Here is a 283,637-nt window from a genome sequence, read left to right on the forward strand (position 1 = left end):
AAAAGTTCTTCTTCTTTTTTTTCGACACCGTTTTTTTTATATGGAGTTTGGCCGCTGTCTAAATTTATACAGCGGTTTTTTCTCGTCAGAGTACTAGGCTAAATAAGGTAATCGAATAATTTAAACGGCATTAGACAGGTAATTGTAAAATGTATATATGTACTGCATAAAGTACCACGCCCACAAATACGCCTTTTTAAAGGGGATCAAAGTGAAAAAATATTTTTTTTTCCAATGAAAACAATTTTTAAAAAATATTTTTTATTGAATTTCTTATGTTTGTTTTTATGTATTTGCTCAAATAAAAATAATATGAAAACTGAAAAAAATTTGTTTTTGTTAATTCAAAGTGTAACCGCCACGCGCTACAGTTAGTATATTTCTTGGAATGTATGAAATTGTGTCGGTATTTTGGTATATTTAATCCTGAGTAGTTTTGGTTTATGTCGTTGCATTTTCGCAGACGCAGCTCGACGCAGCCGATGAAAGTTAATTCTGGTCCAGGAAAGATCCAAGTAACTTATAAACATAGTGTAGTCGGTGGCTTTCATCGGCTTCAGAAGTTATAGACTACTTTAGGCAGGAAAAGGTGAAAAAAATGGATACCTGTACAAGCCCAAACCAAAGTGCCGTTTTTTTTGGGTTAATTACCAGTTTAGAAATGTATCTATCATTTAAAGTATGACCATTCGTTTTATGGTTTTGTGTAATATTACCTGAAAGTCGAAAAATGGGTAAAATATTTTTTTTGGTATAATGCAAAAAACGAAAGTAAGTTCAACTTTGAATGCTCATATCTTCAACAAAAAAAATCTTAAAATAAATTTTATTGCAGATTCTAAATCCTTGGGAAATTTTCTGTCTAATAAGTAAGTAAGTGGTTAAAATCGTTTTTGCGAACATGACTTTTTGGATTTTTGCTACGCTAATTGTTCGAGAGGCGCTACTGTGCGTCCGTTGAACTAACTGCCCATAAGGTTTTGCCGTTCCGAATTTTCTCAAATGGACCGCGGTTAGAACGCATTAAAATCTAACCACGGTTTGTTTGGCGATAGTTTTTCGGCAAGGAACAAATGAAATATGGAATTTAAAATGTGGCGTTTTTTCTGTATATTCTTGCCCCAATATGTCCCCAATTGTTACTATTTAATATAAGCCAGGCGGCTCTACCTCTACCTTATTTTAAAGATTTTCGATGCCTATACCACCTATAGACACTCTTCGGGGAATTTGCTCTTTGTTAGAGAAAAATCATTAGAAAAACTAAAATTCCTTGTCATTTAATTCATTTAAATTTAGTGCGGATAAATTCTGACGCAATATGTGCCTTTTGCGGTGGTACAACAGCCAAAATAAATTGGTAAATGCTCCATTTCAAATTTGCAACTGCCAATTCGACAGTCTTTGTTTACGTTTTCATGAGCCACAGCTGATCGATCAGCTGTTCGGATTGCGGATGCGCTTTAACGTAGCTTTGTGGGAACACGAGTTTCACTTATTTTTTTAAATCCCAATCGTTCCTCACAAATGCGATGTGTGGGAAAACAGTATTAAAGTTATTAATGTGTTCTTAGGTGATAGTTTTTTGCGATGGGCTTATCAACCTATCGCCAAAACGAAACATCTTGGTGAACACGGCAAAAATGTTGTTGTCAAATCTGAGTTGGATTTTTTTATATAATAACTACGTGCCAGAATGATCTTGTTTTGATTTTATATAACTATAATTATATAAAAATTATAAATAATTACGTGGTAAGTGTTCAAAAATTTCGATCAGAAGAGAGTCTCAGAGTTGCACAAATAAAAACAGTGCCTAACTATCGGTAAAACAAGTCCATCAAATTTGGATGAGAACAAACAGAAATTTTGGCAAAACCTACGGACGGTCAATTCAACGGATGGTGGATGGAAGATGGATCTCTGTGGGGAAAAAGCGTATAAGATTATTAGGGAGTACCCTAACTTTATTGGTTTCTAAATCATTGCGGCTCCAAGTAGTATACATAAGGGGTATTATAATGTTCCTTTTCCACAATTTCAGACTTGCGATTATTTCAGTGTAGCCTGTCGATAAATTCTTATCGTCAGAGCCCATACCGTCTTATCGTGATTTTCATAAATTTTATTTGAGACTATAGGGAGATACCGAAACTTGTTTATAACGTATATATTGTTATTTTGTTCCTAAAAGCGTAAAGATTTAAATGGAAACCGGTATATTATAATAAAATTATGTTAACCTAAGTAAAGAACTAAAGTTGGTATAATCATTTGAAACATATACATACGTACATTTGTATTGCACATATATATGTACGTTTTCTTTCGCTCGCCAAACTTGTTTCTTCTAATATTAATTGATTTAAAGGGAAATCAACATTTAAAATGGAAGCAAGAAGACAAAATGTAAAGTAAGTTAATTTCTTTTTTATTTGAAACCTATACATATTTTTTTATTTTGGTGTTCATTTCCTATGTATGTAAATGAAAACATATGTAAATACATTTGTATGTATGGATGCACATTTCTGGACTATAGGGTAGGGTGAACAATATATTTATACCCTTGCAGGGTATTATAATTTCATTCAGAAGTTTGCAACGCAGTGAAGGAGACTTGTGATGCAAGTTCGACAGAAAACCTCGATGTCGATGCCCGTCGATGTTTTCAAAATAGACCATCGATGTATAACTTAACATCGGTATGTTTTCATCGGTGTATCGATGTTTTCAGCATCACTAAATGAGACTTTTCCGACCCTATAAAGTATATATATTCTTGGTCAGCATTAACAGCCGAGTCGATCTAGCCATGTCCGTCTGTCCGTCCGTCCGTCTGTCCGTTTCTACGCAAACTAGTCCCTCAGTTTTAAAGCTATCTGAATGAAACTTTGCATATAGACTTCTATATACTCTCACTGCTATATATGTCGGAACGGGCCGGATCGGACGACTATATGATAGCTGCCATACAAATGTTCCATAAATTTTTTAACATTTTTACACCATTTTTGAGATATTTTATATATTATTTCAGATTTTTGGTTTTAATTTTATGAAAATCGGACGATTATATCTTATAGCTGTCATACGAACGATCGGGAAATTAATAGAAAAATAATTAGAACTTCTTTGTTTTTTAACGTATTTTCATTTACTCTAAGATATAGGCCTATTTTATTATTTCAGAATTTTGGTATAAATTTTATGAAAATCGGACAACTATATCATATAGCTGCCATATAAACCGATCGGTAGATGTAGAGAAAATGTAAAGCTGGGAATGCAAACTGTAACTGTCGAACTGTAACTGTCAAACTGTAAACATAATAAGTATGTATAGGTAAATTGTAATGAAATAATATCTGCAAGTGTATACAAACTTCGGCGTGCCGAAGTTAGCTTGCTTTCTTGTTTTTTTTTTTTTTTGTAGTTCTAAATTGTATAAAACTACATACATACATAGATTTGAAATACTCTTGTTCAATATAATACTGCAATAATGTTTAGATTTATTCTTAGAATATAAGTATTATTTTTATTCTTTAAGGTACTCGAGGACAGATCTATTATCTCTGCGCTATGAAAGTAAAAGTCGACAACGTCCGCAATGCTCAAATCGCGTCGAGCTGCAGACACTGAATTTTTGGAAGGTGAATTTGAATGCAGTAGCAGCATCTTCGTCGTCAAGTTTGGCCAGCTGCAGTAATTATGCAAATCAAGGTAAGAATAGGCTATCACCGGAGACGGATAACTCGAGTTTAAATAGTTCGAATAATGGCTCAATAAGTTCGCGACGTGCGATGCGAAATCGTGAGCGAGCGAATAACTATTATCAACGTTTTGTACCGAGCGTCGGCGGTGATCCTTTCCCGATTTGTGGCGAAGAAAAGGAGAAATCATTTAAATCCCCGCCAATCATCGATCATCGGAGCATATCATCATCGCATTTAATGCCAGCATTTGCCAAGCGGCGTTTGGCGGCTGTTAATGGTGGAAATGGCAATGGAACTGAGGCAACGCAAAACACATGTGATGATGTACATGGTCCAGAATTAACGGATCGTATTGCAAGTCCTCAGCATATAAAAATCAGTACCATCACCGAAACGGGCTCGCCTCAAAGCTGGAAAGTAAGTGGTTCTGATTTAGAAAATTCAGAAAGAGCAGAAACAGAGAGACGCTTACACTATGTTCAATTGGATCCTCAAGTTCCGCAATGTTCATCTCCAACATTTTCATCGAGTAGGCTTGAAAGGCAGCGCATTGGCAGCGGTCGTTTATTGGTAAACTCATGGGAATATAATAAGAGCGAGGAGTCAAAGGAGAGCAACCTGGATATAGAGAAAGAAACTTCTTTTAATGGGAACAATCGTCATCGCACTTATAGTGGACGCCTTACTGAAAACATAGATCGTCGTTTTCAATATGATAACAACAAAAGGCACACGGATAATAGGCCAAACATAGTCAGTAATCGTCGTGGGAATAACAAAGAAGCTCTCAACAGCCGCGGCAAACGTTTAAATACTTATCATCGTGATCGAAATGAGGAGCCCGAATGGTTCAGTTCTGGGCCAACTTCGCAGTTGGAAACTATAGACTTGCACGGTTTTGATGAGTTCGAAAATAATGAAAATGATAACAAGGATGGTGAGGTAGAAATTGAAAACAAAATAAAAACATCTGAAAATAATAAGGATAAAACTAGTGCTGCAATGAGAGTAAATAAAGCCTGTTCTGGAGAAGATAAAAATGATACCACGGAAAAGCCAAATAAAAATCAGTCCAATTCAGACACTCAATTCAATTTTGATGCTTTCTTGAATATGCATCCTTTGGATTCCACACTTATTGTAAGTAATATCATTTATTTTGGAACTAATAATTGTAGCAATATTTTTATTATAGACTAATGATGGGGAAATTGGCAAAGGCGAAATAAAAGGTACATCACGTTTTAGCAGATGGTTTCGTGGTAAAGATGTTACGAATAATACCGAGCCTGCATCGTCCTATCAAGAGCCGTTGCATGTTCAAGAAAAACATGGTGAGCTTTAGTAAATCCTAAATTTGTGAAATTTTAAATGTATCTTTAATTATTTTACTATTTTATAGACATTCCCAGTGTTAAAGATTTAGAAGCACAAATGACTAAAGTCGAAATGCGTCCATCTGACTTTCAAAGGGCTGCTCCTGTTTCCTTTTCTCAGATAATGCCAGTGCAAAAGCCAGTTGCTAGGGATACAGAGGCATTCAAAAAACTTCTTCAACAATTGGGGGGCTCCCAAATTCAGCCTCCAGTCAGACAGCAACCCTTAAATCATTGTACAAATGATGGTTCTTTTCATTTAATTAACAACTTAAGTCCTAAGTTGCCGATAGAACCAATTCGGAAAACTGATCATAGAATACCACAACAACTGCACCTGCTAAACATGAATACACCTAATAGTACTGCCCACGAGTTTGAATATAAGCGCATGGAAATGCAACAACTTCTGCAAAGTAAGTCAACATTAACTTTTATTGTTCAGTTAAAGTCTTGTTAATAATCATTAAAAAAACGTAACTTGATCTTTTTTTGTTTATTCTTTATTATTTTTCAGACCTTAATCGTGGCGATATTTCTGTAGAAGTATTGGAAAAGGATTTACATAACCCCAATACGCCACTACACTCTAAGGACATGATTGTTTCAGTTATTCGTGAATATACGCAACACACTAAAAGGAATCTAGCAGCAGCTGTACAGAGCGATCCTCATTTAGTAGTCTCTCATCATTCAGCGTTTGCACAACATGATGGTTTGTATTCAAAAATATTACCTATGAATCCTATAGGAAAATATTTTAATGATGCATCACCAGACGGGTCGATTTGAATATTCTATTTATGGTTAAAAATGTACCAGTCAATATTCAAAAAGATCGTCTAAAGAACTTAAGGGGGGATATACATGCAAACGGTCAAAATATAGACATTTTTCGTGAATTTTTTAATGTAGGAAATGGTCAAGCAATCTTCGTGAAACTTTGGAGATAGTTAAAAGTGGAATCGGAGATGATACAAAAATTTTGTTAAAAACAATATTTTACAGCGGACCTATGGAAAATATGCCGCAGCGTTCGAGCTTTGAGTTTCCCAGCTATGGACACGATAGAGCACGTAGTTTGTGTCGGAAATTCTCAAACAAAATTTTGTTGTATTCATTAAATTTTTACCTTCTCTTTAAACCTCAAAAACCAAAAAGAAATTATGACAAATAAATTCAATTTAGTTTTAAAGGAAAAAATGCTATTTTCAGGGAATCAGATTTTACTTCCCACCCGTTAAAAAATAGTAATACTAATTTTTACCCCCATTTAGTTTCAAATAGAAGATAATTTCATGCTGATGATAATCATTTTTGATTCACTCCGATATGTTACATAGTTGTTTGTGAATCGTGCCCATAACATAGGCAGAAATTTAAAGTTTTTGATGCGCTCACTTTAACACTTGTATACCTTGCGTGTATACATTATTTGAGTCACTTAAAGTTGCAATTCCATAATGAAACTTATACAGGATATTCTTTAAGTAATAAACTATTTTTTTTTTTTTTTTTTTTTTTGGTTAATTTTTTTTTATTTTTTTTTTTATAAAAATAAATTAAATTACAAAAAAAATGTGCCTAAAAAATTTTGGTTTACATGTATATCCCCCATGTATACCCCCATTAAGCTAATACAAACGTTGTTTCGGATGAATGTAATTTAGATGCAGTATTATCTGAGTGGTGATGTTTTGGCTCCTTACATATTGTGTTCATAAAACAAAATTATTTTGGCATAATTGTATAATACAAAGTTTATTATTCACTTTTTTAAATGTACCATTGTAAATGATACAATTTAGAACTTTATTTTATGCTTTGCTATTTTTGAAAAAAACTGAAACTGAACTGATCTCAATTTTGCATGTTTCAAAAAAATTTAATAATTAAATTAATTTTAGTACTTAGTCCCTTATTTGCAATAACTTCTGTTGTGCGTTTTGTCATACTCTCAACCAAATTTATAAGAATTTAATTTGAAATTCGACTCTATGCAACTGCAACACGATACCCATGTTCTTTGGAGCTGCTTTGTACTGTCCAAGCCGTCTTCACAATTGACCAAAGATTTTCAATCGGATTGGGGTCGGGACATTGTGCACTCCATTCCTTGAATTATAGCTGATACTTTTTAATCCATTCTATGTCTATTTTCCTGTATGTTTCGGATACTCATCTTGTTCAAAAACGATATTATTCTCGGGGTACGTTTCTCAAATAGTTGGAAGATTAGTTTGAAGAATTTGAATTTTCATAATTCCTTCAACTAATTGTAAATGTCCAATATGCCACCATGCAAACCATTATATTTCCACCGCCATGTTTAACAGTTTGCTTTACATGGTTTCTTTGAATTCAATCACCTGGTTGAATCAAATACTTTTTTTCATCTCTGTGAAAACGGCTAAACATTAAGTCATCAATCATAATTTTCAATCGTCAATGATCCAATTTTGGTGATTTTTAGCTTATTTTAAACGAGCTTTGGCATTCTTATTGGAAAACGCAGGATTATTATTTTTTCCGGCCAACAACTTGAGGGGAAATGTATCATCTCCTTTAAGATATAACCATTTATTTTTATTGGTTTTAATTAATGGAAATCGGACGACTATGTCATATATGGTAGCTACCATTTGAATGATCAGTAGATTTAGAAACAATTTAAAACTGTGAATGTAAAACTGTAACTGTAGAACAGTAAATATAGGATGTATAGGTAAATGTAATAAAAGTTGTTATTACTGTATTATCGTGTAGCATATATATTAATTATTATTAATTTCTATTAAAATAGATATTTTAAATCCAAAATATAGTTATTTTAAAAATAAGATTTAGAAATTTTATCAAAAACAAATTGCTATATATATAAAAATGTTGGCACGATGAGTTATTTTGCAGGTACGAGGTAGGACAAGTTTTTAATTTTAATCGTTTTTTTTTTATTGTTTTTTAATTAACCGTTTCTATTGCTCATTGTTCGTGTCATCTTAATTCTAATTAAACTAGGTAATAATACTAATAATAATAATGGTAATGGTAAAATTGTAATACAAAAAGGAACACATTTAATGCTCCATGTTGATGTTGTTGTTGCGACGTGGGGCTTCGCACAGCTAAAATGTGCTGATCTAGCCTTGGCCCTTAGCCCTTACCACCGGTACTTTGAAAAAAAAAACAAGAAAACCAAAACTGTCTTCAAACATCTTAAAACCCTAGCGTATACGGGCTATTATAAAAATGCTCAAGCTCGTAGTTCTGCAAATTTTCCTTAATTGTATCTGCCTGTTTAATTTATTTATAATGTGCTTCCAGATTTAATTCACCTAAACCCGACCAATCATCATGGAATTAATCAGCAGCTTAACAGTGCGCACAGCCACGGCCACAACAATTCACAAACTACCTTGGCTTTTACCCCCACATCAGTGTTAAGGAAAATGACTGCAGACAAAGATACAACACCTTCGCAAATACAGAACTCATCTCAGAATCAGCATCTTAATGAGCACTATCAATTGAATCCACAACATGTCAAGCAACAAGAGCCACCAACTATGACAGTGCAACAACAACATCCACGAATGATATTGGGTGGCGGTGGTAACTTTGCTCTTGGTCCAAATCCACAGCAAATGTCACCAACTTTACAACAGCAATGTCGCAGCAATCAAAATCAAATAAAATGGAATTCCGGTGTTACCAATATACACATGATGCCTGGAAAGGCATTTGGTAAGTGACAATAAATTATATTTAGGTTTAACTAAATTCCATTTCCAACAAGAAAGGAATCTATCTTCGGCATGCCGAAAATAAGACATCTATATCATATAGTTAGCATAGGAACGATCGGCAGATGTTGTGAAAATGTAAAGGTGTGAATGTAAAACTGTAACTGTAAAGATAAAAATATAATTATGATCTAATAGAAAACTGGAAGGGTATAAAAAATTCGGCGTGTCGAAATTAGCTTCCTTTCTTGTTTACACATAGCATATAATTGTTTGGTTTTGATACGCAACATGGAGTTGAACAGGAAGACCAGGAATAGAAAAACCGGGGTAACGACATAAGTCCGCCGCCATAAGTTCGCCGTTTTAAAACGACATAATTTCGCGCGATCTTATGACGCTTGAAAGCGCCATAAGTTCGCCACAGAAAAAACGACATAATTTCGCCAGCCGCGATCTTATGTCGCCGAAAAGCGTCATAAGTTCGCGCGAAATTATGGCGTTCAAAAATTACTTGCGGCGGACTTATGACGCTTCAAAGCGCCATAAGTTCGCCACAGAAAAAACGACATAATTTCGCCAGCCGCGATCTTATGTCGCCGAAAAGCGTCATAAGTTCGCGCGAAATTATGGCGTTTAAAAATTACTTGCGGCGGACTTATGACGCTTCAAAGCGCCATAAGTTCGCCATAGGAAAAAATACATCATTTCGCAATTTGGATGTACGTATGTATGTATGAACATGTATGTACATACATCAATAACCATTATATCGGCCAGAAAACGAAAATTTTGGTATTTTATGGTATTTTTAAGTGATTTTTATATTTCAGTTTTTGCATGTAAAACAAACAAAATGTTTTCTACAACAATTTCTCTTTGATATCTATTAAGTACACAATAAGTTGCTTTTCAAAAAAATATGAAGTTATTCATACAAAAACGTGAGGTAAAAACATATAAAAATCTTGTACCGTTCGCGATGTAACGTTACAAATCTGAAATTAGCTTCTAATACTGTCTTCCCACACAGCACATTTGTGAGGAACGTTTGGGATTTTTCACAAATGTGAAACTCGTGTTCCCACACACCGTCAAAGCACATTCACCATCCGAACAGCTGATCGATCAGCTACGGCTCATGAAAACGTAAACAAAGACTGTCGAATTGGCAGTTGCAAATTTGAAATAGAGCATTTACCAACTATTTTGGCTGTTGTACATCAGCAAAAGGCACAGATTGCGTCAGAATTTATCTGCACTAAATTTAAATGAATTAAATGACAAGGAATTTTAGTTTTTCTAATGATTTTTCTTTAATAAACAGCAAATTCCCCGAAGAGTGTCTATAGGTGGTATAGGCATCCAAAATCTTTAAAATAAGATAGAGGCCGGTGGTTTATATTAAATAGTAACAATTGGGGACATATTGGGGCAAGAATATACAGAAAAAACGCTAACAACTATTTTGGGCATGCTTGTAGCTTTGGCGCCACATTTTAAATTCCATATTTCATTTGTTCCTCGCCAAGTGTGTATACACTTTCGTAGTGATGGTCAAATTTTCAGAGTTGCACCGAAAAACTATCGCCTAACTATCGCCAAACAAACCGTGGTTAGATTTTAATGTGTTCTAACGGCGGTCCATTTGGGTAAATTCGGCACTGCTAAACCTTTGCTTTGACGATGTGTGGGAAGACCCTATAAAATAAAAATAACTTTCATGAATGGAAAGCAACAGTATTTTATTGTGATTTTAGTTTTTCAGGCTGAAGTCAAACAAGACTTAGGTTTTCTGTACCGTTTGCGATGCATTGTTTTCTGCAAATAATTTAAATGTGACAATTCCCTAAAGCTTGCCTTTTATAATACAATTAGTACTGGTCAAATGCATCGATCGTGCAAAAAAACATTTAAGAAAATGGTCATATTTTTTCCCATTATTTCATTATAATACAAATTCAGTACACTTCAATTCAAAATATTACATATTATGATATATATTATATTATAAACCGATTTGTAACGTTACATCGCGAGCGGTACAAGATTTTCTATGTTTTTACCTTACGTTTTCGTATAAATAACTTTATATTTTCTTGAAAAGCAACTTATTAGAGAAGATTTTTTAGAAAAAGGGAAATCATTTCGTTTGTTTTTCATTCGAAAAATTAAATATAAAAATGCTCTTAAAAATATAAAAAAATACCAAAATTTTAGTTTTCTGGCCGATTTTTATATTAAAATACTGCTATGTAAACATTGTATTCAGCCCTGCTCCGGTAATCGTAAAATTTTTTCGATTTCGTTTTGGGCGAAAACGAACCGTTTTCGTTTTTAGCTGCTCCGGTTTTCGGCAAATTTCTGCTATCGGATGTTTCGTTTTCTCATCGTTTCTCTCTGCTCAAGCAGCTAACTTGTGTTGTTGGTAATAAGCAAACAACGTAAAGTACTGCCTATTATATTTTCAATTGCCCTTTTTCTAAGCCAGAAAAAGGCAAAAAATGGTAGAATTAAGCAAATCCAGGCACCTAAGATGCTGCCACACTTTTCACAGTTTTAATTCCGGTGGTCTCAAATAATTATTTTTATTTGGTTAATTTGGACCATTTAAGTAATCACATTAAATAGCATTAATTATAAGCAACCATTTTGGCGGTCCTTTAAAGTTATTAATGTATTCATTTATATTTTATAAGTATTTTTAACTGGCTGTTTCGTTCCACCAACAATATGGCAACCTTGGCGATAACTTTTTGCGGTGAACTTATCGACCTATCGCCAAAACGAGAAAACTGGTTGAGCACGGCAAAATTTTCGTTGTCAAATCTGAGGTGGGGTCAGAAATAAATTTTTTATAAAATAATTACCTGTCAGAATGATCTTGTGGTGGTGTGGAATAAACATCAATAGACCACTGAGTAAACTATTTTTTTCCTTTTGTAAATAAGATCTGATTTCATATAAAAAAAACCATTTACTTTTCATTCCGGCCAGAAAAAGGTGCCCGTTTTTCAAATCGAAAAAATCTTTCGTTTTCGATTACCGGAGCACCAATTTCTCGTTTTCAAAAACGAAAACGAAAAAATCTTGCCGTTTTCGATTACCGGAGCAGGCCTGATTATGAAAATTTATATTTAAGTTTTTTTTTTGGATTTAAAGTTTTATATATATGTACATATATGTACACAAAAAAAACTTTAAGTCCAAAACAAATTTTTCATAATACAATGTTTACATAGCAGTGTTTTCATATAAAAATCGGCCAGAAAACTAAAATTTTGGTATTTTTTTGTATTTTTACAGGTTGTACATATTTACAATGTACAAACAAATGAAATAAATGTATGAACATATGTATGTATACATACATAAATTCGCGCGATCTTATGACGCTTTTCGGCGACATAAGATCGCGGCTGGCGAAATTATGTCGTTTTTTCTGTGGCGAACTTATGGCGCTTTGAAGCGTCATAAGTCCGCCGCAAGTAATTTTTGAACGCCATAATTTCGCGCGAACTTATGACGCTTTTTGGCGACATAAGATCGCGGCTGGCGAAATTATGTCGTTTTTTCTTTGGCGAACTTATGGCGCTTTGAAGAGTCATAAGTCCGCCGCAAGTAATTTTTGAACGCCATAATTTCGCGCGAACTTATGACGCTTTTCGGCGACATAAGATCGCCGGAAAAAAACGCCATAATTTCGCGGACCAAATGTACTGGGCGAACTTATGGCGGCGGACTTATGTCGCTATGCCAGAAAAACCCTTCCCTTAACAACTCTGCTATCGTTATCGTCGAATCCTGGAGCTTTACCGGAGCACAATTTTTCAATTTGAAGACAAACTTCTTCCTTTCTTGCATGACATCTGGGCAGGCAATATTAAGGAATGACCCGACCCGACAGTCCGTACAAGTGGCCCTTGCGACACCAAGAACGTGCTTGTTCGTTTAAGGCCCGAAGGAAATAAAAGAATGGAGTGCGAGGAAATTACTACTGGAGTGCTGACTGATTAATTGCTTGCAAGCGTTCCAGATTGGTTAGGATTACAAATTTCAGTTAAAGCCTAGTACTGAGAGAACGAAAAACCGCTGTCATAATTGTGATAGCACAATCGCTATATATTTTGCTCGGTAACCAGTGTGACCAAAGAAATTAAGGAAAAGCCATGAAACGCCATAAAAGGGACAATACTGAACATCTGTTTGTAAACAAATTTTATAAGTGCAAAATTGAAATACCCTGACCGCACCTATCGCCCTTATCGATCCTTTTTCCTTCAACTTGCCCTCCATAATGCCTGTAAGAATAATTAAAATTACTTATTGTGACAGCACAATCTCAGCTGCTCACTCTCTTGATTTGGCAACGCCTAACAGGTATCATTTTTATTGCCAGTACCCGCAAAAATGACGAGGAAAAAAGTTTTTTGTTCATTATTTCGCAGCGTTTTTTTTTTTTATATAGAGATTAGCCGCTGTCAAAATGTTGACATCGAATTTTCGTTCTCTCAGTACTAGGCTTTAGGAAGGCTGTCTACGTTGGATGTTATTGAGTACAGATCATGCACATAGGACTCTAAAGGGTATACGCAGGATCCATATTCTAGAATAGGACGAACTAGTACAGTATATAAGGATTTTGTAACCTAGGGGTCATTAAATTCCTTCGACCATCGTTTAATGGAGCCAAGCACACCCCTGGCTTAATTCACCATGCACGAAATATGATCGATAAAGTCAAGTTTAGGATCCAGACGGACGCTCAAATCTTCAACTATATTAATTTTTTCCAAAAAGCAGTAGTTGAACATATAATTCCCAAGCTTAGGAACGTCACAAGAGAATGTCATTGTCTTGCATTTAGAGCCATTTAAGTTTAATTAGTTCACGCGGCACCATGTTTGGAAGTTGTTAAGATCTGTCTGACTGGCAAGCAAGGTCCTTATATAATACACAAAGTTTGACGTCGTCAGCATAAATAAGTTCTCTGGAGTTAGTCAAAACTTTCGGCAGGTCATTAATAAATAATGTAAACATTAGGGCACCAAAATGACTCCCTGAGAACATTATAAAAGCTAAGAGGACCTCTTTTGTTTTGACATTCAGATAACTTGAGATCCAGCTAAGAAGATCAACAGAAAATCATATTATATTGAGTTTCTGAACAAGAAAGTAATGGTTAACAGAGTTAAATGCTTTACTGAATTCAGTATAGATAATCTGTCTGAAAGTTATTATGAATGCCCTTTAGAGTAAAGTGATCTACTTAGGTGCTGGAAATGAGGAGCTATGACATTTTCATGTTGACATGTTGTCGCACAGCCAAAAGCCAAAATCGCTAAAGAAATAGCCTTTTTACAGGTTTTTACGAAGCAGATAATCATATTATCGATAATCATATTATCGACATAGCCTTTCACTTGGAAGGAAGAACAGTATATGATGCTTGCACGTCCTCACGCTTAGCAAGGTCAAAAGGAAATTTCTGCATCCGATCTGTATCAAGTGTTGGCAGCACGCTTCATAGGGATTCTGCGAGTGGGTAGCCTTTAAGTATCTTGCTGCTTTCCAGAGCGGGTTTTGTGGGGTCAGCACTGCCTAGCAAATCAGCGAAATAACCGATTTTCGTTTTATATAGAAACTTCTTCGTCCTTAGGATGACAATATTCTTTTTTGTCGGACGGATCTCTCGACCCCATGCTTCTGCGACGTAAGACCTAACCAGATCCAGGTTCATTGAACCTGGCCCACAGGTTAGAAAATCTGAAGCGATTTGGATATATCGGACAAATAGCTCAGTGACGTCGTCAATGTCTTCAGTGGAGATTAGAACCATGTTGAGGTTTACAAGTTGATCAATGGCTGCCTGAAACCGTGGAATGCACGCGTTTTGAAGAGAATATGCAGCTTGTGAGCAGCAGTTCTTAGTTGGGTTATAGGAATGTGATCAGTACTTAGTCTCAAGCTATCTGAGATGGAGATAAGCTCAGAGCGAATTACTTCATGTATGGCAAAGTCGATTGCTGAGGCGTCCGTAGGCTGTACGGGCAATGCAAGGACCTGGATACCATTGGATGGAGAATTTCGAGATCCCCAATGTCGATAGTGAATTTACCAGTCACCGGCAATTGGAAATTTGGATCCTAGTTCCTCAAATAGGATGCTAACGTTCTCTATAGTGGACTGAAAGTTTCGAGGCCAATCAATTGACGTAATAGTTTCTTTCTGACTTTGACTGCGACACATTGATCATTTTGATATTCCATGGTTAAAAATTAATAGTATTTGAAAGAGTACATTATGATTACTGTTGGTTGGATAAACTGGGAGAAGTCCATTTCCTGGCGCGTTTTTGTGATACGATACAAAATACTAATTTAAAAAAGTTCGAAGACTGGGCAATGTTTCATTCAGACATCTCTGAGGGACAAGTTTGCGTAGAATGGGACTGACGGACATGGCTAGATCAACTCGGCTGGCTGCTGTTGCTCAAGAATATATACTTGATATGGTCGGAAACTAGTCTTTCTGACTGAAATTAAAATAAGGCAATAACAAGATCTTAATGGTAGACTTCTTGACAATAATTTACTTATTTATCGGTATTTCCAGGACGCCCCATACTTAAAGGAGGCCCCAATTCAATGCCGCAAATTCAAATTCCGGCAGTCGTTTCTTTAAACCAAAAAATAGAGTTACAACAGCATCTTCAGCAGCAGCAACAGCATCACCAACAGATGCAGCAGCAACAACTTCGCTTTAAGACTTCAGTAGAATCAAATTTAAATACAGAAAGCTTGCATCAAAATATAAGTTTTCCTGATGGGTTCCCTCAGAATAATTTCCAGCAGCAGCAAAATCTCTTGATGCATCACCAGCAGCAGCGACAACCTCTTCGACCTCGAGTGATTTATGGCGATCTGCAACAGCAGCAGCCGCATCATCATCAATCGAATTTCCCAATGACTTCGACACCTTTATTAGCTGGTAAGCCAGATTAAAAAAAAAAAAAAAAGCCATATTCTTCTTCGCTGTTATTTGTCGCCTTTTTTAAGTCAAAGAGATTAAAGAGATGCTCTTAAGGTCTTTTCAACTTGATAATAAACCTGCCTTTTTAAGTTACCCGAGATCACATAACATAACAAAAATTTGTGATTTAATTATGTCCAATGTACATTTTCAGGTGGCTTTCATGATCTTTGCGGCGACTCCGGAAATGTAGTTAAGAGTACTAGCTACGACAGAGATGATCGGATGCCAACGCAATCACCTCCAACCAATAATCAATTGGCGCAATGGTTCTCGCCAGAGCTCCTGGCCAAAGCCTCAGCCGGAAAGCTTCCTCATTTGAATCAAAACCAAGCGCTTAGTTTAGAAGAATTTGAACGTAGCATTCAACATTCCTCAGCTGTACACAATTAAAATAAATTCATCAAACGGCAACATAAATTAAAACAATGCTATTAATTACAACAAAAAAAAAAAAAAAGAAAAAATTAAAAAATTAGTTCATATATAGCGTTCAGATTTTTTATTACTTTTTTGTGAATATTAGCAAAACGAAAGAAGTAATCCGTGTGTATTGTATATTCATATAAGAAAATTTGTTTAAAATGCATTTTTTGGGGTTACGCCAGTTTCTAGTATATAATATATACATATACCCATAACATAATTTAGTTGGTCGATATTGTAAAGTAATTATTATATATGTAAATAACATATTTCAAAAGAAAAATAAAATAAGTTAAGAATGATTTTTCTTAATTTTAGAGTTTATTTGAAGTCTGCCTTTCTTCTGTACGAAAATCTCTCTTTCTCTCTCTCATTCTCTCTCTCTCCTTTCTCTCTCTCTCTCCTCTCTCTCTCTCTCTCCTTTCTATTTCTTTCTCTCCCCTCTCTCTCTCTCTCCTTTCTCTTTCTCTCTCCTCTCTCTCTCTCTCTCTCTCCTCTCTCTCTCTCTCTCTCTCCTCTCTCTCTCTCTCCTCTCTCTCTCTCTCCTCTCTCTCTCTCTCCTCTCTCTCTCTCTCCTCTCTCTCTCTCTCCTCTCTCTCTCTCTCCTCTCTCTCTCTCTCCTCTCTCTCTCTCTCCTCTCTCTCTCTCTCCTCTCTCTCTCTCTCCTCTCTCTATCTCTCCTCTCTCTCTCTCTCCTCTCTCTCTCTCTCCTCTCTCTCTCTCTCTCCTTTCTCTTTCTTTCTCTCTCCTCTCTCTTTCTTTCTCTCTCCTCTCTCTCTCTCTCTCTCCTTTCTCTTTCTTTCTCTCTCCTGTCTCTCTTTCTTTCTCTCTCTCTCTCTCTCCTTTCTCTTTCTTTCTCTCTCCTCTCTCTCTCTCTCTCCTCTCTCTTTCTCTCTCAATCCTTGAATGTCTTTATTTGGTACGGTACGGTATTCAATTAATTACTTTCATTCAAGGCTAAACTAGAGCGGAAGAAATGAACAATTTTAGCAACGGTTAAAAAAAAATTTTATTCGAATATCTATTTCATCTTTTAAAATATATGTCTCTAAAGAACTTTTAGTCAAAATATTCAATATTCCTAGCAGCTTCTACAGCTAGCATTACATGCGTCCGTTCCTATCGCCCAATATTCTGTGGCAACCGTTGTGAACTTGCCGATATCTCGTTTAATGTGAGCTGCTCTCCTCTCGCGATCTATAACAGAGAGCTGCAACGATCAACATATTTTCGATTATATCCGATCATTGATTTGGATTTTTTGTGACGCAAAATTTTGCATCAACAGCGAACATTCAGTTCCGATCACTCTCGACTCGGTATGAGCAAAAAAGGATGATCGAGACTGCTGCCTCCATTCAGGCTGATCACAATCACACAGTTGGTTTACTTCGGTTTTCGATCGGTTCGGTAATTTGACGTTTGTTTTCTATAATCGGTGGCCTAACTTGCATAATTATGGAGGGCGAATTGGTGAAATGTTGCTGACAACATAGAAAATGGAATGCATAGATTATTTATATAAATTAAATTATATATATATATATATATATATATATATATAACAGGAAAAATATATATATATATATATATATATAATTAAATTAAAAAATTTAAAACAATCATATTAGTATAGTATTAGTAAAAAAAACAACTTACATTTCTTAATTCTCGGTCGGGATGTCTCAGAATTCGCAGAACGGTCGCTTACCAGTTGGGCCACTGAGGCCAGGCAAACAAAAATGTCGAGAACGCTAATTTTTTTTTTGGTAAGACGTTGCAGTATGGTCGGCGGATTGGTTGCCTGCATACGTACTAAGTGGCTTAAGATTAAAGTTTTTCGTTTAGGAAGTCTATCTACATTAGATGCCATGGTGTATACATCATTGTAATTTGCACAAATCACTCTAAAGGGTTCATGCAATTCAAAGGATGCTCTACAGTGGGGCAAAACTAAATAGTGTTTCCACTAGGTACGTGAAAATTAAGCTGACCCAGCAAGTCAGCACTTTCCACGTCACCGCGGATTAGGTTATATATAAATGTAATACCTAGCATGGTTCTACGATTAGATAAAGAGGGTAAGTTAATTAGTAGGAGTCTATTAGTATCCCAGTTTAAACCGCGAAAAGTAAAAAGTTCGTTTGAACCGCTTTTATGCGTTTACTGTGGGCGCCCACGACCCTCGGGGCCGCACGGGACCCACAAGGGCGCCCAGGACATACAAAGGCGCCCGGGACCAACAAGGGCGCCCAGGACATACAAAGGCGCCCGGGACCAACAAGGGCGGGACCCACAAAGGCACCCGGTACCCAAGTCAGTGCCACCCTGGACGTTCCGCACCAAATGATGCTTCCTGTTGCCCCAATCGTTCTTTCAGAAGTCCTTCCGGTCAAAGCACTTCTCTTCTTGGTTCTAGTCTACAACGCAACCCTGAGACTGGGACATTTTCCGAGGAACTATCATGTGTTGCCACCTATGCAGATGACACTGCAGTGCTGGTAAGATCAAGCTGCATCTACAGTGCCTCAGACAAGCTTCAGATACTCCTGAAGAAGTATGAGAACTGGGCCTGTAGATGGAATGTGGCCATCAACACAGACAAGTGTGCGGTGGTCACATACACCCTGAAGAGTGGCACGTGTCCAGGTGTCTTTCTCCACGGTCAGCTCTTGCCACAACTTATGGAGCACACCTATCTGGGACTGGTCCTCGACAAGAGGCTGACGTTCAGCTCCAACGTCAAGCAGACAAGGGCAAAAATGCAAAACACCACCTCAAAACGCTGGCCAGAAGACTCGGAACGAGAACTACACGAAGACGACTGCAGAGTGTCACAATCCGGGAGCTGCCTACCCGGCGCCTGAACTAAGAAGGAGGACATGATATTCACTAACTCTTCTACAAATGGTTAATTAATAATAAAATAATACACTAAAGGTTGTAGCAGCAAACTTTTCTAATACCAAAAAAATTAAATTAAAAAAAAAAACGTGGACGCCATACTGAGGGAAGGAAGGAAGTATATAAGGATTTTGTAACATAGGGGTCATTAAATTCCTTCGACCACTGTTTAATGAAACCATGCACACCCCGGCATAATTCACCAGGCACGAAATATGATCGATAAAGTCAAGTTTAGGATCCAGACGGACGCCAAAATCATCAGCTATATTAATTCTTTCCAAAGAGCAGCAGTTCAGCGTATAGTTTGCAGGCTAAGGAACGACACAGAAAAATTTAATTTGCTTGCACTTAGAGCCATTAAAGTTTAATAAGTTTACGCGGAATCATATTTGAAAATTGTTACAATCTGTGAGTCTGACTAGCAAGAGGCGTCCATATATTGCACACAAAGTTTGACGTCGTCAGCGAACATAAGTACTCTAGAGTTAGTCAAAATTTTGGGCATATCGTTGATAAATAATGACCCCCTCGCGGGAGATGTAACCCTTACCACATTAGAAAGTTTATTTTTAATGTGGACCTTTTGCGTCTTGCCATTCAGATAACATGAGATCCAATTAAGATCAATCGGAAATCCCTTTAAATCGAGTTTCCGAACAAGAAGAGTATGGTTAACGTAGTCAAATGCTTTACAGAAATCAGTATAGATTACATTTGTCTAAAAGTTATTTCGGTAGCCCTTTATAATAAAGGAAGTGAGCTCCAAGAGATTGGTTGTTGTTGATCTTCGCTTGGAGAAATGATTGATCTACACAGGTGCTGCAAATGAGGAGTAATGAAATTTTGGAACACTTTTGGAATGGCCGACAACATAGAGATTCCTCTATAGTTGTTGGCCTCCAATTTGCTACCTTCCAAATAACGGGAAAGTGGAAGGTTTCTAAGGTAAAGTAAACAATTTCAAAAGGGGATTGCGTTGAGCGTCGGCACAATACCTAAGCACATAGCTAGGTATTCTGTCGGGACTTGGCAAAAAATAACCTTTAAGCTAGGTAATACATACAATTCCATGGAGAAAAAATACCCCCTCTCTCTCTCTCTCTGATCTGAAAAAAGATATTTTCAAATGTCTCGAAAATTAAATTGAATTGTGACGGAACAAAATTTAAGTCAAATTTCTGGTAAATAAGTTTAGCCAGTATTAACTTGTAATTGTTTTAATGTTTGTTTAATTGTGTCGTTTTTACAGGGTTCTCTTATATTTATTGTTGCATAGATTTTGAATCAAAATTATTATTCATCCAATTAAATATTTGTTAATTTGTACTTAGAAACGTTTTAGGATCTGAAATTAAATTGGAGCAGTTAGATACTTTAAATTATTCCCTCTGCAATTAAAGGCAACGATTTCATTGCAATATAATCATTACCATTAGATGCGAATTTCTATATTATATTAGATCAATAGTTAGTGGTTACTTGTTAAAACTTTTAGTTAATTCTGTAATAAGCAGCATATTATTAACTACACAGGAACACAAAATTAAACTTTATGAAATTTCCACGAACCATTTCAAGTTTTCCATGATATTTGGGTGCTCCTGAGTAAAAGTCCCATACAAAATTATTTTCCATCACCTACAGGTTCCGCGGTATACCTAAGAATACAAAAAACGGATGTTTGCAGACATTTTGAATTACGTGGCCTATATAATTGGACTTACCTTTATTATTTTCGGTAGGACCTACTCTTAATACATCACGGCACTACTAAAAAAATAGTCCAAATCGTTCGACATTGCCCATGTCTTCGGAATTCGACGCCAAAGTTGAAACTCCCAAAATTTTCAAAATTTCTGTGATGAAAAAACAATTCTGAGAATAAAATCTTATATGGAACTAATTTTAAATATTCATTGAATCTATTGTTCATTGTATTCTTTAATTTCGGTTTAAAGCGTTTTCATTAGGACATTTTATTGGATTTATTAAACGAATAAAACCGCTTTTTTGGTTTGATTATCTACTACTATTTTCTGTCAAAATTCAAATAAGTCAAGGCAACCTATAGAATGCGAGTAAAAAATCTAAATTTATATTATATATAAAAAGATACATATTTACTCGCATTCTATAGGTTGCCTTGACTTATTTGAATTTTGACAGAAAATAGTAGTAGATAATCAAACCAAAAAAGCGGTTTTATTCGTTTAATAAATCCAATAAAATGTCCTCATGAAAACGCTTTAAACCGAAATTAAAGAATACAATGAACAATAGATTCAATGAATATTTAAAATTAGTTCCATATAAGATTTAATTCTCAGAATTGTTTTTTCATCACAGAAATGTTGAAAATTTTGGGAGTTTCAACTGTGGCGTCGAATTCCCAAGACATGGGCAATGGTCCACGATTGGGACTATTTTTTAGTAGTGCCGTGATGTATTGAGAGTAGGTCCTACCGAAAATAATAAAGGTAAGTCCAATTATATAGGCCACGTAATTCAAAATGACGGCAAACATCGGTTTTTTGTATTCTTAGGTATACCGCGGAACCTGTAGGTGATGGAAAATAATTTTGTATTGGACTTTTACTCAGGAGCACCCAAATATCATGGAAAACTTGAAATGGTTCGTGGAAATTTTTGGCTGTGTACCTGTGCTATTTACCGAATGATTTCTTTATGCTTATTCTTCAATTCGTATAAAGGTGGGCCTATTACTTTTAAAAAATGTGTATTGCACACTCGCTTATGTACAAAATAAAGATTACTTAATTACTTAATAGATCGTTGATGTTAAAAAAGCTTACAAATAGTTTTGAAGAGTTCTATTATTATTCCATGTGTATTTATATAGTATAACGAAATATTAGCTTTTTAATAACAAAGTGTTACGTTTTTATGTTTTTAAAGTAACATATGTACATTGTTCTTTTTCTCTTTTTGTCTTGAAAACCAAATGTGAATAACTCCGATGTTTAAAATAATTTAATAATTTAATTTAATGGAACTTTTTAAACCAATTCATTGCTTTACCTAAAACTCAATAATAAATCTATTTAAAAGTTTAAATTTAATTATGAAACAAACAGCAACATTTTCTAAAGATGAAACTTTTTTAACGCAGAAACCTTAAATTTCACGCTAATTTTAAAAAGATACATGATATGCTGAGCATAGGGGAGAGTGGGGATAGGTGAACCACTTTTCTTTATAAACATTATTATGACTGAACTATTTGACGTAAGGGTCTGCCTATATAGAAATCTAAAAGAGCCCACATTCCTTGGAATATTGAGTATTATGCAAAAATACTATATTTTGTTTTGTAAAGTTTATTTGCTTTCCATATTTTTGTCTCGAATGGTTCAGGTATCCCCACCCTATGGGGATAGTTGAACCACCTATCAGGATAACACAAAAACTGCAATTGTATAAAAAAGTGTAATTTTTTTCTTTGTGCATGCCTTCTTTCTGTTCGAATATAAACATTGCACCTTTACAGCATAAAATAAAACGTTACAATATTGCTATTTATTCTTATTTTTGTTTTTATTCTTTCTTTTTTCGAAGGGTTTCTTGAGTTATCTGATTGTGTTTTTCCGCGATCAATTTTTCTGCGGTGAGTCTGTAGCAATGATACTCCTTCCTCGTTTTTTTCCCCGAGTCGTCTATTTTCGTGGTTTAGCCTTTGGGTACCCTCGTAAGTCCTCTGGCGATTTTCCTGGCAAGAACCAACGCATTCTGATCGCCAAAGGAACATCATCCACGTCAATATTGGGAGACATTGCGGACTCGACTGAGTTATTGTTCCTCGCAGGAGTGTTCAGGAGTACATTTTCATCTTGTACGATTGCCATTTGTTGAGAATTTTGATTGTGAGTGTTTTCTGTGTCGCAAGAAAGTCAGATGCAGAAAACTTTTGTGGGTTGAAGGGAAAAATTCCACTCTTTTCAAAACCTGATTTGATATTTTGTTTGTAGTTTCTCACCATTTTGGCAGCCTGCGATGGAAAATTTAGTAAATCAAATTTGGAAAGGTGGTTTATGTATCCCCACAAGTCATTAGCCAATTAGAAGTGATTTGAAGAAAACATGAATTATTTAAACTGCGTGAGCTATCCGTGGAAATATCATAATTTGCGTCTACTTACGATAAAATACAATTTTATGAAGTTTAATGCCACTGGCGAAGCACGATAAAATTTTTCCAAGAAAACGTTAGGTCACAAATGAAGCTGCAAACGGCGAATTCCAACTTCGACTAGCGATAAAAACGACAACAATCGTTTGACGCGACTGTGCGTGGGTGTGAGGTTAGGATATCGACTAAGTAAGCAACACACATATAGATGGCAAAATCTTGACAGAAGGTGAAATATTTGCAGTGGTTCATCTATCCCCATGGTTCACCTATCCCCACTCTCCCCTAATTGTTTTACAAAAGAATTGTTTTTTTTTTTAATATATATCTTTTGTGTCTTAATTTTTTGATCGACCACTGCAGACTGACCCTCCACATTCAAATTCATCTTCAACCAGATATTCGCCATTGCTGAATTCGGCGATAGGACTTGAGACTTTTTCATTAATTTTTGGGCTATTTTGTTGTATAGGCTGCACGCTTGAAGAGGTCATAGCACCACATACCGCACTTCCTTGAACAGGCAAGGTGGTGCTGCTTCCACCCATCTGAGTCCGACTAAATCCTGAACTATTCGGTGCGCCTTGAGCTCCTCCGCCGGCTCCAGTACCAGCTGTTGCCGATCGCCTGTAAACTGTGCTATTCATTGTCAACTTGCGTACATTCTTGTCTGGATGAAATACAAGAATGTAGACTTTTGGTGAATATAGGCAAACTAGGGCCACCGAAGCGCTGAGACTTATTGAAATGCACAATGTGGTAATTTGAATCTGGAAGTCAATTAATTATAAGTCTAAAATGTATATATATTATTTTTTATATTTTATACCTCATAGGAATTTCCAGTGCCAAAGTATATCGGCACGAAAGCTAGCCATATTATACATGTTGTGTACATGGTAAATCCAATAAATTTGGATTCATTAAAATTCTCAGGTATTTTTCTTGTTTTAATTGCATATACCGTGCAAATAGTGATTAGAATCATATTGTAGAGCTGAGAGAATAGGAAAGACATATCCTGTATTTTGCATTTTAGTATCACCTCTGTGCGGTCGGGATAGTAGAAACGCGTTCCAGGTGGCTCTACAACCATCCAAATCATCGTGATTAATATTTGTATGGCTGTGGATAAATGTAATTATATATATTAATATTTTTTATACCTTTGCAGGGTATTATAATTTATGTCGGAAGTTTGCAACGAAATGAAAGAGACATTTCCGACCCTATGAGGTGACCCTATTTATATAGCTGCTATATGAACGATCCGCGAAATTAATAAAAAAAATCATAACTTGTAACTCTAAACCTGTAAAAATAAATATATATAATTATGATCTAGCTTCCTGTCTTGTCTTTTTTCACGCGGAGTATCGCTTCCTCCTCCCGCCCAACCGACCGAGCGGCACGAATCGCGAACTAGATAGACGCGTTAGAAAGAAAGCGGGGAAAAAAGCACTACACTACATACATGAGCTAATTCTAAAAGTATTTAGGTTTTAAGTTTGGGAAGAGTGTCACTTATATCAAAGGCAGTAAAAAAAGTCTTCGTTACATAAGGGAAATCGAATTCCTTCGACGAACTTTTAATAAAAACGAGCATGCCTCTGGCTTTATTAACCATGCTAGAAATATGTTCAGAGAACAAAAGTTTAGGGTCTAGGCGAACACCCAAATCGTCAAAAACAGTAAGTGGCAAACTGCGGAGTAACACGTGCAAATGTCATCCGTTTTCATTTTTAATTTGAACATTTGAACCTTTTGAGTCCTGTCACTCAAATAACTCAAACTCCTTTGAAGATCATCAGGAATCCCAATTAAGTCAACCTTCACTACAAGAAGAGAATGATTAACCGAGTCAAATGCTTTGCTAAAGTCTGTGTAAATCACATAGGTTTGAAAGTTACGTTGGAAACCCCTTCTGTTTTAATTGCGTGAAAGATAACAGATTCTTCTCAACCTCACGACAGGCATGGCAATTTTCTGGAAATTATATAAGCAATACGTCTCGTCAAGTCGAGTCACTTAGCGCATAAGACCGCATCACAAGAGGGAGTGCCGTTAAAACGTGAGAGCGGGAGAGTAAGACTGCAGAGCAAAGAGTAAGGAGATTTTACAACCGCTTAAGCGCAGCTATAAGCAACAAAAATACGGCGTTGAGAAACTAACGGAACAACACCAAGGGGGGCACAAAACTAAAAGAGTTTGTTAAAATTAAATTAGTTAAACACAGAAAGGCACATGCACTTACAGTAGGAAAACGGTATAGGTTAAAAATTGTATGTTAACAATTAAACTGAGACATAAAAAAAACACAAAAATTCGGAGCGCAAAACAAAAACTCGAATGTTCGCTAAAAAAGTGAAAACACGAATTTTTACCTTTTTTACCTTCCCGAAATAACTTTAATTTAATACCAATTGATGTATTGCTTTTCTTTTGAAACGAGTCACTCTCATATAATTTGTTGTTGAAAAAATGTAACAAGAATACCGCTTAACTGAACACACTCAATAGTCTTCTATATATGTATAACAGTCTTGTATATAAGATATATATAAATATATTAATCTTACCGATCAGTGATGCTGTTATTATAACCTGCGACTGCGGACTTATATATTTAAGGCGTTGGGCTGACTTGGAAGCAGAGTGAAATATTCTTGAAATTCTATTGGTTTTCGTGAGTAGGGCACTATAGATTATAGAGAACCCAACCCCAATGCCAAATCTTTGAAGTACACACGAACCAATTGTGGGCTTTGCTATTAGCGCAAATGTGTTGCAGTAACAGACGAGTATGCCAAATAGAAGAGTATAGCTTAGCTCTCTGCCCGATGCTCTGACCAGAGGAGTATCGTGGTTTTTTGCAAATAAAACTATAACTATTAATGTCACGGCAATCCCAAAGATGGCTATAGCCATGGGAATAATCGCAAAAAGCGAATTCCATCGCATATATTGAATATTGAGAGAAAAGCAAGAGAGCTTGTCAGCATAGGGCCATAGTCCGGGGCCGCAGTCCTTGCATGTAAATTCATCAAAGACATATTCATATGACTCGCAACTATCACAAATCCAGCAGCATGTGTCGCCCTATGTATGAATAGAATATAGTAAATATTTAAAGAAATTGATTAAATATTACCTGTTGCTTCTTTATCATCCCAACCTCACATGGCAGGGAACAAGCAGACATTGGTTGTTCCGCCTCCTTATTCCATACAACTGTCTCAGAATTAAGCTGCAATCCATTAAACCATTTTCCAATAACCTAAAAAGCGTCAAACAGTTTTTGACTTTAGATATATGTAAGTAAAGCATTTAAGCTTGTTTTATATATAATTACGGCTAGATACTATACATTTGAGTTAAGGAACGCCGAGATAACAAATCTTACAAAAGCGTCTTGAGCTTGAAGGACTTATTGACAGCATCAAAAGAAGAGTCGATCTAGCCATGTCCGTTTCTAAAGGTCTATAAGTAATCTCCCAAATCCCCGACAAAAAATTTGGTTTTCGGTGTACCTCTTAACTGTCAAAAAAAATCCGATACCAAAAATCTTTAATTCATTAGTTTAGGGATAAGTGTCCCGAGGTACTCACGTTACGTTTTATTTTTATACCCTTGCATGTCTGCAAATTTGAATGAACTTTACATATACAGGCCTGTTCTAGTTTCCACTCGGAAGTGAATTTGATAACATTTGCGGATTTCCCTTTAACATAAGCGAATTTCCCTTGGTGATTTAAGGAAATTTTTTTAATTTCCCTTAAATTCCCAAACAAAATCAGCTGGTCGCTTTCAACAAAAGAGATTCCCTTGTCTAAGATTTGCTAAAAGGGGCTGATCAAATTTTGGCCCGCTGTAGTCTCCAACTCATAGATAGTAATGAAGCACTAATTTAAATAATAAAATCTAAGGAATAAGCATTAAGACAGGAAATAAACATTTTGAAATATTTGTAATTGCAATCAGCAGTTCTGGTAGCTAAATGCTCGAAAGTAGAGTTGCCGAGGGTTTAGAAAAAATTCCCTTCGCATACAATTTAGTTCAGTTTGTGGATTGAATTGGCTGGTATTTTAAAGAAAAACACTTTTTCATATACTTTACCTAATAGCAGATATTTTAATTGTAAAACAACATAAAAAGTAATTGTTCGAAATTAACCTTAAATATATGCCGTTTTTTTTTTTTTTGAAACACTGACAACCCTTAAATGGTCCCTCCCAAATACGACACAGCGGCAGCGGATTTGCAATAATGTTGAAGGTTAGAATCGAACCGATTTTAAGGTGCAACAACAAAATAATTATTTTTAAATCAAGTACTTTAGTATTAGCTAATTTAATTATGCAATAATGTTCCCAAAACCTCTAGGAATAGATTACAATTAACATTTGTAATATACATAATCGCATTGTATTTTAAAATAATTAATTTCTGATTTTGCGGATTTGAATCCGCCGGACAAATGACACACGAAAAGTTTCCGTCTGCAAATTAACAGAGACTTAACAGAGGGAAATACGAATCCGTAAAAATTTTTCGGAAGTGAACACTAGAACAGGTCAGGGAAATCCGAATCCGAATAAATTTTGCGGAAGTGGAAACTAGAACAGGCCTGATAGTCTTCTGAATACTCTCACTGATATATGTATATGGGCATTTCCACAGAAATGTCAACCGCGGCCAAAAAACTAAAACTTCTCTAAAATGTTTTTTTTTTCAACATAGAAACATTAGGAAAAGGTCAACTGATTAAATTTGAAGGGCTTTATCATATTCTAAAACAAATTTCGAAATATTCGAATGCATATTCGCGCAAACACGATTTTTCATTATTTTGATGAAAAACATCATAAAAATGGGCCTGTTTTCTTTTGATAATTACATCCAAACCGAGGCATTATGCTTTGACTGTTGTTTACTAACATCACAAGAAGAATGCAAAAAGTCGAAATAAAATGGATATATGCTCTTCCAATTTACTTATAATAGTAAAAATTACATGCAAAGTATGATGATAAAAAATGTCGCGTGCGACACCTTATTAAAATTCAATAAAAAATAAACTACGCTAAATTTCTGATTGTAAATTAAAGCATATGAAAATGACATTATCGCATAACATTTTAAAATTTGTTTCATTAAAATATTCCCAGCCGTCTCGCTAAAATCAGTGTTTAAACAGCTCGCCGCGTAAAGTGACATCTGTTTTTGTCGCGTGCGAACCCTTAAATTTCTTAAATTTGAGCATACACTCAAAGTCAACACTAACACCAATTATAGCCCTAGACAAGAGCTATAAGTTAATATTTTTAAAAGAAATAAAAATAAAATACTTTTTTTTTGCTTTGAATGCGTACGAATGTCGCGTGCGACACCATGGAAATGCCCATATGTCGGAAAGAGCCGGATATGACGACAAATGTTAAAAAAAAAATTATAATTAATTATAATATGGTCATTTTGTATTATTTTATAAATTGTAGGTATATAAATCGAAAAACTATATCGGATAACTGTCATAGAAACTATTGGATCAATTTTTTTTTATTTAAAAATTTCTGCTTTAATTTTATGAAACCCGGCTAAGCTATATTATATAACTGACATAGGAACTAAAGATGTAAATGAATGTAAAACTGTAACTATGAAACGGTTAATATATGGTAATATTTATAGGTTAATGTATGTCTATATTAAAAACCTTAATACTTGTAGAGTTAGCTCGTAGTGTAGCACCGTAGTTTAATTTTGCATGAGTTTTTATTTTATTTTATTTTATTTTACCTATTTATTTATTTTTGCATGACTTGTAGTAGTTATCTCGTAGTGTAGCAATAATTTTGCATGCGTCTTTATTAATTTTTTTTTATTTTTATTTTTATTTTTAGATCAGATTATTAGATTATTAGATTTAGTTATTTTATATTATATTTTGTTCTCTAATGTTTCCTCGTTCATTTTCGTCTTTCCTTCTAACGCGTCTATCTAGTTCGCGATTCGTGCCGTACGTCACACGGCTGCGCCCCTCGGTCGGTTGGGCGGGAGGTGGAAGCGGGACCCCGCGCGAAAAAAAAAAAAAAAAAAAAAAAAATAAATTTAAACACACATTTTAAATAAACACCGGTGGTTTATCAGCAAAAATACTCCAAATGGAGAGCGCAAAACAGTTCCGTTAAGAACGCCTATACCTATTACTTTGTGTTTCTGTGTGATGCTGTCAATATCTCTCATTTTCAGTTCGATATATTTACTGATGCGCATTCTTTGAGTGTAGTTAGTTTTCACAAGTTCCAGGAGCTTCCTGATGAATTTCTTATTGGGGTGACGGTTTCAATAGGAGAGCTTAGATCTGGGTGACCCCTTCATAATGGTTGGCGAGAGATTCTCAATATACATATATTAGTTTTGCATTTTTGATGATTCAATTAGATCTGGTATCTTCCTGGGGTCTGCTGGTCGATATGTGGGGCTACTAGGGGAAGCGTAGTCTTATTTATTGCTCATGCTTCGCTTGAATTGGCCTTTAGAGATTGTAATGCGAGGTGGGCAGTAGACAGTGGCAATGAAAAATTTGCTGTTACCTGACTGCACTTTTATAGCGGTGCCTTGCAAGTAATTTGTTGCAAATCTTTGGTGAAAATGGTGTTTGATGAGTTCTCTGAAAAGGATGTCTGTCACGCTATGGGCTTTGCTATCCGGAAGATCTATAGTGATCGTCTGCCGTAGTTTTTGAATTATGGTACTTGTTTTATGTATTTTATTGGCGAGTAGCTGCCGTTCATCGTAATCGACTCTTCAGCTCCCTGAAGACTACACAGTCTCTCTAGTTTGCCAGTATGGTTTTCTCCAGTTTCCACATTTTTTTTGGATGGCGGTACTCTTTGTTAGCAGGGCAGTAAACGGAATTTTGGAAGTATCCACAGACTACTCAGACTGACCGAAGTTTGCAGTGTCCTGGTGTGTCAATACTCCTGACAATTTGTGTCTTATACACCACCGTTGCGTTTGAGAGGAATTTTCATGGTGATCCTTCAATGCAATAAGAACAGCAATTTGTAATATCAGGCAGATCGACCATTGAAGCAATCCAAGCAGTCGTAAACTAAGTGCTCAGCAGCCAACAGGGCAACCACGTCTCGAGACTGGTAGTACTCCAAGCTACTCTAGACGTTAAAAATGCTTTACAACATAGTTGATCCTCTTAAAAAAAACGATTTTAAATCTCAGGATAACTGATGCGGATAATAACCGACGACTACTGCATCAAACAAAAGCAGGGGAGAAATGTATGCAGATAACTTCAGAAGCCGCACAAGGATCAATACTTAGACCATAGTTATGGAACATCAGCTACGAAGAAATTTTCCACCTATGTATCCCTGAGAACATGAATATCGGGGGGTAGGCAAACGACATAGTCGCAGTCATTACAGCTCTAAATACCGAGAACGCACAGCGCAAGTTGACGCAAGTAATGAGTAATAATATGTGTAAAAAGCTGGCTGAACTCAGACGATCTGAAACTGGTGGACGAAAACTGAGCTCTTGTTAGCTAGGGGAAAACTTAAGGACGCAGAAGGTGTTGATAGCACGGATGATTGGCGTAGGGTTATTAATTGTTCGACAAGCAGTTAAGCAGTCACTTTAAGTTTTTAGGTTTTACAAAACAATGCGCAGCTTTAAAAAAAACTTTGCATTTTTCCCAGGCCGGTGCTTTCTCAAGTGGCCAGATACATTTCCAGGAAAAAATACCTTTAATTTTTGCGTGATCAGAAACTCGATGGTCACACCGTTTATCACCCGGCTAAAGATTTGAAATCTAATTTACGGCGGTAACAGAGGTAACTAGGAGTTAAACTGGACTCAAAGCTAACATTCAGTGCACATACAAGACACGAAAAAGCGAGCGACTGAGACTACAAAGGCGCTTTGCAGATTTATGGCTAAGGGGGGCGGCTCACTGATGATCATTTCTATATCATTAAAAAGATAGGAATATTTTTAGACAAATAACTTATTTCAACATATTTTCATCTACTATGTGACATGGCCATTTTGTATTATTTTAGAATTTCGGTTTTAAGTTAAGTTTAAGTAAAAATCGGACAACTTCATATATCATATTGTTGCCATATGAAAAATCTGAACATGTAAAACCGTAAATACATTATGTAATAGGTTAGTTAATATAAATAGGCATAATATTTTTTTATTTAACATATATTTTATATTTATATTATATTAGATATTTTAAATCTAAAAATATTGTTTACTTTTTAAAAATAATGTTTTTTTCAATTTTAACAAAATCAAGTAATTATATGCTATGTATGCCATTTCTACTTTCCAGTTCCGCGAGATCTACTCGTATTCGGATTTCCCTTACCCCCATACTTCCGAAAAATCACCACGGATTCGTATTTCCCTCTGTTACGTCTCTATTAACTTCCGAGAGAAACCACTCGGAAACATTCCGACTGCCATTTGGCTGGCGGATTCAGATCCGAAAATCAGAAATTCATTTTTTTAAATACAATTCGATTAGGTAAATTGCAAATGTTTATTGTATTTTATTCTTTGATATTTTAGAATTAAGATTTAAATTTATTTTGTAGTTGCACAATAAAATCGTTTCGATTATAACCTTCAACATTATGCAAATACCCCGACCCGGTATCCTATTTGAGAGGGACCAATCAAGGGTTATTAGCGTTCCAAAAAAGATTCTAAGATTATTTTCAAACAATTACTTTTTAGGTTGTTTTACAATTAAAAGATCGGCTATTAGTTTAAAGTATATAAAAACGTGTTCTTGTTTAAAATACTAGCCAATTCAATCTACAAACTAAAAAAATTTTATATGAAGGAAACTTTTTCTACAACCTCGGCAAACTCTACTCTCGAGGAAATTGGCACCAGAACAGCTGCTTGCAATTCAAACTAGACTACAGAGGCCCAAACTTTGATTAGCCCCTTATTAGCAAATCTCAGACAAAGCAATCTCGTTTGTTGTGAGTGGCCAGTTGAAATTTTTTGGGAATTCAATGGAAATTTAAAAAATGTTCTTTAATCACCAAGGGAAATTCGCTTATGTCAAAGGGAAATCCGCAAATGTTATCAAATTCACTTCCGAGTGGAAACTAGAACAGGCCTATATTTATTTCCAGAAAAAAAAGATATCCTTATTAGAACTTAAATAACTTGGTCCAAGACCTCTTAAGAATTTATCAAAACGTCTAAAACTAGTCAATAAAATGCGTAGGAGAAAAACATCTAAACATTCCAAAAGTTAACGCCAGCGAGAATATTAATAATATGACGTATTGGAGGATCATCTTCTAAAATTTAGGTCGTCTTCAAGATCAAAAAGCTTATGCGTTGCAATCGGAGAAACAGAATCCACCGCTAAACGTAAGTCAAAACAAGAAAGGAAGCTAACTTCGGCACGCCGATGTTTGTATACCCTTGCAGATTGGTTTTCATATTAATATTATAAATTATAATGCCGAAAACCGACACTAAACAGAGTTTCATAACATTTTACCTATACTTATTATGTTTACAGCTTGACAGTTACAGCTTTACATTTTCTCTACATTTACCGATCGCTAATATGTCACCTGTATGATATAGTTGTCCGACTTTCATAAAATGTTTACCAAAATTCTGAATTAATAAAAGAAGCTCATATCTAAAAGTAGATAAGAATATGTTGAAAAACAACAAAGTTATAATTTTTTTCCTATTCATTTTCCGATCGTTCCTATGGCAGCTATAAGATATAGTCGTCCGATTTTCATTAAATTTTTACGGAAATTCTGGAATAATATAAAATGGCCATATCCCAAAAATGATGCAAAAATTTTGAAAAACAGCCAAGTTATAATTTTTTTTTCTAAAAATGTATCGAACATTTGTATGGCAGCTATATGTCGTCCGATCCGGCCCGTTCCGACATATATATCAGTGAGAGTATATAGAAGACTATATGCAAAGTTTCATTCAGATAGCTTTAAAACTGAGGGACTAGTTTGCGTAGAAACGGACAGACGGACGGACGGACAGACGGACAGACGGACATGGCTAGATCGACTCGGCTGTTGATGCTGATCAAGAATATAGATACTTTATAGGGTCGGAAACGTCTCCTTCGCTGCGTTGCAAACTTCTGACTGAAATTATAATACCCTGCAAGGGTATAAAAATGCAATGGAGAAACAGATATCAACATTCTAGAAAATCCACACAGGAGAATCATCTTTGTCTGGCAAATCTGAGAAATTATGTGTCGCAATCGCTGATGAAGCTAGGACGGGTCGCTAGTAATACATATATTAATAACTAATAACTAATTATGTATGAGTTAGGAAAAACTCAACTTATGTAACTTATATTCATAAATATTTGAAACGACTTGTACCTTGTATTGATATCCTGATGAGTTTTCCAACCGTTGGTAATTTAAAATATCATACCTAGCCAATCCGTCGCCTTGTCGATCAAATTTAACCTCGCTGCCAGCAAGATCTTTTTAAAAAGAGAGTTAATAGAAATGTCGAGTCAAAAATTAAATAATAATACCTATAAATGACACGTTCAGTAAATAATTATTATAAAAGTCCTTGCCATCGTAATTGGTCATCTCAGGACAGGCTTGGGACTTGGTATTTGTTGATATTGGTCGGTACCACACCGACTCGCTATGTGGTTGATGCCTTCGTTGTTCCGTCGTCTGATCACTTTGGATATTGCACCGATCATTATGCAAATTGTCTAGTGCATAGGCAAATGCATATACAGCATCCACAACGAATTGAGTTTTTGATTCTTGTTCGTATCTAAACAAATTATTTCAAAGTTAATTAAGAGGGAATTAAATTAAATGATAAGGGATATAAAGAAAACGTACCCAACTTTTTCCGATAACCGTAAATTATCATCGCATATGGTTTTAGATTTGGGTGTTGACTTGCTGCCAGTAGATTTGTTAAGATTCGATACTGACTCAGGTTCCAAGACACAATTAAAAGTATCCTCCCAATACTCAGCAAACCACGGATTTCGCTGATTTGTCCCCGGCGTCAGTTGCATCATATAATGATCAAAATCTTCAATGATTTCCGATTGCAGCTCTACGGTGATAGCGCCCTCAGCAATATCCTCCAATCCCTCCAATAATTTTTGTTGCTTTCCCCAACCGTCGCTAGCGATCCAGTGAAAGGGCTGTGATAAATTAGCACGTTTTGCCGCAAGTAAAATACGTCGAGCATCTTCTGCTCTGGTAAATAGCACAACGCCGCGAGCATTGGGCTTCTTTTGAAGTTTACTAAGAATCGAATCGAAAACCCTATCGTCCGCTGCACTTGGCACTTTCTCAGCGACCGCAATGCAAACGTGACGTTCATTGGCTTCTTTGTGAAAAGCTTCGATGCCATATTCACCTAAAAAAAGAAAATTAAAGATACTTTACTCTCTCTATTAAACTGTTATTAAAAAAAGAGTAACCAACAATAAAACTTAGAGAACTTAATTAGTAAACAAATTTGGGAAGGCAGAGTTTGAATATTGTTTGTAAAAATGAGAAATAGTGTGCACTTACCATAAGATCCCTCTGAATGTATTGTAGAAACATACGACCAGTTGAAATTTTTGATTATATCTACTAAAGCTACCGATTGAAATGTATCTGGAGGCACTGTTCTGGCAAACAGATCAAAACGTGACTTATCGGACAAGGTTTTAGCAGTAGAGGCCGGTGATATTTGCGGAATATGAAATAAACGCAACAAGTTGGCCACCTGCAATGATACCGAACTATACGATCCACCAATAACTCCAAAAACTGGACCCGACGATGCATTCTTTCTCAGTTGTGGAGTTGATCTGTCCAAACACTCAAACACAGAAGTGTCCAAGTTGTTAAGAGAAGCCCGTACAAATTGAAGGGACTGATTGAGGGCATATGTATCTCTCGAGCAAGTATCTAATATATGGACGCCTATCGTGATTCCAGGTAGTATATTAGAGTCATTGTTAACTCGATCAATTGCATAAAGCATCGCTTCTAAACGTTGAACTCCACGATTGTATACTTTTGGCCCACAAGGGGCTCCTTCGCCCTTTTCATGAACTGGAAAGAGGCCGCCAAGAACGATATCGCCGGGCAGGGACACGGAGACTGTGTCCTGACCGTTGGTACTTAGCCCCTTTTGCTTCGACACTGTTATGCTGAAGGTCAAAGTCACGAGGACCACAAGTGTTATATGTATTTCTTTTGACATTTCCATTTTACAAAAAGATACACTATTCTCTCGATTCCTTTATGTATAGTTTAATCATAACAAAAACATTTTTAATAGATTCATGGTTTAATTCTGTTTCAACCTTTTTAAAAAGAATTTCTGAAAATAGATAAAAGAAAAGTTTAAATTTAATATTTTTCATTTAAATACCCTTGAAGCTTACAGTAAGAAATGCCAAAAGAAATAATAAAATAAACAATAAGCTATGTCTATACAATTCATAATTACAGTTTTATATGTTTATACATATTTACCGATAATAATAACTATCAGGCCTGTTCTAGTTTCCACTTCCGCAAAATTTATTCGGATTCGGATTTCCCTGACCTGTTCTAGTGTGCACTTCCGAAAAATTTTTACGGATTCGTATTTCCCTCTGTTAAGTCTCTGTTAATTTGCAGACGAAACGCACGGAAACTTTCCGTGTGCCATTTGGCCGGCGGATTCAAATCCGCAAAATCAGAAATTAATTATTTTAAAATACAATGCGATTATGTATATTACAAATGTTAATTGTATTTTATTCCTTGAAGTTTTGGGAACATTATTGCATAATTGAATTAATTAATACTAACATACTTGATTTATAAATAATTATTTTGTGGGTGCACCTTAAAATCGGTTCGATTCTAACCTTCAACATTATTGCAAATCCGCTGCCGCTGTGTCGTATTTGAGAGGGACCATTTAAGGGTTGTCAGCGTTTCAAAAAAAAAACGGCATATATTTAAGATTAATTTCGAACAATTACTTTTTATGTTGTTTTACAATTAAAATATCTGCTATTAGGTAAAGTATATGAAAAAGTGTTTTTCTTTAAAATACCAGCCAATTCAATCCACAAACTGAACTAAATTTTATGCGAAGGACATTTTTTCTAAACCCTCGGCAACTCTACTTTCGAGCATTTTGCCACCAGAACAGCTGATTGCAATTACAAATATTTCAAAATGTTTATTTCCTGTCTTAATGCTTATTCCTTCGATTTTATTATTTAAATTAGTGCTTAATTACTATCTATGAGATGGAGACAACAGCGGGCCAAAATTTGATCAGCCCCTTTTAGCAAATCTTAGACAACGGAATCTCTTTTGTTGAAAGCGACCAGCTGATTTTGTTTGGGAATTTATGGGAAATTAAAAAAAAATTCCTTTAATCACCAAGGGAAATTCGTTTATGTTAAAGGGAAATCCGCAAATGTTATCAAATTCACTTGCGAGTGGAAACTAGAACAGGCCTGTATATGATATAATCGTTCGATTCGCATAAAATGAAAACCGAAATTTATATAATTATAATAATAATAATATAATTATGAAATAAAAAAAAAAACCATATCAAATAACAATATCTTAGTGTAAACAAAAATACAATGTCAGCTTTGTGATATAGTGATCCGTCTCATCCGTGTCGACTTATGTATGTATTTGTTAATGAGAATAGAAAAAACACCATCTGCATATTTGGATAATATAGAAGCATTTCTACATTGATCGGAAATTACTCCTTCACTGTGTGGAAAACTTTTGACTAAGATGATCTGCAAGGTTATATACATAAATGAACCACTCTATTGTGCAGACATTTTGGAGCTAACCGTTAAATCAACACTCTTATTTAACAGCTGCTCTGAACTTCTTCAGCTTCGTCCGGTTCTTGTCTAAGCTTATATTCCGAAATGAGTTCCACAATGGTTCCACCCCAACCCCAGATGGAGAGGGTGGAGAACTTTCCTCAAAAAATATCCTGATGCTTGTATGTGTAAAGGCGACCCAGAAAAAGCTTTTAGGCTTCCACAAGAACTTAAGCAAGAAGTACCAACAAGAATGGTACAATTGATGATGGCGATGGATGCTTTGTGGAAGAGAAAAGGGAAGTGTTAGCCATAGCCAAAGGCAAAAAGCCCAAATGAAAAAAAACCGTAAATAGATGCAGGATATGTATATTCATTAATGTGACTTTAGTTATATGTTGATATAAAGACACTAAACGATTTTCCGAACCATGAATGACTGGATTAACATTTACACTGACCTACCAAACAAAGCACTGGGAAATTCAAACTATACTTTATTTACTTTGTTCACTTTTTCCCAAAAATTAACCTTTTTTTATTTAATACTCGCACATATGTACATAAGTTCGAACCGTTTTTATTTAATTGTTTTTAAAATTTTACGTATACTTATGTATACTTTTATGGTTTTGGTCGAGACACGTATACGTACGTCTTTTCTTTGAATTACCAGCAAGTTGACTGATTTTAATCATGACATGATAAGCACAACGCGAAATCAGTTCTTGCACGACGCAGCAGCACAATAACAACACCAAGCAGGACCTAACCAACGCAGCAGCAACGGTGGCCAAGTAAAAAAACAACAAACAGGCAGCATCAGCAGCCGCATACAACAACAACAATCTTTATCCTTCCACTGGAATTCATTCTGTCTTGTCCATCTCTCACAACAGTTTTGGTGTCAAAGAGAATAACCATGATAAGAGTTAGGAAAGAGATGGTACTAATAAGTTTCTCTTCGAACGCTTCTCTGTTACCCATAAATAGTGGAGAGCGTTGGGACTCCTGCGCTTTGCAGCACAATTTGGTGGCGAACAACGCTATTAACATTACTCTGTAACTGATGGTATTCTCTTAATGAGTGATTGACTGAATTAGTTTGTAAGGGAACAGCTGTTTTCAGTTAGAAATATCGGCTAACTGTCGCGATACATCGCCTGTATTTTCATTATTTCAGTGATTCAAAGGAATACACAGACTATTTAACAGTTAGATAAAAATTAAATGGTAGGAACAGCCAAATGATCAGACGTATACATACATACAATCGTGGACATAAGTATTTTGACACAGCTTATAGCTATATTCCAGCGCGTGTATCTTAGTACTCGTAAAAGTTACGGGATCCATTTTACTTTCCAGTAAGAGATTATATTTAAATCTTTAATAGAGCAAAAGATGTTACTGATAAGTAAATTAACTTCTTTGCTATGTCACGTGATGTGAGAGATCATGCATTTTTGGGTGGACTAAAATATTTTGACATTGCATTCAATCAGTTCTCATTTGTTTCGTGCGCATTAAAGGACGTTGTTTGATATTTATAACTCCAGCTTATAAATCTTTTAGCAGCTTTAATACATTATTTGTCAATTTTCCTAATTTCTGTACCGTTATTTAATGAAAATATGGGTAAAACACGGGAGTTAAGCCAAATCCAGCAAAACAAAATAGTAATTAAGTACCAAGCAGGTATTTCGGTCCAGAACCTCAGCATATTTTATAAAGTACCCCGACAAACCATTTACTACCAAATTGACAAACATAAACTGACAATTTCGACGGATAATTTAGTCAGAAAAGGGCGACCACGCCAGACCACGCCTAGACAAGATCGTCTAATCCTTTCAAAATTTAAAGATAATGTCCTTATTATACCAAAAGCAGCTTCAATGGAAGTTCAAAACGATTATAATTTTTAAATTAGTAGAAAAACAGTTGAAAGAAGACTTAAAAAGGCTAACTTTGCTACTAATGTGGCCCGTCATTTCACCTTAAAATGAGTTGAAACGATTAGCCTTTGCCAAATCATTTGTTAACAGCCTCAATCGTTTTGTGGACCGATGAGAGTCCTTTTGAGTACTATGGTTAAAAAAAAAGAAATTTACTGCAGATTACCAAAAAATATTCGCAAGAAAGTGCGGCCTAATCGGCTAATCGTTTTAACTCATTTTTAGGTGAAATGAAAGGTATCTGACGGGCCACAAAGTAGCAAAGTTAGCCTCTTTAAATAATATTTCAACTGTTTTTTTATTAATTAAAATATCATAATCGTTTTTAACTTTCATTGAAACTTCGTTTGGTTTAATAAGGACATGTTCTTTAAATTTTGCAAAGATTACACGTTCTTGTCTAGGCGTAGTTTTGCATGGTCGTCCTTTTCTGACTAAATTATTCCTCGAATTTGTCAGTTTATGTTTGTTAATTTTGTTTGACGGGGTATTTTATAAAATATGCTGAGGTTCTGGACCAAAATACCTGCTTGGTACTTAATTACTATTTTTTTTTGCTGGATTTGGCTTAGCTGCCGTGCTTTACCCATATTTTCTTTAAATAACGGTACAGAAATTAGGAAAATTTACAAAAAATATATTAAAGCTGCTAAAAAATGTATGAGCTGGAGTTATAAATAATAATAAACTGTATTTTATGCGCACGAAACAAATGAGAGCTAATTGAATGCAATGTCAAAATATTTTTGTCCACCCAAAAATACATGATCTCTCACATCACGGGACATAGCAAAGAAGTTAATTTACTTATCAGTGTCATCTTTTGCTCTTTTAAAGATTTAAATATAATCTCTTACTGGAAAGTGAAATGGATCCCGTAACTTTTACGAGTACAAAGAGACACGCGCTGGAATATAGCCATAATCTGTGTCAAAATACTTATGTCCACGATTGTATGTACATACGTTACTCTCTAGTAGGACAAATTATATCATAGAGTGTAGGGTTTTTTACCATTCTCTGGTCATATTAAAAGCTGCCTTTTCCAGCTTGATGCAATCTTTATTAAAGCCTAGTACTCTGACGACGAAAATCCGCTGTCTAAATTAAGACAGCGGCCGAACTCAATATAAAAAAAACGGTGTCGAACAAGGAAGAAGAATAACTTTTTGCCTCGTCGATTTTGCCGGTACTCTGACGACTAAAATTATATCTGCGAAAATTGAATGGCGTTGCCAGGTCAAGAGAGATCTAATATCGCGCTGTCTAAATAATTTATTTGATTTATTTAGACACTAATGGAGGGGAAGTTGAAGGAAAAAAGTGGCAATGATAGGGGCTGTCAAGGCGAAGCCCATAATATGAAATTTAACCCACAATAGATATTTTAATGCCATATTTATTAATATTTTCAATATTTATTTGAATATTTGTTTATAAACAGCTGTCCAGTGTGACCAAAGAAAATCCTTAAACGGTACAATTTCATGGCGTTTTATGGCTTTTCATTGATTTTTTTGGTCACACTGGTTCGGTAACCAATTAAACAGCGATTCCGCTGTCTTAATTTAGACAACGGATTTTCGTCGTCAGAGTACTAGGCTTAAGATCATAAGATACAGATACATATATAAATACAATCGCTGAATATGGTATACAAAAATGAAAAATTTAAAAGTAAAGCCAGTACTCTGACGAGAAAAAACCGCTGTATAAATTTAGACAGCGGCCAAACTCCATATAAAAAAACGGTGTCGAAAAAAAAGAAGAACTTTTAGACACGTCGTTTTTTTCGGTACTCTGACGATGAAAATGAAGCCTGCGAAAATTGAATGGCGTTGCCAGATCAAGATAGCAAACAGCTGATATCGCGCTGTCTAAATAATTCATTTGATTTACTCTGACGAGAAAAACCCGCTGCCTAAATTAGACAGCGGAATCGCTGTTTATTTCGCCACCGAGCTAGTGTGACCAAACAAAATTAAGGAAAATCCTGAAATGCCATGAAAATGTACTTTTTATGGCGTTTAAGGATTTTCTTTGGTCACACTGGGCAGCTGTTTGTAAACAAATATTCAAAAAAAATATTTAAAATATTAATAAATATGGCCTTAAAATGTCCTTTGTGGGTTAAATTCCATATTATAGGCTTCCCCTTGACAGTCCCTATCAATGCCACCTTTTTCCTTCAACTTTCCCTCCATTAGGGGTGTCTAAATAAATCAAATGAATTATTTAGACAGCGCGATATCAGCTGTTTACTATCTTGATCTGGCAACGCCATTCAATTTTCGCAGGCTTCATTTTCGTCGTCAGAGTACCGAAAAAAACGACGTGTCTAAAAGTTCTTCTTCTTTTTTTTCGACACCGTTTTTTTTATATGGAGTTTGGCCGCTGTCTAAATTTATACAGCGGATTTTTCTCGTCAGAGTACTAGGCTTAATTTAAACCATCTATTTGGTTAGAAAATAGCTGACTTCTCAACACTATATCGTGTCCACTATCGAAATATAACAGCTATCGATAGACCAAAGATTAATTTGTTGCAGCTCTGCGCCAATTGAACAGAACACATTGCATGTGGAATTTAACAAAAAAAAAAAGTGAAATAGTTTTTGATTTGTAAAGAATATTTAAACTGACTAGAATTACTTTGAGATATTACATTGCAGCTGTTCCCAACACTTAAAGTGGAAACTGTTTGCTAGTTTTACCTTTCGTTTGTAAATACTTGAAATCGCAAGGAAGGAAGGGGGACACATGCTTCAGGTAAAAAGTAGATCGGAAAAGAGGCAAAAAAAAGAGCTAACAAATATTACATGATAAAATTTCATTCGTTAAAAGTGATAAAAGAGTCTCTCCATTAAGCAGATATTTAATACATATTCTGATTCTTTATCTGCAATTAATAATAAACATTTTACGTTTATTGCTTACTTTTGTGCTGTTGTGAGAGTTTCATCCAGTATTGCCACAAAAGCTACGTCGGCAAAAAGTATGTAAAGTCTACAAATGCACATACATATTTATATATATGTACGTTGTGATTGGTTTTAAAGATCGACATCTTACGTTTATGTAAGTTTCTGAGCCTAACAAAATTTGATAAACTATAAAATGCAGTAAATAATTTACCATCTTCCATTTCTGGGAATATTACATTTATGTAAGTTTTTAAGCCCCATAAATCTTGATGACAGAGGATAATAATAAGTTCGTTTAAGCATAAAATATGTGGCTTGAATTTTGAGATCTCATAACATTAACAATAAGACAACAAATGATTGGATTTTAAAGAATATTAAATATATATTTTTAAAAATACTTTTCAGATATTCTTCTGCCAGTGATAAACCTAATATATTTACAAGAGGTCTTACAAATAAATAAAAAAAAAATGCAGCTAATTATATAAAATTCTATCTGTAGAATCCGATGATTGTGTGACGGCTCATCATTTTGTGGGTCAAAAATTTGCCCTTAGAAATCAATGAAACAGCCAAGTTGACCGTTTCTAGTGATTTCTCTTAAAAAGGCTAACAATTCTTAGGGCTAAACGTAATGCAACAACTTTTAACATCTATATCGACACAATCAGATATAAATAAAGTCATGCAGCCCCATTCAGCACAAAATATGGTAAGCTTTAATTTAATATTAAGAAAAATATAAGTACAAAATTTTAATATGTGCTATAAATTATAATTATTAAAATTTTCAGTACGTTTCAACGGGAAACAACAGTTCTGCTAACAACCGTTCAAATCCACAGACAGGCGGCGGAGGAATATTTCGAGGTCCGCAACAACAACCATCTTCATCGGTGAATGCTCTCCGTGGAGGTGGTGTCAGTGGAGGTGCTACGCGTCACGTCCACGTTCAACCGATGTATTCGCAGGCTGCACTTCATCAAAATATGGTCCTCCAGCCATACACACAATATAATCCTCGCCAGCAAACGTTTCCCACATCGCATCTTCAATATGCACCGACACCGATGCCCTACTATCAATACCAATATGTGCCAACTCTTCAGCAGCAACCACCGCCCCCACCGCAACATACTCATCCGCGTAGTGCTGCCGTCTCCGTAAATTCAAATAACAATACATTGCAGGCTGCGCAGGTTCAGCAGCAGCAGCAACAATCTGGCGGTAATCCCGGAGGTGGTCCGGGAGGCACTCAATCTTCCCAAATACAATTACTAGCAGGTACAGTGCAAGGCCCTGGCGGAAACATGAGTCAAGTTGGGGTGGGTGTGGCTCCCATGGTTGGAGTTGGCGTCATGTCGCAGAGTGTCGTCGCGCCTCAACCGGTCCAAGTGCAAGTGCAGCAGTCGAATCGAAGACGACATCAGCATCGCTTACCCATAATTGATCCAACAACAAAGAAAAATATATTGGAAGATCTTGATAAGGTACGGAGTAAAAAGTTTTTATTAAAAGCAAGAGTTATAGTTAAAGTTACGATCGCATCTAAAAATTTACATATTTGAAACTATTTCTTGTCTACTTTACAGTCAAATTCAAACACAGAAAATGACTTCTCTAATGAGCAGCAGACAGCGGCAACGACTGCGGCAGTTCTTACTGAAGCTCATATAGCTCGGATTCCTCAGCAAGATGGTGGTGTTGGAATAATACATCAGCACAATTTAAGCAATTTACCAGCACTCGGATCCAACGATATACGAACTAATGCGCAGCCTTACAATGTCCCAATGGGTAAGCTTAAACCGTCGCAGAATATTATTTGTTGTAGTTCTAAGTTAGCACGGCTTTATCAATATATTGTATTGTATATATATTTTATATTTGTATACTTCAGAACCAATAACAATACAACGTCCAGATGCTGTAGGTCAAACTCCAATTGTATCTGCCATGTCAGATGCCCCATCAGTAGAAATATTGCCAACACCTCAAAAAACCAGAAGCAAAAAGTAAGCCGTTTTTATTTTTATAATTTTTGAGACTTGTTCAATAGTTATTATACCATATTTTAATGAATATAATGAAGAACCTAACGTTAAAATAACCATTTCCTTAGAATACCCATAGTGCCTCCTAAAAATGTCTCTGACTCTACTTCTGCACTACCTACAAGTAAGTAAACGTATATTAATAAAAAAATTTATTACTTAAATAGCATCTTTTATTTTGTTATAATAGTAAATAATGATTTAGTTTTAAATTCCCAAACACTAATAAATAGCATTGAACAGCTCGCTATAAATTTTCTTACAAACTAGGGAAATAAAACAAGAAAGGAAAATAACTTCTCCACGCCAAACTTGGTAAACCCTGGCAGTTCGCAATTTAATCACTAACTAACACAGAACTAACCGGAGATGTACTAAAGATAAATATATAAACATTATTTTTAAATCGTATAAAATAACTAAACTAAACGAAATAAATACAAATTTTAAATTTCAATAATCTAAATAATACATATTATATTTACAGTTTTATTATAAAAGTTCATTCACAGCTTTGCATTCTTTTCTACATGCTCTGATCGTTTCTTTGGCAGCTACATGTTTTGCAGTCCGATTTTTAAAAATTTAAACCCGAAATTCGGAAATAATAAGAAATGCAAATAATTAAGAGTAAGTTTTATTTTATGATAATCGACTATATTATATAGCTACCATAGAAACGATCGGTAGATGTACATGTCGAGCTGCGAGTGTAAAACTGTAACTGTCGAACTGTAAATATAATAAGTATGGGTGCTATGTATAAGTACACAACTGTTATATATTCCGTTTTTTATACCCTTGCAGGGTATTTTAATTTCAGTCAGAAGTTTGCAACGCAGTGAAGGAGACCTTTCCGACCCTATAAAGTGTATATATTCTTGATCAGCATCAACAGCCGAGTCGATCTAGCCATGTCCGTCTGTCCGTTTCTACGCAAACTAGTCCCTCAGTTTTGAAGCTGTCTGAATGAAACTTTGCACATAGTCTTCTATATACTCTCACTGCTATATATGTCGGAACGGGCCGGATCGGACGACAATATCATATAACTGCCATACAAATGTTCGATTAATTTTTAGAAAAAAATTATACCTTTGCTGTTTTTCAACAATTTTGCACCATTTTTTAGATATTGCGATTTTATATTATTGAATTTTGGTAAAAATTTTATAAAAATTGGACGACTATATGATATAGCTGCCATAGGAACAGTTGGGAAATTAATAGGAAAAAAATTATTGCTTCGTTGTTTTTCAACGTATTTTTATCTACTCTGAGATATAAGCTTTTTTTATTATTCTACAATTTTGGTATAAATTTCATTAAAATCGGACAACTATATCTTATAGCTGCCATAGAAGCGATTGGTAATTTTATAAAATATGTAAAGCTGGGAATGTAAAACTGAAACTGTCAAACTGTAAACATAATAAGTATAGGTAAAATGTAATGAAACACTGTTTTGTGAGTCTTTTCAGCATTTAAATCTATAATATAAACATCAAAACCAATCTGCAAGGGTATACAAACTTCGGCGTGCCGAAGTTAGCTTCCTTTCTTGTTTTCTATTAATTTTACCGAAATGGATAGATTCTTAAAGATCCAATTGCAAACTGCAAGGTTTAACAACTTCGGCGCGCCGAAAGCTTCTTTTCTTGTTACATTCTTGTTTTCAAATTGTTGTATCACTGTACCATGTGAATGATGTGGTTCATGTACATATTGTGGATCAAACGCCGCGCAATTAGTTACCTGTTTTTACTTACATATGTATGTTTACAAATACGTACATATTTACATAGTCCAAATAAAAGAGAATTTTTAATTTCTTAATAGGCTTTTTATACCCTTGCAGGGTATTATAATTTCAGTCAGAAGTTTGCAAAGCAGTGAAGGAGACGTTTCCGACCCTATAAAGTATATATATTCTTGATCAGCAGCAACAGCCGAGTCGATCTAGCCATGTCCGTCTGTCTGTCTGTCTGTCTGTCTGTCTGTCTGTCTGTCTGTCTGTCTGTCTGTCTGTCTGTCTGTCTGTCTGTCTGTTTCTACGCAAACTAGTCCCTCAGTTTTAAAGCTATCTGAATGAAATTTTGCATATAGTCTTCTATATGCTCTCACTGCTATATATGTCGGAACGGGCCGGATCGGACGACTATATCATATAGCTGCCATACAAATGTTCGATATATTTGTAGAAAAAAAATTATAACTTTGCTGTTTTTTAACATTTTTGCACCATTTTTTAGGTATGGCCATTTTATAATATTTCAGAATTTTGGTAAAAATTTTATGAAAATCGGACGACTATATGATATAGCTGCCATAGGAACGGTCGAGAAATAAATAGGAAAACAAATTATAGTTTCGTTGTTTTTCAACGTATGTTTAAATACTCTGAGATATAAGCTTTTTTTATTATTCTAGAATTATGTTATAAATTTCATAAAAATCGGACAACTATATCATATAGCTGCCATATAAACCGATCGGTAGATGTAGAGAAAATGTAAAACTGGGAATGTAAAACTGTAATTGTCAAACTGTAAACATAATAAGTATAGGTAACATGTAATGAAACTCTGTTTTGTGAGTGTTTTCAGCATTTAAATCTATAATATAAACCTCAAAACCAATCTGCAAGGGTATACAAACTTCGGCGTGCCGAAGTTAGCTTCCTTTCTTGTTATTCATTAATTTTATGAAATTAGTGTGTGAATTTGTGTTTGTAGAATTAACAGTTGTAATAGACGAAGTATGTATGATGTGTAGAGAATCGGTTGCTGCTTGAAAACTATTTGTCTAAAAGAAAGCTCTATTCCCTGTTCACTTATTTATTTTACTGTTTAATTTAGTGGATCGACGTGGTCGTGTGCTAGAAATGAGTCATTAATTGATACATATATAAATATACCTATGTATATGTCTATCTTTAGCGACTATAATAGTGCACATTCTTAAAGACACATATTATTATTAATATATAAAGCTTTTTTCTGTTCGTGTCTACTGAAAATGTGTGGAAAATTGTGTTATAATAAATAAAATACTTATAATATTTACAATAATAGTATTATACATATATGGAAAAAGTAAACTAAAAAATTTGATAATATATTCATTTTATTCAAACTTTTTCGATATTGGGAACTAACCGTAAATAACAAAAACACTTCTTACCGAGGTAAAGATAAAAGTGTTGATAGCTCTGCTCCTTCAACTCCAAAAATCAATTTTACACAATTTAACTTATTTTAAAACTTAGTGTCAAAAACAGAAATAGTTCAATAATTTGTTCTTTTTAACTAGTCCTGTTAACATTAATCGTACCAAATTCTATACACATTGTTTGAGTTCGAATTTTTTCGCTAAGCAAACGGAAAGCCCTAAAAGTGGTACAATAAAAGCTTTTCACCTAGTCCTGTTTATCAAAACAAATTAATTTTGTTCCAGGACTATAAACAGAAAAGCCTTTAAAATCCTATTTATACGCTTGTAGGGTAGTTTTAATTAAAAGTATGCCACGCACTGTCGTTTCCGACCCTATTAAGTATATATTGTTGATCAGCATCAACAGCCGAGTCAATCTAGCCATGCCCGTCCGTCTTTCCGTTTCTACGCAAACTTTATACTCAGTTTTTGAGCTATCTGAATGAAACTTTGCATATATTCTTCTGACTACCCTCACTAGTTGGAACGAGCCGGATCAGACGACTCTAGAACATTTTTTTTGTATTATATTTTCCTTCCATAGTTTGCTTTCGAAAGCTATTAATTAATTTTTTTCGCTTTAGTTTTTTGATTTGACAACGATTTTAGCCTTTTCGCTCTCAACATTTATCTTACGTTAGTACCCGGGAAAGCGAAAAGTTATTTTTCCTCTCGTCGCTCAGCTTTTATACCCTTGCAGGGTATTATAATTTCAGTCAGAGGTTTGCAACGCAGTGAAGGAGACATTTCAGCCATGTCCATCTGTTCGTCCGTTTCTACCCAAACCAGTGCCTCAGTTTTCAAGATATCTAAATGAAACTGCATATAGCCATCTGAATACTCTCACTGCTATATATGCCGGAACGGGCCAGATCGGACGACTATATCTACCATAGAAATGATCGACAAATTTTTGAAAAAATTATAACTTTGCTGTTTTTCAATATATTTTCAAAATTTTTGAGATATGCCATTTTTTTTTAGAATTTTGTTTTTAATTTTATAAAAATCTGACGACTATATCATATAGCTGTCATAGAAGAAGAACAGAAAATTTTAAGCTGTAACTGTCAAACTGTAAATATAATAAGTTTATGTAAAATGTAAAAAATGAATTTATGTTTATTAATTAGGTATTATATTATTATATACCTAGTTTTTCTTATACGAGTAAGCTTTTTTTAATTTTATCAAAGTAAAATAATTATATGCTAGGTATAAGTATACAACTTTATTATATTTCCTTTTTTTTTCTTTTAAATTGACCAGAATGGGTCGATTCTTAATGATCCAATTGCTAACTGCAAGGGTACACAAACTTTGGAGTGCCGAAATTAGCTTCCTTTTTTGTTTTATATGTAGCTGGGCTGCTTTCAGAAAATTTATCTTATGTTAGTACTAGGATTACAGCGTAACTGTAAACCTGTAAATATACAAATTAAACCAATTAAAAATGTATATGGTATACAAACTTTGGCGTGCCGAAGTTAGCTTTATCTTTTGTCTAAATGTTATTTCGTTCATATGTTGTAGCTGAAACCGAAGATGTTGCTGAATCAAAGGCCAGGGAGCAGCCAACAAAGCAAAATCTGATTAATGCTAAATTTATCGCTGTCGAAGAGAAACAATCGGCATCGATATTGGCAGCGAATACTCAGATAACAACAGATAATGTTGTAACACCTGTTGGATCTCTAGAAGCAGCTTTAGTAGCTCCGGAAACAACATCTAGCGAATTTCTGACAGAAGAAAAAAACCTATCAACCGAAGAAGAATTGTTAGCAAAGAATATTCATGAGTCTGAAATCAAGAAGAGTAATGAAGTTGAAAATCCGACTGAAGTTTTAAAAGATTACACTCTGCACTCTGAACCAACAGTTTTCGTTGACATTGGAGAAGAAAAAAAATGCTTAGATAAGAATACAAGTGAAGAAGAGCAATCAGATGAAACTGATCTGTCAGAGGTATCATCGATGGCAGTAAAAGAAGTTGTTCTTCCTTTACAGGAGAAAGTGCAAGCTGTTGAATCTTCAGAAAACACAGTAAAAGCTGCACAAGAACAATTAGAAACTCCTGTAGACACTCCTTCAGAAAAAAGTTATTCCCCGGAGAATGATTCAGTAGAAGTCAATATTAACCCCTGTTCCGAAGAAAAAGAAAAGATTTCATCGTCCTTTATTAACTACAATGAAGGTCAATGGTCACCAAGTAATCCGGATGGAAAAAAACAATACAATCGCGAACAATTAATGCAATTACGCGAAGCCAAAGCCTCGCGCATACAGCCCGAGGTTAAAAATGTGTCTATACTTCCGCAACCCAATCTTATGCCATCCTTTATTCGGAATAATAATAATAAGCGAGTACAATCAATGGTCGGCATGATCGGCAATCGGGAGTCATCAGCAGGAGGTTATATGGGAAAACAGCTATCGATGTCCGGTGTTCATGGCCAAAGTCAAGGTTCTGGTGGCCGAAATAGCAGCATGAAGGGCATGATGATTCATGTTAACCTCTCATTAAATCAAGATGTTAAATTAAACGAGAACGAAAATGCCTGGCGTCCGAGACTCTTGAATAAATCATCGGCAACAGAGACTGATAGTAACTTGAAGGCCACCCAAGAAAAGGATGATTTGGTAAGACGAGTTCGTGGTATTTTGAATAAACTAACTCCCGAGAGATTTGATACTCTAGTTGAGGAAATAATTAAATTAAAAATCGATACCCCCGATAAAATGGACGAAGTTATAGTGCTGGTCTTTGAAAAAGCCATTGATGAACCAAATTTTTCGGTTTCCTACGCTCGACTCTGTCATCGTCTCATATCCGAAGTCAAAGCCCGCGATGAACGGATGGAAAGTGGAACAAAGTCCAATTTGGCACATTTTCGAAATGCTTTATTGGATAAAACAGAACGTGAATTCACTCAAAACGTCTCACAGAGTACGGCCAAGGAGAAAAAATTACAGCCAATTGTAGATAAAATTCGGAAATGCAGCGATCCAAATGAGAAGGCTGAACTTGAAGCCTTTTTAGAGGAGGAAGAACGAAAAATACGTCGGAGATCTGGTGGAACTGTTCGTTTCATAGGTGAACTTTTTAAAATCTCCATGTTGACTGGTAAAATTATTTATTCCTGCATTGATACATTACTCAATCCCCATTCGGAGGACATGCTAGAGTGTCTCTGCAAATTGTTAACAACAGTAGGCGCCAAGTTCGAGCAAACTCCTGTCAACTCCAAAGATCCAGGACGTTGTTATTCCTTAGAAAAATCTATATCCAGAATGCAAGCCATTGCTGCTAAAACCGATAAGGATGGTGCTAAAGTCAGCTCCCGTGTTCGATTCATGCTTCAAGATGTCATCGATTTACGCAAAAATAAATGGCAAACGACTCGAAACGAAGCTCCGAAGACAATGGGCCAAATTGAGAAAGAGGCCAAGAATGAACAGCTAACTGCACAGTATTTTGGCAATATTTCCGGGAATTCTACGTCAATTGGACCATCGCAGAGCGGTGCAAGTTCCAATAAACGTGATGATCGTAATTTGAATTCCCGATATGGAAATGAGACACGTTCCGGTAGTAATTACGGTGGAAGTCACAGTCAGCGTGGACATCATCAACAGCAGAGTAACGCTGGAGGAGGTGGTGTCGGGGGAGGAGGCTCCGGAGGCGCTTCAAATGGAGGAAATAACGATGACAATACTTGGCATGTACAAACGAGCAAAGGTAGTCGTTCTCAAGCTGTTGACAGCAATAAATTAGAGGGTCTGGTAAGTTACCATTTATTGTTATTTTATTATTTTTTTCATACATAATTTATATTTTGACAGTCAAAACTTTCTGATCAGAATTTGGAAACGAAAAAAATGGGCGGCTTAACTCAATTTATTTGGAACAATAATACAAGGCAATCATCGTCATCAGCGGCTTCTGCGGTACCATCGTCAACACCTTCAAATCCCTTCGCTGTTCTGTCCTCGTTAATTGATAAAAACAGTAGCAGCAGCGACAGGGACCGGGACCGGGATCATCATCACGATCATCGTGGACCGAGGAATAAGGGTTCCTATAGCAAGGGATCGATGGAGCGTGATCGTTACGATCGAGGTATTATTCATTTATTGCTTTAGTTATAGAATTTAAACTAATATCGAAATAAATAATTAATTAAGGTATCAATTCGCGAACTGGCTCATCGCAAGGATCACGCGAGAGTTCCTCCTCGCGTCAGCAGGGAGGAGGTCGGAGCCTAATGAATTCTGCAGTCCAAAAGTCTGCTAGTCATACAAAATATACGCAACAACAGCTGCCGACTTCGGTTCGTCACAACACTAGCAATAAGGTAAGGTTCTTGGTTTATTATAGGCACGCTGAAGTTTGTATACCCTTGCAGTTTGCCAATTGGACATTGAAATAACAGTTCCCTGACTCTTACATAAGTTGACCGATAGCAGTTATATAACATAATATATAATATTTTTAAAATATAAAAAATAACTGATTTTGAAAGGCAAGAACAGTACTTTTGTGTTCCGTTAATCCTTCACTAAGGAGCTGACACGCCTAAAAAATATAAAGTCTAGGCTTTATAATAAATATCGGTTCTCTTACTGCTCCCTCTAGTCATCTTGGCGCTCGGTCGAACTTTACCGTGCTCAACGCTCAGTGTTATAAAAATTATTTGACTCACGGTAGGGTTCAGTTCACGCAGGACCCGAAACAGTTTAATAACTTTGTTAAAACTAAACGTAAACCCAATGTATATCCTTTCTTCCTTTCATTTAACAACTCTACAGCAAACTCTGATCAGGTCATCGCCGATCTGTTTGCTGAGTTTTTTACAACCACATACTCTTGCTATGCCCAGATCGAGCCTAATCTTCAGTCCTGAACGAAATCCTCATCGTGGTCCCTGTTGAGAACAAGGATAATTGGCGTAGAGTTATTAATAGTTCGACAAATTTATTTAGCAGTCACTTTATTAATTTCATTAAGCTTTACAAAAAAATGCGCAGCTTTAGAAAACTTTGTATTTTATCCCAGGCCGGTGCTTTCTCAAGTGGCCAGATACATTTCCAGGAAAAAATTCCTTTAATTTTTGGGTGAACAGAAACTCAATGGTCACACCTTTTATCGCCCGGCTAAAGATTCGGTATCTAATTTACGGCGGTAACAGTCCCTATAGAACACCGGGCTGCGTGCCTTATCTTAGAAGCCTCCGAATTTATCCATTCCTCTCCACAAAATTTGGAGGAATATCTAAGTTGTCGGCTATTGCAAAACTTTTCGAGAACGTAATCACTATGTGCTTTCATGTGCAGATTATAATTTTTTGAGTAGACATATAAGCTAGAGTTGATATCAATATCAACTTTTAAAAATTTCAATGTCCTACAGTGATGAATTAAACTGTTGGTATAGTTGTAAAGCTGAATATTAAACGTCATTACCAGGCGTATCCAGCATTTAAATGAAACTGTTGGGGGTTATGTTCGTGGATAAATATAAGGGCCTAATACGTGAGTAAAACCGTACGCGACACACGCGTTAGAAAAGGAGAACACCAGACTTGAACTTAAGCGACATACGTTTATTCAGTTTGATGGCTTGCGAAGGAGTGAACATAGGAGGAGGATAATAAAGAGACCATACTTCATTATACTAGAAATGGAAATGGATCATCGGTTATCGAATATGAAACGTTCAGCTTGCATACTTTAACAGAAACAATTTTGTATAGTTATACTTTTATATTGTTAAATTAAGCTTTCGTTTATACAAGGGTATTTTTTTTTTATTATTCTTTTTCATATATTTTAAAATAATATTATTAAAGAAAAATAACCATATTTCTTGGCACAGTTTCAAAATGTATTAATTTATTCTTATTTTAATCTCAATCCAGTCATATTATTTTATGAAATTCATAAAGGACCTATTTTTAAGCCGCATGCAGTTCGAAATGTTGCAAAAAAATTTGTTTATATATATTTAGTTTTAAAGCTATTTGGCTGAATTCTTTTAAATTGGATAACAAGCGAAAGAAATGTAACATAGCTCAAGCAAGAATTGTACTTCATATTCACTCCACAATGTAGGCAAATCCTTTTCCACTTGCACTTTTACCGTTATTTTTTGAGTGTTTCGGTGCATCTTTCTTATCTAAATCAGATTTTTTGGCAAAATTTTTATATTTTAGGCTTTTTAAACATATTATGGTCTGGCAAAACAAAAAGTTAGCTAATACAAATCATAAATGGTATTATAAATATAAATATGCTAACATGGTTGAAAAATAATTGAAAATATGACAAATTTCCACTCAAAAGTAAAATCTTTCTAATTAGTTAGCCGAAAGCCACAGCAGCTATGGCTGATATTTATACTGTAGCTTAATATACAATTAAGTATATTGTGTGGCCATTTTCGATTTCTAAACCCTAGCAGGGTATTATAATTATAATTTTAGACAGAAATTTGAAATCCTGTAATGAAGACATTTTTGACCCTATAAAGTATATACAGCTGTGTTCACGGAAATAGCAGTGCCCAACGACCTGCACGTTTAAGATCGGAAAATCCTGTTACAAACACTATTTTCATAAATTTTTTTTTTCATAAAAGCTTAGTATATTTAATTATTAACAATACCACAATCATTTAATTTAGGTAACATAAACCTTTTAGAAGATATAGCTAATAACAACAAAAAAGGTCTATATTATGCCGATCATTGAAATAGCAGTGAAAAACTAAAATTCTTCATAAATTTAAAAATATCGTATAAGAAACCTATTTCTTCTTAAATTCCAATTGACTATGATCTAATATTTTGTTAAATAGCCTTTAGAAGCTATCATAGCCTCATACCTGGGTGGCATGGAGTCCACCAAGTCTTAGCAATGCTTGAGGGGAATATGGCCTCATTCCTCCTGCACAAATTGCCAAAGCTGCATCTTAGAAGTCGGAAACTTCTTTAATAAGTAGCCCTTGATGTCCCCCATAAGTTTTCGATCGGATTTATATCCGGGGACTGTGCAGGCCATGGCATTGCATCCACTTTTTCATTAAGAACCCACTCCTTGGCTACCTTGATGGTATGATTAGGGTCACTGTACTGCTGAAATGTCCAAATTAATGGCATATTTTCCTCAGGATACGGCTGCAAGACAGTTTTTAATATTTAGACATAAACATAATGGTCTTTGATCCCACCGATCATATTTACGGGACCTAAAACGTTGTATGAAAAGTATACCCATACCATGATTTTTAGGCCACCGTGTTTTACTGTCTTCAGCGTATGGTTTGGGGGGTACTATCTATTTGGGGGTCGACGGACATATTGTCTTGTCCTATTCCACCAAATAAAACCAGTTTGGAGTCATTTGTCCAAAGGATATTACGCCATTTGAAAAGTGGCAGTTCAAGGGGCTATTGGCGAACTCCAATCTGGCCTTGATATGCCTATAACCAAGCAGTGACATTTTCCATGGACTTCGCGAATCTAAAATTTATTCAATAAGTCCCCGGCGAATGGCCCCATGACTGATTCCCATGCCAATTCCCGCTCATATATCCCTAGAGGATGCAAAAGGACGAGCTTTGCTGAAGCGAAGTACGCGTCGAGCCTGTACAATTGGGGTTTTGCGAATCGTACCCCGTTTTTTTTGGGTTCGGTTCATATTTTATGACTTATAAACTATTTTAAAAGAACAATTTGAAAGATTTGGAGACTCTTTACATGTTTTCCCCTTCTTTCTAGGCTAAATTATCTGATATCTTTCTCTCATGGAGCAGTGAGGTCCTGCGCCCACTAAAATAATTTTTTTTGCGTTGTAAAGGTGTATTATAGTATAAACTATAATAACGACCTTAATTAAAGTAATTTTTTACAAAATTAAAAGAAATTTCGGCACTTTTTGCGAAAGAAAATTAAAAACTGCTATTTCAGTGATCGGCCAAAACGAGCTGCATATGTGAAAAAATATCAATAAAACATAAAAATAGAGCAAATCTAACGGAATTTTTTCTCGATTCTTATCTTTATGTTCCATTTTACAAAAACAATGTGCAATAGATCAGCTTGCAAAAAGGAATATGTACAAAAAAACGTTTTGAAGTTGTTCCTCTGTCGCACTGCTATTTCCGTGAACACAGCTGTATATTCTTGATCAGCATCAACAGTCGAGTCGATTTAGTCATGTCCGTCTGTCCGTTCCTACGCAAACCAATCGCTCAGTTTTAAAGCTATCGGAATGAAACTGTGCATATAGTCTTCTGACAACTCTCACGGTTACATAACTGACCGGATCGTACGACTATATCATATAGCTATCATAGATATGATCGGTAGATATAGAGAAAAATGTAAAGCTGCGAGTGTAAAACTGTAACTGGCCAAACAGTTTAAATTTTCTAGCGTTAGGAAGACATTGAACTTATATTACCTTAACTTACAAAACAATTATTATTTTCCGCAAGGATATAAGTAACATCAACATAAATTTTTAAACTATTTTAGGTACAATCAAACTCCGGCTCCAACGCAGAACGTGGAATTTACCGTGGCGCGAGCAATGAGCAAGGATCAGGCTTAGTTGCGACTCCAGCGACGACGTTCCCCCAGCAAAGCAATCGAACTGCTGTCTCCGCCCCTCCTGCAGTGTTCCAAGAAGCAAGCGATGCCGATCTTAAGCTAACCAAGTCGGTTGTCTCTGAAATGATTGAATTGGCAGATGCAGCGAAAACCGTAACACCTGCGGTTGTCGAGTGTATGAAGAGGATACCGGAGGATCGTCGTTGCGGCTTTCTATATTATATATTAACCGATTATTTGCATTTAGCGAATGTGGGCAAACAGTCTCGCCGATATCTGGGCATAACTGTGACCCAATTAATTCAACATAACTATATTTCGGTGGAGCACTTTACGCTGGCGTACAACGAATTTAGCGAGTATGCCAATGATTTAATTGTTGATATACCAGAGCTATGGCTATATATTCTACAATTTGCAGGTAACGTTTATCGATAACAATGATCTTTTGATTAATTTATACTACTTTTAAAGATACAATCTTACATATTAATCTTTTTTTTTACAGGTCCATTAATTGTGAAGAAAGTTTTAACCGTATCAGATTTGTGGAACAAGAACCTAAAAGACAACAGCCCATCAAGTGTGGCCAAGAAGTTCCTTAAAACATATTTGATTTATTGCACGCATGAAGTTGGACCAAATTTCACGCGCAGCATGTGGACAAAGTTCAGCTTGCATTGGTCTGATTTTATGCCAGAGAATGAAGTTAACGACTTCATCAAATCAAATGTAAATGTTGTTATTTTAAAACATTTCCTAATGTGGCGAAATATTTTATTTAAATTATCTATACTTTTATATTCACTTTAGAGACTGGAGTATGTGGAAAATGAATCGATATCGCCAGTGATAGAACATCGCGGTGAATCGACTGAAAAGCACGTTAAAAATGTGATAGAGCATATTGAGCATTTGCTAAAGGAAGGAACAACGGCAGATTGTATCATTGATTATAGTAATGTAAGCAATTACCTCTTCATTTTATTCCTTTAATATAATTCAGTTTATTCATTCACCACATTGAAGGGCAACATCATGGTCGTTGATAAACTGTTTATAAGAAGCTTAACGGAATCGCTGAGCAACTTTTCCATTTTGTACAAGGAGAATAGTTATAAACTAGAAACCGAGACCTTCCAGAAGTTTTGCATACCAGTTTTGCAGCGCTACATTGATTCGAATGAAGATCATCAATTGGAGTGCTTGTATGCGATGCAGCTATTAGTGCATAGTTTGGAGCATCCGAGGGGTATGAAAAATATTCACGGTCGGCATTTCATTAATTAAATTAAATATTTAACAGGATTACTAAGCGAACTATTTGGAGAGTTATATGATGCATATGTAATACAAAAGGAGTCGTTATGCAAGTGGCGCGATTCAAAGGATCAGTCAGCTGGCAAAGGTAAATGTTTGAAATTAATAAAAATTGCTGATAATATGCAACTTTTATGTATTTTTTTTTCTAACAGGCGTTGCTGTAAAAAGTCTAAATCCCTTCTTCAACTCTTTATTCAACGACGAAGTGAACTGAGAGACGTGCGGATGAAAAATATTTAAATTTGTAATAAAAAATTCGATAATTAAATGAAAAAAGTGGTGTGAATGTTCAGATGTAACGTATACCCTATATTTCAATATGAACTTATTCATTTACAGATTTCTGGTTCATAGATGCGTTACGAAGGAATATATGCAAGAAACAATATAAAGTGTATAACATTATGTTAAAAATAAAGAAAATTTAAAGGAAATTGTATAAGTTATTACTTACCACACAGCATCATCATCGTGACTACCAACAGATGAACCGATCAGAACATATCCGTCTGTCCGATTCTACGTAAATTTGATCAATGTGAATGAAAGTGTGCAGATATTCTTTCATTGGAAGGCAGTATATTAATAAATTGACCAAATCGGACGACTAACGCCGCCGTAGAAATAATCCAAAAATTAAAAAATAGATTTATTTTATAAGAACAACTGAGTAGTTTTCCTCTATTATACCCTTGCAGGATATTATAATTTTAGTTAGAAGTTTTTAATTCCCTGATAGACTCATTTCCGATCCTATAATGTGGGCGTAAACTGCCGTGTTGATCCTGGTATGGCTGTTGCAAGGTGATCGAGAATATATTTTCTTTATAGTGTCGGAAATACTTCATTCATTTGAAAACTAATCTATAATTCCCTACAAGGGTATGACAATTATTTTTTCATTTTTACTATATTTTTATCTTCCTTGAGACATGACCATTTTTGTTGATTTTATAAAATTTTAAATCTTTAGCTCTTTGTTAGCACTATAACTGGTGCTAAGATCAATTTTGGGCAATTGTTATTTTTCAAGATCTCTGTCGCATGGGATATACGATTCCCTTCGACTCTTGCAAACTTCGGTTACTGTACGAAAATAAAGTCATAGCATGATACCTCTGTTTAGGAAGCTGTTATCAAATCAAAACATTCCCTATCTTAAAAATTTACATTATTCACCAAAATAATGAAAAAACGCGTTTGCTTAAATTTGATGAATTGGAGCATTTCCCAACTATGTTAAAAAAAAATTATTTTAGAGAACTTTACATTTCTTGTTTTGAGATTCAATAAAATTGAATAATTGTACAATTGAATATCTCCTATTGTTTTTTTTTCAAATTGACGAAAATTATAGTGTATATAAACTTCGGCGTGAAGAAGCTAGTTTCCTTTGTTTAATACTAAAAACCAATTCGAAAATAAGGTTTAAATACGATTTATTAAGTTGTTTATTAAGCGAATTGATTAATGTCATACAGTTGTACAAATTCAATCCAAATTTAGTTTATCGATTATTTAAACATTCGGCTGGGTTTTTTTTTATTTTTAAGCGGCCTCCTTTGCCAGCCGATCAGCTTTTTCCACAACCTCCTCAATGGGTCCCACCATGTAGAAGGCCACTTCCGGCAAATGATCATACTCTCCAGCTAGGATCTGAGAGAAACCCTTGATGGTCTGCTCCAGAGGAACCAGCTTGCCAGCATGGCCGGTAAAGACCTCAGCGACCTGGAAGGGCTGTGACAAGAAACGTTGAATCTTCCTTGCACGTGCCACAGTCAGCTTATCCTCCTCCGACAACTCGTCCATACCCAGGATAGCAATAATATCCTGAAGGGACTTGTAGTCCTGCAAAATCTTCTGAACACCACGAGCCACATTGTAGTGCTCCTGTCCAATGATGTTAGGGTCCATGATACGAGAGGTGGAGTCCAAAGGATCCACAGCCGGATAAATACCCAACTCGGCAATGGCACGCGACAGCACAGTGGTGGCGTCCAAATGGGCAAAAGTGGTGGCTGGAGCAGGATCTGTCAAGTCATCAGCTGGCACATAGATAGCCTGCACCGAAGTAATCGAACCCTTCTTGGTGGTGGTAATGCGCTCCTGCATGGAACCCATATCAGTGGCCAATGTTGGCTGATAGCCCACCGCAGAAGGAATGCGTCCAAGCAAGGCAGACACTTCGGAACCAGCCTGAGTGAACCTGAAAATGTTGTCAATGAAGAGGAGCACATCCTGTCCCTCCTGATCGCGGAAATACTCTGCAACAGTCAGACCAGTAAGAGCAACACGGGCACGAGCGCCTGGGGGCTCATTCATCTGGCCATAAACAAGAGCCACCTTAGAGGTCTTATCCTTCAGAGAAATTACACCGGATTCGATCATTTCATTGTACAAATCGTTGCCCTCACGAGTACGTTCACCAACGCCGGCAAAAACTGAATAACCACCATGAGCTTTGGCCACATTGTTAATCAGTTCCATAATTAACACCGTTTTGCCCACTCCGGCACCACCAAACAAGCCAATTTTACCACCCTTGGCATATGGAGCCAAGAGATCAACGACCTTGATTCCGGTTACCAAGATCTCCTGCTCTACAGACATTTCTACAAATTCCGGAGCTTCAGCATGAATGGGAGCTGTTTTGTCCGTGGGAATCGGACCACGTTCATCAATTGGTTCACCTAAAAAAACAATGAATATTAATATTTTTTTGCAAATACAATGAGATGTAACATACCAATGACATTAATAATGCGTCCCAAGGTCTCCGCGCCAACGGGAATACGAATGGGATAACCAGTATCGAGGACCTTCTGTCCTCGAACCAAACCCTCAGTGCCGTCCATGGCGATTGTTCGCACCGTATTCTCACCCAAATGCTGAGCCACCTCAAGGACCAAACGTGGCGAACGGTTGTCCACTTCCAAGGCATTTAAGATTGGCGGTAAATTGTCATCGAATTGGACATCAACGACAGCGCCAATTACGGCCACAATCTTGCCATTGGCACCGGCGGCAGCCTTAGCTGCGGCCTTAGCAGCATAACCACGAGCTAGAAATTACAGATATGTAAAGGTCGTTAACACAAAAGTACATTTTCATCGCATCCCGGATTATACACATTGTCTGGACAGGATTTTGATAAACCTTAAGCTTTTGTACCTTAATAAGTTTTAATTAAAACTTTTAGTGAAATTATTACTTAAACCATTAAAAATGTCTGCCTGAAATTACGTACACATTTAAATACACATTTACTAATGTTATCATTACGTCATATATAAAATCGGGAACAAAATTACCCACAAATATAAAAAATAAAGAAATTAAGCGGGACTGTTAACTATCTGTATATAAGAATGTACATATATTTTTTCATACTTTCTGCAAGATTATTCAGTTTAAAATCATTTAAAAATCAATTTAATGAAAATATAAGCATTAATTATATATACTATAATAAAACACGTATTTTCCACATACTACTAATGTCTTATAAACTGACAAAATTAACTAGTAAAAGTTAAACTGTTATGCAATCAATTCAATTCTGTTCGTCGTAATAGCAGCACATCATATTAAGGTTATGTTCGATTATTAGCTTTTTTAGTTTGAGACTACAAGCTATTATGGAATTTAGGTTACTCTGTTTTTATACATCGTCCCAAATAAGTAATATTAAGAAAAATAATGTATTCTTTACTTACATAGTTGTCCCAAAATGGGGAGCAAACTTTTATCGGCTTTGGCGGCAGCACGTAACGCGAACATTTTTCGGTCTATTCAATGCGTTGTGTGGGAGTAGCATTTACGAATACCTACATTGGATGAAAAGAAAAACTCACTAAAAAATACCAAAGAAACGCTTGCACGGTTAATATTACCATAATGTAACGTTTACATCTTCAGAAAATTCGCTGAAATTGCTCTGCAGAAATACAAATTTTTTTAGAAGCTTTTTTCTAATATAGGATAATAGATCTTAAATCTTGTACTCTGACGAGAAAAATCCGCTGTATAAATTTAGACAGCGGCCAAACTCCATATAAAAAAAACTGTGTCGAAAAAATAAGAAGAACTTTTAGCCACGTCGTTTTTTCCGGTACTCTGACGACGAAAATGAAGCCTGCGAAAATTGAATGGCGTTGCCAGATCAAGATAGTAAACAGCTGATATCGCGCTGTCTAAATAATTCATTTGATTTATTTAGACACCCCTAATGGAGGGAAAGTTGAAGGAAAAAGGTGGCATTGATAGGGGCTGTCAAGGGGAAGCCCATAATATGGAATTTAACCCACAAAGGACATTTTAATGAAAAATCATTACAGAAACTCAAATTCCTCGTAATCTAATTCATTTTAATTTAGTGCAAATAAAATCCGACGCAATCTGTGCTTTTGCTGTTGTTAAACAGCCTAAATAGTTGATAAACTATTCATTTTACTCCCACATCGACCGCTTCATCTTTGTTGATGTTTTCATGAGACACAGCTGATCGATCATCTGTAATCGGATGCAGATGCACTTTGACGCAGCTCTGTGGGAACACCAGTTTCACATCTGCGAAAAATCCCAACCGTTCTCCACAGATTCGCTGAGTGGGAAGACAGTATAAACCGCCGTTGGTGATAGTTTTTCGGTGAAACTCTGATTTCTTCTTCTTAACAATGAAAATCTCCAAAATATAAACAAAGATAGCGAGGAACAATTGAAATATGTAATTTAAAATGTAAATATGTAATATGTAATATAAATTGCTCTTAGAAAAATAAAATCATTAAAAAATCTCGAATTCCCCCGTCATCTAATTAATTTTCATATAGTGGTTTGCTGTTAAACAGCCTAAATAGTTGATAAACTATTCATTTGACTCCCACATCGACCGCTTCAGCCATCTTTGTTTACGTACTCTGACGACTAAAATGTAGATATAACAAGAAGAACTTTTTCCCTCGTCGTTTTAGCAGGTATAGTGACGACGAAAATGATAGCTTGAATGGCGTTGCCAGATCAAGAGAGTAAACATCTAATATCGGGGTGTAACAATAATTCATTTGATTTTTTCTTACACCCAAGAGGTGGAGGGACCGTCAAATTTTCTGCCCGCGAGGATAAAGTGACATTAATATGTTCGGTCGAAGCCCATAATATGGGATTTGACCCACAAAGGGAATTTTTATGCCATATTCCTTAATAATGCCTGGGAGGCTGTTGCCGCGGAGTTAGAAAATGTTAAAAAGTTCCTCCTAAGCAAGTAATCGTTTGTATGGGGGCGACGACCAGTTTTCTTTTTCTCCTTCAGCTCTTTAGCGGCGAAATACATTAAGAAAACACCAAATCCAATCCCTTCATATCTTTATTTGTTTATAAACAATAAACAGATGTTCAGTATTACCAAAGACAATAGAGCAAGAGATTGTCGTTGCCATCAAAAATGAAGCCTCATATTGCAAAACGAATGTATGGGCGTGAGGCATCTTGTTAATTGTATTGTCTATGGTATTACCCTTTTCATGGCTTTTCCTTTATTTTTTGGTCACACTGGTTACCGAGCCAAATAAACAGCGATTCCGCTATTAAAGGTTTTACAGCGGACTTTCGTCGTCAGAGTACTAGGCTAAAAGTTCAGTATTGACATAAAATTAATTTCCTCAAAACAGCAAAATGATGCGAGCATGTTGAATAATTTTTAAGTACTGAGACAACGAAAATCCGCTGTTACAATTGTGATAGCCGCTAGGCCAAACTCCATATAATAAAAAACAACGCTATGAAAACAGGAAGAAGAACTTTTTCCCTCGTCGTTTTTGCGTTTCTGGTCACAAACAGCTGTCCAGTGTCCCTTATTTTCTTTGGTCACACTGGTTAACGAGCAAAAAATATGGAGATTGTGCTACAACAATTGTTACAGCGAATTTTCGTCGTCTCAGTACTATACTTTAAAGCCAATATGAAAGGATATTAAAAAAATAATATCATTGCTCGCATGAGGCACTTTTCTAGCCGCTAGAAAAGGAATTGCATAAATATCGTGATGAGAAGGTAAACTTTATAATATCACTAACCATACAACATATAAACTGTTCATTTCATACAACGAAAATGGAACCAAAAATTTCTTAGCGACAGGCCCCAGAGACTTCGTGTGCGCCCGAAACGACAGGCCCCGTAGCTCCGTGTGCGCTCGGGTTTTTCGCTCTCTCATTCTTATGCTCGCACACTGGTTGCGAGAGTTCAGTCGCAGAGTGGCGCAACTTGAGAAGGTTGCCCTGCGCTTGAATTCTTCTTTATATGTATGCGTGTTCATGCATTCACGTACACGAGTGCTACTCGAGAGTGCTACTTTTCACGCTAGGTACCCTAACAATATGGGCATATCCACTATTGGGTTAATGATAAAAATAAGAATGTTATATGTTACAATATATTTCTTACTTTTGCACCAATAAATCATTAAAAAAAAAAGAAAATAATAATAATCAGGCCTGCACCGGTAATCGAAAACGGCAAGATTTTTTCGTTTTTGAAAACGAGAAATTGGTGCTCCGGTAATCGAAAACGAAAGATTTTTTCGATTTAAAAAACGGGCACCTTTTTCTGGGCTAAATAGCTTTTTTTTATATGAAATCAGATCTTATTTACATAAGGAAAAAAATAGTTTACTCAGTGGTCTTCTGATGTTTATTCCACACCACCACAAGATCATTCTGGCAGGTAGTTATTTTATAAAAAACTAGCGGACCCGGCGAACTTTATCTCGCCCCAACTTCGACTGATTAAAACAAATTAAATTAAGACGTTCCGTTTCTACTTTGACGTACATGTCGAAACAGTACTGTTGAAACCTCATCAATCGATACGCATAAAAATTCATAGAGCTGACCTTATTCCTATCTTCTAAAAATTTTATGCTAAAATTTGAATTCAAAATTAGTTGAGAATCTAAAAGAAGTGATGACTTTTAAACAAACCTGTCGTTGGATTGACAAATTTTTTTGACTTGAAATCTGTGGAGAGCGATCTGATAAACAATATTTTTTGTTTTGTTATCCGGTGTAAAAATAAATAATGATGACGGCTTTCCCACACGCGAACAGGCTACGTATAGCTGGCCATGTGAAAAATATGGATATTCCAAGTTGAAATTTCGTCACCTCGTCGTTTGCATTCGGATCAGCAATGCCAAACACCGCCATGTCGCTCCCTTTGTTCACATATTTGCAAACGTATTTGATGGATTTGATAGAGTTGCAGTACTCAACATTGCAATGCGTTGAGAACGTTTTCGACAAAAGCGGGCAATATGGAACGATCCAGCGGTTATCCACGATTACTGTTACGTTTGTTTCGTTACGTTTCACCATTAATTCGATCCATTTGCCGTTATCATCTGGAGAACGACGCCTATACAATGGATATCCATCGTTTCCACTGATTGTTTCAGCCGTCAACGGACGGGGAAATCGTTTTGTGCAGTTTCCGTTTTTCATGCATACTGACTCTGGGTTGTGGACTCCGCAAGGGCCATGGATCATGCTCGTTGTCACAATGGAATGCAGCTCGGGATCAGTTTGCTTATCTGGTATTTCGGCTGAAATAATCGAATCAATATGATCTAGTCGGATCTTGTCGAACATCCAGAGCAGAATGTGCGCATGTGGTAAGCCACGCTTTTGCCACTCAACCGAGTACATCCAACAACGAACTGCGCCAAAAACCTTCTGCTTAACAATGTAATCCATAAGTACTGTGATCTTCTGCTTGCATACTCGTGCAGTGATGTCAGGTCGATCGCTGGATGTTTGTCCTGGAAGCAACAAATTGGTAATTTCGGGCCATTTCGGATTGCATGTGAAGGTGATGAATAAATCCGGGCGTCCGTAATTCCGGACATACGTCATCGCATCTTGAGCATACTCATGCATATGGCGCGGGCTTCCAACATAAGTAGCTGGGAGAATGGTCAAAAAACGGATGTTGGCCGGGTGTCCTTCAGTAGGGATGGCGTCACGCAAGTGGATGTACTCGTCTGAGCGCAACTTCGACTGATTAAAACGAATGAAATTGAGACGTTCCGTTTCTACTTTGACGTACATGTCGACACAGTACTGTTGAAACAAACGGCGGTATCTTAACAGATGATTGTCAACATCAAGTCGAATCATCAATCGATACGCATAAAAATTCATACAGCTAACCTTCTTATTCGTTTCTTCTCCTAAAATTTGAATTCAAACTCAGTTGTAGAATTAAAATGACGTGATGACTTTTAAACAAACCTGTCGTTGGATTGACCATCTTTATGTTGAAGTGATACCCATCTTCTCCACGACAGAACATCAACGGGTATTGAAGAGCATCATAAGACCGATGAGTCTCATAAACTCGCTGCAATTGGCCATTATCCCGACGCTTAAGAACAATATCGTGTGATTCAACATTCTCGCCAACAATCACCACTGCGACTTCATTGATAGTGGGAGCATTAAATTGTCTTGCATGGCTACCAGTGGGTCTTTTGTCAGCGCTGATAATGATTTTATGTTCGTCATAATGCATTATATCCAATGCGGTTTTAAACAATCTGAGCAATTCATTTTGAATAATTTCACGTTTAGTTGCAGTAAAAATTGGACAGCGGTGATTTAGTTCAACTTCCGAATCACCAATGAAATAGATCTGAAGGAATTTATGATCTTTGTTTTGTGGTGGTAACAAAGCGCCCGCTCGGTGGTGAATTTGCCCTTGAATCTGAATGTTGGGATGCAATTTTGAAAAAATGTGATAATAAAGAGACGCCATTACCTTATAACTTGGATTGTAGCCTGATTGTTGAACAACCTCGGCTCCAAAAGACGTCATTTGAAAGCATCCGTTATATTTTTGTGCATGCTTCAGGAAACTGTTTGATTGGGCTGAGTTTCCATATTGTAGCGAGTACAAAGGCTCTGGTGGATGAGCCAAAACGGGCAATTTAATTTTGCCACCTGCACAGCATAAGCCGGGGGTTTCCAACCGAAACTTCAATGCATTACAATGCTGACATACAACAGATAATGAACCAATAACAACGCACGTAAGATCCTTGTAGGATGTTTCAGGATTGTATGCGAATGCAGCGCGATTCAAGTTTTCATTTGCGGCTCGTCTTCCTCTATTATTTTGTCGGGCTGAGGTGGTCTTTGTGCAGCGCGAAGCTGTGCCATTTGGGCACGTATCGATGCATTTATTTCTGTACGTTCCTCTTGCGTCCGACTATTACGAAAATTCTGATTATTTATTGCACTGCGTGAAAGCCGCCCAAGATTTGATCGTCTAACAGCAGGCATTACTTCCACTTGTTTAAGCTCACTTTGGTAATGCTTCGTTAGCTCGATTTTTTTGTTTAAATATTTTTTTACCGAGTTCATTGATACACAATTTCAGCGCAGCTATGATCTTTGTAGGGTGTTTCAGAATTTTACATACAACAGTGTGTCCATCTGTTGAGCCGCTAGCGACCTTTCCGGAAGGACTTCCCAAAATTTTCTTATGCTATAACCTTCTTCTAGCAATTACAAAATTTTTGCCGTGTTCAACCAGTTTTCTCGTTTTGGCGATAGGTCGATAAGTTCACCGCAAAAAGTTATCGCCAAGGTTGCCATACTGTTGGTGGAACGAAACAGCCAGTTAAAAATACCTATAAAATATAAATGAATACATTAATAACTTTAAAGGACCGCCAAAATGGTTGTTTATTGTTAATGCTATTTAATGTAATTACTTAAATGGTCCAAATTAACCAAATAATTATTTGAGACCACCGGAATTAAAACTGTGAAAAGTGTGGCAGCATCTTAGATGACTAGATTTGCTTAGCTCTAGCATTTTTTGCCCTTTTCTGGCTTACTAAAAGGGCAATTGCAAATATAATAGGCAATACTTTACATTGTTTGCTTATTACCAAAAACACAAGTTAGAGACTTGAGCAGTGAGAAACGATGAGAAAACGAAACATTCCGATAGCAGAAATTTGCCGAAAACCGGAGCAGCTATAAACGAAAACGGTTCGTTTTCGCCCAAAACGAAATCGAAAAAATTTTACGATTACCGGAGCAGGCCTGAATAATAATAATATATTTCTTAATGTTTCAGCAAACATTTCATATTTGTTTACAAATTTAAATCACTGGCAGCAGTGAAATGATTTGCATATATAAATAAATAAAATAAATAAAAAAAAAATTAAGATTTGTTTACTGTTTCATTTACCTTTAAAAAAATATAAAAAATATATATATTCGAATACATACAAATGAATGGTGATGGTGGTGGTGTCTGCATACCCAATCGTCGGTAGGGTATGCAGGCACCATCCGCTCGCAGAAAAACAATAACAGCTGATTTGATTCCTCAACCCCATAAGAGCAGTCGGGGTTTTTAGTGACACCGACTGTACTATGCCCTGTTCCTATATCAGTAGATGGATTTTTATTCATTCGAATGCATACATATATGCAAATCGTTTCACTGCTGCCACTGATTTGAATTTGTAAACAAATATGAAATGTATGCTGAAACATTAAGAAATATATATTGTTAGGGTACCTAGCGCGAAAAGTAGCAAAAGACCAAATATTCTTGCTGGGCCGAAATGAAATAATCGCACACATGCACCCGTGTACGTGAATGCATGAACACGCATACATATAAAGAAGAATTCAAGCGCAGGGCAACCTTCTCAAGATGCGCCATTCTGCAACTGAACTCTCGTAACCAGTGTGCGAGCATAAGAATGAGGGAGCGAAAAACCCGAGCGCACACGAAGGTACGGGGCCTGTCGCTTCGTGCGCACACGCAGTCTCGGGGCCTGTCGCGAACAGCTCTGGGGCCTGTCGCTAAGAAATTTTTGATCCCATTTTCGTTGTATGAAATGACCAGTCTATATGTTGTATGGTTAGTGATAATATTTAGTTCATAAAGACATTTAATGTTATTGTTATTGGGCGGCCCTTCAGCGTTATAGCGGATAATACATCAATACATAATCAGGCCTGCTCCGTGATGCTCCTATGATTTGTGGAGCATATAGTTCTAAGGAAAAAAACAAATCTTAAGTAAAATGTTTATTTTTTAAGTTAAATAATGATAAAATTAAATAAATGTATGTTTCTTTTACATTTAAATAAAAAGCGAAATTCTGAAAAAAAAAATTGGAATTGGAAATGGATATCAAATATGTATCTGAAACGTCAAAAGACCGCAAACGGTACTTTTCCGGTATTGCCACAGGTCCGCAAACTGCACTTTTTCGGGTTCCGAAAATGATAGCCACAAGCCCCATGACAGGTTAACTTTATTATATTTATTTTTCCGCCTGAGATCCCCAAAACTTCCGTTTGTAATATTTTTAACGAAGTTTTTGTCTGCTGGGAACTCAACATACTGTGCGTGTTTAATTGAAGGTGAAGAGGAATAGAAAAGAACATGAGTTGGGGAGCAGTGATGCCAATTTGTCCTCTTTCCGGACAGATCTGTCCTGTTTTTAACGCTTTATTCGGAAAATATTGAAAATCATCCGCATACCTGAAATCTGTCCTTTTATTAGATTTTTCATCTGAAAATCCTTTTTTTTTTTAACTAATATTCTTATTTTTTCTAAAACAGTTTTTTTCGCGCTCCAATTTAAATTTATTATTAGCTGTAAAATATGAAACATGAGGCAACTTTTCGCGGCTGCCATACTTACATATATCTACAGTTTGGTGAAAAATTCATCGAAAAACAACTCTATTTACAGTTTACTTGCACTCTCTGTTTCGGTACTAAACACGCAATTTCAAAATTTGAATTATAATGTTGAGGCAGAGAAAGTTTTTAGCAAAGTAAACTTGGTGAAAACCAAGTAACCGTTTAGAGGTAGATAGATTAAATGCCATTTTGGCAATCAGGTAACTATATATATATATATAAATAAAAATAATATTACTGTAAACAAACTTTTTGTCTTTTTTATCCTTTTTATAATATTTTCATGCTATTTTTCCTGTTTTATTTTTCTCAATCTGTCTTTTTTTTTCGAAAAAATATTGACATCACTGTTGGGAAGTCAGACTTGTTGTGAAATTCGAAAATCATGCCACGAAAGTCCAGTTGGGGATTCCGATTTCCTCCCCTGGCCTGTAATAATAAATGACTTACTCTCTTGATCTGGCAACACCATACAATTTTCGCAGGTATCATTTTCGTCGTCACAGTACCCGCAAAAACGATGAGGGAAAAAGTTCTTTTTCTTCCTGTTTTCACAGCAGTATATGGAGTTTGGCCGCTTTCACAATTGTTAAAGCGGATTCTTGTCGTCTCAGTACTATGATTGTTTACAAAAAACAACTGGAAATACGTGCCCATATGACCTTTTTCTTCAATTTCTTTAATCACAATTTCTTAAGTCGGATTTATCCCATATTAGTACTTTTCTTTAGAAGTTTGAAACGAAGTGAATAAGACATACGACTGTTGATCTAGTCAGTTTAGTCTACGGGTTGCTCTGCTTAAACCTGTCATCTTTCTTTTAAAATTGCTCCAACTATTTAGTGGTTGTATGAAGGGGTTGAAACTATAATTGCGTGAACAAATACCCTATTGTCCAATCAATCCGTCTGCCTGATATAAATTTAAATTTATAAAATGTTTTACACATTGTATAATTGTATATTTTCGTTTAAATATGTTACACGCACGTATACACACATATAAAATTTAATTATTATGCTTTACTTAAAGAATATGGTTAAATAATACTGGCATAACTCTGATTGTTGTTTTCAGACTTAGGCCATTAGTAAAAATATATTTATGTACATTTTATACTGGTTTACACTCATATATTTATTTTGCATATACCCTTGTAAAATACATACATATGTATAAATAGCGATTAAAGTTCCTAAATTCCTAATAACTCGACTGTGATAACACCAGAGAAACTACAGATGTTACTGGAAAATATTTTGTATAGATTAAAAAATGTTTTGTGCCTTGTTTTTGATATAAACTTCTTTTAAAACCATACATGATGCCAAATTTAGTTTAAATATAATATGTATGTATGTATGTATGTGTTTATTTTATATTTATACAAGGGGTCTTTCAAGATTAATGCATGTCCTACTTGGCTTACCAAAACCATAGGTTTTTTAACTAACTTTAATTTTATATAGAATTTGGTGGGCATTTTTATTTAGTGGATATTGAATTTAATTGCGCATCCTTATGATTATTGATTTTATTATCGTCATTATTATCATTTAATCAAGTTGAGTATTTATTACTTTTGATAAAATTAAATTTGAATAGGGTCCGTGGACACCTTTTAATAACTGATATTGATTGATTTTTAAAAAACACTCATTATTTATGGTTATTAGTCGGTTAGTATTCTGCCATATATATCCTGCTAATCGTTTAAGTTTGTATATGCGCCTCATTTTATTGAAAACAAACCATCATAGCGTTCAGCAATACAATAAATATCTACAATGTATACACTATTGAGATTATTATTCGTACAATTATTTAATTGCAATGGTTTATTTATACATATACATACATACAAAGATACATTGAAACATTTAATATAAAATATTTACGTACTATAATTTTATTGATAAAGTTAAATTGACAAGAATAAAATTTGAATACTAAAAATAAGTAAAAAATTCCGTTGTTTTGATTGTAATTTTTGTTTTAAATAAATTTTAAAATAATTAGACACATATTAAAATCTGAAACCATGACGATCATTACTTAAGATAACTTTTATGAAAATTAGACAACAAAGTGAACATAATAATACATATATGTAACCTTGTATATGTCCAAGGTAGATCTTAAGGTTTTTTAGAACTCCCTATAAAATTCATCGAACCGAATTTGTGCAGAAGCAAATTAATCACGATATATCTGAAAACCCATAGATAACGAGTGTTTTCCATTCAGTTGAAAGTCAGCGTCCATTTTTAAAAAGTTTTAAAGCATATATCAAACTCGAGGACGAATTGAATAAAAGAAAAGTCACACATAATGCATTGGTTGAGAAAATAAGGTATTAAGATCATAAATTTAATTTACACAATATTCCAATTTTATTAGAGGCTTTTATTCCGCGACAGTAAAAAGAATCACAGAACTTTTGCTTTTTTTTTTCTTCATATATAAATATATATAGTGCCATTAGGAATGTGACTTAGTACCAATTATGAACTGCACATAAGAATAAGTTATACATACATAAATATAGAATTACTTTACTTTTGAACATAGGTACGAAACTATTAATATAATTTTCCTTGTGTTTATAGATTATATAAATTAAAGTCAGTCGTTTTTTAAGCTGAATTACTTTTAACTTGACAAATTTCATCTCACATTATTTTACTTAATATTAATCTACATATACGTACAATACCATTATTATATTTTAAGTAAGCATTAGATGAGCAAATATACGACACATTTACATTCTATCAATTTTGTTGTTGTTGTTGTTGTTTGTGAAACAAGGACATTTACATATATATTAATGAAAAATTGCGCTGCTATTAAAAACGTTGTCTTTATACAAGTTTAAAAAAATTTGGAAATATCAATTGGTTTGCAATGTTTAGCCAAGTACATATATATTATTGGCATGTGAGAGATCGAACTTTTGAAACACTTTCTAATTACAAATTTAGGAAGTTGAAGATGTATTTGTACGATCAAATATAATCAAATTAAATATGTTAAAGAAAAATAAAGATTCCAGAATTAAAATGATTTGTAAAAACATCCTTTTTAGTTAGAAATTGTTGAGACATAAAGGTAAACGTAACAAACAAAAGTGGGACACAAAATGTAAGAAATTATTTACTTAAACCATTAACAATATCGAATTATAACTATAATTTTTATTTTTGTATATATATTTTTGACAAAACACAAAAATTAAAAAAAAAAGTTTACTTTTGCAAAAAAAAAGAATGTTGTAAACAAAAGCGTAAATTAATAATAATGTGGTATTGGTTTATTGACAACAACTTTTGAAACATGATGATTTTATCAACTAGATTATATGCTTAATACATAAGCTCACTTTATTTTGCTTATTTTATTAGTTAGTCATCTTTGTTTTTGTTTTAGTTTTTTAGTGCAAAAATCTTTTTTATTCGGCTGACATTATGTTGTGAACTTGCTCTAATTTAAATGCCAAACGCTGTTTTTGCGAAAACTCATCCTCTTCAAGTGTCACTGTCAACTGTTCATTGTACTTAACAGCGTATGTATAGAGCTCATGTAGAGCACAATTTGTATTAAATTCTGTGGTGTGCAACTGAAATAACATGATAAAGGCATTTAAAATAGAGATTATTTGAAAATTCGAATATACATATGTGGACAAATAACAGGTTTGCAATTTGTTTATTTTTTAACTTCTTATTTTAACACAATTCTTAATTAATCTCAAAAATTTAAAGATATTAAAATATAAAAATGATTGGCCTTTTGGGCAAGAACATTCCTTTTGGGATCATTAGTAATGATAGGTAATGATTCATTACCTATAAGTTTATATAGTACTAGCGCCCCAATTTCACGACTTCATATAACCCCAGAGTAATAGTAGAACAATGGTAATTCAAATTTGTTGTGAAATTTTTGTAGACTCGAAATCAGTGGAGAATGATGTGATAAACAATATTTTTTGTTTTGTTATCCGGTGCAAAAATAAATAAAGATGACGGCTTTCCCACACGCGAACAGGCTATGTATAACTGCCCATGTGAAAAACATTGATATTCCAGATTTATTCCGCAGACTTTCAACGATTGGCCTTGCGATTTATTGATTGTCATCGCAAATGCCAATCGAACTGGGAACTGAATCATCTTGAATTGAAATGGAAGATCTGTTGGAATAATCGGAATTCGTGGGATAAGAACTTTCTCTCCTTTAAATTTACCCTTGATGATTGTCGCTTGAATCACGTAGTTCATTAGTGTCTTAACGGACAACCGGGTACCGTTGCATAATCTCGGATTGCATGTGAACGCATGTGAGCGTACTCATGCATATGGCGCGAGCTTCCAACATAAGAAGATGGAAGAATGGTCAAATAACCGATGTTGGCCGCGTGTCTTTCAGTAGCGATGGCGTCACGCAAGTGGATTAAATTAATGAAATTGAGACGTTCCATTTCTACTGTGTTGTACATGTCGACACAGTACTGTTGAAACAAACGGCGGTATCTTAACAGATGATTGTCAACATCTAGTCGAATCATCAATCGATACTCATAAAAATTCATAGAGTTGACCTTCTTATTCGTTTCTTCTCCTAGAATTTGAATTCAAACTTAGCTGTAGAATCAAAAAGAAGTGATGACTTGTAAACGAACCTGTCGTTGGATTGACCATCTTTATGTTGAAGTGATACCCATCTTCTCCACGAAAGAACGGGTATTGAAGAGCATCATATGACCGATGAGTCTCATAAACTCGCTGCAATTGACCATTATCCCGACTCTTAGGAACAATATCGCGTGATTCCACATTATCGCCAACAATCACCACTACGACTTCATTACCCCTCTAGTGCCCAAATTTTTTTTTTTTTTTTTTTTTTTTTTAATTATTTTTATATTTAGTATGTATCAAAAGTGAATGTTTGTTTTAGAAAAAATTTTACTTTTCCTCGGATTGAGTTTTATATGACTAAAACCTTGGACAGCATGAAGGCGGTTCTGGGAAGATAGGCCAACAAAAAATTTTTTGTGTTTAAATGTTTATTATAAATGTCATTGAGACTGTCAGCAACACAGTACAATTTTTTTTTCTAATTTTTTTCCAATTTTTAAAAAAGTATATGTTGCATTTCCTACAAAATAATTATTTTGTCCGAGTTGCAGAAATGTTCAACTTCAAATGAATACAGCAGCTTGCGCTAGCTCTAGTATGTATTCCAAACGCAACGAACTTAATTTTTGGACTTTCCTGAATTTGAAAAAACGGAAAACCGTGTGAAAAGGAATGAAAATAATAAAATAACGGTGTTTTTAATATTGCCTGTCTAGAGGCGGTCTTGGGCACTACTGGGTTAATTGTGGGAGCATTAAATTGTCTTGTATGGCTACCAGTGGGTCTTTTGTCAGCGCTGATAATGATTTTGTGTTCGCCATAATGCATTATATCCAATGCGGTTCTGAACAATCTAACCAATTCATTAAAAATTAAATATTGCTCAGCGGTGATTTAGTTCAACTGCCGTATTACCAATGAAATAAGTTTGAAGGAATTTATGATCTTTGTTTTGTGGTGATAACAAAGCGACCGCTCGGTAGTGAATTTGCCCTTGAATCTGAATGTTGGGATGCAATTTCGAAAAAATGGGAGTTGTTCATTTTGATAATAAAGAGACGCCATTACCTTATAACTTGGATTGTATCCTGGTTGATAAACAACCTCGGCTCCAAATGACGTCATTTGAAAGCATCCGTTATATTTTTGTGCAAGCTTTAGGAAACTGTTTGATCGGGCTGAAATTCCATATAGTTGCGAATACAATGGCTCTGTTGGATGAGCCAAAACGGCAATTTAATTTTGCCACGAGCACAGCATAAGCTGGGATTTCCAATCGAGACTTCAGTGCATTGCAATGCTGACATAAGACAAATGCTGACATAAGACAGACAATGAACCAATAACAACGCAGATATGATCTTTGTAGTGTTTGGGTGTTTCATAATTTTACATATAACAGTGTGTTCATCTGTAGAGCCGCTACCGACTTTTCCAGAAGGTTTTCTTATGTAATAACCTTCTTCTGGCAATTACAAACAACTGAGCCAAATCGGCCCACCCGTTCTCTTGTGATGCGATTGCTAACATTTTTTGTCTCCATTTTTATATATATAGATTCGTCGCTTTCGATTACATTACGGAATTTTTCCTAGCAATCACGATCTAGTGATAATATTGTCTTCATCTATAAATTTGTCGAACCCTCGAAGAACAATTTCCAAAATGTTTTAAAAATAAAGATTTAGGTGTTCATCTAGTGTCACCAATTTTTTTCGGGTAAAACAAATTTTTTTGCAACTTTATGAAACAGTTTCTGAAAAATGAAAATTAATTTAAAGATTTTTCTGTCTTCTCAGAGCTATAGAGGGACGTACACAAATCTGGCATGACCGTCAAAAGATACACAACATTAAATACAAACTCTTCATGTAGGCCGAAGGGACTAGGACAACGCTCATTTTCAGGTGTGACGCCACCGCCATGCCAGAGGTGAGTATTTTTTTTTTATATGTCGTGACGTCCCTATGTAACCAAGGGGATACGCCCACCTTTATTTTTTGCGAATACGGAAAATTTTCAGGACTGGGAAGAGGTCCTAGACATAACTATCTAACTAACTAATATCCGAGACATTCGCAACACAGAGACAAATATGAAAACATTGTACAGTCAAAGATTTAAAACAGGAGGATCAAGGTTAGATCTACCCCGGAGAGAATCGACAAAGACGTCACGGTCATTCTTAACGACGCATACAACGAGACGTACAGACTGACGAATTAAGACATACCCACAATTGAGAAACGAAAGCTAAGTGAGCTCAAGAAAAATGTTAGGAAAGTCTTTAATACAAGTTACGGGTGCAAATACTGGTGCATACAAAAGGAATGCAAAAAGCGGATATACGCGGCCAAGGAGGACTCTTGGAGCAGCGAACTTCGAATCGCTAGAAGGTGCAAAAGATAGTTAGATTGAGAAAAATTCTATTAAGAGGGCAAGCAAGCCCCATACTTATAAAAAAAAGTCTGACGGCACAGGAATTGCGTCAGCCGAAGTCACTGGAGATCCTTCTGTATACACACTTCCCAGGAGACCAGATGGAAGAACCCAAAACGACGGAAAGCCAGAGGGCGAACCAACGACTAGAAGTCGAAGATATCCATATACCATGGAAAATTTTCATTGATCGGTAGAATCCTTGGACAATCCGACAGAAACATGCTTGAGTAAATGCTTAAGGGGGAGACATCTGAGTAACTTTTTTTAAAAATCGAAAAATTTTTTTTTTGCTTAAAAAATTCTTTAGGGTCTTAAAAAGAACATACCAAAAGATAGAGTCCGGCAAAAGTTGCTAAGTATCGAAATTTTCCATTCTGCGGTGATGCCTCACATGTATCTATATACGATTTTAAAACTTTAAACGCGTTTTTCTCAAAACCACTTTTTTTGAGTCGGCCGGAAACCTAACTCAAAAAAAATCTTAACCGATCGATCTGAAATTATGACAGTATAGTCAAAATACCTTTGTCTATCGACACACGTAAGATTTTTTTTGCTTACTTTTTTTTTTATCAACAATTTTGTGACGTTTTTTTTTCGTGAAAATTGAAAATTTTTTTAATCACTAACCATTTTGCGAAAAAAAACAAAATATCGAAAAAATCCTACGTGTGTCGATAGCGGTTGAGATAAAGAAACTAACAAAATTTGATTTTTTGTTCTAGATCAAAAATTAAGGACGTTAGGTTTCCGGCCATGGACCCCCTTCAACAAAAAAGGGCCTACGAAGAAATGCTGCACAGCCGCCATTTTGTTTTCGATTTTAAAAAAAAAATGTATTTTGTACTTCGCATATAACATTATAAAACCTACTTTAAAATTGTTCGATTGGCTTTTTCATTTGGCCAAAAAAATTCTAGAAAACCGGTTTGTTTTGCCACTTACTCAGATGTCCCCCCCCCAAGCACATATACCATGGAAGGCAGCAAAAGTAGTCTTAATACCAAAGGAAGGAAGAGGAAGAGAGCCTGACCTGATTCCTGATAAAAACACTGGAACGGATACTAGATATCCGCATAAGAGGAAAAACAGAGAAAAACCTTTCTGATTTACAAAAACAGCACTACACGAAGTAGTGCGATACATAGAAAGGGCATTACTTTTTAAAAATTGCACAATGGCAACCTTCTTTGACATAGGAAGGTAGGAGTTGAAGAAGGCATCAGAGCATAGATTCGCTCAATGCTAACGCGAAGAGGGATAACAGCAAAATTGAGTGACTCATCACACAAGATTTGTGAAGAGGGGCACACCTCTGTCTCCACTGCTCTAGCTATTAAATATGGACGACATATTGAAAGCAGTCGATAGAAAAGGAGTAAAAGTGGTACATACGCATGCGACGTAGTCTTACTCACTTCAGGACCATTCTCCGACGTCATTAGCGAATTAATGACGAGGGCTTAATTCATGGGCCAAGCCAAGCCAGGTAAAATGGAAACTTATGCTCTTCAAAAGAAAAACAAAACAAACAATTCCCAGTCTCAAATAACCACAGATATAGCTGGGACTAACAAAGAAGACAAAGTATCTAAAAGTGATACAGGAAGCGAAGCTCTTGTGGAAAGAAAACATCATTAAAAGCGAGCATTGCGTTCTTCTTCTTCAGGAAGATGTTCGGAAAAAACTGGGGCATTCACAAAAAAAAAAATAATTATACTCTACACAGCAGTTGTAAGACCCATTCTCACATATGGAGCACTAGCGAAAGTAGCCTATAAAATATGGGTGGATATACTGGATACCAATCTAAATTTACTAATAAGAACAAATAAGTGAAAAATATTCAAATACTCAAAACTAAAAATTTGTATTAAGATTATTAAACAAATTTAATAAGACTTAAAACAAACCTCATACATGTACTTATTTTTTCGGCCAGTAGTGTATATCCCCCAAGATGCTGACGAGCTGGCCAGGAAAGGGTCAGAGAAGAGCTCAAATACTGCAGATATTCTAGTTACGCTGAACTCAATCCAGTCGGGACTTCAAGACTATTTCAAAGGAATACCTAGCAAGGAATAGTCAATAAAGAAAGAGTACAAAAGATCGAAACTATGACTACATGAGACGTACAGCAGAGCTTGCCTCCAAGAGCAAAAACGACATCAGAAGGAAAACGGAGCCATTACCGGCCACTGGCTAATAGCCACGCATGCCAATAAGATGGGTCTACCCTTTAGCTCACACTGCAGAAGCTGCAAGGAAATGAGCGAGCAGGAAATACCGGAACACCTATTGGATTACTGCCCGGCATTTAACCAACTAAGGGCGCGTCACTTCGGAGCTCAGAAGCTATGGGAAGTGGGGGAGTCAGTAACTGCTACCCTGCTTACATAAATGAAACGTACTGAGAGGGTGCGCTGACTAACACCAAAACGAGGGTGTGGGTCAAAACTGAGCTCTGCTCCAATTGGAGGTCACCTAGGTTGGCAACCTCACTAATAAAACCTACCATTTAAACGGTTGTTAAGATCTTACTTTCTGCAACCAAATTATTATGTCATTTAAATATCTTTTTTTTTGCCATCCTAACATGTACTAAATCAGAGACGGGCACGAGATCTAACGGTTTTGGCTTGCTACCTGCGCCAAAGGTCAGTGTCGTTGTTTTTGTAAATCTTCACGGTTCGCTGATCGCGAGAACCGAACATCTGGCACGACTTGCTGGCGCCTCCGAAAAAAGATAACGCTTTAAGCAGTGTAAGCAAATTGAGCCACGGCGTGCCCATCTCTGCACTAAATCAATTTTTTTTTTTTCCAGAAAGCAAACAAACTTTGCGAAATCGCGGAAATTGCACCAAAATCTTCATCATAATTAAAAAAAAACTAAGTTTTTTAATATACAATGGGGTTTTATATATTTATATCGATATCTAACTAAAAAAGTTTAATACTACCTATTTTGTCCACATGTGTTTATTCAGTAGCGATCCCGCATAATAAAAAAAAAAAAAAAATACTCACCCTTGATTCTTCAGCAAGCATAGCGTTCATGTCCTGATCTGATATTGGCGACATATCTCGAATGTCGCGATAATACCGATCAACCCATTTTCGATATTCGGGTATATCTTTAGCATATAAAAGCTTCGAACTGGGAGAGTCTTTGCCTGTTAACAAATTGAAAGAATTGTATATAATCAAATAAATTATTTGTAAATGTCTTTACCCAAACGATGATCAGAAGTTGAACAAGAGTCCATAAATGTTTGAGCAACAACTGAAAGGCAGGAGTCCACGATATTCGATTTATGTATGTCGAAGACAAAGTTAGGATTCTTTATTAAGTTTACCCAAAATCTGCGGAATTAAATAAAGAAAATTATTTTAGTCCTTATCCAATTATAATAAAGGAACTTATTAATAATACTTACCTTAATGGCAAACTATTACTTTTCCAGGTATGAACGACCTCAGGATCTGTGATACCGTGCAACTGGGCTTGATCATCTAGAAAGTCAAACATGTATTTTATGGCCAATGGCAATGCCGATCCACGATGTGCAGTGCTGAATATAGTCTCAAAGAGATCATCGACGAATTTCTGCAGTGTGCCCTTAGTTGCCAATAGTCGGGTAAGGTATATTTCCGATACCAATTTATTGACACGTTCACCTTCCTTCTGCATATCACTATCATGGTGCTTCACCAAATGCCAGTATCGCATACCGTTATCATGCAAATCATTATTTAAGGGGCTGCCGGCGCGGCTAAAGGTCGGAGAGGAGGAGGTGTATTTCGATATATTAAGTGTTTCGTACCTATAGACATATTTAAAATATTTTTATTATTAACAACAATTGCATATTGATGTACGTTTATCTTACTTGTGTGATTTCTCGTTTTTGTCCGATAAAATACTAAAGTTGTAAATGGAACTTTGCTTTGGCACTAAACTCAGGCCAGCACCATCAGGGACATTATAGTGCTGCAAAGTGTTCAACTTCTTCCATTCACTCTCCGTTTTCGACGTGACGTCTTCGTCGTATAATATAACACGGCCTGTTGCACCAGTACGCCATTCTATAGAGAAGGAACAAAAAAAATGTAATTTAATTTACTGCCAAATAACCACTATATAGTGCTAACGTATACAAGATTCAAAATAAATGAAGATGTAGCCTTACCCAAATCTAAATCATCTTTCCTCGGTCTTTGGCTAGATGGTATATTTTTATATATAGTTTCCAAACATTTTTCCTTAACCTGTCCAATTGTATCGCAGTCCAAGACTTTAACAGATATATTTTCCGTATGAGATGGCAACATGTCCAAATTATTGCAAAATATTGGCTGTTGAATAATGCTGGCATACACGTTCATTGGCCGGAAATCAATGCTTTGCCTTATTAGTTTCTCCTCGCTAAGAGAGTATCTGGCTTCGTGGGTGCAGGCGTCAACGGGGCCCTTGTCGACTTGTCCCTTAACAGCACGAAATAGCATATATAGAGGCTCTCCTGCACACTCCTTTAAGAACTTATAGAGAAGAAAAGTAAACCAAGCACTCAACATTTTTTCAGCTACACTTTCCGTACGTCGCAGCAACAGCTTTGGATGACTCTTTCCCTCGATGCACTTTTCAATTAAATCTCCGAGCAAGGTCTTAAGGATGTCCGTGCAATATTCCAGTTTCGATTGTAATGTGACCATAATTAGCGAGGCTACATTTACGCGCTCGCGCATGGAAAAGTAGCGATTCGATTCTAGGGTTCGAATAAAGAGCAGGAGAAACGTTTTATTCATAATTAATTGACCGAAAATACGCAAACCCTTTTCTTTGCGTAGAAGCTCCGGTCGTTCCCATTGCAAGACTATGTGATCTTCATGATTGGGAAACAGTATTTTCATGGCATATGAGCGATAATCGAGGAAGGGAATACCGCCAGATGTTAAATCTCCCGTTAAGTCAGTCATTTCCGTTTGAAGTTCAGCAAAGGCTTCCTTACACTCTGCAGCCACTCGCAACTCCAGTATATCCATTTGTTCCTGCATATTTCGCAACACCCGGTTCGATTCAGAGCTCTTCTTTTTATATGCAACAAGCGTGGCAACAAAAAACAGTAATATTATCACAATTGTGGCAATTACTGCGAATACAACGTTGTCTCCCCAGTCCAAAATGATGTTTGAGGACTCGTAACTCAGTATTCCAAGTCGATATTCCAGAGAACTTCCAATGCGAACAATTACCTCGGGCCCGTTAATACTCTTCGTTGCCGTGGCTTCAGGAGGCGGTCTGCACGTAAGCTGTTGCCTAGAAAGCGACGTAATGTTGCAGAAACCATTTCCAATTCTCACTTCTACGTCGCTCTCTTTACATGCCCGATCCAAATTTCTTCCATTTATAGTCAGGTATTCGCTCTTAAAGTACTTGACTCTCTCTTCAAAAACGAAATATTCGGGATTTGGATAGAGTTCGAAGTGGTTGTTGTGAGTTTTTGATAGATTTTGAACACGCAAAACATTGTCCATGAGAAAGCCATACTCCAAAAGCAATGGCTTTTCCGCATCAATAATTAATCTATTGTCTACGTCAATTATGGGTGAAGCACACTCCATTTCGGTGTCGGATTGAACGCGACACTGATTGGCGTACATAACATCGTTGTAAACCACGTAAATATTTGGCGTTTGTATGCTTGTGAATTGCGTGCCAACCACGGAAATTCGTATTCCTCCAGCCGGTATACCCTTTGGCACCTTAATTTGACCACTAGGACCCGAGCTCACATGCTCTACAGTGGGATCAAGGACATATTTAAAGTTGTAGTCATTGAATTCCCTTGGTCCGTTATCAAACGACATCTTTAATCTTCCCTCAATTATGCCAGGGGAAGGTGATGTACGGCATATGGCTTGGGATGAATCAGTGCTTAGTATTTTGCAAGGCAAGTGATCATTAATAGAGGCTTGTATACGAGATCCCGCATTTAAATGTTTGCCGGTAATATGTATCTCTGTGCCACCGGAAGTCGGTCCAAATTTTGGATAAAAATCTAGGATTTTGGGATCGACAAACTCGTAATCATCATTTGATTCGCCACGATAGTCGCCAATTTGTACGACAATTCGGCCATTTCGATACATTTGCTCACCAGGACTATCCACTGTACATACAATTTGTTTAGTATCAATATAAAACTGAGGAAATGGCATACAATTAATGCCGGCAATACGCACTCCGGAGTATATGTCATTATAGTTTTTTCCTAAATTAATGCCACGTATCGTTATGTTGGTCCCTCCTTCCCAGGGTCCAGTTTTGGGCTCGAATGCCTGTATCTCCGGATTTGGACAGATCTCACTGCGGTTCAACCAATCCGTTTTGCCCTCCTTGTTCTTATTATTACATTGTTCTTCGACCTCACAGGTGTTTGTCGAGGAACACCATCCGCAATTGTACTTATCGGACAATGCCAAGCAAATCCCACAGCTATCTGCCATTTCGCGACAACGATAAATGACCACTGAAAATAGGGAAATAGTCAATTATTTATTATAGGCAAAATAAAAATGAAAAGGAATGCCAAATTCTTAGATCGAGTTCTTGTACACTTACCATGTATATTGTGTGGATTATCCAGGGGTTTCGAACCCCCCCATATAACAGCAAATGTAGCAGTCAAGTTAGGCGATCGTGAAGTATACTGGAACTCCATGCTATCACAATAAATGGTATCGCCCAACAATTGGGCATTCAAGCTTGTTACGCGTCCTTCAATGTTAAACTGGCAAACAAATCTAGTTTGAACGATAAACTGTCCTATTATGTGGACTTTAACCTTTATCGATTTACTAGTACCGCCAGCTACGAGAACCTCACTGCCATCCCCCGTGGCATTAATAGTGGGACAAAATCCAGGACCTGATCGGTAACTTGGCCCGATACGGCTGACACCTGTGACCAAAATATCATTGCGACAATTCTCTGCTGTGTCATGAGTGCACCGATGAGCCTCAACACACCAATCGCAGGGAAATTCTGAGGAAACACATCTTGTACACGATGAGTGTGTGCTGCAATCAAAAAATGTGAAATCCGTGGATACCAAGTCCGGGCCGTTCCTAGTTCGCACCGATAATTTTGCTGTGAAATGATGTTTGCCTTGCTCAATCTGAGGGAGCATATCGGTTCGCGGTGTTGTGCAATTAACGCCATTTCTTTTTTTCGTGGCATTTGTAAACAAGGCCTTATCATCGGTGGTAAAAGCACAAATTAAATTCTCCTTTAATTGCGGCAAATGATCTATGATTAACTCTAAAGTGCGAGCAGTGGTTCGTTGCAACTGATGTGGTACAACGCTCGTAATGGTCGTACATTTCCCCGTTTTATAGCTGACCCAATATAAAGGATCGTTGGCATCGTCCTGACAGTTGGAGCGGGGACTACACTTGTTCTCAAGCGAACACCAGCCACAATAGGGGTCTCGAGCTCCTAAACAATCGCCGCACGTTTTGTAGTCAGAACAATCAAAGACCTTCACCTTTGACACCATATTTTCGGACATCACGTATATGTAGAGATTTTGGTTATCAAACTGCATATCCTGGTTTATGGTAGAGCCTTTATGTACAGCAAAATTGGCATATTCATTCGCAACAGAAGATGACTCAACCACAACTTTTTTCAAGTAACCCAAGGCTGTGCCAACAAAGACCACAGTGTAGCCACTGGTGCTCGTGGCTGCAACTGAGGTAAGTCTTGTGTTAAACATGGCTACTGGAACGGAAGTTATAGGATTTTCGCCACCCAAAGGTGAATTCACATCAAGTCCACAAAAATCTTCGCCAATTGTCTGAAGTTTTGTTAAAACGCATGGCATACTTGGTGATATAAAGTCCAGTCCCCTCATTCCACTACCATTGAAACAGGATTTAATATTTTGCATAAATTTCCGACGTATGGATTTCAGTGAGTATATGCACAAAGCTGAATTATTCGTGGGTGTATTGCCGTCGCCCTTAGAGAACACCGCAAACAAAACATCATCTTGTATAGAAATTCCCAAACTTTGAGCTAAATCCGAACTGGGTTTTCCTAGGAAACCAGCTTGAACCAGATTAAATTTGGTGCCACCTTGCGCCTCGCTAATACACTCCACTGGGATCTCAGTGTAAGAATAATAATTTGAATCCTCCTGACATATTCGCACCAATTTTGTTATATATTCCTTTGGGGAAGAGTGATGACTATGCTTTAGCTGTGTGGTTAGAAAGTATGAAAATCTTTCCGAACTAAAGCCATAAACATAATTTACAAAATATGTTTCTCGAGCATAAGAATTTATAAACGTTCGTGTCCCAGTAGTAACCGCCGAAGAAGCTATTTGAAACATCTTAGTTTTTTCCAAAGATCTTGATGCCACAGCTGGAATTTCGCTTCGATATGGAGAATTATTTGTATAGGTAACACCAACATACATTACATTTGTTACAGGATGCTGCGGCGGTCCCGGGGCTATAAAAGCCACAGTCGACGAATTGGCATCATTAGCTACTACTGCATCAGGCACTTCATGCTCCACAATGCTTACATTTTGTAGGTTACGAACGGTGCAGGTACCTTGGAATAATGAACCACAGGCGATGAGTCGCGATGTTGCCCGATCAATTAACAAAACCTTATTATAATTATCCGTTGGGCTGCGCACGGCATTTAAAGGACAGTCGAGGATACTGCACTCCACAGAATCATTTTGTGGCCCCGTCTTTACTGTTTCCGAGAGCTCCAGATCTGGCGATAATTGATAAAGTCTGTTTACTCCACCAACAAAGACGCGTCCAGTGATAGTATCAACCAAGAGATGATTTAATTGCGTATCAAATTGGGCTACATTTGTAATGGTGGTAGTACTTAGATTCTTTGGGTTTGCTATTGTCACATTGTTGGCATCAGTCAAGTTATTGTTATTTTTAAATGCTTCATTTTGCATAGATCCCCAAACATTGGCTGCCTCGATTTGAGAAAAGCTCGATCTTGATCCATATTTATCGCACAAAGTTGCTATTAGCAAACAACTAAGAATAAAATGCATCTCCACTTAAATCGTTCTTCAACTAAGAACGATTCAATATCCACACTCCGAGATGTAATTGCAAACTGGTTCGCAGATAGTTCGATTATGTTTTTGTATAATTGTAATATGTACGTACGTTGGTTTTTTCTTTTATTTTAAATGTACTTGATTTAAACCGCACGCATTATTAATATTATTATTGGCTTGGCTTTCATTATATCCATTTGAGCAGTTTCTATGTTATATGTTGAAGGAACTTAATCATATCAGCAACATAATGTGTCATCTAAAAATAAAAGACATATAGAGGTGTTATATATTTAATTCATAAAAACAAAAAACTCAAAATATTCAAGGAATATGTAGGGGATGAAGAGATTATACTCCAAAACAATATTGTAACATTTAATAACTTAATATGCGTTATATACATATACATAATTCGAAATATGATGCATACATACATTTGCATGCGCTGATACAGAACTCATTCTGTTCATACATACATACTATGAACAATATGTATATATAATACTGTTGTTATCTACCACGCCCTCTCAACCGTCAATAACATTTGCTTTCGAAGGATATTATGCGTTTTATTCATCCTGCGCATAGTTATTTTTGCATATTATTATTTGTACGAGCTACACATTTAAGAAATCTAAAGCATTATTCAGAGACACATGAAATCTTTTAACTTTTAGTTAAATCTTACACTTAATTTACAATTTTAAATGTATTTCGTAAACTTTTAATTTCGTAATTTCAGGATAAATTTTTAAATTGTGTAAGAAAAATTCGGAGAAGCATTTTCTTTTTCTATAACTGGGTTTGGTTTTGGTGATTTTGTATGTATATCTTAATCACTAACACGAGGAAACCCTTCCATTTATAGCCGCTTCTCAAAAATAATGGCATTTACGAATTAAATACACATATTAATACATAAGTACGTATTTAATTTGTATTACATTTTTCTATATCCAATATTATCTTTATTATTTTCGTAATACACACATTGCACACACATTATTGTATGAAATTTAACAGACAGAGATGAGCACAAACTCATTTTAAGATAGACTAGAGCCGGACAGCCACAAACGATAGTATCGATATTTTGAATATTTATTCGAACTATCGAATTCTTTTAGTTTTTATAGTACCAAGTACTTAATTTCGATTTTGCTATTCTGGGATTTTGTGTTAAAAAATAATGATTATCGTTTATTTGGATCTCAAGTATTTTTTACTTCCACACTAGCTATCCCGCAATTTATAAAACAATACAAAATTAGAAAAATTAAGATTTATACAGTCTTCCCACACAGCGCATCTGTGAGGAACGGTTGTGAATTTTCGCAGATGTGAAACTCGTGTTCCCACAGAATAGCGTCAAAGTGCATCTGCATCCGATTACAGCTGATCGATCAGCTGTGGCTCATGAAAACTTAGACAAAGATGGCTGAAGCTGCCGATGTGGGAGTAAAATGAACTATTTAAGCTGTTTAACAACAGCAAATGCACAGACTGCGTCACATTTTATACGCACTAACTTAAAATGAATTAGATGATGAGGAATTTGAGTTTCTCTAATGATTTTTCTCTAACAAAGAACAAATTCCCCGAAGAGTGTGTATATGTGGTATAGGCTTCCCAAATTTATAAAATAAAGTAGATGTATGCGTTTTATATTAAATAGTAGCAAATGGGGACATTTCGGGGCAAGAATATACAAAAAAAAAAACGCCAACAACTGTTTTGGGCATTCTTGTAGCTTTGGCGCCACATTTTAAATCCCATATTTCATTTGTTCCTCGCCAAGTTTTACATTTTCGTAGTGTTGGTCAAATTTTCACTGTTAAGAAGAAGAAATCAGAGTTGCACTGAAAAACTATCGCCTAACAAACCGCGTTTAGATTTAGATGCGTTCTAACCGCGGTACATTTGAGAAAATTCGGAACGGCAAAACCTTATGGGCAGTTAGTTCAACGGACGAATGCGCTTTTACAGTGTGTGGGAAGACCCTATAAAGCCTAGTACCACTAACCATACAACATATAGACTGGTCATTTCATACAACGAAAATGGACACAAAAATTTCCTAACATGCGGTCCCATGTTAACTGTTTGCTGTTAGCGACAGACCGTCTGTTAGATTTTAGCTGTTAGCGTCCCGTCCCATGTTAGCTGTCAGCTGTTTGCGTCAGGCCTTTACATGTATGCGTGTTCATGCATTCACGTACACGGGTGCATGTGTGCGACCATTTCATTTCGGGCCAGCAAGAATATTTGGTCTTTTGCTACTTTTCGCGCTAGGTACCCTAACAATATGGGCATATTCGCTCGACTGCAATATGCCCTGTTCTTATCTCAGTAGATGAATTGTTATTCATTCGAATACATATGTACATATATGCAACACATTTCACTGCTGCCACTGATTTGAATTGTAAACAAATATGAAATGAATGCTGAAACATTTAGAAATATATTATAACATATAACATTCTTATTTGTATCATTAACCCAATAGCGAATATGCCCATATTGTTAGGGTACCTAGCGCGAAAAGTAGCAAAAGACCAAATATTCTTGCTGGCCCGAAATGAAATGGTCGCACACATGCACCCGTGTACGTGAATGCATGAACACGCATACATGTAAAGGCCTGACGCTAACAGCTGACAGCTAACATGGGACGGGACGCTAACAGCTAAAATCTAACAGACGGTCTGTCGCTAACAGCAAACAGTTAACATGGGACCGCATGTTAGGAAATTTTTGTGTCCATTTTCGTTGTATGAAATGACCAGTCTATATGTTGTATGGTTAGTGCTAGTACTGACGACGAAAATGTGCTGTAACAATGTTATAGCACAATCGGTATATATTTTGCTCGGTAACCAGTCTGACCAATGAAATTTAAGAAAAGCCATGAAACGCCATGAAAATTACACTTTTCCTTAATTTCTTTGCTCACACTAGACAGCTGTTTATAAACAAAGTTGTTAATAAAATTGGCATTAAAATGCTCTTTGTGGGTTAAATCCCATTTTATGGGCTTCGCCTAGACAGCACTTATCTGTGCCACTTTTTTCCTTCAACTTTCCCTCCATTAGGCCTGTAAGAATAAATGAAATGAATTAATGTTATACCACGATATCAGCTGTTTACTCCTTTGATCCGGCAACGCCATTCAATTTTCGCAGGCACCATTTTCGTCGTCTGAGTACCCGCAAAAACGACGAGGGAAAAAGCTCTTCTTCTTAACACATGTACAGCGGATTTTCGTCGTCGGAGTACTAAAGTGTATGTGTATAAATCCCGAAGGTGAAATAGCCCCGACGGAAGAGCATAGAATTATATTTTAAATGTAGGAGCGTTCGATTCAGGTACGTGAATTCCTCGCTTGCCGCTTTCCTGAATTGGGAATCATTCCTAGAGCCTTCCCCGATCCACATCTATTTTATCCGGAGTGTTTTACCGCGAGAAGCAAAGCCCGACTGGCGCGTGATCAATGGATGCCGGTATAATTTCATGGAAGAAGCAGCAGGGGAAAGAGCAATTGTGATCTTACTGGACATTTTTTTAAAAGATCAGAATCAACTAATTCGATTGAATTTCGCCACGATTGTAAAATGAAAACTATCGAATCGTCATAAAAATCTACAAAGTACCTTATACTGTCTTTCCACAGAGCGCATTTGTGAGAAACGTTTGGGATTTTTAAAAAAAGTGAAACTCGTGTTCCCAGAAAGCTGCGTTAAAGTGCATCCGCATCCGAACAACTGATTGATCAGTTGTGGCTCATGAAAACGTAAACAAAGGCTTTCGAATTGGCTGTTGCAAATTTGAAATAAAAAAAAAATAAACAAGAAAGGAAGCTAACTTTGGCAGACCGAAGTTTGTATACCCTTGCAGATTGGTTTTGATGTTTATATTATAAATTTAAATGCTGAAAACACTCACAAAACAGAGTTTCATTACATTTTACTTATACTTATTATGTTTACAGTTTGACAGTTACAGTTTTACATTCCCAGCTTTACATTTTCTCCACATTTACAGATCGTTTATATGACAGCTATATGATATAGTTGTCCGATTTTCATAAAATTTTTACCAAAATTCTGAAATAATAAAAGAAGCTTATATCTAAAAGTAGATAAGAATATGTTGAAAAACAACGAAGTTATAATTTTTTTCCTATTCTTTTTCCGATCGTTCCTATGGCAGCTATAAGATATAGTCGTCCGATTTTCATAAAATTTTTACCAAAATTCTGTAATAATATAAAATGGCTATATCTCAAAAATGATGCAAAAATATTGAAAAACAGCCAAGTTATAATTTTTTTTCTAAAAATTTATCGAACATTTGTATGGGAGCTATAAGATATAGTCGTCCGATCCGGCCCGTTCCGACATATATAGCAGTGAGAGTATATAGAAGACTATATGCAAAGTTTCATTCAGATAGCTTTAAAACTGAGGGACTAGTTTGCGTAGAAACAGACAGACGGACAGATGGACAGACGGACAGACGGACATGGCTAGATCGACTCGGCTGTTGATGCTGATCAAGAATATATATACTTTAAAGGGTCGGAAACGTCTCCTTCACTGCGTTGCAAACTTCTGACTGAAATTATATTACCCTGCAAGGGTATAAAAATAAAATAAATATTGAAACCAACTATTTTGGCTGTTGTACAACAATGAAATGAAATGAATTAGATGACGAGAAATTTGAGTCCATCAGGCCTGCTCCGGTAATCGTAAAATTTTGTCGATTTCGTTTTGAGCGAAAACGAATCGTTTTCGTATTTAGCTGCTCCGGTTTTCGGCAAATTTCTTCTATCGGAATGTTTCGTTTTCTCATCGTTTCTTTCTGCTCAAGCAGTTGACTTGTTCTTTTGGTAAAAAGCAAACAACGTAAAGAACTGCCTTTTATATTTACAATTGCCCATTTTGAAGCCGGGAAAAGGCAAAAAATTAATTCCGGCCAGAAAAAGGTGCCCGTTTTTCAAATCGAAAAAATCTTTCATTTTCGATTACCGGAGCACCAATTTCTCGTTTTCAAAAACGAAAACGAAAAAATCTTGCCATTTTCGATTACCGGAGCAGGCCTGCATATTTCATATTTCCATATCTCATTTGTTCCTCGCCAAGTTTGTTTACATTTTCGTAGTGTTGGTCTAATTTGCACTGTTAAGCCTAGTAAAAATTAAGGAAAATCCTGAAATGCCATGAAAATGTACTTTTTATGGCGTTTAAGGATTTTCTTTGGTCACACTGGACAGCTGTTTGTAAACAAATATTCAAAAAAAATATTAAAAATATTAATAAATATGGCATTAAAATGTCCTTTGTGGGTTAATTTCCATATTATGGGCTTTCCCTTGACAGCCCCTATCAATGCCACCTTTTTCCTTCAACTTTCCCTCCATTAGGGGTGTCTAAATAAATCAAATGAATTATTTAGACAGCGCGATATCAGCTGTTTACTATCTTGATCTGGCAACGCCATTCAATTTTCGTAGGCTTCATTTTCGTCATCAGAGTACCGGAAAAAACGACGTGGCTAAAAGTTCTTCTTCTTCTTTTTTCGACACCGTTTTTTTTATATGGAGTTTGGCCGCTGTCTAAATTTATACAGCGGATTTTTCTCGTCAGAGTACTAGGCTTTAAGAAGAAGAAATCAGACTTGCACTGAAAAACTATCCCCTAACAAACCGTGTTTAGATTTAGATGCATTCTAGCCGCGGTACATTTGAGAAAATTCGGAACGGCAAAACCTTATAGACCGTTTGTTCAATGGACGGTGTATGCGCTTTGACGGTGTGTGGGAAGACCCTATTAGGTGAAGATGCTGGTAGATACAACGCGATGCATTAAACTACCAGACAACTTTTGATTCAGAGTATTTTTACGTGCATACAGTATAATTACTTGAATAATAACGGGCTTAGTCATTGGGCGATTTTAACAGCCAAAAATGTTGATGACGAAATTAACTTCCAGATACAACAATTGTTACCAGGCAATCTGATTTCTTTTAAATCAATCGATGAATCAATTGATGAAAATGAAAGTGTAAATTTTCCAACTGAATTTTTAAATTCACTATATATACTACCTGGAATGCCACCACATAATCTTAGATAATCCATAATCTGTTTGAGTTAGCTAAAAACAGGTTAACCAAAAATATTGTGCACCGATTAGTGCTGAATCAAATTTAAATTAAAAGTAATTAAATAATTTTATTTAAATAATAATTTAAATAATAAATATTACTGTTAAAGATTTAAGACTATCGCCTTACCTACCTCATTCATAAGTTTAAGTGTCACATGTTATTTACTAAGAATTTTGTAATATACACAGCAGCAAGGTGTGCCCGGGTCTTCTAGTCATTAATATATGAAAACCAACATAATATATATATATATATTTATTACACTTAAACATTTATGTACGATTTTTATTAAAGTTGTCTTAAGAACATCATGAGACACTTCATTTGTATACGAATTCTGAAATTTTACATTTATTTGTTCTCTAAACATAAATAAATGATATATATAATTTATAATTTACATTAAAAGGATTATTGTTAGGGATGAGTTCTTTAATTGGATGAGATGTTGGCGGATATTGTTTTTTCAAATTCGTTGCAATTTTTCCTGATTTTCTTTCGTAATAATAATAATAACAATAATCAAATCAAGTCTGCTTAAGTAATTTTAAAAAATGTTTGAAATCAGTTTTTTATTAAAAATATCATTTAATTATATTAATTATACATACTGTGTGTATACAAATAAAAATATCTGCTGATTATAAAATATATCATTTTTATTTCGAAATAAATTGCACAGCTATAATGGAAATAATGTAAATTAAAATATCTGAAAATGTGAAATATAAGTACACAAAGTAATATAATATTTTGAAGCTTTCTTTTTACCCTTGCATTACATATAATTTTAGCAAGAATTTTATTCGCTCTGTCCCTTTGTCCATCTTATTTTTTTTAGCTCGATCGTGTCGACTCAATCGCAAACTGCAAGGGTTTAGCTTGTTTTTTTTTCTTTATTATTTCTGCACTTTTATATTATTTTTAAATTTGGGTAAAAGTTGGCAGCAAATGATTTTGCAGTAGATGACAAGTACGATGAAGATGGTGATGATGATATGGGTACTATAAGACTTTGGCCGATTATATCCTTACTTTCTCCCGCACCTTTTCCGCCACTTAAACTCAGATATTTTAATGAACAGGGCATAATAGTTGAACTATTAACATCTGGTGGGCAATCGTTGCTATTGTTTGAAGCATAGTTTTCTTCTTTTGCTACGAAATGTGCTTTTGACAATATTTTTGGAGACAAAGTTATGATTGACGATCACTGAAGACGCGGCCAGTAATTACTTCCGGTTAAATCAGATACATTTTGCGTTGAAATTTGTACGGGGACTGAAACACCAGCAGAAATGACACCTGTAAAAACGCTTACTTATTTAATGTTTACTAAAAAATTTAATGTAAATTATTTTGTTACCTGTACTTGATGACGGCATTGCAGTGCTATTGCCATAAACACTATGCTGAGGTGGCTGTTGATGCGCCGCGGCAGGATTACAACTGGTATTTCGATGGTGGGGTGGAGCATATGGGGATCCTAGCGATAAGGGATCGTGAAACATATAGGGATAGGCATCTCGTTGTTGCAAACAGGTAGGCGTCATCGAGCTTAATGATGAACTGTGAAAATTATAAAATAAGTTTAATATGTTTAAAATAAGCCAGGATATAAAATCAAAGTAGAAGGTAGCATTCAAATGAAAAAAGCTTTTAAAATTTGATTTAACCCACAAAGGGCATTTTAATGCCATATTTATTAACAAATTTGTTTACAAACAGCAGCCCAGTGTGACTAAAAAAAATAAAGAAAAGCATTAAACGCCATAAAAAGGTCCATTTTCATGGCGTTTCATGGCACAAAATATAGCGATTGTGCTATAACAATAGTTACAGCGGATTTTCGTCGTCTCAGTACTTGGTTTTATGTAAAAACTACTGTACTTTTGTTGATTTTCCCTCACATACACTCTCTTTCCCTCTCTCTCGCTCTTTGGAAGATATATGATATTCGATCTTATAGTAATTCCATTTAAATAACATTACAAAAACATTTTTATGTTTTATTTTCAATCGTATACGATAACTATGAATATCATATCTTAGATTATGCATAATAAATACCTTATACGGTCGAAAATGCGATGCAAACTTCTGATTAAGATTAAAACTCACTTGTAATTTTCTGCAATTGTTGCAATTGGTTGCGGAATAGATGAGTACATGGCATTAAATCCACTATTTAAGGGTATCCGTGGTGCTACTGCTTGAAGTGGTGGACTTTCAGAAGTCGTATGCGTATTGGCGTCACCTCCGAGAACCTATTATATAGTTATAATTATATTATATATATATATCTAGACAGTCTCTATATATACTTACGGTTGGTGCACTTGTTGTTGTCTCGGAAAGGTTATTGCTAATTATTGCTGACGACGATGCACGCTCCGAACTGTTGACTGCTAAGCTACCAATACCAGATGGGGAATTATTTGACGTGACAACGGTGGCTGATACCGATGCTCCCGTTCCCGAAGGATTATTATTATTTTGCCCTGTGCTGCCTCTTCCACTTCCAGCATTTTCCGTCGGCCTTCTCTGTGTTCGCATTTTTTCTTCCCGTCGCCATTTAGCTCGTCGGTTGGAAAACCAGACCTTCAGACGTTAGAAGATTGAATTTTATATAAATTTGCTTAAGATGCAGTAATATTTATTTGCCGTAAAAGCTAATGGAAAATAAATAATGAACGAAATTAAAACTCTTGTACTCAAAAAAATATTCGTTTCAGTAGTATATACTGTTTAAAATAATAACGAATAAAACATTATTTATATTAAATCTTTCTTCCAGCTTGGCCATAATAGTCATCCAAAAATAGCAAAATTCTCTAATTACACAGGTCGACAGAATGTAAAGTGGTTCTGAAAGATTTTCTGCATTGCTAACTCGAATACGAAAGGTCTCCATCCCGTACGAGTTTTGAAAAAAATCTCGGTCTGCTTGTTTTGGCACTTTTCAAATCCTAGGCATAGGGTCTTCCTACACACCGTCAAAGCGCTTCCAACGTCCGTTGAACAGATTGCATTTAAATTTAACGACCGTTTGTTGGTGACAGTTTTTCAGCTCGCCTCTGATTTCTTCTTCTTAACAGTGAAAATTTGACCATTCACATTTCTCCGCCTATACTTTTTTTTCAAGATTTTGGAAGCCTATACCACCTATACACACCCTTCGGGGCATTTGCTCTTTGTTAGAGAAAAATCATTAGAGAAACTTAAATTCCTCGTCATCTAATTCTAGTTGATAAACTGTTCATTTTACTCCCTTATCGGCCGCATCAGCCATCTTTGTTTACGTTTTCATGAGCCACAGCTGATCGATCAGCTGTAATCGGATGCAGATGCACTGAGTTAGAAGACAGTATTAAACGATAGCCAGAAGATATTGGGCTTAAGTAAAAGCCAATTTGTTTTTACTTTAAAGCCTAGTACTCTGACGACAAAAATCCGAAACATGTGTAAAAAAAAACGGTGTGAAAAAAGGAAGAAGAAGAACTTTTTCCCTCGTCTTTTTTGCGGGTACTCAGACGACGAAAATGATATTTGCGAAAATTGAATGGCGTTGCCGGATCAAAGGAGTAAACAGCTGATATCGTGGTATAACATTAATTCATTTCATTTATTCTTACAGGCCTAATGGAGGGAAAGTTGAAGGAAAAAAGTGGCACAGATAAGTGCTGTCAAGGCGAAGCCCATAATATGCGACTTAATCCACAAAGGGCATTTTAATGGCATATTTATTAACAAATTTGTTCACAAACACCTGTCCAGTGTGACCAAAGAAAAGCATTAAATGCCATAAAAAGTTCATTTTCATGGAGTTTCATGGGTTTCCTTATTTTTTTTGGTCACACAGGTTACCGAAAAAAATATACAGCGATTTTGATATAACACATATTACAAAAGAGCCACCAATCAGTTTCATCCGTTATATTGTTTTTTCTGAACTTCCCTTTGGCCCATATATTTGCTATGTTGTAGCCCTGAAATTAAACAAAACAAGAAAGGAAGCTAACTTCGGCACGCCGAAGTTTGTATACCCTTGCAGATATTATTCCATTACATTTTACCTATATTATTATGTTTACAGTTTGACAGTTACAGTTTTGCATTCCCAGCTTTACATTTTCTCTACATCTACCGATCGGGTTATATGGCAGCTATATGATATAGTTGCCCGATTTTTATGAAATTTATACCAAAATTCTAGAATAATAAAAAAAGCTTATATCTCAGAGTAGATAAACATACATTGAAAAACAACGAAACTATAATTTTTTTTCCTATTTATTTCTCGATCGTTCCTATGGCAGCTATATCATATAGTCGTCCGATTTTGATAAAATTTTTACCTAAATTCTAAAATAATATAGAATGGCCATATCTAAAAAATGTTGCAAAAATGTTGAAAAACATCAAAGTTCTAATTTTTTTTCTACAAATATATCGAACATTTGTATGGCAGCTATATGATATAGTCGTCCGATCCGGCCCGTTCCGACATATATAGCAGTGAGAGCATATAGAAGACTATATGCAAAGTTTCATTCAGATAGCTTTAAAACTGAGGGACTAGTTTGCGTAGAAACAGACAGACAGACAGACGGACAGACAGACAGACGGACAGACGGACAGACAGACAGACGGACAGATGGACAGACGGACAGACAGACAGACGGACAGACGGACATGGCTAGATCGACTCGGCTGTTGATGCTGATCAAGAATATATATACTTTATAGGGTCGGAAACGTCTCCTTCACTGCGTTATAATACCCTGCAAGGGTATAAATATAAATATCTAACGCCTCTGTTCATTCTAGTGTTTTTGTGTATTTATCTTATCCGTGTTCCATACCGACTAGCTAAACAGACAATCGAAACCGTATAGGAATCACTTTCGCTCTCACAGGGTTGTGAAAAACAGCCAAGTTATAATTTTTTTTCTAAAAAATAAATAAAAGTCGTCCGATCCGGCCCGTTCCGACAATATAGCATTGAGAGTATATAAAAGACGTTTCGTTCAGATAGCTTTAAAACTGAGGGACTAGTTTGCGTAGAAACGGGCTTACGGACACCCGGACATGGCTAAATCGACTTGGCTCTTGATGCTGATCAAGATTATATACTTTATATTTTTGACTGAAAATATAATACCCTGTAAGGGTTTAAAGCCAAATCGATTATCGAAATTTGGCTTGCTTTGCTGAATGCTCTTTCTGACTCAGTCGAGGTGGCGGGCGGCTTAAATATTTCAAAGCGCACTGCGTGAGATTGCCGAACTGCACGTTTTGTTTCTATAAGTATTGGCGTAGTTCGATGCATCAGATCTGATTCTCTGAATGTTCTGCACATCTCTAATGCTACAGCTTTAGCTCATTGTCCAATGCTGCCTTGCTCCGCATTTGTTGGATTGTGGAATCCTTTCTAGAGATGCAAAAACATCGATGATGGAAAAAATACATCGATTTTTTGCCTTATCAAAAACATCGATACTATCGATAGTGACATGGATGCGGAAATGGGAGATCGCGGAGGGCTCTGTTTCATTACAGGATCGCATCTTGGCTTCTTAGGAAGACAGAAACAACCATAAAACAAACAATTAAACAGTTTTATGCAAATCAATAAGTATTTAGTATTGTATTGAAAATGTAGGCCCGCCGCTTGCTAAATGCGTTCAGCACTTTCACTTACATTTCCTATACAAGTTTCTTGATCAGGTTACCCCAATAAGATCTTGCAAACTTTGCTCTGGATACGGCAAAGAGGCTCGCTATAGTGCGGTATTTCGCAGAGGAGCCCAAGGCGAAAATTTATGTTGCTCCATTACTAGTATTATCAGGCTTTCGTCGTTGTTCATTTTTGTATTTTTTTTTTGTTTCCAATATCTTTTAACTAGCTGTCAAAAACTAACGCAATAACTCGGGTTAATGTAGTATAAACATGCTTCTAGCGTTTTTGCGTTAATTTCGATTTCGATATGTAACTCAGGTCGGTGTAAATATACTATTAGAATCATTTATGAAATTTAGAAAAATAAATACATAGATAGTCCAGATGTTTAAATTCTCATAGAGCCAAATATGGCTTATTATTTTCCAAAGAAAACATCTTTCTTTCCAAGTAACTTTAGTCACGCTGTCAACGTGCTTTGCAATTAGAAGACACCCTACATAATGCGGTTTTATACATAAGGCAAACTTATTGAACTTCTAGCAAAAATTACACAAAGGGGTGAAAATACAGATTATAATATTTCTCACAATGACATTTATAGCTGAGAGATTGTTGCCGTTTCCACTTCAGTTTGAAAATTAACCCCTGTTGCTTAAATTCTCGATTCGCGCCCCAGTCAACAAGAATTCAAGGAGTATTTCAAGTATTTTTACAGTCAAATTGTTTTTATTCACTTTGTACAAATAATCAAGAGCCGTAACATCGATAAAAACATTTTTGTAATGAACTTGCCCAAACAGTGCTATATGGGGGTGAAGTGAATAATGATAAGTTTTGAGGGTGACTTTTGAAGTGTTTTTCTCTCTTCTTCCTTTTTTCGTTTGCTAAAATATTGCTCTTGGAGTTAAATTGTAATTCCTAACGTCGCGAAATACATTACCCACATCTAAAATTGTTAATGCCGTTTCTTAAAGGTTATTGGAAAAAATAATGTATATTACAATATATTCCTGTTTTTACTTTTTTAGAAATACATAAGTTAAAAAACTACTGATTTTGAAAGTTCCCTATACGACTAAATTACAAAAATATTTAATATGTCGCAGATATATTCTGCCATAGCAATAGGCAGCCAAAAATTTTCAAACTAAACCCCTCCTCCATAATTGACCTGTGTTATGGAGGAGGTTAAGTTGTTCGAAAGGTACGGGTCATTTAATAAGTAACTTTGTTTGTTTCCAACTTTGTAGAAACAAATGTTTTTGGTTTGTCTCTCTAATCATTTAGTATTACTCAACCTTTAACTTAAAACATCAAGAAGAATTTTTTCAAAGGGTAATTAAGTTGAGAGAAAATTTAAAAACATCAAATAGCCATATCTTTATGATAACTTGATAGGCTAATTCTGACAACGGACACTACGCAGAAAATTACATCGAAAATGACCCCCGATATTTGTAGACCTGTGTAATCATAAATGTTGTTTTTTACAATTAAACGATATAGGAGTGCAAAACATTTTTCTGTACGAACTCTATAGCCAGCACCTTGGCATATTAAAATCCGCCTTACCGTTTCACTATGGTTTTTTTCGCGTTTTTTTTGGCATAAACTCTAATTTTAAACCTATTGATCTGAAATTTGGTTTGTATACATTTTTTAAGCTTCTATGATGACCTACCAAGTTTCAAATGATTTGGGGCACTATTTCATATAGCTGCCATATAACCTATCTGGCCGATTTGCACCAACTTTTTTGTTTTTGAAGCTTTTGCTTTGAAATTTTGTTTGTATACATTTTTCAAGCTCCCAAGATGACCTACCAAGTTTCAAGTGATTTGGTTATATTTTAACAAAAAAACTTTTTTTGGCGAATCGGCCAGATCTGTTATATGGCAGCTATATGAAATAGTGCCCCAAATCATTTGAAACTTGGTAGGTCTTCTTGGGAGCTTAAAAAAGGTATTCAAACGAAATTTCAATACAATAGGTCTAAAATTGGAGTTTATAGCAAAAAAAAACGGAAAAAAAACCATACTGATATGGTACTAGAAAATTTTGATTTTTTTCGAAAACGTGTGGATTTGGACAAAAACGGTTAGTTTCTCATTAATCTGCACACTTTGGTTAATAGTTTCTCATTTACAACTTTTTGCAACTCTTTGCCATGCAAAAGTACTGATCCACGAAACACAGCTACACTTGTTAAGCTCGTTCTAAAAATACACGTAAACAAAAGACGGTACAATTGGACAAAAACACATAACAACGACAGAAACATTGGTAAACTTTAATTTTTAGATACCTGGACAATCGTTTTCCATATTTATTCATTTAACTTCTTCGTAAACTTTTGCCACAACAAACTATCAAAGTCGCACAATTTTTCGCGCCAATTTCATACAAAACAACTGCTACATAATCAGCTGACTTTAACAGCTGGCCAGCAGAACAGTGTTGCTCCATATGTTAAAGTTACATATTTTTTTTATCTATCTAGGGTGTTTAAAAATTAAAAATAAAAAAAATTTTAAGATACATAAAAATAAAAAATTTGACTTTATGCCAAAAAAAAACGCGAAAAAAACCATAGTGCGTTTGTCTAGTCCCTCAGTTTTGGAGGTATCTGAATAAAACTTTGCAGATAGTCTTCTGGCTGTTCTCACTATCGCGATTATATCATATAGCTGCCATTTTGTTTTATTTCAGAATTTCGTTTTGATTTTATGAGAATCGGGCAAATATATCATATAGCTCCCAAAGGAACGATCAGGAAATTAATTTAAGTTTAGCTGTTTTTCAACGTATTTATTTTCATGTAATTTGAGACATGGCAATTTTCTATTATTTGAAAATTTCAGTTTTAATTTTATGAAAATTGGATGACTATATAATATAGTTACAATTAGAACAATCTGTAGATTTAGAGAAAAAATTTTAACTATAAATGTTTTTACATTCAGTAATTGTAAAACTGAATATATTTGTATTTGTTAATATAATAAAAGTTGATATAACTTTGCTTTTGCTCAGCAAATATATTTATGATTTTAATTATATTAAATATTTTAAATCTGAAATATGGTGTTCAAAACTAATCATCAAACGTAATCATATAAGTTATATAATAAAAATTAAATAATAATTTTTATGTTTAGATTTGATTATTTTATTTTTAAAGATAATCAGGTAACCGTGAGTAAAAAAATTAAATATTTTCGATAAACATTTATTTTTATTAAAAAATAAAAACTCAAAAATTATGATTAAAAAATTTTGCTCAAAATAAAACTCAACCGTAGTTCACGAGTTCCGGTTTAGACTTTTCGCCGATATTATTTCATATACTTGTATAATGACCACAAAGCTACCCTACAATACCAATGTTTATAAATATTGATGCATGGTAATAGGACAAAGATGTTTCATTTAGTAACTTATTGGAGCAGGTGTAATTATAAAACCTTTACACATAAATCGGTTAAAACATAAATAAAAAAGGCTTGCACATATTTAAATGCCTGAATATTTGGAGAACAACTTTAAAAACAAATTTATGTATATGTTACAAATGTTTTATTCTTTACGTTTTTAAATCGGTTTAACCGTATTCCAATTCAAAAAACACATTTACGTACATAGTGGTCTTTTTCACGATTCTAGTAATACCCCAAACTAATGAAAACTTCAGTTTCTACAAATTTTCATTCCTAAAAAAAGGATTTTCTGAAATTGATGGAGCAAATCCAATTTCCTTGTCCTCCAATATTATGGAGTATTGGGAGGAAAAGAAATATCTGTTTCCAAACTTATGTATATCAGCTGGTCAAGATGGTGCACCTGGTTTCTGCAACACAAGTGAGCGTTGAAAGGGCGTTTTCGGCTCTTAAAATAATTCCTACGGACTAAAGAAGCAACATCGCCAAGTCTTTAGAAATATTACTATTTGTAAAATTAAATAGCACTTAATTAAACAAACATGTCAACAGAATTCTTTAACGTTTTGAGCCTATAGCAATGACTTTCACAATTTGTTTAAAATATCAGTGCATCAACATATACATATATTAAAAACATATACATATATTAAAAATATGAGGGAAAAGGAAAGTTTGGAAAAATCCATATAATTGTTGAATCTGAGGTCCCTTATTGGGGGCTTAAATATTAAACAGGAAAGGTAAAGCTTTTATTTAAGCCCAATATCTGCTCTGCTATACGCACGATTTTCTCAAAGTTGGTAGGTGATGGAAACTTTTTGTTATCGAATTTGGAAAGTACAGGACCAAGATTTTTCAGAATTTTTTCGGTTCGGTAATTTTTATACCCTTGCAGGGTTTTATAATTTCAGTCAGAAGTTTGCAACGCAGTGAAGTAGACGTCTCCGACCCTATAAAGTATATATATTCTTAATCAGCATCAACAGCCGAGTCGATCTAGCCATGTCCGTCTGTCCGTCTGTCTGTCTGTCTGTTTCTACGCAAACTAGTCCCTCAGTTTTAAAGCTATCTGAATGAAACCTTGCATATAGTCTTCTATATACTCTCACTGCTATATATGCCGGATCGGACGACTATATCATATAGCTGCCATATTTAATTAATTTTAATTAATTTTTAGAAAAATATTATAACTTTGCTGTTTTTCAACATTTTTGCACAATTTTTTAGATATTGCCATTTTATATTATTTCTGAATTTGGGTAAAAATTTTATGAAAATCGGACTAGATATAGCTGCCACAGAAGCGATCGGTAAATAAACAGAATATGAAAGGCTGGGAATGTAAAACTGTAAATGTAACTTCGGCGTGCCGAAGTTAGCTTCCTTTCTTGTTTATTACTAGTGTTATTATACGAAACAAGAATTTGAAAAACATTTGGCGAAAACATAACTAAATTAAATTAGGCGGGCAACTGGGACGCCATACAAAGAAAGTAAAAGAACCTAAATTCGTAGAGGAATATAATTTTTACAAACGAGTGTATTTTCTATGGAAGGTGTAAACTATAGCTATAACTATATAAACTAAATTTCGATTATAAGGGTTTAAAAATTACTCCTTTACAGAGTTGTCAACTTTTTGTCTATTATGCCCTGGAAGGTAGTAAAGCATATATGGCTTCTCATACATATATGCAATATATTTTAAAGAACATATAAAAGGAATTACAAAAAAGCAGAGCTAAAAACAGAAGATAATCGAACAAAACTGATAGACAAACCTGAATACGTGCCTCTGGCAAACCAATTTTATCTGCAAGCCTTTCTCGGGCAAAAACATCCGGGTAGTGTGTTCGTTCAAATTCTGTAGAATAGTTTAAATAAAAATGTTTAAATATAAGAGAAAAATATATTAAACATTTTATTACAAAGCTATAGTTCTTTTTGATTAATAGGCAGTACAGACAATTACTTTCTCTGACAGATGATTACGTAATATATTTTATAGTTTGGAGTTACCTTTTTCCAAACTATCAATTTGTTCATTTGAAAATGATGTTCGATTTCGTTGCAATTTTCTTTTTAGCCTTAGTCGCATTTGCGAGTCCTCGTCACCCGATGAATTATGATCAGAATTGCCATCGGACGTACTATCATGGGAGTTTGGATGAGATACGTCCGCAGAGTATTGTAAATCTAAAATCATTAAAAATTTGTAAATGTAAAAACGTATGTAGGTTAACAAGGAATAAAAAGCATATCGATTTTGCGTCCGACCATTTCATTATTAGAACACTCGGCTAAGCGTGGTTGCTTTGGCTAGTATTTGTGACGATAGGGAAACAATCAAGATTAAAGTAATTGATATAAACAGGGACAGAAGCGCGGTGGATGTTTTTATTTTTATTTGTAAACGCACATATGCTAGGCCAATTCATCGATTAAACACAAACAAAAACCGCCCGAGTGAAAAAGAAACATATAAAAGCAAATAGCTTTATTCAATAAGACTTAATGGCAAATAACACAAATGACCAACAAATTAACAATTAGTTCCGCCCTGCTGTTTGATCATCTGTGAAAAACTGCATCGATTTAAGATGCGTACGAAGAGAAGAGAATAGGGAGGTTTAAGTAGTTCAAACTATACAACAATTCTTACGCAAATTGGTCAAGGTCCGTTCCCAACATTCAACTAATATTTTTTGACTTAATTTAACAAATTTATAATGTTTTTAGTCAATATAATGTAAAAATATTATATTTATGTATATTCTTGATCAGCATCAACAATCGTCCGTCCGTCCGTCCGTGTGAAATAACCAAATAATAATTTACCTCTTTTCTGGATATCCTCTCGATTAATTTGTCCAGATAAATTTGTGGGGGTTGATACTGACACTGATGATGTCGCTGGTGGTAATGCTAAATGGGCCGTCGTTGTATTACTTGGATACCAGGCCCATCCACCGGTCTGGCCATTAAACATTCGAAGCTTCTCATAAACTGATTCACTTTGTTGCTGCGCCTGCTGCTCCTTTTGAGAGGCTAAATTCCGTAATACTCGATTTATAGATGAAACCTACCAAGTTAACATAGCATAAAAATTATATTACAAAATATGGAACATATATTTTATAAAGATATAAGATATAGTAATAATCCACAGTTTAATTATCAAATAGCTTTAAGTCAAAGTAAAAGATCTACTACGGAACAGATGCACTACCGCTTAACCAACCCTCTCTTTGTTTATTACCACGCAATTGGCTGGCGACCATTTTCACCAATCAGCGAATCCAAAAGCGAGAAAGCTATATAAGTATATGTATGTAGATGTAAAATAAACTTGTAGTTGTCCCACTCTTTTTTCGCCAGCCTATTCACAAAATATACATACGCAATTGCAGTTGCGGTCAAGCTTATAGGTAAATTTATTTATTATTTAATTAAATTTTAATAGTAAAAAAACTTTTATTTTCGTTTTGATATTTCTAATATTGTACAAATACATATATAAATCAAATATATAAATATATATGCTGAACAAAAACAATGTAATAACCCTTTCATTACATTTACTCATACATAATATATTTACAGTTTTACAGTGACAGTTTTACATTCACATCTTTTAATTTTTCTTCACATCTACCGATCGCTCCTATGGTAGCTACATATATGAATAATTCGATTTTTATAAAATTTTTTAATAATACAAAATCGTAATATCCAAAAGTAAAAGATAAATATATGAAAATTTTGTAGAAAAAATAAGAACTTCGTTGTTTTTGTCATATGTATTTTTATTTGCAGTGACATATATATGGCGATTTTGTATTGGAATATTGTTGAAAATGGCATTGGCTAAAGCTTAGTGTAGATAAAAATATGTTGAATACCAGTTTTAATAATTTTTATTTACTCTGATCTGGCGTGTTCCGCCTTATTTATATACGCGTAATAGTTGGAATTCGATAATGAAAAAAAAAATGTTTGGTTTACATGTACATGTACATATATCCCCCTTAATGAAAATACTGTAACGAAAGCCGCCCAAAAGAGCTTTCCATCCTCGAGGCAGTACGGCAACGCGAGAAGCTGCGCGATAATGAGTTTTGACGACACAGATCTCAAAACGAGCTAAGCTGCGCGATTCCGATAACTTGACAGCCAGGATGTCTGGTCTCTCTCTTATTCTCTTGTTCTTAATCCCGATTTCCGCCGATTTTGGCGAAAATAAAGAAAAGCTTCGAAATACACCCGAAATACGCGTGTGCTTATTGAGAGGCTAAACGGGGAAGTTGGCACTGCTGAGTTCTTGGCCGCCATACCTTCAAATAAAAGTTCCGCTCGGCTTTCCGTAGTGAACTCGGCCGGCACCTCTACTCCCGCGTCCGAGATTCGTTACAATACATATATTAGAAAACTAGGAAAGATGTTTTCGGTAATGAGGGTCTTGCGCTGCAAAATTAATTTAAGCAAGAAAGTAAGCTAACTTCGGCACGCCGAAGTTGGTATACTCTTGCAGGTTGCAGTTGACTTAAAAGGTACAAATTCTAAATAATTTCACACCGGCTCTCGCTTCTGTTTTCGGACTCGAAAGTCATCCACGAGGGATGAGCCTGTTCGCTTATGCTGGATTTTCCCGTACTAGTGTGGCCAGCCTCCGTTGGGTCCAGTGTGACCAAAACTTTCTAATCTTGTTCCTATTCTTTATCCCAATTCTTATTATTATATATTTGTGAGCATATGTGCGTCACAAAATTTAGTAGAGAAATATTAATTTGTTTCATTTTTGAGATTTGCACATTCAAAGTAACAAAAGAAATATTTAGGACAAAAAAAGAAGACTATATGCAAAGTTTCCTTCAGATAGCTTTAAAACTGTTGGACTAGTTTGCGTAGAAATGGAAAGATAGACGGACGGACAGACGGACATGACTAGATCAGCTCTGAGAAGCTGGTCGCGCGCTCTGAAATTGTTGTTGCAACAGCGGCGCTTGTTTATTCCTGGTTGCAAAATCGTAAAAATGTTAAATAGCTAATTTATAAGAGGTAGGTTCAAAAAATAGTAGAGGTTCAAAAACCGAAATTAGGCGCTGTACATTTTTAGTATTTACATTTAATAGATGAGCAGACGTTTTTTTTAATATTTAATTTTAAGGGTTGGACAAATGATAAAATTTATTTTTAAGAGATGAGCAAACGATAAAATTAAGTTTCAAGAGATTGGCAAACGTTTTTTTCTTAAAAATATGCATTTTTCAGAGCTGGGCAAATAATACAATTTATTTTTAAGAGGTGGGCAAATTTTTTGGTAAAAATATTTATTTTTAGGGGTGGCCAAACGATAATATTAAGTTTTAAGAGGTGACAAATGTTTTTTGTTAAAAATATTACGTTTTATAGGGTCTTCCCACACGCCGTTATAGCGAATCCACCGTCCGTTGAACTAAATTCCCCATAAGGTTTTGCCGTTCCGAATTTTCTCAAATGGACCGAGGCTAGAACGCATCTAAATTAGACATCTGCATGAGTGGCAAAAAAATCGCATTCAAATGCACAAAGCTCAAAATGAGTGAGTGAATTTGAAGCAAATGCCAAACTGAATTGAATGAGTAGACTCGCTTACGTACGACTCAGCCGCACAAAGAAGAAACGAATGGAATGAAATGAGAACTCAGAAAACTGAGACGCTGAATTCGAGTGATTCGAGTTGCAACTGTAAATAACACTACAGTACCAAATGTTTCAGAATAAATAGGTTTAATCGACCGCCACGTTTGGCTGATGCCTCGTCTAAATTGAAACATAAGCAATTGATATGCGTTTTCATGTTTCCATGTTTCTTTGTCTTTGATCTGCGATCTCTGAAAATTCGAATTCGTGCACAACAACTCGAATCATTCGAATGTAACACGCATTGCCAAATTTGTTGTTTCTTTTTTCGCGTCATTCGTTCTCTTTCATTTCGTTCGCCGTCCCAAGCTATGAAGCAAAAAGAGAACGCATACCTGATACAATGTCATTTGCTCTTTGTTAGAGAAAAATCATTAGAGAAACTAAAATTCCTTGTCATTAAGTGCGGATAAATTCGGACGCAATCTGAATCTAAACTATTCATTTTACTCCCACATCGGCCGCTTCAGCCATCATTGTATACGTTTTCATGAGCCACAGCTGATCGATCAGCTGTTCGGATGCGGATGCACTTTAACGCAGCTCTGTGGGTACACGAGTTTCACTTTTTTTTTTAAATCCCAACCGTTCCTCACAAATGCGCTGTGTGGGAAGATAGTATTAGGAGATGGACAATACATTATTTCTTTGGTAAAGCGCAGTAAATTTTTAATATTTCCTATTTCTTAAAGTTTACCTTTTTTCAAAATTCTAAACTTTGGGCAAACGATGTTAGTCCGAAAAATTTTTTTTCCGAACCCAGCTTCTCTGAGCTCCCGCGAAAGTCAAAAAGTTCTTCTTCCTCTTTTGGCTCGGTTTTTTTATATAGAGTTTTGCTGCTTTCAGAAATTTATCTTATGCTAGTAACAGCTATAACTATTTTGGGCATGCTTGTAGCTTTGGCGCCACATTCTAAATTCCATATTTCAATCGTTCCTCGCATTTTTATACCCTTGCAGTGAAGGAGACGTTTCCGACCCTATATATATATTATATATATTACTATATATATATATATTACTTGATCAGCATCAACAGCCGAGTCGATCTAGCCATGTCCGTCTGTCTGTCTGTCCGTCTGTCTGTTTCTACGCAAACTAGTCCCTCAGTTTTAAAGCTATCTAAATGAAACTTTGCATATAGTCTTCTATATACTCTCACTGCTATATATGTCGGAACGGGCCGGATCGGACGACTATATCATATAGCTGCCATACAAATGTTCGATAAATTTTTAGAAAAAAAATTAAAACTTTTTTTGGTAATTGCCATTTTATATTATTTCAGAGTTTTGGTAAAAATTTTATGAAAATCGGACGACTGTATGATATAGCTGCCATAGGAACGGTCGGGAAATTAATAGGAAAAAAATTATAGCTTCGTTGTTATTCAACGTATTTTTATCTACTCTGAGATATAAGCTTTTTTATTATTCTAGAATTTTTGTATAAATTTCATAAAAATCGGGGAACTATATCATATAGCTGCCATAGAAGCGAACGGTAAATGTATAATATATGTAAAGCTGGGAATGTAAAACTGTAACCGTAAAACTGTAAATATAATAAGTATAGGTAAAATTTAATGAAACTCTGTTTTGTGAGTGTTTTAGCATTTAAATCTATAATATAAACGTCAAAACCAATCTGCAAGGGTATACAAACTTCGGCGTTAGCTTCCTTTCTTGTTTGTTTTCATTTTCACTGTTAAGAAAAATAAATCTGAGTTGCACCGAAAAACTATATTGCGTAACTTTCGCCGACAAACGGTGGTTAAATACAAATGCGTTTTAACGCGGTACAAAATGAGAAGTTTCGGAACGGTAAAATCTTTTGGGCAGTATGTTCAACGGACGGTAAATGCGGTTTGACGCTCTGTGGGAAGACCCTATAACGTGAGATAAATTTGCTTAAAAATCAAAAGTTTGAAGAAAAGGCGGAAAATGGGTCACACTGACATGTATGACCAGCTGTTTTATGTAAGCAATGGCAATGACCCCCAGGCATTGTTATTAAAAATCGAATTGAAATGCACTTATGAGTTAAATCCCATATCATGGGCTTCGTCCTACCTGAATTTATTAACGCATTGAAGGGAGAAAGGAGAAACATTTTCTTGCGGAAAGCGAAAAAGGTTTCGAAGGAACTAAATAAACATACATTTAAGAAACAAATACCTCTTTGTCATCTACAGCTACATAGTTTCATTTATAAATGCAATCACGGCGAAGTCCATAATATTTTATTTTATACTGTCTTCCCACACAGCGCATCTGTGAGGAACGGTTGGGAATTTTCGCAGATGTGAAACTCGTGTTCCCACAGAGCTGCGTTATACGATCTTCCCACACAGCGCATTTGTGAGGAACGTTTGGGATTTTTCACAAATGTGAAACTCGTGTTCCCACACAGCATTAAAGCGCATTTAGCATCCGAGCAGCTGATCGATCAGCTGTGAGCTCATGAAAACGTAAACAAAGGCTGTCGAATTGGCAGTTGCAAATTTGAAATGGAGCATTTACCAACTATTTTGGCTGTTGTACAACAGCAAAAGGCACAGATTGCGTCAGAATTTATCCGCAATAAATTTAAATGAATTAAATGACAAGGAATTTTAGTTTTTCTAATGATTTTTCTCTAACAAAGAACAAATTCCCCGAAGAGTGTCTATAGGTGGTATAGGCATCCAAAATCTTTAAAATAAGGTAGAGATAGGCGGTTTATATTAAATAGTAACAATTGGGGACATATTGGGGCAAGAATATACAGAAAAAACGCCAACAACTATTTGGGCATGCTTGTAGCTTTGGCGCCACGTTTTAAATTCCATATCTCATTTGTTCCTCGCCAAGTTTGTTTACATTTTCGTGGTGAATGGTCAAATTTTCAAAGTTGCACCGAAGAACTATCGCCTAACTATCGCCAAACAAACCGTGGTTAGATTTTAACGCTGAACTAACGCCGGGCCATTTGGGAAAATTCGGAACGGCAAAACCTTATGGAGCATTTGTTCAACGGATGCTAAATGCGCTTTAACGCTGTGTGGGAAGACCCTATTAAAGTGCATTTGCATCCGAACAGCTGTGGCTCATGAAAACGTAAACAAAGGCTGTCGAATTGACTTTTGAAAAATTGAAATGGAGCATCTACCAACTATTTTGGCTGTTGTACAACAGCAAAAGCACAGATTGCGTCAGATTTTATTCGCACTAACTCATAATGAATTAGATGACGAGGAATTCTCTAACAAAGAGCCAATTCCCCGATTAGTGTGTATAGGTGGTATATGCTTCCCAAATCTATAAAATAGAGTAGAGGTGGGCGATTTGTATTTTGTTATTATATTATATATGGGCAAGAATATACAAAAAGAAAAAAAAACGCCAACAACCATTCTAAATTCGGAACGGAAACCCTTATGCACCGTTTGTTCAACGGCTTTTGTGCTTTGGCAATGTGTGGGAAGACCCTATAAAGGAGCGACAAAATTAATTAATAAATTGAGACCACCGGAATTAAAACTGTAAAAAATGTGGTAGCCCTTGTGCCCTTGTTTTCTTGTGGAAAACAGCTGTTTTAAGTTGAATTCATTTTTTAAATATAAGTAGGCTGAACTTTGCAGCGCCTTGAATGGCATTGACCCTCCGACCATAAATGTTGCATCTTGAATGCCAATATTTTCTTAATTGCAGCTATTTCTGCCTCCTCCTGGCTTCAAAATACGCAAGTAAACATATAAAAGGCATTCTATTAATTTGTTTAATTTTGACCGAAATCACAAGTTAGCTGTTTGAGCGTTATAAACGATGAGAAAACGAATAGCAAAACGATAGCAAAAATTTGAGCACCGGAGCAGCTAAAAACGAAAACGAGCGATTTCGCCCAAAAAGAAAACGAAAAAATTTTACGATTACCGGAGCAGACCTGTATATCTACCGATTGTTTCTATGGCAGCTATATGATACAGTCGTCCGATTTTCATAAAATGAATATAAAAACTATAAAGTACAAAATGATCATATCTCAAAGAAGGTGCAAATATGCTGAAAACCGGCTAAATTAAATAGTTTTCTTTTATTTAATTAATCGGACCTATGATAGCTATATGATATAGTCGTCCGAAAGTAGTCAGAAAACTATCTAAACAAGAAAGGAAGCTTACTTCGGCACGCCGAAGTTTGTATACCCTTGCAGATTGGTTTTCATATTTATATTATAAATTATAATGCCGAAAACAGACACTAAACAGTTTCATAACATTTTACCTATACTTATTATGTTTACAGTTTGACAGTTACAGTTATACATTCCCAGCTTTACATTTTCTCTACATCTACGGATCGCTTCTATGGCAGCTATATGATATAGTTGTCCGATTTTCATAAAATTTATACAAAAATTCTATAATAATAAGTAAAGCTCATATCTCGGAGTAGATTAAAATACGTTGAAAAACAAGGAAGTTATAATTTTTTTCGATTAATTTCCTGATTGTTCCTATGGCAGCTATAAGATATAGTGGTCCGATTTTCATAAAATATTTACCAAAATTCTGGAATAATATAAAATGGCTATATCTCAAAAATGATAGAATAATATTGAAAAACAACCAAGTTATAATTTTTTTTCTAAAAATTTATCGAACATTTGTATGGCAGCTATATGATATAGTCGTCCGATCCGGTCCGTTCCGACATATATAGCAGTGAGAGTATATAGAAGACTATATGCACAGTTTCATTCAGATAACTTTAAAACTGAGGGACAAGTTTGCGTAGAAACGGACAGACGGACATGGCTAGATCGACTCGGCTGTTGATGCTGATCAAGAATATATATACTTTATAGGGTCGGAAACGTCTCCTTCACTGCGTTGCAAACATCTGACTGAAATTATAATACCCTGCAAGGGTATAAAAATATAAAAGTAAATTTAAGAGACGATATCTCGGAGAGAGAGAACAATAGTATTTCCAAATTTTAAAAATTGGTACAGTAATTTAAGTTTGCGTAACGATTGTTTCGAAAAAATAAAACGTATTGAAGTTGCTGACTTATAGGACATTTTCTGAGCCCGGATTCGAGTGAAGCGTATCAAAAATCTTTGTGAAAGTATGTTCCAGTTTTTGGTTTCAAAAAGCAGTCGACCTGTGTTATCCGTTTTACCGAACTACAAAACCTACTATTAAAAAACTGCACTTTCGCTGCCACTTTTTTACAATTTTCAAAAATCCAAACATGGACAACGATTTTGATTGGTAAGAAAGCAATCAAACATTTACCTCCATCCCTTCTGAGCTCATGGAGCTTTTAACATATATTACGATCAGACAATTGTAAGATTTTAATGAGATCTTTAAATACGAATTGAATTGCAACGAAATAATTTTTTTTTTATATTTTCTGCATTCAATGAGGATACCACCGCTTTACTTGTAAGAAACATTGAAAATGCCACTTTTGGCAGTTGACGTAAGTGCCGCCACGTGCATCGCGACTGCCATGGCTCTAACATTTCTCTAGGACTTTTTGTTCTTCATTAATGTACTGAACATTACTCGGCCTCATTAATTGTGTGGGCCTACATCAAAGAACATCAAACAGAACTGAAGGCACTGTAAGTCGAAATGGTTAAAATTTAGCTTTATTTTGAGCACGGCATTCTGCAAGGATTCTCGTTTAAAGTAAGCAACTTAGATCGAATCAATTTAAATACTATATTGTTCCTCTTTTTTACACGCCTCTCTGCGGGTAAACTAGAAACCTCTTACAATCCTCTTTCTTTCATAATCCTCCATTAGAAAAGAAACACCCCCTCGCTCCTTATCATGATGGATTAGATAAAAAGACTATACTTTGAGTTTATTTGTTTACCTGGTAACATATAAAGAAAATGTTTTCACTTATAAAGACCACCGAAAAATGCAACAAGGGTACAAAGTAGAAACGGATCTGACGTATCTTTTTCTATAATCCATTTTAGGTACGATGGATTGGTTTCGGTTTCGGAATTATTTAATCCCTTGTGCGCCCTCTATCTTTTGGGTATACTTTACATGTTAACTGTAACTTCCTAGAATACTTGGATCTGTTAAATGATTACTATTTTGATGTAAATGTACCATTTTAATAGCCAAAAATATTTAGGTAGGGGCCACAATATCAAACTCTTCAAGTTTGAAATATAAAGGCGATACCTAAGTACTTTTAAATCCAGAAATTACAACAGCTGAGTCGATCTAGCCATGTCTAGCCATATTATTATTTTTATATAAGTATAAGTTAAGGTAGAATGGTCTATAACTCCACTCCCTGTTTAAACACATAAAAATCCGTTACACTTATCAAAATATGATTTTATTGTTTGTGTTTATGTTGTGTTTTTTGTTTGACTTACACTTGGTATATTATCACTATTGCAAACTTGTTCCGATAGAAGACGATCCCGGATTTCCCACGCGAATATACTTGGGCATTCCCGTTTATAGTCAGCAATTTTTTGTACGACAGGAGTCGTGGCTACGCGTGGCTTTGAACCACCTATCGCTCGTGGTTTAATTGATCCTGTTTCATAATATCTAAAAATAAATAAGGAAACATTGTTGTCTTTAGTGTAAGAAAAATTGTTTAATCCTTTTTATCCTATTATTGTTAATATTTATCAAACACGCTATTACAAAAAAAAAGAACAAACATAGAAATCATTTTAATATTTTCCAAAATAGGCACATAAAGACTGTTCATATCTGTATGTGATAATAATTGTACTTGTATCCTATAAAGTATATATATTCTTGATAACCATTCTCATAAGTATATAAGTCGGGCCACTATATCATATAGCTGACATAGGAACGATCAGAAAACTAAAAGAAAAGTATTTTAATTTAGCAGGTTTCCAAAATATTTGTATATAATTTCACAAATTTCCAGGTTTTATGGTTCTATAATTTTAGTATTACTTTCATGAAAATTTGACGACTATATCTTATAGCCGCCATAGGCACGAACGGGAATTTAAAATTATTTTAATTTCGCCTTTTAAGAGATATGACTACATTTTTCAGATATGACTATTTTTTCAAAAATGTATTTATTTTTATCCTTTTCATATAGCATGATTAGGCAAGGTTAATTTGCATGTTCAATCTTCCGTTTAATTTCAGCAACCTTGCTTTGGGTACCGGGTCACAGTCGAGATATGAAAAACTTACATTAAACATGGCGGAGACAGAAAAATTGACAATTATTTAGGAAACCCTCGAAAACCCCCGTTGTTTTTTAACGTATTTTCATCTACTTTGAGGCATGAGCTTTTAGTATTATTTCAGAATTTTGGTAACAATATTATGAAAATCGGACAACTATATCATATAGCTGCCATAGAAGCGATCCGCAGATGTAGAGAAAAGGTAAAGCTGGGAATGTATAACTGTAACTGTCAAACTGTAAAAATAATAAGTATAGGTAAAATGTTATGAAACTCTGTTTAGTGTCTGTTTTCGGCATTATAATTGATGATATAAATATGAAAACCAATCTGCAAGGGTATACAAACTTCGGCGTGCCGAAGTTAGCTTCCTTTCTTGTTTCTTTTACTTTCCCAATAAGATATAGTCGTCCGATTTTCATAAAATTTATACCAAAATTCTGAAATAATACCAGAAGCTCATGTACCAAAGATTAAAATACGTTGAAAAACAACGAAGTTATAATTTGTTTTCGATTAACTTCCCGATCGTTCCTATGGCAGCTATAAGATATAGTAGTCCGATTTTTATAAAATTTTTTAACAAAATTGTGGAATAATACAAAATGGCTATATCTCAAAAATAATGGAATAATATTGAAAAACAGCCAAGTTATCATTTTTTTTCTAAAAATTTATCGAACATTTGTATGGCAGCTATATGATATAGTCGTCCGATCTGGCCCGTTCCGACATATATAGCAGTGAGAGTATATAGAAGACTATATGCAAAGTTTCATTCAGATAACTTTAAAACTGAGGGACTAGTTTGCGTAGAAACGGACAGACGGACATGGCTAGATCGACTCGGCAGTTGATGCTGATCAAGAATATATATACTTTATAGGGTCGGAAACGTCTCCTTCACTGCGTTGCAAACTTCTGACTGAAATTATAATACCCTGCAAGGGTATAAAAAATCTAACTACTTTATATTATTGCTGCCATATCGAACAATATCTAGTCGAATCTGGTACACCCTTGCAGTTTGGAATTGGATTAAGAATAGATCCATTTCAGTAAAATTAATAGAATAACTCACAGAAGATACATATATGTAAAGATGCATGCAGATGATAAAATTTCATAAACATTATTTTTAAATCATAAACCGTAAAAAAAAACTTTTTGAGGTTTGAAATATCTAATATAATAGGAAATATAATTGAATACGTAAATGTAATGAAAATGTTTCCTTTCTCCTGTTAGATTTTCTTTTCATTTGACCTTTCTTTACTAAATCTATGGCGATTTTTCTTAAATGTAGAAAAATGTTCTTGTTTTTAAGGGGTTTTGTCCTAAATGTGGGAATAAGTGCGATTTGCCATTAATATGGGGAAAACTTTTTTAACACGAAAGGTGAATTTTTCTTTCATTTATGGTCATTTTTCTTTAATTGAAGGTAAGTGAGGGAAATTGTAATTTTATTTTCTTTCTGCTGCATAGGGAATTTATTCATTTTGAATAGACGAACCTTAGGCGCTTTTTGCCATGTTCTCAAATTTTTTAAAGAAGCCACTGATAACGTGAGCGGAGATTCTTACGTGACCGTCAGCTTAGTGATTCCTATGATTTCTATGATTAATACAAAATTATAAGAATCTATTATGTTTACCGCTGAGGGCATCCTAACAAAAGATACGCTCCTAGAAATATCAGAAAACTGATTAAGTGGTATGCTGCAGAATAACGTACTGATGAAAGCTACTATGCTAGATACTTGGGAGACAAACCCTATGGAATTCTGGATCTCACAAAAGTCAACTATGCCCATGCTAGCGAAGGTGGCATTAAGTTGCCTGATCACGCCTAGTAGTTCGGTTTCATCTGAACGGTTTGCTTCTGCCAAGGATCGTAAATAAGAGTTGCTTGAGAACGGGTATATTTGTTTTTTTAAGTTCGATGATTTCTATTCACTTTTTAAGTAGCCCTTATTTGCTTTTAATGGTTGATGAAATAAAATATAACGATTTTTAGGCTCAAAATGTACCCAAATTGTCAGAAACAGGAAATCTTTATCCAAGTTTTGGTAAACATTAAAAAATAGTTATATATAATATAATAATAATAATATAATATTTTTTGACGATATTTTTAAATATCATCGAGTGATATTTTTCAATACGATATATTTTTTTTTAAAACCAACAACCTTAATTTGTAAATGCAATAATAATATTATTTTTGTTGTAAAAAATAATTTTTAATAAATATTAATAATAATATTATTTTTGTCGTTGTATTACAAAAAAGACAATATTATTATTGTTTTTTAAGAAAGGTGGCTAAAATGCTTACACTTTTGGTGTTGCAAAAGAGATTTAATCTTTCTAAGAGTTGGCCAGCCACCGTCACCTCATCCCAGAGATGTTTGAACCAGTTAGGAATTCTAGGGCGAATTTCAAGAAAAGTTGACCAGCAAAACAAGAAAATTCGCCCGTAATTTAAGAAAGAAATTAAACGAAGCAAATCAGAAACCTTGTCCTAAAATAAGGAAAATAGAAAAATTAACCTTAAACAAGAAAGGAAGCTAACTTCGGCACGCCGAAGTTTGTATACCCTTGCAGATTGGTTTCGATGTTTATATTATAGATTTAAATGCTGAAAACACTCACAAAACAGAGTTTCATTACATGTTACCTATACTTATTATGTTTACAGTTTGACAGTTACAGTTTTACATTCCCAGTTTTACATTTTCTCTACATCTACCGATCGGTTTATATAGCAGCTATATGATATAGTTGTCCGATTTTTATGAAATTTATACCATAATTCTAGAATAATAAAAAAAGCTTATATCTCAGAGTAGATAAACATACGTTGAAAAACAACGAAACTATAATTTTTTTTCCTATTTATTTCTCGACCGTTCCTATGGCAGCTATATCATATAGTCGTCCGATTTTCATAAAATTTTTACCAAAATTCTGAAATAATATGGCCATATCTAAAAAATGGTGAAAAACTGTTGAAAAACAGCAAAGTTATAATTTTTTTTCTACAAATATATCGAACATTTGTATGGCAGCTATATGATATAGTCGTCCGATCTGGCCCGTTCCGACATATATAGCAGTGAGAGCATATAGAAGACTATATGCAAAGTTTCATTCAGATAGCTTGAAAACTGAGGGACTAGTTTGCGTAGAAACAGACAGACAGACAGACGGACAGACATACAGACGGACAGACGGACATGGCTAGATCGACTCGGCTGTTGATGCTGATCAAGAATATATATACTTTATAGGGTCGGAAACGTCTCCTTCACTGCGTTGCAAACTTCTGACTGAAATTATAATACCCTGCAAGGGTATAAAAATTGTATTAATGGTGGTTTTTCTTCATTTTACAATGCCTTCATATACACTTTTGTCGCATTTTTAGAACATTTTTCTTAGTTTTCGGGCGATTTTTTTTAAAGCGATTTTTCTAAAATCTAGAAATAAAATTTTATAAGTGTAGATGATTGAAAAACATTGAAGTTTTCATTTCATTCTATATGTATATACATATATACGGCACCATCAAATATTTGTGGCTTGTCTGACATATACTCTCAATTGTTACTAAGGTAATTTAATTACACGACTACGTTCAGATAGTTGTTTGTCGTTCATTAATACTTTTGTAAAATTAGTTCGTTGCCGCTTTTATTATTAGTTGGTCTAACTTTAGGCTGAAAAAAAAAGTGCAAGTCCTGTTGATTTAAAGATGTTTCTTTCTGCTTTTAAAATGAATTGAAGAAATATTTACAATCAAAAAATTTAAGTAAGATAAAATAGGTAAATGCGAACATAAAGACATATCATATTAGCTGAGCTTCAGAAAATTAATATACATTGTTGTTTTAGCCCACTACAAATATGAATAAATAATTTAATTATATGAATCTTTGCAAATAAATATAAAATTTAGTAGGAATTTTGGTTCAATTTATTCTGCACTCTCACCTGCCAAGAATTTTGCTAACACACCCGTTGGATACTTGTAAAATCCTTGAAATATCACATGGACGAGCACCTGAATGGGCCAATTCCACTATTTTCTGACGCGTTGAATCGGGCAACGGCCTTCCGTTAACATAGACGCCGCCCAATTGATTAATGCCACTGTGACCCGCCGTCGAACACCCAAAAAGTGAACTCTGACCGACGGACGAATGCGGGTGGTGGCCGTGCATGATGTGTTCCGTCGTTAGCATCATGATTAGTTCAATATATATATATGTATATCAAGGCGATTTTGGACAAAATGCTTTGATGATACTTAAACCATATTCAATGTTCCTATTTTAAGAGATATTGGTTCGTTGATCTTGTTTTCGCGGCCAAATCTTGTGTATTACAGTCGTCACTAAGCGGGCAAATGTATTTTTTATTTTGGTATTTCTCTGTTAATACTTCGGCGGGAGGTTAATATATTTAGTACTGCTATGTAGGGTCTAATAGAAAACATTCACTTTAACTATTTAAAAACACTAGAGGCGAAGTCCAAATAATAATATTAGTATAAGTACATGGTCCCGAATAGTAACGAATACCACCGCAATTCGCCGTAGTATCGATGGGGTTGTCGCGGCGAGCCCAACGACCTAGTTTATTAATCTGCAAATAATTTGCATTCTAAATTATCAAACCGGTGACGTTTTAGTTTAAACAAAAATGCCTGCTTTTACTAACAGGTTTTCCATCAGTTGACGAGGCGAGGCGCGCACTAAGCCAAGCGAAACGTTAATGAGCTCTCAAGCGAAAAAACACTGGCAAGAGCAGCAGCAATAGCAATACATCGAAAAACTTCGCTTCGGTCAGCCATTTTGAAAGAAATGTACCTGTATAGAGTTGTCTCTTTTCGTTAGCTGTTTTTCGGGAGCGAACGATTACGAATTGAAGCGAGATAGCCAGAATGACATGGTACGTTATCGAGGCAATGACCAATATGCAGGGCCAATAGAAATTGAGCAAGAGCAGGATGGCTATATTTTTGGCAGGAAAGACAAGGCCAACCTATCTTTTTCAAGTGTATTGGTTGGTTAATAATAAAACGAGGGGGGAAACTTTAACTTTATGAATTTACAGTGATAATAACACGGAATTTATATAAACCTACATTAAAATATACATATGTACATACTTACGTATCCAAACTCTTATCCGTCTACGTATGTATGCATATGCTTGGTTATGTTTAATGTTTATCTTAAGTTTAGGTCTTACATTTTTTGGCGTAAGAAAATCAAAATCTGGTAAAATTTTCTTAAATACTGAATTGAATATATATATATTATCTTCTTAAAATGTTTTATATTGAATCTTTCTATTAAAATGTATGTATATATTTAACATTTTTAAATAAATTTTTTAACAAATATTAAAAAACCAATAACTTATTGTCATTTTATTTATTTGATATATTTTATTTATCAACATTGAAAAAATAACCCGACCAAGTAAAATCTGGAAAAGTATATCCTTTAAAGACAACCCCTAAAGGGCTGCCAAACTAAGCTTACGCGCACTCAACATCCTGTCCGACACGTTTTTGGGATTTTTGAAGTCACACGCACCAACGAATCCAGTCACTGCCCACTCCACCCCAATTTTGTTCCTTCTATTTTAGTGCGCCGGCATTCAATTTTGTTTGGATTCTTCAAAGGGAAACATTCCTAGGACGACTTTTGTCATTCCAATTGCGTGTGCCAAAAAATTTCACGGTGCCTCGTGATAGAAAGTGACGAATCTGATTTTGAAAAGAATGTGTGAAAAGCATTAATTTATTCTAGAATCTAGATAGTGTGCTGTGAACTTGGAATAATTTAAAATTTTTTAATAATAAGACTTTTAGTTAAATGCACTATCTGGTACATATTTATGTAGGTAACATTTCTGTCTCTCAGATTTTACGCAAACTAGACTAGACTAGATATTATTTGTATACCCTTTCTGGGAATTCTAATTTTAGTCAGACGTTTTCAACGCAGTAAATAAGTCTTACCCGACCATATAAAGTATACATATACATATATATTTTTTATCAGCATCAATATGTCCCGCTGTCCGTCCGTCTGTCCGTTTCTACACAAACTAGTTCCTTAGTTTTTAAGCTATTTGAATTAAACTTTTCAGATAGTCTTCTAACTACTGACTACTGACTTCGGACCACTATATCATATAGCTGCCATAGCAAGGATCGGAAAATTTGTAAACAAATTATAAATTATAGCTTCGCTGGTTTTCACCATTTTTTTAACTACTTTACGAAATAGCTATTTTGACTTAATCTAGAATTTCGAGTATAATTTCATGAAAATCGGACGACTATATAATAATGCTGACATAGGAACGATCAGTAAATGTAGTAAAAATTGTTAAGCTGTAAGAATAAAATTGTTACTGTAAAACTGTAATACTGTAATGAATTTCCAATATATTATCTAATGCAAAACATATTGATTTTATCCGATTTATGATTTATGTAAATGTATATCTTCTGATAGTTGCTCTATTCGTTTAACGAAAATAATTCGATTAATAATGATTCAATTACAAACTGCAAAAGTTCAACGTGTCGAAGTTAGTTTCCTTTCATGTTTGTAATGATGTTAAACGTTTTTGTTTTATATCAGAACTTAGGAAATACATGATTTAAATATTTCTCATTAAGTTTTATATTTATTTACAAATAAAGTTTTTTAAAAAAGCATATTTTCTAGTTTTAAATATGTATTTCGTATATCAAACAAGAAAGCAGGTGCAAAAGCTCCCATGCTATTGTAGTGTTATTTAATATGATAATACATATTTATTGTTGTTAATTGCGAATACAGAATCAATCAATGCCGAGTGAAGAAACTTAAATCAATCTGAAGAAACTTAAATCAATTTGAGAACAAATAAATAAAAATACTAAAATTTAAAGTTTTTTCTCCTATATTATATAATTAAAGATAACGTATTTTAAGTCCTTTTAATAATTTATTTTAATATTATATATTTCAATAAATAATCTAGTGTAAACATTCAAAACAAACATTTTGGCCTTTTTAAGCTACCACTTTAAAAGTTTCTGAAGATTTATGTGGTACGTTTTCTTATCACATGTCACAATTTAGTTCCAGTCGACGATTTGAACAAGCTTGTCGTCAGTCGGGCCACAAAATCATAAAGAAAAAAGGGGATCAGCTGTTATTTTTCACAATGCAGTGGTTAGGATTCCAAAAATTAATGACACACAAAATGAAACGCGGAAAGTGATGCTGTCAACAACACTTGTTCGATTGGGATTAGAGAAAATAATGCCAAAGAGAGCTGAGGCAGTGCCAGAATAATTTGCCAGACAATACAAGAGATACTCAATACAAAAAAATAATAATAATAATAAATTAAAGAACAAGAAAGGAAGCTAACTTCGGCACGCCGAAGTTTGTATACCCTTGCAGATTAGTTTAGATATTTATATTATAAGTTATAATGCTGAAAACTCACACAAAAAAGAGTTTCATTACATTTTACCTTTACTTATTATGTTTACAGTTTGACAGTTACAGTTTTACATTCCCAGCATTAGTCAGACGGACAGACGGACGGGCGGACGGACAGACGGACATGGCTAGATCGATTCGCCTGTTGATGCTGATCAAGAATATATATACTTTATAGGGTCGGAAACGCCTGCGTTGCAAACTTCTGACTGAAATAATAATACCCTGCGAGGGTATAACAACACTGTTGTCGAAAATTAAATTAATTTAGATACTTTGATATGGTAAATTCCTCTTTATGAATTTGGGATATAGGTATGTAGTGGCGAAATAGTTGCGTTTCGAGAGAAAAATAAGGTTAAATGCTATTCTAATGTAAATATTATAAAAGACTAATTAAATAAATATAAAAAACGAAGTTAACTTCATGACGCCGATTTTGGACAAACCTTAGCAGTTTGCTTTTGGATAATTAATAATCATTCCATTTTGACCAAAAGGAGAAAAAACTTGCAGACATGGCCAGATCGAATCGGCTGTTGATGCTGATTAAAAATATATACATTTTATTGGGTCATCCTCATATTGCAAACTTTTTACTAATATTATATTAACCAGCAAGGGCATAATTAGAAAGCCATGTTTACTAATATAGTAGTATGCTTACCGTAGGCGATAAGCTGGCGAGAACGACTCCGTAATGAAACTCCGGAAATGTCTGGAGTTAATACTAGATCCAATTGGATAGAGCCAGGCTTCAGAATATAAAAAATTTAGCTTAACATTTCTGCTCAATTTTAGAGGGCACCCCCTTTTTCGATTTCCGGTTGAGTGGCTAATTGCTCATTGAAGTAGCATTGTAGCTCCGGCTACTACCAACGGTTTGCAATTTGTGATTTGGATTTTGAGCCGTTGGTCCGTTGTGGCTGTGCCCGTGCCCATGATGATGACGACGTTTTCCCAGCAGAGCCGCAAAGCTAAAACAGCATTGTAATTGTCATCGCTATCTGCATCCATGGGATAAGCTTAGAATGGCGCATCAATTTGTTTCTTAAAGAATTGCACCAATCATTTATAGTGAGCCGTTAATAAATATTGTAAAACACTCCCAGTGTTTAAATAGTTTGAACAAAATCTATTGAGTTCTATTAAAAATTATTCAAAAATTAAAATTAATTTAAAATAAATAAAACAAGAAAGGAAGCTAACTTCGGCACGCCGAAGTTTGTATACCCTTGCAGATTGGTTTTGATGTTTATTTTATAGATTTAAATGCTGAAAACACTCACAAAACAGAGTTTCATTACATTTTACCTATACTTATTATGTTTACAGTTTGACAGTTACAGTTTTACATTCTCAGCTTTATATATTTTATACATTTACCGATCGCTTCTATGGCAGCTATAAGATATAGTTGTCCGATTTTTATGAAATTTATACCAAAATTCTAGAATAATAAAAAAAACGTATATCTCAGAGTAAATAAAAATGCGTTGAAAAACAACGAAGCTATAATTTTATTTCTATTAATTTCTCGATCGTTCCTATGGCAGCTATATCATATAGTCGTCCGATTTTCATAAAATTTTTACCAAAATTCTGGAATAATATAAAATGGCTATATCTCAAAAATGATGCAAAAATATTGAAAAACAGCCAAGTTATACTTTTTTTTCTAAAAATTTATCAAACATTTGTATGGCAGCTATATGATATAGTCGTCCGATCCGGCCCGTTCCGACATATATAGCAGTGAGAGCATATAGAAGACTATATGCAAAGTTTCATTCAGATAGCTTTAAAACTGAGGGACTAGTTTGCGTAGAAACAGACAGACAGACAGACGGACAGACGGACAGACAGACAGACGGACAGACGGACAGACAGACAGACGGACAGACGGACATGGCTAGATCGACTCGGCTGTTGATGCTGATCAAGAATATATATACTTTATAGGGTCGGAAACGTCTCCTTCACTGCGTTGCAAACTTCTGACTGAAATTATAATACCCTGCAAGGGTATAAAAATGTAATCGAATGTAAATATAGTACGCTAGCAACGCCATTTGCGCAGCATTCAATTACCACAACAACAAATATAGCTCCGAACAAAATGTATATCTCGGCTGAAACTGCCAACAACAGATATCTGATAAAATAAGGCGAACTGACTGACTGGATATATCAACAGAGTGCGCTAATTTAACTTCATCAGTGGTGATACGCCTACTTTTCCATATATATATATGTATATAGCTGCTGATTTTGAAGTGACGCAAATGTGTGTGGCTCACCAACAATACCGCACGCGTCTACAAAACAAGAGGACGAGGACGAACACCCAAACCCTAAGTCAAATATACAACAAAAAGGGACAGGGACGAGGACCAGGACCTGGACGTATTTTCAGAGGGCTAGGGATGTATTTGGTGGAAGGAAAGAAACAGAAAAAAGGTCTAAACTGCGAGCTGGGGTTGTATGAGATGACTTGAGGGTTTGGGGTATCCCTTTGATTGTTTTTTGGGATTTTCATTATTTCATCTCAATGGTTTTGAATTCATGAAAATTGTCGAGACATTTGTTATACAATAATTTAATTTGCTTGCCTCATAGATAAGCCTTTAAATAATACAACCAGCTGTTATAGTTCAGAGACTGTGATTAAATAGTATGCTTCTTATGGCTGTGGACCACTGTCTACACATACATACATATAATATATTGAATGGAATATCAACATAACAAAAAAAATTATTTAAATAGCACTAAGCTGCAACGTACATATATACACTTAAAAGTACCAACGTGCCGAAATTATAAACTAGTTAATTTATTTACAATTTAATTTAGGTTATTCTATACTTTTCCGAAGGTTTGATGCGCTGAATGACTTCAATAAAATGTTCTATATTCCATTTAAAAAATGCAAAAATACGGTTTTCGGGAATTTAGAGGGGCTGTAGCTTAATTCAGTGCATCAAAAACTATCGGAAAAGTATAGTAAGATAAAGATTAGTTTCAAAAGCTGTCGACCATAGTAATAGTCACCATTATTTATATTAAAAACATTTGAAGTTGACTTGTCATTTTTATCTCAGCTCGTTAAGATATGTTTGTGTGATTTTTCAATTGTATATTGCATGACGGTACATTTTTTCAATAAAAATATGACATTTTTCTCTACGGAAGCTGTTTGTAATATTTATACGATTTGCATAAAATTAAAACTGAAACTTGAAAATAATTAAAATGGCCAAAGTATATGAAAATATTTTGAAACAAGAAAGAAAACTTCGGAACAGTCGTCCGATTTCGGTAAAATTAAAACCGAAATTCTAAAATAGCAAAAATAAGTGCATGTTTCGGGAAAGATAAACGGGCCTATCCTGAATATTTCTGAATGGCTTAACATTTAGCATTTTATCAACTTTTTCATTGGTGCAAAATTGATTTTGGTTGTTTTTTATTTTTAAGAAAATTACAAAATTTGTACTGGGCACAAAACGGCAGTGTTTTTTGAGGTCAATAAAACATTTTTAAATGGTTTTGAATTTAAAACAAGAAAGGAAGATAACTTCGGCACGCCGAAGTTTGTATACCCTTGTAGTTTGCAATTGGATCATTAAGAATCCAGCCATTCTAGTTAATTTAATAGAAAAACAAGAAAGGAAGCTAACTTCGGCACGCCGAAATTTTTACACCCTTGCAGATATTATTTCATTACAATTTACCTATACCAGTTTTACATTTTCTCTAAATCTACCAATCGTTTCTATGGCAGCTATATGATATAGTTGTCCGATTTTCATAAAACTTATAACAAAATTCTGAACTAATAAAATAAGCTTATATCTCTCTTGATAAAAATAGGTTGAACAACAACGAAGTTATAATTTTTTTTCTATTAATTTCCCGATTGTTCCTATGACAGCTATAAGATATAGTGGTCCGATTTTCATAAAATTTTTACCAAAATTCTGGAATAATATAAAATGACTATATCTCAAAAATGATGGAATAATATTGAAAAACAGCCAAGTTATAATTTTTTTTTTCTAAAAATTGATCGAACATTTGTATGGCAGCTATATGATATAGTCGTCAGATCCGGCCCGTTCCGACATATATAGCAGTGAGAGTATATAGAAGACTATATGCAAAGTTTCATTCAGATAGCTTTAAAACTGAGGGACTAGTTTGCGTAGAAACGGACAGACGGACGGACAGACGGACGGACGGACAGACGGACGGACAGACGGACGGACGGACAGGCGGACGGACAGACGGACATGGCTAGATCGACTCGGCTGTTGATGCTGATCAAGAATATATATATTTTATCGGAAACGTCTCCTTCACTGCGTTGCAAACTTCTGACTGAAATTATAATACCCTGCAAGGGTATAATAAAAGGAAATATATAAAAATTTACATTTAAACATATCATATAATAATTTGGTTTTGGTAATTATATTATAAATTTTAATGCTGAAAACACATACAAAACAGAGTTTTAATAAATTTTACCTATACGTATTATGTTTACAGTTTGACAGTTACAGTTTTACATTCTCATCTTTACATTTTTCTACATCTACCGATCGTTTCTATGGCAGCTATATGATATAATCGTATGATTTTCATAAAATTAAGGGGTTATCCGGGTTTTGAAACTTAAAAAAAAGCAATTATTTCAAATTTTTTTATATAATAGTACAAAGTGTAAGGAATTTTGTCCGAAAATTTCAAGTCAATCAAAGCAAAATGGGAGAAATTTAAAGGCCAGCGCGTAGTATGAGTCACAACTGGCAATTCGAAGTTTTGCGTCGTTTTTCTCGAAACCACTTTTTTGAAGTCGGTAGTCATGATTTCTCGAAAACTATTTCACCGATCGACTTCTGCTTTTGCACACTTCTTCTAGACATGGTTTTGGTGTCGTTGAACGAAGGATTTTTTATATCTTCATTTACAACTCATTTTATAAGCCACCCACATACACTAACAGAAAAACTTTGGTTTTTTGATTTTCTATAAACATTGACGTAGATATCCTACCTACCGCAAGGTAGGGGTTAAGTTCCAGACTGCCTGGCTCATTTTGTAATATTTTTTGTTCAAATTTGTACACAATGTAGTTCAAACCTTATATTTTTCTGTACAATAAATTAAATTTGTAAAATTGTCGTAGCCATATCTCAAAAATGATAAAAATATGTTAAGAAACAGCCAAGTAATTTTTTTGTTCTGAAAATTTGACGATCATTTGTATGGCAGCTATATGATACAGTCTTCCGAACCGCCCTGTTCCGACATATACATATAGCAATGAGAGTATTCAGAAGACTATATGCAAAGTTTGCGTAGAAACGGACAGACGGCTGTTGATGCTGATCAAGAATATTTATACTTTATAGGGCCGGTAAGGTGTCCTTCACTGCGTTGGAACTTATGACTGAAATTATTTTTTTTAATTCAATTTTTGTAATTCGCACGGGACATCGCGCATGGGACATAAACGAAAGCGATAATGCAAATCAAAATTTTACTTTAGACTCGGCATTTCCTGAAATATGTATGTGAAAAAGCAAAAGTTTAGCATAATGCCTCTGTTTTAGAAGTTATTAACAAAACAAAAAATGCCCTATTCACACCCTTGCAGGGTATTATAATTTTAGTTAAAGCTTTAGACGCAATGCAGGAGACATTTCCGATCCTACAAAGTACAGTGACGCACTAAACTGTCGGTACAGTTGTAAAGCTTTTTTATATAGTTAAATTAAGCATTTGTTTATACAAAGGCTTTTATTTTTATACCCTTGCAGGGTATTATAATTTCAGTCAGAAGTTTGCAACGCAGTGAAGGAGACGTTTCCGACCCTATAAAGTATATATATTCTTAATCAGCCGAGTCGATCTAGCCATGTCCGTTTGTCCGTCCGTCCGTCCGTCCGTCCGTCTGTCCGTCTGTCCGTCTGTCCGTCTGTCCGTCTGTCCGTCTGTCCGTCCGTCCGTCTTCTATATACTCTCACTGCTATATACATATGTCGGAACGGGCCGGATCGGACGACCATATCATATAGCTGCCATACAAATGCTCGATACATTTTTAGAAAAAAATTTATAACTTGGCTGTTTTTAAACATTTTTGCACCATTTTTGAGATATGGCCATTTTATATTATTTCAGAATTTCGATTTTAATTTTATAAAAATCGGACGACTATAATAATAATGCCCATATGATACATTAATGCAGTTTTCATTAATTAGCTACTTCATTAGAACCTTGAAAGAGTCCACTATATGTGTCATTTTCTTGGATTATTTTGGTAAAAGGTAAACAAAAAAAACGGCCGCCATTCGCGGCGTATTACTATGAATTTCTGAATTCCTCGTCGAAGTATTCTTGCATAAATAAATGCAGAATCCTTTAAATGTATGTTTTTAACCTATAATGCTTAAAGTTTTTTTAATTATTACCAAAATAAAAAATGTAATTAATTTTACAGCGCAAGAACCTTGCCATCGCAAAACATATTATTTTTGCTAATTTTCTAATATATTTTGAGTTCAAAAACCAGCGAAATTATATAAAAATAAACTTCTCATTGTGAGACCATACTGTTAATGAGCTGGCTAATACATTTTTCAATTACAATTTTCTTCATTAAACCCGTATTTTGTTATCGCGTAATGAAATAGCTAATGCATTATTCTAATGCATTAGAGCGCCATATAGTCGTCTTGCTCGCACTTGTGTAAAACGCTATAGCGCTGTCAAATCTTTAATGAAGTCTCTAATTAATGCGGCAGTGTCATGCCCGTATAAGGAATAAGGAACTTGTCCTGTGTGACTAGCGCATTAACTTATAAGTATTTTGTACTTGTTGCGTTAGGAAAAAATCTTCAAGAAAATAATAATAATAATAATATATCATATAGCTGCCATACAAATGTTCGATAAATTTTTAGATAAAAATTATAATTTGGCTGTTTTTCAAGATTTTTGCATTATTGTTGAGATATAGGCATTTTTTTTTATTTTTTTAATTTCGTTTTTAATTTTATGAAAATAAGACGACTATATCATATAGCTGCCATAGAAACGATCGGGAAATGAATAGGAAAAAAATTATAACTTCGTTGTTGTTCAACGTATTTTCATCTACTCTGAGATATGAGCTTTTGTTATTATTTCAGAATTTTTGTATAAATTTTATGAAAATCGGACAACTATCACAGCGAACCGTAGATGAAGAGAAAATGTAAAGCTGCGAATGCAAAACTGTAACTGCCAACACATCATAAGTATAGGCAAAATGTAATAAAACTCTGTTTTGTGTGTTTTTAGCATTTCAATTTATAATATAAATATACAATTTTTATATATTTCCTTTTATTTTTTCATCATTTAGCCAGAATGGCTCGATTTTTAATTATCCATATGCAATCTGCAAGGGTATACAAACTTCGGCTTGCCAAAGTTAGCTTCCTTTCTTGTTTGTTATATTTTCCATATATTTCAATATTAATGAAAACGCCGAAGTTTGTATACCCTTGCGGAATGGTTTTAATGTTTATATTATAGATTTAAATGCTGAAAACACACACAAAACAGAGTTTCATTACATTTTACCTATATTTATTTTGTTTACAATTTGGCAGTTATTCCCAGCAGTACATTTTCTTTACATCTATCGATCGTTTCAATGGCAGCTACATATATGATATAATTGTCCGATTTTCATCAAATTTATATAAAAATTGTGAAATAATAACAAAAGTTCATATCTCAGAGTAGATGAAAATATGTTGAGAATACTTCGATTTATGTTATATTAGATATATTAAATCCAATATATAGCTATTTTAAACGATTTAAAAAATATGCTTTTTTAATTTTATCAAACATAATTTGATTTGTTCTAAAAATTTAATAATTAAAAGAAAAACTAGCACGAGATAGGCTTTTCTTTTCACTTGACCAAAAGGAATCAATTCTTAATTATCCAATTGCAAAAAACAATCTTGTTGTTTATGTTATATTTCATCAAAATAATACAAAAAATCAAGTGTGATTGCAACTAACTGTGATTAAATTTTTACCACTGTTCTAGTAGCAGTTGGTTAATTGGCAGCTTCCATAGCTATCACAGATCGATAACAATATAATTGTTGTTCAAAAGCGCAAAATGCCGCAAAGTGTGTAATTTGTCGATGGAACAAAAAAGAGTAGAGCCCCTGTTGGTGACTGCCTGAAACCAGGCGATATATGAATTCATCAATGGTGTGTTTAAGCAGTTTGTCAGCGCCACGTGTCGGACGACTGCTCTTCGTCCTCCAAGCGGTCTTTTGAATTCTTTTGCTGGGCAACAGCAGGCGGTGGCGGGTGGCTCAACGAGTGCCTTCCGCAGCACATCGATTAGAAACGAGGATGAGGGCGTCGTGTGCCGCCTATGATGATGATGTAAAGCAAGGCGTCCGTTTGTCCAATTCAAAAGCAGCAGCAGCCCAGCTATGTAGCTCTGCAACCAATTCTTTACTTCCCCCAAAAATCGCTGCTGGATACGAGGTGCAGTAAATACAGGGATTTAAACGCTCCGTATTGCCATCGTGTGCTGGGTGGCCACTTTGCCGCATTCCCGTTGTCAACGCAACAACGCAAAATGCCCTTAGAGGACCGAAAGACTCTATCAATAGACTTAAAAATAAATATATATATAAATCGTTTTATTAATTAAATAACATTTTTTAGTAGTTAGAGATAATAACAAAAAAACACCTTTAAGTAAAATTAATTAGGGAAATTTTTTTAAACTATTACAGAAAAATAACTCTCTTTTGAAGATGTCGCAGGAGTATATCAGCAAAACAAAGTTTACAAAACTTTAAAAAACCTGCAATATTATAAAAATTTTATAATTAATTTAGTAATATATATATTTCTGACGATACAATAATAAAGGAATATACCCTTTTTCTAAGCAAATAATACTACGATGCCAATTCGGCACGCTCCTTTGTTAATTTCCCGTGCACACGCCACACACTTACCCATTACCACTTAATAAGCGCAGTTTCAAAGTCCCTCGGCGTAACTTTTCCCATTTTTCTTTTGCTCGATATGATACGCCATTTATTTAAAGTAATATTTCCGTATCCGGTAAATAATTCGAAACGCGTGTTTCACAAAGGTTTTCGCCATTTTTCTAGGGTAGTGTAAATGCATTATTATTTGCACAGATTGCATAAAAAAGGTGTATCAACAGAACGCATAAAATTGCGAAAAAAAAACTTACGATATTTAAAAAAGAAATGCACATAAGCAATATACTAAGTTTAAGGCATAAGTTTGAAAACCGTCCGTCCGTTAATGAGTAAGAACGGCCCGGATCAAGCAACTTGAATATAGCACCATATATTGCTTTACATACGAAGGTAAAATATCCCGCCCTTTTACACAGCAGACACAAAAAAGAGATCATCATGCACAGCCTTATTCATGAACAAATCCCACATACAAAGCACATAATTTTAATTGTTTACTTCAAGGGTAGTCTTAGCGCTCGCTGCTATACGTACTCACCTCGCCGCACCCCTAAGTAGGGTTTTAACTGTGTAAAAACTATTCAGAGCTCCCTACACTTTGTCTTGTAACAATTTTGACCTCTTTTGTTTGGTACAAAAAAACCTGGTCGGCATTTCGCTTTGCGGTTTTTATCTTTCCTTTGTTGTTATTTAAGCTACATTAGGGAACCGCTTTATCTTCCTTTTTCAATTGTTATCAATATCAAAGAAGAAATTCATTGTGATTTGACATCAAAAGTATGGAAAGTCTGTGGGTGACGAACAACTTATTTGATAGATGTAGGCCTTAACGTTAAGAATTTTGAAATATAATTTAAATTGCGTGCCAAATAGTTTATTCCAAGTTATATGCTTACTATATAAAACCGTTATAATATTATGTAACCATCTAAAGCTCAACAATATCAGAAGTACATTCTAAAATCACTTTTATATAGATCATTTTATTTTCGTTTTACAATTTGAAATTTACAGCGTATTTTACAATCAACTTTTGTTTATTTGCTTAATTTAATTATTACATATAAGTGATATTCGATTTTTGATTTCTTAAAACACCAACCATGCGTAGACAACTTTAGTGTTTTGGTTAATCACGGTTATAATTAACATAATGGGTATAATACATACATTTATGATTCTTTTGTAAAATACTTCCTATTCGTATATAATATTCCTACTATATAAAATTGGCTCTATTATTGTCGCGGAACTTACAAAATAGGTTTTATTGTCAATGTAATATGGATCGTACATGTAAATACTGATGATGATTCTAATGAATATAATAGTAATATATTATCACTTCCGTGATCCATCTCTCTGATAAAAATATGTATTTATTCTCTTTTTGAGTAATATTAAATATTATAGTAATTTTTGGGACTATGAAGGCAAGCAGTTTTTAATAGCCATAGGGATAAATGACGTTTAGCTTATAAATGCATATATTTCTGCAATTCTTCACGTAAAGATTAATAGTGATTCAGAAGGAAGACAATTTAAATACGCGGGCAAAACAAATTTGATATGTTTATGCTTGGTGTGAAAAAATTGATTCTTTGTAAATAAATAATATAAAGGTATAGGTATAAAAATAAGTAAATAAGTAAAAAAAATCCCAGATGTATTCACAGTATTTAGTGATCCACGACATGCAGAATACATATACATCATAATATTTTTTATATTTAGGCTGTTAAAAGAGTTTTAACAATTCTCCGTTTTGATACATTCATATTTTCAGATCAAATTACTCTGTATATTCCCTTGACGACAAAATGACTGAAAATATCGGCAACTGAAAACAGCTTATTATATATTTTCATTCATTTAGCGACTCCGAGGTTGAGTAATTCAGTAATTCAGTCATTCAGTCGTCAAGGGAATACTCAGACTATCAGCAGACCAAAGAACATGTTTATTAATTTGATATGGGATCTTCTATTTTATTAATTTTTTGCGATTGTTGGTGTACATTTTCTGGATTCCTTTCACTATATTTTTTAATATGTTTTGGATATCCAAAATTGTAATTGTTTTAAACAGCTAATTTTTTTCGGAGCAGGCACAAATGCATTTATGTACATGTTATAGTTGTATTCTGGAGATTTTAAATAAATTTGTTGTAGTATTGGCTTTGCTTTTTTAATAACTTTTGCCGTTCACGAAGAATCGATAGATATATATTATATCTAAGGTTATGCCTTAGATGCGTTTCTGGGTTCAAGCTCAAGAAGATCTTTTAAAAGCATGCCCCATTTTTGGCCTTTTGATTTGGAATTTTTGTTGGACTCTTCCTGAAGTCTGAAGAACAGTCATGATTGCGGATCGTCGTGATATGTCTATACTTTTCAGATGATTAGTAAAACTTTTGTTTTCTATTTTATAATTAGTAAGTATATGTAGGTACTTTGCGGCTTAAGTCATAATAAATTTGTATTTTATAGGCTTTTTTTTAAAGTGTATTTTGATGTTCGGCAATTTATTATAAAGTGATATCTAATTTGGAAACTGATTGTTGTTGGTAGGAAGCATTTTGTGGTTTTAAGTTTGGAATCCAAATCGTAAAATTATGTATATGTATATAAATATGGTATCTCGTTCGGAAAAATATAGTTTATAATTAATCAAAAGTTCAATCGATCATTAAATTTGCATTGTAGCTTTTGATACCACTTTAAAATTTTTGTTAAAGAAATTTAAGTTTGTTGCTAAATGTGTAGGAATTAAACAACTTTCATGGCTTTTCTTTTACTTTTGGTTTCTAAACAATTATCTTGCATTTAAATGTGATGATTAACATAAAAATATGTATTTACAATGCAATTATTAGCTGAAAATCAAGAAATTGTCTTTTACGTTGGTTAATAAAATTTAAGAGACACCTTATTTTGGTTAACAACTAATAATTGGGCCTTAACAGATACTAAAGCGTAATTAATAGGTACCGAAATCTGAGAATTCAACCTCCAGATGATCAGTTTCTGGAATTATCGTCGCCAGCTTAACATTATCATCGTTTTCTACAGATTTAACAGTATTTTCATCAATTGGCGATTGAGGTATATAGTTATATTCATTGAAAGAATATAGCTGTCGACCTAAATAATTATTGTGATTATATGTTCCTTTATTTCTTTCCGAGTTTAATGGTGATGTCGTTAGCCCTCGTAGAAAACGTCGAAAGTAATTATTTTCCGGCTTTAAAATATTTAAATGAGAGCATATACCATTGTTAGATTTCTATAATATATTAGTATAACAACTTTAACGAAAAATTAAAGTTAAATAGTGAATTTGTTAAACCTAGTTTTACTTGGTTTACTCTCTACCAACAATATTATATAGAAATATATATTTAAGTTAAATAATAATTAGCTTTATTAAGGGGGTCTTCTCATTCAAAAGCCGTTTTTTGGACCCTTTTTAAAAAAATTCTTATTTGAAAACGCAAAGAATAATTGAAAACTTTTTTTATTTATTGTATTCAAAAATGTTCAAAGTAACTAAAAAAGTTGTTCTTGCCTCGATACGAAAGTTCTTCAAAGAGTAATGAGACTTCAGACTTGGTGGTCGAAAAAAAAGGTGTCGTCCTGGCGGCCATGATTCAGGGTCTCCAGAGCGTCCGAAATGAAAAATAAAAACGGGGTTATAATCAGAATAGATGTCATTTTCGGCTGACGGAACAGATTTTTTTTTTAAATTTTTAAAACAAAATGGCGGCCATTCAAAAAAAAAAATTCGATTTCGGACGTTTTTTTTTGTAGTTTAGTGTAAAAAAAAAAATAGAAAAAAAAATTTAAAAAAAATCTGTTCCGTCAGCCGAAAATGGTGACAATTCTGCGTCGATTCCACTTTGTTTCATGAAAATCGGTTCCGTTGAACTGGAGATATCATGGCCGCCAGTTCGAAAAACGTGGTTTCGAGATAAACGCGTTTGAAGTTTGAAAAATGCTCATTTTGCATAGATCTTGCTTCACAAAAAAGGGTGTATCTTCTAAAGTATTTCGAATTTCTAAAAATCCTTTTGGGGACATATACAGACCATCCCAAGCTATAAATAAATGCAAAAAAAAAAAAATCGAAAAAAAAAAGTTGCCCAATGAGAAGACCCCCTTAAAAACTCAAATTACCTCTTTTAAAAGTGATCGATTTCGCTCTCGAAAATGTGATTTTCGAATTGGATAAGTCCTTGGTATACCGATGGTACTATGATCTCTTTCGGCCATTAAATCGCTTGAAATCCGAGCGGCACTGTCTTCTCCTCGATTTAACTGACCATTATTGCCATATCTTCCCGAAAATATACTCTTAGCATTTTCTTTTTTACTTTGGTATTCCTTGGCATTGTAAGATGGTAATGATAAAGCTCCGATGCGGCGCGTGGTTGCTCGGTTCCCAGTTCTGTGATTATTTTTATTATTCATTTTATCGATTTGCCAATTTTGATCATTTGATATTGACATGCGATTAGCGTTTTTGTTGCTAAATTGATAGCTGTCACCGACGGGGCTGCGGTTTTGATCCATCATAATTGATTCGGAGGACGTGCTGTCTGAATATGGAGGATTGTTGTTGACAAATATGCTGGAAGTGTTTAAAAATTATTTTATTCGTCAAATTTAATTTGTTTTCATTAATCCATACTTTTTTCCATTGGCTATTTCTTTCAGAGCAGCAGCACGTGCTGCCATTTCCTCATCCTTACGTTGCTGTGTTAATTCCTTAGCCCGTTCTGTCCATATTAACTCTTTAAGCTTTTGAAAACTTCCTTGTATGGCCACGGAATTTTGATTATCTTTATTATTAGTTCCAATTGCTACATTTTCGTTTCTCATTCCGCCAACATAACGATTTTTATTCGATCTTCTTGATGAGGAGGCTGCAGAAATTCCAATTTGTGGGCGAATCTCAGAGCCATAAAATCGAGTTTGACTTGTCCCTGGAGGAGGATTACTCGACCCAAATTCCACCAGTCTCTCTCTCTGATGGTGGTCCAAGGGAGATATTGGCATCCGTTGAGGCAAACTTGGCTCTCGACTAACAACCCGACCAAACACAGGCGATCGTGTTCTTTCCCTACTGCCCATCCTAAGTCTGTTTAAAAATAAATTTAAAATAGGATTTTAAAATAGATTAGAAATGTAATGCTGAGAAGTCAAAACTGATCTTCAAACTTCTGGAAAAAAAAATATATAATATCCTGCAAGGGATAGGCAAATAAATAATTAAACTTACGATCCCAACATTCGTGAGTTTAAATAAAGTGGCTCCCAAACATTATACGTAAATGGGTCACGATACGTTGGTATTTCATTTGTGATCTCTGCCGCTCTGGATTGCCTCTTAGAAAATCTTCAAAATAAATATTAAATAATTGTAAAATTTGTAATTCCTGATCCAAGACCGTTAGTTGCGAAACCCTTACATCCACATAGCGCGCAATTGTTCACATGTTGGCTCTTGTGAGTTCAGGGAGAATGTTTTTGGCACAAAGACTTCACCAACTGTTCGAACGCCACCCGAAGTGTCGTCTGTTTTGATCGCATTTTCCTTATTTAAAGTTCTATCACGACTGCGAGAAGTGCCAATATAGTTGGCATTTCCATATCGGAGGGTTGCCAAAATGACCAATACATCAATTTGTATATACTTGATCTGTAGAAAAATAGTTCATTTAAAATCTACTTTTAATTCAGGCTACTTTAAATTACGCATATGCAATGTAACATACATTTTAAAGAATTTTTATACATACCAATAGGCAATTGTAATGCATTTTTAGAGGTTTATTAGAATCTCAAAGTAGTCACTGAATAGAAAATCGCCCCTCTGGCTAGCATTTGATTGATATGTAGGTTCTATTTAAAAAATATAAAACACACACAGTTATATCTGCACTAAAAAATGTTCAATTTCAAAAATCATGCAATTCGTAGAAAGAAGTCAAATATTGTACAAAATTTGCCTATGCTCATTAGTGTTATTACTATGAATTTGTGCTCAGAATTTAACAAAACTTTTGTGAGTTTTAAATTTTTTACATATTGTGCTGCCATATGATTTTTTTTTATTATATATGAGACAATCTAAGAATACCAACAGACCAGTAGCTCCAGAATTATATTTATTCCCGGTAGGAACCCATAGTGTTCGTAGGTATTATAGCTTAGACTTCTATGACCTCATAAAGTATATGTATATTTTTAATCAGCATCACGAAGTTCACACAAAATATCAAGGACTACACTCAGAAAATAGCCTACGGGTTAGATTTCCGAATTTTCGTGAATCAAGCACACTTTGATCACAAAATGTATTAAAATTTGATTGTTCTTCTGATAAAGTACTTTACCAAATTTGAGGATACTTTTCATTTATTGCACGCAGATTATATTTCAATTTTCGTCGATGATGGGGACTTTTTGCTTTCGAATTAGCAATGTACAGACCAAGATCTCTCATTATCAGTCGCGATGACTTTTGTTTTTTTTTTGTCAGCAGTGTTATTGATGGGTCAGTTACACTTATATTATTTTTGGAAATCTTATTTAGCCATAAACTAAATTGACTTACAATTTTAACATTCTCTCTGACCGCCCCCCTCAATGAGAAGACTAACCAGTCTACGCAAACTAGTCCTTTAGTTTTTGGGCTATCTGAAAAAAAAAAAATCTTTCTTTCTAGTATATAAGTCTGAACGAGTCGGTTTTGACGACTATATATATAGCTGCCATTGGAAAATGTTTAGAAAGCAAGAAAGGAAGCTAACCTTGAACGCCGAAGTCTGTATATCCTTGTTGTTTGGAGCAGTAAGAATTAATCAATTTTTGTTTTTTGTTTTTTTTTAGATATATAAAATATGTATATTTATACATATAATATAAATATTTTACTTTAAAATATTAGTTAACAAAATTACCTTCCCTTTTTATTATAAACAAAAACTGTCAACTATGACTATGACTTGTCATTCATGTTAAAAATAAAGGTTCGTTAGAATATTTATTGTGCATTTAAAAAGTGCAGGTGCCGTGCTCAATAATCGTCTAAGAGTGCAATAAAGTTTAAATAATGGTGCAAGTTGATCGTGTGCTCTCTGCCATAAATTAGTTCGTTTACTTTTCCTGCATTTTGGATTTTTTCTTCCAATTATGTAATTATGCGCGTTAAATTTGATGCAAGGGAGCGTTTGCATTTTGAATACTGCCATGGATGCCTATAGAAAATCCACGAATCAGAAAAAGGAGGTTTCATCTCGCTGAAAGATACCATACACCTTTTAATATCTAATAATTAAAGAAAATAACACAAAAAGTTTTTCCTTTAATTTTTTTCTGTCTTTTTTTTTCATTTTTTTTTTATTTGTGATAAAATTATGATTTCATGGATTTCATGCTGGGTTACCTTTACTTATTAAATTTCTGTCAACGAAGTTTTATCAATTTAATAATTATTAATTTATTTATTTTGAATATACACAAAAACATCTTTAATATTTAATGAAAATACAATAGAACTAACGAGCAAATTATATTCTTAAACAGTCTTGTGTGTATGCATTTCATGAATGAATTTCATGTACTCTTGTACCTGTATTACATTTTTTTTAAGAAATAATAAAGGACTTGAGGACATGCGCAGAAAAGCTATCCATCCTCAACAAGCTTCAGAGATGGTGAATAAATGTATATACATGTTTATAATGTATATTTTAAAACATGTTTCTTATTACGTTTTCGAAAAGCAAACACATACATATACTGATCAATGAAGTTTCTGGAGTAAATTAATAATGATTTTGTTTAAATTATCTATAACAGTTAATGGTTACCGGGTTCCTTTTAGGAATTATTTGTACTACGACGTTTCCAAACACTCTACGTAAACTGAACTAAACGTTAAATGGAGAACTTGAATGGGAAATAGCTTGTGTTAAAAGTTCTTTACTCGGCATGCCATTGTGTTCAGATGTAGCTTTGGTGGTCCGTGCAAGCTTATCCTTGCGATAGTATGTATATTTCATTATAAAAGCTCCATAGGGTAAACATTTAAATGCTAAGGGTGTGTGCTTTGGACTTGAAAGCTACTGAAGTGGATGCTAGAATTCCTAACGGGTTCTTGTTGCATCCCCGTGGTAACATCACGGCCAAATACAATGCACTAAGCCTAAGTTTAACTATATATTCAGTGGTAGTCAAAAGTATTTACATAACGAACATGTATTTTTTCAGTGGTTGTTCTTTTTGCTGTTGATCTATTTCCTTAAATAGTTTTAATCGCGTAGCTTGAAGATCAACCTGAAATAGAATGCGAAATAACGCTACATTGGACAATGATAAAAGCAAAAGAGTAGGAGCATGTAAGTTGTCAAAAGTATTTACACCATGGCACGTAATTTTTATAAGTGAAAAAATTAAAATCAGTGTTTTATGATTATCTATTTATTTTATATTTACTTAATCGCTCAAAGAATATTTTTTTAATTTTCAGGCCTGCTCCGGTAATCGGAACATTTTTTCGTTTTTGGCGAAATCGTTCGTTTTTCTGCTCCGGATTTCGACAATTTTTTGCTATTGGAATGTTTCGTTTTCTCATCGTTTCTTACTGCTTAATACTGTCTTCCCACTCAGCGCATTTGTGAGGAACGGTTGGGATTTTTTAAAAAGTGAAGCTCGTGTTCCCACAGAGCTGCGTTAAAGTGCATCCGCATCCGAACAGCTGATCGATCAGCAGTGGCTCATGAAAACGTAAACAATAATGGCTGAAGCGGGCGATGTGGGAGTAAAATGAATACTTTATCAACTATTTCGGCTGTTTAACAATAGCAAAACCACAGATTGCGTCAGAATTTATCCGCACTAAATTTAAATGAATTAAATGACAAGGAATTTTAGTTTCTCTAATGATTTTTCTCTAACAAAGAGCAAATTCCCCGAAGAGTGTGTATAGGTGATATAGGCATTCAAAATCTTTAAAATAAGGTAGAGGTAGGCGGTTTATATTAAATATTAACAATTGGAGACATTTTGGGGCAAGAATATACAGAAAAACACCAACAACTAATTTGGGCATGTTTATAGCTTTGGCGCCACATTTTAAATTTTATTTTTCAATTGGTTCTCGCCAACTTTGTTTACATTTTCATAGTGTTGGTCATATTTCCACTGTTAAGAAGAAGAAATCAGAGTTGCACTGAAAAACAAACCGTTCTTAGACTTAGATGAGTTCTAACCGCGGTCCATTTGAGAAAATTCGGAACCGCAAAACCTTATCGACCGTTTGTTCAACGGACGGTGGATGTGCTTTGACGGTGTGTGGGAAGACCCTATAGCTCCAGCATTTTTTGCTTTTTCCTGGCTTCGAAATAAGCTATTGTAAACATACAGGCCTGCTCCGGTAATCGAAAATGGCAAGATTTTTTCGTTTTTGAAAACGAGAATTTGTGCTCCGGTTTTCGAAAACGAAAGATTTTTTCGATTTGAAAAACGGGCACCTTTTTCTGGCCGGAATGAAAAGTAAATGGCTTCATTTATATGAAATCAGTTCATATTTACAAAAGGAAAAAAATAGTATACTCAGTGGTCTATTGATGTTTATTCCACACCATGATAGAATTATACAAGGTAGTCTCGTCGGGTCCCAAATGTTCGAGTTTTAGGGCTTATTTTGACAGCTCGTGTTTATTCATTGAGATAAACTCAATGGGTTGAGTAGATTGTGTGTACACATTTTATTCCTGTCAATCCGAGTTAATAAAAAAATAAAATAAAATGTCTTACTGCAATTTTTGTGGCACAAACGTTAAAGCAAACTTAATAAGAACACCTAAATGTGAATTTCGGCGAAAGATGTGGGAGCAAATTCTTAAATGCAGGCTTGAAAGAAATACTAGAATTTGTGATACGCATTTTAATTCTTCACAATGGAAGATACCTAGTGAAGAAAGTCCTGCTAAAAGAAGGCGACTGATCCGTGATGCTGTTCCGGAGAAGCCTGAACCAGTGGAAAGATTAGGCTACGCCAACGCAATCTCGCAGACAGAGTAAGTTTCCCGTGATCTTAGTAAATACTTAATACAAGCAAAATATTTGTATTGAAGGAATAAAGCAATACCATCGTCAATACTTATGGAGAACAAGACCCTAAGAAACCAGATTTGTATATTGAAAAATAAAATGGTTTCATTACGCCAGCAGGTTAATAACTACAAAATTATTAAAATTTAAGTTATAAACAAGGCAACTGGTTTAATGAAATGGAAAACGTTTAATTTGGGACCTTTATTTATAAAACTCCACTTCAGACGGTGCGGACGGTTAAAAAAAAACTGCCCTGGAGACGGTTGCCGATGAGCACCCGAAATTATGATAGAAAAACCAAAATAAAATTGAATTAAATCTTATAAATATAGTGTGTTTAACACACATTTCAATCAAACTTTGAGACTATACCCGTCTCACGCACACTTTGATGAGCCGAACTAGGGCTTATTTTTTCCGACGAGACTACCTTGTATAATTCTACTATGTTCCACACCACCACTAGATCATTCTGGCAGCTTTTATTTTATAAAAAATTTATTTCTGACCCCATCTCAGATTTGACAGCAACATTTTTGCCGTGTTCAAAAAGTTTTCTCGTTTTGGCGAAAGGGCGATAAGTCCATCGCAAAAAATTTTCGCCAAGGTTGCCATATTGTTGGTGGAACAAAACAGCCAGTTAAAAATACTTGTAAAATATAAAAGAATACATTAATGACTTTAAAGGAGCGCCAAAATTGTTGTTTATAAATAATGCTAATTAATTTGATTTCTTAAATGGTCAAAATTGACCAAATAATTAATTGAGACCACCGAAATTATAACTGTAAAAAATGTGGCAGCCCGCTCTTGTCAAAAACAACTGTTTTAAGTTGAATTCATTTTTTAAATATAAGTACACAAATATTGATTGCTTATTTTTAATTAAACACAGAGCTATTATTTTCAGGGGAAAGCACAAATCAACTTTCCAGGATGAGGTCGTCCCGGAGCTTATGATTTGGCAAGGCGGTTTAGTAAGGGCGACAAGGTGGCTTCAGAGGCAAAGTGGGCTGAACTTTGCTGCGCCTTGAATGACATTGGCCCTCCGACCAAAGATGCTGCATCTTAGATGCCTATATTTTCTTAATTGCAGCAATTTCTGCCTCCACCTAGCTTCAAAACACGCAATTGAACATATAAAAGGCATTTTTATATTTTTTTTTACTTTTGACTAAAATCACAAAATCAGCTGTTTGAGCGTAAGAGACGATGAGAAAACGAAACATTCCGATAGCAAAACGATAGCAGAAATTTCTCGAACACCGGAGCAGCTAAAAACGAAAACGAAAAAATTTTACGATTACCGAAGCAGTCCTTTATGGTTAGGAATTAGATTCTTTATAATTACCAAACAAAAATTTTAAATTTCTAAGATGTGTATAATTTTATTTTTTTATGTTTTATATATATAACAATCACGGTTTCCTTATTGTATTAATATAATATACTTTCTCAAGGTAGTCCAAAAAAGTTACGCTTAAAGAAAGCTCTACATCAGAGTATAGTAAATCAATAATTTCTATATGTAAATATGTAAGTACATACATAAAAGCGTATATATGGGCAACAATATTGATATGTAACAGTATTGTGGTATATTTTCTAGTGAATAAAAATGAGTGAAAACATCAAGGCTGTCGTTCGTTGTCGGCCAATGAATCGAAATGAAATTGAAAGTAAATTTGAAGTAAGTTTAATGAAATTTCCAATTTATTGTAATTATTTAAAAAGAAAAATTATAAGTAATTATAAAAACGTATATCTTAGAACATTGTGGATATTAAAGACTACTCGGTTTCGGTGCTAAATCCATTGGCACGTCTTGCTCAAAAAAAAGTATTCACATTTGATAGTGTTTATAATATGAATTCAAAAACGGAAGCCATTTATAATGAAATGTGCTATTCACTAGTGGAGAGTACTATTGAAGGATATAACGGAACGATTTTTGCATATGGCCAGACAGGTTGTGGCAAAACACACACAATGCAGGTAATATAAGACTTACGAAACATTTTATACCCTTGCAGGGTATTATAATTTTAGTCAGAAGTTTGCAACGCAGGGAAGGAGACATTTCCGACCCTATAAAGTGAATATATTCTTGAACATCATCAACAGCCGAGTCGATCTAGCCATGTACGTCTTTTTCATCTACTTTTTATTATTTCAGAATTTCCTTATTAATTTTTTGAAAATCGGAGGACTATATCATATAGCTGCCATAGGAACGATCCGAAAATGAAAAGACAAAAATTGTAACTTCATCTACTCTGAGATATAGGCTTTTTAAATTGCAGAATTCGGTATTAATTTTATGAAAATCTGACGATATAATGTTTATTGTATTAAATATTTCATATCGTAACTTCATTTTAAATTATACTATTATACTTTTTTTTTTAATTTTATTTAAATTAAATTACTATATGCTAAGTATAAGTATACAACTTTTATATATTGGCTATTTCTTGTATTAATGGAACCAGAATAAATCCATTCTCAATGATCCAATTGTAAACTGCAAGGGTATTCAAACTTCGGGATGCCGAAGTTAGCTTTCTTTCTTGTTAATATATAATATTATATAATATATAAGGGTACTGGAAATATGGAGAATACAATGAGGGATGGAATCATACCAAAATGTTTTGATCATATATTTGAAGCAATATCCATGGCAACCAATGTTAGATACTTGGCGTTTGTAAGTTATTTCGAAATTTACAACGAGAATATTCGTGACTTGCTTGTGACGGCAAGCGATGGTTGTGTGGTTAATCATCCGCTTAAAGATATACCGGGCATCGGAGTTACAGTACCAACATTAAGTTCCCAGCCTGTTATTAATGCAATGCAATGCTATCGCTGGTTAAATGTAGGCAACCAAAATTGCATAACGGCAGCGACATTAATGAATGAAAATAGCTCACGATCACATACAATATTTACCATTACTTTGGAGCAATCACACAATTTTACTAAAAATATTACATCAGAAGATGCAGATCTTGATCCTGAGATCCTGCGAGCAGGAATACGGCGAGGAAAATTAAATCTGGTGGACTTGGCCGGTTCGGAAAGGCAGGGCAAGACGGGAGCTCAGGGAGAACGCCTTAGAGAAGCAACTAAAATTAATTTATCACTTTCGGCTTTAGGAAATGTTATATCATCGTTGGTTAATGGAAAAACCAAATATGTGCCATTTAGGGATTCGAAACTTACACGTCTTCTACAGGTAAGAATAATATGAATTACAGATTACTACTATTTTTTTTAGGGGATTACACACCCATGTAGGATTGATATATATCTTGCTTTACATGCGCTTAATAACATTTCACAAAGCTAAAATAGTTAAGGTAAAAATAAACGTGAAAAGACGGTTGAAAATGAATATTAAATTTGAACCATTCAGGCCTGCTCCGGTAATCGTAAAATTTTTTCGATTTCGTTTTGGGCGAAAACGAACCGTTTTCGTTTTTAGCTGCTCCGGTTTTCGGCAAATTTCTGCTATCGGATGTTTCGTTTTCTCATCGTTTCTCACTGCTCAAGCAGCTAACTTGTGTTGTTGGTAATAAGCAAACAACGTAAAGTACTGCCTATTATATTTACAATTGCCCTTTTTCTAAGCCAGAAAAAGGCAAAAATTGTAGAATTAAGCAAATCCAGGCACCTAAGATGCTGCCACACTTTTCACAGTTTTAATTCCGGTGGTCTCAAATAATTATTTGGTAAATTTGGACTATTTAAGTAGTAAAATTAAATAGCATTAATTATAAACAACTATTTTGGCGGTCCTTTAAAATTATTAATGTATTCATTTATATTTTATAAGTATTTTTAACTGGCTGTTTCGTTCCACCAACAATATGGCAGCCTTGGCGATAACTTTTTGCGGTGAACTTATCGGCCTATCGCCAAAACGAGAAAACGGGTTGAACACGGCAAAAATTTTGTTGTCAAATCTGAGGAGGGGTCAGAAATAAATTTTTTATAAAATAACTACCTTCCAGAATGATCTTGTGGTGGTGTGGAATAAACATCAATAGACCACTGAGTAAACTATTTTTTTCCTTTTGTAAATAAGATCTGATTTCATATAGAAAAAGCCATTTACTTTTAATTCCGGCCAGAAAAAGGTGCCCGTTTTTCAAATCGAAAAAATCTTTCGTTTTCGATTACCGGAGCACCAATTTCTCGTTTTCAAAAACGAAAACGAAAAAATCTTGCCGTTTTCGATTACCGGAGCAGGCCTGATTAAGTCGTAAACATATTTAGAACCTAAAATATTTGTTTGCATACTTTTAGGATTCCTTGGGAGGAAATACAAAAACCCTTATGATATCATGCATCTCTCCATCAAGCATAAATTATGATGAAACAATAACGACACTGCGCTATGCGAGTAGAGCTAAGAAAATTGCAAATAAACCGACAATTAACGAAGATCCCAAAGATGCCAAGATACGACAGTATCAAAATGAAATACTATATTTAAAAAAAAAGCTGGAAGAAAAGCAACAAAATATTGATAACAGAACTGATGAGAAGTTAGGTATAAGGATTTCAAATAATGCTAAGAAAGACCAAGAAGCCGCTGAAACTACCATTGCTGAAGCGATGAACTTAAAGTCAATCTTACTTGATCAATCAAAAGAAGAGGAGATACAATTTCAAGCACAAAATCGCATTGATCTTATTAAACGAAGTTTAATTGGAGGTGAGCGTGTTGGTGATTTAAAACTTAAGGAACAGCATAAAGCCCGTAGAATTGCTGCTCAACGTCATTTAAATGCAGTGGCAAATGCCCTAAACCGTGTGAATTATGAGGATCGCGACCTTTTACAAGGTCATTATGCTAATATTGCCCAAGAGATAAATATTAAAAATGAATACATTCAAAATTTACAACAAAAAATTAAAATGCTTGAAATGGAAGTTTCGGATTTGAATTCAGAGTTTCAGCTTGATCGTGAGGATTATTTGGATGAAATAAGAAATCTTGGACGTTGCATTAAGTTTTACCAACAATTAGTTTACAAATTTGGTTCAATTTTACGTAAAAATTATAAAAACTGGTAAGAAATCGAGGCCACAATAATAATTACTTATCCAAATGTTTACTAATAGGTCTCCGGATATTGTAATGGAGCATTCAACATGGAATGATGACCTGAAAACTTGGAAAATTCCTGACAACTGTTTGTTAAAACTTCCACCGACTAATATTAATTCCGATAATCATCGAATATATAGTTCGGCAGGAATTAAGAACAGTTCAACAAACTTCAAGAATGATGAAAAGATGATTTTTGAACATGTAAATATTTATGTTTATTTGTATAGAAAATTTAATTCCTTTGTTTTTCATTATACATTTTTTATTAAAGGATAACCTTAACCTATCAAAAGAAAAGTATAACGTCGATGTTCTCAAAAACTACTTTCGCACATCTCGTCCAAACAATAATAAGGAACAATTCCGAAAAAATCCCAACTGCATCAAATCAAATATTAAACAACAGTATGTATAATCATATTATATTATATACATTTTGTTTAAACAATACAATATTAATATACAAAGTAATGGTCTTATGATACTGTAATGCCGCAAAATTACCCAGCGGTAGGCCACTGTCTATTGTTGGATCTGCGACACTATCACCCACCCTAGCTGTGCCGATCTTGGGCAGGCCAACTCACGTATCGCGGATCGCATAAAAGATCTCGCCGGATTAGATTGGACGTGCCCAAACTGCATTAATTTCAAATACGATATGAGGATTTTTATGAGGCAAACTCATCTTGAGTTTCAGTCTCTGCCGGCTGGATTCAAGGAGCTATCCAGACGTTTTCAGACGGCGGAGTCCCACTTCAAAAGTGTGAAATTGCCAAGTTATTCACCTAATATTAACTTGAGCACTCTGCCTAATAATTCTCAGCATGTTCCAGACCCTGCGAGCCCCCTTATGCAGTTCAGCCCACGAAACATATCGACGGATGTCACTTTGGCCGTGACTGACGACTCTTGCGATGCTGCAGCACCTGGATCAACTCGAACTGCGGCTCTTGACTCTTTATTTGCCGATGTCGCCGCACCCTCGAATCGACAGCCCTTGAATGCTGACCAGGCTTCCACGTCGCGATCTGCTGCTTCTACTGTCTCGGGGGTGGGCAGCAACAATGACGCTCATCCTGTGATACCGGTGATCTCTACTTCTTCGTCTCCAACTCCTAGATCACAACACTCTACAATCTCGGGAGTTGCTCAGCGAAAACCGACGTTACTTGCCGGTGTTGCTCCTAGGAAGATTGTTTTTGTTTCCCGCCCAAATTCTGAAGGTTCCGAAAATGACGTGCAGCAAGCTAAATGATTTTGATACTGATCCAATTTTAAACAAAGACGCGATATATCTGCGTTTAAAAATGCACTTTCTATAGGTGTCTTGGATAGGGTTCTTAATCCTTCCGCATGGCCTGAACATGCCATAGTTCATGAATTCATAAACAAAAATATTCTTGCCTTCATAAACCTTATTGATTCGTTTTTAAAAACTTAACAAACTACACGTTAATAGTGTTTCTTTTAATGCCGACGTAATTGTCTTTACGGAAACGTGGCTTAACTTCGTCTGTCTGTGTTACTTACTCTTTTCAGGAATTCTTTTGTCTACCGGCGCGGCCTTCACGTATCGGTGGCGGTGTTCTTATCAATTATGTACATATAATAATTATCGCTTATTTCATTTGATGTCCTTAGATTTTAATGCAATTTATTGTATTACGTCACCTATCCTTACCTCTGGACACCTGATGTGAGTCGGAGCACATCTCTAAAAACACTCCCTTCTTCGGTCAGAGGTAAGGATATGGTAATGGATATGGCTTTACATGGCAGTCATTTGCTATTTTCTTAATAAATAAATAAATAAACAAAAGGTTAACAATAAAAACGGCTGCAATTCGCAGCGTATTACTATGAATTTCTGAATGTAACTTATATAGTCTTCTGAATTCAGAACGGGCCGGATCGGACGACGATATCATATAGCTGCCATACAAATGATCGACAAATTTTTAGAAAAAAATTATAACTTCGCTGTTTTTTAACCCGACGCACGGACAGCGAACGATGAGCGGCACCTGACCGCCACCGCGAAGTATAGCTTCACGACAGTCCTTCGGGACCCTCCTTTTCTGTTCCCTTTGTATATTTGTATTTATATCTATATTTTATTTAAATAAAAAAAAACCTTCGCCCGCCTCAAGTATGCCGGCGATAGCCATGTTTGTTTTCCTACAAAATTGTAAGGGCAGAAAAAAAAGAAGCACGAAATAACATTTAAAACCCTTGCTGTTGAACTTCTCATTGTTCTCAACCTTTTTTTCCTGACGCACCCTTCCCTCGCCTGTAACGGTTCGCAATTCGCAGAAACCGCCGCAGCCGAGAAGTCCCCTTTTCTTGGCTGCCTCTTTCCCCCGACTGCTGCGAGTTGCACGTTTGGTTTTATTCCTTCACGAGAATCCGCCGCAGCCGAGAGATTCCCGTGCCACGCCCAACGCCCGCCTATATTTTCTCTTGCGCCCACGCAGTAACCAGCCAAAGCGGTCCCGTTCCTGTTGCCCGCCCTCTAGTCTCCGCATCCAGCCGGAACCTGGCGTACGTGCCCAGTTGACCTCCACGCCCTGTCCCAGATGGACCTGGCCACGCCGCGCGAGTGACAGCGCAGGCAGCTTTTAACAGGCTGGTCGGTAAAGCAGTTCGCCGATTCCAACGAGCAGTGCACGTGTCTGAACCGCTAGCTTGCAACAGGCTGGTCGGTAGGGCAGAACCTCCCCGGTCGGCAAAGCAGGGCGCGACCATCCGCCGGGGCCGACCAGAGGGCCAACCATAAAATCAAATCCTCCTGACGAAAAGCATTATAATGTTCCCCATGTAATTCCCAGTGTGTTTACGGTCCGCTCACAGGAGTTCCTTCTGTCGGTTCCATCCTAATCTACAAATAAACTTGTATAAGTTCCCTGGCAATGACTGAGATCTATCTTAGCCAGAGAGCTTCGTTACGACTTACAGATAATATTACGCAAAAAACATATTCAGTGGTATGGTTTTATCTTTAGATGATAGATACATTTTTAAACTGTTAACCAAACTTCAGAACGGAAGTTTGGCTTATGCTTGTACAGGTAAATAATAATTTTTTTCTGACTAAAGTAGTCAATAAAAGCTGAAGCCGATAAAAGCGTGGTTGCATGGATCTTTTCTGAACCAGAATCAACTTTCATCGACTGCTATAACATGTTGGCTGCACCATCCAATCCGTTATTGCATCTCTGAGGCATCTAAAGTTGTGAAATGGCACAGGTTCCAATTTATTATAGGCCACAAATGCTGAACCTATTACAAATTTCCTTAAAATAGGCATATTGCTTATTTTTATACCCTGACTGAAATTATATTATATTGTAACGAAAGCCGCCCAAATAGAGCTTTCGATCCTCAAGCCAGTTGGCAACGCGAGCAGCTACGCAATAAGGCACAGAACTCAAAACGAGCTAAGCTGCGCAATCCTGAGAATCTGACAGCCAGGATGCCTGGTCTCTCTGATTCTTCTCTTGTTCTTCGCCCGACTTCCTGAAAAACAACACGCCGAGTTTTGGGCAACAATAAATCAAGTTACGAAATATACTCGAAATACTCGTGTTCATTGGATGGCTTAGACGGGGAAGTTGGCAGAGGAGAGTTCCGCTCGGCTTTCCGTAGTGATCTCGGCCGGCACCTCCTACGCCCGGCCGAAATTCGTTACATTGGTGCCAGATGTGGGGTCCATAGGGTTTGCGAAAACCCTGACCTACGAAAATGCCGAAGAACTCCGCTCGCCACCGCCGTCAAGCCTCCCCTGAGGGGCATAACCAAGAGGAACCGCGGGATGGTGCCGCTGCGCTGGACGCCGTGGCTTCCTTCCGGCTGCTCGAGCGAAAAATGGAGAACATGAATCAGTAGTTCGCGGAGCTGCCGCCCACATTCGACGGCACCCGTCCCTGGCCGGAGTTTCAGCGCCTCCTGGACGACATGGCCGAGGAGAACCATTGGTCAGAAAGGAAGAAGTGCAGGAAATTGTACACGTGTCTTCGGGGGCGTTCCCAGCGATTTCACGCCACCCTCCCCGAAGCTACCCTCCGCTCGTATGAGGCCATAACGGCTGCTATGCGCGAGTATTTCGCGGTCAGTAAGCATGCCGGCTATCACGCCGTCCACAATCGCATGCAGGGACCGCGAGAGTCGCTCGAGGACTTCGCCCTGGAGCTGGAACACTTGGGCAGATGCGTGCTCGGCGAGTTGCCGGCTGCGACATACAACAGCATCATAGTGCAGCGCTTCATCGACGGGATCAGAGAGACCGGATATCAAGTCCCGATCATCAGCAGCAATCCGCGCTCGCTGACAGACGCCCTCGACATGGCCTGCCGCATCGACGGCCAGTGCCGACGACGCTTAACCGCTGCCGTGATGACCGTCGCTGCCGTGGACCCAGACGATCCCGTTGGCGCAACCCGGAGAGTAAACCCCTTCCGGAATACCGTGTCGTCCTCGGGAAACTAGCTGCCGTCAACCTCTCGGGGCGGAGGCTGACAGCCAACACCGACAGCCCCAGCGAGCGTGTGCTCGCCGCCGCCCATCTACAGCTCGCCCTCAATCCCGGATTATTGGAGCGGGTCCCCACCCCTGCGACCCTGCGCCACCGACAGAGTCTTCCTCCCAGTCGAGTCGAAGCTGTCCTGGCCCCCTTGCTCTCACCGCCGCCGCTCGAGCAGAGTGCCCAGCAGCCACAGGACCTTGAGATCGCCGCAGCTCCGAACGCCTCGCAGCACCTCCACGAGAAGCCGCCGCCAACCGAGCAACCGGGCGCCCGACACAGTCTTCCTCCCAGTGGAGTCGAAGCCGTCCTGGCCCCCTGGTTCTCAGAGCCGCCGCCCGAAGTCTCAGGAGTTAGAGTTTGCCGCGATCTGGGAAACCGTCACAGTGCCCCGGCCAAGTGGCTTTCTGAGCACCCCCACCCAAGAAGCTGCCGGAACGGGAACCCCTGCAAGGGAAGCGCCGTCCGCCAGCGCACATCCGATCCAGGAGCTGCCGTCCATCGAGATAGTCTCGGGACCGCCGCCCTCCGCCAATAGAGCGATCCGGACTGCCGCCGCCGCCGAGTCCTACGGGACCACATCGCCGCCGCCTGCAGACGGAGAGGAATCGGACGTGCACGCAGTGGACTCCGCCTTGAGCCGATTATTCGCCGAATACTCATCCGGAGACCCACCGCCAATCCCCCTAACTACGGGAAAACAACGGAAGACTGGAAATTCTAAAGCTGAACGTTGCGGGATTCAGTCTCCGCCCGCCCAAGCTACGTATACCTGTCGTGCCGTGGGTGGCCCTCACTTACACTGCTTAATCTTTTTACAGAAGCAGCCTTTACGCCTGATCACCGGGGCCGCCGTCTCCCTACTAAATGGAAGGAATCTGCAAAAACGACTGCCGACCACCCCGTGCCGAGTGACACTTCAGTTACCATCAGCGGAACAATTCGTGGCCACCGCTCGAGTCAACGCCAGACTCGAAATTGCTGGAAGGCCGGTTACCCACGAGTTCTTGCTGGTGGAGGGCAGCACTCCTAGCCATCTGGGCATGGACTTTCTGCTGCGATACGAAGTAACCGTCGATCTGAAAGACCTTCAGCTGCGGTTTCCGTGGGGAGATCTGCCGCTATATGACCCGAAGCGAAATTCGTTTGATTCGACTGCACCCACCAGTATCCTGCCATATGGCGACACCCACTTAACAGTTAGATGCACGTCTGAAGAACAGCTGCCGTTGGCCCTGTTAGAACGTGGAACACGGAACATGGAGATCGCTGCAGCCACGAACGCCTCGCAGCGCCCCGAACCGAAGCCGCCTCCCGAAGAGATTGCGACCCGAGCTGCCGCCGCCGCCGAGTCTTACGAGACCACGCCGCCGGCGCATACAGAAGGAGAAGAACCGGACGTGCGCCCAGTGGACTCCGCCAAGTCCACCAATACTCGGCCAGGAGACTCGAGTCTGAGGAGGGGGTAATGTAACAAAAGCCGCCCAAATAGAGCTTTCGATCCTCAAGCCAGTTTGCAACGCGAGCAGCTGCGCAATTTTTTTTCTTTTTTTTTTTTTTTAGGCTTTGCTTTTATTTATTGAATCTTCTCATTTATCAGACTAACAATAAGTGTATCAAATCTTACAATACTACCTAACTAGCAGTCATGAGACTGATACAGAGTAAATGGCCCTGACTAATTATGGCTGGGTTGGATGGTCGTTACGTAGTAGGCGGCTTCTTCTGGAAACTCGTATCAAGTCCCTTGCTAAAGGATTTGGATGGGTGGAGAGTTTTTCCTTGTAGGACGCTTTTTGTTTTTCTATTTCGTTCTTAACTGCAGGAATGCCGAGATCCCTGTGGATGTGTTCGTTGCGAATATACCATGGTGCCCCAGTGATAGTTCTCAGGATTTTTGATTGGGCGCGCTGTATGATGTCTAGATTGGTACTGCACGCGTTCCCCCAGAGCTGGGAGCCATACGTCCATATTGGCTTCAGTGTGGAGTTGTAGATCAGGACCTTGTAGTCCAGACACAGGGGCGATCGGGAGTTTATGAGCCAGTGGAGGCTGCTGGCTTTTAGTTTTAAATGAATTTTCTTGCATTCAATGTGTCTTCGCCATGTTAGGCGTCTGTCCAGGTGGACGCCCAGGTACTTCGGGGATCTGCGTGCTGTTCAGGTAGAGCGGAGGGCATGTTTGTCTGTTGAGAGTGAACGTTATGTGCTTACACTTTTGTTCATTTATTTTAATACGCCAATCAGATAGCCACTTCTCGACTACCTTGAGGTGGTCGGCGAGCTGGGTTGTTGCCCGGATTGGACATCTGGAACGGCTGAGGATCGCAGTGTCGTCAGCGAATGTGGATAGTGTTAGCTGGTCGCTTGTGGGGATATCCGCTGTGTATATGACAAATAGGGTAGGCCCAAGTGCGCTTCCTTGTGGAACTCCAGCTTCTATTGCATAGGTGCCGGATGTTGTTGCGTTGCACCTCACTGCGAAGACTCTGTTGTAGAGACACGACTCAAGTAATTTGTGTGTGTATGCCGGCAAGAGTGTTTTAATTTTGTGCATGAGGCCATTGAGCCAGACGCGGTCGAATGCTTGAATATTGCGCTGCAATATTCTCGATGTTCGAAGGCTGTGCGAATTTCTGATGTTATTCTGTTAACTTGCTCTATAGTTCCATGCTTTTCTCTGAAGCCAAATTGATGAGCTGGGACGATGTTGTGAGCTCCCAGATAAGGAATTATGCGCTTTTTTATGGCATTTTTCAAATAGCTTGGACAAGCATGATAGTAGACTTATTGGTCGGTAGGATGATGGAATCGTGTGGGCTTCGGTATCATTATAATTATAGACTTTTTCCATTTAGTTGGGTAATGGCCGACTTATGATCCCATTGAAGATTTTACAGATGACCTCAATAGCACAATTCGGAAGTTCAATTATCATTTTTTGAGTTATTAGGTCATCGCCGAGAGACTTTTTCGGATTCAGTTCCCTGATGACCTTCGCGATCTCGTTCGGACGAAATGATGTTGGAGTAGATTCCGTTTCAGTTTGGATTTGCGGTAGTTCTAATGGATGTGCAGCAGAGTTCGGCTGGAAAACGCCCTGGAGATGTGAGGCAAAAGTTTCGGCTCTGTCTTTGTCGCTGCGGGCCCAACAACCAGATGATTTTCTAATCGGGGTAATGGTTTCAGTCGGAGAGCTTAAGTTTGGGTGAGCTCTCCATAAGGGATGCTTTGTGCTGGTTGGCGAGAGTTTCTCAATATATCTTAATTGTGCATTTTCGGCATCTTGCTTCAGGGCCCGGCTTAGTTTGCGCGTGGCTTCATTTGGACGTTGCTTTAAGCATGGCGATCTATTGTTTTGCCACGCCCGTCGCAGACGCCTCTTTTCTTGGATAAGCTGTTCAATCTGCTGGTTCGTTTTGAATTTGATTTTTTGCACATCCTTCTGTTGTGGTGTTGAGATCCTGGCTGCAGTCACAAGTACCTCTTTCAGAGCGGAGGTGGTGGAGTCGATGTCGGCTTCAGTATTGAGCTGGGGGGCTAGCTCTATGTGGGAACTCACATACCTTTTTGTATTTCATCCAATTTGTTCTGTGCGACGTCAGCCTGTGAGAGTGATCCGTAGTTTCTGGGCTTTGAAGGAGGGTTATCAACAGCGGCGAGTGATCTGAAAAAATGTCCGAAAGGGCCTTGGCGTTTATTAGATTGCGTGGGATGTTTTTTGTCACCGCAAAGTCAATTAGATCAGGTATCTTTCTGGGGTCTGCTGGCCAGTAGGTGGGGCTACCAGGGGAAACATAGTCCAGTTTATTTCTCACATTGATGAGAGCGTTATACAGTTGTCTTCCCTTGGGGGTCACGAGGCGGGATCCCCAATGCGTGTGCTTGGCGTTGTAATCTCCTGCAGCTATGAAACGATCTCCAAGAGAGTTGTAAAAGTCCATGAATTGGCCTTCAGAGATTGTAAAGCGAGGTGGGCAGTAGACAGCAGCAATGCAAAGGTTGCCGTTACCTGACTGCACTTTAATGGACGTAGCTTGCAAGTAATTTGTTGCAAACCTTTGGTGGAAGTGGTGTTTGATGCGTTCTCTGATAAGGATGCCGGTCCCGCCGTGGGCTTTACCATCTGGATGATCTGTGTATGTATCTGCTTGTGAGGTGCGTTTCAACCAGTAGCATGGCGTCGATGTGGTTTTCGTTTAGAAATTGTGTTACCGTAGAGCCGGGTTGGGCTTGGTAGACGTTTTTTCTGCTTCGATATCGCGAGTTGAGAAATAAGTGAAACAACCGTTTTCTTTGGTTTACAGAGGTTCTACGCTCATTCTTTTGATTGCCGCTCATTATTTTGAGCTTGTTACGCGTGACACCATATAAATGAACTTTGCAGCTCAAAAACACGTCTCACGCACTAGTGTCCGTATGTCATACGCACTGTAGGGCTTGGCTAACTGACAGTACGTAGTTTAGATTTCCGAATTTACTTTTTTACCATGATAAACACTACAAGAATGAACCCCGCGTAGCGGTTGTCCGTAGGCACGTCTGCACTCGATGAAGGTCGAATGCGAATGAAAAAAAAGGATGCCTGGTCTCTCTGATTCTTCTCTTGTTCTTCGCCCGACTTCCTGAAAAACAACACGCCGATTTTTGGGCAACAATAAATCAAGTTACGAAATATACCCGAAATACTCGTGTGTTCATTGGATGGCTTAGACGGGGAAGTTGGCAGAGGAGAGTTCTTGGCAGCCACACCTTCAAATAAAAGTTCCGCTCGGCTTTCCGTACTGATCTCGGCCGGCACCTCCTACGCCCGGCCGAATTTCGTTACAATATATACAAAATTATTATTATTATTTCAATCAGAAGTTTGCAACGCAGTGAAGGGCACCTTTCCGACCCTATGAAGTATATATATTCTTGATCAGCATCAACAGCCGAGTCGACCCAGCCATGTCCGTCTATCTGTTTCTTCGCAAATTAGTCATATTATTTTCCATGACATGCCACAATACTATAACTCCTTACAGCAGAGCTGGACGCAACACTAAGATGTAAATTCAGTGTATTTGTGCGGATGAGAAGCCCCATGTGCTGCGTTTAGCGCTGTGGTGGAGTTTTTCTCCTTCTCCAATATATTGGTTTTCATGCCAGCTTGCTCTCTAAAATAATACCGCGTAGAAATTAGGTGAGGCTTATCGGTCTATAATCCTTGGGGCTAATATTACTGCACTGACCTGCTTTTGGCAGGAAGACAATCCAAGAGGTTCTTTATTGTGTATATTGCGTAGAGCCATGGGGTGATCACTTTTTTGGTCATTTGTAGTATTGCTGGAAATATTGCAAGACGTTGATGCACTATGTACAGTACATATCAAGTGGAACTTGCGACACCAAGCACGTGCGTGTTCGCGTTCGGTGTTAGTAGAAGGAAGTAAATAGACAAGAATGCGAGGCAACTACTACTGGCGTGCTGCCGGATTGGGAGCTTGCATGCGTACTTAGTGTGTTAAGATTAAAATTTTTAGGTTAGGAAGGCTGTCCACTTTAGATGTTATGGTGTACAAATCATTATAATTTGCACAGTGGACTCTAAAGGGTTATTCCTATTTAAAGGATGTGAGTGAGGCAAAACTAATGGTATAAGGGATTTAGTGTTTCTACTCGGTATATGATAATTAAGCTGGCCCAGCAAGTCAGCACTTTCCACGTCAACACGGATTAGGTTATGGATGATACCTAGTGTGGTTCTACGACTAGATAAAGAGGGTAAGTTAATTTGCAGGAGTCTACTAGTATAAGACGGTAACCCCTGGTTTGCATCCCAGTTTAAAATGCTTTACTGAAATCAGTATAGATTACATCTGTCTGAAAGTTATTTCGGTAGCCCTTCATAATAAAGGAAGTGAGCTCCAACGGATTGGTTGTTAGTGATCTTCGCTTTATAAAACCATGTTGACATGGAGAAAAAAATTAGCCTACACAGGTGCGGCAAATGAGAAGAGGAATAACAAATGACAGGTGCGGCAAATGAGAAGAGGAATAACAAATGATTCCTTCCAAATAAGGGGAATGTGGTAAGTTCCTAAGGATAAGGTAAACAACTTTAGAAGGGAGTTACACATAGGCGCACTGCCAGGTATTCCGTCGGGACCTGGCAAACAGACTGGCTTAACACGATGAAGATCTAAAAGAAGAGAGTTTTCGTTTAAGGTAAGACTGAAGTCCATGGATGACCCGACGAGAAAGTTGCTGACGCACGCGGTCTGCCAGTTGGAGGCGTTGTGGGAGGAGGCCAAGCTGGAGGTGGTGGACAGGGACCTAATCCCACCCATACCAGAGGCGAAGGTACTCTTCCCCATCGGAATCCAAGGGGAGCGGGCGCTGAAGCTGCTGCTGCGTCAGAATCGGGACCGACGAAGGAGAGGACGGTGCCCTGACCGTAGTAGTCAACCCGTCGTATGGAGGTGAGCCCAGTACCCATGACACTCAGGGTGCTTCAGCTCAACCTTCATAAGAGCAAGGTCGCGTCGGCGGAACTCCTCACAGCCATGGAGCAAGGATCCGCCGACATAGCTTTGATCCAGGGGCCATGGACCGCCTCAGGCAATGCCATCGCCGGACTAAGGTCCGCAAATTACAATTTGCTCCATACACCAACGGTAAACAGGAATAGAACCGCCGTACTTGTACGGAAGATCTACACGCTAATCTTATATCTTCTTACAGCACTGATGACCTGACTGTGGTGATGCTAGAGAGCGGAAAATGCGGCTTTTGGTAGCTTCGTACTACATGGCACATGACAGGACGGCCAACCCAGAAGAATCCGCGGAAGATATAGGAAAGTCCCTAGAGACCCTCTCCAAAGAACTGCTAGAAAGAGGACCAGGCCTCCCTGGTAAAATAAGGACATTTCACTCCGACGAAACAAACTCAAAGAATTCTTTAAACTTTTCAACCAGACGAAGATAATTTTATTAATGAGGAATACACAGTCCTACTAAGAGACTAGAAGAAGGAAATACGCAAGGCGCAGAGAAACTCGTGGAAAAACTTCTGCTCCAATATAGAGACTGTCCCAGAAACGGCTAGACATCTAGACCATTGAGAGAGCTCTACACAATAAGGAATATGCAGTCGGAGTGTTCGTGGACATATCCGGGCATTCAACAACGTTAGCACGGGCGCAATAATGGATCGCCTAGAAGAGACCAACACGCCCCCGCTATCAACTCGTGGATAAGATAGCTTCTGAGTTGTCGGCGGTTACCAGCTTACGCGGATGACATAAGCGTCGACCCTCAGCTCGATCATGGAAATAACGCTCAGGGAGATATGTGAGTGGGCGAAAAAGGTAGGACTCAATATGAATGCGGAAACTTGTCCCTACAGGGATTCAAGTTCAATTGGTCGAGACATGACCACTACGTCTACATCTACTACATGATACCACTAACCATACAACATATAGACTGGTCATTTCATACAACGAAAATGGACACAAAAATTTCTTAGCGAGCGGTCCCATGTTAACTGTTTGCTGTTAGCGACAGACCGTCTGTTAGATTTTAGCTTTTAGCGACCGGTCCCATGTTAGCTGTCATCTGTTAGCGTCAGGCCTTTACATGTATGCGTGTTAATGCATTCACGTACACGGGTGCATGTGTGCGATCATTTCATTTCGGCCCAGCAAGAATATTTGCTCTTTTCCTACTTTTCGCGCTAGGTACCCTAACAATATGGGCATATTCGCTATTGGGTTAATAATAAAAATAAGAATGTTATATGTTATAATACATTTCTTAATGTTTCAGCATATATTTCATATTTGTTTACAATTCAAATCAGTGGCAGCAGTGAAATGTGTTGCATATATGTACATATGTATTCGAATGAATAACAATCCATCTACTGAGATACAATTTACAATTTACCTATACTTATTATGTTTACAGTTTGACAGTTCCAGTTTTGCATTCCCAGCTTAACATCTTCTCTACATCTACAGATCGGTTTTTATGGCAGCTATATGATATATGTAGTTGTCCGACTTTCATAAATATTATACCAAAATAATAAAATAATAAAATAATAAAATAGGCCTATATCTCAACAAAGTTATAATTTTTTCTATTAATTCCCCGATCGTTCCTATGGCAACTATGAGATATAGTCGTCCGATTTTCAAAAAATTAAAACCGAAATTCTGAAATAATATAAAATGGCCACATCTCAAAAATGGTGCAAAATTGTTTAAAAACAGCCAAGTTAAAAATTTTTTTTCTAAAAATTTATCGAACATTTGTATGACATTTGAATATGATATAGTCGTCCGATCTGGCCCGTTCCGACATATATAGCAGTGAGTTTATATAGAAGACTATATGCAAAGTTTCATTCAGATAGCTTTAAAACTGAGGGACTAGTTTGCGTAGAAACGGACAGACGGACAGACGGGCGGACGGACAGACGGACATTATCTTGGAAAACACTTACCTGTTATTCCTATACTTATCAGCTATATCCTTCTTCCATGAGACAAAAATTGGCTTTTGTTGCGCTAAAAAAAGAAGAAAGTTACCATTAAAATATAACCATAGGAATGTATGTGCATAAATACGTATGTATTTACATATGTGGTATTACACTTACCCATAGCTTGTGAATTTGTTGGCGAAGTCGAAATTAATTGGTGCGCTGCAAATATAAATAATTTAAAAACAAGTAAAGATGGATATATATGGTGCAGTACTTACACATTGTATGTGTCTTTATCCAGCTTGTAGTATCTGTTTTTATATATGTATTGTCAAAACGACAATTTCTTTCCGCTGAAATAATAAAAACAAGAAATAATAATAATATGTAAGAAACGCATATACATATAATAAAGTACCATACTTACGTTGTTTTATTGGAAAATGTTGTATATAAAAAAATAGCTTATTGTAGCTTCACTTTTGTTCGTTTCGCCTGTTTTCGCAGAATTAACAATTACAGGAATAGCGGGCTTTTCGATAATTTGGTGCTGCCAGACTGGGATTAATCGATAGGGCGGATTAATCGATATGGGATTAATCGATATGCAGGGAAGTATAAATTTCTCAAAATCTGTCGGTCAGATCGACCTAAGATTTTTATAGAAATTTAAGAATAGAATTCCCTTTCTTTTGATATACCGTGCAAATCTACATATCCTCATTTAAGCTAGAAATATTATGTTGAAAGTTAGCGTCGAAAACAAGGTTGGCGCATTCAATTGGTTAGAAACACGGCTCGTGTGACGTCACACGTCTGGTGGTCGGTGGGTTTTTTGCTGGTACATATAAGTATATAAATGAAAAATTGCCGTTTTCTCTTAATCGACTCAACCGATTTTGATGAAACAGCTAAAAAATTGCTCAAAATGCTGATGTCGTTTAATAGGCAGTTATTTAATTTTATTTTAAATTGCTTAAATGGCTAACGTTTTTAAATCTAGTATTTTTTTAACATGGTTCCGTTCCTTGGATCAGCAACTAGTTCTCTGCTCACAGTTCCCAGTTCACAGCTGGTCCCATTTTCATACTTCGCGCCTCTGTTATCAGCCCAATTACACCACCCACTGCTATTCGATTTTCTCAAAATCTGCCGGTTAAAATCCATTGAAATTTTCACCAAATATTCTTTAAGCTTCTCCTAATAAGCCCATATACCGTGCATGTTGGCATATCCTCTTAAACTGGAGTTATAAGACTTTAAAAATTTTCTTCCATATTTTGTATGGAGCCGACCCGAGGTTGGTAAACTGTTATACGATTTTCTCAAAAACTGGCGGTCAAAAGAAAATGAAACTTCCCAGAGTAAAACTACAATAAATATCCTTTATCCTGGCATATCGGGTATTGCTACATATCCTCTGTGAGCCGAGATATAATCAAAATTGCGAAAGCACGATTTTTCAAATGGCTTTTTTTAATAGACACAAAGGTCAAATCCCCTCAAACCCAGTAAAAATCAATAGTAAATTCATTTTTAAGCATTTATAAACTTTATGTTGTTCAAATTAGTGCCTTATTAACGAAATAAATTAAAAATAAAAAATCCCTCAGTGTTCCATTTTCCCACCGTTCCATTTCGACGCTAATTTGACGGACATTTTTTCAATTACAATTTTCTTCATTAAACCCGTATATTGTTATCGGTGCAAATCTAGTATCTAGTATATTTTATGTAGATCTATCGATTTTCGCGGCAATGTAGTAGCTAATGCATTAGAATAATGCGTAAAAGTGCCATATAGTCATATTGCTCGCACTTGTATAAAACGCTAAAGCGCTGTCAAATCTTTAATGAAATCTCTAGTTAGTGCGCTAGTATCATAATAGTATTAGTACCAGCCTAATCAGTAATCATACTCGTTCAGCAGAACCATAGTAGGAAATCCATCTGTGATCAGTGCTTATGTTGTTCTGCAAAACGCAGTCCTACACGATCAGTTTGCTTCAGGTTATTTGATATTTAGATTACTGCCACTGCAATTTGCTTAGTTTGTTGACATATTCGCTTAGCGTTGACACCTAATTAAGACAGAGTTGATGATGGGGCCACCCAAATACAGGAGAGGGTGTTTATGCACCTATTTTTAGTTATTTATTTATTTATTTTTGCAAAATTCATGTAAAGTATATTTTTTATGTAATTAATTCGCGCAATATACAGCGCTTTAGTTCACTTTTAAAATATTATGCAAAATTTGCTTAATTATTTAGTTTACTCTCGCAGAATACTTTCTGTTAAAACGTTTATTGCACGGACGGGATATGTGGGAAATGGATATTATTGCAACAACCAGTGGATTCCACCTATTTAATTTAAAAAATACCATAGATGGTATTTAATAACATATTTCTTTGCTTGCAGTAAATATGAACATCAATATTTAAAGGCAATTTATCTTGTGAATTTTTTGTTTTGTTTCATTTTTTGATAACAAACAGTGAATATTTAATTCTTTGACAATTCAAATGTAGATTAGTTGGTTCGTAAAAGACAACGCATGCAAATATGTATGTACATACTTATATTTACATATTTAAGCAAGTAAGAATGTTTAATTTGTGTTCGAAACTTGAAATCAAATGCGTTGAATAGGTTTTATTTACACATTTTCTTAAATCGAGACACATTGAATTTGGATTTGTTTTTAAGCAAAGTTTTTACATACATATTTCGGTATAACAATAATGTACGTTTATAAATGTACATAGATATGTAAATATGTATGCCTATTTAGACTTCAACGATGTAAAAATTACATACATACTTCAACAGATCATAAAAGCGCTTAAGAAATAAATTTAAATAAAAACCAAGCCTGAATATCTGTATATATATATAAGTGTGCGTATGAAATGTATAGTACAACTTGGAAATAATAAAATTACCTAAAAAGTATGGCATACGAACGGTTTGGTATAGTTGTTCAAAATGAACAATACGGCGATGATTTACAAATCCAACCAGAAGGCATACAAAAATTAAATATTGAAAACATAAATCATGGCAAGTATTTTTCCTACTGTGTACGTACAAATCTAAATAAACCTTTTTATATATGAGAATACGTACATTTATACACATGTACGTGTGTATTTAAACGCATGTACATACGGTATCTTAAATTTGCAGTTTCCGTACAAATGTACACTAAATACATACATACATATGTATGTACATGCCTATAAAAATATTTATTGTAAAAAAAAACTAAAAATATTTTAATAAAATGAAAATTTCTAGTTATTCAGAATGAAGTACTTAACACTAATCAACATGAAAAAATGCATTTGAGGCCGTCAGCAGAAAATGAGTTCATGACTAAAATGTATGTTGCGTTTTTATATAAAATTTAAATGTTTAAATAATATAGAAATACATTTTAATTACTTTTAAACTATTTTTTTCTAGAAAAAAAAACTTAAATATTGTTCATCAAATGGATATCAATAATAGTATTAAAAATATGGCTTATGTCGAGGAATATGATGAAATATCCAACACAATGTTTAATAATAGTGACATAGCAAGCAATAACAGACTCACATGCGAAGATTCTACGACAAGCGAAATTAATACCTCGGGAAAATCAAGAAGGTGGGAACAGAAGCTGGTTCAAATTAAAACAATGGAGGGAGAGTTTAGTGTAACAATGTGGGCTTCGGGTATATCCGACGATGATGAATACTCAGGATCAGACCAAAACATTGCTGAAACAGAAATGTTAACAAAAGGAAAGGACAACAAAGATGAGGAGTCCTTCTTACACCAAGGGGTGTTCTTGCGTGAAGCACAAGAAATTCATCCACAGATGATTGCAGATGTTAAAATTCTGACTGCAAAGAATATACTCAATACTTCTCCAAGCTTGGTGGAAAGCACAGTCTTACAGGGTACTGATTCCTCCTCCTCGAGCAATCTTCAGTTAATTAATGAAACCGCCGCATTAACAATTAATAATAATCAAAGAATTTTAAAAAGTGATAATAACTGTCAGCCAATTTCAACATCGACTTTACCTAGTACTTCGGTGCCAATTCTTGGTGTTAGTTTACAAGGAAGGCTACAGCCTAATAGCTTATCTACATACAACGACAGCCTAGGTAATTTTCTTACTACTACTTTGATTCTTTCACTTAAATTAAATTCATATAATAATAAAATACATGCAGGAACACCTTCTGGATCTGATCTTAGTTTCAATTATTCCGATGGGAGCATAGCAACATATCAAAATGATAAAAAGATTGCCTGTCCACATAAAGGCTGCCATAAAAATTTCAGAGATTCATCGGCAATGCGCAAGCATTTGCACACACACGGTCCCCGTGTGCATGTTTGTGCAGAGTGCGGAAAAGCCTTTGTGGAAAGCTCAAAACTAAAACGTCATCAATTGGTTCACACAGGAGAAAAGCCTTTTCAATGCACTTTCGAGGGATGCGGAAAACGTTTTTCCCTTGATTTTAACTTAAGGTAAAATTAACCCATGTACCCTATTGCAACCGTATATTAATACTTTAATAAAATAAGCTTGAAGTTGAAATTAATCATATTGAACTATTTTCAGAACCCATGTAAGAATTCATACTGGCGACAGACCTTTCGTTTGTCCCTTTGATGCCTGCAATAAAAAGTTCGCTCAATCCACAAATTTAAAATCTCACATATTAACTCATGCTAAAGCTAAGTAAGATAATAATATGTTTATTTGACATTTTATTAATACATTTTTATATTTAAGGAGGAATACTATCAGCGTAACGCATAAAAGCAGCAGTGAAGAGAACCCTACAAATTACATTAAGTCAGAAGTACTAGATAGTATATCATTATCGAAAAATAATGTACCATTTGTAGTTTATGCAGACTGAAATGTGTATTGTATACCACTCCTTTTCCAGTTTTTGAAATATTTTATTTAAAGGTATGATTGACATTTTAAGTAAAACAGCAGGAAATCATCAGGATAGGTTTATATATATATAAAACTGGAAAATGGGAGCTTGGTACATTATTTGGAAATTAAAAATAAATTAATTATGTAATGTATAATAATTACTTTGTATTAAAATTGTACACCTTTAAAGAAGAAAGAACATCGATTCTTTGTTGGGATAATTTTTTTAAAGTTAAAAAAATATTTGTAATTTATATCCTTTTTGTGGATATAATAATTTGTATTATTTTGGGCGCCATAACTGTCAGTTCGTTTTTACGAAAACTATCAATACATGAATATTAAAGTGTGTAAATGAACACCATGTGGACGATGAATTCGGCCTTAGTACTGGAAATATTTTCTGATTTTTTGAGTAAAAACAATTGCATTTTAAAAATAACACTTAAACTTAAGTATTTTCTAGACTAACGTGTATATTTATCTAAACATTTTTTTGCGAATAAAAATGCAGATTATAATTTTAAAAGCGTACAATTTGTATCTCTTATTTGGTAAAAGCTTGTGTAGATGGTTCTGGTAAAGCTCTTACATATTTAAAAAAAGAGCATTGATGTTGTTTTAAAATTAGGCAACACTGAAAAACGTATTGCGTGTACATACAATACATAAAATCAGTCTCTTTTCTTACCTCTTCGAAGATCGATTGATATTTAACAAAATTTATTAGTGTGCGTGATACCTTGGCAAAAATTGGGTTAAGACTAAAATATATTTTTTATATTCATATAAATAGGCTCAATATGAATAATAATTAAACCTGCGTTGTTTTTATTTAAATATATGTATACATAAATGACAAGATAATATATTTTGTAGGAGTGCTAATAATAAATATAAATTCTTTTTTGGCTGCAAGTTGCAACACAGGAATTCAGATCAGTGTGTATGCATAAATATGTATGTATGTATGTACACAGGTATATGTATGTACATGTATGTATGTATACACTTGAAATAACATGCCAATGCATGATTCAGGTGAATAGCTTTTTCCTAATTATGTAAAACAACCCAAATAGGAGGTATCATAAATAAATTTTATTTTTTTTAATGCTTTAATACAATTACAATATTTTAGATACAGATGCAGATACAAATGTATGTATGTTTGTATATGTATGCGAAGATGAAATGGCGTACTCGTATGTATACGTACATATGCACCATATACATATGTACATAGGTACATACATACATAAATACATTTAATAAAATACATATACATTTATTTAAACTGATTTTATGTATGTACATATATATACAAGATTTAATAGGACACTAAACTCTTCTTAAAAATACATATGTACATATGTATGTAGTATACATTTCTTTGGCAAGCGTAATATTGATTATTTTAGTAACTACATAAATAAATTTGAACAAACCAAAGAAGACCATGGATTCAACCAAAGGGAAGAAAATCAAAAGTAAAAAAATAAGATCAACTGAAAATCATGACAAACAGAATATAAATATGGTAAGCTAAATTCTATTACTTTATTAAAAACACCTAATCACGTCATGGTATAATTTTTAGAAAAAGAGCTTCAGTAAATTTGATGATCTGCAGAGGCGGAGCTTGTTACACGTACGTGCAAGAGATTCTAATAAGCTAAGCAACTAAAGAATAATTTACATTCGAAGAAATTACTAAAAATAAAAAACAAAAATATATATATCAAAGAATTTATTTAATTATTTGATGTTTTTTTTACTTAAACTTTTATTAGACTTCAATAGCTGAGCAGCACCTAGACAACTGTAATCAATGTCAAAAATCGGTATACAAAATGGAGGAAGTTATTCTTCAGTTAAAAACAGGAACAAAGATATTTCATAAAACTTGTTTACGTTGCAAAGAGTGCTCTAAACAATTAAAGTGAGTAGATAATATAATGTACAATAATAATAATACTATTATATTTTGTGATGTGGTTTCTCGTACAGACTAGAAAACTTTCATGCTCACGATGGCTACCTTTATTGTCATATGCATTTTAAATTAATATTTGCACCAAAAATAGTTTATGAGGAGATAAAACCACGAAAGCCAGAACTTATAATACGTGAGAATCAGCCAATGGAATTGCCACCAGATGTCGCCAGAGGTAAAATTGACAATAGGACAAAATCGTCGGCAAAACGGATATATTTTAAATATAAATCTCTTAGACCCTTATTGCAAAGTAAGTTCCTTTTCCGTTTTTAAATTAATAATAATATATTACAGCATCCGATAAACCAAATCTGGGACTTGATGAACTCCAACAACTTAATGTGCGATCTAGATTTGAAATGTTTGAAACTGGCGCTTCTTCCCAAAATAATAATCATTCTCAAGATAATCGCCAAGAAACCCCCATTACCCATGGCAAATCGATTCGATCAACGCTAAGCAAACTTCAAAAGCTTGGGATTTCCAATTTAAAATCTGAACAAATAGAGGAAATTAATGAAATCAAAGTATTAATAAAAGATGATAACTCGAATGACGATGATAGTGATGATTGCTCTCGAATGATATTAACTGAAAAAGAAAGACCTTTGGGGTTAGGAGAAGCAATAAACGATATAAAAACTAAGTTTGAGAACGGTGAAATGGTAACGAAAGAAGAGAGACGGGAAGAACGAAAACAGGAGATACAAGAAATACGCTCTCGTTTATTTATGGGCAAACAGGCGAAAATCAAAGAAATGTATCAACAAGCAGTTGCTGAATCCGAACAGGGCCTTACCTCAGTTGGCAAAACTCCAGAAATTAAACTGACTACAGCACCGCAATCTATCAAAGATCGTTTTGAAAATGGTGAAGCTTTTAGGAATAGTATAAAACTGCAATTAAAAGAAGTCATTGAAGATGCAGAAGTATTTGAGTCTGGTAAGAATTCTAATTTATATTATTAAATATAGTGCTTAACCGTACATAACATTAATTATTCTTTTAGCTATAAGCAAAGACTCACGTAATATCTTTATGCAAATGGACGCAAATAGTGCTTCGAATCTAGTCAGTTCCAGAAGCAGCATTTCAAATAATCCACCAGTAAAATTAATTCAAAGCAATAAAAAGGTAAGAAATAATACTTAGTTTCGAATAATAATTTATTAATTCATTATTTATTAATTTATAAAACAAACAGAATATCGATATGGATAGGAATATCATAAAATCGGACGCCAAACCCGAATATTTGACAGTTGCCACCGAAGAGTTAACTGAAAGGTTTAAATTTTTTGAACAATTTCGTCCAGTTGAAAATAAAAAGCACATTTTTCGTATAACACCGCCACGAGAAGGAGTGGTTAGAATTGATACCGATACTGATACGGATATTCTGTCATCTACAAAAAAAACTTCCATTGCTGAGGATATTTTGATGAAAACCAAAACGACATCAACAATTTTAAACAAATTTCGTGAAATGGAAAATTTTAAGATTTTAGAAAAAAATGACAAAATTAAACAAGCGAAACCTATGAAGTGCTTTACTCCGCCGCCCGAAGCAGAGAATTTTACTAATAATAAGTCCGACTCCGAAGATGAGGATATCTTTAGCGAAGATGAAGAGACAAATACTAATGAAGATAGTGATGACGACAAAGGAAGTGAAAGTGAAAATGTGAGAAAATCATGTAACCAGGATCAGGCGCTTCAAGAGGTAACAGTTTATTTAAAAATAATTTAGAATTTGGTTAAAATAATACCTATAAATAAATTAAATTAAACCTTTTTCAATCAACAGGCAAAGAACGCAGCTCGTGCAAAGCAATTGCGTGCAAAATTTGAAAAATGGCAAGACAATGAAATTCAACGAGAATTAAAAGAAGATCGTGAAGATGTTTACTCCCAACTAATTTCTAGTGATTCTATAGAAAGTGCCAAAATGTAAGACATTAAAGAAAATTATTAAATAAACATGTTGACACATTTTTATTTATAGAATACGAGAACGCTTCGAAAATATGAAGATAAACGGGGAAATGAAAAAAAGTGTTCCCAGACCTCAAATCAATCGTTTTGTTGTATGTTCGTTATAAAATATTAATTTTATTTTATAATAATTTATATATTTTTCAGTAATCTCGATAAATAAAAAGAACTGAAAAGTGCTTTATATTATCCCAAATCCTGGACAAGAAAGACCCGTTCCTCCCAGAAGTTTACAAAATTATAGTAATCACACATTTTACATGTTTAATCTGAAAATAAATAACGTATTTATTAAAAATTTAATTTTATCTTTTAAATTATTTCGAGCCCAATTCAGATGGTAACATAATGTTGATACTGTCGTGATAATACAGAAATGAATATTTGCAAAATAAAAAAATTAATATTTCATTTAGGATTACGAAATAATATTGTAATAACTTATATTTTATATGTTGTAGTATATAATAACATTTTCTGACATTTTTAATGTGGCAAATATAATATAATTATATACAATATAATAAATATTTTATTCTATAGCTTTATCCATGAATTCCAAGAATCGTTTGGCATATTGTTCAGGGTCGCATGTCGATATACCATCAACATTACTCCCATACTTAACAGTTTTGGCTGCTTTTGCTGCCTGCAAATGAGAGTTATGATTTAAAAAGTCAATAAAATATATTTTGGGTGAAATATACCTGCTTCTTGACGCCGTATTGCGTTAATACATCTATAATGGCTATAAAGTATATTTCGCGTTTTTCTGCAAAGTAAGAAGAAAATAAATATATGGGAAAGGAACTCATTTAAAGTCTTTCTCTCACCTTCAATGCTCGGAATGTCATATATGTCAACTTCGTAAATGACTTCTTTATACTGTGCACCTCTTGGTGAATCAGGCGGTGTATTGTACGTCCAGCTTAAAAAGCATTATATTACAAATAAAAAAAATAAAACATTAGCTTACTTACCGTTCACCACTATCGCACTCCTCACTTTCGCTGTTCTCACTCCGACCAGCTGCTGCCACATTGTCGCCTTGAAGAGCTTCTTCCTCGGCACGCACACTATCGTGTACGCCGACTAATAATGAATAGTCCATAATGTGCAACTTGATAAGTAACTATATAGAAACAAAGAGAATATATTTTTACTGCATTTCGAAAAACAAAATAAAGAAACATATTCAAGAACATTGTGTGGTGGCATTATAGAGCTGTATACTCACGTCCACATCGTTATTCAACGTATCCATCAACTTCTCTTTTGCTTCCTTTCCGATATCTAATTTAACTTTTTGTTTGATAAAATCATTATCCTTTAAAGTCGGCAAATGCTTCTCAAGCTCCTTTTCTGATGCCTCCCGATCCACGGTACTACCTTTCAAATCAAACTTTCTATAAAATAAATGTTTTATTTGCTATACAAAATATATCGTAACGTAAACGTTCAAAAATATTTCCCTTACTTGTGAATTGTTAAGTGGGAGCTGAAAACATTCCTCATGACCGCAAAATAATATTGGACGCTCTCCACAGTTATCCGGTACATGCCTAAATATTGCGGTAATAGGGTTTTGCCATGTCGTTCAACAACGTACTAAATATTGAAAATCAAATAAATTATTTGTATAATTAATTAAAAATATGTAAAACTCACAGGATGATACTGCTTCAAAAATGCGTGCATACGCTCTATTTCTTCCGACGTTAAACTTTTGATTATAAAAAACTTATCATAACTCTGATAGAATTGTGCACCTGACTTTCCAGAAGAGTCAATTTGTATCGGTTGTGATCGAGTTAAGGACTCGCGATAGTCAACGTCATCGACCCCAAATCTTTCACGCAAATTCCGAAATACAAGGGGACAATATTCTTTGACTTTAAAATGCGATGGCATATTTTCCCTTAAATAAACAATATATAATTTTAATCTTTTAAGTTAGCTTTTAGTGATAACTACATAACTGTTTGAAACTGCTTTATATAAGAAAAATTAATTACTTCGAATTTATTTTCTTACTTGTTAAATAGATGATTATCCACCTTAATTTTCGAATAAGCCCGAAAGTCATCTGGCAGCAGCATTACGGGAATATTTACATGACTTAGTTCATTGATCTGCGTAAATTTTTTAATGTTGTTTTATTAGACTGTTGTAAAATTGTTTAGGTATATATATATTAACGTACAGTGTGATTAATTCCCCACATAAATACACTCAAAATCGGTTCATTGGCACGAAAAAGTTTTACTTTTTGATGCTTCACTCGAAAATGTTTCTTTTTCAAAATTCGTGGCTGCGATATCGATGAGATCTTTTTATCCATGTTTTCTTGCAAAATAAGAAATGTATAATTAATTATAAACGAGTGAAAAAAAAATCAAGACGTTACCATACATATTTATGTATGCAATTTATATATGTACATATGTAGATACAGTCTACATGTTCTAGATACATATGTACATACATATACATATGTATGTACGCAAAAGTGCACTTTGTTTTTATATTTACAAATTTTTCCTGAGGGGGCTGTTCTAAGTTATTACGTATAAACTGAAATGAATTTAGAAAGTTAATGCACAATTACGTTCTTAACCATAATGTATACACAGGACAAGATATAAAAATATGTTTTTTACCTATAACGTATCACTTGCTTTTAAAGAAAAATATTCTAGTTTACATAAATTTTTATCATCTAATACAATCGATATGTCGAACATTTTAAAACTATCGATAGCGTGCATACTTTAAGTATAAAATATCACATTCCCATCATCAATAGTTTATTTTCTCAGAGAGTCACCAAATATGAACCGTGTGTTTTATTCTAATGTAAAGACATATGGAAATACATACATTTACATATACATGATTATTAAAATGTTTCAAATTAATTTTTTTTATTTTTACTAATTTTTATTCATTTGATGATTAAAAAAATGTATTATCTTACTTTTTTTTTGTATTATTTATTTTGCATATTCTAAAAAGACAAAACTACTTAAACAATTAATTTAAAAAGTAAAGAGGTTATTTCCTAAACACACATTTTAAATGAAATAAATTTTAATCAAAAATACAAATAGACTATTTATTATAAATAAATAAAATAAGGTATAACGACAGTATACAAATGTACATACATATGTGGACGTACATGTCCTCTTCACATACTGACATATTTTCCTCCGCAATTCGTGCTATCACGATCACTTACTGTCATTTCTTTTCTCACCGCTATTAAAAGCTCTCCCTTTCGTGTTATGAAATTTTGTAAAATATATCTTTTAGTTTGACTGGCTTATGTGCTTGTATTGAAAAATTTATAAATAATTTCAGAATAAATCTAAGTTTAATTGAGAAATTAATACATACATACATGTGTGTTTGTAGTATAGTTTGCCTACTGCAAATATAATGACGGAATCGGGAATCGATCTGGGCTTTGATATCGAGTTCGATTTAAATATAAGTCTGCTAAATGATAACGAAACTATGGATTTTTTACCAAATGTCACTGTAGCGGGCAGTTCTGATATGGAATTTTATGAGCTAAAATCATCTACTCGGTCTTTACGATCCGATGAAATGTAAGTACATACACATATACATATACATACATATGTACCTCCATTTCTGCGAAACTGATATTAACATTAAGTGTACATATGTATGTATGTACATTTAGGGTATATTTTAATGAACAGAAATACATATATGTATGTACATATGTACATACATATACAGACATTGAGCTGTAAGTAATAAGAGTATATATGTATGTATGTATGTACATGTGCGTGCTAGCATCATTATTTGATGTATGATTAGCGCAATCTTATCAAGCGAATGTGCATATGTATGTATGTACATATGTACATATGTATGTAAGTATTGTAAGTGAACAACAACTGAGATTTGGACATCTACATATAGGCATACACAATTCACACGCATACATACATGCATTCTTATGAAATGAATTTATTGAATATTTGAAATATTGATTATGTACATATGTAGCTACATACATACATATATATATGTACATACATACATAGATATGTACATACATACATAGATATGTACATACATACATTTGGCCTATAATAAATTCTATTATTTTTTTCCAAATAATAGAAATACAATCGCTAAATAACTTAAACATACATATATGTACATACATATGTATATATTGTTATTTTTGATATTAAGGCACACCCTGTTTTATTTGAATATTATATGAATATAAATACATACGTAGATATGTACATATGTATATATGTATACATTCTAAAGTTGCTGCAAAATGAATTCTGGTGTGCTTGTGGTATCACCAATACATTCAATTTCATTCTAAATGTACATATGTACATACCTATGTACTTGTACATACATATATAATATAATAAATGGGTAAAGCTGTATAAGGTGGTTTCTCAAAAGGCTCTATTTCTCTCGCTTAAAAAAATTACCCTTAAGTCACTGGACAATTTGGTTTAATTTAAAATAAATGCTTGTAATGTCCATTTAGGAAAATGTTACTTATTTATAGCATTATACACTTGGCCCTCGCTTAACACGAACTCTTTTAGCACGAACTCGGTCTTACACGGTTTTAAATTTGTTCCCATCCCCCTTTTAACACGCTAAAAACCTCGTTCTTAAACGATTGCAAAATATCGAAACAATCAAAAATTACTGATTTTTACAAGGAGCCACCAAAAAAGAAACCATGTTAAAACAAACTGGCTTTAACTATAAATGCCACCAAATGCATTTCATATTATGAATTATGAATTTTTAGTTATCAACTATGAATTAAAATTATGAATTAAAATTATGAATTAAAATTATGAATTATGAATTAAAATTATGAACTATGAATTCAAATTATGAATTATGATATGAATAAAACATATGATCTCCTTACTTTTTAACATTTTTTAGTTTCTATAAAGTTTAACCTATTAATTAATTATAAGAAGCAACTTTTTTAATTAAATACCAACTTTTAAGTTTGAAAATATGAATGGTATGCTTTTATTAAAGGCATATACATAATAACTTTTGGTTAATTTTGAACAAATGTATGCAACTTTAATAAAAACATACCAAATTTGAACAATAAAAAATTTTTTTTGCTGTCAATTTTGAATTTTTAGAACGTAACCCCTTATTTTGTACTGAATCCATGTTTCGCTTAACACGATTTCGCTTAACACGAGGTTTTCTAGGAACGTAACCCCCGTGTTAAGCGAGGGCCAGGTGTATTTTATATTACCTTTTGGGAGAGAATTTAGAATAGGGAAACCTTAAAAATTCATCGCATAATATGCTTTTTATTTTTGGGGAAAGCATGTTTAGTCAAACCAAACAGTATCTTTTCACATTCGCTCGCCATATAAAACATCAAGGTCTTTTGTAATATTTGAAATAGTGTTTTAGCGATATATTGCTTAATAGAAAACATGTTTTCATACTGGAGTAAAAAGAGTATGGCAAAAAAAACGGAGCAACATCCAGAAATGAAACCATCAACAGAAGAAAAATTGTATTGCGAAAATATAACTACAGATACAGCTTCAGAACGTATCCTAGAATTTCAGGACTTTTTAAGGCGCGTGCAGACATTACAGATGTCACAAAATGAACAGCACGATGAAGAAAGTAATCAGAATTCGATGGCAATTGAAGTTGGCGAGGAACCTTCAACCACAATTTGTTCTGAAAACGATAAAATGAACATTAGATCCTTATATCCTTATTCAATGCCCCTGTCATCGCAGATTTTCTGTGAATCTACCAAAAATATTCGTGTCACAGTTGGCATTGACAAAGACTTAGAAATGATTCTAGAAATGGATCCAAGTATTGTTGATTTTGATGACACTCAAGTTATAGAACCGCGTATAGTGGGTCTTCCTCCACTTTCGGGTGGGTAGGTACATTTACAATATTGCAGTCTATTCTACATACATTTTAATTAGTTAACAACAGTTGCATCCATTTCTTATCTATAATATTTCCTTCACAGACCCACATTTAAAACAGCCACACCCACATCCCGAACTCAACTGAAACTTCAGTTACAACGAGAACAACATCAGCAGCAACAACAACAGCAACAGATGACAATGCAACAAATAATACTTGACTCAGATTCAAAAATGCATTTGATGTTGGGATCAACTGAAACGGAATTTATAGATAGCTGCAGCACTAGCGCCTGTGGCAGTGGATCATCGAGTTTAGAACAGATGTCACAATTAGTGCAAAATGATCGCTCAAGTCCTGTTAAATTGAAGGTTCCTCTTCAAAGTATTGGGGTAGATGTACCACCGCAAGTGCTGCAGGTATGATAATTGATAATAAATGCCTTTATGATATAAACCTTTTTATCCTGATACAAAGGTCAGTACAGTGCTAGAAAATCCCACAAGATATCATGTCATACAAAAGCAGAAGAACCAAGTGCGACAATATCTGAGTGAATCTTTTAAACCTTCTATTTGGGGCTGCAATAACAGTGACGTAAGTGACGTGTATAATTATTTATATAATTATTAATACCATATATGTTTATTATATATATTACTATAATATTAATAGATGAAAATGGCCAATAACTCAGCATCTGCTGGCAATCTACAGCAGCCTTCCTCCTTAGAATGTGATATAGCTATGAATGTTAAACATAGTTCAAATGGACATTCCGCCGACGATTCAATGCAAATTTCACCATTTGGTTGCAATTATTTACGAAGTGATAAATGTAATCCCAATGAACAAAATTGTTCATTGGGAAGTATTAATAATAACACCACCGGAGAATCATCCCCAGCAATTGTTAGTAAAACTAATCAGATGGGGCTGGTTAAGGCTAATTCAAGCATAGCCTCTTCTACAAATGCGGTACGTCTCTCATCCGGAATAATTAATTCTATAAGAAGTACCGGAAGTTCGTTGCAATCCACATCGGCACCCATATCGCCCAGCTTAAGCTCGGTGGCTACTAGTGCATCAGAAGTGAGTTAGTGATTTTATTACACTCTCTAAGAGTATCATAATTCCATGTTTTCTTGTCAATTATAATATAATTATTTGATTTGTACTTTTACAGCTTCCTTCGTTCGACAGCGATGTAAGTATTATTAATAATGATTACGAAACCATGTCACTACGTTTGGTTTTTTTGTGAAGTTGTGCATCTTGTATTTTCAATTTAACAGTAATTATATATAAAATATATATATAATATTTTTTCGGTTTAGCCAGATGATCTCTTCGATGATATTTTGCAAAATGATTCCTTTAACTTTGATCAAAACTTCAACTCGGAATTATCAATTAAACAAGAGCCACAAAGTTTAACGGACGCAGAAATAAATGCAATGCAGAAGGATCGACAAAAGAAGGATAATCATAACATGAGTACATATACCAAGATATATTACACATACATTATAAGAAGCCTACATAAAGTATTCCTAATAAATATTTGCAACCCTATTTAGTTGAACGAAGGCGACGCTTCAATATTAATGACCGAATCAAGGAGCTCGGCACCCTTTTGCCCAAGGGGAGTGAGGCTTTTTATGAAGTGGTTCGCGATATTCGGCCCAATAAGGGGACCATTTTAAAGTCCTCCGTTGATTACATTAAATGTTTGAAACATGAGGTAGCTCGCTTAAGGCAAAATGAGTGCCGTCAGCGGCAAGTGGAACTTCAGAATCGGAAACTTATGACACGAATAAGGGTAAAATGTATTAATATATCTAAAACAATATTATTACTACTCATTTCATTAAAGGATCTGGAAATGCAGGCCAAGTCTATTTCCGATTATCAATTCAAATCCGTATCAGTATCAGCGCCTACGCAAGCCAATGTATATCTCAAAAGCTCCGGCTTGTCGCCAAATGTCTCACAAAGTCGTCGTTCGCTTGTGGAAAATCAAGTGGGTCCTAAAATTATTCCAGTTGTAGTTTCTGCTAATGTATAATTTATGTATATATTTGATATTTATTTTAAAAGCGGATGGAGATCAATACTAACGACGTGAATTCGGGGATGAATCAGATTGACGAACTAATGGAGGATTGTAAGCATCCGGTGCAAGGCGGTGACCCAATGCTGTCATCACATAGTCACATGCTGTCATCGATGTTACCTTCGCATAATTTTAAACCAAAGAGCGGTGTTTCGGAGGCGAATGTTTTATTTAAAGCCCACAGCAGCAAGGGAAATATGGTAGATGACTGTACATCGTGCTATAACAGCCTGAATCATCATAAATACGAGAGTTGTCAACACAAATTAAAGGATTCTGTTAAGAATTCTGAATTTGGAAGTGTACATAATCATGAGTCCCTGCTATTATCATCATCTTCCCAACAGCAGCTTTGTGAGCAGAGTTCCACCGATTTGTCTGGAGGTTTGATGACTGATGATCTTTCATCTTTAGTAGATGATAGCCATAGCGAGCCAATGCTTCTTACGCCTGAAACGTTAGAAATTGACTTATAAATATACCTGTACTTCGTTTACCGGTATCCAAAGGATACAAGGGTATTATAGCTTAGGGCCAACCAAGAATGCAAGTAATAAACAGAGGGAATCATCACCGACCCCATAATGTTTAATTATTCTTGAATAGCACCACCAGCCGAGTCAACTTAGTCATGTCCGTCTGACCGTCGTGAAAATGACCAATTCTCAGAGTGGCAGACAACTTTTGTTTTAAAATTAGTCCGTGCCCATTTCTTCCCTAACAAATTATAAAAAACAATAACTATGAAATAGTGAAATTTGTTTAAAGTAAACATTTTTATAAAATAATTCGACGGGTCGTATTTAAAAAAACTAGTAAAATCTATAAACAATGTTTTTTCTGCTTCATGCAACATCTACATATTTATTGAAATTACCTATGCGTGTACATACCAACATTTGTCTTTATTTAGGTGTTGTGCAATATGTTCCTTTAGATTTTTACCTACTTGTTTATTTTGAAAGTACACAAGATATAATCGTGTGATTTATAAATTGAAATGAAAAAAAATTTACAGATTATCACAGATAATAACAACATCCAAACCAATGTTTGTTATACCCTTGCAGGGTATTATAATTTCAGTCAGAAATTTGCAACGCAGTGAAGGAGACCTTTTCGACCCTATAAAGTATATATACTATTGATCAGCATCAACAGCCGAGTCGATCTAGCCATGTCCGTTTGTCCATCTGTCCGTCTGTCCGTTTCTACGCAAACTAGTCCCTCAGTTTTAAAGCTATCCGAATGAAACTGCATATTGTCATCTATATACTCTCACTGCTATATATGTTGGAACGGGCCGGATCGGACGACTATATCATATAGCTCCCATACAAATGTTCGATAAATTTTTAGAAAAAAAAATTATAAGTTCTCTGTTTTCAAAATGTTTGCCAATTTATATTATTACAGATTTTTGGTTTTAATTTTATGCAAATCGAACAACTATATCATATAGCTGCCATACAAGCGATTGGTAAATGTTGAGAAAATGTGAAGCTTGGAATGTAAAACTGTAACTGTCAAACTGTAAACATAATAAGTATAGGTAAAATGTTATGTAACTGTTTTAGTGTGTTTTCAGCATTTTATATATGCTATGTATAAGATTTTATATATTTTCTTTTTAATTATTTAACCATATTGGCCCGATTCTTAATGATCCAATTGCAATCTGCAAGGGTATTCCAACTTCGGCGTGCCGAAGTTAGCTTCCTTTCTTGTTTAATAGATTATGTAAATGCCAAAGGCAAATAACATAATCTGTTTGGAAACAAAAAAGCAAATCAAAACTAATTAACCAATTTTTGTAAATTAACCTACGTTAATATGTTAAGTAAACCGTTATGAAGGCAGGTCGAAATCTTTTGTTAATAATATTTGACTTTAATTTAAAATTGAAAAATTTTAAAACTTTTGAGTTAGAGAAAATAAGAGTGTAAAACATTAAAATAAATGAAATGTATAGTTTTTTGTTATTCTACATTGTTATTAGTTATTTATAAAAATAAAAATACATTTAAGAAATCCCACCTTAACAGTTAAAGGGAGATATGCCTTAAGGAAGCCTATAAATATAGCTAAACTGTAGGACAAAGTTTACGAAGCAAATACACACTGCCCGACAGAATATATCATATAGTCAGGGCCGCCCAAAAGCTTTTGAAAGAGCATATCACCAATAGTATAAATACATAACGATAACGCAAATATAACCAGTGTCTTTATCATCATTGTTTAAAAAAATATAAATAAAGAATATTTGTTTTCCAATCCATATTTGCACCATTTGCCTTTTTATTTCTGATTTAAGGGGGGACATCTGAGTAACTTTTTTTAAAAATAGAAAAAATTTTTTTTGCTTAAAAAATTCAATTGCCTTCGACCTTCATCGAGTGCAGACGTGCTTACGGACGACCGCCACGCGGGGTTTATTCTCGAAGTGTTTTTTCATGGTGAAAAAGTAAATTCGGAACTCTAAACTACGTACTGTCAGCTAGGCCAAGCCCTACAGTGCGTATGACATACGGACACTAGTGCGTGAGACGTGTTTTTGAGCTGCAAAGTTCATTTATATGGTGCCACGCGTAACAAGCTCAAAATAATGAGCGGCGATCAAAAGAATGAGCGTAGAACCTCTGTAAACCAAAGAAACGGTGTTTTCACTTACAGCTGTGTTCACTGAAATAGCAGTGCGACAGAGGAACAACTTCAAAACGTTTTTTTGTACATATTCCTTTTTGCAAGCTGATCTATTGCACATTGTTTTTGTAAAATGGAACATAAAGATAAGAATCGAGAAAAAATTCCGTTAGATTTGCTCTATTTTTATGTTTTATTGATATTTTTTCACATATGCAGCTCGTTTTAGCCGATCACTGAAATAGCAGTTTTTAATTTTCTTTCGCAAAAAGTGACGAAATTTCTTTTAATTTTGTAAAAAATGAGTTTAATTACGGTCGTTATTATAGTTTATACTATAATACACCTTTACAACGCGAAAAAAATTGTTTTAGTGGGCGCAGGACCTCACTGCTCCATGAGAGAAATGTATCAGATAACTTAGTCTAGAAAGAAGGGCAGAACATGTAAAGAGTCTCCAAATCTTACAAATTGTTCTTTTAAAATAGTTTATAAGTCATGAAATATGAACCGAACCCAAAAAAACCGAGGTACGATTCGCAAAACCACAATTGTACAGGCTCGACGCGTACTTCGCTTCAGCAAAGCTCGTCCTTTTACATCCTCTAGGGATATACGAGCGGGAATTGGCATAGGAATCAGTCATGGGACCATTCGCCGGGGACTTATTGAATAAATTTTAGATTCGCGAAGTCCATGGAAAATGTCACTGCTTGGTTAAAGGCATATCAAGGCCAGATTGGAGTTCGCCAATAGCCACTTGAACTGCCACTATTCAAATGGCGTAATATCCTTTGGACAAATGACTCCAAACTGGTTTTATTTGGTGGAATAGGACAAGACAATATGTCCGTCGACCTCCAAATATATAGTATCCTCCAAACCATACGCTGAAGACAGTAATGCACGGTGGCCTAAAAATCATGGTATGGGTATACTTTTCATACAACGTTGTAGGTCCCGTATATATGATCTGTGGGATCAAAGACCATTATGTCTATGTCCAAATATTAAAAACTGTCTTGCAGCCGTATCCTGAGGAAAATATGCCAATAATTTGGACATTTCAGCAGTACAGTGACCCTAATCATACCATCAAGGTGGCCAAGGAGTGGGTTCTTAATGAAAAAGTGGATGCAATGCCATGGCCTGCACAGTCCCCGGATATAAATCCGATCGAAAACTTATGGGAGACATCAAGGGCTACGTATTAAAGAAGTTTCCGACTTCTAAGATGCAGCTTTGGCAATTTGTGCAGGAGGAATGAGGCCATATTCCCCTCAAGCGTTGCTAAGACTTGGTGGACTCCATGCCACCCAGGTATGAGGCTATGATAGCTTCTAAAGGCTATTTAACAAAATATTAGATCATAGTCAATTAGAATTTAAGAAGAAATAGGTTTCTTATACGATATTTTTAAATTTATGAAGAATTTTAGTTTTTCACTGCTATTTCAATGATCGGCATAATATAGACCTTTTTTGTTGTTATTAGCTATATCTTCTAAAAGGTTTATGTTACCTAATTTAAATTATTGTGGTATTGTTAATAATTAAATACACTAAGCCCTTGTGAAAAAAAATTTTATGAAAATAGTGTTTGTAACAGTATTTTCCAATCTTAAACGTGCAGGTCGTGGGGCACTGCTATTTCAGTGAACACAGCTGTATTTCTCAACTCGCGATAACGAAGCAGAAAAAACGTCTACCAAGCCCAACCCGGCTCTACTGACCGCCGACGGCACGAGAGCGCGCTCTTGCTCACCCGCCCTACTCATTCCAGCTCCTACATCTTGGAGCTCCCAATGCCAAACCCCACCACCACCGGCTTCGATGGAAGACGCACCAACAACAAGCAGAGCTGCAATTTCAGCAAACGCAACAAAAGCAACAGCAACAACTAAACCAACGACCAATATTGCGAAATCGGTGCCAACGGCCGCAGCGCAAAATACAATGGTAACAAAAACCGTGAGCTCCGATAAGCAACAAGCGGTTCCGGCCATACAGACTGGCATGGATCGCTACATCCAAATTAAGCTTAGCCCCCATAACACGGTTGGTAACAAACCTAAGATCAACCGTGGCACCAAAAGCAACGACCCAAACAACTCCAATAGATTTTCTCCGCTAGCAACTGGTGAGAATAATGAAGCAGAGCTGGAGCAGGAGACTCAAAAACAGCCAAAGCCCCCACCTATATATATAAGGGAGAAAAGTTCAAACGCCCTGGTCAACAAAATTGTTGCGGTGGTCGGGGACGGAAACTTTCATGTTGTTCCGATTATTAAAGGGAACATCTGCGAAACCAAAGTTCAAACCAAAACAGAAGAACACTTTCGAGCTGTGTCTAATTACCTGCAGGAAGCAAAAAAGAGCTTTTACACCTATCAACTAAAAAGCAGCAAGGGACTGCAAGTAGTGCTGAAAGGAATTGAACCAGATGTCGCCCCCTCCGAGATACTAGAAGCCCTGAAAGGCAAGGGTTTCTTTGCCAAGAATGTTAGCAACATTATCAACAAAACCAAAAAGCCGCAACCTCTTTTCAAAGTCGAACTTGAGCCAGACAGTAAAGCCCTAAAGAAGAATGAAGTTCACCCGATCTACAAGTTGCAGTTCCTACTGCATCGAAGAATCACCGTGGAAGAACCTCACAAACGCAACGGTCCTGTGCAATGCACAAATTGCCAGGAGTATGGTCATACAAGGACATACTGCACCCTTCGGTCAGTCTGCGTAGTCTGTGGAGACTTCCACAACTCCGCACACTGCCCTGCGAACAAAGAAGACCCCAACACGAAAAAATGTGGAAACTGCGGAGGAAACCATACAGCTAACTACAGAGGCTGTATGGTCTACAAGGAGCTGAAGAGTCGCATGCGAAGAGCGACAGCTACACGCCAACAAAATACACAAAATGTGTATTTTAATTCAAAAACTACTCCAGATGTATTTTTTGCCAAAGCAGCCAGATCTTCTTTTGGTCCGCTAAATGCCCCCACGGGCATCTCCTACGCCGAAGCTCTAAGGACAGGTATGCAAAATCCACTCCCCTCAAACTCAGTAAATGCTCAGCAGGCCCCAGAGCAGCCACAAAACAACATGGAATCCATGATGGTGACCATGCAACAAAGCATGATGGAACTCATGTCATTTATGAAAACGACCATGCAAACGCTCGTCCAGAATCAGAATATGGTGATACAGCTGCTCGTAGCACAACAGTCAAAATAATCAATGTCCAATCTACGTATATCCACGTGGAATGCCAACGGCGTCTTACGGCATAAACTTGAACTAACACAATTTCTAAACGAAAACCACATCGACGCCATGCTACTGGTTGAAACGCACCTCACAAGCAGATACAACTTTCATATAAGAGGTTATACCTTCTACCGCACAGATCATCCAGATGGTAAAGCCCACGGCGGGACCGGCATCCTTATCAGAGAACGCATCAAACACCACTTCCACATCGACGCCATGCTACTGGTTGAAACGCACCTCACAAGCAGATACAACTTTCATATAAGAGGTTATACCTTCTACCGCACAGATCATCCAGATGGTAAAGCCCACGGCGGGACCGGCATCCTTATCAGAGAACGCATCAAACACCACTTCCACCAAAGGTTTGCAACAAATTACCTGCAAGCTACGTCCATAAAAGTGCAGTCAGGTAACGGCAACCTTTGCATTGCTGCTGTCTACTGCCCACCTCGCTTTACAATCTCTGAAGGTCAATTCATGGATTTTTACAACTCACTTGGAGATCGATTTATAGCTGCAGGAGATTACAACGCCAAGCATACGCATTGGGGATCCCGCCTCGTGACCCCCAAGGGAAGACAACTGTACAACGCTCTTATCAATGTGAGAAATAAGCTGGACTACGTTTCCCCTGGTAGCCCCACATATTGGCCAGCAGACCCCAGAAAGATACCCGATCTAATTGACTTTGCGGTGACAAAAAACATCCCACGCAATCTAATAAACGCCAAGGCCCTTCAAGACCTTTCTTCAGATCACTCGCCGCTGCTGATAACCCTCCTTCAAAGCCCAGAAACTACGGATCGCCCCTATAGGCTGACGTCGCACAGAACCAATTGGACGAAATACAAAAAGTATGTGAGTTCCCACATTGAGCTTGCCCCTCAGCTCAATACTGAAACCGACATCGACTCCTCCACCTCCGCACTGGAAGAGGTACTTGTGACTGCAGCCAGAATCTCAACACCACAACAGACGGATGTGCAAAAAATCAAATTCAAAACGAACCAGCAAATTGAACAGCTTATCCAAGAAAAGAGGCGTCTGCGACGGGCGTGGCAAACCAATAGATCGCCATGCTCAAAGCAACGTCTAAATGAAGCCACACGCAAACTAAGCCGGGCCCTGAAGCAAGATGCCGAAAAAGCACAATTAAGATATATTGAAAAACTCTCGCCAACCAGCACAAAGCATCCCTTATGGAGAGCTCACCCAAATTTAAGCTCACCGGCTGAAACCATCACCCCGATAAGAAAGTCATCTGGTTGCTGGGCCCGCAGCGACAAAGACAGAGCCGAAACTTTTGCCTCACATCTCCAGGGCGTTTTCCAGCCGAACCCTGCTGCAAATCCATTTGAACTACCGCAAATCCACACTGAAACGGAATCTACTCCAGCATCATTTCGTCCGAACGAGATAACGAAGGTCATCAGGGAACTGAAGCCGAAAAAGGCTCCCGGCGATGACCTAATAACTCAAAAAATGATAATTGAACTTCCGAATTGTGCTATTGAGGTCATCTGTAAAATCTTCAATGGGATCATAAGTCTCGGCCACTACCCAACTAAATGGAAAAAATCTATAATTATAATGATACCGAAGCCCGGAAAAGACCACACGATTCCATCATCCTACCGACCAATAAGTCTACTATCATGCTTGTCCAAGCTATTTGAAAAATGCCTACTAAAGCGCATAATCCCTTATCTGGGAGCTCACAACATTATCCGAGCTCATCAATTTGGCTTCAGAGAAAAACATGGAACTATCGAGCAAGTTAACAGAATAACATCAGAAATTCGCACAGCCTTCGAACACCGAGAATATTGCAGCGCAATATTTCTAGACGTTTCTCAAGCATTCGACCGCGTCTGGCTCAACGGCCTCATGCACAAAATAAAAACACTCTTGCCGGTATACACACACAAATTACTTCAGTCGTATCTCTACAACAGAGTCTTCGCAGTGAGGTGCAACGCAACAACATCCGGCACCTATTCAATCGAAGCTGGAGTTCCACAAGGAAGCGCACTTGGGCCTACCCTATTTGTCCTATACACAGCGGATATCCCTACAAGCGACCACCTAACACTATCCACTTTCGCTGACGATACTGCGATCCTCAGCCGTTCCAGATGTCCAGTCCGGGCAACAACCCAGCTCGCCAACCACCTCAAGGTAGTCGAGAAGTGGCTATCCGATTCGCGTATTAAAATAAATGAACAAAAGTGTAAGCACATAACGTTCACTCTCAACAGACAAACATGCCCTCCGCTCTACCTGAACAGCACGCAGATCCCCGAAGTCAACGTGGTAACGTACCTGGGCGTCCACCTGGACAGACGCCTAACATGGCGAAGACACATAGAATGCAAGAAAATTCATCTAAAACTAAAAGCCAGCAGCCTCCACTGGCTCATAAACTCCCGATCGCCCCTGTGTCTGGACTACAAGGTCCTGCTCTACAACTCCACACTGAAGCCAATATGGACGTATGGCTCCCAGCTCTGGGGGAACGCGTGCAGTACCAATCTAGACATCATACAGCGCGCCCAATCAAAAATCCTGAGAACTATCACTGGGGCACCATGGTATATTCGCAACGAACACATCCACAGGGATCTCGGCATTCCTGCAGTTAAGAACGAAATAGAAAAACAAAAAGCATCCTACAAGGAAAAACTCTCCACCCATCCAAATCCTTTAGCAAGGGACTTGATACGAGTTTCCAGAAGAAGCCGCCTACTACGTAACGACCATCCAACCCAGCCATAATTAGTCAGGGCCACTTTTTTTGAGTTGGCCGAAAACATAACTTAACCGATCGATCTGAAATTTGGACAGTATATCCAAAATACCTATGGCTATCGACACACGTAGGACTTTTTTTTTTGCTTACTTTTTTTTATCAACAATTTTGTGACGTTTTTTTTTTCATGCAAATTGAACATTTTACTTAATCACTCACCATTTTGCTAAAAATCAAAATATCAAAAAAATCCCACGTGTGTCGATAGCGGTTGAGATACAGAAACTAACAAAATTTGATTTTTTGTTCTAGATCAAAAATTAAGGACGTTAGGTTTTCGGCCATGGACCCCTTTCAAAAAAATAGGGCCTACGAAGACATGCTGCACAGCCGCCATTTTGTTTTCGATTTATTAAAAAAAAAAATTTTTTTGTAGTTTACATCTAACATTATCAAACCTACTTTAAAATTTTTCGATTGGCTTTTTCATTTGGCCAAAAAAAAATTCTAGAAAATGGGCTTTTTTTTGCCAGTTACTCAGATGTCCCCCCTTAAATTTAAAAACAAGAAAAAATTGCACGTCTAAGTTTATATATTCTTGCAGTTTGAATTGTATCATTAAGAGTGGATTCATATCGTATTATTATGATCATATTAAATGACAAAAAAAAAAATATATATATATAAAATAAAAAATCAAATTAAAACCTAAAGGATAGGATAGAAGATAATTATAACTTCACAGTTATTCAACATATTTTCATCTACTTTGAGACATGACCGCTTTTGATTATTTCAGAGTTTCGGGTTTAATTTTATGAAAATCTAATGACATAGGAACGTAAAGCTGTGAATGTAAAACTGTAACTTTTAAAAATGTAAATATAATATGAATAGGTAAATGTATTGGAAGTTATTACTTTGTTTTTATTCAGCATATTTATAGGATTGTTGAAATTTTATCAAAAGCAAATAACTATCTCTTGTTAGTTGATATATTCATTCAAAATGGATCGATTCTTAATGTTTCAATTGTATACAGACTTCGTCGTGCCGAAATTAGCTTCCTTTCTTGTTATACCCCTGCTGGGTATTCTAATTTCAGTTGGAAGTTGGCAGAGAAGAAGATGGCCGTTCCGACCCTATAAAGCGTATATTTTTGATCAGCATCAACAGCAGAGTCGCTCTAGCCATGTCCGTCTGTCTGCCCATATCTTTGCAGATATGTAGTCTTCTGACTATTCGGATTTCCAAAATCTGTTTAATTTGGCTGGCGGATTCAGATCCGCAAGTCCAGAAATGTATTATTTTAAAATACAATGCGATTACGTAAATTGCAAATTTTAATTATATATCATTATCTTACGTTTAGGGACATTATTTCATAACTGAATTAACTAATGGTAAAATACTGGCTTTTTATACCCTTGCAGGGTATTATAATTTCAGTAAGAGTTTTGCAACGCAGTGAAGGAGACCTTTCCGATCCTATAAAGTATACATATTTTTGATCAGCATCAACAGCCGAGTCGATCTAGCCATGTCCGTCCGTCTGTCCGTTTCTACGCACACTAGTCCCTCAGTTTTAAAGCTATCTGAATGATATTTGTACATAGTCTTCTATATATTCTCATTGCTATATATGTCGGAACGGGCCGGATCGGACGGATAAATTTTTTTAAAAATAATTATAACTTTGCTTGTTTTTCAACATTTTTGCATCATTTTTGAGATATGGCCATTTTATATTATTTCAGAATTTCGGTTTTAATCTTCTTAAAAAGCAGCCGCAATCTTCATTCGACTTTTAATTAGTTAAATTAGTTAATTAGTTTAATTAGTTTAAAGTCGAATGAAGATTGCGGCTGCTTTTTCTCATGACCTCAAGTCCTGCAATTACGAATGCTAAAAAAAAATAGGTCGATGTTACAAAACAAACTAAACCAAAGGGGAGATTCGCCCCAAAAAAGACCACGTCACCATACGTAAAAGCTTTAAAGCTTGGCTTATGGCAAGTCTGATAGACTTGCATGCCAAACAACTGGTTAAAAACAACAAAAGGAACTATTGCCGATTTTCAGAAACAAAACAAAACTTTTAATTAGTTAAAAGTCGAATGAAGATTGCGGCTGCTTTTTCTCATTATGAAATATTTATAATTGCAATCAGCTGTTCTGGTGGTAAAATACTGGAGGATAAGCTCCATTACCTTAAATCCATGAGTTTAAGACTACAGCAGGCCAAAATTTTATTTGGGGCTTATTAGCAAATCCACACATTTGTTAAGAGCGGTCAGCTGAAATTATTTGGAAATTTTGGGGAAAGTGAACAAAATTTCATAAAATCAACAAAGGAAATTCGCTTATGTTAAAAGGAAATATGCAAATGTTACCAAACTCTCTTCTGAGTGGAATCTAGAACTGGTCTGTATACACTACTGGCCGAAATAATAAGTACATGCGTATGAGGTTTGTTTCGAGTCCTATAAAATTTGTTTAATAAACTTAAGGAAAAACCCACTTTATTTTTAGTTTCCGTACTTATTCCAGATAATAAAATAACATTTCAAAATTAGAGACAGGGGTAAATTTTATCCAAAAAGCATGAAAATGGATTGGCCAAAATAATAAGTACACCCCTTCTTCTAAGCCTGGAACTCGGAACGTATTAGATATTTTTCACTTCTTTCTTCTTATAAGTAAACTTAGATTAGTATCCAATAAAACCAAACTCGTTTTAGGTAACTTTCGCTATTATTTTTGCCATTCTAGCAGGAAGTCTGTGGCAAGTTAGTACTAGAAACTGAGACTAGGTTTGTTCAGCAAATCTTCACAAATCATCAAAATTTTATAATGTTTTGGTTACAAAACGACGTTTTAAGTTTCCCTATAAATTTTTAATTAGGTATGAGTTCGGAAACTGACTTTTCCAACCCATGACGATTACTTTTTTGTCCCTAAACCAGGCCATGATGACTTTTGAGGTATACTTTGGATCGTTATCCCGTTGTTGAAAAATGTATCGGAAAGCATGTTTCTCTTAGCATATGATTAGAAGATGCCCGTTAAAAAAGTTTTATTTCCGAATTCGGTCGTAATACCATTAATGACATGTATTTGCACAACGCCCTGCCAAGAAAAACAGCCCTGACCATTATGCATCTGCCTTTGGGCTTAACTTATTTCTTTTCGCGCCTCAAACCTACATTTTTTTACTTTGGCTTATCGTATTATTTTTGTTTCATTGCCCCAAAGTATTTTGTTTCCACTTTTTTGCCTCCTCCGGTCAGACCATACCAAAAAAATGTTGCATAGCTTTTGCTTCATCTGAAAATTTTTTCCTTGAAGTAATAGAACATTTTGGGGTATACGTCCTTGTAATCCCGTCTCATGCAGTCTACGATAAACTGTTCGAGCTCAAATTTAAAAATCAATTGCGCCGAAAATGGCCTTGGATGACCAAACAGGTCCTTTTTGGCAAGAGAGAGGTAACCGTTATGAACTAGTCAAGTCGAATTGTAACCAAAACATTTTAAAATTTTGAAGATTTGTGAAGATTTGCTGAAGAAACCTGGTCTCAGTTTTTAGTACTGACTTGCCACAGACTTGCTGCTAGAATGCCAAATATAATAGCGAAAGTTACATAAAACGAGTGTGGTTTTACTGGATACTAATCTAAATTTACTTATAAGAAGAAAGAAGTGAAAAATATCTAATACGTTCCGAGTTCCAGGCTTAAAAGAATGGGTGTACTTATTATTTTGACCAATCCATTTTCATGTTTTTTGGATAAAATTGACCCCTGTCTCTAAATTTGAAATGTAAAATCCTTTAGGCAGTTATTATACCCTTGCAGGGTATTATAATTTCAGTCAGAAGTTTGCAACGCAGTGAAGGAGACGTTTCCGACCCTATAAAGTATATATATTCTTGATCAGCATCAACAGCCGAGTCGATCTAACCATGTCCGTCTGTCCGTCTGTCTGTCTGTCTGTCTGTCTGTCCGTCTGTCTGTCTGTCTGTTTCTACGCAAACTAGTCCCTCAGTTTTAAAGCTATCTGAATGAAACTTTGCATATAGTCTTCTATATGCTCTCACTGCTATATATGTCGGAACGGGCCGGATCGGACGACTATATCATATAGCTGCCATACAAATGTTCGATAAATTTTTAGAAAAAAAATTATAACTTTGCTGTTTTTCATCATTTTTGCACCATTTTTTAGATATGGCCATTTTATATTATTTCAGAATTTTGGTAAAAATTTTATGAAAATCAGACGACTATATGATATAGCTGCCATAGGAACAGTCGGGAAATTAATAGGAAAACAAGAAAGGAAGCTAACTTCGGCACACCGAAGTTTGTATACCCTTGCAGATTGGTTTCGATGTTTATATTATAGATTTAAATGCTGAAAACACTCACAAAACAGAGTTTCATTACATTTTACCTATACTTATTATGTTTACAGTTTGACAGTTACAGTTTTACATTCCCAGTTTTACATTTTCTCTACATCTACCGATCGGTTTATATGGCAGCTATATGATATAGTTGTCCGATTTTTATGAAATTTATACCATAATTCTAGAATAATAAAAAAAGCTTATATCTCAGAGTAGATAAACATACGTTGAAAAACAACGAAACTATAATTTTTTTTCCTATTTATTTTTCGATCGTTCCTATGGCAGCTATATCATATAGTCGTCCGATTTTGATAAAATTTATACCAAAATTCTTAAATAATATAGAATGGCCATATCTAAAAAATTTTGCAAAAATGTTGAAAAACATCAAAGTTCTAATTTTTTTTCTACAAATATATCGAACATTTGTATGGCAGCTATATGATATAGTCGTCCGATCCGGCCCGTTCCGACATACACTGCGCGTCACCAGATTAGCGCCCCCCTTGGTCCATTCCGACATATATAGCAGTGAGAGCATATAGAAGATATATGCAAAGTTTCATTCAGATATCTTTAAAACTGAGGGACTAGTTTGCGTAGAAACAGACAGACAGACAGACGGACAGACGGACAGACGGACAGACGGACAGACGGACAGACGGACAGACAGACAGACGGACAGACGGACATGGCTAGATCGACTCGGCTGTTGATGCTGATCAAGAATATATATACTTTATAGGGTCGGAAAGGTCTCCTTCACTGCGTTGCAAACTTCTGACTGAAATTATAATACCCTGCAAGGGTATAAAAATTATAGCTTCGTTGTTTTTCAACGTATTTTTATCTACTCTGAGATATAAGCTTTTTTTTATTATTCTAGAATTTTGGTATAAATTTCATAAAAATCGGGCAACTATATCATATAGCTGCCATATAAACCGATCGGTAAATGTATAAAATATGTAAAGCTGGGAATGTAAAACTGTAACTGTCAAACTGTAAACTTAATAAGTATAGGTAAAATGTGTTGAAACTCTGTTTTGTGAGTGTTTTCATCATTTAAATCTATAATATAAACATCAAAACCAATCTGCAAGGGTATACAAACTTCGGCGTCCCGAAGTTAGCTTCCTTTCTTGTTTTATTATCAGGAATAAGTACGGAAACTAAAAATAAAGTGGGGTTTTCCTTAAGTTTATTAAACAAATTTTATAGCACTCGAAACAAACCTCATACGCATGTACATATTATTTCGGCCAGTAGTGTATATGCCGGAACTGGCCGGATCGACTAACAACATCATATAGGTGCCATAGGGACAATCTGAAAATTTGTAGAAAAAATTTCAATTTCGCATCTTTCAACATATTTTCTTCTACTTTGAGATATGGCCCTTTTTTGTTATTTTGAAATTTCGGTTTAAATTTTATGAAAATCGGACGAATCATATAGTTAGCATAGGAAAGATTGGCAGATGTACAAAAAAATTTTATGAATGTAAAACAGTAACTGTAAGCCAGTAAAAAAATATATATAGATTTATGATTTAATTCAAAATTGCATGGGTATACAAACCTCGGCGTTTTAGTTTTATAATAATATCATCATCGCTCTTATGCAAGTCATAAGATATAATTATACGATTTTAATCAAATTAAAACCGTAATTCTAAACTACGAGAATTACATGAATTACATGAATAAATGTTTTTCTATTAGTTTTCCGCTATATATCGATAGACTATATGATATATATCGGTAGACTATATGATATATCTCGGTAGACTATAATATATCATATAGTAAGCTATATGATATATATCAATGAGAATAGAAAGAAGACTGCAAAGTTTTATATAGACAGCTCGAAAGCTGAGAGACACCTTGCGCAGTAGGGTATGGACGGTTTCAAGACTTTAGAGATAGGTAATACTTTTAAAAAAATTTTAAATTTGTTTTATTAAAGAAATTTACATATAGTTTAGATTCAGTAGGACTTTGTGGTGTAAACAGTACTTAACAAGTAACTTGAAATTAAAGGTCTTGGAAATACAAACAAAATTAAAATATACCCACCATCCAACGTCGTTGGTCAGTTCAAGTTTGATAGCAGTGGACTAAACTTCAATAACATACCGGACATATTTGTTATTAAATTTATAAATTAGCATTATGAAGTTGATACTAATGAATAGCGCCGGGATAATTTTAACATTGCAATTCCTGTTTTTTATTTCGATTATAAATGGAACCCATATTGTTCATTCAGTTTCCGAAAGATTTGATGGTTATGCTCCTCATGATTTGATTCCAGAGACCTTCAAGAGAGAAAGTCAGTTTGAGATTATTAATGAATGGAAATATTTGGACTTTGAATATTTAACCTTTGTCGAACGGCAGCAGGCAATTTTAAATGGGTATGAAAAATGATTTTTTATTATTCTCTTAAATTGCCCAAATGGCGCGAATCAATTTCATTCATACATATGTACATATGCATAAATACATACATATATGCACATACTACTGTCGAATCCCTGCAGTACGATATAATATTCATACCACTTGCCATCAATAGGCCTCTGTCATAAACAAATCATCAACGACTGCGGTGTGTGTGCCACACATATCTATCTATCTATTTTTATTAATTCAAAAAAAGCAACTTCCTCTATTCCTTCTCGTATGCTTTACAACGGCTTAATTGCATCGTCTGATCTAGAAGGGGCAAATCTTTTTGCCAAATACTTCGCCTCAAACTTTGAGCCAACTTCTCTATGGAACGATGATGCAATGCTGCGTTCCATTGCTTCGAGCTCAAACATTGGGTGCCTGCAGGTCTCCGAATCTGACTGTCACCGCGCAGCGGCGAGTTTCAATGACTCGGAAAAATTCGATTGTGACGGCCTCTCACCTTTCATTTAAAACAAGAAAGGAAGCTAACTTCGGCACGCCGAAGTTTGTATACCCTTGCAGATTGGTTTTGATGTTTATATTATAGAGTTTCATTCCATTTTACCTATACTTATTATGATTACAGTTTGACAGTTACCGTTTTACATTCCCAGCTTTACATATTTTATGCATTTACCGATCGCTTCTATGGCAGCTATATGATATAGTTGCCCGATTTTTATGAAATTTATACCAAAATTCTAGAATAATAAAAAAAGCTTATATCTCAGAGTAGATAAAAATACGTTGAAAAACAACGAAGCTATAATTTTTTTCCTATTAATTTCCTGATCGGTCCTATGGCAGCTATATCATATAGTCGTCCGATTTTCATAAAATTTTTACCAAAATTCAGAAATAATATAAAATGGCCATATCTTGAAAATGGTGCAAAAATGTTGAAAAACAGCAAAGTTATAATTTTTTTTCGAAAAATATATCGAACATTTGTATGGCAGCTATATGATATAGTCGTCCGATCCGGCCCGTTCCGACATATATAGCAGTGAGAGCATATAGAAGACTATATGCAAAGTTTCATTCAGATAGCTTTAAAACTGAGGGACTAGTTTGCGTAGAAACAGACAGACGGACAGACGGACAGACAGACAGACGGACAGACGGACAGACGGACAGACGGACATGGCTAGACCGACTCGGCTGTTGATGCTGATCAAGAATATATATACTTTATAGGGTCGGAAACGTCTCCTTCACTGCGTTGCAAACTTCTGACTGAAATTATAATACCCTGCAAGGGTATAAAAATTGTATTGGCGCTCTGGCTGAGCCACTTCAAATATTTTTATACCCTTGCAGGGTATTATAATTTCAGTCAGAAGTTTGCAACGCAGTGAAGGAGACGTTTCCGACCCTATAAAGTATATATATTCTTGATCAGCATCAACAGCCGAGTCGATCTAGCCATGTCCGTCTGTCCATCTGTCCGTCTGTCTGTTTCTACGCAAACTAGTCCCTCAGTTTTAAAGCTATCTGAATGAAACTTTGCATAGAGTCTTCTATATACTCTCACTGCTATATATGTCGGAACGGGCCGGATCGGACGACTATATCATATAGCTCCCATACAAATGTTCGATAAATTTGTAGAAAAAAAATTATAACTTGGCTGTTTTTCAATATTTTTGCATCATTTTTGAGATATAGCCATTTTATATTATTACAGAATTTTGGTAAAAATTTTATGAAAATCGGACGACTATATCTTATAGCTGCCATAGGAACGATCGGAAAATGAATAGGAAAAAAATTATAACTTCGTTGTTTTTCAACATATTCTTATTTACTTTTAGATATAAGCTTCTTTTATTATTTCAGAATTTTGGTAAAAATTTTATGAAAATCGGACAACTATATCATATAGCTGCCATATAAACCGATCGGTAGATGTAGAGAAAATGTAAAACTGGGAATGTAAAACTGTAACTGTCAAACTGTAAACATAATAAGTATAGGTAAAATGTAATGAAACTCTGTTTTGTGAGTGTTTTCAGCATTTAAATTTATAATATAAACATCAAAACCAATCTGCAAGGGTATACAAACTTCGGTGTGCCGAAGTTAGCTTCCTTTCGTGTTTTTAATAAATCTCTCATTAGTGGAGTATTTATTCAGAGATGGAAGCTGGTTACCCCCATCCTTAAGTCGGGTGCTAAAACCATAGTCTCAAACTACAGACCAATTTCAAAGCTTAGCAATGTCTCGAAGAACATTGGCTTTCACTCATCAATGTTGACTTGGTTAAGTTCCTATCTTAATGGCCGCATGTATAGAGTGACCATTACATGGTCATTCCTCGGATCCGTATATTGCGACTTCTGGCCTTCTTCAGGGGAGTGCCTTGGGCCCATTTCTTTTCATCCTGTTCATTAATGATATAGGGTCATGCTTTAAAAATTCGGAATTTCTTATGTTTGCTGATGATTTAAAAATATTCAAGTCAGTGAATTCAGCTCTAGATAGTGCTAAGCTGCAGGAGGATTTGTGTAGAGTTGGGAATCGGTGTTCTTGTAATAAGCTGCCTTTGAATCTTGCTAAATGCTTCTCTGTTACTTACAGCAAACGGCTTAATAACTCTATGTTTTCCTATTCAATTCATTCTAGTATGCTGCCCTGCAGAACTGAAGCCTTAGATTTGGGTGTAATGTTTGATGACAAATTTCTTTTTATTGAGCACATTAACTATATCATTCCCAAAGCATATGCAATGTATGGCTTTATACGGCGGAATGCGGTTCAATTTTCTGACCGTTACACCAAACTCAGCCTATTTTTTACTTTCGTAAGGTCTAAGGTAGAGTATGCCTCCTTTATATGGAACCCTTCAGGAGCCGTACACACAAACCGACTGAAGCGTATACAAAAAAAATTTCTATCCTTCGCCCTTTACTCCCTTCATCTCCACGATCCTGCTCCTTCTTATTCCGCTAAATGCCGATTAGTGCATTTATCTTCTTTAGAAGATAGAAGAGCTGTATCAGCCATTCTAATAATTTTTGACCTGATTTCTGGCAAAATTGACTGCCCCGCTTTACTTAGCCTCGTAAATTTTTATGTTCCGGGTAGGCAATTAAGATCATTGGAACCATTTTCTACTCCACTCTGTAGAACTAATTATGCCCTAAATGAGCCGATTACTAGGGCTTTACTATATTTTAACAAATTACCGCCTAACATGCGATTGGACCCAACCTCCCCCAGAGATTTGGTAAAAAAACAATTGTATTTATATTTAGCTCAAAATACAACTTAGGATTAAATTTAAGACATGTAGCCAGTTAAGGAGTCCCTCCGTTGGCGAATGAATAAATAAAAATAAATGAAAATATATCTATGTGGCAATAGAGTTAAAGGGAAATATTGAACGTGGCTGTGAGCTGTGGAAAATTCAATATTAAGTGATAGGAAATAAACGGTTTAGCAGCAGCATTAATTGGCACGTTGGCATTTCATTGGGGTTTAATAAAATCGCAAAAGGATGCTTAAGATAGTGAGTGTTTTCCTGTGAGCCTTTGAGGAGCTTATAACAAATCCCAGCTGCAGCAGCTAAATGCCAAGTCTTGGAGCCTTCGAGTCTTATAATATTCATATTCGAACGAGCCCAACGGCAGACCTGGGCGTTGTTGTCTAATTACAAGTGTGCTGCCGGCATAATTGCACTTGCGTTTTAATAGATACGCACTCGATATATTTACTCGCACAAAAGCGCTCTTACAGGGAGTATTTATTCGATTATAAACCAAAGCGCACAGAGAGAGCCTTAAGCCATCGGTTTTGTCCTGGGCCATCTGAACTTGGGCGGAAAAGCATATTACGACCTTGGATTTATTTGACAGCGTTTGAAAATGCGTTTGACACTTTTCAATTAACAATTCTGCATACTAAATTTGATATAATATAAAATTAAAATTATGTAATATTTTTTGAAAATTTTCAAAAATTGGCAAAAAAATCGTTTTCATCCGGACATGGCTAGAATGATCCGCCTGTCGATGCTGATAAAGAATATATTAGGTTGTTTGGTAATGACATACGGGTTTTTACATTCAAATTTCGAGCTTGGCTTGTGAAGTCAAATATAATCGTATCTGGCAATGTTGTGTATCGTTTGAAAGGTATTGGCATCACCTTTAAAATGATATATACTTTGTTTACATAAGCTTCCACGTTAAAAAATTACAATCGATTGAAATGGAGTTCACAAACGCAGAAATTCGGGCAATTTAGAAATTTTTTCGAACAGGGAAAAACTGCTGCGGAATCTCGCAGACAGATTATTGCTGTTTAGGGAGATAACAAACTTTCGATTCAAACCGCCGAACAGTGGTTTAGGCGATTCCGAAGTGGCAATTTTGATACCGAAACACCCAAGATAAAATCATGGAAATAGTGGATCGAGATCGTCATGTGACTATTAGAACCATTGCAGAGGAGCTGCAACTAAGCACGGAAACCGACCATAGGCATTTAAAGTCGAAAAATTTAACAAAAAAGCTCGATGTATGGGTGCCTCATGAGTTACCCCAAAAAAAGCTTTTCGACCGTGTATCAATCTGCGAATCTTTGTTGCACCGTAATAAACTAGAATCATTTTTGTATCGGTTAGTCACTGGTGATGAAAAATGGATCACATATGAAAACATAAAGCGTAAAAATCCTGGTCGAAGGACGGTGAGTCGTCTCAAACGGTGGCAAAGCCAGGACTGACGGCTCAGAAGGTGTTGCTGAGTGTATGGTGGCATATCCGAGGATTTATCCATTATGAAGTGTTGCCCTATGGCCAAACCATCAATTCTGACCTCTGCTCTGACTATGAACAACTGGAGCGATTGAAGATTGGACTTGAACAGAAGCGGCTAGCCATGGTGAATCGTAAGGGCGTTGTGTTCCATCATGACAACGCTAGACCCCATACATCTTTGGTGACGCGTCACAAGCTACGGGAGCTTGGTTGGGAAGTGTTAATCCATCCACCTTATAGTCCGGACATTGCCCCAAGCAATTACCATCTGTTTTTGGCCATGCAAAATTTTTTCGATGGACAAAAATTGAGTTCAAGGGAGGATTGTGAAAATCGAATCGCCGAGTTTTTGCCAGTAGGGACAATGACTTCTTTTCATATACAATGGACTTCTTTAGGAGAGGCATATAGTTAGCATTGTCCGATTAAAGTGCTATATGTACCGTTGTCTTCGATGATTTTCTGACGAATCGCCGAGTTTTTTGCCAGTAAAGACAAGGACTTCTTTAGGAGAGGCAAATACAAGTATGGTAACTTGTAAATGCTAACTATCGTCGTCAAAAATCAATAAAGAAACCGGTATGTCATTACCAAACAACCTGATATATCATTTATAGGGCCGGAAATGACTTCTTCACTGCGTACAAAATTTCTGACTGAAATTATAATACCGTAAAAAATGGGCTGTTACCTTTCTGAATTAATCACGTTTACGCAGACAGCCGGATGAGGCTGTCGATCTCCGACTCCAACTCCTGGACCTGCCATGAAACCCAAGTTAAATCTTAAAAAGAAACAAGAGAATACTGACTCCGACTTACCTTATTTTTATACCCTTGCAGGGTATTATAATTTCAGTCAGAAGTTTGCAACGCAGTAAAGGAGACGTTTCCGACCCTATAAAGTATATATATTCTTGATCAGCATCAACAGCCGAGTCGATCTAGCCAAGTCCGTCTGTCTGTCTGTCTGTCTGTCCGTCTGTCTGTTTCTACGCAAACTAGTTCCTCAGTTTTAAAGCTATCTGAATGAAACTTTGCATATAGTCTTCTATATGCTCTCACTGCTATATATGACGGAACGGGCCGGATCGGACGACTATATCATATAGCTGTCATACAAATGTTCGATAAATTTTTAGAAAAATAATTATAACTTTGTTTTTCAACATTTTTGCATAATTTTTAAGATTTGGCCATTTTATCATATTTCAAAATGTTGGTAAAAATTTTATGAAAATCGGACGACTATATGATATAGCTGCCAAAGGAACGATCGGAAATTAATAGGAATAAAATTATAGCTTCGTTGTTTTTCAACGTATTTTTATCTACTCTAAGATATAAGCTTTTTTATACCCTTGCAGGGTATTATAATTTCAGTCAGAAGTTTGCAACGCAGTGAAGGAGACGTTTCCGACATTATAAAGTATATATATTCTTGATCAGCATCAACAGGCGAGTCGATCTAGCCATGTCCGTCTGTCCGTCTGTCCGTCCGTCTGTCCGTCTGTCCGTTTCTACGCAAACTAGTCCCTCAGTTTTAAAGCTATCTGAATGAAACTTTACATATAGTCTTCTATATACTCTCACTGCTATATATGTCGGAACGGGCCGGATCGGACGACTATATCATATAGCTGCCATACAAATGTTCGATAAATTTTTAGAAAAAAAATTATAACTTGGCTGTTTTTCAACATTTTTGCACAATTTTTTAGATTTGGCCATTATATATTATTTCTGAATTTTGGTAAAAATTTTATGAAAATCGGACTACTATATCTTATAGCTGCCATAGGAACGATAGGGAAAGTAAAAGAAAAAATTATAACTTCGTTGTTTTTTAACGTATTTTCATCTAATTTGAAACATGAGCTTCTGGTATTATTTCAAAATTTTGGTATAAATTTAATGAAAATCGGACTACTATATCTTATAGCTGCCATAGGAACGATAGGGAAAACGATAGAAAAAATTATAACTTCGTTGTTTTTCAACGTATTTTCATCTACTTTGAGACATGAGCATTTAGTATTATTTCAGAATTTTGGTAACGATATTATGAAAATCGGAGAACTATATCATATAGCTGCCATAGAAGTGATCCGTAGATGTAGAGAAAATGTAAAGCTGGGAATGTAAACTGTAACTGTCAAACTGTAAACATAATAAGTATAGGTAAAATGTTATGAAACTCCGTTTAGTGTCTGTTTTCGGCATTATAATTTATAATATAAATATGAAAACCAATCTGCAAGGGTATACAAACTTCGGCGTGCCGAAGTTAGCTTCCTTTCTTGTTTTATTATTCTAGAATTTTGGTATAAATTTCATAAAAATCGGACAACTATATCTTATAGCTGCCATTGAACGATCGGTAAATATATAAAATATGTAAAGCTGGGAATGTAAAACTTTAACTGTCAAACTGTAAACATAATAAGTATAGGTAAAATGTAATGAAACTCTGTTTTGTGAGTGTTTTCAGCATTTAAATCTATAACATAAACATCAAAACCAATCTGCAAGGGTATACAAACTTCGGCGTGCCGAAGTTAGCTTCCTTTCTTGTTAAAATTCAATTTGGTATCCTTTTTGGCCATCAGATGAAATGCCTCGTTGTCCAGAGGCATGCTATACTTCTGCAGCTCGTTGACCAGCCTCTTGAGCTTCTTCACATTCGCCTGATGCAAATCGTCGCGCTTCTAGGGGGCCACTTCCTCGCTTACGGTGATGCCAAAGGTGTGGGTGTGGGTCCCAGTCTAAACCCCACTCTAGAAATCCAAGATCCGTTACAGAATGGATACGTTCAAGAACACTCGTCCCTATGGAATTGTTGGCATGGTAACAATTTCTGCGGTAAAACGACATGTATTTACATTTAGAGTTGTTAAGGAACAACAAATTATGAGTGCACGAGGAAGACATGTTCTTCAAATTAGCTTGCAAAAGCTTAGAAAAGTCAGAATTCGCAAGAGGCAAACATAGTTTAACATAATCAGTGTACATCATGACGTAAGAATGGAGAACAACTTGGGGCAGGTTATTTATAAAAATGCCAAATATAAGAGGACCGAGGTGGCTCCCTTGAGGAACACCAGAAGTCACGTGAACAAGGTTTGAGAATGAACCCTTGAATGCAACTCGTTGAGTACGGTTCGACAAATAAGTAGAAATCCACTTGTTCAACGTGACCGGTAAACCGAAAAGACAAGTTTTTTTTAGCAGTAACTGACAATTCGCCTAATCAGGCATTGCTGAAACATCGGTTTGGGTGTTATTTTTAAAAGCGTTTCTAATGGCAGCAACAAACTCAAGGAGATTTGCAGACGTTCAGCTGCGTTTCATAAAGCCGTGCTGTGAGGGGGACATTCTTGAGTTACATTGGTGCTGGCGCTGAGTAGTAATTAAAAATTCGAATAATTTGGGAATCGCACTAAATTTTCATATACCTCTATAGTGTTCAATATTAGATTTACTGGCATTTTTATGAAGGGGAATAATAAAAGATTCTTTCCAAACTTTGGGGAAAAAAGAATGACTATTAGCGAGGTTTGAGATCCTTGAAGACCAAGGTGTTTTACGCAAAGGAATGGGCAGCTTGACTGAATGGGAGCAGAATACCCACAACATTCTGCAATCTTCCGAGGAAGATGCAGGACGTAGTGAGTGAGTTTCTCGATGCGCTCTTTACTCATGATTTTTTATATTCAGCAGGTTGTTGATTTTTGAGCTTGCGTCAGCCCGTCTCTCTAGCTCGCTTTGGAGCGTTAAAAGGGAGACAGGCACGTGTTTTTCTCTTTCACTTGCCAGTCCTACGCCTTCCTTGCAAGTTCGTCCGCGTTTTCGTTACCGGATATGCCCTGGTGGCTGGGAACTCATTCGATCCTCACTGACTTAGTCGTGCCCAGGCTATCTAGTGACTCCCTGCTTGCCAGTACATATTTGGAACTGACCGCTGATGGATCTTATCTTATCTTACCGCTTCATGTGGACGGTTTATGCTCTGCGCAAGCTCTGCTGTTTTCCTGATGCCGAATACTTCTGCCTGGAAATACTGCAGTGGCTTAGTAGGCTTGGTGCCTCATTTCAGGGTCTGAACCGTATATGCCCGCTCCTACTCCTCCATCCATCTTGGAGCCGTAGGTGTATATATTGAGGTATTGAGCATAGTCCAGGTATGACTCCCAGTCATTTGGTCGCATGAATACTGTTGTGTTTACATTCGGGTGCGTTCTGGGAATCATTTAGTCAGATGTACAGCTCATACCAACTGAACTGTCCCCGAATCCTTGTAGCGACATATTTCCTGATGCAGCCAGACGTTGTACCGCCTTTCCTGCTGTCAGTTCCGCTGGGATATCTATGGGATATATACCCCAGCGCCCCTGATATGCAGAGCCGTGCCTGCCGCTGGGTTCTCTCCATAAGCTTATTATTCGTTTTCTTCTCCATGGCTTGCCACCACTAAGACTCCAGCGATAGACCCAATGCATTAGAGCTGGTGAGAGGCCCCATGTGCTGCCCAGCATCTTCTTGGATGCATATAGCGCTATGGTCGCCTTTTTCACCCTCTCTACTAGATTGGCCTTATGGAGGGCTCACCCAAATCTAAGCTCTCCGACTGAAACCGTCACCCCGATAAGAAAGTCATTTGGTTTCTGGGCCCGAAGCGACAAAGACAGAGCCGAAACTTTTGCCTCACATCTCCAAGGCGTTTTCCAGCCGAACCCTGCTGCAAATCCTTTTGAACTACAACAAATCCAAACTGAAACGGAATCTACTCCAGCGTCATTTCGTCCGAATGAGATCACGAAGGTCATCAGGGAACTGAAACCGAAAAAGGCTCCCGGCGATGACCTAATAACTCAAAAAATGATAATTTAACTTCCGAATTGTGCTATTGAGGTCATCTGTAAAATTTTCAATGGGATCATAAGCCTCGGCCACTACCCAATTAAATGGAAAAAATCTATAATTATAATGATACCGGAACCCGGAAAAGACCACACGATTCCGCCATCTTACCGACCAATAAGTTTACTATCATGCTTGTCTAAGTTATTTGAAAAATGCCTTCTAATGCGCATAACTCCTTATCTGGGAGCTCGCAAAATCATCCCAGCTCATCAATTTGGCTTTAGAAAAAAGCATAAAACTATCGAGCAAGTTAACAGAATAACATCAGAAATTCGCACAGCCTTCGGCATCGAGAATATTGCAACGCGACATCATACAGCGCGCCCAATCAAAACTCCTGAGAGCTATCACTGGGGCATCATGGTATATTCGCAATGAAAACATTCACAAGGATCTCGGCATTCCTGCAGTTAAGAATGAAATAGAAAAGAAAATGCGCCCTACAAGGAAAAACTTTCAGCCCATCCAAATCGTCTAGCAAGGGACATAATTAGTCAGGGCCATTTACTCTGTACCATTCTACATGACTGCTAGTTAGGTAGTATTGTAAGATTTGATACACTTATTGTTAGTCTCATAAATGAGAAGATTGAATAAAAAAAAAAAAAAAAATGGGCATGATGCGTGGTACGCATCTAGCAGTTCTTTGAAGAGGGTCTCTAGGGACTTTTCTATGTCTTCCGCGGATTCTACTATGCCCGGAGGGTTCCTAAAGACTGATTGTTTTGGAGAGTGTTCGAATGCGTATTGGAACCGTATGTACCTATGATCTAAGAAGGATGGTCTCTCAAGGGCTCTCCTTTCTGATATCCTGTCCCCATACAAGAGTAAAATCTAGCACGCTTAAGGAAGTGTGACCCACAAAGATGTGACAGGAAGCTACCAAAAGGCGCTTTTTTCCTCCTCCTTAGGCTCGCGTTGCCTCTTGCTCTCCAGTGCGTCCTTACAAGCGCTCTCCGCCGAGCGCTGCCTGCAGTAGCAGTTGCTGCAGTAGCGTTGCAACTAATATGACCTGCTGCCGTCACATCAGAGGTGTAACCGCTGGCGACACGCAGAGAGGATGGCTCCCTCGCTTGCCCGCCGGTGGTAGGGGTCACTCCTGACATCCCAGATCCGGTTTCTCCTTTCGTACCAGCCATGGCTAATGGTTCATTTCCTCCGGCTTTTCGGGCAGAAGGAATTGAACCGTATCCTTTGCTAGGCACTGTATATTTGCGGACGGTTCAAGCAGCGATGCACTACCCGTATCCGGGTCAATACTGTGCCCATTGACCAGCCGGCGCTCTCGGGGAGGGTTCAGATTGAGGATTTTTCCCAGCCACTAAATTTTGCACTGATTTAAGTGATTTCTGTAGCATTTAGAAATGTGGGGTAAGAAATTTGAACTAGCAGTTAAATATCTTGATTGGTCGACTTGGAGACTAGTTTGACTATACTTCTTGGAGAGTCTAAATTTCAAATGTTTTAGAAAAGAAAGAGAAATTTAAGGGACATACTTGTTAAAAACTGAGTACAATATGTTGCAGGCTCATCTTCCGGATACGATTAGCTCTAAAGTGGGATGATAGAAGGAGGGTCAATGTTAATGCTTCCAGACCTGCTCTAGTTTTTGCTTCTTAAGCCAGACCTGTTCTAGTTTTCCCACGGATTTGAATTATTATCTGATTTTTTAGCGACATAATTGCATAACTAAATGAACTAAAGGTAAAATACTTCATTTTTAAATGCAGGCCTATTCTAGTGTTCACTCGCAAGCGAATTTGATAACATTTTCAGATTTCCCTTTTACATAAGTGAATTTTCCTTGTTGATTTAAGAAAATTTTGTTCAATTACACATAAATTCCTAAATAATTTCAGCTGGCCGCTCTAAGCAAATGGGTTTTCTTTGTCTGAGATTTTCTAATGAGGGAATGATCAAATTTTGGAACGCTGTAGTCTCCAACCCATGTATAGTAGTGGAACACTTGCGGGCGCAATAAGCATTTTCAAATATTTTTAATAGCAGTCAGATATTTTGGTTGCAAGATGCTGGAGAATAGTGCTGGCGAGCTTATACTAATAGTTAAATACTAGTTTAAACTAAAAGCCGAACTTTTAATTGTAAAACAAACTGAATAGTAATTGTTTGAAACTAATGTTATGAATATGTCGTTGTCTGACAACCCTTAAATGTTTACTCTTAAATCCGCCTTTTCCATTCGGAACCTTGAACAGGGGTTTTGACACGATTGTCGAATAAGAGCGTCGAGAAGTAGCAGTCGGCATGTTAATGAAACGCAGTGGTTCTGCAGGGTAGATACCTCTCAATTAATATCAGTAGAGACGCCCGTTCGACTCGATGTGTTTACAACACATCCAAGCAGCATATGAGTTTCCACACCCTCTTTGCTCATAAGAATATATATTCTATCGAGCTGGCAGAGAGTTGTTCGCTTATTAGTTTCGTTTTTATCTTTTGTTAATATAGTTTGTAACCCTCCAGGAGGTCAGATCTGTATGGGTGATAACATTTACATTCTACTAAGAAAACACTAAGTTTGGGAACAAACCAAGCTTCACTACCACACAAAACATTTACATCAGATTTTACAAATAAATCGTTGCTTATTTATTATATTTCAATATTTTAAATAGGTCGCCAAGTTTAAAAGATGTTTTAATTTCACTTTTAATGTCCCTTTTCGAAATAAAAGTTATTTAACAAGTTTTATTTTCAAACTTGAGGACCTGGCGAACTTTATCTCGCCCCAACTTCGGCTGATTAAAACAAATGAAATTGAGACGTTCCGTTTCTACTTTGAAGTACCTGTCGAAACAGTACTGTTGAAATATCATCGATACGCATAAAAATTCATAGAGCTGACCTTCTTATTCGTTTCTTCTCCTAAAATTTGAATTCAAACTTAGTTGTAGAATCAAAGAGAAGTGATGACTTGTAAACAAACCTGTCGTTGGATTGACCATCTTTATGTTGAAATGATACCCACGACAGAACATCAACGGGTATTGAAAAGCATCATATGACCGATGAGTCTCATAAACTCGCTGCAATTGGCCGTTATCCCGACGCTTAAGAATAATATCGCGTGATTCCACATTCTCGCCAACAATCACCACTGCAACTTCATTGATAGTGGGAGCATTAAATTGTCTTGCATGGATACCATTGGGGTTTTGTCAGCGCTGATAATGATTTTGTGTCGTCATAATGCATGATATCCAATCCGGTTTTGATCAATCTGATTAAGCGACCAACTAACACTATCCACTTTCGCTGACGACACTGCGATCCTCAGCCGTTCCAATGTCCGGTCCGGGCAACAACCCACCTCGCCAACCACCTCAAGGTAGTCGAGAAGTGGCTATCTGATTGGCGTATTAAAATAAATGAACAAAAGTGTAAGCACATAACGTTCACTCTCAACAGACAAGCATGCCCTCCGCTCTACCTGAACAGCACGCAGATCCCCGAAGTCAACGTGGTAACGTACCTGGGCGTCCACCTGGACAGACGCCTAACATGGCGAAGACACATTGACTGCAAGAAAATTCATCTAAAACTAAAAGCCAGCAGCCTCCACTGGCTCATAAACTCCCGATCGCCCCTGTGTCTGGACTACAAGGTCCTGCTCTACAACTCTACACTGAAGCCAATATGGCTCCCAGCTCTGGGGGAACGCGTGCAGTACCAATCTAGACATCATACAGCGTGCCCAATCAAAAATCCTGAGAACTATCACGGGGGCACCATGGTATATTCGCAACGAACACATTCACAGGGATCTCGGCATTCCTGCAGTTAAGAACGAAATAAAAAAACAAAAAGCATCCTACAAGGAAAAACTCTCCACCCATCCAAATCCCTTAGCAAGGGACTTGATACGAGTTTCCAGAAGAAGCCGCCTACTACGTAACGACCATCCACCCAGCCATAATTAGTCAGGGCCATTTACTTTGTACCAGTCTCATGACTGCTAGTTAGGTAGTATTGTAAGATTTGATACACTTATTGTTAGTCTCATAAATGAGAAGATTCAATAAATAAAAGCAAAGCCTAAATAAAAAAAAAAAAAAAAAAAAAAAAAAACTTTGGTAATGCTTCGTTAACTCGATATTTTGATTCAATATTTTTTTTACCGATTTCATTGATACACAATCTCAACGCAGCTATGATCTTTGTAGGGTGTTTCAGAATTTTACATACAACAGTGTGTACATCTGTTGAGCCGCTAGAGACTTTTCCAGAAGGTTTTCCCAAAATTTTATTATGCTATAGCCTTCTTCTGGCAATTACAAACAACTGAACAAAAAATTGAGCCAAATCGGCCCAGCCGTTCTCTTGTGATGTGATTGCTAACATTTTTTGTCTCCATTTTTATATAAATAGATTTCAAATTAAAAGTTTTTTTTTTCAATTTTTACTTGATTCATAACACTTATTTGCAATCCCTGAAAAAACTATAATTAATTTAAAACATCCAATATAATATTAACTATAAATATAATGCTAAACAAAAAGAAATCAATAACAACTTTTAGAATTATAGTTTATAGTTTTTAATAAATAAAATAAATGATCTACAGATCGTTCCTTCGGTACGATTTTCATAAAATTGAAACCGTAATTCTGAAATAATGGTCAAGTGACCATATCTCAGGGTAGATACAAATTTGTTGAAAAACAAAAAAGTTATATAATATAATCTTTTGATCCGGCCCGTTCCACCTTTTATACTAGTGAGAGTCAGATGGATTGATGGACGGAAAGACAGAGATGGCGAGATCGACTTGGCTGTTGACTTTTTCACTAAAATGATAATATCCTACAAGGCTATAAAAACAAAAAACTAAATAAGATCAAGGAATTTATGAGTAGCTAGAAAAATCAGAAAAATGATAAACATTTTTAATATTTCATATTATATTTAAGATTTTGTTTGTAATTGACCTTTATGAAGAATTACTAGTCGGAAAGGTAAAACATTAAAATCACAATTTTACATTCTTTGAACTAATTTATTTATTTACAGCGACTTTGTACCCAAGAACAACTTACCCTTGGGAATCGATGTTTATCGCGATCGACTATTTATAACAACGCCTCGTTGGAAGGATGGAGTACCTGCCAGTTTAGGTACCATTCCATATCCGGCAATAGAGACAAGTCCAGCAATTAGACCGTATCCTACATGGATGGATCATGGAGACCCCAAAAAACCTGATTGCTCCAAGCTAATATCGGTATATCGCACGGCAATTGATAAATGCGATAGACTTTGGTTAATTGACTCGGGTATTGTTAATGCTACTGTCAATCTAAATCAAATCTGTCCGCCAAAGATAGTCGTTTATGATCTTAAAACTGATAAACTGATCAATCGCTACATTTTACCAGAGTCGCAAGTGAAACAAGATTCTCTTCATTCAAATATTGTTGTTGATGTCGGAAATACATGCGACGAAGCCCATGCCATCGTATCGGATGTCTGGCGATTCGGCCTGGTAGTTTACAGTCTCTCAAAAAATAATAGCTGGCGAGTTACGAATTATAATTTTAGCCCGGAGCCTTTTGCATCTGACTTTAATATCTATGGATTAAATTTTCAATGGCTGGACGGTGTTTTTGGAATGAGTATTTCGTACGACAAAAATACTAATCAGCGTGTTCTCTACTTTCATCCAATGGCAAGCTTTAAGGTGAGATTCAAGTTCTTGAGAAGGTAAAATAGTAAAACAAGAAAGGCAACGAACTTCGGCTCGCCGAAGTTTGAATACTGTTGCAGTTTGCAATTGGTTCAATAAGGGGGTCTTCTCATTGGGCAACTTTTTTTTTCGATTTTTTTTTTTTGCATTTATTTATAGTTTGGGATGGTGTGTATATGTCTATTTTTAGAAATTCGAAATACTTTAGAAGATACAGCCTTTTTTGTGAAGCAAGATCTATGCAAAATGAGCTTTTTTCAAACTTCAAACGCGTTTATCTCGAAACCACGTTTTTCGAACTGGCGGCCATGATATCTCCAGTTCAACTGAACCGATTTTCATGAAACAAAGTGGAATCGACGCAGAATTGTCACCATTTTCGGCTGACGGAACAGATATTTTTTTAAATTTTTTTTTCTATTTTTTTTTTTACACTAAGCTACAAAAAAAACGCCCGAAATCGAATTTTTTTTTGAATGGCCGCCATTTTGTTTTAAAAATTTTTTTAAAAAATCTGTTCCGTCAGCCGAAAATGACATTTATTCTGATTATAACCCCGTTTTTATTTTTTATTTCGGACGCTCTGGAGTCCCTGAATCGTGGCCGCCAGGACGACACCTTTTTTTTCGACCACAAAGTTTGAAGTCTCATTACTCTTTGAACAACCCTCGTATCGAGGCAAGAACAACTTTTTTAGTTACTTTGAACATTTTTGAATATAATAAATAAAAAAAGTTTTCAATTATTCTTTGCGTTTTCAAATAAGAATTTTTTTAAAAAGGGTCCAAAAACTGCTTTTGAATGAGAAGACCCCCTTAAGAATCGTATCATTTTGGTCAAATTAAAAAAAATTAAAACGGTATATAGAAAAGAAGAATATTTATACATTGATAGCATATATTTATTTGGGTTTAATAAAATTTCAATAATTTTAAATTCATATATATATTAAGAATACTCATATAAGTTGAAAATAAATAATATAATATAAATAATAAATAAGCTGAACATAAACAAAGTAATAATAACATTCATTTACCTATGTGTACATGTATAGCCTAGTACTCTGACGACGAAAATCAGCTGTAACACGTGTTATAGTGGAATCGATGTTTATTTGGCTCGGTAACCAGTGTGACCAAAAAAATTAAGGAAAAGCCATGAAACGTCATGAAAATGGTAATACTGAACAGCTGTTTGTTGCTTGTAAACAAATAGAGATGAATTCAAACGGATTGGATTTTGGTGTTTTCATAATGTATTTCGCCGCTCTGGCAACGCCATTTAATTTTCGCAGGCATAATTTTCGTCGTCAGAGTACCGGCAAAATTGACAAGGCACAAATTTCCTCATCTTCCTTTCTTCACACCGTTTTTTTTATAAGGAGTTTGGCCGCTATAACACGTGTTACAGTGGATTTTCGTCGCCAGAGTACTAGGCTTAAGAGTTTTACATGTTTCTCTACATCTACTAATTGTTCCTATGGGAGATATGTATATGATATAGAGTCGTCCGATTATCATAAAATTAAGGACTGTTACTAACATAAAACACATTTTTTTAAAGCAGCAAAACTCCATATAATACATTTCTTTGAAATTTGGTGAGAAAGTTACAAGCATGCCCAAAGAACTCGTTGATGTTTTCTTGTACATTCTTGTCCCAAAATGTCCCCAATTGTTAAGCCTAGTACTCTGACGAGAAAAAACCGCTGTATAAATTAGACAGCGGAATCGCTGTTTATTTCGCTACCGAGCTAGTGTGACCAAAAAAATTAAGGAAATTCCATGAAAATGTACTTTTTATGGCGTTTAAGCATTTTCCTTGGTCACACTGGACAGCTGTTTGTAAACAAATATTCAAAAAAAATATTAAAAATATTAATAAATATGGCATTAAAATGTCCTTTGTGGGTTAAATTCCATATTATGGGCTTCCCCTTGACAGCCCCTATCAATGCCACCTTTTTCCTTCAACTTTCCCTCCATTAGGGGTGTCTAAATAAATCAAATGAATTATTTAGACAGCGCGATATCAGCTGTTTACTATCTTGATCTGGCAACGCCATTCAATTTTCGCAGGCTTCATTTTCGTCGTCAGAGTACCGAAAAAAACGACGTGTCTAAAAGTTCTTCTTCTTTTTTTTCGACACCGTTTTTTTTATATGGAGTTTGGCCGCTGTCTAAATTTATACAGCGGATTTTTCTCGTCAGAGTACTAGGCTTTACTATTTAATATAAACCGCCTTCCTCTACTTTATTTTATATATTTGGGCATGTTTGTAGCTTTGGCGCCACATTTTAAATTTCATTTTTCAATTGTTCCTCGCCAACTTTGTTTACATTTTCGTAGTGTTGGTCAAATTTTAAGAAGAAGAAATCAGAGTTGCACTAAAAAACTAACAAACCGTGGTTAGATTTAGATGCGTTCTAACCGCGGTCCATTCAAGAAAATTCAGAACGGCAAAACCTTATGGACCGTTCGCTCAACGGACGGTGGATGCGCTTTGACGGTGTGTGGGAAGACCCTATTAATCAGTCTAAATAGTTGAAAAGCTATTCATTTTACTCCCACCTCAGTCGCTTCAGCCATCTTTGATAATGTTTTAGATGTGGCACAGCTGATACATCAGGTGTAATAGGATGTCGGATGCAGAGTAGCTGTGGGGGAAGACGAGTTTCACATTTGCGAATAATCCCAACTGTTTCACACAGATTTATTAAGTGGGGAGACAGTATGAGCCTCAAAGCCTTATTAGATTTTTAATTTCAATTTATAAATATTGTTTACATAAAATAGCTGGCCATACGTGTCAGTGTTTTTAGTTGCTCCGGTTTTCGACAAATTTTTGATATCGTTTTGCTAACGGAATGTTTCGTTTTCTAACCGTTTGTTACGCTGTTACATGGCGTGTTTTGAAGCCAGGAGGAGGTAGAAATAGCTGAAATTAAGAAAATATAGGCATCTAAGGTCGGAGGGCCAATGTCATTCAAGGCGCTGCAAAGTTCAGCCTACTTCGCTTCTGAAGCCACCTTGTCGCCCTTACTAAACCCCCTGGCCAAATCATAAACCCCAGGACGACCTCATCCTGAAAAGTTGATTTGCGCTTTCCCCTGAAAATAATAGATCTGTGTTTAATTGAAAATAAGCAATCAATATTTGTGTACTTATATTTAAAAAATTAATTAAACATAAAACAGCTGTTTTCCACAAGAGCGAGCTGCCACATTTTTTACAGTTTTAATTACGGTGGTCTCAATTAATTTTTTGATCAATTTTGACCATTTAAGTAATCAAATTAAATAGCATCTATATATATATAAATGGAAACAAAAAATGTCAGCAATCGCATCACAAGAGAACGGCTGGGCCGATTTGGCACAATTTTTTTTCTGTTGTTTGTAATTGCCAGAAGAAGGCTATAGCATAATAAAATTTTGGGAAAACCTTCTGGAAAAGTCTCTAGTGGCTCAACAGATGTACACACTGTTGTATGTAAAATTCTGAATCACCCTACAAAGATCATAGCTGCGTTGAAATTGTGTTTCGATGAAATCGGTCAAAAAATATTTAAACAAGAAAAACAATACTCATTGGGTCTCAACGTTCATCGATGCCACTGTTTCTCCGTCAGTGAATGAAATCCATACATTATTCGCAATAATCATAGCTACGTGTCATCCGTCGAACCCGACCGCATTGTGAGACAAATACCAAATGGTGGACGATATTTTGAACAGAGTACGCAGGACAACTTCTAATTTCACTCTTGGCATTAACGAAGATATGTATAACAAAGAATTAATACGGATGAAGGACATGTGCATGCTCATGTGCGGCAGTCTACTATCGACATTGGGAATGCCATCGCCAAATTGTTCAGTGCACGATACTTTCAATCGCGAATTTCAACGGGAGCAACACTACAATCAGGATAACCTGGCCGAAAGAGTACGAAAAAATGTACCGCTTTTGAATGCCGAGCAGAAGAGAGTGGACGATTCGATAATGAAGATTGTTGGCGATGAAACGGAAGGCTTATACTTTATCGATGCTCCTGGTGGGACAGGCAAGACATTCGTCATTTCGTTGATTTTGGCAACGATTCGGTCAAGATCTTAAATTGCGTTGGCTGTTGCATCATCTGGAATTGCTGCTACATTGTTGGAAGGCGGTCGAACTGCACATTCCGCTTTTAAGATACCCATGAATCCTCTGACGGTTGACCAGCCAACGTGCACGATGAGCAAGAATTCAGCGACAGCAAAATTGATACGAGAATGCAAAATCATCATTTGGGATGAATGCACCATGGCGCATAAACGAGCTTTGGAGGCAATTGACCTAACGATGAAGGATTTACGAGGTGATTCGAAACTATTTGGTGGGGCTTTGATATTGCTGTCCGGAGATTTTCGTCAAACGCTTTCCGTTATCCAGAAATCTACGACTGCCGATGAAGTTAATGCATGCCTAAAATCGTCCTGCTTGTGGCAATATATCAAGAAGTTTAAATTGACCACGAACATGAGAGTCGCATTGCAGAATGACCCATCCGCTGCTGAATTCTCGAGACAACTGCTGGCGCTCTGCAATGGTGAAAGGGTGAAGGGCAATACTAGCAGCGAAGAATAAGAACGTAGATAGTTTGAATTTCGAAGCGACCAGTTTGAACTCACTGAATGTGCCTGGAACTCCGCCGCATAATTTGCAACTGAAGGTGGGATCAATTATTATAATGCTGCGGAATCTAAATCATCCGAGATTATGCAACGGTACGCGGTCGTCCGTTAAGACGCTAATGAACAACGTAATTCAAGCGGCGTTCATCAAGAGGAAGTTCTTATCCCACGAATTCCGATTATTTCAACAGATCTTCCATTCCAATTCAAGAGGATTTAGTTCCCAGTTCGATTGACATTTGCGATGACAATCAATAAATCGCAATGCCAATCGTTGGAAGTTTGCGCGATATATCTGGAATAGTAATATTTTTCACATGGGCAGTTATACGTAGCCTGTTCGCGCGGCAAGCCGTCATCAATATTTATTTTTGCACCGGTTAACAAAACAAAAAAAATAGTTTATCACATCGCTCTCAACTAATTTCGAATCAGAAAAATTTCACAACAAATTTGAATTACCAATATTCTATTATTACTCGGGGTTATATGAAGTCGTGAAATTGGGGCAAAACAAAATTCGCCGTTTTAACTGGCTGTTTCGTTCGTGTTGTTGGGAACAATATGGCAAACCGTGGTGATAACTGTTTGCGATGCACTTATCGATCTATCGAAAAAACGAGAAAACTTGTTGAACACGGCAAAAGTTTTGTTGTCAAATCTGAGATGGTGCCAGAAATAATTTTTTTTTTAAATAAATACGTGCCAGAATGATCTTGTGGTGGTGTGGAATAAACATCAGAAGACCACTGAGTAAACTATTTTTTTCCTTATGTAAATAAGATCTGATTTCATATAAAAAAAGCCATTTAAGCCATAAAAAACCTTTCGTCTTCGGAAACCGGAGCACCGATTTCTAGATTTTAAAAACGAAATGCAAAAATCTTCCCGTTTTCGATTACCGGAGCAAGCCTGAAAATTCCCTTTGTGGGTTAAATCCCATAGCACAGGTTTCCTCATAACTGCACTTTTATTAACGATACTTTATCCTCACGAAAAGAAAATCTTTCTACTCCTGACAATTTTTTTTCTTCAATTTTTCCTGCATATTTGCTTTCAAAAAATATCAATTAATTTTTTTTCGCTTCGAAATCTCAGCTGTTTAGTTTTTGATCCGGCAACAAGTTTAGCTTTTTCAATCGTGATACTTAAACTTAGAAAATGTAAAGGAATTTTTTTATAACAATAGTGTAAGGTAATAATAGAAAAATATTAATTTGCATATTAAATATTAAAGCCTAGTACTGAGACGTCGAAAATCCGCTGTAACAATTGTGATAGCGGCCAAACTCCATATAAAAAAACTATGTGAAAAAAGGTAGAAGAAAAAATTTTTTTCATCGTCGTTTTTGCGGGTACTGTGGCGACGAATATGATACCTGCGAAAATTGAATGACGTTGCCAGATCAAGAGGTAAACAGCTGATATCGTACTATCACAATAATTCATTTTATTTATTCTTACAGGCCTAGTCTTCTTCGAAGACGCAGCTATTGTTCTTGGCTGGACGCCTCAAGGGGTGCCGGTTCCTCGTGGGCCATGTTTCCGGAGGCCGCTTAAAACATGACCACTGCTAGATCTAGGTTGCTAAGAATGGGATATAAAAGAGCGATAAGGATGTTTTTAATGATTATACCCGCCCTCGGCCTGCCTGTCGTGTTGGTATATAATGTTGTGTATCCTCTAACAGCCACACCAGAGATTTGGCTATCCATGGCTTTTGTACTAAGTCGATAACGAGAAGAACTGGAAGATTTGCTCAAGCGTGTGAGCTACGCTCCAGGTTAATCTGACCTGCATCATTGCAGGTTAGTGTCAGGGGTGTCGTCCTCGTCCAACAGCTTGTTGGTGTCATCGGTTTCATCCTCGGGGAAAGACCTTAATCTTGGCTTTTCTGATGCCATAGCGACCTTGCGGTCGGATTTCTCGGGTTGTTCCAGACAGCGTTGATTAATGAAAAACTAGAATGGCTAACTAAATTTCATCTCCCGTTCCGCTTTTAGGATGGCATAGTCCTCCATGTCAACGCCTCGGCTCTAAGCTCTAGTCATCAGCAACGTGTTATGGTTAGACTGTCCATTGGGTAACCAAATCCGAGCCGTGGGCCTTATCGTGCTGTCCATGGCGGAGATAAGCTTGATGCTTATCCCCCTCCCATGCGTTGCTAATCTTAGCAACGCACGCCACCAGTAAGTTTCTCGAAGACTCGTCGTCGCACCTAATTACCCGGTGCCCTCTAACCATGTCTGAGGAGTCAAAGGGGGGTCTCCCACCAGATGGCTCGGAAAGCAATTTGTCTTATATCATCTCTGCCAGCCTGGTTGGACCTCCTCCATAAGCAGGCAACCCGTTGTCGTTGAGCCCGTCCACCAGTACCATGACAAGGCTGTCTCCAGCCACCTTGCTAAATGATGTCGGTCTCTGGGCCTCTTCTTTATCGATTTCGGAGATTGAGTTGGGTTTTACCTCCCCATGAGGTTCGAAGCGGATTTAAGCCCACGTTGCTCGACGAGGCGAGCGCTGGGGTACCGAGGGGTTTTTGGCATTAAAGAAGGTCGACCGTGGCTTCGTTTCTAAGCCACGGCAAGGCATCTTCCTACCCAGGCTTGCCCAGCCCTGGGAAGGCACCGTAAGATTGATAAGTTAGTCTATATTCGTCATTGGTTTTTAGTCCGTATGATCTTTCCTATTTTTTAAGAATCGGAAAAAGTAATGTAGAATCTTTGCGAAAAGTATTTGCTAGCTTTTTATACATTTTTTTTTGCAGATCATCCAGACCAATGGCAATTTTATATTCAGAATGGCTTCTAAAACATCACATTGACTCACACAAGCAAATTGAATTCAATAGACAGATACAAATATGTCCACATTGAACTCGTTAAATTTACGTTATTATTTTTCTCAGTTTTTGGCTTGCCAACACCCATCTGTTTTATTTCTTTTTTATTGTCATGAATTAATTTAATTACATAATTAAACAGTCCGTAAAAAGGTTCTGTCTTATATCGTCTCCAATGTGCATATGCCTTGTCAATATTATCTATAGCTCTCTAAATGTCAAGGAATTAAACCAGGAATTTTAAAAGTTCCTAGCCAGTTTTTTCCTAATAGGTACGTGTCTTTTATATAGATATTCAATGTTAGTTTTTAGATGGTTTTGTCGTGATTCATTCGATGGTAACACAAAGACGTTATTCTAATCACAGTTGCTGACATCACAGTTCAGCATATCATAGTTAATGTTCCTAAAAATTATGCTCAGTCAAGTCAAAAAAAATTTGGTCAGCGATTTAGTCATAAAGGAGAATTTTATCATGGTCGTCAACAAACATTACATCAAGCCAGGTATTCGCCGTATTAGTGTAATGGGATGGTATCACTCTTCGAGATTCTATATTGTCACGTAAGTTGATTTGTCACTATATATACAGGATGAACTTGCTAAGGAATTGATAATAATCTAGTAAGTCAGTTTGTTAAGTTGATAAATATCAATGATTTGCTACTTTTTACAGTAATTAATTCCAGAAAAATATAAATTAATTCCATTTAATATTTAATTTAACATATATTGCCCTCTGCATGCCCCACTCGATCGGAATAGTAAAGATTATATCCAGAGCATTCAAACAGTTTACTATTTGTGGTTACAACAAACTAAGTTTCTGAGACGCTTATAATAACAACATTCGAATTGATTAATAAATACCGGAACTCTTCAAATTCGATACACAAGCTCTGTGAATTTTTGTGACATCATTTTAGACTTAAAATATAAAATGCTTAAAATATAAAATGGTGCTGGGTGATGTAAACGTCATCTCATCTACTGCACTTCATGTGCAGGGCTTCTTTGAAACTAAAGAAATTACCTTTTGAGAGCTGCTCGTTTACGTATAGAGCGCCCGGCTAGTCAAAGTTCAGTTGTTGGTTCTTTGAGCGGCGATATTTTACGAGTGCGCAAAGTAGTGAAACCTTTTCCCTAGCGAACTCTAATTTATTAACGAATGAAGGGTCAAACAAGGTTTATCGAGCCCTGAAGATGTCACGGACTCTCCGCGCACAATCAGGATCATGTCGAAACTCAGCTCGTTAAGTAGCTGCCGCAGTTTTTCGCCTTCAGAAAAAGGCACGCCATGAGCTGCGCTTACTTATCGAAGCGACTGCTCATGGCCGATATCAGCAGGTTGGGCAGCTTTAGGAGTGACTTCAGAGGGGCGTCCACGCTTAGCCCACTGGGTTTCCTAATTCCGCTTTCCCTCTGGCAAAACCTTTTTTTTATTATCAGTGTCCGTATATTTATTTTTATTTTTTTAGTACTTTAAAATTTGTTTTTAAAAATACACTCATTCATAAAGTAACATAATAACGTGTACACGGAACCTTCTTGAGCTCTATGCTGAAAAATCGAAATATTAAAATCTTTTAGTGCTTCGTCATAAAATTTAATGCATCTTTTACCACCAGAATGCTCTTTTAAGTTTATAGAAACAAAAGAATAGTCAGAGTCAAAAAACAAGTATTGGCATTGAAATGGATATATCCGAGATATCCAGCTAATACTTTAAATTTTGCAACATTTTTTTAAGTGCCCTGTTTTTTACCTAATTTACCTTAAATATTCGTTGCAGGAATTTATGGTACCTATGGAACTCTTAACAAACGAATTCATATGGCAAACTAGTAGCCAGGAAACCGCCAAATATTTCGTGTCCATTGGGGACCGTGGATACAAAAGCCAGTCATCAACTTCCGGAATCACCAGAGATGGAGTTATGTTTTACACACAAGTTCATCGTGATAACATTGGTTGCTGGGACACTGCAAAACCTTATACACGTGCAAATTTGATGTTACTTTTTAATCAAAGTGATGAGGCCTCCAATACACTAATCCAATTCCCAAATGATTTAAAAGTGGACAACGAAGAGCAGCAAAGTGTGTGGATAATGAGCAATCGTTTACCAATTTTTTTGTATAGTAGCTTGGATTACAGTGATGTTAATTTTAGAATTTTAAGGGCTAATGTCAATAAGATAATGTATGAAAATAACAAATGTAATCCCTTTAATAAGAACAGTAATAACACTAAGTCGGCTATTGTAATTATAGAAGAGGGACAATGTTATTAAGAATATTGAATGTGTTAAATAAAATACTGTCTGATACAAAAATTAAGCAAAGACACGACTTGTTTCAACTAAAAATATATTTCACAAAAATATTATTATGTTGTATTGTGGTTATGGTTTTCATTATTAAACCTTTTCTTTTTTTTCATTGTCCTTTGGAAATTCCGGATATTCCAGCTGAACTCCCGGATCGCAAGTAAAGATGGGGCAGCAGTAAGGAAACGGTGCAGTTTTGTTCGTCTTTTCCGTATCTAATTTGCATTTTTCATTGGCCAAGGGCAATGGGCCGCAGTCTTCTACAAGCTCCAGCAGTCTGTTCAGAAATGTTATGTTTGTTATATATAAATAATATCAAATTAAATGGTGAAATAATAAAAGAAGAAAAACAATGTTACTTTGTATCGTTTTCCTCATTTTGTACGCATGTAGAGCGACCACAAAATGGAGTCAAGTCCCAGGATTTTCCTGGCTCAACAGTTGCACATCGAGTTGATGCAAAGCACATCGCTGGAAAATCTAAAAATGGAGATATTATGTACATGCATGTATGTAGTAGTTCTTCCGTAATGTGTATATTAATAGTAATACATCATACGTACAGACATATGTACATACGGCCTTGATTAACTTCATATCAAAGTTTCGTTTTGAACTTTCGAAATTAAATTAGTCTAAGTATGTACATACATAAATTTTTACAATAACTCACCTCTTAAAACGTCAGCAGGAATAAGTCGTTTGTAAATTCGAATTTCACCAGTTTTATCCATAACTTCAACATTTTTTTCAGCTCCACTAAGAAAAGGAGCCATAAAAGTTGGTATAGCCAAGGCCAGAATAACAAAGTGAAAACGGATGCTCATTTTTTAAGAGATGCCTTTACGGGTCAGAAATTCATGAATACACACATAGAAATTTATTTGTTTCAATATATTGCAAAAATATTACCACTGAATGGCAGCAATTGCGACAAGTTAAGTCTGTGTGCAGCGAAAGTTCACAATAAATTGAAACCAGCAAAAAGGCATACCTATACTTTTATGGAAAAATCATATGTTCATATGTACATATGTTTGTATATATGTATGTATGCGTGAAGTTTGCCAAGACAAAGCTCTTTTTTCAGAGCTGCTCACTCGATTTTCGGTGCTAAAAAGTTGTTACCCGCGTAATAGGGCCGTTTTAAAGCCAAGCTTTGTGCTTTGGTACGGTCCGGTTTTCTACATATTTATGTATGTACATACATATGTATATATGTACATATGCATGTCTATATGTAAGTATTTTTTAACAAGTATGTAAGCACACCTATGTATGTAGATACATTAGGGTAAACACTGTGTCAGTTAAATGGCTTGGATATTACAGTTCAGTTTCTTAGTTTTAAAGAACCATTTGAAAGAAAGGTAAGATATACACATAATTTAAATTTAAATATTATATAGAAAAGAAATATAGGAATATAACGTAAACAGGTTATTCCCCATACATTAAAAAACAAATACAATGTAAAATCAACTATAATGCCAAATCGAAAATTAATCAAGAAAGGAAACTACTCGGCACGCCAAAATTTCTATACCCTTGCAGTTTTTAACTTTCATTATATTTACCAGTAGAAATATTTACAGTTTTACATTCACAGCTTTGCATTTTTCTTTACATCTACTGATCGTTCCTATTATAAGTAAGTATATAGTTGTCCAATCCTAGTTATGTATATACTTGTGAGAGTAGTAGTATTTAGACGGATTTTGCCAGATTGATGCGGCTGTTGATGTTGATCAGGAATTATGCATACACTTCATAGGGTCGGAGAAGGCTCCTTCACTGCGTTGTAATCTTCTGACTGAAATTATACCCTGCCTGGGAGTAAAAAAAATATACTCGTAATCAATTCAAAATCCAAAATATTTGAATAAAAATCCAACATACATACATATGCAAGTTTATTGAAGTGTTTCCAACATTTATATTTTTTATAGCGAAGAATGCAAATGCTCTTATTGTACAATATAAATTACATATTTTGTAGTATTATTTTTTAGCCAATTCTGCGGAGAGCCAATCAAGTCCCTCATATAGTCCGTGACCCTGTGTAGCGCAAGTAGCTTGAATAAACCACTAGAAAAATAATGGAAAAATAAATACAAGTTAAATTAAAATAATAATTCCAAGCATACGTGGCGATTTTTTAATTGATTAAGACGTAATTTATCCGTTAGCTCGGCAGCCGTCATTGCGTTGGGCAGATCCTGTTTATTGGCAAAAACCAAGAGCACAGCATCCCGGAGCTCATCCTCCTGAAGCTAAGAATAAAAGATATATTATTTAACATATTTATTTAATGAAGCCAACAAATATTACCATATTTTGTAATTCCTTTTCGGCTTCATTAATCCGATCCCGATCGTTTGAGTCAACAACAAATATTAAGCCCTGTGTATTTTGGAAATAATGGCGCCATAATGGCCGGATTTTGTCTTGGCCGCCAACGTCCCAAACGGTAAAACATATATTTTTATATTCAACAGTTTCAACGTTAAATCCAATGGTTGGAATGGTTGTGACAATCTCCCCGAGCTTAAGTTTGTAGAGTATTGTTGTCTTGCCAGCGGCATCCAAGCCAACTATACGAAATAGTACAAATATTTAATGATATTAGTACTCAGAAATTGCAAACAATAGATTTTGTAGTATTTGAAAATAAGTAAATGCGTTTTTTTTTTACTACTTAAATGAGAGCAGGCATATCCGGAAACGTTACCCATTAGTATTCGCATTTGTTTCTTCCCAAAAAGTCGCGTAAGGAGGCTAGATATGGTGAGTCCCATTTCTACAACTAGTTTTTAATTTCTTTGTATGTAATTTTTCTTTTTGGTTTTATAAAATTGACGTGTAAACTATTCATTTAATTAGTATGACCAAGTTGGGGGAATAAATAAAATACCAAACGGTCAAGATTTGAAACAAAAATAAACAATGGCAGAAAATATGCTTGATTGGAAACAGCGAGAAAGTGACAAAAAAAATATATATATATACATATCTAAAAGTTGACCATGAAAAGTGAATTCATACTGTCTTCCCACACGGCGCATTTGTGAGGAACGTTTGGGATTTTTCACAAATGTGAAACTCGTGTTCCCACACAACATTAAAACCCATTTAGCATCCGAACAGCTGATCGATCAGCTGTGGCTCATGAAAACGTAAACAAAGGCTGTCGAATTGGCAGTTGCAAATTTGAAATGGAGCATTTACCAACTATATTGGCTGTTGTACAACAGCAAAATGCACAGATTGCGTCAGAATTTATCCGCACTAAATTTAAATGAATTAAATGACAAGCAATTTTAGTTTTTCTAATGATTTTTCTCTAACAAAGAGCAAATTCCCCGAAGAGTGTCTATAGGTGGTATAGGCATCCAAAATCTTTAAAATAAGGTAGAGGTAGGCGGTTTATATTAAATAGTAAAAATGGGGGACATATTGGGGCAAGAATATACAGAAAAAACGCCAACAACTATTTTGGGCATGCTTGTGCTTTGGCGCCACGTTTTAAATTCCATATCTCATTTGTTCCTCGCCAAGTTTGTTTACATTTTCGTGGTGAATGGTCAAATTAAGAAGAAGAATCAGAGTTGCACCGAAGAACTATCGCCTAACTATCGCCAAACAAACCGTGGTTAGATTTTAATGCTGAACTAACGCCGGCACATTTGGGAAAATTCGGAACGGCAAAACCTTATGGAGCGTTTGTTCAACGGATGCTAAATGCGCTTTAATGTTGTGTGGGAAGACCCTATCAGCTTGAGTAAAATGAATAGTTTCCCAACTATTTTAGCTTAAGATGAGGCAGATATTATATTCAATAAATTAAAATGAACTAGCGATGAACTTCTTCCGACACTATTGTCAATGCTACTACACTACAGTAACGCATACAAACAAAAAATAACTCTCCTATTAAAAAAATGGATAACGAGGAGTTGAAGATGCTGGAATGATTTTTCTCTCATGGTAGTAGAGGCTCGCAAGTTCGATTAAAGATAAACTTTATACGGTCTTCTCACACAGCGCATCTGTGAGGAACGGTTGGGATTTTTCGCAGAAGCGAAAGTCGTGTTCACTCATAGCTGCGTTAAAGTGCATCTGCATCCGGACAGCTGATCGATCAGCTGTGGCTCATGAAAACGTAAACAAAGGCTGTCGAATTGGCAGTTGCAAAATTGAAATGGAGCATTTACCAACTATTTTGGCTGTTGTACAACCGCAAAAGCACAGATTGCGTCAGAATTTATCCGCACTAAATTTAAATGAATTAAATGACAAGGAATTTTAGTTTCTCCAATGATTTTTCTGTAACAACGAGCCAATTACCCGAAGAGTGTCTATAGGTGGTATAGGCATCCAAAATCTTTAAAATAAGGTAGAGGAAGGCGGTTTATATTAAATAGTAACAATTGGGGACATATTGGGGCAAAAATATACAGAAAAACACCAACAACTATTTTGGGCATGTTTGTAGCTTTGGCGCCACATTTTAAATTTTATTTTCAGTTGTTCCTCGCCAACTTTGTTTACATTTTTCGTAGTGTTGGTCAAATTTGCACTGTTAAGAAGAAGAAATCAGAGTTGCACCGACTAAATACCGCCAAACAAACGGTCGTTAGATTTAGATACGCTTTGATGCCGGTCCATTTGGGAAAATTCGGAACGGCAAAACCTTATGGACCGTTTGTTTAACGGACGGTGGATGCGCTTTGACGATGTGTGGGAAGACCCTATTAAGTATATATATTAAAGAGACGCAATTTGAGACATTATGAAACAAGAATATAGTTTTTTGGACATACTTTGACGCCATCCATTTTTCGATGGTTTCTCGTCAATTTTGTTTATGCTTTAGTGAATGCGCAAAAAAAAAAAACAGCATAAATACCACTTAAACAAGTCCATCAAATTCGGATATAGTAATAGCCATATGATACTATAATGCAGTTTTCATTAATTAGCTACTTCATTGGAACCTTGAAAGAGACCGCTATATGTGTAATTTTGCTTGGATTATTTTGGTAAAGCGACTATGGTCACACCGACCGTTAAAGTTAAACAAAAAAAAACGGCCGCCATTTGCGGCGTATTACTATGAATTTCTGAATTCCTCTTTGAAATATTCTTGCATAAATACATGCAGAGTCCTTTAAATTTATGTTTTTAACCTATAATGCTTAAAATTTTTTTTAATTATTACCAAAAAAAAAATTGTTAATAATTTTAAAGCGAAAGAACCTTGCTACCGCAAAACATATTATTTTTCCTAATTTTCTAATAATTTTTTCAGTTCAAAAACCAGCGAAATTATATAAAAATAAAATTCTTATTGTGAGAACATACTGTCAATGAGCTGGCTAATACATTTTTCAATTACAATTTTCTTCATTAAACCCGTATTTTGTTATCGAGTATCTAGTATATATTCTGTAAATCTATCGATTAGCGCGGCAATGAAGTAGCTAATGCATTATTCTAATGCCATATAGTCGTCTTGCTCGCACTTGTGTAAAACGCTATAGCGCTGCTGAATCTTTAATGAAGTCTCTAATGAATGCGCCTGTGTCATATATATAACCGAAAGTTTAGAACGACAAAAATTTTACCATCTGTTCCACGCATGGTGGATGGCAGTTGGATCTCTGTGGGAACAGGCTATTACGTCAAATGTAAGTTTAAAATCTGATAAAATTTGTCTGCGTTAAAGCCTAGTACTCTGACGAGAAAAAACCGCTGTATAAATTTAGACAGCGGCCAAACTCCATATAAAAAAAACGGTGTCGAAAAAAAAAGAAGAAGAACTTTTAGACACGTCGTTTTTTTCGGTACTCTGACGACGAAAATGAAGCCTGCGAAAATTGAATGGCGTTGCCAGATCAAGATAGTAAACAGCTGATATCGCGCTGTCTAAATAATTCATTTGATTTATTTAGACACCCCTAATGGAGGGAAAGTTGAAGGAAAAAGGTGGCATTGATAGGGGCTGTCAAGGGGAAGCCCATAATATGGAATTTAACCCACAAAGGATATTTTAATGCCATATTTATTAATATTTTAAATATTTTTTTTTGAATATTTGTTTACAAACAGCTGTCCAGTGTGACCAAGGAAAATCCTTAAACGCCATAAAAAGTACATTTTCATGGAATTTCCTTAATTTTTTTGGTCACACTAGCTCGGTAGCGAAATAAACAGCGATTCCGCTGTCTAATTTAGACAGCGGGTTTTTCTCGTCAGAGTACTAGGCTTAAAATGGAACGGTAGGAAATGTACACGGTGATGATTTTTTATCTAATAGTGTCTTCCCACACAACATTAAAGCACATTCAACATCCGTTGAACAAACGGTCCATAAGGTTTTGCCGTTCCGAATTTTCCCAAATGACCGGCGTTAGTTCAACATTAAAATCTAACCACGGTTTGTTTGGCGATAGTTAGGCGATAGTTTTTCGGTGCAACTCTGATTCTTCTTCTTAATTTGACCATTCACCACGAAAATGTAAACAAATTGGCGAGGAACAAATGAAAAATGGAATTTAAAACGTGGCGTCAAAGCTACAAGCATGCCCAAAATAGATGTTGGCGTTTTTTCTGTATATTATTGCCCCAATATGTCCCCCATTTTTACTATTTAATATAAACCGCCTACCTCTACCTTATTTTAAAGATTTTGGATGCCTATACCACCTATAGACACTCTTCGGGGAATTTGCTTTCTGTTAGAGAAAAATCATTAGAAAAACTAAAATGTCTTGTCATTTAATTCATTTAAATTTAGTGCGGATAAATTCTGACGCAATCTGTGCCTTTTGCTGTTGTACAACAGCCAAAATAGTTGGTAAATGCTCCATTTCAAATTTGCAACTGCCCATTTGTTTACGTTTTCATGAGCCACAGCTGATCGATCAGCTGTTCGGATGTTGAATGTGCTTTAATATTGTGTGGGAACACGAGTTTCACATTTGTCAAAAATCCCAAACGTTCCTCACAAATGTGCTGTGTGGGAAGACAGTATAAATCTAACCACGGTTTGTTAAGCTATAGTTAGGCGATAATTTTTCAGTGCAACTCTGATTTCTTCTTCTTAACATTGAAAATTTGCCCAACACTACAAAAATGTAAACAAACTTGGCGAGGAACATATGAAATATGGAATTTAAAATGTCGCGCCAAAGCTACAAGCATGCCCAAAATAGTTGGTGTTTTTTTTGTATATTCTTGCCCCAAAGTGTCCCCAATTGCTACTATTTATTATAAACCGCCTACCACTTCCTCATTTTGGTGGAATCTTTTTCACATGGCTCACGTTTCTTGTCAAGGTCTTGCCTCCACCCGCTATTCTTACAATATCTCCCTCTCTTCCTTCTACGACGTATTCAGTGATGTCAAAATTCGGTGTAAGTTTGTGAGCTAATATTACATTTTTAAGAAAAACCTTGTCGCCTACTTTAACATGAATCTCCCTAGCCCCTCTCCTCTTGTCGGCATATTCTTTCCCTTTCTGTTTGTTTACTAAATCCCGGTCTCTTTCTGCTGAATCACTGTATTCTCCTATCAAATCCTGAACTCCCGGGATTTTGTCTCTTATCACTCGATTGTACATCAATTCTGTTGGTGCTGACCCTGTGGTTCCATGGGGAGTAACATTATACATCATAACAAATGATTGCATTTCTTCCTTGAGGTTATTCTTGTTGGTGTACGCAATTTTGACATATTGTCTTCCATTGTCAGTTTTTAACTTTTTAGGATAACCTAATCTGGAGAAAATTTCTTTCATGGCTCCGATTAACGAAATTGATGAGATCGATTTAAGAAATTTGTATTCCATATACCTGGAGTAATAGTCGATGAAAACTAAAATGTGTTCGTGGTTTGGCAATGGTCCCAAAAGCTACATAAATCCATGGACCCTCTGGAAATGTTGTTCGCTTCATCGCGGTGGGGTTTAAGACTTGCGATACCATTATGCAATCTCTGCAGGACTTGACAAATTTCTCCGCATCTCTATCTATTTGTGGCCACCATACCTTGGACCGTAATCGCCGTTTCATAGCCGACTCGCCTGGATGACCTTCGTGTGCCAATGTTAAGATCGCCTGTCTTAACGACGATGGAATGACTATGCGGGTTCCTCGCATCATTATGGATCCAATTAATGAGAGTTCATTTCTGAATGGAAACAGACTGTTTGAAGATGATGCGTTCCACGATTCATCCTGCAGGCACGACATTGCATCTACTATCTCTTCGTCGAGAGTGCTTTTCTCTGCAATTTTAGTTATAGTCATAGACGACGGAGTCGCGTTTTCGACTACATGTAGAATGCTATGTTCGCCTTTCATGTCGTAGCAATACCCTGGGTTTATTTTACATAGTCGCAAAAAAGTATGCGCAATGTTCTCCTTTCCAGCTTTATACTTGACTATGAATTTGAAATCTTGGAGGCGGAGGAGCCATCTTTCGATCCTTGCCGGTGGCTTCGATGATGGTTTGAAAATGGTCTCCAGTGGCTTATGATCGGTTATCAGTACAAACTCTAAGCCCGCTAGATAGTAGACAAATTTTTCTACTGCCCACACTAATGATAGACTTTCCTTTTCGGTCTGTGAATAGCGCTTTTCGACATCTGTCAGACTTCGACTAGCAAAAGATATTATTTTCGGCACCCCGTCTCCATGAAATTGTAGCAAAACAGCTCCTAATGCAACCGGGCTTGCGTCAGCAATTAGCTGTGTTTTGTGCTTTGGATCGAAGTACTGCAATTTTGGAATATCCGCTAGGCATGATTTGAGTCTGTCAAACGCATCCTGTTCCTCAACGCCCCAGATGAACTTTTCATCCTTTCTGAGCAGTCGTCGCAGCGAGTCAGTTTTATTTGCTAAATCTGGGATAAACTTTTTCACATATGTTACTAGCCCTAGAAAACTCCGGGTCTCTTCTTTGTTCTTTGGAGGACGAAAAGATTTAATTGTGTTAATCTTCTCTGGATCGGCCTCAATGCCTTGGCTCGATAATATGTGTCCCAAAAAGGTCAGTTTAGAGGCTTTGTAGACACATTTCTTTTCATTTAATACCGCATTATTTTCTTTTAGAATGCCGGAAACTCTTTCCAATGCCGCATCATGCTCATCCTCAGTTTTTCTAAAAATGATAAAGTCATCGATGTAATTTAGGACATTCGTGGCTGCTGACAGTACTTGCTCAAGTCTCCTCTGGAAAATCTCTGGCGCCGAGTTGACTCCAAACATCAATCGCTTATAACAAAATAGTCCTAAAGGAGTTATAAACGTTGTTATTTCTCGACTTTCCTCGTCTAACTCGAGTTGGTGGTATGCATCCTTGAGGTCCAGCCTTGAGAAATATCTAGCATCTTTAAGTTGAGTCATGAACGCTTCAAATGTCGGCAAAGGATAATTTTCCCTCAGAATGGCTTGGTTTGCTCGCCGCATATCCAGCCATAATCAGATGTCCCCATTCTCTTTAAAAACCAGAACCATTGGCGAAATCCAGGCACTGGGTCCATTTACAGGTTCAATGATATCTCGTTTCAGTGCATCCTGGATTTTATCGCGAACCTTGACTTTCAGCGCGACTGGTATCCTTCGCATGGGTTGTTGTACTGGCTTTATGTTATGATTTATTGCCAATTTGACTCTGTCCCCCTTCCACTTCGGAAAAACTGATACCTCCTGGATATGGTTCACCTGCAGTTCCAGCCGTAGTACATTCAACTTAATGGCCGTTTCTCTTCCCAGCAATGACTGCTTCCCTTTTTCAATGACGAAAAAGGAGGCAATCATTTCCGCTTGTTTACCAACAGAAATTGGTGCCTCAAATACGCAAATTACATTTAATATTTGGTCTGAAGCATAACCTTTGAACTGGTTCTGTGAGTTTGGGCGAACGTTGAAAATTGTGGCTTCGTTCCTTTTCAGGATGACCCAGTCGTCTTGACAGATGAGATTATAGCGAGAACCAGAATCAATAATCATAGATATGTCTGCCTCACCAATCCGGCATTTAATCCATTCTTCTTCATCTTAGCAAATGATTTTGAAACAATTCTCCGTCTTTGACCTTTTAGTGGAGGAAAATGTTTCGTCTTGGTTTCTCGATCTCGGTTGAAAATGTCCCCTTTTTAACTTCGTTCTACATTTACGTCCAAAATGGCCAAGGCGACCGCAACGATTACATTTCGACTGTTGAGCTGGACAAGTTGAGCAGTCATCTTTGTGGTCAACACGTCCACATCTCCCGCATTCGGAATTTCGCTGTGGTTTACTTGTCGAGACTTTATTTACCGGCACCGCTGTATTCCTTGTCATCATCGCAGATTCCTTCTTTATTTCCTCGTCAATTTGACAAGCCTGAATTACTTCATCCAATGAGTGTTCTTTCTCTAATAGTTTCCTTTTTAGGTCGCCCGACGCCCATGTATCGATTACTTTGTCTTTAAGGCAAATTTCTTCCATCTCAGCTTTTGTTGATCCAAACTCGCACTTCTTAATTTGTTGTCTAAGACGCAGTACAAATTTTGCAAAGCTCTCGTCATCAGATGGAGTCAAACTCCTGAACAAAACGCTGTTAAAAAAAAACGGAGAAAAACGCTGTTAACTTGTCTACCAATACCTGGAATACATCGTTTTGTTCAACTTCGTTGAATTCGACCAAAGCGTCGGGTAGTGAAAACGCTACTGCTTGTAGCTGCGTTCCACCTAGATGGAGTAGTTTCGTCCTCTTTTTCTTGGCCGCAGTAATCTCCTCTGGTTCCACGTAGATGTGGAATGCTCTCAACCATTTCTCCCACTCGCTAAAAAGCAGTGCTTTGTCAATGCTTTCGCACAAGAATGGTTTAATGAATAATTCCGCGTTCATCTGAAATAAATTTCAAATTTCTTTCACTTAATCAGTTCCTTTAACATTTATATGTACATACATTGACCAACATTGATCAACATTTATACACATGTATCTGCCTTCTGGCTACTGCCCTTATTTTAGTTTTCCTTTCTTTTATTTTACCGTCTCTGACATTTGTCAGCTTAGTGGGTGCTTGTCTGTCTCTACTGCCCCTGACCTTGGTCAGCTTAGTGAGTGTGTGGCTAACTGCCTCTGAAAACTTCTTTTCAGATTATTTTTTTTTTCATTTATTTTTTTTTATTTAACTGCCTCTGACTTTTGTCAGCTTAGTTTGTGGCTAACTGCCTCTGATCTTTGTCAGATAATTCTTCACATTTTTTTTTATTTAACTGCCTCTGACTTTTGTCAGCTTAGTTTGTGGCTAACTGCCTCTGATCTTTGTCAGATAATTCTTCACATTTTAACGCCTCTACATTTTAATTTTCTTCAACATGTATGTATATCATGTATACCGTGTATTCTCTTTTTTTTTTATTTTTGCTGTGTTTATTACTATTTTTTTTTTTTTTTTTGCGTTTAATAATTTATACACTTTCCCTATTTTGTGTTTATTTACCTCGTCGCCAATGTATTAACCCGGTTTTTCGCACCAAAAATTCAAATAATTACGTTCGTTTTACACGTATATTTTCTCGCTTTGTTCTGCACACTTGGCCTCGCCGAATAAGGCTACAAACATAGTGCACGCTGAGACGAAGCTGAAAATTAAGACGAAGCTGAAGACGAATTGCTTGCGATGCGAGTAAGCTAATAGGTTGCATAGTGGAAGACGAATTTGTTGCGATTTTGTGATGTTAGTCGCTATGGATTTCTCATCAACATCCAATTCCTTTGAAATATCATTCCAATTCTGGTCCACAATATGCCTATTGTAGTATAGTTTATTCTGCTGGTCCCATAAACATTGTTTTTTAAAAACGGCTGCAATTAATTCATCATTTATTATAGACATTTATACAAAACGTGTGCTTCAGGAAAATCGCAAGTCACAAGTAAATTGCAGTGTTGCCAAATGAAAATTTGGCTCTCCCCCTATCTCAAAAAGTTGAAATTTTCCCCTAAAAATTCCAGTTTTTCCCCTAAAATGTAAAAAAAAAGAAGAAGAACAACTCAAAATAGCAAGCGATTCGTCTTTAAAAACAGTACTGCTCCGTTTGAAGCTGATCGCTTGCGTTTCGTCTTCATCTTCGTCTTCGTCTCAGCGCGCACTATGTTTGCGGGCGAGCGAATTCATATGAATTGTTCTGCACTGTTTTTCGTCTTCAGCTTCGTCTTCATTTTCAGCTTCGTCTCAGCGCGCACTATGTTTGTAGCCTTAGACTGACTTAGCTTTTACAATGACAGTCCCAACATAAATGTAAATCCAAAGCCAACTTGATTAGCTCTCTCGGAAGTACAGGTTCCTACAATACCCTGGCAGGGTATTATAAATTCAGTCAGAAGTTTTCAACCCAGTGAAGGAGACCTTTCCGACCGTATAAAGTATATATATTTCTACGCAAACTAGTCCCTTAGTTTTAAAGCTATCTGAATGAAACTTTTCATATAGTCTTCTATATACTCTCACTGCTATATATGTCGGAACGGGCCGGATCGGACAACTATATCATATAGCTGCCATAAAATGTTCAATACATTAAAAAAAAAATAAATATTTTAATTTTCAACATTTTTTCATAATTTTTGAGATATGGCCATTTTATATTATTTCAGAATTTCGGTTTTAGTTTTATGAAAATCGGACAACTATATCTTATAGCTGCCATAGGAACGATCGGGAAATTATTAGAAAATAAAATTTAACTTCGTGTTTTTTTAACGTATTTTCCTACTCTGAGATATGAGCTGTTGTTATTATTTCAGAATTTTGGTATACATTTTATGAAAATCTGACAATTTTATCATATAGCTGCCATAGAAGCGATCGGTAGATGCAGGGAAAATGTAAAGCTGAGAATGTAAAACAGTAACTGTCAAACTGTGAACAAAATAAGTATAGGTAAATGTAATGGCAAAACTATTATAACTTTTACCTTTTGAGTTATTTTGGCCAGTAAATAAACTATATTTCTTTAGAAAACTCTGTCTTGTTTATTCACTCTCTTCTACAGCTTTTTAGGTTATATTTTTTATGATGCTAGTGATGTGTTTTTTCTTGTTTCGATATTTTATTACGAGTGGCACTCTAACTTGGCGGGTTTTTGAATTAGAAACATTTATCTTCAACACTTTCCCTTGTAAGAATTCAAAAATAACAATTCAATTGACAAACTTGAAAATTTTATGACTCTATATAAAGCAAAATGAATGGTGTTTTTCTCCTTCAAAAGAGTCCAATCTTGTTGCAAAGAATCCGCAGTCGAGTATTGAGGATCGACTTTGTCATCATATCTGCGAGTTGTTCTTCAGTGGGGATTTGCTCGATTCCAAATTCGCCCTCAGCAATTCTTTCCCTGATGAAAAAATGCTTGTTGGCTATGTGCTTGGTCCTGCGATGGAATTCGGGGTTTTGGGCCAGCCTCATGGCGGCAGTATTATCGACCTGGAGAATTGGGGCTCGGTCCAATCTGTCGATTTCCTGAAATAATCTTTTAAGCCAAATTATTTCTTTTGCAGCTTCATTGGCTGCTACGATCTCAGCCTCTGTAGTAGAAATGGCCACCATGGCCTGCCTTTGACTTTTCCATGAAATGGCTCCTGAAGCAAACATGATGATGATCCCTGATGTAGATCTCCCAGTCTTCGTGCAGCCACCAAAGTCAGCATCGCTGTAGCATTCGAGGATTCCCCTCTTCTGTTTCCGATAGACTATCCAAACGTTGATTGTTCCGGAAATGTAACGAAAAACTCTCTTCACTTGTGCAATGTTTTCTTTTGTAGGATTTTCTAGCGTTCTTGAAAGAAATCCGATGCTGAAAGCCAAGTCTGGCCTTGTTCCAAGCATGAGGTACATGAGAGCTCCGATGGCTTGGCGATAAGGGAACGCAGTCGTCTCTGATTCTTTCCCTGCTGTCGTAATTTCCGAATTCTTGAGAAGTGGGGTTGAAACTGCTTTGCAATCCGAAAACCTGAATCGCTCCAAAATCCTTGTGGCATATCCTTGCTGACTAATTTTTAGTCCATTTTCTTGCTTCTTGATTTCGAGTCCCAAGAAACACTCAGCCTTGCTTGAGACTATTTTGAACTCTGATTTCAACTCGTTCAAAAATTCTTCCAAATCTTGCGTATCTGTTGCTGCGGCGAGTCCGTCATCTACGTAAACAACGAGTAGAATCTTTTTGCCATCTCTTTCCCTGATATAGAGACATGGATCTGCCTCGCTGACTTTGAAATTATGTTTCCGCAGGAAACCTCCAAAGCGTTCTTGCCAACATCTCGGCCCTTGCTTAAGCCCGTAGAGACTCTTCTTCAATCTGCAAACAAGCCCCTGTCCTTGCTCGTATCCCTCAGGTTGTTGCATGTAAATCTCCTTGTCATCCAATTCACCGTATAGAAAAGCTGTCGAGACGTCAAATTGGACCAAAGACATATCATTTTTGGCTGCAACGCTTAACACTGAGCGTAAGTAAATACGATATCTCTCATCGCCGTCGTAACCCACCAGGTACCCCTTTTCAGCTTTTTCGTCCATCTTCTTCCTTTTTTGGCATGGAATGTGTACAAAGCACGTCGATCCTACAATTCGAAGATGTTTGATTCTTGGTTTCTTGCCCAGCCAAAGTTGGTAAGGGCTCAGACCCTTCAATGAAGATTTGCCGGTCCTATTGAGAACGTAGACTGCTGTGCTGACCAACTCGGCCCAAATTGCTTCTGGAAATTTTATTTCTGGATTAGAATACTTGAAAGTTCTCGCCATTTCGACTATCGTTCGATTCTCTCTCTCGACACCACCGTTTTGTTCTGGAGTATAGGGAGCGGTGAGTCGAAAAGTTATACCAGCTTCCTGAAGAGTTTCTTTCACTCCTGCACAGTCGAATTCTCCTCCATTGTCGCTCAGGAATTCTCGAATTGTGTGGCCTTGTTGCTTGGCGTGGGAAACCATGTGTCGCAGCACGTCCTTGACCTCTGATTTCTGCTTGACGATGTACCCGTATCGAAACCTGGTGGAATGATCCTTAAAAACTACCAGATACCTCTTCTTCTGGAATGAATCCTCAAATGGGCCGCAAACATCGCCTGACATCAATTCCCCTGGCTTCATCGCTGGTTTCCTCGTTCCAAATGGCAATCGATGCGCCTTTCCAAGAATGCAAGGCTCGCACAAACTGCTCTCAAGCTTGACTTGAATGCCCATTTCTCCTTTGAGCATGTCCTTGATGTGGTTCTTGTCCTGATGTCCCCACCTCTCGTGGTACAGTTGGATAATTGATGTTCCTGAAGTTACGACGTTGACATCGACGTTTCGTTCTGGAAGTATGGCCTCGATCGCTGCTCTGTAGAGTGTTCCTCCAACTTCTCTGGCTCCAACGAGGACAATCTTGTCGTTTATTTTGAGGGAGCACTTGGTTGCTGACGACTCAAAACGACTACTTGGATTATTGTCTTGGGCAGCCAACACTGAAAATAGGTTCTTCGTTATATGGGGAACAAACCATACATTTTTCAAAGAAAGAAACAGAATTTTTTCATTGACAATCGTTTTGACTTTGATTGTGCCCTGACCCAAAGCTGACAAGGTTTCATTTCCAGCTGCTCTGATCCAACTCGGATTCTCAAACTTCTCAAAATGCTCGAAATACTTCGCAGTCTTCACAACGTGTTTTGTTGCACCGTTGTCTATCCACCAGTTGACCTCTGAGTTTGCCTCTGCTGCAAACACGCCATTGTGGACTGAGATGAGAGTTACCGTTGGTTCTGCACAATTTCCTTGTTCAGCATTCTGGTGGCTCTGCTTCGGACGTCCATCCTTCTTCCATTTAATGCAGTTCCTGATCCAGTGCCCCTTTTTCTTGCAATAGTGGCAGGTGTCGAATCTCCGACCAGATGCTCCTGAATCCTGACGATGCTCCTTTTTTGCTGTGGTAGAAAAAGCCTCCTGGCTTCCCTTTTCGTCATTTTCTTTTGTTCTAAAGTTTCTCTCAAACATGACGATTTGATTAGTTAATTCGTCGAAAGTCTTTTCTTCTTCTTTTGTCAAGAGCATCCAACTTTGACGGAACGTTTCGAATGTTTTTGGCAAAATATGTAGCGTTTTACAAACAAGTATTAAATCTGGCAGCTCATTTTCATTTTTAGCCTTCAAAGCTTGATTTAAATCGTTCCATAGACTGCGCAATTTTGCTATGTGGGTTGATACATCGTTACCTGGATTCCAAGAGAAAGCGAAAAACTCGTTGCATATCCTGAATACCTGATCCTTCGCCGTTGCTTCAAACTGATTTTTCCCACGTATCGTGTGCTGTCTCCTTGTCCATGATCTTCTGGTACACCGAGTCCGTGACCGTGACCGGTAATCATGGATTTTGCATAGCTGTTGGCCTTACGAAAAAAGTCGCTCATCTCCTTGTGCTTCTTTTCATCTACTGTTGAGGCACCTTCTGGTAATGGATCCGGTTTGATGATCTTTCCATCCAACGCGTCGAGAGCACCGTCGTGGTAATCAATCAGGTCCCTTATTTTTCTTTTCCAAATCGGCCAATCGGTCGCTCCTGAGAGCTTCGTCACGTGCTTCGCCAAATCCATTGTAATCGAGAAGAATGCGATCTTTTCTTTCACTTCAACTTGAACAAAACGTTCCTGGGCCCATAACCTATTATAACTTTTACCTTTTGAGTTATTTTGGCCAGTAAATAAACTATATTTCTTTAAAAAACTCTGTCTTGTTTATTCACTCTCTTCTACAGCTTTTTAGGTTATATTTTTTATGATGCTAGTGATGTGTTTTTTCTTGTTTCGATACAATCGATATGTTATTACGAGTGGCACTCTAACTTGGCGGGTTTTTGAATTAGAAACATTTATCTTCAACAAAAACAGTGTATGCCTCGCACGAAAGAACAGAGAAGCAATAATAAATTAAACAAGTGTGTACCCACAAAAATCGTTATAATTTGAATTAACAAAATAATCTGCGACACATACATTTATTTATGTTTATCATTATTTATTATTTATCATTATTTAACTTAAAAAATAAACATTTTACTTAAGCTTTGTTAAACTTAAAACTAATAATACTAATACAAACCTGACTGCTTTTATGTCACTCTATCGAAATCTGCGCCATCCAACGCAAATTTGTTCATAAAAGCGGCTGTAAAAATATAAATTATTATAAGTATATAAGTATTAAAAAACATACGAAAAATATACATACCTTTGACGGATGACGTCATAATCATCACTCGAATGCACATTTTGGACTCTGTCCCAAACCAGGACCATTGGCGCGCCACTTCGTCGGAAATGAAGTCTCGCCAGCATAAATAAATATAAATCTAGTAAATATTAGTTGATTAGTAAGAGATTGTACACATTAATCAATTAAAATTTAACACTTACCGTTGAAAACACGTGCGTCTTGTAAAAAACTGCTCATTCACGTCCGCACAACTCGCCGGTCAAAAGAAAAAGAGTCGCGACGATATAAATTCCTCAAACCAAAAGACTTAAAAGATGATGCAATAATATTTGCCTCTCGCTAAATAACAAAAAACAGGCAAGCGACAAAAGATGGAAGGAGAAGAACCGTTCACCGAGTTCTAGAAATTTCGTTGGCGACAAGATTTTTAACGCGTGCAGTGCGTTTTAGTGTCCGTTAGTGGGACATTTGCGGCATTTGCACGGGTTCCAGTGTTCGCCCGTTTCAATATCTGTATTCGGGCCAGGTTTCGACAATTAGGCAAACCTATTGCGGTATGTCCGCTATTTGGCCGCCCAATGTACGTTTCAGTGTCCGTTAGCAATACGTTTTCGGCATATTCACGAGCAACGCCACACGGTTTGCTTTTCGTCCGTTTGCGCGTCCGTTTTTGAGCATTCCCCGAACCTAATGCAGAAACTCCGATTCTTTGTTCGTATTTAATATTTTTAGCGGACATTTCTCGGATCCATCAGCACTGAGACCGCTCTTTGTCTGCTGGGATCATATAGCTGCCATACAATTGTTCGATAAATTTTTTTTAAAATCATTATAACTTGGCTGTTTTTCAACATTTTTGCATAATTTTTGAGATGGCCATTTTATATTACTTCAGAATTTCGGTTTTAATTTTATGAAAATAGGACGACTATATCATATAGCTGCCATAGGAACGATCGGGAAATTAATAGAAAAAATTATAACTTCGTTGTTTTTCAACGTATTTTCATCTACTCTGAGGTATAAGCTGTTTTTATTATTTCAGAATTTTTGTATAAATTTTATGAAAATCGGACAATTTTATCATATAGCTGCCATAGGAGTGATCGGTAGATGTAGAGAAAATGTAAAGCTGGGAATGTAAAACTATAATAGGGTCTTTCCACACAACATTAAAGCACATTGAACATCCATTGAAGAAACGGTCCATAAGGTTTTGCCGTTCCGAATTTTCCCAAATGGACCGTCGTTAGATCAACATTAAAACCTAAACACGGTTTGTTTGGCGATAGTAAGGTGATAGTTTTTCGGTGTAACTCTGATTCTTCTTAAATTGACCATTCACCACGAAAATGTAAACAAACTTGGCGAGGAACAAATGAAAAATGGAATTTAAAACGTGGCACCAAAGCTACAAGCATGCCCAACATAGTTGTTGGCGTTTTTTCTGTATATTCTTGCCCCAATATGTCCCCAATTGTTACTATTTAATATAAACCGCCTGCCTCTACCTTATTTTAAAGATTTTGGAATTCGCTCTTTGTTAGAGAAAAATCCTTAGAAAAACTAAAATTCCGTGTCATTTAATTCATTTAAATTTAGTGCGGATAATTTCTGACGCAATCTGTGCCTTTTGCTGTTGTACAAAAGCCAAAATAGTTGGTAAATGCTCCATTTCAAATTTGCAACTGCCAATTCGACAACCTTTGTTTACGTTTTCATGAGCCACAGCTGATCGATCAGCTATTCGGATGTTGAATGTGCTTTGATGTTGTGTGGGAACACGAGTTTCACATATGTTAAAAATCCCAAACGTTCCTCACAAATGTGCTGTGTGGGAAGACAGTATAACCGTCAAACTGTAAACATAATAAGTATAGGTAAAATTATATGAGACCCTGTTTTGTGTGTGTTTTCAGCATTTTATTAATGCTATGTATAAATATACAACTTTTATATATTTTCTTTTATTTTTTTTCTAATTATTCAACCAGAATGGCTTGATTCTTAATGATCCAATTTCAATCTGCAAGGGTATACAAACTTCGGCGTGTCGAAGTTAGCTTCCTTTCTTGTTTTAATTAAATCAGAAATTAAATTATGTATAAACACTACCGCATTAACTGAGATTTTATTAAAGATTTGACAGCTCCGTAGGGTTGTATACAAGTGCGAACAAGCCGACTATATGACACTTCTAATGCATTGACTAATGTATTATAGGGTCTTCCTACACACCGTCGAAGCGCATCCACCGTCCGTTGAACAAACGATCCATAAGGTTTTGCCGTTCCGAATTTCTCATTTTGTACCGCGGTTAGAGTGCATCTAAATTTAACCACCGTTTGTTGGCAATAGTTAGGCAATAGGAGGTAAAACCCCACCACAAATCGACGGAAAGCGAACTCGACGAGGAGGAGCTACTGCGCTCAGACGACGAGACGCTAGCTCCGTCCAATACAGAGGGAGGTGTAAAGACAAGCACACCTCAAACGACACAACCGAAGCACACTAAAGCGGCGGCAAGCCAAGCCAAAGCGACCGGTGAACACGGGAAGACAAAACCGTGGACACACCAACAACGAAAGGCGCAGGCAAGCAAGGCCCATTTCATCCTCGCCAAAATAGCGAGGAATGAAAAGGAGGGCAAAGCCGACCCGCGCGACGCTGCAGACAAAGCCAGATTTCTAGCAGTGATCGAGGAATACGAGCGCTACGAGAAGGAGCACCCGGAGACGTCTTTGCCTCCTCAAGCAAAGCGTAACCGCTCACAAGAGGTGAGTGAGAGCGCTCCAAAGAGGGCCAAGGACGCTAAGGGAGCACCGAGGCCGACCACGTTCGTCAAACCGGCGAAAAAGTTCAGCGAGGTGGCCAGAGACAGCCTCGCAATGGCACTTATAGATGAGCTCAACGACGATGGGCGCCTGCTGATGGAGAAATGGGAGGAGGTCGAGACCCAGTTGGCGGAGATGGTAACCGACAAATTACTGTCCGAGCCAACGGGCCAGTCACCCTCCTTTGACTCCTCAGACATGGTTAGGGGGCACCGGGTAATCAGGTGCGACGACGAGTTGTCGCGGGATTTCCTGGCGGATTGCGTTGCCAGTCTAAGCAAGGCATGGAAAGGGATTAGCATAAAGCTAGTCCCCGCCAAGGACATCCCAAGGAGACCCAGAGCTCGCATCTGGTTGCCCAAGGGGCTGTCTAGCCATGAAAGGGTGCTCAAGACTCTGCGAGCAATGAATAAGGGAGTCGACATGGAGGACTGGGCCATTCTCAGAGCTGAGAGAGAAATGAAGTCCAGCCAGCCATATCTGTTCTTAATCAACCAGCGCTGCCTAGAACAGCTGAAGGCAGCAGACAACAAGGTCCGGTACGGCATCAGGAAAGCCAAGGTGAAGGTCTTCCTAGACGAACCGGACGACATCCTGGAAGATGAAGTCGAGGACGCCAATAAGCTGCTGGACGATTTGGCGATCGACGACAGCACCCCCAACACCACCCCGATCTAATGCCGACGGTCGTGCAGATAAACCTGAAGCGCAGCTCCCACGCTTCAGCTAATCTGGGGGTCCTTCTCCGGGAGAAGGACATCGACATCGGCCTTATACAAGAGCCATGGACTAGGGACGGACAAATCTCTGGCATGGCCATAAAGGGATACACAACATTGTTCACAAACTCGACAGGTAGGCCGAGGGCGGGTATAATCATTAAAAACAACCTTAATGCTCTTCTCTACCCCAATCTCAGCAACTTAGATCTAGCAGTGGCAAGATTCAAGGCGGCGGATGGGACAGCCATACTAATAGCCTCCGGTTACATGGCCCACGACGAACCTGCACCACCTGAAGCGGTTAATAGGGTGATGCAATGGGCCGAGGAGACTAAGACGACGCTCATCCTCGGGTGCGATGCCAACGCAAGGCACACACTGTGGGGAAGTAAGGAGACAAACGAAAGGGGTGAGTCTCTCTTCGATAGTATTATATGTCGTGACGTCAATATTTGTAACAAAGGAAACACGCCCACCTTCATCTTTCCAAGCACGGAAGGATTTCAGGGCTGGGAGGAAGTCCTAGACATAACCCTCCAAATGGAGCATAGTGATTACAAGGTAAGAAATTGGAGAGTCTCTACACAAGACTCGTTTTCAGACCACAGGTACATATTCTTCGAAATCGTGATGCCGGTATATGAAACGGCGCCGAAGCGAAACCCTCGAAACACTGACTGGGACAAATACGGAAAGATTGTACAGTCAAAGGTCAAAGACAGAAGGATCAAGACCCGATCCACTCCGGAGAGAATAGATAAGGAAGTCGAGGACTTCACAAATATTCTGAACAAAGCCTACAAAGAGTCATGCAGACTAACATACTCTAAGAAGACATACCCACCATGGTGGAACAAAGAGCTATGCGAGCTCAGAAAGAAAGTTCGAAAAGCCTTCAACACAAGTTACGAAACCAAAGACTGGCAGCCGTACAAAGCAATACACAAAGAATACAAAAAGGCAGTCTACGTAGCCAAGAAGGAATCTTGGAGCAGCTACTGTGAATCGCTGGAAGGAGTCAAAGACACGGCGAGGCTAAGTAAAATCCTATCGAGAGGACACACAAGCCCCACGCTCATAAACAAACCTGACGGGACAGGAAGTACGTCGGCTGAAGAGTCACTGGAAATCCTGCTGAATACGCATTTCCCAGGAAACCAAAAAGAAGAACCTAGAATAATGGAAAGCCAGGGGGCAGACCAGCAGCTACAAGTAGAGATCATCACCATGGAAAGAATCCATTGGGCGATAGATTCCTTCGACAAATACAAAAGCCCGGGCCCAGGCGGAATAATACCGGCAATGCTACAAACAACAAAAGCAAGCACGGGAAAATGGCTGCAAGCAATCTTCCAGGCATGCATCAAAACAGCACACATACCACTTCCATGGAAGGAAGCGAGGGTAGTCTTCATACCAAAACCAGGAAGAAGGGGACACATCCAAGCCAAGGATTATAGGCCGATAAGCCTTACCTCCTTCCTAATGAAAACACTGGAACGGATCATTGATATCCACATCAGAGAAAGAACGGAGAAAAACCTTTCCAATGCGCAACATGCGTACAGGAAAGGCCGATCCACGGAAACAGCATTACACGAGGTAGTGCGATACATAGAAAAGGCTCTACTTTTCAAAAACTACGCCATGGCCACCTTTCTGGACATAGAAGGAGCCTTCAATAACGTCAATGCGGATTCCATCCTGAGTTCCCTCAACGGTATAGGAGTAGAGGGAGGCATCAGGGCATGGATTGGCGCAATGCTGACGAGCAGGAGGATAACAGCCGAACTGAGTGGCACTCATCACACAAGATATGTGAAGAGGGGCACACCTCAGGGGGGAGTCCTGTCCCCACTGCTCTGGCTGATAAACATGGACGACGTACTAAGAACACTAAATAGCGAAGGAGTAAAAGTGGTAGCATACGCAGACGACGTAGTCCTACTCACTTCAGGACCATTCCCCGACGTCATCAGCGAACTAATGACAAGGGCACTTACTAAACTCAATGCATGGGCAAAAGCCTGCGGATTGGGCATAAATCCAAGTAAAACGGAACTAATGCTCTTCACTAGAAGAACTAAGATCCCTAGCTTCACAAAGCCAAAGATAGATGGCATAGAACTAGAGATATCACAGCAGGCAAAGTATCTGGGAGTGATACTGGATGCGAAACTGTCATGGAAACAAAACATCAACGAGAGAGTCAAGAAAGCAAGCACAGCATTCTATTCCTGCAGGAAGATGTTCGGAAAGAACTGGGGCATCCACCCCAGGATAATAATATGGCTTTACACAGCGGTGGTAAGACCCATACTCACATACGGAGCACTAGTATGGTGGCCAGCATTAACTAGGGCATACAACGTACAGAAACTAACAAGGATACAGAGATCGGCATGCGCAGGAGCCACAGGAGCACTGAGATCATGCCCCGCGGCGGCGCTGAACGCCATCCTGAACATAATACCGATAGAGCATTTCATCAGGAACACTGCAGCACAAGGTGCGGTACGACTAAAGGCTAGCCAAAGCTGGAAAGACTACCACACCGGGCACTGCAGGATTCTGAACGAGATAAACTATCGGACGACAGTAGACACAGACTACAAGACAACCGAACTGCGATTCGGTAACACATACACCACTATATACCCTACAAGGGAAGATTGGAAGAGAGGGAGAGTAACCGAACCGGACGAAGTATCACTCTACACCGACGGCTCAAAGATGAGCGACGGAGTAGGGGCCGGAATCTACGCCGAGAGCTGGAAGGTGGAGGAATACTTCCACCTCCCAGAGTCAGCGACGGTTTTCCAGGCGGAGGTTCTCGCGATACTGAAAGCTGCCGAACTTTCGCTAAACCGAGGCCTCCGGAATACCAAGGTGAGGATATACTCAGACAGCCAGGCGGCGATCGAATCCCTCGCACAAGCACGGACGAATTCAAAACTAGTGGCCAAATGTAAAGGGGCACTAAACAGACTAGCAGAAGACAACAGGGTACAAATAGCCTGGGTACCCGGACACTATGACATAGACGGAAACGAGAAAGCAGACGAGCTGGCCAGAAAAGGGTCAGAAGAACACTCAGCAGACATACAGATCTCAGACATACAGATCTCCCTGAACTCAGTCCAGACGGAAATTCATGACTATTTCAAAAAACTAGCCAGCAAGGAATGGTCGACGAAGGCAGAGCACAGAAGATCGAAACTATGCTGGCCAGAATTCAATAGGAAGAGAACCGCAGAACTGATCTCCAAGAGCAAAAAGGACATCAGGAGGATAGCGGCAACCATCACCGGCCATTGGCCTATAGGCACGCAAGCCTGTAAGATGGGTCTACCTTACAACCCACAATGCAGAAGCTGCAAGGAACCAAGCGAGCAGGAGACACCAGAGCATCTGCTGTGCCACTGCCCGGCACTCAACAAACAAAGAGCCCGACACTTCGGAGCACACCAACTCGAGTCACTAGGGGAAATTGGAAGGCAGCCAGTAGCGGCCATCCTAGCTTACCTGAATGACACGGGCTGGTACTAAGTAGGGCGCAGACAACAGCAAAACGAGGGTGTGGATCAAAACGGAGCTCAGCTCTAATTGGAGGCGGCCAGGGCTGCCTCACTACTTATACCTACCTACCTACCTAGGCAATAGTTTTCAGGGTTTGCATTTACTACTCCATAGCAGCAAAATTCATAAAAATATTGCTATGCTATTGCTTACGCTCTCGCTTTGACGAGAGCCGTAGCAGAGCCGTAGCAGAAAAACGGCAAAGCCTATGCTCTGCTCTGCTCGTAGTTTTGCCGCTTCAAAAACTACGCTATAGCTATAGCAAAAAATTCAAAGCAGTTGCTCTGCGTAGCCGTAGCAAAAAAATTGAGAGCGAGATGAGAGCAGAGCAAAAGGAGTTTCGTCATATGCTACCTGCTGTCGCTGCAGCAGAAAACAAAAACAAAACACAGGAGGACAGAAAGAGAGAGAAACAGGGGCACGCGACAGCCGTAGCTACGGCTCGTAGCATATGACGAAATTCCTTCTGCTCTGCTCTCGCTCTCATCTCGCTCTCAATTTTTTGCTACGGCTACGCAGAGCAACTGCTTTGAATTTTTTGCTATAGCTATAGCGTAGTTTTTGTAGCGGCAAAACTACGAGCAGAGCAGAGCATAGGCTTTGCCGTTTTTCTGCTACGGCTCTGCTACGGCTCTCGTCAAAGCGAGAGCGGTAGCAATAGCAAAACGAAATACTACGGGAGTAGCGTAGTTTTTCAAACGCTGACAGTTTTTCGAAAAAAATCGATTTTTTTCATAACGATCGGAGCATTAGAACCGAAGTTGTAGCTATTTATAGTTCACGACCTGCACATCGGCTTGAACAAACTTGAAACTTTAAACGCGATTATCTCAGAATCTTGTTTTTTCGAAATTACCTTTGCGGTGGACACGATTACCAAAAAACTATTATTCCGATCAACACCAAATTTTGACCACTTATTTATTATAATAGAAACTAGTCCGTGAACGAAGGATTTTTAATTTTTTTTGAAAACTACCTTTTTTAGAGCATAAAAACCGAAAATTTTATCCCTTCAAAAGGACATTTTTTGTTAAAATCGTCGCCATTTTTTTTAAATCAAAATTTTTACAAATCCTTCGTTCACGGACTAGGCAATACAATATACTAACGACATTTTTTTGAATTTTTGATTTCTAATGAACCGTTCTCGGGATATGATGTCCACCGCACTATCGGAAAAAGAGGGTATTTGAATTCGGCCATAACTTTTTTATTAGTTAATATTTTTTATAAAAAATTTGAATAAGTACCCAGAAAGATGTACTAAACAACGCCGGCAAAACATTTTTAATAAATATTCTTTATGGTGTCAAAAAAAATCGACAAAACTTCATATTTTTGCGCGGTACAACTGTATATAACCCCTTAACAGTGAAAATTTGACCATTCACTACGAAAAGATGGCAAGGAACAATTGAAATATGGAATTGAAAAGGTAGCGCCAAAGCTACAAGCATGCCCAAAATAGTTCTTGGTCTTTTTCTGTGTAAATTATTTAGTTATAGAGCCGGCTGGCTATGCCTCCGTGGCAGGGGTGGAGACGGCTGGCTGGATGTCCGTGGCCGGGGGGTCGGCTGAAGGTAGATGCAGCTAGTGGCCCTAGCCACTGTGGATATCAAAGGGTGGCCGGTTGGCCGTAGCTTCAAGTGATGAAATACGTTCAGAGGGTAACTGCCCTCTTACCCCGCTGGCCTTGAGACTCAGACTGGGTATCAAATGATAAAATCTTTTACGGCGGAGTTTTTTTTTCTCGAGAGTTGGCTCTTTATTCTTTCAGAACATGAAGCGAACTAAGTTGACAAAAAGTAAAACGTATGGCCGGATGCTCTTGGCATCTTTGCTGACCATGCAAAAAATCATACGATCGCTGGCCACCAATGGCACAAGGGCACGGCCCATAGCGGTGCCCTTTGCTGGCTCAGCTCCCGGACACCATAAGTGTGGTACAACATGGAAAACATTAGGGTTGTCATACGAGTGTAATATATAAAATACTAGTAAGCCCGGCGAACTCCGTTACGCCACCTTCGGCAAATTATCCGTTTATCCGTTTTCCTACCCAGCTCGCGAAGCAAAATGCAGCAGAAGCGCAGAGAACCCGTTCAGGCTGTCCAGGTCTTCGGACGCAAGAAAACCGCCACCGCTGTGGTCTACTGCAAGCGTGACAACGGCCTCCTGAGGGTGAACGGTCGTCCCCTGGAGCAGATTGAGCCCAAGGTCCTGCAATACAAACTGCAGGAGCCCATCCTGTTGCTCGGCAAGGAGAAATTCGCCGGTGTGGACATCCGTGTGCGCGTCAACGGTGGTGGTCATGTAGCCCAGATCTACGCCATCCGTCAGGCCATTTCCAAGGCTCTCGTTGCCTTCTACCAGAAATACGTCGATGAGGCCGCCAAGAAGGAGATCAAGGACATTCTGGTGCAGTACGACAGAACCCTGCTGGTCGGCGATCCGCGTCGCTGCGAGCCCAAGAAGTTCGGCGGTCCAGGTGCCCGTGCCCGCTACCAGAAGTCGTACCGTTAATCTACTCTGGTATTCATTTTGGATTAGAGCTATTTTTACAATTTGAAAATGGTGTTTGCACGCAAGTGCGAATAAAACGGAATAATTAACTGTAAAAAAAAAAAAAAACAAGAAAGGAAGCTAACTTCGGCACGCCGAAGTTTGTATACCCTTGCAGATTGGTTTTGATGTTTATATTATAGATTTAAATGCTGAAAACACTCACAAAACAGAGTTTCATTACATTTTACCTATACTTATTATGTTTACAGTTTGACAGTTACAGTTTTACATTCCCAGCCTTACATTTTCTCTACATCTACGGATCGCTTTATGGCAGCTATATGATATAGTTGTCCGTTTTTTATAAAATGTATACCATAATTCTAGAATAATAAAAAAAGCTTATATCTCAGAGTAGATAAACATACGTTGAAAAACAACGAAGCTATAATTTTTTTTCCTATTAATTTCCTGATCGTTCCTATGGCAGCTATATCATATAGTCGTCCGATTTTCATAAAATTTTTACCAAAATTCTGAAATAATATAAAATGGTCATATCTAAAAAATGGTGCAAAAATGTTGAAAAACAGCAAAGTTATAATTTTTTTTCTACAAATATATCGAACATTTGTATGGCAGCTATATGATATAGTCGTCCGATCCGGCCCGTTCCGACATATATAGCAGTGAGAGCATATAGAAGACGATATGCTAAGTTTCATTCATATAGCTTTAAAACTGAGGGACTAGTTTGCGTAGAAACAGACAGACGGACAGATGGACAGATGGACAGACGGACAGACGGACAGACGGACAGACGGACAGACGGACAGACGGACAAGGCTAGATCGACTCGGCTTTTGATGCTGATCAAGAATATATATACTTTATAGGGTCGGAAACGTCTCCTTCACTGCGTTGCAAACTTCTGACTGAAATTATAATACCCTGCAAGGGTATAAAAAAAAAAAATAGAGGTGCTCTTTGGTAAACCATATTTTTTGTGATGTGTTGTGGTTAATGGAATTATCTAGGGACCAAATAGCCCCTGGGATGCTAAAATCACCAAGAACTACTAATTAAGTGGTCCCTACCCGAAATTCTTTTAGAGAACAACTGAATAGCGGAAATATGGTTTCAATAAATAGGAAGTTTCGACAATGGAGGAATATAGTCCGATCTAGCCGGTATACTGTGAACAGAGCATTAAAAACTTCGGAGCTCAGAATCTCCGGCTTTAACCAGGTTTCTGTAAACACAACACTTGGGAAGCAAATGTGACACTATTATAGTACAATTTAGGAAGCTTACTGCGTAAGCCTCTAGCATTCTGATAGGAGATACCAAGGAAGTTTGGTAGTTTTTTGGGACTCAATTGGAAGACGTAGAAGGCGCATTGGTCAAATCGGGCCTAGGAAGAGTAATTCCAACTGTCCTTTTTTTCTCTTTCTTTGCTTCGAATTCATTGACAATCACATGCTTTGGTCAGTTTTGGACAGTTTGTCAAAGAATTCCTCAGGAACATATATTTTGAAAGATGAAACTGTCTCGTTGGTGGTATTGCCATAAGGGGTTTTTTCAAGGCAGGCTGATTATCCGCCTTACCAATTTCGGCCGGTAGTCCGGGCCTGACACCCTGGTAGGGATCTGGGGCTCTGAGAGGACAACTGTTGGGACCCTCCAGTAGACAAAACGGATATGGGCAACACCGGGGGCACGGTCTCACCCGCGACACCTTCGGATAACGAATCTTTTCTAGCACTCTATCTCAGGATTCTTGACATTTGTCCTGAGGTCGATGGTTACTGTTGCTGTTAGGAGCCTGCCACGCTGGTTGGCATCCTCTTAGATGCTGCACACCAGTTGATCTTCGTGTGCTCACGCGTTGTCTCAATCGAGCATTTTCCCTTACTACATTTCGTCTCTCCTCGCTTAAGTTCTGTGAACACACTTGTTGCTGGCATGCATGCCTTGTGCGGAGACCGATGTCCAAACGTCGTGCTCGAGGCATTTTGAACTATATGCAAAGTGGTTAATTTAACCTCAAATCCACAAAATTTTCACAGTTCAACTTACCAGCTTAAAGACAAATGCTGGTTTCCAATTGAAATGTTAGGAAACGAATAACTTTTTTTTTTTGCAAAACCATGGAAATCGGTTGGTGCGTTCTGGAGTTATGTATATGATATGGGCCTATAGGCAGAGTGGTTAATTTAACCTCAAATTCGCATAATTTACACAGTTCAACTCACCACCTTTTCTGTTGCAATTATTCTTGAAAAATTCCGAAGAAGAGGACACTAAGCTTGCCTCAAATGCTACAAATTCCCAAGGCTCAGATGCACCATTTGTTTTACTAAACCATTCGAAAGTGCCCAATAAGTTAATTAAAATCGGGGACAAAGACAGGCCAGCAATAGCTGAGAATATTTCCACCGCTGGTCCCGATTGGATAGTAATTCTGTCCTATCCGGGAAATTCTGGTCTTGATCAAGGACTATAGGCAGAGCGGTTAATTTAACCTCTAATCCACATAATTTATACATTACACTCACCACCTTTTCTGTTGCAATTATTCTTGAAAAAGACGCTGAAATATATGAGGAAGAAGAAGAATTCCAAGACCTTTCCAACGAACCGTGGAAATCGGTTCATGCGTCGTGTTCCCTGAATGTTGCACCGCACATTCAGCTGATCCACCATCGACGAAATGAAATGTATTTGCAGAAATTGATGCGGTTCCTCTGTTGTTGGCACCAATGAACCATGCAAATGATATATTTGTCCTTGTATCTGTAATTGCAAACAATCATTTGTTGAAGAATCGTGTGATGGTGTAGTCTGTAGAGTATATGTTGTTATTATGTTGCAATTCTTTGTGTTTTGTGTAAGTGATTGTAACTTTTACCTTGCAAGTCGGCATGAAGCCGCCTTCTCGAATGATATTAGCTCCAAAGGAAGTCATGCGAAAGCAGTTATTGTATTCAAGGATGTGTTGAAGAAAATGGCTGGAATCTGGATCACTTCCATCGAACAATGCTTTTAGTGGCTGTGGTGGTGTAAGTAATGGATCCAGTTTGACTTTTCCACTTGCGCAGCACAATCCAGCAGTTTCTCTTTTAAACTTTAACGCATTGCAATATCGGCATATAGTCGTCATAGGTCCAATATCTAATTTTCTATCATCTCTGTAGTTCGCAGAAGGATCATATTGAAATTCCAAGCGATTGTATGATGCCTGTAAATCCGTGAGGGTTTTCCGGACAAAAAATTCGAATAAAAAAAAGGCGACTAGCAACTAGCGGCCTAGCTGGGGAATTTCCACTCGAAGGCCTCCGGCGCTTTAACCTCCTCGTTAGGAGCGATGTTTATCGGCAGCAATGCCAACTTCTGGATGGCGCGCTTGATGACGCCTCCTGACGTCTGGATGTGTGCTACACGCACTTTACCGTCCGCACCAAGCGTCCGACCTCCAAATCGCTGCATCCGGTGCTCCACCTGTTGCGCTGCTGCAGGCTGACGAGGTAGTCCTTGGGCCAACCGTCCCAAAACTGCTGCTTGAGAGCGGACAGCATTCGCCACCGCCTCAAGTACTCGCATCCGCCCTTGCTGGAGGTTACGCCTGTGTCGGACTCTTGCGGCAGCGAAAGAAGAGCCTGACCGATCAGCAGGTGTCCTGGTGTCAGCGCCTCTCCATCGTTGGGATCGTTGCCAGGCGATGCGATTGGTCGAGAATTGAGCAGCGCCTCTACCTCGACCAGGTGGGTGCTCAACTCGTCGGCCGTTAGCTTGGCGTTGCCGGCTCCTCTCAGCAATCGATGTTTGGCGGACTTGACGGCTGCCTCCCACAGTCCTCCGAAGTGTGGTGGCCTCGGCGGTATGAAATACCACTCGCCTTCAATGATACATAAAATGGACCGCAGAAGTCTACCCCACAAACCAAAAAGGGGCGAGCCATTTTGACCCTATCGGCGGGTAAATTACACATTATCTGGTCCATTAGCACTGGTTTGTACCTAAAACAGTGTACGCAGCTACGGACAATTTTATTGCATGCTCCTCGAGCATTGATGAGCCATATCTGCTGTCTCAAGAGCGATACCAAAACCTTGACACCAGCATGGTAATGAGTCCGATGTAAGTTGCGAAGATACAACGAAACAAATTCTGACTTCGATGGCAGTAACAACGGAAATTTGGCATCATACGGAATTGGCGCGTTTAATAATCTTCCCCCAACCCGAATTAGTTGAAACTTCACACCATCTATTTCGCTGGAGTGTATGAAAGGATTTAGACGTTGTAGATGTGGACTCAAACTTTCAGATTTCTCTATCTTGACATATTCTGACTCAAATTCAACTCTTTGCAAGACTTGGACCATCCTAAGAAACGACAGCTTCAGTTCGTTGGCCGAAATAACAACATCGCGTTGACGCTTCTTCCCTTGAATAAATCGATTTACGTATGCCATGATCCGCATTAATTTATTAAATGACGAACATCGTCCAACAAGTTCAATAAAGACATTCGGTTGGTTTTTTGTGACGGAACATACTGCTACGCTTTTTTTATTCTCGGACAACTGTAACTCCTGTGATACCTCAACCTGATGAGAACTAGGCCACTCGTCTGGATTTCGCAGTAAGAATTCAGGTCCATTTTCCCATAGAGTACGCTTCAAACCCTCTATATCTGTTCCACGTGACACTAAGTCAGCCGGATTCTCTTCTGTAGGCACATGACGCCAGACTATATTCTCTGAGAGTTCCTGGATTTCAGCAACTCTATTCGCGACAAATGTTGCTAAAGTAGACGGATCCCCCTTTAACCAGTATAGAGTGACTTGGGAGTCCGACCAAAAATTAACGCTCTCCAACTCTATCTTGTGTAGCAAAGGAGATACTTGAGTCCATAGCTTAGCCAGCAAATGCGCTGCACATAATTCGAGCCTTGGAATTGATTTGGTTTTTAGCGGGGACACTCGTGACTTAGCGGTTAGCAGTCTCGATAACCTATTTGTCCCAGCCACCGTGCGAACATAAATGCAACAGCCGTAGGCGTGGCTCGATGCGTCAGCAAATCCGTGGATTTGAACAGCGTCATAGGCTGACAGACAGATATATCGAGGAATGGATATCTTGTCAATCTCTGATAAATTCTGCTTAAATTCGTTCCAACTTGTATGCAATTTCATGGGAACTGATTAATCCCAATCTAGTTTTTGTCGCCAAAGCTCCTGAAGCAAGATTTTTGCTCTTGTGATCAACGGACACAATAGCCCCAAGGGGTCAAACAAACGAGCTGTGACGGACAAAATGTTGCGTTTCGTGGGAGGTAAGGATTGAAACGAATCCTCCAAACTATAATGAAATGCATCATTCTGAGGGTTCCACCTCATTCCAAGCGTCTTAACGGACTCAGAGGTGTTATGAAGCTGAATGGAGCTGAGGCTGTCCCATAAGTGACAGTGTTTAGGCGAAAGGTTTGGAGAGCTTGAGTAGATTTTTCCCTCCACAAAATGAGTTGGAAATTTCGGTCTTCATTGGCAACGTTTACTTGCCTATACATCTTTGAAATATCTGATGTCAAGGCATATTTGTTCAATCTAAATCTTGCCAAAATAGCGTAAAGCTCCCTCTGAATAGTTGCACCCACCATTAGTGTCTCATTTAATGAGATCGAGGTTGACGTTTTACTTGACGCATCAAAAACAACTCGCAACTTTGTGGTGCTACTATCAGGTCTCAGGACACATTGATGTGGAATATAGTAGTGTTGTCCTGGAGGAGGCGTTGGAAGCCGTGACATGTGTCCAAGGTTAAGATACTCTCTCATAAACTCGTGATACATGTCTTGCAACTCGCAGTTATTCGCAAGTCTGCGCTCCAACGAAAGAAATCTGCGTCTTGCCGTTTCGAAGGATAAGCCTAGAACACTTGGATTTGTCTTGAATGGCAGCTTCACCTCAAAACGACCTGAAGAAAGTCTTTTTACTGTGTGCTCGAAATGCTTCTCACAAGCAACTTGTTCAGCTGTGTAAACAGCCTTCGATCTCTCAGGGACTTGTTCCAACTCCCAAAATCGTTTCACCAGAGAGTCGAGAGAACTTATATTTTCACTGACAGTGACGCTGCCTACTTGAGCTTGACTCGCTAAGCTTTGAGTGTACTTTCCCGACACAATCCATCCTAATAATGTTTTCTGAAGCGAAGGATGGTCGGAACCCAATTTTATTTGGCCTACGCTTAGAAGTTCAAAAAAGGATTCTGCGCCAATAAGCAAGTCCACTTTTGCGGGCTTGTGAAAACGAGGGTCTGCCAATTCAATGTTTGCTGGAATTTTCCATTGGGCATAATCGACCTCATAGTCAGGTTGATATGATGAAATTGACCTTAACACCCAAAAATCGGTTGCGAAACTATGAGCATTGACGCGAGAGTGAATTGACGTGTGCACCTTGTGCCGCACTACCGAATCGTTCTTCCCGACAGTAGTAATATTCAAATAAGACTCCTCCCTATGTAGCCGCAAACGTTGTGCCAAATCTTCGGCCATAAAGTTTATTTGCGACCCGGAATCTAAAAGAGCTCGTGCTAATTGAAACTGTCCGAATCTATCCCGCACCTTAACGACGGCAGTGGCAAGAATCACTTGGTCGCTACTTGCAACATGACATGAGTGGGCTTGATTTGAATGATCAAATGCTACAGGAAACGACTGTGACTGCACTTGAGAACCTGATCCCGAAGCTACAGGTTGCTGCTCTACCCCATATCTGTGAAGAAGTGTGTTATGAGGCTTAGAGCAGACGCGACACTTTGTTGCTTTGCATTTTTTAACTGGATGACCAGGATTTAAACAATTTATGCACAGCCGCTGAATCACGGACAGAGCCATAAAGGCTTGGCAACTACCTAAATTATGATTCGTCGCTGAGCAATATTGACATTTCGAATCTGGTTTGTGATCTGCTTTTGTGCATGAGAATGACGATTTTGAGTATCCCTTATTCGAACCTTGGCTAGGCTTCCCTTTACTTTTCGTTGATTCCTCAGCAGCTAAATGCTGGTATCGCCGATTCAACTGAAACGCACAATCAGACCATGTCGGCAACTTATTGTAATCTAGCTGCTCCTCAAATCGGGATTTTGTTGTGTGATCTACCTTGGACATAGCTATGTGAATAAAAATTGCATTATTGATCTCCTGTTCACTACCCAACGACTGCAATGATGCATACAGAGCCGATATCTCATCAACAAGAGACCTCAAGCCTGATGCAGAGGGTTTCGATACCTGGGGAAGGTCAAACAACTGAGAAATCGTGTCGAAGAAAATCAAACATTTATTGTCGTACACGTTTTTCAAGCTAGCCAATGCTTTCTCATAATTTAACTCGGAAATTTGAAACGCCTTTACAGTTCCTAATGCATCACCTGTTAGACATGTAAGCAAATGGTTGAACTTTTCTACCTTTGTAAGGGATGGATCGTTATGAACTAAACTCTCGAATAGACTTATAAAATTTTTGTAGTCCGAATGTTTTCCACTAAACTTCGGCAGATTCATTTTTGGAAATTGCGATGAATGACGATAACCACTGAAATCCCCTTGACTAATTCTCTGAGGTTCAACTTCTATCATTGCGGAGCGATACAATGCCTTTGTAATGATACATGCATCCTCAACCGACGCTCTCAGATCATTTTCTGGGTATAGTATATCAATGTCTGCCTGGATATCCATTAGTTTTTTACAGTACGATTCGAGAAGTTGCATTCGATATTCCATTTGAATTTTGTCGAATGAAATAGTTCTTTCCTCAAATGCCTTTTTCATTCGCTCGATGTCACTCAGAACCATATCGTGTTTTGCAGCCGAATCTCTTTCAGCCATTTTGAAATTGATTGGGAATTAATAAAAATGCTCCAAATGTAAATGATTGGCACTAAGTTTTAATAAATCACTTTCGCAAATGATTCCGTAATTATTATTCACTTGATACAATTTCGCCGATACCCCAATATTAAATTTTATTAATATAAATTCACAAGCACACCAAATTTTATTTGGGTTATATAAGGGTTAATAATGCCAAAAACCACCGCCGAAATTAAACACCAAGTTGAATTTTATTTGACAAATAAACTGTCCGAAAATATTTAAGTGGATCCCATACGGGTTAAAGATGCCCACAAGCACCGCCAAGCCAGAAACTGTATCACAATTAATGTCGCTCGTAAATACATACATATGTACATATAATAATATGTGCAGAATTTAATTTCACTGCCGAGTTTTGCAGGAATTTTACTTTGAATACTGTTTGAATACCACTGACAGAGTATATGCTGTCGAAATTAACCGATATGCCACTATGTACGGTTTGAAAGCCACTGACCAGAGTATATAGCTCAAAAATAACTGCTCTGCCACTGCACAAAAGGGAAATGAACTTGGCGGCAAAACGCTGGTATATAAGTATGTAGATATGTATGTATTTAACTTTCTTACAATTTAATTCCAAAAATTATTAAAGGCTGTTCACTTTTTATTTGTTTATTTGGAGGTTTTATATGTTGGTTTTAAATTGGTTTTCCAATATACAAAGTGCCAAGAATTACAGCCAGATAATTGCACACAAACACACGTAACGTGGAGTGCTTCCAAGTTTTAATTTTTGGCACTGAATACCTGATCGTTGGGCATGATTTCCAGAACTTTCCTTTTTTCCAAAATTTGATCCAATCCGATCCAAGATTTGCCGAGTTCCGCCAGCTAGGTTTTTTCGCCAAATATATAAAAAAAACGGAACAAGTGCCGAGACGACGAAAATGCACTATTTTTGTTCGTTTTTCCGACGCGAAATCGAAAAGCTAGTCGTAGTCCCTGCTCGGGCGCCAAAATGTTAATCAGTGAGGGTTTTCCGGACAAAAAATTCGAATAAAAAAAAGGCGACTAGCAACTAGCGGCCTAGCTGGGGAATTTCCACTCGAAGGCAACGAAAAGAAGACGAGAAGAACTGCAGTCGCACGAAAAAGTTGTATTGCGCTGGCGCAGCCAGCAGTTCCAAAGGTTAATCGGCTACTACCTTTACACAAGCAGCGTCCGAATTGCCTCGCTATGAAAGCTATACGTTTCGGCTATTCAGCTCGGCTGAGTGCAAGCGATAAGCTTTTTGTTTCACATTGGTTACGTTTTAGTTCTATTTTTTTCTTCATGTAAATTCATTTTTAACAATAATATCAATCGCTAATCTAGTGCTCCAACAATGCCAATGATCTTCGTGTGCTCACGCGTCGTCTTAATCGGTCATATTCTCTTCTTGCATTTCGTCTTTCCTCGCTTAAGTTCTGTGAATACCCTTGTTGCTGGATTGCATGCCTTCTGCGGAGAACGATGTTCACACGTCGTGCTCTAGGCATTTTGGACTATAGGCAGAGCGGTTAATCCACATAATTTACACAGTTCAACTTACCACCCTAAATACAAATGCTGGTTTCCAATTGCACTGATATGAAACGAATAACTTATTTTACTCAAAATTGAACACAATTTTGATTTGTCATAAAATAAGCTGAGTAGAGAATTATGGCATGCTATGTGTCAGTGTTGGCGCTTTATGCAAAAATGATTTTCCCGCTTTCTTTTGCAATTTTTCCTGAATTTTCTTTATTGCAAAAAATCACAAATTCCGAGACCTTTCCAACGAATGCAAAACCGTGGAAATCGGTTCGTGCGTTATGGAGTTATTTGATCCGCGCAGAAAACTCGACTTATTTTTATATAATAGATATAATGTATAAAAAATGGAATAATAAAATATAAGTATATAAAAATGGGATGATAAGATATAAAATTGCCCTGCCTAGCTTATGCTGGGAGCTGGTTGTTAACTTGTATTCTTGCCCCAAAATGTTGCCAATTGTTACTTTTTAATATAAACCGCATACCTCTACTTTCTTTTATAGATTTTAGAAGCCTTTGTTAGAGAAAAATCATTCGAAAAACTCAAATTCCTCGTCATCTAATTCATTCCTCACAAATGCGCTGAGTGGGAAGACAGTATTAGCCGCAAAAATCAATGAATCTACTTAAATATACTAGATACCAATTGATACTGCTTTAGTGAAAAAAATGTAGTTGAAAAGTATATTAGCCAGCACATTAGGCGTCGAATATGGGCAACTATAACATTTATTGTCTTTTTCTGTTCTCTTGCATACATATGGGTGTAATAGGCTAAGAATGATAAATGAAAAATAGAAAAACGCGAGATTTAAAAGCACGAGGCAGGGAGAAGCTTTCCTATACTCCCCACAGGTTAGGTTAGGTTATACCGGACGGCCCTCGAGGGGCCACACATAGGCCAATATGGCCCATAGCAATCCGGGGAAACTCCTGGATGGACCTAGAGACTATTTATGCGGGTTTCGAGATCCTTGAATATCAAGGTGTTTTTCGCAAAGGCAAGGAGTTCGCCTGGCTTTCTCCTGAGGCATCTTCTAGCGATGCCAGAACTGGAGAGCCTAGGTATCTCATTCTTGCCCTCGTTAGGGCCGGACATTTGCAAATGAGATGCTCCAAGGTTTCGATTGCCTCGGATTCATCACATTTCCGGCATTTGGCGTTGTCGGTAATACCCAGCTTGACTGCATGTGCAGCAGACAGGCAGTGACCTGTAAGAATACCCACTAACATTCTGCAGTCCTTCCGCGGAAGATGCAGCACGTAGTGGGTGAGTTTCTCGTTGTGTTCTTTGCACATGATATTTTTGATATTCTGCAGGTTGTGTTTACATCCGGGCACGTTCTGGGTATCATGTAGTCAGATGTACTGCTCATGTGTCGACCAATTGAACTGTGCCCGAAACCTTGTAGCGACCAGTTTCCTGATGCAACCAGACGTTGTGCCCCCTTTTCTGCTGTCAGTTGCGCTTGGATATCTAGGGGATATATACCGATTATGGTTTCGAGTGCTTTAGTGGGGGTTGACCTCAGCGCCCCTGATATGCAGAGCAGTGCCTGCCGCTGGGTTCTCTCCATAAGCTTATTATATGTTTTCTTCTCCGTGGCTTGCCACCACACTAAGACTCCATACAGCAGAGTCAGACGCACCACCGATATGTAGACCCAATGCATTAGAGCGGGTGAGAGGCCCCATGTGCTGCTAAGCATCTTCTTGGATGCATATAGCGCTATGGTGGCCTTTTTTATCCTCTCCACTACATTGGCTCTCCACGTCAGCTTGCTGTCAAGTACAATGCCGAGGTATTTGACTTGTGTTTTAGGGGTCAGCCTGGTTTTGTTAATTTTGGGGGGATCCATTGCGGCACCTTGTATCTCTTGGTGAAGAGAATAAGGTCCGTCTTATCTGCATTGATATTGAGTCCTACCTTCCCCGCCCACTCACATATCTCCCTGAGTGTTGTTTCCATGATCGAGCTGAGGGTCGATGGACAGACTCCCGTGATAATTATGCTTATGTCATCCGCATAAGCTGTTATCTTTGGTGCTTTCCTCTCGAATCTCTTGATTAGGTCGTCTACAACCAGATTCCATAGGAGGGGCGACAGAACCCCACCTAGCGGCGTGCCTCTGTGCGCTCCTCTCACCATGGAAGCGGTGCCCACAATCTACTCGCCGGCAACTTAGAAGATTTTTTATCCACAAGTTGATAGCGGGGGACGAGTTGGTCGCTTCTAGGCGATCCATTATTGCGTCCGTGCTAACGTTGTTGAATGCCCCGGATATGTCCACGAACACTCCAAGTGCATACTCCTTATTGTTTAGGGCTCTCTCAATGGTGGCTACCAACGAATGTAGTGCCGTCTTCACTGATTTCCCCTTCGTGTAGGCGTGCTGGTTTGTCGACAGTTGTCTCCCTACATCGTTCCTGATGTATAGGTCCAGCAGCTTTTCCAGCGTTTTTAGTAGGAATGAGGTGAGGCTTATCGGTCTGTAATCCTTGGGGCTCACGTGGCTGCACTTTCCTGCTTTGGGCAGGAAGACAATTCGAGAGATCCTCCATTGGATAGGGATATAGCCCGTGCTTAAACAAGCTGTATATATTGCTTAGAGCCATGGGGTGATCACCTCCTTGGTCACCTGCAGCATGGCTGGGAATATTCCATCTGGTCCTGGTGCTTTTATCCTCGCAAAGGAGTCTATAGCCCAGTGGATTCTACCAGAGGATATTAAACCTTTTGGGAGATGCTCTAGTCCAGTTGCTAGGTCCTGGTGCTTATTTGCATCGGGTACCTCAGTGCATCCTGGGAAATGCGCGTGCATTAGTGCTGTTAGGGCCTCTTCGCTGCCCTCAGTCCACTGTCCGTCGTCGCGTTTGAGCTGACTCTGTATGGTTGGCTGAAGCTTCTCCATGAGTTTCTTTGCGCCTTGCGTATTTCCTTCTTGTAGTCCCTAAGTAGGACTTTGTATTCCTCATTGATGATGTCATCTTTCGCCTGCTTGGCGATTTTGAAGAATTCTTTGAGTTTGTTGCGTCGGAGTGAAAGGTCCTTATTCTACCAGGGTGGCCTGGTCCTCTTTCTCGTGTCCGATATAGGGCATGATGCGTGGTACGCATCCAGCAGTTCTTTGGAGAGTGTCTCTAGGGACTTTTCTATGTCTTCCGCGGATTCTACTATGCCCGGAGGGATCGGAAGCCGTGTCACGATAGTCTCCTTGAACTTTCCCCAGTTAGTATTCCGGGGGTTCCTGAAGACTGATTGTTTTGGAGAGTGTTCGAATGCGTATTGGAACCGTATGTACTTATGATCTGAGAAGGATGGTCTCTCAAGGACTCTCCATTCTGATACCAAAGTACCTTGTCCCCTTACCAGAGTAAGATCTAGCACGTTTGAGGAGGTGGGACCTACATAGGTGTGTTCCTCCCCCACGTTTGCTATACTCAGGTGGGTTGAGAGTATAAAGTCTAAGAGGGACTCACATCTGTCGTTTATGTCGGGGCTTCCCCATACACAGTGGTGCGCGTTGGCGTCTGCACCCACGAGCAGTTGCTGGTCCTTCGGGCTGGCTTCTACCAAGCTCATGAGTTCTTCTGGTGGGGCCGTTCTGTCGTGTGCCATGTAGCAGGAAGCTACCAAAAGGCGCTTTTTCCCGCTCTCTAGCATCACCACGGTCAGGTCATCAGAGCTGTAGTGAGACATAAGGTTAGCGTGTAGACCCTTCCGTACAAGTACGGCGGTTCTATTCCTGCTTACCGTTGGTGGATGGAGCAAATTGTAATTTGCGGACTTCAGTCCGGCGATGGCATTGCCTGAGGCGATCCATGGCTCCTGGACCAAAGCTATGTCGGCGGATCCTTGCTCCATGGCTATGAGGAGTTCCGCCGATGCGACCTTGCTCTTATGGAGGTTGAGCTGCAGCACCCTGAGTGTCATGGGTACTGGCCTAACCTCCATACGACGGGTTGACTACTACGGTCAGGACACCGTCCTCTCCTTCGTCGGACTCATCCAGCGTCATTTCCCGGTCGGCATCCACGATGGTTTCCAGACCTAGGTCTGGGTACTCCCCACAGCACATCCATCTTTTTTTTTTCACATCGTCGTCTCTCTCACACCCACGGCAAGCGACCGCGAGTACATTCATAACGATCTAATGAGACAAATTTGGATTGCTAGCTTTACTGGAGGAACCATACAATAACATTGTTAAAGATCTCATTACAATTTTATCTTTTTTATACCCTTCCAGGGTATTATAATTTCAGTCAGAAGTTTGCAACGCAGTGAAGGAGACCTATCCGATCCTATAAGGTATACATGTAAAAAGTGGTAACACTGGTTAGCGGCAGGCACACACTTGCAGTGTGGCCAGAGTTTGTGGAACCCAAAAACACCACAGATCGAAAAGCGACAAGAGATAGCAGCGTAAGAAGGAAGTTGGTCACACTTGAAGTCGTCGATCGCGAGAAGTTGCAGCAGAAAGTCGTAAAATAAGTCGTCGCAGTTATTCGCAATTAAACATAATTTTCTATCATTGTTAATAATAATATAACTAAACTTACTCTTAATAATAAATACTCTACATTTGGGGGCTCGCCGGTCCAATGAACTAGAAGGTGATTTGTGAAAAGAAAACAGTTGAAAAGCGGCAGAAAAAGCTGAAAGTTGTCGGAGCCAATTAATTCGTTAATTTTTCCATTAAGTTGTGAAGTTGATCAGTCGGAAAATTATTAATCGAATTCTATTGACCGAAAAAGAGTCGCAAACGAAGTTGCAAAGTTGAGTACAGTTCCAGTGAATTTTAGAATTCTCGGAAAGTGTGAGTGCACAAATACATTTGCAGAAAAAGCCGACCGTCGTTGTGAAATTCTGTCGATTTCAAGGAGTGCACAAATGCATTCGTAGAAAAAAGCCGAGCGTCGTTGTGAAATTCTGTTGCGGGAAGTTGAAAAGTTGAGTACAGTTCTAGTGAATTTGAGAATTCTGAGAAAGAAGTGCACAAATACATTCGCAGAAAAAGCCGAGCGTCGTTGTGAAATTCTGTTGCGGGAAGTTGCAAAGTTGAGTACAGTTCCAGTGAATTTCAGAATTCTCAGAAAGAGACTGCAAATACGTAGACAGAAGCGAGCGTCGTTGTGAAATTTGTTGGCGTAAAGAAGTGCGCAAATACATTCGTAGAAAAAAGCCGAGCGTCGTTGTGAAATTCGTTGGCATGAAAGAGACGGCAAATACGTAGACAGAAGCGAGCGTCGTTGTGAAATTCATTCTTGGAATATTCCCGTTTAAACAAGATCGTTTGTGAGTTGTATTGTGAAAAAAGGCATGACGCGAACAAGGCGAACACCAGCCAAGAACAATCAAGTTAAAGCTGACGAAGAAGAAGACAACCAACTTAATTTGCTGGATATTGAAGTGCCAGACGAAGAGGGCAGCAAAATAATGGCGGCAAACAAAAGTAGTGAGGTGAAAGTGACAAATAACAGCGGTGCAAGTGACCAATTGCAGCAGTTAATTCAAATGTTGGCATTAAAAATCGAAGTTGATGAGCGCAAAGAAGATCACAGCACCGGAAAAATCTCTGTAGACAGTTTCGAAAAAATTATCAATGAATTTGACGTTTTTTCGGTTCCTGTTGATAAGTGGTTTGAAATTTTTGAGCGCAATGCGGATGCGTACGAGTTGTCGGACAAACAAAAATATGTGCATGCCAGAGGAAAAATGTGCGGAGCTGCCAAACTTTTCCTAGAATCCGAGTGCGTGTGCGATTTTGAGGAACTGAAGACCAAATTAAGCGTCGAGTTCAAATGCAGTCGAAACAGTGCCGATATTCACCAGTTGTTGCGCGAACTTAAAAAGAAAAAGTCGGAATCATTTCATGAGTATTTGCTTCAAATGAAGAAGATCGCGAACATCGGTAGCGTGGAAGAATCTGCTTTAATACGGCATGTTGTGAATGGGCTACAAATAAAGAACGAATATAAATTCGCTATGTATCGTTGCCATTCTCTGAAAGCGCTAAAAGAAGAGTACGAAATTTTCGAGTTGGTACAAGATTCGGATGAAAAAAGCAGTGAAAAAAGCAAAGTTAACACGAGTGTCAAGCCGAAAGTGTTTGAGAAGAAGAAGGACTTCTGTTTTAATTGTGGCTCTGCGGAGCACAAAAGAAAAGACTGCCAGTCGCAAACAAAATGCTTTCGTTGCAACGAGTTTGGACATATTTCACGGGAGTGTAAAAAACAACAGGAAAACACAATTCGGATGTGACAAGCAGCAGCCGCCTCAAGAACATTACAATAAATGGCGTTGATGTTGAGTGCCTAGTCGACACGGGTTCAGATGTCTCGATAGTCAGAAAAAGCGTGCTTCAGAACTTAAGAAACGTAAAAATGATGGAAAGCGAGTCGGTTTTGCGAGGCCTGGGTAACAAAAGCACCAAGCCAATCGGATTTTTCAACGCTAGCGTAGTCGTTGATCAGCTGCAGACTGATCACAAGTTTCTGGTCGTAGACAACTTTACAATGGACTGTAATGCGCTTCTGGGCTACGATTTTCTTCAAAAGTTCAAGTTTTCGGCCGACTCCCGTGGTTCTCTTTTTCAATCCCTTGAGCAAGAAACTGAAGCAGTAGGTGAGTGTTATGCAGATGTTTACAGCGTATTTGAGAGCCAGCATGTAGTCTCCGCTGCTCCCGAGTTTCAAAAGAGCGTGGAACAGTTGATTGAAAAAAGCTATGAGAGTCCAGTAGAGCGATTGCAATGTCCTATCGAGTTGAAGATTATTCCGGATGGAGTCGTCAAGCCGTTTCGCCAATCACCAAGTCGCCATTCTGCAGAAGAAGCAGAAGCTGTAAAGAAACAAGTTGAACAGTGGCTCCAGCCGGGCATTGTTACCAAATCTTCGTCGTACGTAGCAAGTCGAGTCGTCGTTGTCAAGAAGAAGGATCAATCTCTCAGAGTTTGCGTGGACTATAGAAAGCTGAACAGTATGGTGCTTCCAGATTGTTTTCCAGTTCCCATGGTCGAGGAGGTTCTCGAAAAGCTTCAAGCAGCGAAGTTTTTTACAGTTTTGGATTTGGAAAATGGATTCTTTCACGTGCCAGTTGAGAAAAGTAGTCGTGCTTATACTGCATTCGTTACACGTGAAGGGCTCTTTGAGTTTAATAGAGCTCCGTTTGGTTTTCGAAACTCTCCAGCTGCTTTCATACGATTTGTAAACCACATTTTCCAAGGCCTGATAAACGAAGACATCATGCAGCTTTACATGGACGACATAATTGTGTACGCAGTCTCCGAAAAGGAATGTTTGCAGAAGACTCAGCAGGTTTTGGAAACAGCTGCCAAATACAATTTGAAAATGAAGTGGAAAAAGTGCAGTTTTCTTCAGCAGCGAATATCTTTTTTGGGTCATTTCGTCGAGAATGGTAGAATTTGGCCGGGATCGGAGAAAACCACTGCAGTAAGCCGCTTTCTTCTTTCTTCTTCTTTCTTGGGTCTGACCGGATTTTTTAGAAAGTTTATGCCGAATTATGCCCAAATCGCTCGTCCACTTACGAACCTGTTGAAGAAAGACGTTGAATTCAAGATCGGACCAGAAGAAGTACAGGCGATAGATCAGCTGAAAAGTTTGCTCACAAGGGAGCCAGTCCTTCATATATATTCACGAAGTGCCCCAACTGAATTGCACACTGATGCGTCGAAGGAAGGTTATGGAGCCATATTGTTGCAGAGTTTCGAGGGAAAGTTGCATCCTATTTACTTCTGGAGCAAGAAGACTTCGGCAGCAGAATCCAAGCAGCACAGGTACATCTTAGAAGTGAAAGCAGCATATCTGGCGTTGAAGAAGTTCCGTCACTATCTTCTTGGAATCCGTTATAAGCTGGTCACAGATTGTATTGCGTTTAACCAAACTACTACAAAGCAAGATGTACCAAGAGAAGTTGCACAGTGGGTCCTTTATCTACAGGATTTCAGCATTGACATGGAACACCGAGCAGGAAGCAGTATCAAACACGTCGATCACCTGAGCAGATATCCCTTGAACGTGTTTCTGGTTGCGTCAGAAATCACCACACGGCTGAAGAAAGCACAGCAAGCAGACGAACAGATTAAAGCGATTATAAAAATTCTTGAAAATTCGCCTGTTGTTAACTACAAGCTCAAAGGTGGGATGCTCTTCAAAGAAGCAGAAGGCAATGAACTGATAGTAGTCCCAAGACTGATGGAGCGAGAAATAATAGTTAGCGCTCACGAAGCAGGTCATCCAGCAGCTCGTAAGACTATGCATAACATCCAGCAGCAGTTTTACATTTCACACCTTGAAGGAAAAGTAGCCAGAGTGATTTCCAATTGTGTCAGCTGTATTATCCATAACAAAAAGTTGGGTAAGCAAGAAGGTTTACTGCATTGCATCGACAAGGGAGACGTTCCTCTGCACACGTTGCTGTTCATTCTAGCTGCTGTAGACGCGTTCTTAAAGTTCGTCTGGCTGTTCCCGACGAAGACAACGGCTAGAGACAAAGACAAAGCTACGTGAATGGGTAGACATATTTGGTTACCCAAAACGAATCATAAGCGACAGAGGTTCTGCTTTCACATCCAATGCTTTTGCGGACTTTGTGAGAACAAATATGATCGAGCACGTATGGGTCACGGCGGGTGTTGCAAGAGGCAATGGGCAAGTCGAGAGAGTCAATCGGTCGATTGTGTCCATTCTGTCGTAATTATCCTCAGATGAGCCGAGCAAGTGGTACAAATACGTCCCACAAGTACAGAGGGCGCTAAATTCACAAGTGCATTCGACAACGAAGTCATCACCATTCGAGTTGATGTTTGGAACAAAAATGTTCACCAAAGCTGAGGATCGACTCCTAGAAGTAATCAACGAAGAGATTGTCCAACAGTTCAACGTCGAACGAGCCGAGATGCGTGACACAGCCAAGAAGAACATTTAAAAAGCTCAGATGACCTATAAACGAAATCACGACAAGAAACGAAAGCCCGATTTTGAGTACAAAATAGGAGATCTGGTTGCTATTAAGAGGACACAGTTTGTTGCCGGGCGAAAACTTGCATCCTGCTACTTGGGTCCTTACGAAGTAACTAAAGCAAAGAGAAACGGCCGCTATGATGTACGCAAAGGTGCAGACACCGAAGGACCTGATAAAACATGTACCAGTTCAGACAATATCAAGCTGTGGAGGTATATTGCCGAAAACGACGAGCTATTATCATCTGGGTCAGATGATGAAGATCAGGAGGGTCGAATGTAAAGAGTGGTAACACTGGTTAGCGGCAGGCACACACTTGCAGTGTGGCCAGAGTTTGTGGAACCCAAAAACACCACAGAACGAAAAGCGACAAGAGATAGCAGCGTTAGAAGGAAGTTGGTCACACTTGAAGTCGTCGATCGCGAGAAGTTACAGCAGAAAGTCGTAAAATAAGTCGTCGCAGTTATTCGCAATTAAACATCAGTTTCTATCATTATTAATAATAATATAACTAAACTTATTCTTAATAATAAATACTCTACATACATATTCTTCTCTCAGCATCAACAGCCGACTCGATCTAGCTATGTCCGTCTGTCCGTCTATCCATCTGTCCGTCTGTCCGGAAATTGCACCAATAATACAAGTAATTAAGTTCGTTTTATACGTGTATTTTCTCGCCTTGTTCTGCCCACTCTGCTCGCCGAATAAGATAGCCTTACAATGACAGTCACAACAGTATGTTAATAACAGTCACAACAGAATGTTTATCAAAGCCATCTTGATTAGCTCTCTCCTAGCCATATGTCATCGGAGGTACAGGTTCCCACATCCCTCCCTTATTAACGAGCATCAGCTTCAGGCTTTCTTTGGGATCCGATGTCGTCTCAGTAGTCGCTTCCACTTCCTTAGATGCCTCCGGTGTCCTGAAGTTGGAGGGCTGCAGAACGTCACCTGTACACCGGTAGTGTGAAGAGTGATCGGCGGTATCAGCTGGCAACTGTAATGGCGGCATCTTTTTCACATGGCTCACGTTTCTTGTCAACCCTTGCCTCCACCCGCTATTCTTACAATGTCTCCCTCTCTTTCTTCTACGACGTATTCAGTGATGTCAAAATTTGGTGTAAGTTTGTGAGGTAATATTACATTTTTAAGAAAAACCTTGTCGCCTACTTTAACATCAATCTCCCTAGCCCCTCTCATCTTGTCGGCATATTCTTTCCCTTTCTCTTTGTTTACTAAATCACGGTCTCTTTCTGCTGAATCACTGTATTCTCCTATCAAATCCTGAACCCCCGGGATTTTGTCTCTTATCACTCGATTGAACATCAATTCTGTTGGCGCAGACCCTGTGGTTCCATGGGGAGTAACATTATACATCATAACAAATGCTTGAATTTCTTCCCCAAGATTATTCTTTTTGGTGTATGCAATTATTAGCCTTTTTACTAACGATCTGTTCATGTTCTCAACTTCCAAATTAGCTTGAGGCCAATAAGGTGGCGATGTTACTTGCTCTATTCCGCATTGCTTACAATATTCTTTAAATCCTGCACTGACATATTGTCTTCCATTGTCAGTTTTTAACTTTTTAGGGAAACCATTAATCTGGAGAAAATTTTTTTCGTGGCTTCGATTAACGAATGTTTTTCGCTTCATCGCGGTGGGGTTTAAGGCTTGCGATACCATTATGCAATCTCTGCAGGATTTGACAAATTTCTCCGCATCTCGATCTATTTGTGGCCACCATATTGCATCTACGATCTCTTCCTCGAGAGTGCTTTTCTCTGCGATTTTAGTTATAGTGTAGTATGCACATATATTGAATACCCACTGTACCAAGTGTACTTAAAGGGTACGCACTGTAACACTTTGTTGCAGTGTTTACATATTTCAAAGTCCCGGTCATAAACTATAAGTGGCCGAAATATGAACCGATCGCTATGGCTTAGCCCGCACACAGAAAGTGCTAGCGTCGGCATAATTGTAAAGAACGGACAGCATATGCATACCCCTCGCGCCTCCACTTGAGAGCCAATGTACATAAGTACATTCCTTTATACATAAGTATATATCTACATAGCCGTCTCTCTGCCGCCGCCTGCGAGCAGCGCAGCTACGAGACTTAGCCTAAATTAAAATTAAGGAATATTGTCAAAGGCAGAGACGATCCAATCGCTGGAGCGGCACCACTGCTGCCCCGCAGAAACCAATAAAAACTCCAAATAAAAAACTTAAACAAAGAACTCTATTATATGAACTTGGGAAGTGAGGAAGGACCTCACGTTATGGCGACCGTGACAGAGGATACCTAAGGACCTGAGGAAAAATATTATATGTCTCGCCTAAAAACAGGGATAAGGCAGTCGGATATGCCTGATGATATGCAGATGGAAGCAATCGAAATCGCGAGAACTGCATTCGACTCGAAAGATACTGAACGGGAAATAGCGGAGTGTATAAAAACTTACTTCGACAATGAATACAATCCAAATTGGCAGTGCATCGTTGGATTTAAATTCGGACCCTCAGTGACAACCAAACCAGGGAATCTCATTCATTTCTTCGTGGGAACACAAGACGTCCTTTTTTCAGGGCGAACTAAGGGAAAGGTCATCAGCAAGAAATCACCGCAGCTAACAGCAAAAGAGGGCATCGTGGAGAAATTATCATCAAAAGGACACGCAATAAAATAAAAACCCGAGTGAGTAGAGTGTGATGGGAAGGGCCGGTGTAAAAAACCGTATAAAGAAGAGAATAGCCCATTTAAAGTGGATTTTATTCACCAAAGACCCACTTCCCCCGTGGGCTACAGCCCAGAAACTACAAGCTGAGCTTGATTTTTTTAAATCAGAATTAAACAAACCCAAGCCCAAGACCACAATCACAACTCACCAAGTTGCGAAACAAATAAACAAAGAGAAAACTAAACCTCCACTTCCAAAGCCACTGTCGAAACCACCACAAGTCTGCCCGACCGACTGCCCCGGACCTCTCAACACTGCAGCATGCAAATCCGCATGCATGAAGCCGAAGACCTGTGCAGCCAGCACCGGTGTCCCAACATAAAAATAAACCTGTGCGAAGACCGGCACCGGTACCGCCTGAGCCCATAGGACCAGGACAGCAGCAGCAGATAACAAGCGTGGGTGGCACGACCGCCACCTGCGCCTTCGAGGGAACGTCAGCAAGCCAAACCGGCGACGACCAGCTGACGTGGAAGGAAGAGAAAGAAACCAACCAATCCAACCAGCTGACGTAGAAGGAAGAAAAATCAACCAAGCTGAAAAGAAAACTTTTTTTTACCCATGCACTGCGTTGCATAATTTTTTTGAATTGCACTACAATGCATATTTATACCCTTGCAGGATATTATAATTTCAGTCAGAAGTTTGCAACGCAGTGAAGGAGACGTTACCCTAAAGAGTATATATATTCTTGATCAGCATCAACAGCCGAGTCGATCTAGCCATGTCCGTCTGTCCGTTCATCTACTCTGAGATATAAGCTTATTTTATTAGTTCAGAATTTTGTTATAAATTTTATGAAAATCGGACAACTATATCATATAGCTGCCATATAAACGATTGGTAGATTTAGAGAAAATGTAAAACTGGAAATGTAAAACTGTAACTGTCAAACTGTAAACATAATAAATATAGGTAAATTGTAATGAAATTGAAAACCCCAAATAAATTAGAAGTCTTCATCTGCTGAGTTTTTGTAAGAAACTGATTTTATTTCATTCAAACCCTAGCTTATATAGCTGTGTACATTGTAGATCTTAGTTCTAGACCCACGCATCGGACAGTTCCCGATCGCGAGAAATATTCTAAGCGCAATAAGGGTGCACATGTCAACCCGATCGTAAATATCCTAAACAAACCCAGACCGCTCACAGGAGGTCATATTTCGGGTTACTTGTTACATAGGCTCAAGTGGCGGTTTCTTATAGCTATGCACACAAGTGCTAGACCGTGCACTGCGGCAGAGATTTATTTAATGCTTTGTGACGCGCAGACGCGCACAAATATATACGTAAGATATAAAATAAGGATGATAATGGATTATACAAGAGAAAACGATGAATAGAATAGATTTGAATTAAATGCGCGCGCGCGCCATGATCGCGCCCAAATGGTCACACTGGCCCAGGAAGGGCCTGGCCACACTATTATGGCAAAATATCTTCGGGTGCGGCGGTCACACTCGACCCTGCCAGAGCCCTATATAAGGCGAGCCTCAGCCCTTGGAAGGCATTCAGTTTTCGGCCAGCGATCGGCCAAGTCCTCTACCAGGAGCTAAGGGGAACCCAACAGGAAGGAGTCACCCAAGGAGCACGGTTAAGTAAGGTATATTGGTAAGCGGTAACCCATAGTCGGACCCCGACCATATCTTACGTCTATAACTTGTGGAAGACCTTAGGGCCTCTCTGTACGTCTCAATATTGGAAGACCTAAGGGCCTCCCTATAAGTCTCTATATATCTTAGAAGACCTAAGGGCCTCTAACAACTTCTCGATCTTAGAAGACCTAAGGGCCTCTAACAACTTCTCGATCTTAGAAGACCTAAGGGCCTCTAACAACTTCTCGATCTTAGAAGACCTAAGGGCCTCTAACAACTTCTCGATCTTAGAAGACCTAAGGGCCTCTAACAACTTCTCAATCTTAGAAGACCTTAGGGCCTCTAACAACTTCTCTCTTTTAGAAGACCTAAGACCTTAGGGCCTCTACAAACTTAGAAGACCTTAGGGCCTCTACAAATTTCTCAATCTTAGAAGACCTTAGGGCCTCTAACAACCGCTCATCTTAGAAGACCTTAGGGCCTCTACAAACTTCTCATCTTAGAAGACCTTAGGGCCTCTACAAACTTCTCCATCTTAGAAGACCTTAGGGCCTCTACAAACTTCTAAAGATTGGAAGACCTTAGGGCCTCCACAAATCTGCTCGCTAACTGGAAGATCTCAGGGTCTCCGCTAACAAGTTATTCCACTAACTGGCAGACCTGAGGGCCTCCACCGGTTATTCTCACTCTAGGAGATCTGAGGAGCATCTGCGCATCGGCGTTTCACCGACACTGTCGACCCGAGCGGGAAGGATGTACCTGACCCTGAAGTGCGGCGATCCAGAGCGACTACCCACGGCAGCAGACTAAATCCAATCTTTTTAACACTTGTAATGTTGGAGGCAATAAACAGATAATTATAGTTACGGCATATTTCTCGGCGTTCTACTCTGGGACCGGGTCGGCATCTCTTTCAGCAACCACCTCAGACAACAAATAAATTTCTGAGACGAACCCTGGCCATCCTTGAGCCCCGAGGAATGACCTAACCGTCACAGCTTAACAGATGCGTTCTTATCTATATACATACATATATACGTGTTCATGTGTGAACATTCTGCCAAGGGCCAGCAAGGTGTGGGTGTACATTTAAATTAGTTGCAATAAAAACATAAGTGGACTGTATTTATTTGTTTCATTCGATATATTTTGCAACTAACATTTTGCAACGGCCTCTGTATCATGGCTTAATATACAATTACATTTTCATTTCTTTTTAATCAAATTTTACAACATACAATACAATTCAAAAATACAAACATACTTTTATGAATTACAATTTTAACTTTTATAGATTTGGTGCACGGACATCAAAGGTTACCGCTTGTAATCTTCTGCTTATAGAACACTTTCGTACCGAATATATAATTAATATAATTACAATTATTAGACATATAATTAAGGAGGTATGACCGGATACGTGATGCACATTTAACCCTTTTAATTCAATATGACTTTCAATTAACTGTCTTAATTTCTTGGAAAGGCTATCAATTTCTACCGTATGATTTATGTACTTGGTCTCGAGTGGGCTCCAAATAATTTCCGGTATGTCCGTGATGTCCCCTATATAAGCTCCTGATAACGTCTCTTGTCTTTCGGATTTTAAGTTATATTGCGCCACTAAGAGTTTATCATCCGTACGAGCTGTATATACAGTTGTATATACAGTTAGCTGGTCTACCTGGTTTGAGTGGCCTTAGCTCACATGCCATGTCATTAGCATTACTCCATGGCCAATTCCCTTCGCATACTCTGTTGTGAGCCTGCCACTTTTGGCAGTTATTCAAAGTGCTTGCTGTCATCAAATGGTATGAATCTATCTCAAAGTTGTAAACTAAATATTCTGATTTCAAATTCACCATAAGCAAACTCTCTTCAGACCACACCGGTACAGGAATAACCTTATATAATTTTGATGGATGTCTGCTAAATAGAGGGATCGTAACATTTATTATCAATTTTTTGTCTACAAAAAGACCTCGAGCAGTCAAGAGTGTATATACCTCTTTCAGCTCTGTTCCAGTTCTTTTTCCTGGTAATACTAGCGCTTCAGACAACCTTTCCTTTATCTTTTCCTCATTCGTCTGTTTCAAAATATTAGCGGTCGAATCCACTATAGACAGTTGTTGCTTCCCTAATTCCTTGAGATTGTGTTGATTATCCAACAAGTTTCTCATATTCTGCTCCATTTGTGCTCGATCATCTTCGTCCATTATCCCAAATAGAATATGGTATAAGGATCCCATGAATTCAAACGGAGCGCGTTTCGTTCTTTGGGTGCTATGAGCCATGAACAGTTTATTATTTTCTTGCAGCTTAGTTAGATGTTTTAAACTATCATCTAACACACGGTTACACTGATCTTCGAAACTATACAGTTTTTCACATACTCGTCTCATTTTTGTTACTAGCGCACTACCTTTGCTAATCATTTGAAAATATGCGTCCATATTATAGAACACTACCAAACTCCACGATGAAGTGACTATTCCCACATCGCCCATTGGATCTAGATATATGGCTGACGTTTTATTTATTTTCTCTATATTGTACTTTGGTGCGCTTTCTGCTAAGGGTGCTGACAAAATAGCATCAGCATTAGCATGCTCATTATCACCCCCATCTTAGATCCACCCCTTGTCATTCTTTTTGGTTTGGCCTCTTCTTCATTATTATTCTCGGCAGCCTTTATGCCGATAAGAGGGCAAATCTTACTGATTGGCCGAGAAATGCTTGCATCTTGCATCTTAACTCTAACCACACGAACTTTCTCATCTTTGCCTTTATGATTTGTTCGATTTTCCCTAATGGCCATCTTGATGGATGACAATTCTCATCTTTTATAAGGACTACTTGCCCCTCTTCTATGTTGGGCTTATCCCTTTTCCATTTATATCTCTGTTGAAGGGTATGCAAATAGTCCTCCTTCCATTTAATCCAAAAATCTCTTTTCATCTTCTGAATGAATTTCCACCTGTCTAGGTTTCCTATTTTTTCATCGTCTCCTATATGTTCAATTATTTCCAACGGTGGTCGTCCTATCAAAAAGTGCCCTGGTGTCAAAACTTCATTGTCTTCTATATCGTTGTCTGATAAATATAGAGGACGTGAGTTTAACACTCCTTCTATCTGGCATAACAAAGTTGACATCTCTTCGTATGTCAAGCTTCCGTCACCAATAACCCGCTTCAGATGGTATTTGACTGATTTTACCCCGGCCTCCCAGATACCTCCAAAGTGAGGTCCTGCCGGCGGAATAAAATGCCACTCAATTCCTTCTTTCCCTAGTTGGGATGCGATTGCGGAATTTTCCTTAATGGCCTTTGCCAACTGTTCGTCCTTTCTTTCTTGCTGCGCCTACAAAATTTTTTCCGTTATCGGAATAAATCGTAGCACATTTTCCTCGTCTTGCGACAAATTTTCTGAGTTATGCTAAAAAGGCATCAGTAGTTAAGTCACTTACTACTTCTAAATGTATCGCCTTTGTTGCCATACAAACAAATACCGCTATATATCCTTTGTAAACTTTTTGACCTCTATTTTTTGAACATCTAATATAAAACGGTCCTGCGTAATCAACACCCGTATTTAAAAATGGGTATGCCATTGTTACTCTATATTTTGGAAGATTCCCCATTACCTGCTCTGCTGTGATTTGTCGATATCTTGCACATTTCGGACATTCATTTAATTTTTTCTTTAAGGAATTTCTTAACCCAAATATCCAATATTTTCTTTGGATATAAGTTCTCATTAAATTTATTCCACCATGTAGGGTCTCATTGTGAGCATTCTCAATAATCAATGAAGTAATGTGTCCTTTGTCTAGAATCATTGGATGTTTAACTTCAAACCTAGCATTAGCATTTTGCAATCTTCCGCCTACTCTTATAATTCCATCCTTATCAATGAATGGATGCAAACTCAAAATTTTTGAATTAATTTTAATTTCTTTGTTATACAGCAAACTGTTGCACTCCTGACTAAATTGAAATTCCTGTTCCTTTTTCACAATTATTTGTTCTGCATACTTTAACTCTTTAACCCTTAAGAAACATGGATACGATATGCCTTTTGTTTTCATATTAATAAATCTAACGATGTAACTTATCACTCGCTTCAATTTGTGGATTGATGAATATTTTTCTAACAGATTGTAGATCCGATCGTCATCCGTTGTCAGCACGGTATTGACCCTAACCTCTTCCTCGGTATTTGGCTGAGGCGGCCAATTTTCTTGCGATTCCTTTAGCCAACTTGGCCCATACCACCAAAGATCAAAATTTACTAACTCGTTCGAGGAAACTCCTCTAGAAGCCGCATCCGCTGGATTATCTTCTGATCTAACGTGATTCCATTTTACGTCGGTGCCTCTTCGAATTTCATCAGTTCTTCGTTTAATAAATTTGACTTTGCTTTGACCACTCCTAATCCAAGCTAAAGTTATAGTCGAATCACTCCATGCATAAATTTTTACTGAATCGTTAATAGATTCTCTAATTTTTTCAATAAGTTTGTACAGTAGATGTGCTGCACACAATTCCAGCTTCGGAATTGTTTTCCTATTCTTGATCGGATTTACTCTGCTCTTGCTAGCTAATATTGTCACTGAACTTCCTACCTTAGCATATACTATTGCAGCATAAGCCTTTTCCGATGCGTCGGCAAACCCGTGAAGTTCAACACACGAATCTACTTTCTTTTGGATCCATCTTGGTATCCTAATTTTTTCTAATGACGAAAGTTCATTTTTGTAGCTTGCCCATTCATGGGCATCATCGTCAGACAATTCTGTATCCCAGCTATACTCAGAAAGAAAAAGCCTCTGTATAAAAAGTTTTCCAGTTATGGTTACTGGAGCTAACCATCCTAAGGGATCATAAATTTTTGATAAGATCGACAACACAGTTCGCTTGTTTTCTTTTTTTGTAGTCTCTATGTTGACGCTAAAGTTGAATTCATCTCGCTGGGGCTCCCATTGAAGTCCCAATGTTTTGATGAACTCGTTATCTTTAATATGTATTATTTTGTTGTCCCCAGTATCTTCCACAATTTGCAATATCTCTTGCTTATTTGAAATCCATTTTCTTAAATTCAGATTAACTGACCTAAATTCGTTGGAGATTTGTTTTATGATATTTATTGCTCCTTCTATTGAACTAGACCCTGTCATAAGATCGTCCATATAGAAGTCGCTTCTAATTATATTCCCGATTTCTTCATTTTTACATTTGTCTGCTATATCTACTAGAACTCTAGTAGCTAAATATGGAGCTGATGCAGTACCATAGGTAACCGTTTTTAATTTATACGATTTTATTTTGTCATTTGGAGAATCTCTCCACAATATATATTGATATTCCTGATCTTTTTCATCAACGAATATTTGACGGTACATTTTTTCAATGTCCGCTGATACGACGTATTCCCATTTACGCCAATTCAAAATTATATTAAAAATCTCTTTCTGGACTCTGGGTCCAACCCACATTATATCATTGAGACTTTTATTATTGGTAGTTTTGGCTGAAGCGTCAAACACTACCCTTAATTTTGTGGTCAAACTGGTATCCCTAAGCACTGCTTGGTGCGGCAAGTAATATTTGCCTTCTTTTCTCGATTCCTCCATATGTCCGAGATCAATATATTCTTTTATAAATTTAGAGTAATCTTCTCTTGTAAACTCCTAATTTTTAAGGTTGCGCGCCTTAGTGTGACCAGTTATTGTAAAGCTATCGATAAGAGACTGATCGTAGATTAAGGGATTTTGTAAAAACAAAGAGGACGGTCACTTTGGATTTGGACTAAAAGCGAGGACAACGCGATCGGCGGAATAAAATTAAAAATCATTAAAAATAAGAACCATCCATTAATAAAATTACTTCAAATAAACTGAATAGTGTACAAATCAGGTGTGGGGTTCGCCCAAAACATTATTTCGTGATGAAGTACGCCGACATACTCAACCTGACAATGGAGGAGTTGTCCAACTGGCTTTCTGAGAAGCACGTGCCGCTGACTGGAAAGGAGACCTTTCATCAGTTGCGGGGAATGGTAAAGACCGTAGCTGGAGACCTGGAGGATGCCGCTTTAGTGGAAACCGGAGAGCTGGACGAGAACATTGGCGTGGCAGAGGGCGTGGCAGAGAGCGTGGCGGAGAGCATTGTGCATAGCGTGGCCGAGAGCAGAGCGGAGAGCGTCGTGGGAAGGGAGTGCGAGCAGGAGGAGCAAGGTTTAGACGAAATGGCTGAGATCACGAAGCAGATGGCCCTGTATAAAGCACGAAAAGATCTTGCGGAACTGAAGGCGAAGGTTGCCGCCTTGGAAGGCAACTCGCTGGACGGCAGGCCCGTTGTTGATGTCAGGGACTTTGAGACCAGTTTGCGCAAATTTTCTGGAGACGATAACATGTCTGTGCACGTTTGGATTCGCGACCTCGAGCTTGCTGCAGTTATGCACGGATTAAGCAACTTCCAACGTTGGCTGTTGGGCAACCGAATGCTGGAAGGCTCGGCCCGCTCGTACGTGATGCTCGAAAAACCCGCTACTTGGAAGGAGCTATGCGAAAGTCTACAAAAAACCTTCGGATTCCGGATGACCAATCACCAGGTGGCAAGGCAGTTACAGAGCCGTTCAATTCTGGCGAACGAATCGTTGCTGCAGTATTTTATTGCGATGCGTCACATTGCGGAGCAAGGAACCTTTGAGGAAACAGACATCATAAAATACATTGTTGATGGTCTGCAGGACAAATCCGGATGCGCAGCGCCATTATATTACTGCGTTTCCCTTGATGAGCTGCGCGAGAAGATGATGCGTTACCAGATGGTACAGCCGGAGGACAGGCAGAAGGCATCGGGAGTGGCACGTCCAGGTGCATCTCTGCGGCAGACGCCAGCAGCAAGACCTATACCGGCCGGAGGAGACGTCGCGAGCATAAGGTGCTTCAATTGCCGAGCGATGGGGCACTTCAGTAGCCAGTGCAAGAAACCAAAGCGCCCGGAGGGAGCCTGTTTTCATTGTTTCGAGACTGGACACCAATATCGGCGGTGCCCTAAGCGTGTGCGAACAGCCGCCCTCAGTGCTGCTGACGGGCAAGACGAGAAGGAAGACGACGACGACGCCATTGGTGGGAATCCATATATTCAATTAGTAAGCATAAGAATACTTAGTGAAGAGGGATGCATTGATATTGATAACATTTTTGCGTTACTAGATACCGGAAGCCCCGTGAGTTTTGTTAGCAGAGGAGTTATTCCACGAGCAGTGAAGGATGAACACTTAGTAAAGAGCAGTTTTCGCGGCCTGAGCGGCCAAAATATTTTGACATTTGGAAAAATCAAGATCGTCCTTTTATTTCAAGATGAATATTACAGTATTGAAGCTTTTGTTATTCCTAATTTTATTTTACCTACGCCTATACTTCTAGGCAGAGATGTATTAAGACTTAAGTTAGTTAAACGCAAAAATGTTATGAAAACAGATCTGAATAAGTTATCGTTAAATAAAACCATTGCATTATCTACCGATTTAATCTGTGCATCCCTATTTACTAGTACATATAAGCCAGATAACAATATAAAGACAAGTAGAGAAAGTTATTTACGTGTAAACGCACCTGCAACCCCGGCAAAGCCTCAGATCTTTCAGGAATGGATGCAAGATTTCGCGAATTGTAGGGTACCGAATGAAGATGACGTAGTTAATGTAGGCAGCGAGTTTGGTGGTGCCTCAATGCGAGAGTGTCGTGAAATAGTATATAAACAATACATTGATAGGTTTTCTAAAAGCTATGGTGTACCAAAATGCAAAATGTGCATTCGACTTACTGATTCTACACCATTTTATTGTGCCCCTAGAAGGTTGTCATATCGTGAGAGAGAAATAGTTGCCGAAACCGTTAGTGATCTTTTGGCTAATAGAATCATCCGACCTAGTAATTCGCCATATGCTTCAGCCGTGGTTTTAGTTAAGAAAAAAGATGGAAATGTGAGAATGTGTGTTGATTATCGTGGATTGAATAAGAGGACCGCTAGAGATAATTTTCCGCTACCCCTTATTGAAGACTGTCTAGAATATCTGGAAGGTAAATCGGTGTTTTCCGTCATTGACCTTAAGAGTGGCTTTCACCACATAGGTGTTGAAGAAGAATCTGTGAAATATACCGCCTTCGTGACTCCGGACGGGCAATTCGAATACTTGAGGATGCCTTTTGGACTTAAAAATGGTCCCGCTGTTTTCCAAAGATTTATTTCCGACGCCTTGAGAGACTTTGTAAGAAACCGACAGATTGTTGTTTACATGGATGATATTATTTTAGCATTGTATTCCGTAGAAGAGCATAAAAAGGTATTAGCTAGGTTGTTAGATCGACTTGTGGAGTTTAACCTTGAGATAAATTTTAAGAAAAGTAGTTTCCTGCAGCAGCGAATAGATTACCTAGGTTATGATGTTAGTGTTCAAGGCATTCTGCCTAATGATACGCATTTAACTGCTATAAAGCAATATCCGGAACCAATTAATAGCAAGACGTTACATTCCTGTCTTGGTTTATTTTCCTATTTTAGGAAGTTCGTCCCCAATTTTTCGCGTGTAGCAAAGCCTTTGACCGACCTTCTTAAAAAAGGGGGACCGTTTCCCATGTCGGATTTCGAAAAAGGAGCATTCCTGCAGCTAAGGACAGCGTTGTCGAGTCCCCCTGTGCTGTCTATCTTCAATCCGCAGTATGAAACCGAATTGCACACGGACGCAAGCTCTCACGGGTTTGGTGCTGTTTTGATGCAGCGACAGCCGGATAAGAAACTACACCCTGTTTTCTTCTACTCGAGAAAGGCCACTGCAGCCGAGTCCCGCTATCACAGTTTTGAACTCGAAACCTTGGCAATCTAATACGCCTTGCGTCGTTTCCGAATATACTTAGAGCATAAACCCTTTTTAATAGTGACTGACTGTAGTTCCTTGGTCCAAACTTTAAGTAAAAAATCTATAAATCCTCGTATTGCTCGTTGGTCCCTTGAGTTAAAAAGTTTCAACTATTCGATAGCCCATAGGCCAGGGTCAAATATGGCCCATGTAGATGCGCTTAGTAGGCAAACAGAGATGCTGAGAGAATTGGAAGGAATTTCTGATCCGTGTCCTATTTCGTCAAGAGATGTTTCACCTCTTCGACCTTGTAGCCCTATTCAATCTTGTGTTTCCTTTGAGCCTTGTGATCCTACTGCACCTTGTGTAGTTTCTGAACCCGTAGAACCTTGTGAGCCGTGTGAAATTTTTAAATCTCGTCGATCTACTGACTCTTGCGAACCTAGGGAACATGATGTACCTTGTGGTCCTGAGAAACGTGTTAAATCCGTTAGGTTTGCCCCTGAGGTTGAAGAGATTGTTGGAATTGTAGGGGCATCCCCATAAGATATTGATTTACTTTTGCAGACCAAACAGATAAGAGATCCGGAAATCCGTCGAGTGCGAGAGAAGTTAGAGATTGGTGAAATGGAAAATTTCGTATTGTTAGATGGGATAGTGTATAGAGCGAAGGATAGTGAGAAACTGTGTATGTATGTCCCGAGCCGAATGCAGGAAGATCTAATTAGAAAATTCCACGAGAAGTTGGGCCATTTTGCAACAGATAAGTGTGTGAATAAACTAAGAGAAAAATATTGGTTTCCTGGTATGAGGAGTAAGGTCGATCTATTTATAAAGAACTGCTTACCGTGTATCCTACATTCAGTTCCGAGAAGTATTCACAATAGGACGCTTCATAGTATCCCTAAAGCTCCGGTCCCGTTTGATACAATTCATATCGACCATCTAGGTCCCCTTCCGTCTATTAGCTCAAAAAGAAAGCACTTGTTGGTGGTCATTGATGCGTTCACCAAATTCGTTAAGTTATATCCCGTCAATTCAACCAGTACTAAGGAAGTTAATTGCTCTCTAGAAAAATATTTCGAATATTATAGCCGGCCTCGTAGAATCATTTCCGACAGAGGCACCTGCTTTACTTCTTTTGAGTTTAAAGAATTCCTTGAGTGTAGAAATATTGATCATATTAAAGTGGCCACGGCGGCGCCGCAGGCAAATGGACAAGTCGAGCGCGTGAACCGGGTATTGACACCGATGTTGGGAAAGCTATCAGAACCTTTGAACCAGGCTGATTGGTATAAATTGCTTAACCGTGTCGAATTCGCTATAAACAACTCCGTACAGTGTAGTACCGGAAAGACTCCTAGTTCCTTGTTATTTGGTTGTGAACAACGTGGTCCAGTGGTGGATGAGCTCACCGAGTATTTGGAGGAAAAGTTTGAGCAGGAGAAACCGCGATGTTTGGATACAGTAAGGGACGAAGCACTTGAGAATATATGTCAATCACAGGTCCGAAATGAAACCGCATACGGCTTAAAGCATAAGGCACCTACGTTGTACCAGGTCGATGATTTTGTTGCTATTCGTAACGTTGATGTAACCCCAGGGCATTGTAAGAAGTTTGCACCCAAGTATCGTGGCCCATAAAGAGTAAACCGTGTTTTCCCGAACGACCGTTATGAGATTACAGATATAGACAATTGTCAGTTTACGCAACTCCCATATAAGGGAATCCTTGAGGCTGCTAGGCTAAAACCGTGGTTGCAAGTGTGTAATAAAACCATAGGAATGTGTGTATGATCGAGGTCGATCAAATGTCAGGTTGCCCGAATGTAAACTCCTAATTTTTAAGGTTGCGCGCCTTAGTGTGACCAGTTATTGTAAAGCTATCGATAAGAGACTGATCGTAGATTAAGGGATTTTGTAAAAACAAAGAGGACGGTCACTTTGGATTTGGACTAAAAGCGAGGACAACGCGATCGGCGGAATAAAATTAAAAATCATTAAAAATAAGAACCATCCATTAATAAAATTACTTCAAATAAACTGAATATTGTACACTCTTAATCTTTCATTACGCTCAAACTTTCTCTCCAAATGTATAAATCGTGCCATCGCTTGTGGCTTCGATTCCCCTAATGCTTTGTCTTCTTTAAAGGGAATTTTTACGATATATCTACCACTTGCATCTTTGGTAGTGGTATTAATAAAATTATTTTCACATACTTCAGTTTCAACGTCAGATTTCTCTTCCTTTTCCAATTCCCAGAATTGTTCTAGGTCTTGAACTTCAATAGTGGTTGCAACTATTGAATGAGTGCCCTTGGACTTGGTACACCCCGAGACAATCCACCCAAAGTTTGTGTCTTGACATAGCAACCCATTAATTATTGTCAAGCCTTTTTTTATGACGTGCGTGTATAAATCCGCTCCAATAATTATATCCACTCGACCTGGCTTATTAAAGTCCGGGTCAGCTAATATAAAGTTTCGCCACTTAGACTTGTCCACCTCTACCTTTTTTATAGGTAGGGCTTTCATTAATTTTGGCAATACTATTGCCTCAGTTATCAAAGGCTTACTTGAGTGGAAGCCGTTTATAATCAATTTAATTTTATGTTTTGATACACATGTTTCTGTCGAAGAAATTCCACTAATTTCTGTTTTTGCTTTTATTCGAGGCAGCTTTAAAGTTTGAGCTGCCTCCTCTGATATGATAGTGGTTTGGGATCCACTATCTATCAGAGCTCTTAAATTTTTAAAATCGCCATTTGCCGATTTTACTTTGATTCTTGCTGTTGCAAGCAACGCCTGACTCGATGTCACGCAGGTATTTACTTTTTCCCTTTTTTGGGAATTTATGTGCAGCAGTGTATGATGCCCTCTATTACACAGCGAACACAAATTTTCGCTGGCACATCTTCTGCTGTCTGAATGCTTCAGGCACTTTATACATAATTGTGCTTTTCTTACGACTTCTAGTCGTTCTGTGGGATTCATACCCTTAAATTTGTGGCACTGCGTCACAATGTGACCCATCATTTTGCAGATGTGGCACTTTCCTTCATTCATGTTTAAAAAGTCGTTTCTTTTCGAGCCATAATTATTTTTGGCAAAACTTTTTGAAAAATTAAAATTTCTATTGACAGGTTTTTCTTCCTGTACAGAACTAGTGGAACTCAGCCGCTGCTCTAAAAATTCCATTACATCCGCTAATTGCTGGATGTCTTTGGTTTTTTTAATATGACTCTCATATAACTGAAGAGTCTGTGTATTAAATTTTCTGAGCACAATGTGAGCAAATAACACATCAACTTCATCGGACAGATTAGCCTTCAGTTTCAAAATGTGTATCGCTTCATTTATTGTGTCTATAAATAATTTAATCTGCCTAACGGAATCAATATTCAACATTGACAAATCCATTAGTCGATTTAATTGGTCAGAGAATATTTTTCTCTTATTTTCGTACCGCTTGGTTAGAAGGTCCCAAGCGGCCTCATAATTTTCCGCTGTACCCATTAACAGATGCGCTACAACGTTTCTTGCCTCACCTTTTAATGCTGATTTTAAGTAATTGAATTTTAGGGAAGTGCTAAGACTTTCCCTAGAATGAATTAATTCCATGAATAAATCATGAAATATGTCCCACTCTTTGGCATCACCGCCAAAGGTGGGAACCTCAATTTTTGGTAGGGTCGGTAGTTCTGGGGTGGTGTAAGTACCCTCTAATTTTTCTCCGACCCTCTCCTTTAATTGTTCATTTATCTCCAATGAGATATTTTGAACGTCAAATTCTAGCTCATATAGTGCTGACTCTAAGTTTAAGCTACATGCTCCTACTTCCTTTTTGCGGTCGGAAATATTTTGCCAGAGGAAATATATTTTATTTTTCCTTATACGCAAGGTTTCGCGTTTCTGCTGCTCTAAAAACGGATGCTTGTGATCCTCTTGACTACTTTGACTTTTCTTAACTGACTCCGCGATTTTTTCTCGAATTTGTCTAAAGGCATCAAATATTCGGTCATAACTTTTTTTGCTAAAATATTCATGGTCTATGGGGCCTAATCTAACTAGCATTTTGTGATTGGTTTGAGCTTCTCTCTCCAACTCATTCACAGATTTTATTTCCTGACTTGACAATACTACTGGTCCATTTAGGATTTCCCCACAGACCTTATTAATTTCTGACTGCCTTTTCAGCAGGCTCAAAATTTGCTCGGACAACATCTTCTTCTTTTTTTTTATATATATATATCAAAATTATCTTATTATTAATTTTTTTTTTTTTTTTAACTTATAATTTTAGTATATAGTAAATTTGTGTCTTATCTTTTTTCTGCCGCTGTCGTTGTTGCCGCTGCCGCTGTAGTTGCTGCCGCCGTAGTCGCTGCCGCCGTAGTCGCTGCCGCCGTAGTCGCTGTAGTCGTCGTCGCTGCCGCCGTAGTCGCTGCTGCGCAGTAGTCGTTGCCGCCGTAGTCAGTTTTTTGCTGCTGCGGCTGTATTTGCCGCCGTTGTTGTCAGTTGTAGGATTTTTTTTTTTGCTGCGGCTGTATTTGCCGCCGTTGTTGAATAATTTTGCACTGCTTCACTTTTCTTCTTTTTCCGCCGAGCACTGGGAGTTAGATTTTGTTCTTTTTATTTTTTCTTTCCAATTTTATTTATTTATTTTTTAATGCACTCCACTACTGATGTTTTTTTTTTTTTTTTTTTTTTTTTTTTCAAAAAAAGGCCTCAGTACGCCTTCTAACCATATATCTCAATGGTATCACATTCACTACTGATGTTTTTCTTTATTTTTAAAGAAAGGCCTAAGTACGCCTCCTAACCATATATTCCAATGGTATTACAGCAACCTTTAGCTATGTCAAGCCTAAATGTGCTTCAATTTAAACATAAAAAACTCTTTTGTGTCTTTTTGTTTTATAATTATATTCTCTGTTCCTTACCACGGGTGGGGGGAAACAAGAGATCTTTATTTTTGCAGCCTTAATCTTTTAAGGTGCTGGTTTAAAACTCTGAACCTCTAACCACAGGGGGGAAAGTTGCAGAGCGGTCGAAGGACCAAAATGAAAACCCCAAATAAATTAGAAGTCTTCATCTGCTGAGTTTTTGTAAGAAACTGATTTTATTTCATTCAAACCCTAGCTTATATAGCTAACATGAGAATGTACATTGTAGATCTTAGTTCTAGACCCACGCATCGGACAGTTCCCGATCGCGAGAAATATTCTAAGCGCAATAAGGGTGCACATGTCAACCCGATCGTAAATATCCTAAACAAACCCAGACCGCTCACAGGAGGTCATATTTCGGGTTACTTGTTACATAGGCTCAAGTGGCGGTTTCTCATAGCTATGCACACAAGTGCTAGACCGTGCACTGCGGCAGAGATTTATTTAATGCTTAACAGATGCGTTCTTATCTATATACATACATATATACGTGTTCATGAACAGAAATAATATCTGCAAGGGTATACAAACTTCGGCGTGCCGAAGTTAGCTTCCTTTCTTTTTTTTATATATAATATATTATTTTGTAAAATTGAGCGGAACTTTTTCTGCCCGATTAGAGCTGTAAAGCTATACAAAAAACTAGGTAGGAAGATTGTTAATTTAAATGCGCAATAATGCGATCAGTAAATTTTTAATAGAAGACCAGAATAATTTCAATAATACACTTCATACACATAAAGTAAAAGTATAAGCAAAACCCAGAAAATTGACTCTAGACATAAAAACAGTGGATTCCACTGCAAATATCATTGACAAAGTAGAATCCAACAACATCGATCTATATAGGGTACATATACTCTTGATAATCATTGTTGTTATTATGTGCGCCAATTTCTTTTATAAAATTTATAAGCTGCATAATAAATGCCATAAATAAATATAAATATTTCAACATATATTTCAATTTCTAATTTCAAAAGTATGGCTAAACTAAAGGCATGGAATGGGACGAATTATATAAGGAACTAGTAATCCCGGCGAACTTCGCTACGCCACCTTCGGCAAATTATCCATTTAATTGAAGTTCTCTTTGGTAAACCACATTTTTTGTGATGTGTTGTGGTTAATGGAATTATCTAGGGACCAAATAGCCCCTGGGATGTTAAAATCACCAAGAAATACTAACTAAGTGGTCCCTATCCGAAATTCTTTTAGAGACCAACTGAATAGCGGAAAAATGGTTTTAATAAATAGGAAGTCCCGACAATGGAGGAATGTAGGAACATGTCTGATAGGCCGATCTAGCCGGAATACTGTGAACACAGCTTGAAAAACTTCGGAGCTCAGAATCTCCGGCTTTAACCAGGTTTCTGTAAACACAACACTTGGGAAGCAAATGTGACACTTTTAGAGTACAATTTAGGAAGCTTACTGCGTAAGCCTCTAGCATTCTGATAGGAGATACCAAGGAAGTTTGTTTGTTTTTTGGGACGGAATTGGAAGACGTAGAAGGCGCATTGGTCAAATCGGGCCTAGGAAGAGTAATTCCAACTGTCCTTTTTTCTCTTTCTTTGCTTCGAATTCCTTGACAATCACATGCTTTGGTCAGATTTGAACAGAGCATAGTTTGTCAAAGAATTTCTCAGGATCATTTATTTTGAAAGATGTGACTGTCTTGTTGGTGGTATTGCCATAAGGGGTTTTTTCAAGGCAGGCTGATTATCCGCCTTACCAATTTCGGCCGGTTGTCAGGGCCTGACACCCTGGTAGGGAACTGGGGCTCTAAGAGGACAACTTTTTGGAATCCGCCAAGATGCTGCATATCAAGTGATCTTCGTGTGCTCACGCGTTGTCTCAATCGCTCATTTTCCCTTACTACATTTCGTCTTTCTTGACTTAAGTTCTGTGAATAAACTTGTTGCTGGCTTGCAAGCCTTGTGCGGAGACCGATGTTCAAACGTCATGCTCTAGGCATTTTGGAATATAGGCAGAGCGGTTAATTTAACCTCAAATCCACATAATTTACACAGTTCAACTTACCACCTTAAAGACAAATGCTGGTTTCCAAATGAAATGTTAGGAAACGAATAACTTATTTTTCCCATAACCATCGGTTTGTCTCATAAAATAAACTGAGTAGAGAATTATGGCATGCTATGTGTCAGTGTTGGCGCTTTATGCAAAAATGACTTTCCCGCTTTTCTGTTGCAATTTTTCCTGAATTTTCTTTACTGCAAAAATCACAAATTCCGAGACCTTTCCAACGAATGCAAAACCGTGGAAACCAGACCTATTTTTATATGATAGGTTAGCAAACATCAAAACAAATTTTGACATAATTAAAAAAAAAAGTTGACAAAATTTTTAACAAATATTTTAAAAAATTAAAAAAAAAAAAAATTTTGACATACTTTAAAAAAAAAATTTACAAAATTTTGAAAAAAAAATTACAAAAATCATTCGTAATTGCAGCACTTGAGGTCATAGCCGGCTTCGATTTTATAAAAATCCAAGACTCGGCTTTAGCTAAAAACAACAAAAAGAACTTGTCAATAGACAAGCAGTAGCTGTGGTGACGATCGTTTCGTTGGCGCTACCCAACTCATCAGACCACTTGCTGACTATTGCTAATTTTCTTGGAACTTTACCTTCAATCTTAGCTTAGACCCGTTGGGAATCGTAAGTTTCGATGTAAAGGCAAAAGCAAACGAAATAATGGACCAACGTCTATTCAAGTTAGAGTCATTTAATGTAGTGAATCAAGTAAAGCTTAGAACTATTACAGAACGGTAATATGAAAAAGCTCTATCAGGTGTTATACATTCTAGTTGATATAAAGCTAAACATGGCAATGTTCCAACAAACTCCGGCTCAACTCGGATGTATAACTTCAAAAATACAAATTCATTAATTTGCAGAATTTTAAGTGCTTCTCTTTAGATAAGGCCTTCGTAAATACATCTGCAACGTTATCCGATGTAGGAACATAATCAATCGTGATCTCCTTATTTTCGACTTGTTCTCGGACGTAGTGGAATCAAATATCGATGTGTTTACTTCGCTTATGCACCATTGGATTGCTAGCAATGGCAATCGCCGCTTGGTTGTCGGACCTCAAAGTAGTTGCTTCTCTGACAAGATCCAGAAAACCCATTTCCTTCAGAAGACTTCGTTGAAAGGCAATCTCCTTAGTCCCCTGACACATAGCAATGTACTCGGCCTCCATCGAGCTAAGGGCCACGACGCTCTGCTTTTTAGCTTCCCAAGCCACTGGGGCTCCTGCTACCATGAGTATGTAGCCGCTGTATGACTTACGATCAGCTGATTCTGATCCCAAGCCCGCATCTGTATAACAAACAAGATTTTTAAAATTATTACGATATTTAGTTATACCTTTTGGAACGCCTTGCAAATATCGTAGTACTCGTTTTGCAGCTGTAACTTGTTCCTTATGCGGGTGGTTATTGTACTGTGACAATTTCGATACTGTGTGAGTAATGTCTGGCCTCGATACCATAGAAAAATAGTTTAGAGCTCCAATTAACGACTGATATTCGGTAATATTTTGTTTCTGGCTGCCATTCTCGTCCGTGCATTTATCCAATGTAGTTCCCATCGCAAACGGTGTGGGTGCCGCCGCCTTACACTGGTCCATCTGCCATTCTGCTAACAAATTCTGGGTATACCGATGCTGGTGAATAGATATATCTCCACGCAATCCGTCTCGCTCAATTTCCAATCCCAAATAATAACTTATGGGTCCTCGATCAACCGCCTCAATATGCTCGTTCAATTTCTTAATAATCGCCGCCATTCTGCTAGGGTTTGAACATGCCACTAGCATATCGTCAACATATAGGGCAATTATATTGATATCGCCATCCGTTTTCCGATCTATATACACGCAGCTATCTGTCGAGCACTGCTGAAATCCAATATCCAAAAAAAAATATTTACAAAATTAAAAAAAAAAATTTTACAAAATTTTGAAAAAAAAAATACAAATTAAAAAAAAAAAATTACAAAATTTTGAAAAAA

At 37.1% G+C, this 283,637-nt stretch overlaps 20 protein-coding genes across 55 annotated transcripts; 10 read left to right on the forward strand and 10 right to left on the reverse strand.

The window, feature by feature from the left end:
- Positions 1-2,086: 2,086 nt before the first annotated feature.
- On the forward strand, positions 2,087-16,620 carry 4E-T (eIF4E-Transporter). 4 transcript variants are annotated; one of them, XM_017167119.3, is made up of 9 exons: positions 2,087-2,316; positions 2,372-2,414; positions 3,554-4,859; positions 4,915-5,053; positions 5,122-5,511; positions 5,613-5,810; positions 8,420-8,839; positions 15,454-15,828; positions 16,025-16,620. In XM_017167119.3, the coding sequence occupies exons 2-9, from the start codon at positions 2,389-2,391 to the stop codon at positions 16,261-16,263; spliced, it is 3,093 nt and encodes a 1,030-aa protein (XP_017022608.1). In that variant the 5' UTR covers positions 2,087-2,316; positions 2,372-2,388; the 3' UTR covers positions 16,264-16,620. The 4 variants fall into 4 exon arrangements, with proteins under 4 accessions (XP_017022608.1, XP_070143739.1, XP_070143741.1 ...); XM_070287637.1 differs by having other exon boundaries at positions 2,193-2,217; XM_070287638.1 differs by lacking the exon at positions 15,454-15,828 and having other exon boundaries at positions 2,106-2,217.
- Positions 16,621-23,516: 6,896 nt separating this feature from the next.
- mGluR (metabotropic Glutamate Receptor) lies at positions 23,517-42,168 on the reverse strand. The gene is made up of 9 exons (XM_070287754.1): positions 42,135-42,168; positions 34,964-35,765; positions 34,274-34,805; positions 33,946-34,202; positions 33,785-33,891; positions 26,501-26,626; positions 25,929-26,448; positions 24,179-24,474; positions 23,517-24,119 (listed from the first exon to the last, which is right to left on the reverse strand). Exons 2-9 carry the CDS (start codon positions 35,649-35,651, stop codon positions 23,688-23,690), a joined length of 2,958 nt encoding a protein of 985 aa, XP_070143855.1. The 5' UTR covers positions 35,652-35,765; positions 42,135-42,168; the 3' UTR covers positions 23,517-23,687.
- On the forward strand, positions 41,758-57,759 carry eIF4G1 (eukaryotic translation initiation factor 4G1). 4 transcript variants are annotated; one of them, XR_011445481.1, is made up of 17 exons: positions 41,758-41,966; positions 42,530-42,570; positions 42,627-42,836; positions 42,919-43,614; positions 43,717-43,921; positions 44,025-44,139; positions 44,247-44,302; positions 48,925-51,173; positions 51,234-51,510; positions 51,576-51,745; positions 55,928-56,423; positions 56,511-56,734; positions 56,816-56,965; positions 57,032-57,254; positions 57,309-57,410; positions 57,478-57,604; positions 57,665-57,759. XR_011445481.1 is itself a non-coding variant. In XM_041776733.2 (16 exons), exons 3-16 carry the CDS (start codon positions 42,759-42,761, stop codon positions 57,537-57,539), a joined length of 5,103 nt encoding a protein of 1,700 aa, XP_041632667.1. In that variant the 5' UTR covers positions 41,758-41,966; positions 42,530-42,570; positions 42,627-42,758; the 3' UTR covers positions 57,540-57,635. The 4 variants fall into 4 exon arrangements, 2 of the variants coding, with proteins under 2 accessions (XP_041632667.1, XP_070143854.1); XR_011445482.1 differs by having other exon boundaries at positions 57,478-57,601; XM_041776733.2 differs by lacking the exon at positions 57,665-57,759 and having other exon boundaries at positions 57,478-57,635.
- Positions 57,760-58,747: 988 nt separating this feature from the next.
- ATPsynbeta (ATP synthase, beta subunit) lies at positions 58,748-61,152 on the reverse strand. The gene is made up of 3 exons (XM_017167125.3): positions 61,042-61,152; positions 60,072-60,386; positions 58,748-60,015 (listed from the first exon to the last, which is right to left on the reverse strand). The coding sequence occupies exons 1-3, from the start codon at positions 61,103-61,105 to the stop codon at positions 58,874-58,876; spliced, it is 1,521 nt and encodes a 506-aa protein (XP_017022614.1). The 5' UTR covers positions 61,106-61,152; the 3' UTR covers positions 58,748-58,873.
- A 68-nt stretch (positions 61,153-61,220) lies between these two features.
- Positions 61,221-76,744, reverse strand: LOC138929061 (uncharacterized). Of its 4 annotated transcripts, XM_070287756.1 has the most exons (5): positions 76,476-76,688; positions 66,140-67,013; positions 65,614-66,085; positions 64,306-65,552; positions 63,866-64,245 (listed from the first exon to the last, which is right to left on the reverse strand). In XM_070287756.1, the coding sequence occupies exons 2-4, from the start codon at positions 66,194-66,196 to the stop codon at positions 64,381-64,383; spliced, it is 1,701 nt and encodes a 566-aa protein (XP_070143857.1). In that variant the 5' UTR covers positions 66,197-67,013; positions 76,476-76,688; the 3' UTR covers positions 63,866-64,245; positions 64,306-64,380. The 4 variants fall into 4 exon arrangements, 2 of the variants coding, with proteins under 2 accessions (XP_070143856.1, XP_070143857.1); XM_070287755.1 differs by lacking the exon at positions 63,866-64,245 and adding an exon at positions 61,221-61,262 and having other exon boundaries at positions 65,614-67,013; positions 76,476-76,682; XR_011445484.1 differs by lacking the exons at positions 63,866-64,245; positions 64,306-65,552; positions 65,614-66,085; positions 66,140-67,013 and adding exons at positions 75,634-76,096; positions 76,162-76,407 and having other exon boundaries at positions 76,476-76,724.
- On the reverse strand, positions 71,434-86,310 carry PlexA (plexin A). Of its 3 annotated transcripts, none has more exons than XM_017167117.3 (8): positions 86,204-86,310; positions 82,772-85,515; positions 80,340-82,679; positions 80,040-80,235; positions 79,587-79,922; positions 79,382-79,512; positions 79,177-79,322; positions 71,434-72,683 (listed from the first exon to the last, which is right to left on the reverse strand). In XM_017167117.3, exons 2-8 carry the CDS (start codon positions 85,245-85,247, stop codon positions 72,516-72,518), a joined length of 5,793 nt encoding a protein of 1,930 aa, XP_017022606.1. In that variant the 5' UTR covers positions 85,248-85,515; positions 86,204-86,310; the 3' UTR covers positions 71,434-72,515. The 3 variants fall into 3 exon arrangements, with proteins under 3 accessions (XP_017022606.1, XP_017022603.1, XP_017022605.1); XM_017167114.3 differs by having other exon boundaries at positions 79,587-79,973; XM_017167116.3 differs by lacking the exon at positions 86,204-86,310 and adding an exon at positions 85,694-85,712 and having other exon boundaries at positions 79,587-79,973.
- Positions 86,311-91,771: 5,461 nt separating this feature from the next.
- toy (twin of eyeless) lies at positions 91,772-118,209 on the reverse strand. 3 transcript variants are annotated; one of them, XM_017167127.3, is made up of 9 exons: positions 117,452-118,209; positions 112,644-112,824; positions 103,404-103,647; positions 102,585-102,761; positions 102,359-102,429; positions 93,765-94,037; positions 93,558-93,703; positions 92,803-93,005; positions 91,772-92,741 (listed from the first exon to the last, which is right to left on the reverse strand). In XM_017167127.3, exons 1-9 carry the CDS (start codon positions 117,703-117,705, stop codon positions 92,647-92,649), a joined length of 1,644 nt encoding a protein of 547 aa, XP_017022616.1. In that variant the 5' UTR covers positions 117,706-118,209; the 3' UTR covers positions 91,772-92,646. The 3 variants fall into 3 exon arrangements, with proteins under 3 accessions (XP_017022616.1, XP_017022615.1, XP_017022618.1); XM_017167126.3 differs by having other exon boundaries at positions 102,347-102,429; XM_017167129.3 differs by lacking the exon at positions 112,644-112,824 and having other exon boundaries at positions 102,347-102,429; positions 117,452-117,494.
- A 749-nt stretch (positions 118,210-118,958) lies between these two features.
- Positions 118,959-158,474, reverse strand: LOC108074898 (uncharacterized). Of its 7 annotated transcripts, none has more exons than XM_070287650.1 (8): positions 137,908-137,956; positions 136,429-136,732; positions 135,832-135,934; positions 135,502-135,731; positions 135,312-135,428; positions 134,721-135,170; positions 134,207-134,660; positions 118,959-119,237 (listed from the first exon to the last, which is right to left on the reverse strand). In XM_070287650.1, exons 3-8 carry the CDS (start codon positions 135,850-135,852, stop codon positions 119,148-119,150), a joined length of 1,362 nt encoding a protein of 453 aa, XP_070143751.1. In that variant the 5' UTR covers positions 135,853-135,934; positions 136,429-136,732; positions 137,908-137,956; the 3' UTR covers positions 118,959-119,147. The 7 variants fall into 7 exon arrangements, with proteins under 7 accessions (XP_070143751.1, XP_041632569.1, XP_041632564.1 ...); XM_041776635.2 differs by lacking the exons at positions 118,959-119,237; positions 136,429-136,732; positions 137,908-137,956 and adding exons at positions 130,983-133,274; positions 158,298-158,361; positions 158,454-158,474; XM_041776630.2 differs by lacking the exon at positions 118,959-119,237 and adding an exon at positions 130,983-133,274 and having other exon boundaries at positions 136,650-136,732; positions 137,908-137,955.
- Kif3C (Kinesin family member 3C) lies at positions 141,456-146,682 on the forward strand. The gene is made up of 9 exons (XM_070287649.1): positions 141,456-141,479; positions 141,616-141,691; positions 141,745-141,845; positions 141,926-142,150; positions 142,758-143,396; positions 144,470-145,239; positions 145,292-145,481; positions 145,552-145,685; positions 145,749-146,682. Exons 3-9 carry the CDS (start codon positions 141,774-141,776, stop codon positions 145,768-145,770), a joined length of 2,052 nt encoding a protein of 683 aa, XP_070143750.1. The 5' UTR covers positions 141,456-141,479; positions 141,616-141,691; positions 141,745-141,773; the 3' UTR covers positions 145,771-146,682.
- A 2,469-nt stretch (positions 158,475-160,943) lies between the features above and the next one.
- pho (pleiohomeotic) lies at positions 160,944-163,306 on the forward strand. 2 transcript variants are annotated; one of them, XM_017167105.3, is made up of 6 exons: positions 160,944-161,345; positions 161,583-161,667; positions 161,751-162,442; positions 162,512-162,812; positions 162,907-163,026; positions 163,081-163,306. In XM_017167105.3, the coding sequence occupies exons 1-6, from the start codon at positions 161,237-161,239 to the stop codon at positions 163,208-163,210; spliced, it is 1,437 nt and encodes a 478-aa protein (XP_017022594.1). In that variant the 5' UTR covers positions 160,944-161,236; the 3' UTR covers positions 163,211-163,306. The 2 variants fall into 2 exon arrangements, with proteins under 2 accessions (XP_017022594.1, XP_041632666.1); XM_041776732.2 differs by having other exon boundaries at positions 161,254-161,365.
- A 567-nt stretch (positions 163,307-163,873) lies between these two features.
- On the forward strand, positions 163,874-167,533 carry LOC108074889 (uncharacterized protein PF3D7_1120000). 6 transcript variants are annotated; one of them, XM_017167099.3, is made up of 11 exons: positions 163,874-163,967; positions 164,658-164,776; positions 164,837-164,887; positions 165,030-165,178; positions 165,247-165,407; positions 165,530-166,177; positions 166,245-166,369; positions 166,440-166,958; positions 167,043-167,185; positions 167,241-167,322; positions 167,378-167,533. In XM_017167099.3, the coding sequence occupies exons 2-11, from the start codon at positions 164,696-164,698 to the stop codon at positions 167,378-167,380; spliced, it is 1,962 nt and encodes a 653-aa protein (XP_017022588.1). In that variant the 5' UTR covers positions 163,874-163,967; positions 164,658-164,695; the 3' UTR covers positions 167,381-167,533. The 6 variants fall into 6 exon arrangements, with proteins under 6 accessions (XP_017022588.1, XP_070143850.1, XP_017022587.1 ...); XM_070287749.1 differs by having other exon boundaries at positions 163,919-163,993; XM_017167098.3 differs by having other exon boundaries at positions 163,924-163,967; positions 164,619-164,776.
- Positions 167,534-167,685: 152 nt separating this feature from the next.
- PIP4K (phosphatidylinositol 5-phosphate 4-kinase) lies at positions 167,686-171,836 on the reverse strand. 4 transcript variants are annotated; one of them, XM_070287752.1, is made up of 10 exons: positions 171,730-171,836; positions 169,434-169,576; positions 169,265-169,362; positions 168,899-169,148; positions 168,708-168,838; positions 168,468-168,636; positions 168,211-168,362; positions 168,064-168,158; positions 167,938-168,002; positions 167,686-167,879 (listed from the first exon to the last, which is right to left on the reverse strand). In XM_070287752.1, the coding sequence occupies exons 2-10, from the start codon at positions 169,569-169,571 to the stop codon at positions 167,763-167,765; spliced, it is 1,215 nt and encodes a 404-aa protein (XP_070143853.1). In that variant the 5' UTR covers positions 169,572-169,576; positions 171,730-171,836; the 3' UTR covers positions 167,686-167,762. The 4 variants fall into 4 exon arrangements, with proteins under 4 accessions (XP_070143853.1, XP_017022599.1, XP_070143852.1 ...); XM_017167110.3 differs by lacking the exon at positions 171,730-171,836 and adding an exon at positions 169,891-170,005; XM_070287751.1 differs by lacking the exon at positions 171,730-171,836 and adding an exon at positions 169,763-169,804.
- Positions 170,525-177,590, forward strand: Mitf (transcription factor Mitf). 5 transcript variants are annotated; one of them, XM_070287747.1, is made up of 10 exons: positions 172,889-172,924; positions 173,044-173,195; positions 173,292-173,610; positions 173,669-173,788; positions 173,867-174,283; positions 174,378-174,398; positions 174,529-174,688; positions 174,772-175,013; positions 175,068-175,214; positions 175,292-177,590. In XM_070287747.1, the coding sequence occupies exons 1-10, from the start codon at positions 172,904-172,906 to the stop codon at positions 175,781-175,783; spliced, it is 2,091 nt and encodes a 696-aa protein (XP_070143848.1). In that variant the 5' UTR covers positions 172,889-172,903; the 3' UTR covers positions 175,784-177,590. The 5 variants fall into 5 exon arrangements, 4 of the variants coding, with proteins under 4 accessions (XP_017022586.1, XP_017022585.3, XP_070143848.1 ...); XM_017167097.2 differs by lacking the exons at positions 172,889-172,924; positions 173,044-173,195 and adding an exon at positions 170,525-170,844; XM_017167096.3 differs by having other exon boundaries at positions 172,768-173,195.
- A 12,635-nt stretch (positions 177,591-190,225) lies between these two features.
- On the forward strand, positions 190,226-216,101 carry yellow-h (L-dopachrome tautomerase yellow-h). 3 transcript variants are annotated; one of them, XM_017182124.3, is made up of 4 exons: positions 190,226-190,317; positions 190,372-190,808; positions 205,562-206,228; positions 215,551-216,101. In XM_017182124.3, exons 2-4 carry the CDS (start codon positions 190,564-190,566, stop codon positions 216,049-216,051), a joined length of 1,413 nt encoding a protein of 470 aa, XP_017037613.1. In that variant the 5' UTR covers positions 190,226-190,317; positions 190,372-190,563; the 3' UTR covers positions 216,052-216,101. The 3 variants fall into 3 exon arrangements, with proteins under 3 accessions (XP_017037613.1, XP_070143811.1, XP_070143812.1); XM_070287710.1 differs by having other exon boundaries at positions 190,377-190,808; XM_070287711.1 differs by lacking the exon at positions 190,226-190,317 and adding an exon at positions 205,270-205,506 and having other exon boundaries at positions 190,679-190,808.
- A 9-nt stretch (positions 216,102-216,110) lies between these two features.
- On the reverse strand, positions 216,111-217,131 carry LOC108085518 (uncharacterized). Of its 2 annotated transcripts, XM_017182149.2 has the most exons (4): positions 217,000-217,131; positions 216,761-216,928; positions 216,447-216,567; positions 216,111-216,364 (listed from the first exon to the last, which is right to left on the reverse strand). In XM_017182149.2, the coding sequence occupies exons 2-4, from the start codon at positions 216,912-216,914 to the stop codon at positions 216,178-216,180; spliced, it is 462 nt and encodes a 153-aa protein (XP_017037638.1). In that variant the 5' UTR covers positions 216,915-216,928; positions 217,000-217,131; the 3' UTR covers positions 216,111-216,177. The 2 variants fall into 2 exon arrangements, with proteins under 2 accessions (XP_017037638.1, XP_070143813.1); XM_070287712.1 differs by lacking the exon at positions 217,000-217,131 and having other exon boundaries at positions 216,761-216,975.
- An 856-nt stretch (positions 217,132-217,987) lies between these two features.
- Arf4 (ADP-ribosylation factor 2) lies at positions 217,988-218,983 on the reverse strand. The gene is made up of 4 exons (XM_017182136.3): positions 218,819-218,983; positions 218,419-218,681; positions 218,235-218,360; positions 217,988-218,175 (listed from the first exon to the last, which is right to left on the reverse strand). The coding sequence occupies exons 1-4, from the start codon at positions 218,883-218,885 to the stop codon at positions 218,089-218,091; spliced, it is 543 nt and encodes a 180-aa protein (XP_017037625.1). The 5' UTR covers positions 218,886-218,983; the 3' UTR covers positions 217,988-218,088.
- Positions 218,984-225,572: 6,589 nt separating this feature from the next.
- LOC121502836 (uncharacterized) lies at positions 225,573-225,911 on the reverse strand. The gene has a single exon (XM_041776667.1). It carries the CDS (start codon positions 225,909-225,911, stop codon positions 225,573-225,575), a length of 339 nt encoding a protein of 112 aa, XP_041632601.1.
- Positions 225,912-235,544: 9,633 nt separating this feature from the next.
- Positions 235,545-236,844, forward strand: LOC121502835 (uncharacterized). The gene is made up of 2 exons (XM_070287648.1): positions 235,545-235,648; positions 235,734-236,844. Exons 1-2 carry the CDS (start codon positions 235,545-235,547, stop codon positions 236,842-236,844), a joined length of 1,215 nt encoding a protein of 404 aa, XP_070143749.1.
- Positions 236,845-242,526: 5,682 nt separating this feature from the next.
- Positions 242,527-243,104, forward strand: LOC108073452 (small ribosomal subunit protein uS9-like). Its single transcript, XM_017165088.3, has one exon. The coding sequence runs from the start codon at positions 242,547-242,549 to the stop codon at positions 242,991-242,993; it is 447 nt and encodes a 148-aa protein (XP_017020577.1). The 5' UTR covers positions 242,527-242,546; the 3' UTR covers positions 242,994-243,104.
- A 28,937-nt stretch (positions 243,105-272,041) lies between these two features.
- LOC138929048 (uncharacterized) lies at positions 272,042-273,224 on the forward strand. The gene is made up of 2 exons (XM_070287651.1): positions 272,042-272,934; positions 272,999-273,224. The coding sequence occupies exons 1-2, from the start codon at positions 272,047-272,049 to the stop codon at positions 273,014-273,016; spliced, it is 906 nt and encodes a 301-aa protein (XP_070143752.1). The 5' UTR covers positions 272,042-272,046; the 3' UTR covers positions 273,017-273,224.
- The last annotated feature ends 10,413 nt before the right edge of the window (positions 273,225-283,637 follow it).

Source organism: Drosophila kikkawai, chromosome 4, assembly GCF_030179895.1.
Source record: "Drosophila kikkawai strain 14028-0561.14 chromosome 4, DkikHiC1v2, whole genome shotgun sequence".
NCBI lineage: Eukaryota > Metazoa > Arthropoda > Insecta > Diptera > Drosophilidae > Drosophila > Drosophila kikkawai.

Excerpts from the sequence above, each read along its gene's own strand:
- LOC121502836 (XM_041776667.1), bottom strand. The coding sequence starts at position 225,911 with ATGATTGCCTCCTTTTTCGTCATTGAAAAAGGGAAGCAGTCATTGCTG.
- LOC108074898 (XM_041776635.2), bottom strand. The coding sequence starts at position 135,852 with ATGCATTACAATTGCCTATTG. Across the intron at positions 135,429-135,501 it reads CAATTGCGCGCTATGTGGAT|ATTTTCTAAGAGGCAATCCA; the intron begins GTAAGGGTTTCG and ends TTTATTTTGAAG. Across the intron at positions 135,171-135,311 it reads AACTCACGAATGTTGGGATC|ACTTAGGATGGGCAGTAGGG; the intron begins GTAAGTTTAATT and ends ATTTTTAAACAG.
- Arf4 (XM_017182136.3), bottom strand. The coding sequence starts at position 218,885 with ATGGGACTCACCATATCTAGCCTCCTTACGCGACTTTTTGGGAAGAAA. Across the intron at positions 218,682-218,818 it reads ACAAATGCGAATACTAATGG|TTGGCTTGGATGCCGCTGGC; the intron begins GTAACGTTTCCG and ends TATTTCGTATAG. Across the intron at positions 218,361-218,418 it reads AAAAGGAATTACAAAATATG|CTTCAGGAGGATGAGCTCCG; the intron begins GTAATATTTGTT and ends TTTTATTCTTAG.
- eIF4G1 (XM_041776733.2), top strand. The coding sequence starts at position 42,759 with ATGCAACAACTTTTAACATCTATATCGACACAATCAGATATAAATAAA. Across the intron at positions 56,966-57,031 it reads GTATCATTGATTATAGTAAT|GGCAACATCATGGTCGTTGA; the intron begins GTAAGCAATTAC and ends ACCACATTGAAG. Across the intron at positions 57,255-57,308 it reads TAGTTTGGAGCATCCGAGGG|GATTACTAAGCGAACTATTT; the intron begins GTATGAAAAATA and ends AATATTTAACAG.
- mGluR (XM_070287754.1), bottom strand. The coding sequence starts at position 35,651 with ATGGAAATGTCAAAAGAAATACATATAACACTTGTGGTCCTCGTGACT. Across the intron at positions 26,449-26,500 it reads GGATGATAAAGAAGCAACAG|GGCGACACATGCTGCTGGAT; the intron begins GTAATATTTAAT and ends ATTCATACATAG. Across the intron at positions 24,475-25,928 it reads AATAACAGCATCACTGATCG|CCATACAAATATTAATCACG; the intron begins GTAAGATTAATA and ends ATTTATCCACAG.
- PlexA (XM_017167114.3), bottom strand. The coding sequence starts at position 85,247 with ATGCATTTTATTCTTAGTTGTTTGCTAATAGCAACTTTGTGCGATAAA. Across the intron at positions 82,680-82,771 it reads TAATCCACACAATATACATG|TGGTCATTTATCGTTGTCGC; the intron begins GTAAGTGTACAA and ends CCCTATTTTCAG. Across the intron at positions 72,684-79,176 it reads TGCTTGCTGAAGAATCAAGG|TTGCACACCACAGAATTTAA; the intron begins GTGAGTATTTTT and ends ATGTTATTTCAG.
- pho (XM_017167105.3), top strand. The coding sequence starts at position 161,237 with ATGGCATACGAACGGTTTGGTATAGTTGTTCAAAATGAACAATACGGC. Across the intron at positions 161,346-161,582 it reads TATTGAAAACATAAATCATG|TTATTCAGAATGAAGTACTT; the intron begins GCAAGTATTTTT and ends GAAAATTTCTAG. Across the intron at positions 162,813-162,906 it reads TCCCTTGATTTTAACTTAAG|AACCCATGTAAGAATTCATA; the intron begins GTAAAATTAACC and ends AACTATTTTCAG.
- LOC138929048 (XM_070287651.1), top strand. The coding sequence starts at position 272,047 with ATGGCCCTGTATAAAGCACGAAAAGATCTTGCGGAACTGAAGGCGAAG.
- toy (XM_017167126.3), bottom strand. The coding sequence starts at position 117,705 with ATGATGCTAACGACGGAACACATCATGCACGGCCACCACCCGCATTCG. Across the intron at positions 94,038-102,346 it reads TGCCAGAGGCACGTATTCAG|GTCTGGTTTTCCAACCGACG; the intron begins GTTTGTCTATCA and ends TAACGTCTGAAG. Across the intron at positions 93,006-93,557 it reads ACAATTGCAGAAAATTACAA|TTCATCATTAAGCTCGATGA; the intron begins GTGAGTTTTAAT and ends TAATTTTCACAG.
- LOC108074889 (XM_070287748.1), top strand. Across the intron at positions 164,777-164,836 it reads ACAAACAGAATATAAATATG|AAAAAGAGCTTCAGTAAATT; the intron begins GTAAGCTAAATT and ends TATAATTTTTAG. Across the intron at positions 166,959-167,042 it reads AGGATCAGGCGCTTCAAGAG|GCAAAGAACGCAGCTCGTGC; the intron begins GTAACAGTTTAT and ends TTCAATCAACAG.
- LOC121502835 (XM_070287648.1), top strand. The coding sequence starts at position 235,545 with ATGTATTATAGGGTCTTCCTACACACCGTCGAAGCGCATCCACCGTCC. Across the intron at positions 235,649-235,733 it reads ATTTCTCATTTTGTACCGCG|CGAACTCGACGAGGAGGAGC; the intron begins GTTAGAGTGCAT and ends ATCGACGGAAAG.
- Kif3C (XM_070287649.1), top strand. The coding sequence starts at position 141,774 with ATGAGTGAAAACATCAAGGCTGTCGTTCGTTGTCGGCCAATGAATCGA. Across the intron at positions 141,846-141,925 it reads AAATTGAAAGTAAATTTGAA|AACATTGTGGATATTAAAGA; the intron begins GTAAGTTTAATG and ends CGTATATCTTAG. Across the intron at positions 145,482-145,551 it reads AAAAGATGATTTTTGAACAT|GATAACCTTAACCTATCAAA; the intron begins GTAAATATTTAT and ends TTTTTATTAAAG.
- 4E-T (XM_070287637.1), top strand. Across the intron at positions 5,512-5,612 it reads AATGCAACAACTTCTGCAAA|ACCTTAATCGTGGCGATATT; the intron begins GTAAGTCAACAT and ends ATTATTTTTCAG. Across the intron at positions 5,811-8,419 it reads AGCGTTTGCACAACATGATG|ATTTAATTCACCTAAACCCG; the intron begins GTTTGTATTCAA and ends ATGTGCTTCCAG.
- LOC108085518 (XM_017182149.2), bottom strand. The coding sequence starts at position 216,914 with ATGAGCATCCGTTTTCACTTTGTTATTCTGGCCTTGGCTATACCAACT. Across the intron at positions 216,568-216,760 it reads TCCTGCTGACGTTTTAAGAG|ATTTTCCAGCGATGTGCTTT; the intron begins GTGAGTTATTGT and ends CTCCATTTTTAG. Across the intron at positions 216,365-216,446 it reads AATGAGGAAAACGATACAAA|ACTGCTGGAGCTTGTAGAAG; the intron begins GTAACATTGTTT and ends ATTTCTGAACAG.
- PIP4K (XM_070287752.1), bottom strand. The coding sequence starts at position 169,571 with ATGGATAAAAAGATCTCATCGATATCGCAGCCACGAATTTTGAAAAAG. Across the intron at positions 169,363-169,433 it reads TGTGGGGAATTAATCACACT|ATCAATGAACTAAGTCATGT; the intron begins GTACGTTAATAT and ends AAATTTACGCAG. Across the intron at positions 169,149-169,264 it reads GATAATCATCTATTTAACAA|GGAAAATATGCCATCGCATT; the intron begins GTAAGAAAATAA and ends TGTTTATTTAAG.
- ATPsynbeta (XM_017167125.3), bottom strand. The coding sequence starts at position 61,105 with ATGTTCGCGTTACGTGCTGCCGCCAAAGCCGATAAAAGTTTGCTCCCC. Across the intron at positions 60,387-61,041 it reads CCCCATTTTGGGACAACTAT|CTCGTGGTTATGCTGCTAAG; the intron begins GTAAGTAAAGAA and ends TGTAATTTCTAG. Across the intron at positions 60,016-60,071 it reads ACGCATTATTAATGTCATTG|GTGAACCAATTGATGAACGT; the intron begins GTATGTTACATC and ends TTGTTTTTTTAG.
- yellow-h (XM_017182124.3), top strand. The coding sequence starts at position 190,564 with ATGAAGTTGATACTAATGAATAGCGCCGGGATAATTTTAACATTGCAA. Across the intron at positions 190,809-205,561 it reads CAGCAGGCAATTTTAAATGG|CGACTTTGTACCCAAGAACA; the intron begins GTATGAAAAATG and ends ATTTATTTACAG. Across the intron at positions 206,229-215,550 it reads ATCCAATGGCAAGCTTTAAG|GAATTTATGGTACCTATGGA; the intron begins GTGAGATTCAAG and ends TATTCGTTGCAG.
- Mitf (XM_017167096.3), top strand. The coding sequence starts at position 172,783 with ATGAAACCATCAACAGAAGAAAAATTGTATTGCGAAAATATAACTACA. Across the intron at positions 173,611-173,668 it reads TACCACCGCAAGTGCTGCAG|GTCAGTACAGTGCTAGAAAA; the intron begins GTATGATAATTG and ends CCTGATACAAAG. Across the intron at positions 174,399-174,528 it reads TTCCTTCGTTCGACAGCGAT|CCAGATGATCTCTTCGATGA; the intron begins GTAAGTATTATT and ends TTTTCGGTTTAG.
- LOC138929061 (XM_070287755.1), bottom strand. The coding sequence starts at position 66,196 with ATGACGTCTTTTGGAGCCGAGGTTGTTCAACAATCAGGCTACAATCCA. Across the intron at positions 65,553-65,613 it reads GATGGTCAATCCAACGACAG|GAGAAGAAACGAATAAGAAG; the intron begins GTTTGTTTAAAA and ends TTCAAATTTTAG.
- LOC108073452 (XM_017165088.3), top strand. The coding sequence starts at position 242,547 with ATGCAGCAGAAGCGCAGAGAACCCGTTCAGGCTGTCCAGGTCTTCGGA.